This window comes from Vanessa tameamea, chromosome 22 (genome assembly GCF_037043105.1).
Source record: "Vanessa tameamea isolate UH-Manoa-2023 chromosome 22, ilVanTame1 primary haplotype, whole genome shotgun sequence".
Taxonomy (NCBI): Eukaryota; Metazoa; Arthropoda; class Insecta; order Lepidoptera; family Nymphalidae; genus Vanessa; species Vanessa tameamea.
Window position 1 is genome coordinate 4,148,441 of NC_087330.1, and position 219,845 is coordinate 4,368,285.

General features: G+C 33.1%; 1 protein-coding gene across 5 annotated transcripts; it reads right to left on the reverse strand.

Moving 5' to 3' along the window:
* Nucleotides 1-570: 570 nt before the first annotated feature.
* Nucleotides 571-217,783, reverse strand: LOC113391485 (AF4/FMR2 family member lilli). 5 transcript variants are annotated; one of them, XM_026627457.2, is made up of 22 exons: nucleotides 217,364-217,783; nucleotides 166,936-166,979; nucleotides 131,813-131,842; nucleotides 89,616-89,847; nucleotides 78,236-78,368; nucleotides 44,803-44,894; nucleotides 42,684-42,761; nucleotides 39,496-39,540; nucleotides 38,496-38,591; nucleotides 37,174-37,231; nucleotides 9,132-9,174; nucleotides 8,093-8,167; nucleotides 6,535-6,775; nucleotides 5,387-5,512; nucleotides 4,835-5,077; nucleotides 3,793-4,717; nucleotides 3,372-3,517; nucleotides 2,966-3,108; nucleotides 2,454-2,708; nucleotides 2,212-2,308; nucleotides 1,694-2,036; nucleotides 571-1,417 (listed from the first exon to the last, which is right to left on the reverse strand). In XM_026627457.2, the coding sequence occupies exons 1-22, from the start codon at nucleotides 217,430-217,432 to the stop codon at nucleotides 1,299-1,301; spliced, it is 3,633 nt and encodes a 1,210-aa protein (XP_026483242.1). In that variant the 5' UTR covers nucleotides 217,433-217,783; the 3' UTR covers nucleotides 571-1,298. The 5 variants fall into 5 exon arrangements, with proteins under 5 accessions (XP_026483242.1, XP_026483240.1, XP_026483245.1 ...); XM_026627455.2 differs by having other exon boundaries at nucleotides 3,372-3,520; XM_026627459.2 differs by having other exon boundaries at nucleotides 572-1,417; nucleotides 1,694-2,021; nucleotides 3,372-3,520.
* Between the last annotated feature and the right edge of the window lie 2,062 nt (nucleotides 217,784-219,845).

Sequence of the window (219,845 nt, forward strand, 5' to 3'; positions counted from 1 at the left end):
GACAGCGAGACGGGAGGTCCTATATCCGTTGACTTTTATTATCTGTGGCTTGCGTCATGTCTAATCTGGAGATTTCGCTGTCTAGTCTCCACTGTTTGAAAATGGAACGAGACGATTGCATTCATGGATTCTTAACGTGATCGCGGTCGGTTTAGCGCGAAACGATCTTCACGAATTGTGAAGACGTAACACGTAACACACAATATTGTTTGAATTTTCCGGTTTGTTTAGTATTAAATGCGTAATTATTGTTGATTATGCTTTTCTAAAGACAAAATCTTTGTAAAATTTAATGTTAATTATAACATCTTAGAATTTTCGAAAAATAATTGAATACTGTATATGAAGTTATGCTTTTTCTGAACTGTTATTAGATAATTTTAAATTTAAACTGTTATTATTGTTTGTTGGTTATGAACCATGATGATAATTTAGCCGTAAAAAGAAAACCTACAAATTTGAAAAATCAATATTATTGGAATAATTCTATTTCGAAAATTTACTTTTATTTTTTGAATTTTTATTATTATATGGCTTACAAATTATCCAAATTCAATCTACGTTTTGTCACTGTCTGTATGGTTAAAAAAATAAAAAATAAACAGAGTATTTATGTTTGAAAATGACCATTAATTTCGTTCGTAATTTATATATTCCACGGCAGAGAGGGGTGAGAGCTTGAAGGTTTTAATGTAATGGTTAAGTATAGGCCTTTTAATGTTATACCTGTTGCTGTAATCTAACAGTTAAAATACTCATTAAAACCGATTTCGGTAATCAAATACATATAACATATAAACGATTACATTTAAACGTTACCAATTAAAATCAATAAAAGAAAAAAATCTTTAGTTTTCCCAAAAAGCTTCTTATACTAAATTAGTCCGTTACATCGTTTTAGGTATATATCAATCAAATCCTGAATGACGGTTGTAAAATATTTCCTGTGGTATGTTTGAATCTCACTTACTCCGTGGTGGTCTTGTTACCGATTTGAGTCAATTCTGCTACAAATGTCGAATTATCTGAGTATCAGTACAAAACAGAGCGGTCGGTGTAAACGATATTACATTTCAAGTGCCGTACTGCGTTGATAATTGAAAGATTATCGTGAACCCATTTCTCTTCGCTGTCAAATTTGCCTATGAATAATCATACAAGATATTCCGCGCATCACTCCAAAGTCTACAGTACGGACTGCGTCACGGCAGGCGAGGCGCGGGCCCGGCCCGGTCCCGGCGCGGCGCCGGCGCGGACCCGGCCCGGTCCCGGCGCGGCGCCGGCTATGCGGCGGCGCGTCACTCGCGAGGCGCGTTCTTGAGCAGCGAGATGGCGTGTCGCACGTACTGCACGAGGTGCCGGAACGTGGAGAACAGCGTCAGCGGCCCGCACTTGCGGTCCACCGCGATGAATAGGTCTGCAAGCACGAGAATACGTTACGTTAGCGGGAGGGGGGACTGGGGACCCGTGATCCGACTTCAAGCTTATCCGAGACAGGGTATATCAGTCAACCATATATCAGATTTTATTTTGGGTTCTCTATTTGGTCACGCCTTGAGTTTTACCTTCATTTTTACATATATGTGTGTACATATTTATATTTCGTATAGAAAGGCGTGATCTACTGAGTAAAGTCTTTATTAGGAGACAGGGTAGGATTGCGGAATGTCCAGATGATGGGAGTGTTGCATACCTTGGTTAGGTCTGAGCCTGCACAGGCTATCGGCTTGCTCCCACAGGTCGTGCGCGACGTACAGGAAGGTGTAGTATTTGGTGAGCTGCAGCAGCGCATGGTGCGCATGCGCAGGGACGGCGTGCGCCATGGGGCAGTAGCCGGTGCCGGAACCGGAGCCGGAGCCGGCGGGGACGGCGTGCGCCAGGGAACAGTAGCCGGACGAGCCGGAACCGGAGCCGGAACCCACGGAGCCGGCGGGGGACGGCGACGGCGACATCGGGGACGCCGACCTCGCCGACGACGCCGACATGGCCGACGCCGCAGATACCGCTTCTGCGCAAGCCGGCTGGAACGACAAGGACTGTTGACGCTATGATCATAGGTCGTGGTAAAATTTTCCGATTAGTTCCACCACCGATTAGAAGATAATAGGATTTTAAGCAGATGAGATTACACAAAAAAAAAACACGAAATGTCTTATAAAATTACGATTTGTTTAAGGTTTTTTATATTATGAAACTATTTTAGCAACAAACCTTCTGTTGATATTCCTGAACGATTTTGTTGTACTCTCTCACTTCCCGGTTGTACATTTTGAACATTCGTAGGTACAGCAGCGCTTGAACTCGGAGACTGAAATTAAATAGTGTATTAAGTAAGCGCCCTGACTAATTTTGGAGGCGTAGTTAATTCTGGGGGTAGCCGAGGTGATCCAATATAACGCAACGTCGTCTACTTCAGTTTCGACAACTAGTTAAATAAACACAGCGCCTCGTACCTGAGGATGTCCAGCTTGCTGAAGGTGGAGTGCGGCGAGGCGCGGAACCGCTGCGGCATGGAGTGGATGGACTTGATGTACTCGATGGTCTCGCGGTAGATGGTGAAGGCGCGCTTGGTGTCGAGCTCCAGCTCCAGCACGCGGCCCGTGAGCACGAAGCACAGCACGGACTCCAGGTACAGCATCACGCGCGCCAGCGGCTCCTGCTCGCTCTCCGCCGCCGTGCGCAGGCGCTTGGCCTCGCCCAGGTAGTACCTGCACACACCCGCGTTACTGCCGACTGCCGACACCCGCTTACGCAGAACGTGACCATTCGCTCTTCTGTGTACCCAATTCATATCAAACGGGCCACGCAAACACTAAGTATCGAGTATTTCACGACGTGGCTGCTCGCATCGGGGACGAGGAAGCAGGGAGTTTCGTGACTCAATAGAATACCGGGTAAAAGAAAGATCGAATAATGTTACTCATCACCGAGTTCTCCGAAGAGTTGGTGCTCGCGTATGACTCACTTGTGGTCTCGCTCCTCGTCGGAGAGCGCGTCGGCCGGCAGTCGCTCGAAGTACGAGTAGTAGATGGGAGTCCGGCCCGCGCAGCGCTCCGCTCGCTCCAGGCCGCCGAGACTCGCTAGACTCCCGCCGCTCGTTTCCAGCGTCTGCAGTTCAGCAAACGTTTTTTTAGGGTCATTACAATAATATATTTATCACAGAAATCGTCGGAGAGACCATCCAGCTGGAATGTCACCTCGGAGAGTTTGACTAATATTAAAAACACCGTGTCGACCAAAAATATAAGGGACTCGTGCAAGTTAATCACGAGTTCCCAGACCAATACCAGAAAATAAGCAACAGACAAGATAGAAACAATTATTTTCGCATTTATATAGGAGTATAGATAGACGGTTGGAGCGCGACTCACGTGGTCGGCGGGCGGCGTGGGCGGCGTGGGCGCGGGCGGCGCGGCGCGGCGCGGCGGGCGCTGCAGCGCGCGCACGATCTCGGCGCGCAGCCGGCTCAGCGGGATGCTCACCACGCACATGGAGCGCCCGCGGGACACGCGCTCGCCTGCTGCCGACATTCCTTTCATTATTCGTTATTTCTCGGCAGATAACACTCCTAACTAGCCCACTAACTTTTCCGCCCAGGACTAATTCATAAATTTACAGCCCTTACCTAGTCAGTAAATTTTATCAAGTAATTCTCATCTGTACTAGTTCAGGAATATCAAGACGAAAGAGCTGATTTATCACGGAATACTTCTTACTAATTTTATCTAACTTATTTATACAATACTATTTGGGACACACAAGTAATAAAGACAAGATTATATAATCACTTACCGTTCGTTAACGAATTCGGAACAAAGCCAACATCTGCTTCGGCTCGAACGTATCGGTCCGGCGCAATTCTTTCCACCCTCTCCAACGGTAATTTATCCCCAGAAAGGCGGTCTATCGTCAATTTGTCGCTCGATAGTCGCTCATGTGATAATTTATCACTCGACAGACGCTCGTGTGAGAGCTTGTCACTAGATAACCGCTCATGCGAGAGTTTGTCACTTGATAATCGCTCATGAGAAATCTTTTCATTCGATAACCGATCGTGCGACAATTGATTTGTCAACCGATCCATTTTATCGTTTGGTATCCGCTCGATCGATAACTTGTCTCCGGACAACCGATCGATGGACATTTTTTCTATAGGTATTCGATCGATCAGCATTTTATCACCTGATAGTCGATCGTTTGATTTCCTGTCTGAAGATAATCTATCGCTAGTCGAGAGAGAGGAACGATCCGACAACCGATCTGATCGTTCAGATAGTCGGTCGGTAGATAGTCTCTCTTGTAACCGATCCGTGGATAGTCGGTCAGGGGGGAGCCTATCGCTTGAACGTCTCTCCGGTAACCGATCCGTTCGGTCAGGTATCCGGTCATTTGACGTTCGTTCTGTGGTTCGGTCTGATATTCTGTCGTCAGGGCGGCGATGGTCGGGCCTTTCGATCGAGACTCTTTCCTGTATCCTCTCGTGAGCCACTCGTTCTGCTTCTCGTTTCCTAGTTAAGGTTTCTGGTTCTTGCGGAGGTGACACTCGGGCGATCGCCTCCTCATTTCTTCGTTCAGCTGAGCGGTCCCTGTGCCTCCTGTCATCATCGTCGGCACCGGACTCGATAATTGTCACTTGACCTTTACCCTTTCCACCTTTTCCTTTGCCCCCTTTGCCGCCTTTACCCCCGCATTCGTCTCCCTTTTTTGGAGTAAAAACCTGAAGAGAAATATTTTATTACTTAAGACATTTCTATGGATTATACATATGTATCTTCTATTGCTTGCAGAACGTTAATTTAAATTTCTATGCTTAAAGATATTAGTAAACTCTTACCTTGCGGAAGATGTGAGTTTTGGTATCTTGCAGAGGATGTGGATGTGGTTGTGGGGGTTCGGGTTCGGGTTCACTGTCAGGCGCGGGGGACGGTGGTCGCGTTTTGGGGGGCCGGCCTCGCTTCTTTTTAGCGGGCCGCTCCTCCGAGTTGCGGAGTTTAGGAGGCCTACCCCGCTTCACGCCGGAGCTCTGTGACCCGTTAGCGATTGCCGCGGAAATGTTTGGGGAAGTTTGTGTACGAACCTGTAAAAATAATAAAAAAAATATCTTAAATATATAACTTCATCAAAAAGAACCTTAAGTAAATTGTATCTTAGATCAAGCATTACAGCAAGTCTATTAGAAATCATCTATAACTCCAGATATTAGTTTTATGCAGTCTAGTATGTTAGTTACGTTAAAACAGATATAATTTGAAATAAGATTCGATTAATTAAACATGTAATAACAAAAAATACTTGTACGACATAAAAATGTTGGTATAATTTATAGAAAAGAATTTACGAAAACAATTAATGAATAAAACATAGATTATATTAAAAATATTCTTACTGGATTCGGTCTGGGAGCCTCGTCGTCACTCGACGCAGTAGAAATACGGTTAGCCAGGGACCTTCGTCTCCTGGTGCCAGGTGATGGCGAAGACGCCTCTGAGTCTGACAACTCCGAGATTGGACTCTGTAAAAACAATTTAAATATATCAATTGATACGGTTCGTAATCTGTACTCCGACTAGGAATAGCATTGAGATCTCATTAGATGGTCTTATAGCTGGATATACCCCGATCGACATTTCCGATATATTCCCATGCAGGGCTCCAACCGCCTTCCACAGCATATCCTTCAGCTTATAATAATTATCTAATACTTTAACTTTATCATCGGGCGGGATATCATTTAAATTGTTTTCAAAATTAATTAAACCACTTCTCAAATTACACTTCAAAACGGCCAAATCGATCCATTTTTGCTGAATATTTCTTTCATGACGATTTATGATGCTGTGCATTAATTTAATGAGTAATTGAAAGAGATTATCATCCATTTCGTTAACTTCAATCAAACAATTTTTGGATATTTAGGTACGATTTTTTTCTACAAAATGTTTTGAACGGAACAGTAATGTTATTACTTCTGTAGCTAGATCACAATAACGCTCGATTTAAAACGCAGCGTGCAGTGCTGAATCAGTGTCCATATACGGAGAAGTGTTTATCTCTCGTAATACAACACCTGGGAAAGGTTCGCAGTGGACTCTAGTCGAGCTATCAATGTGTAGATAAAAACTAATGTATCTCATTCGTCCTCGTGTAAAAATGTCAACACCAAATAAATTTAATATTGTATTACTTGCTGCGTTACATTCTGTTTATACAAGACTTAGATACCATTTGTGAATTATTCAAAGGAGTTATATTACCAATGTTATGTTCATGCCAAAGTTTTAAGTTTGATTGGTAGTGGCTAGCTTATACGGCTTCAGGTCTTACGGATCTGTTTTCGATACCACCACTCCGGGGGTCCGGGTATATAACGAAAAAAGAGAGCACCAACAAAGAGTTTCTTCACTCATACTTGTGCGCTTAAAATATGTCATGTGTAGTTGGCCTTCCCCTTGAAAGTTGTCGCGAAATATTCGAAAGTCAAAGTAGAATTTGACCCGCATCAAAAGTTGATGTATTTCATTTCAAATAACTCACCGGCTTTCCCTTCGCTTCCGCCAGGACATTGCTAAGGTCCGCGTGGTCAGGCGGATGTGCAGCCGGGGGAGCGAAGTTCGACAGACTCCACGAAGGTCGCTGCGCGGGAGGTGGTGCAGGCGCGGGGGGAGGTGCCGCACCGCTACTGGACTCCGCGGAGGAGGACTCGGATTCCGAGTCGGAAGGGGAAGATTCGCTTCCTGAACTCGGACTACCACCCGAGCCAATCGGCGATAGGATACTGTAAAATAAAAAATACAATTTTATCATACACATCAGCCGTGATAGGTAGGAAGTAGTAGCCTGATCCAACCCAATATTAGAGCGTGGGTGTCGTAACATTCGATTAAGGGTGTAAAATGTCTATCAATTTCATCAGCATACACAGCAGGAGCATTCCCAAATTTACGGCCATAATAACAGTTATTGTAAAAATTATAAACCATTCAACGAAACAACATATTAAAACCTGATGGTAAGTGACCAGTGCCGATACACATTGGCGCCATAAGAAATATTAACCATTTTTTACAACGCCATTGCACCATAAGCCTAGGGAACTAAGATATTATGTCCCTCGTACCTGTAGTTGCACTCTTCTTCGACTCACTCATCCTTCTAACCCGAACACATTAATATTAAGTACTGCTGTTTGGCGATATAAAATGTGATGAGTAGATGGTACTTACCGAAGCCCTACCACCGAGTAAAGAGAGTTTAGTAAAATTATAGAATAGAAGATATAATTTTGTACCTTATTCTGTAACATTGTCGTTTCATCTCACGTACCATTGAACAATATAAACAAGGTATCGGTTACAATATAACATGAAATAGTTCGAGCGTGGCGATTGCAATTGAGTTAGTCAAGACCGTAAACAAAGGAGAGACAAATTGTTTGAGCTCCGTAGTTTTTTTTGGACGTTAGTATACTATAACTTCGGTCGTTTCCCTGGTTAAATATTACACTACGGAATTAAAAAAGTTTTAACATTTATGGACCCTATCTTTATAGAGAACTATGTTATTGTTATGGTATAGTAAATGTTGCGAGAAAAACCGTAGGTATATAGTTTCCTATCACATGATATAACTATTCCATATGATAATATCGGTATATTATATACTTATATCAATATTGTAATATTAAATATACTTTATGATAATCTAGTGCCAGCTTAGAATAAAACTGATTTGATTTTTGTAGTATGAAATAGATATACTTAAATAAAAACTTCAATAATAGAATAAAGTATTGGATTTTAATTTTTTTATCAGTTATGTTGAAATATTCGATACGTTTTTTGTATAATATTATGTAATCGACTACGTCATATCACTATTTGACAACGTTCTTAACTTTATCTGTGTACATCACCGGTATCATATACCGTACACGCCCTTCAACTTACTCTTTATTTAACCAATACATATATATATAAAGTAGTGTAGTCTTTTTTAGATACAAAATTCAAGTCAAAATCTCGACCTTAACATAAACTTATTATAAAGCCGAAGAAGTTGTATTAATATAAATTATAAAATAAATTTTACTCACGGTTCTAGTCTGGTGGTGGTGGCGGCGACCTCGTCGTCGCTCTCCGACAACCCGAGGTCTTTGTTTACCACGTTACTGTAAAACAAAATGACGTATAGTGTTCAAACATTACTCCGGTCCGGCAAAGTATTGTAAAGATCCATCCCATAACCCGTGGGTGTCGCAAGACCCGCCTGTGAATTTATAAAAAGTAGAAATTAACTCTAAATGTCATACTCTGAATCAAAACCTCCTCTCCCTTTGAGAAAAAGATTTTAGAGCTCAGGCCATCACGCTGCTCCAATAAACTTTTATGTTTTAAATATTGTACCGTGTCACTTCATAAATAAATTGAAATATTAGATTTTAAAGTTCATTGTAATAATAGTTGGAATGCGTTGTTTATTCAACGCTTTGATCACTCGCTCCTCTTTTCCCCATTTCTTTGGGGTTGGCGCAGCGTGACATTGCCCGTTTGACCCGTAACATTTTAATAAATCTTTTCCATACAGGAAAAATATTGCCAAAAAGTTACCGGTGATTGCTTGACTCCGTAAGAATGCTTTTGTTTGCGGTTTAATTTTCCTTTACCGTAGAAATAACAGAGCTTTTACGTGATCGATTTATGGATGCGGTTAATACCATCTAATAAAAGCTGATTAATGTTGTTTTATAATATTAGTAGGCGGACGGACAATGCCAATAGCCATATTAACAAATAGTAACCATCCCTTACGCCAATGCGCCACCAACCTTGGGAACTATGTTATGTCCCTTGTGCCCGTTGGTACTCACCCATCAACACAACAATAAAAAACCCACGAAGTAAAAGGCTAGAATACGTAAAGGATTCAAACCCAGGCAATCTACTACATGCGTGTTTAACAGCCCGCGTTGTAATGTAGTAAGCTTCGTAAGATTAGAGGAAGTCTGGCCCAACATTGAGAAATTATATAAACTACTTAATAAATCATTTGTACCGTTCCAGCTGTTTAAGCACACCATGTTAATGTGAGTGAAAATTTACAAATTCGAATTTAAATATAGTATTTCTACTTACGGTGACACAGAACTTCTTGAGTTTGATATCCGGTTGTCTAAGCCTGAAAAGAAGAAAAAACGAACATTACTTCTCTGTAACTATATATATGTAATATACCAATAAATAACATAATATATCATAAGTGTAATATGTAGGTATATTTTATCAAAATATTGAATACAAAAAAAAATTTAATTGCAAAAAAAAAACTGTAAGTATAGTAGTTTACTTTATCGCAAAGTCGAACTTAACGTTTCAAAATAAAACGTTTCTAACGAAATAACATTAAATAACGTTTTACTTCTGGTACAAATGGTACAATTACAGTACACACAATTTATATTTATGTAATTTTAGTTACGGATCTAAAATGAGAAGAACGTCGATTGACGGATATGTTAATGTCATTTTGTTGTATTCGTGTTGGTTTATCGTGTGTTTTTGTGTTACTAAGCTTTATTACTTAGCGCTTAACGCTTTCTCGGGTCGTATACGCATATAGACATCATAAGAATTGCTGAGCTATTGTGTCTCGTGAACTGTCTCTCAGTGTAAAAGTCAACTGTACTGCTTATAAAATTATTTCAGAGTAAATATCGGCGTACAGCTTTTGTTCTAGTAAAATAAAAATAAAAAAATTAAATTAATTATATGCCTAGAAATTGTAGGTAATGTTGAGTGTAAAGTTAATACTAAAACCCTTAGAAACAATTGTATGAGAATATGTGTATTATTCAAACACATTTGGTTCAGTTGACGTCTTATCTCAGTTTAAAATCTCAACCTCTTAAACGTTTCCACGGCTAGAAAGGTTCGTAAAAGCCATTAAACATAAGCCACAGGCAAATATAAATCTAATTGTTAGCGTCATAAACGACAGAGTGAATCGTATAATTCAGCACTCGTGTATGAGAAAGGACCGAGTGTTTGTTTAGGCGTTCTGAGCGCAAACGTAAACACACACCGAGTTCGGTTCCCGGCCGATACCCCGCAACTTTCAATAGGGCTATGAACTTTACAGTGGCACGTCTCGATATTGTAGACAAATTAACTCAATCATACTTTTGTTCTAGTAATATTTATTAATACGAGTTACTAGATTTTTTTATCAACAAACCTTAGCACTTGGAGTTATAATTAATCTATGTATGTACCTATATGTATATAAAATTCAATGCTCTAACTGAAGGTCTATTATCATAGAGCTTAAGCTGTCGAGAGATAGAGTCTTAACATTAGGAAGACATATATTCGGTAACGCAGAGGCGCACTATGGAAGGCTTTACGAAATTTTAGTAGAAGGCACTCCCTTAATCTCAATTTTCCTTAACATCATTGAATAGACGCTTTCAAAATGTTATTTCTCATTAGTACAATAAGAAAAGTAAATATTGTCACATTTTTTTTTGTATTTATATGTCACGTAAAAACACACATGTAAAGAATATATATATTTTAATATCGTATAATATACAGAGTTATTGGTAATTCGACGTATTACCGTTAGGAGGTGATAGGGGTGACTATTTGCAATAATTTTAACCTCCATATACACGATGCAAAGGTGAACCATTTTTAAGTTTAAATATCGATACAGACTAGAGAGGAGGCTAGAGAGGCCGCAACCTTTTGGTGTGACAAGGTGCTATTCCAATTTAACTGTACGTTCAACCCAAGTTATTGAACCTTTGTAACCTCAAAGAAATCCATCAATAAGAAAGTAATCAAAATATCAATATGCCTACAGTTTGAATACCTTTATTTGGACAAATTCTATTATCGAGACTTAGAGAAGCGTAGGTATCAACGACCTAGCCGCCCTACAGTAGGTCTCCGACCCTAGGTCGGTGTCAAGCATTGCGCTTGGAACTTCTATAATTCGTTTTCAAAATTAAACTTATTTAATTATATGTTTCTAATTAATAAGTAATTAATTGCAAAAATATAGTTGCTTTGAACGTTGTTATAAATGTTTGCAAAATAGTATTTTTAAAGTCCAAATAGATGTTTTATAGACAGAAATATTGTATCAAGATTAATCTCAGCAGTGCAGACTTAGGTCCTTTATTTTTAAATTCAATATAAATACGCTTGATCCTTGTATACTTACAGAGGCACAATATTAAAATATTGTTTTCAATGTTCGTAATCGTCAACATAGAATTGTGTTTACAGAGAATATACTTCAGTTAGAACTTACGAGTAGTTTTAATATAAGCCAAGCTGATTTACGCGATTTTACCCGCGTTAAAAGTTCCTGCTAAGTGGATCGTAGCGTGATGTTAAAAGCCTATAATCTTCCTTACGATTTGAACTATCAATTGCGTAAAGATTTTCTACCAGTTTAGTGGTTTAAGATATACCTAAGCGAATTTAATAAAAAAAAAATATCATCAGTTCAACATAACTCTATACATGAAACTTGTTATAAATTCGAATAAAAAATCCAACTCTATAATTTAATTCATAACGTGAATTATAATAGAAACAACGTGACATATTTGCAAAGGAAAATATTACGAAACGAGTTATCAACATAGGAATGTGAGCGTATTTTTTTCTAGGAATAAACAGATTGATGTATTAAGATGTCTCGCTGTACCGTTGCGAGAATGTAAATGTCCATAGTATGTATGAACTTCGTATAAATGGGCGATGCTCGTGAAACACGCGCGGATTTTACGAGTTGTTATTTAAAGCGACAAGGACAGAAACATTGCGATGGAAATTTGTTCAATTATTTATTTAATAACATACAGTCAACAAACTACTGATGCAGTTTGTACAAGTGGTTAATTACACGTTTTTACACAGCCGCAATTCGTAAACACAATAAGTTTTGTTTTCAAATATTTCCGTGTAACTCCTGTTTGCGCGCACATTGTGCGTTCTCCCCTACCCCCGCTAACTTCTTGATTTCAATTACACGACCCGTGTATCGAAACCGTAATCTCATCCATGAGGCATTCGAGTATATCCCATACTGCATTTGACAATATTATCAATAACTTCTAGTCCGACAGTGTTATATTTGTTTGTCCTAACATATATATCAGGAATAATTATCAGCTGAGGACACTTTATATCTTAATATTTTGATTAAATAAAAATTAGTGAGTTGGATAGATAGACATTTATAATGAGATGTCAATCCGAGTTTTTTTTACTAAGTAATATGACGATCAGAAGATACTTTGATAGCAGAGTAAGTTGTCCCTAAAAGCGAATATCGTTGCTAATATTATAAATGGAAAAGTAACTCTGTCTATCTGTTGCTGTTTCAGTGCAAACCACTGAACCGAATTTGATGAAAATTGGTATGGAGGCAACTTGAACTCCGAGGAAGACATATAGCATACATGTAACCCGTAAACGCGATTAAAGCCGCAAACTAAATAATAATTTATTTTCTAAATATACAACCGTGGGATTTGTATTTATTATCCGGTAATTATCACCCTGACTCATAAAACTCAACAACTTTGAACATTGTTGCTTGAGGTCACACGTACATAGTCGTTATAGACAGAACAGAATCTGATAGATATTATAACTGCTCGAAGTTGTCTTGTATCATTTGAACTGAACTCAGGTTGTATTACGGGTGTTACAATGTGAGCGTCCGTATTATACAGCGAGCCAAACCGCTCGTGAGCAACCCATAACGACCCATCAAATGTTACTCCACTAGTCAGTCGAGATCGAAACGCACTCATGTATATGTAAATCCTTATATTATTGCAGTAAATTGAAGCACTGCTAAACGCCGCTCTTGCAACAAGCTACGCACTCAATTTTAGCTAATAAGTGTGATATGATCAATTGTAAACCATATAATATTAAGATAACATTATAACATGCTCGTCGAACCCGGTGTCTTCCCCGCGCGAAATTTATAAAACTCGGCACACCTTCACTCAGCGTCACAAACATATATGTATTGATATGATTCCCCATACAAACTTTCACCCGCTCTTCACATCCGTAGGGGATGGTTTTTGTGATACAAACTAACCTACTATATCCTTCCCCCGGACTTGACTATCTCCATACCAAATTTCATCTAAATCAATTCAAGCGTGTAAGCGTGAAGAGGTAACAGACAGAGTTACCTTCGCATTAATAATATTAGTACGGATATGTAGGTATATAAAAACTTGGTACGAGGAGTTTATATCGTCTATACAAGCGTCCAAAGCAAAAACTGTTTTATTATCAGACTACCTTATCTTCATATAATAAATAACTAAATTACTAACAACATTATGTGCAAAATACAGAAGTATATAAAAAAAAAATAACAAGCAACGTTCAACGCATCGTATATCATGTATAAAATTAACAATACGTGTACAACTTTCGCGACGCACAATACAATTTTATACAATTACCGGCCCTTCAAAGACGTGGCGGTATAAGGAAATGTTAGCGGCATGTAATTACACAAACAATGAAAACATATCATACCATCGCATTAGCGCAAAAACCGCTTCACGCTCGACATGACGGCGCGCAGACTATCAACGCGGTCACTTCGCTTTTATTTACATTACAGTCTATATTCTATATTATATTAAGAGTGAACAAAATATTTTCTTAATATAACTACTGGTTGGTCCTTGTACATCATCACTTTTTAAGGGTTTTTGGAAATACTATATCTGAACGGATTTAATCAGAAAAGAAAAAATATAAGGAAGTTCATCTATATTAAAGTCAGCAATATGAAAAATAGGCATTAAGTTTCTGTTTATAAATAAACACAGCGTAAAAATAATAACCTAAGAGGGTTAATACCCTAATAAACTCGCATCCCTCCAAGTCTGTATGGAAGTACCTATGTACGTCATTTTTTATAGTTAAACACGACGCAGCTCCGAATGTTTAGTTTTTATATATTTACTAATTCATCGCTCGCTTAAATTCATATATAAATAGTGTAACCAAAAACACAAATAATATATTTATCAATTTCGTAAACAGTACAAACCATATGAATACATTATAAGAATATATACCTATGTTCATATACATTTCAATAGAATCAACGTCATTCACTGTATGTCATCCGTCAGTTTGCAAGAAACTCGATAGTTATGAATTTAATTACGTTATAACGCCAATAGCTAGGAAATATATTATACACCTAATCGAGTTAAAAAAAAAAGTTTTGTCGCCAGCAACAAGTTAAAATCGCTTGTGTAGAACTATTTGAAAAAAAAAAAACCTAAAGAGTATTTTCTTAAATTCATTTACAAGTATTAACTGACACAAACTTATTGAAGGTGATGTTAAATAGAAGCTTGTATAATAAAAAAATTAAAAAAAACACCTCATCGTTAAGTGATTAATGATTCCTAATATTTTTTTAAATACGATAAATGATAGACTAATATAACTTTTATGAGCTACCTTTAATATATCAGTTATAAAAATAATTCTAACCAATAATCCCGATATATGGATACAGAAATTCACGCTTGTATAATATAAGAAAACTTTACCCAACGTGCGGTTTAAGTTTTATGTATATTAGCTTAGTAACTTTTTTCAGTAATGGATTCCCAAAAACAAAAAATCGTCTGCTCTTTTATTCGTATAGATTAACAGAGACATAAATTAATTATTACCATTCAAAAATCCTGCATGAAAATAAACGACTACTAATTCATTTTAATTTAATAATAATTTCTAATTAATTTTTTACTCGATAATGTGACTTGTCTATCTATTGTAAAAATAAAACGTTATATGTGCAATATACATTGTACATAAGGAGATTTTTATCCTTTTTATTAACTATTGTACTGCTGTGCTAGGCAAAAATGAACTTTAAAACTATTTAATGTTAATCCAATTACAGCAACACAGTATTAAATCAAAACACTGCTATGACTTGTATATTTTTTATACACTTAGCTCTTTTCAATGAAGCTCATTATACGTATAGACTCGTACGACGTATGTAAAGATAATTAATTGATTTATTTACATGGAAAATAATAAAAGTTTATAAATCAATTAGAAAGAAAACTATATCTACAGGAATAATTCCGATAAGTAATAGTTTAAAGCAAAATATTTAGTTTATTATTTATAATAGCTCTATCAGCTGCGTTTTCGTACAGTTAAGACAAGGGTTTGATCCAATGCTATATTTTACTCGATAAGATGTATTTATTATACGACAATTTTTTTTTTATTTTGCAATTTAAATTGTTATAATTCTGATTATACATAAATCATATAAAACTACTGATATGAGCTGCCCGCTCCAACCTTGTCCATTAGCGTAGAGTTTTATTCTTACACAATCAAAATCTCACAAAAATATTCATCAAAATCGGTCCAACCGTTTAGGAAAAGCTCATTTACATAAAAACGTAGAAGATTTATATATATATAAAGATCAATTACTGTTCTCGTTATGTTTTTGTAAACATTTAATACAATATTAGCAACAATGACTCGTCAATAAAAAAAAAATCAAAACAATATAATCTATGAATAATGGAACATAAAACGAAACGTCTATTCAAAACTGAGTCTTATTACTTATGATCGAAGTGTTGAAACGCCATGAATACATTCGATGCCTTATTTGGGGGTCTTTACCCAAGGTGATGACTCGATAAGGTCAATCACCGTGTTAAATGGAAACTCAATTAAAAGCTGAACTCAAAAGGCTATAGACAAGCTATCTGGGAGAGATTTTTTAAACATTACATTTCAGTTTTATTTTATACCATTATCAGTTAAGCGTAATAAATGTCTTGTGAAAGAAATGAAACGGGATTTTAACGACATTACTTAAAATAAATAGAATACGCCGATTTCTCATGGCGGAATAGACCAGAGCCATTTCAAATCGTACTTGTCAAAAGAGCCGCTGGGAAATTTTGTTAGGCGAGTCTATCAGTCGAGCTTTGTTCGTGTTTCAACCCGTACGTTGTGAACCACCAGCAATTCCCAAGGTTTGACTTTATACAGGCGAAAGTCAATTTCCAAATAGTTTACAGTGCAACCCCATAATATACCTACGACCATTTATTTGGAATTTGTAAATGGAATACAGTATTTATTATTATATTCTATTCAGTCCCTGATTCAATATTTAGGCCGCCTCTGGGCACAGTAAAAAATTTGGTTAAAGAGGGAGTTTCGAAACCGATTTTGAAAAAAAGGATTATTTTTTTAATTTTCGAATTTTGAAAGAGATATGAATAGCATTTTTGATAATTCGAAGTATTTTTCTCATCCTCCCAATTTTGACGACCCTGTAAAACCTATCATTTATTTTTTTATCCTACCATTGTACCGACCATGTTAAAAACAAAAATAGCTGGATTATAAAAAATTTTTAGTGTACAAAAATTTCATCAAGTCATTTCATATCATCAGTCAAGTTGTTCCAAAGTTTCCATTATTTACAACCCGACGAAACGTTTAGAAACATTTAACAGTTTCGTAAGATCCGTCAATATTACGCAAAGGGTTTAAAAAAAGACTTCGCCGGCGGGGGTTTTATTACGTTTTCTTTGTTTAAATAAAACAATTGAGAGGGAGAACAACTTTTGTAAAATTTAAACAATTTCCTTAATTGTAAACAACAATAGATTTCATTATGTTGAGATGAAGAGAAAAAACATAACATTATGTCGTTTCGGGTCAGTGTATATTTCTTGTCACACAATTTCGCAGCTGTCATTGTGATATAATTGGACGGGACAACAAAAAAACAATAACGTATACGTCAACGGAAGAGCTATTCAAAAATCGACTTTGTTTTATTCGAAAGTTTCATTGCTCGTATTACAATTAGGTAAAAAATATAGACGAATGATGTAACGAATAAAGAAATACGCGAGCAAGTAATGAAAACGATTCCACTGGGCGAAATATGTAGATAATAATCTGATCGGTGGTGAGGTTTTGTGTAAGCCTGTCTCGTACCACCATCCGTACCAACCACCATCATACGATATACCTTAGCCAACCAGTACGTTCGTATACGTAGTATTGTTGTGTATCGACTAGAACGGTAATTGAGCCGGTGTAAGACATTTCAGTCACTAAGTTTGCAACGTAAATAAAAATTAAATAACATACGATCACATTTACATTTGTGATATTATCATTATCGGTAGATTTATTGCTAAACGTTAGTACTTGGCATTCCAATCAATTTCGTTTCCAAAGCTACGAGCTATCTACAAGTAATTGCTTAAACCCATGGCATTATGCCTAAGGTGTTAATTAGGCCGTGCACCCGAGTGTCTGACGCTGGTAAATAAATAATTGTATCTATCTATTTATCTGTTCTATTTATAGAATAAATATAATAAAAAAATCACAAAATTTACGAGTAATCGAATAACAGAAAAATAAAAACATTTAGAGCTTAAACAATTATTAATCGCCATAGAATAATGACGATGAAGTCTTTCTAGACGATTTTGTTCACGGGGACCATTCTCAATAGTTCACAAGTGTTGCGCAAACGCAAGTGCGTTCTCTATTCTCTCACACAATCATATTCCGACGGGACGGCTAATCGGCCACGAACGGAGAGTTTAAGCTAACGCTCACTGCGTAGAACTACTGAGAGTTGTAAGCCCGACTCAAGACTTAACCTAGGACCTCATTGCCTTATAAGGGATCTTATAAGCAAGCCACGAGGATTGAGAATATAACATCACAATGTCTGTAACCAGTTAAATAACAACGTGTAATTATCTGATAAAATATTATTAGTAAATTAAGTACATAGTTAATTGTTTTAGTGAAAATCTTTAGATAAATACTCGACACATCATGTCCGTACGTTTGTAGTTTACGCAACACGTGTGGACCGGACCGTGTTGTGTTTTATCGTTTGAATACAATGGACCGATAAAACCATAAATATCAGCAAATGCTGATTGATCTTTAATCGTTTTACAGGAAAAATAATATCGTAACATTTATTTATATAAAAACTATAATAACAAATGCACCGCTGTGATAAATTGAATTCATAAACGCAAAGTACGATGAATTGAATATACATATATATAAACATGCATTCATATACACACAATTTGTAAACGGTTCTTCTAACATATTTAATATGATATACTATGTACAAATATACGCATAGTTAATACAAACATTTATACTGGTAGCGTGTAATAGCAGTTTTAAATATATTCTTACTCATAAACCACAAATCGGTTTATCCTGATGAACCACTTGAAGTAATCGTTTAATGAAAAACCTGAGCCTAAGCACGTACGCAACATATCACGATACAAAACAATCAAACGTAAAATACTGGGTGTCAAATGTGTTAGCGATATGCGCCGGAGTGCGAGATGAGAGTTACGAGGCGCCTGTGTTATTTCCGATGCTAATTAGCAGGATTTATGACGATGTAAGACAATGCGACGATAAATAAACACGATACGATCTTCGTGTGGCGATCTGCGCACACGCAGCTATCGCTGCTGGTGCTTTGTTCGTAGTGGTCTAGTGTGATTGATTAATATATACTATTGTAAGGTATTGACAGGTGTCTGTGATCATTTTTTTTTCCATACGAACCTTAACCGTTTAACGTCCGAGATGGCCTAGTGGCTGGCACAAGTGAATATCAACCGAAGATTGTCGGTTCTAACTCGGACGAATAAAATGACCTTTACATGGTCTTAATATGTAAATATAATTAATACGGATGTCACCGGCCAAGGAAAACATCATCATCATCATCAGGATGATATTCTGCTACACATGTAAGCACCAACCAGCAGTCGAACAGAATGGTGGGATAAGCTACAAAAGCTTTCTCAAAACAAGAGGAAGTTTAGATTGCTGTTGGGGAGAGGTACGGGTTGTTTATTTTTAGTTTAAGTAATATGTAATACATTCATATACAGACGTCGCAACACAACTGGTGTTGTGGTGACGCAATGTCGAAGGCGTGTATTTTTTATTTACTTATAACCGTCCATGGTTCCACCCGCGTGTGAGGGGAGGAACAGCTGTTAGGTACCCTATCTCCCGTCTTAAGCCCAACAAGCGTCCGCAAGGAGACTTTGAGCAATCTCAATCAGATCTTTAAAAGACTTTCCGTGGCGCATCACCAACAGTCCAGGACATGACTACCATCGCCCCTTTTAAACCTTGGATTAAGTCGACCTTAAAAGAGGTTTTAATTTTGATGTGAAATGTTGGACATTGCAAATCGTGTGTTGTATTTTCATTTATAACATACCTCAGGTGTGTTTACATATATGAATTGTAATTTTATTTGTTTATGCAGCAATATTCCTCCTTTACCTACTAGGTGTCTCGTGAAAAAAAGTCTATTTTTTACGAGACACCTTTTAGTGCTTTTTAGAAATAAGACCGCATTTTAATACGTCCATTTATTGTCTAAAGATTGCATACCTTGAAAAACCGATTTTCTTTTATTTGATATACAATATACGTACTCTTCTTATTATTATTCTGTAACGCTACGATCATAAATATATTTCCAATACAAGACATACCGTAAACAAATTCACGTCCGAGCAACACGTCGCCACAGTCAATGAGCTGCTGCAGTAAAGTTAGACGATTCTGGTATCCGAAGTCGGAAGTGAGCATCCCCAACATTGTTACATTGTTTATATTTCACTAAATTTGTTCACTAAAACTTCGTTAATAACAAACAAATTCACTGCTAAAAAATTAAATACTCATAAGGATTTGTTTATCTAATACGGTTTAGTTTTTGGCGCGAAGCAAGAACAGATGCGCTCACGCCAGTCAAATGCCGACTGCGTCTTCCGAAAGCTATTAAAAACGGACAGGTGGAGACAAGACCCCTACTTCCCTTCAATTTTGTTCAAACGTCGCTCAACTAGTTGCCCGATTTAAACCCCGATTGTCTTTTTAGTATGATTTCTTGTTAGATCTAATTCAATATTAAACTTTTTCTACGGCGACCCTTCTAAAGAATGGCGCGGTACTACCGTTATATCTCTATTCTTGAGTTACACGTTTTCGAAACGGACAAAAGATGCAGACTATTAAAAAACTCGAGCGTATGTTAAAAGTGCTGTTTTTATTTTTATTTGGGAACTTATATTAAACGAAACAATTATTTCTAAAACATAAGTTTCCACTTATTCTTTAATGTCAATTACATCATTTAAGTAAACAAAAATCACGATCAAAATCAAATCATCATCATGTATAAATTATAATTGTTTTAGTTAATGTGATTTAACGTAATAATTACATCGAGTAATATATAACGCGGCATTGAAATTGATCAATGAATTTAGTGCCCTCTTTATGCCGTAGTAGACAGTTATTAAAATCGATGAGAGTAAACCATTCACAAGTGCATGTACTACACAAACATTGTATATTCCATTGTAACCTTTAATGCGTACATTTTAAGAACTCTAATCGTAGTATCTAGCTACGGCCCTCTGTATGTAGCACTCCCCCTCCCTTTCCGTCGCTATTATTACTCGCATCGAAACGTGGGGTTGAATCGCGGCTTGATTATTCGCACATCAACATGTTTGCATTTCATCGATTTTTGAGACGCCCGACACGGCACGTACGCAGGATACCCTTAAATAGACAAACGCGACATTTCAACAAAACTCATGCCAAGTTCATAGGATGCTCTGTGAAAACATAACACACTATATTTGTATATTATCTTCGAAACGCAAGAACCGACTTAACGTTCACGACATTAAATCGCGACGGTGCCTCAAATGGAGCCCGACTACAAGATGACGTGAAAGTGACGCAGAAAGCAGTATCTTAATGTGACGTTAAGTGTGAATACATTATTTAGCCCGTGACGTACAGTCGCGTAGAGTCGGACGTCGGAGCGGAACAGCGCGCGCGAGTGTACTGACCGCACGCGCCTTTCGGACGCACGTCCTCGATGCACTATTAGCTATGCATCGTTAGAATAGTGGGGATAAGTTGGGCAATATTTAATTAGAGAGGGTAGTCTAGAATTTATAAGTTAGGGGACTTTAAAAAGTGAAGCGTGGGCAGTCACGACTCGAACAGATCAACAAGTTTAACAACAAGAGTGGCTGTCACTTACCAACATCCTTTGATAATTTTCAAAGTGTTTTTTTTTGTTTACTTCGAGGAAAATATAGCAATGCTTATTGTTGATTTATTAAAAATTGTCACTGAAACTTTATTGTTTCAAAAGACTTACAGAAAATTACGTAGGCCAATTATTACAAACGTTTATAAAATTAGCATTTCACACTAAACATATGCACAATTATGACGTAATTCTAACACGACGCAATCGAAACGTCCAACGTCATTAGATGTCCGTAATCAAATCTTAAGTCAATTTACACACAGATCTGACAATTTATGCATCGTAGAGCGCACGAGCAGCGGTGCACGCGGCGTCGCGTCGCCGCCTCCCGGTTTATTTTCGTATTACAGCGCGTTTAGGCTTATGTGTTATCCGCTCTATCAAATTTAACATAGCTACCGAGTGTTGCAGCCGTCGGAGCTGAGATACTCTATTGCTTAGAATTTGTGAATCTTAAAGATAAGAATTATTGAGTTGTTTTGTGCTCAATTTGTCTGTTTGATTTGATTGTGGTGATAAAAACATTGTTAGGAAATTGCACATAAGTATATTCACAAAGCTGTAAAGGATCAGCGTGGTCGATGAAGCTCCGAGAGCTATCCTCGAGAAGAGATTTAAAGTACTTATTCCAGAAATGAAACATGGACAATCTGTTACTTTTTTTACTACCGAAACATCTCGACTAGTCATTAGACTAGCCCGCCATAGTTCTTCGGTAGATATTATCGCATATATTAAGGATTCCTGTGTAAAAACTTCAATTATAAACATCACACGCGAACAAAGTTATGGGCGAGATACAGACCGTAATATATTCGTAATACAAGGTGAAATGCGGCGGTTAAATCGTACAGACCTCAAAGCACCTGTTGAACACCTGCTTCGGCCATTTGCGGACTCTTCGTGGCCCCATATGTTACCGCCACGTGCTCTTGTAAGACAGCTACTTATAAGAGAATACAATACGCTCGGGTATTTAATATGCAAACGAGAAGGATATGTATTTTGTTAATTATCTTTATCTTTTTAATAATAAATCGTGGTAAGGCTTTGTGTTGTTGAATGTATACTTTCTAGTCGTAAAAAAGATCGATAGGGTTTTCTCGAAAAATATCTCAACCAGAGATAAGTTATATTTAATAAACCTCAAGGCTAAAGATAATATAGCTATTTGATTTGAAATCTCTATACGAAGATCCCTTGACAAAATAATAAAAATATATCATTTTATATGTATTTATAATCAACAATAATCATTCACGTCCGTATTCTATGCGTTCACGCATCGTTCATTCGATTGACTTGGTTCTTATATGAAGGTTCTAGGCATAGTACCATCAACGTATAATTGTTGTCGTAAAAATCCGGAGAGTTTGTAATGCAGCCGGTAATTAACGTCAAAACACAAATTTTGAATTTAAAAAGTTATATACTCTGCGTCTTGGTGAAAGCCCGTACAAGCTAACAGCAATATTTAGTATCGTTAGATTCCTGTTTAAACAGTGTGTGACTCGGTACGGGCACAAATGACATAAAATCTTAGTTCCCAAGGTTAGTGGCGTATTGACGCTGTAAGGGATGTTTAATATTTCTTACAAGTGAATAAATAAATAAGTAGTGACCACTTACTGTCAGATGGCCCATCGGTCAGGCGGACTACGAATTTTAAATAAGACTTCTATACTGCGACATACTTGTTATTACCAAATGTATCTGTCATTAGAATTATTTATACACGGTCAATTACTATACTAATATTTAAATTTTATTTTCGTATTTCTCTATTTTCTATAATAATAAAATCGAATGGCAAACACGGCCGGCCATTACGTAGCCGTTAATGTAATTATGTAATTAATCTACGTGCGTAACAGCCACGTTAAAACCACACTGACCGTAAAACTGAAAATATATGAAAACAAACGAGAACAAAAACCACCGATACGGATCGCTGTTAAATCGTTAGTTTCTAAATTCGGATCACATCAACAAAACATCACTAAGCTATATTTGTGAGAATAGATTCCATCACACGACTGAATGCCGTTTTTTTGTTTCAATTTACGAAAGATGACGAACACTCACGGACAAATGTGCAACCTGATAGCGAGTGATTCTTTGTGTGGCTGCAATGTAAGTCAATCATTTAACAGTATTTATACTAACTAACTTAATCACCCCTCATCGAAGCGAAACACAGTGCACAAGACGCACAAAGGTTTGTATAATATCGATAATAACTTTGTTATGTAATCAATATTCATAAATAACATCATTCGTTAAAAACTTTTTGCGTCCCTTATTAAATAAATTGTATATATGACGTATAACTACTGAAGCAGTTACTAGCATAGTGGTAGGGCTTTATACAAGCCCGTTCGAGTAGGTACCACCCACTCATCAGCTATTCTACCGCGAAACAGCAATACTCAGTATTTTCGTATGTCGGTTTGAAGGATAAGTGCGACAGTGTAACTACAGATACAGGGCACTTAACATCTTAGCTCCCAAGGATGGTGGCATGCGCCAATGCTGGCGATGTAAAGAATGGTTAATGTCTCTTACCTCTTACCAAGGCGTTGTGACCTCTTACCAAGAGGTACCTGTCGGCCTGACTATACAATAACACAACAATTTGACGACCTCCGTGGTCGAGTAGTGTGTACACCGGTTTTTATTGGTACGCCACTCCGAGATCCCGGGTTCGATTCCCGATTGACGATGTAAAAAATTTTATTAGTTTTCTATGTTATCTTGGGTCTGGGTGTATGGGGTATCGTCTTTACTTCTAATTTTCCATAACACAAATGCTTTAGCTACTTACATTGGGATCAGAGTAATGTATGTGATGATGTCCAATATTTATTTATTTATTTTAATAACAGAAAAACCGCAAATTAGCTATACCTAACAATATGTACTACGTACTATTTTACGATGTTTAGACTGTAGTAAGTCATAGCCAATAAATAGTATTCATTGTGACCTTTTCACTTCATCGAGAAATAAATAAAAAAGTAAAAACATTTATAAATAACACTTTACTATCACTTAACAGGCGACATTACCGGCGTTATCGCTAACTCTTCCATGTCAGAGGGTCTCTTACACATGAATACGCCGAAATCGCTACTATGAAATTAATATAACCCTACAAAATTAAATGGCCGCCTTCACCCATAGCTGGCAATTAATTCGCATGTGTATCTCACAGGGAAACGTCCGCCGGACGAATATACCGAGCTTAAATGTGTTCACAGAGGATATTTATAGAAATGGCACGATGTACAAATTCCATAAAACACCACTTATTTTTTAACCTATAAAACTTCTTAATTCTATTTTAAACTAATTCTCAGAAACGTTTTTATGTTTTATTCTTACTGTGTGTGAAAAAAGTGCACAGTAATATGATCCAAGCGGTTTTATATACGTGGTAACTAAAAGTCAACCTATCTTAATAAATTATCTCTTTCTATCGCAAAAATATATTCTACGAAACGGATTGGTAGATTCTGAGAGTAACAACCAATACACCCCCTCAGCTTCATAATAATATAATCATTAGCTTTAACATTGACACTATCGACGATATATATGCAACATAGTATGTTTTTAGCCGCTATATTATATACGATGAGTCTGATACTCAATCTTTTATACATATAAATTGTTTATTTAAAAGTGAAATCTTTGAATTTGTTTATTTACGAAGATTTCACGATTAATGTCCTTTTGTATGATACAGCTAGGCGGCCGGGCTAATGGGTACCGCTACCCACAGATATGCGTTCGGTCAGAAATATTAACCATTCCTTAATTTGCCACTGCGTCACATACTGGGTCATTCACCCTTCAAACCGGAACACAATAATACTAAGTATTGATATTTGGCGATAGAATATAATCAATCGTTCTTAACAGAAATTACATTGATATTTTGATAGATTCTGATACAATATGTACCGCATGTGACATATACGGTCCCAAATGCTTTAAGCTAGTTCGCATTCAACTATCAGTTCATTGAATAAATCATGCTATTTTAACATCAATTCTAATTCAATACAGTCTATTTATGCTTGCACGATTAAAGCCGACGGCTGCAATATCAATTCCCTATATTCAACATCGGTTTCTGAAGTTGATCGGTTAATATTTAACTTTATATTACATGTATAATATAACCAAGTGAAGATGTCAGGTAAATAATAATAAATTCAATGGGTTGCATTGTGAAATGAATTTGATTGTATGAATATACAACACAATACGATTCGAGTTTGTGTAGGTAAGGAGATTAGTGTGATGGAAAAAAAGATTTGGCTCCTTTGAATACAAATTGATTTTGTGTTGTGTATATTTCGAAATGAAACAAAATATATTAATTGAAACGAATTTTACTGTATGTTTTATTACACCTTAAAAATATAATACGTTTTACGTTAATCTTTAATAAAATAAAAGAAAAATCTTTTATCGATAGTTCATTATCGCATTTAAATGATCAATTACGTACCGTCAGGTAAAATTAGATAAGTCACGAATATAAATTTAGTTAAGAATCGATTAAACGTAAACGATGACATACAAGTTTGTGAACAAAGCCCGTGTAACATTGTATGAGGTTCTCGTGTTTCAGAGAAAGATATATACTTATACGTACTTCCAAGTATTAATCAGCTTTTGTTTAAGGTCACGATTAGTGAGAAATACTTTGAACAAAAAAGCAATTAACAATCGTAAACTCTGTATCGATACATCGATGTACATCTACAAACGCAAAACAAATATTTAACGATTGTACATTAAACGAGGTGTAAAAACACGGATGATTTCCTTGTAATTGATTTTAAACATCGTCTTCTCGTTTTTCGTTCGTAAACGTTCACGATACCGATGGCCGCAGATTACTTCACGAAAATTTCACTCTTAATTGATTTAATTACAATACGACATACTCCGAGACACGCGATACGAAAAACATTCCGAAACGGGCGGTCCATCTGATTACAAACGAACCGAATGAAAAATTATCGTCCATCAAACATTTTTCCACTCAATCTTTAATAGGCTCGTTAAAGTTCTCTCGGAGGTTAAATAAAATCAACCGCTAAAAACTAAAACTTAAGCTGAAAAATGTACGTTAAAAACTTCCACTTAGAGCATTCTTAAGGGGAAAAAATGGTTTCAAACGGAACGACTGTAACCGGAAAAGTAGGCCGTCATCTTACGAAAATCTCGGTTCAATATTAACAAGAAAGAAAACTCGAAAGATTCGATAAAGTTCAATTTTCGTCGTGTAAATAATGCGTTTATTATCCTCTCTAGTAGTGTCCACTTACGTTGGGGTAAAATAGACTTTCTTGATGTGGTATAAGATTTAAAATGCTTTAGAATCGGGTAGAAGTTGGAACGTTTCTAATTCGATGTTAGGTAGGGGGGGCTATGGCGTCCTTGTGGGGAGAACCGTCTTTCATATTGGAGCTTAGAGAGGTTAAACAAAGCGAGGCGCTTAGATATGGAATTGCTACGGGAATTTACATTCGACCGCATAGTGTATATCATACAATAATCACATGACGTTTTATTTTGTAACCACTATGCATACACAACTGCATTCAGTCTGGTAGCTATTTTTTTATAGTCTTATTAAAAACGATTTTATTTTATGATTTGAGATCTTACAATTTTACTTTTTATAATACTTTTCGTGACCTAAATATTCTTTCTTATTAACATTTTAATTAAGAAACTTACGACTTATTAATTATATACATTATTAAAACAAAAAAATATTTATAAATATTTAAAATAATAATGTTCATAACTGAAACGAAACGAATATGCCTTGTAATAAAAAGTCAGAATGAGAGTACTGTTATTAAATGTGAAATTAAAAAATAGTACAATCTTTTTTCGATAAAGAATTCTATTGGCACCATATTAACCATTGAACGGGAGTGCGATTACTCGACACGGACGTTATAAGAATATAATGTAAAAATAACTTACATCATAACAGCCTAATTGTATGTTAATTACTTTAAAAAAGTACTTTTCTTTTAATTGACTTATTACTGTCGAAATATATGAACACATGTAGCTTATAATCTTCTAATTATTAACCAAGATTCCTTATCAGGATAGAAGTAATGATTTTTCTCTGTTCTACATATATAATAGATTAAAAAGTTATCAAATATGCGTGGGAAAGATGTAATTGTAACGAAAATAAAAACATCAAAGCCTCGCTAGTCGCCACGTAGAATGCATGACCGAATGTGGGTCGACATTAAGATGCGCACGTCGTACACAGGACCGTTCCCACCGAATCCCACCATTACACGACACTCGTTACATCACCTCATCCCCATTCTCCCTCGACGAACACTCGTACACGTCATTCGGAGTGACGTTATGAAAAAATAGTTAACAATGGTTAATCTCCGTTGTTTCCGGAATCAGTCAGGAAGACATACGATTTAGGCCGCGTTCCAATAGGATTAAGTACGATTTAATTTTACAATATAACATTTAACACCACGTCACATTATATGTAATATAACAAAAAATATATTTCTGATTTATTTCATACATATTACATAAAGATTGACGGTAACGGGCTCGGTGCAGTTCTGCGGAACCATGACAAGATTATAGATCTATTCATAACTTTACAACACTATTCTTTCGATTAGAATCATAGAAGAGAGAAAAAAAAGCAATATATAATGAAAACATTGAACTTATATAAAAGTTTTCAAACCATTTAATTAAAATACTTCTAAAAATCTCAGTAAATAAGTCGTTTATAATCCGAACACTTTGTTTTCGTCAAGATTTGCGAAAGTGCGCAGCGGAGCGGCCGCTTGTACCTTGAACCCTTCATAATTTAATTGATGTTGATTTAACTCGCCGTAAACGTTGACCTGAATTTTGAGGGGAACTGAAAAGCTTGTCACTAACATTTTTAGTAATTAAAAAAACATTATTTTTGGCCCATGGAGCCCGCTTAGAGTCAAGCCTAAACGCGTCTTAAAATTACGAATATTTATTGTTTATATACTATATTAAATAAAATATATATATATATATACACATAGAATTATTAAATTACTCTTCGTCCATATATAATTTATTAAGTAGTAATAATTAGTTAATATTTGAGTAAGTTTCTAATGAAAACAAAAAGATTCAAGCGTTTCAAAGTTACCCTAAAGTACTGGTATTTAGTAATTAAGCAATAAACTACACCGAGCGATTCTCTACCCAAATAAGGTTGTGAGGTATTTTCTTATGGGTATATTTTTATTTAATAGTGTTGGGCTGAATTAAAGAATATATTAATTAATTTTTTTTTGTCACACTAGCGACCCGCCCAACATCGCATTTCATAAATAAAGAAAAGAGATTTGTGAACTTTGAACTTTTATTATTTTTTTTTGTTGATTAAGTATGTCATAGATGAGAAATATGAATAGTATTAAAATTGGCAACCACACCACAGTCTCGCAGTAAACGATTTTTTTCGGTTGCACGTAATTTGGAATCAGTGATATCTCCTAAAGTATTAATTCCAATGATATATGTAGTATAAAAGACAATTTTAATATGTTATATTAAAAGACCAAGCCTAACTTCGGTCTATTGAACCGGTGTTTATAGAATCACAAAAAAAAATCGGGATTTTAGTTAAGGGTTAACCATACACAACTACATACATAACAGATATAATGTAATGTATTAAAACACATACAAAAACATCATGAATATCACGAATATCATAAGCGAGTTATTGTATATCATTTTGAGCTTAGCTTTAGGTTGTTAAAATAATGAGACTCGATTGTTTTTACGCGCGCAGTCTATTCGAATCATTGTAGCGAGTCGAGCAATCACGTCACTATTACGAGTATACGTTCTCGTACGTCGTAGTGGGTGGGGGGACGCCCCCAACCCGAGCTACGCCACGGTGAGAGCGGGTCAATAGATGGCGCCGCACGATTAAATTGGCATATTGAGGAAAGCGTCGTATTTACATCGCCTCTATTGAAATCTGTTCTGGATTACGTTGCCTATAAAATATTCTATTTTTATTTTATTTACACGCATAAAGGGAAGCCTAATGTTTTACTTTTGAGTAACTTAAATCATACCTACTTATGATCGTATTGTACGGATTGTACGTGGTCACAATATCTAGATTACTGTAAAGTAAATAAGAAAATTATTCGAGTTTTTATATAAGAAAAACAAAAGATAACTGAATACCGGCTAGTAAACAATTGAACAGTTACATAGTTATGTCTGTATCCGCAGTATTGAATAGGATGAACATATTGATAGATATATAAAAGATGTTTTGCCTATGTCACCACCGTGGGCTATGTAACGTTGGCGTTTAATGGATTGTGAGATCGTACCTTTCCTTCTTAGAACGACGAATTCGTAACTTACACATACAATAATACTTCAAGGAAAATAGGATCGAAAACATGTGTTATAGTAAATAGAATCGCAAGACGAATAACGTATATAAGAGACACAACAGCTAAACAAAATTGTATCCCGAATCTTTAGGAAAAGTAATAAACCTTAGATTCACATATTGCATGCGACTTCTTAATAGCTCTGCCGTAATATGCATTACAAGCTGCTCTTACTAATATTATAAATGCGAAAATTTGCACGGATGGACGTTTGTTACGCAATCACGCCGGAACGCCCGAATCTGTTTGCACAGAGATATAGTCTAGAATAACACAGTGGTTTTTATACCGGGAAAATGTACCTAGCACCTGCATCCTCCCTTCCCTCCGCACACACACTGGTGAAGGCGCGGGCGGGAACTAGTCGTGAATATATATTTATTTATAATATAGCACTCTGTTACTTTAAACTACTTAAGTCACTATAATTTTACTTTCCATGTTTATTGTTCACAACTACGTCGACATTCAAATAGCAATTTTTCGACCAATCGAAAACGTATATCATAGCCAATGATATCGTGGATAACGTGGTTGGATAAGGCGACGTATGGAATTATAAAATTAAATTACTGCTGTTAGGAGAACAATCGATCTTAATGAAATAGTATCGAGTACGACATCGTCTAGCGAGGCCACAACTCGGCTATAGTTCGCAGTGCGAGGAGTAAATCTCAGTTAGGCAAGCCACTTTCTTAACTTCTCAATTCTAAACCAGTCCCTCCTCTTGAATGTGAAGTATTTGCAATTGCGATATATTATTTATCGGATAAAAGCTTCGTGAACGAAACCCGAACAATGGGCAGACGTGCGAATCGCTCCGATTTAAATATAAAACGTATTTATCATAATGCAAATATTAATATAATTATTTGATACCAAACTGTTATTATTTACGACACGATAATGGAAATTATTTCATCACACGAATATCGGGCGCTTCAATAAACAGTGTGACACGCAAACATAATATGTATATGTAATTACTTATTTTCTTATTGTAAACAGTGAAGCTTGAAGCTTGTTTATATGCCACTGCTGGGCTCAGGTATTAACTCCTGTTGGGAGAATTTTGGATCATATTTCACCACGAATCTAATATGATTTGGTGGATATAACTCCACGTGGTAGATTTTCACATATTGATTTCCTCGCGATGTTTTTCTTTACCACAGAGGACGACATAACATAACATAACGATGAAACTCTTTAAATTCAGTGGTGCTAGCACGAATTTGAACCCGCACTCGACGTTTAAGATTCACTTTTCCTTCTCGCGTTTATTAATAACAGTGATAAACTATTTCCATCATTGCGAATATGTAATATCGTATTGTTTTAACGGCAAGCGTTACGTCATTTTTAATTGACGTACAAACACTATAATTATTCATAAAATCAAGGGCGTTTGTTACCGAAAAAAAAAAAAACAATCAATTGACAAAAACTGAATTAATAGTGAAACATCGACTAACAGCACACTCAATTAAAACAGTTGTAAGTAAATTACGCGACAGAAGAGCCAACGGTGAATAAACTACGCTCATTAATTAAAACTTAACGAAGATGAGCCAGCCCCGTCGGCCACTGAGGCGAGTTCGTTAATAAATATAACTTCCATACCGAAGGCTTTGGAGGAAATTAACAAAACTAAACGGACGGCATCTCGTCAGGGACGGAATTAAAAGATTCAATTGAGAAAATCTTGCGGCTCACAAACGGGATATCTCATAATATCGATGAGTTCCACCGAGCTGATTGAAATCATTGATTTTTATCGAAATAAAATATACCCAGGAAACAAAAAAAAATATTTAACCTAAAGTACTTTATGGAATGAACATCAAATTAATTATTGATATTTATAGCAGAATTATATTTCTTGATAGTAAAAAAAAATCTACCACAGATTCCGAATACTCAGCGGCACTTTATCTTTACTTACTGGCTTTTTGCAAGTCAGTCTGAGTCAGTCTCAGGTACCACCAACTCATCACATATTCTACCGCAAAACAGTAATTATAAGTATTGTTGTTTTTCAGTTCGAAGGGTGTGACGTAACATAGTTCTCAAGAGTTCTTATCGTGCCAATGGAGGGTGATGACCACTTACCATAAGTCGACCTATTTATTCACGTAAAAACAGTAAAATAAATATATCGAAGGAATTAATTAAAAATACACCACGCAATAGCGGTCGAAAAAACTTCAACCTGACCTTTCAGAAACGAGTAAAGTATTACAGTAATAAGAAAATATTTACTTTTAAAGAATTATTGGTATAAAAACCCAATGAAATAAACGACAACGACAATCAGTAAATACCTGACAAGGATATAAAGTTGTCATAGCGATTAATAACCGTGAAACAGACGGCTTTGTAAATCCCACTGACCGCAGGTGGGGCGAAACTTATTCAGCGGTCACATCTTCGCTTCGGTCACGATTTAATAGAGATTAGAAAAATAAAACATATTAAAGAGAGATCGCTCAGTAGCGTACATTTTTTTATTGATAAATAGAAGAACGCTAGATAGAAGACATCGTGACTTATATATAATAAGTAATTCATAAGCTGTAATGAAAAACTACTATTGTGTGATATTTAAAGTTTTCCTCGTGTAGGTTCTAAATTGTTTACGAGAGGGCAGGCGATGCGTCTTCCATAGCCCGCGATAAATCTATCTGAAAAATGGACTGATAAGTCACGCCGAAACTGTTAAAGGGAATTGCGTAAATACCGGTAAAACTATTATCGTTGAATAGAAAAAAGATTCTATAAATAAAATAGTTATACACGAAAATACGTATTTAGTAGAGACAAACCGAAAACTCAAATGATTCGCAATTCAAATTAGCGCAGCGCTAAATACACTAAATTCTTAAGAATAGGAGTATATCTCTTTGAATATAATATTTACGAACATTAAGATTTCGTGAACGTGAAAATTTAGATATTTGATCAATTAATGTTGTTCCACGTGTTCTTTTGTTTATAAGTCAGATGAAAACCGCGTATGCAAATTATTACAACATCAATATTAATAAGCCACATGATATAATATTCAATGTTGCGTTAGGCAGATGGTTCGAAACACGTACAGAGAATATCAATGTAGCATATATGAATACAATGAAGTAGTTACAGACATCATAAAGTTAATAGCAAGATCTGTTTAGTTCATTAAAATAAATACCAATTTAAATAACATCGCCAAGGTAACCAATCAACACATGTGAATCTTCTACTAATTTAAAATTTAAACCAATAAGATGTTCTTACAAAAATATTGCGTATAAAAGAAAATATGCCCCAGTTATGATAAGCGCAGTGATAAAATATTTACGAGGCGCATATTTATAAGAACACGCGAAACGAACGATATCTTTGAAGCTGTAGAGGCATCTGAGACATATTACGGACGCCGTATTTAGAATAGAATGGATTTGTTAAAATGGATATACCGATGTACATTTCAAATATCAATCAGATTCGAATGTTATTTGTGTTAAATTAAAAGCTAAATATTATAACAATCCACCAAATCGCATCGGTGGAATATGCTCCAAATCTTCTCCTCAAAAGGAGAGGAGGCCTTAGCCCAGCATTGGGAAATTTACAGGCTGTTAATGTATGTTGTAATGTTATTCAGACTATACTAGCTATCCGTCCCGTCTCGGCTTAAGTTGTTTAGAAAAAGGATCTACATAAAATGGTTTAATTGAACGAAGTCGTCCTTAATTCTTTGTGTAAAGATAAAAATTGTTTCTTTTTTTTCAGTCTGGTCTTTAGCTGGCAAACGCAGAACATATCACCAAAAGTTCATTACAATCGAAGATGTCATTTTCATGAGTTTAATAACGCATAGAGGCAATACATACAAAATTAATATTTACGTATTAAGAAGATTCATTGAAATTGATACAATCATCATTATTATTACAGAGGTAAAAACCGTTCAAATGAATATTTGACTCCATATAATATTAGTGTTATACGTTCAATCTCTATATATCTTCGAAAACTTTGATTTCTATTTACTTACGTTTCACAGTCTACTAATCTAGCAAATTCATTATCCTCGACTTTCACAACAGGTTTACATTTTCTGCCGTACTCACATTAACGACACACATACATGGAATAATTACCGTAGCAGTGGAAACTAAGACAAAGGAATATTTTATTAGTAATTGTTTTAGTATTGATTTCAATTGCAAACATTATAGAAAAGAAATGTAAACCCAATTTGAATTCTATTCTTTTGATTTTATACAATTCCTCGGGAAGAAATTGGTTCAACGTCAGTCCTATTGTTATCGTCGTTCAAAGTACAAAAAAATACGCAATTTTAAATCCCAAATCGGATAAACGGAAAAAGGGTTCACTCGTTAACATCTCGATTGCAGTTAACGAACAAAGGTATCTATCAATTTAAACTTTAGGTTTTTGCTGACAACACGGTCACGTTACGACGATTAACTCTTAACGCATTCGGAATAGAGGTGAGAGTTGAATATGATTTTAAGTTTTGAGCTTAAAAAAGAATAGCGAGTTTTCGGCTAAAGTGGATCTAATTCGAACAACGGGCCCCCGGCGTCATGTCACACACATACGAAGCCCCATGTTATTCGAACCTATTCCGAGTGCCGCTATCTATCGTAGCTGAAATAAAACCAATAGAATATTAAATCGAATCAGTTTTGCCAACTTGGAAAAACGAAAAATTGCACGTTAGCATTCATTCGTCTAGCTCTTTTGATAGTCGTATGGCTTTTGACAGTTGTATGGCTAAATATGGATGCATTGGATTTGTTTGAACGAGCTGTGTATATCCTACTAAAAAAATTTTAACGACAGCGCAAACGTCCAATATTAAAATGACTCGTATCATAGCGATCAGAATCAATTCGCCGTTTATAAAATATGTTTTTATTTTTATAAGTTTCGATGGAAACGAAACAGCGCGCCGAAGGTATTAATCGTGCCAAACAAAAATTACAAATTCATGAATGATCGCGTGCGTGGGCAGTTGTTAACATTCAATCTCGGCCCACAATTCCACGAGATGAGATACGCAAATAATCCGTGCAATGATGGCACTCCGATCTCATATGCATATTCAAAGATTCCTTAAAAAATCTCAATGAAAGACTAATAACCGTGGATTTGAAAATCGATTCGTCTAAAAATAATATATTGATAGAACAATCACTCAGGCGGCTAGTTAGTACGAGTTTCATCCGACCGTGTAAAAATTCCAATAGAATCTAACCATACGTAACTAGGCTTCGTCGTCTAGATGTAAGCGAAATTCGCTTTTATCACGAGCGGAAACGAATTGCGTTCGCGTGCGAAAGCGAAGTAGATTGTAGATAAAGCCGGTGCACACCGCTGTGGACTCGAGTCCGTTCATATTCATTATTATTCAGTTAGCGAAGCAAATATTTTTGCGGCCACGTTTATTTTATGAGTTTATCGCGCGCCGCGACACGACGTCAGAGTGCGCAGTCCGTTTTGTTTTGTTTTGTTTTATTTTATTTATTCGCGTCGCCGACAGGTGGCGCTGGCGATCTGTGCCCGCGATACGTGTAAACTGCCTTTAATAATTCATTCTAACTTTTATTTCCTCGCCCAGTCGAACGGAACGTTACATAAAATGTGTAAATATTTTCGACAAGCTTTTTTTGCTGACATTGCAATGATTAAACGCAAAGTGGATTCGTTAAATAACTTTTATTCGCTAGCGAGTGCGTACTTTTTTTATAAAAAGCTTAAGTAGCACTTTCGTTCTTTTAGCGGTTCGAAAAGTTGGAACGCTTTGTAGAGCAGCGAACGAGACTGTCCTTTGCAGTTTACTACTATGTCTTATATTCAAGTAATAATATATTTTAACTATTATATCTTCAAATACATTATAATTGTGAAAGTTACATGTAATAATAGAAAACAGATAAATAAAATCCGTCGGGACATAAAAAAGTAAAATTGCTAACAACTCTCTATTTCTTGAGTACACGGCGAATGTTCATTCAAAGTTGACTCTTCGGTTTTTTCGCCGCTCGGCGGTAGTCGAGGTAGCCAATTAGGCCGACGGATAAATAGGCGTTTTAGGTTTTTATTGCGATGCCTTTGGACGCCGACATTTCAAACATTTCGCGACGATTGCCGGACCACATCGAGTTTATAGAATCGTGCACCCTTAAAAACCGATTCAATTCGGTTTTATAAAATCAACTTTTTTAAATCAGCTCGTAAATTTGATTTAGTTTGTTATTATTAGTAGTTATATATTACGTTTTACTACTCATTATGCGCTAATGTTATTTATTATAATAATATGTTTTCACAAGACACAATAAATCAAAGCATATTAATATATAAAACATATATATGTTTTCATCCCATCCCATCAGTTCTTATAATAACATTAAATTATAATTTTTCAACAATGTATATACGTTAAAATTATTCTTTATAAATATGACGAAATTTAACGCATATTAATGGACTATAATGCATTAAAATATAATAAATTACGTTTTAAAAATATATAAATAGTCAGGTACGCAATTATTAACTTGTACGAGTCTAGATATAATTAACTTGTCAAACTTCAAGCACTTGGGTAATAGTTAATATACATAATATGTAAAATAAGTTATTTTTTACATACAAGTCAACTACCGAACACTCCCGTATGTTTGTATGTATTGCACGATCATTCAAAAGGAACTGTTAGATACATAATAATTAGCCTACATAAAATTATACATCGAACCGTAACATGCACACCGTCGTTGTTTTAATCGTTTAATGTTTTTTTTTTTAAACGTTTTAATTTATTCATGTTCATATATTGAATTCCAGTTAAATGTAAAACGTGAGTTCAGGCTACTGGGTACATAAATTCTGTACATATAATAGTTTTATCTGTCTTTATATGACTATGTAGAAATTAAAAAATCTATACTATTACTTTAAATGCGAAAGTAACTCTGTCTGTCTGTTGCTCTTTCACGGCGAAACCACTGAATCGAATTTGATGAAAATGAATATGAAGCAAGCTTGAACTATAAAGAAGGACTAAGGACGTAGGCTTTAGGCTAAGCCTTTACACCTGACGACCAATCCCTAAATCGCAAGCAAGGTCACGGGCGACAACTAGTAAGATATATTTTGTTAAGGATTTTTATATTCTTTTCTGTAACAATAAAAGTCATAATCTATCGAACAACTATACATGGACTGCACATTCGAAGATAATGCTGTAATTTACCTTAAAAAGATCAGACTTTTCACACTTGAATGTATATAATGAATATGAATGTATGTTTTATGCGTGTTGTATGTGTGTTGTAGTTTGTGAAAGTGTCCTAATATAATTTCTCATAAGTGATTGGAAAAAAGGATCAGGATTCATGTTATGAACATTAAAAAAAAAATGACTTACCGGGTTTTGTAGGCGTTGTTTTGTGCTCACTGTTGGTAAGCTGGGTATTTTCTTGCACCTGTGGGAATATTATTTATATAAATTTAAAACGAATACAGTACAATCATTAGTGTACCATTAATGGAGCTTTGAAAATGTGTACAGAATTACGTATCGGTACTTCAAAAATCGTTTTAAATATATCTATCTATTTTGTCTCTTTTAATAATTTATAAGTGAATTAATTCATAATCGTAATTAAATCAAAATAAAATCCCTCTTGTTAGAACTTTTTGTCTTTAAATTCAACACAAAACTTAGAGACTAAAGTTGTGAAAGCCCCTTTCTTGCCCGGAGCTTAAAGTCACTATTCTCTTCCCCTAAATCCGAGCCTACTGATAAGTCATCATTACACATCGCACACTTGCTCTCATCTCATTGGTTCGGGATCGGCGCAGTGTATTCTATAATACCGCGAGAAACGGGATTCCACAGACTTTCAAGGGCTAGCCGTATGACTTGTTCTAATTTCCATTTTAAGGAAAGCATTGCTGGTGTATCGGTTTTTCACCACTTTATGCGTTTTTGAAGTTTTTTTCCCGTCAATTTGCAACCAAACTTAGGAACTGAGATGTTATTACCCTTGTATGTGTGGTTACACTGGCCCACAATAATATTAAGTATTGCTATTTTTCGGTAGAATATGTAATGAGTGTGGGTCAGTGGTACCTACTCAGATGAACTACCACAAATCCCTACCACCAAGTAAATTATTATTTATATATTTTGACAAGTTAAATCGTTTTCGCCATCAAAAATATTTGATGGATAGTAGGATAATGGTGAACTAGTCGGCAAAGCTAAGGAGTTCTACATCACTAATAATAAAACTAAACTCCCAAAACACATAATGTTTCCCCAGCCGGCTCTTACGACTAAGAGCTACGCTCAACAGGTGGCTTGTTGAGCGTGGTTCTATTCGACACCCGTTTTACGTCGTTAATACATATCCAAAGCGTAGAAACCACATAACAAATGTATGTGTTAACTAGCTGAACCTGCGGCTGCACCCACGCGAAATTTATAAAACACAAACGTCCAGCTCCCGTTTCATCCCCTTAGTGGTGGAGTTTCATAAAATTCTTAGCGGATGTCTACACTCCATAAGGAACTTACCTGCCAAATTTCAAGTTTGTAGGTGTTTTAGTTTCTTAGATTTCGTGATTAATCAGTGAGTGGTATTTCGCTTTTATATATTATATAGAGATTCCCTTAATGCTGTGTGGGTACAGACGTATATGACCACGATGTCAAGAGGTACTCGTAAGTAAGGCGGTGGGTACCTTGTTGGTGTAAGGGTTGAAGATGAACTTGTTCTCCAGCTCCTTCCTCGGCGTCGCAGCGATTACTGACAGGGGCGTTGGTAGCGACTTCATTTCCTGTTATATGATACATTAATTTAAAATTTGATTTGTTATACGAATCTAAAAGGCGAGCGATACACTGATAACATCTGACCACGTCTACTGTGACCATGGCTATTGTAATATATCATAATACGGATAAATTTTTTAACAAATTATCTTGTTATAGCTTTAAATATATTAGATTTTTTGTTAATTTTATTGAAATACAAGATTTTACTTGCTCAGTACAAAAACAACATTAAAAAAAGTCAGATCATTGTTTTAGATATCCATTAGAATAAAATATTTAACAATGAATCCTCCGTCTGTTCCTCAGCCTGTTTAAACTTCAACAACAGTACTACGATAATTATATTCTAATCGAAACTCGACTGTATATATGTTGGTACTTAACACGAGTAGGTTCGACGGCGCATTTTAATCGTCATTTAACAATATTCAATTAGAACATATTCTAACGCGATAGATAACCGCATATACAACATAAATTCATTATATTATGGTTACAATATAAATCATCGGTTTTATCAACTCTAATTAGGTCCTCATCAAATAATTATGACCTCATCAATTAATTCTTTTTCGAATGAACTTTAAATTAATACAGTCATTAGATATATCAAATGCGTTTATAAATACACTAGTGATCCGCCTCGTCTACGCACGGGTTAAATTTATTAATAAAGAAAATATTTTAATATAAATATTATTTATACCGTATAGCACAACAGAAATTATGTAGCTACCAGTGAAATTTCAGAAATGGATCGTTAGTTCCAGATAATACTCCCCTACATATAGACAAACAAATTTTACCTTTTTATTATATTATAGTAATGTAAGTAACTTATTTAATTATAGTAATTATTTCTAAAGCCATTTTTGAAATAATAATTATTATATATTATTTCCTTACCTTTAATATACTTTCTATATGAGGTTGGCTGCCGTCGGCATTGTTCTGTTGAATAAATATTACATTAATAAACAATTAGTGTTTCATGTACCTTATATATAATAACAACAATGTTCTTTTCTTATCGCGTTAAAGATAAGATTATCTCTGCTTGAAACTAGCGATATGTGGTCTCTCTATTCGAAATTTCCATTTTATAATCTGCAATACAATAAAAATAAATGGTCCGGGTCCAATCGACGATACACGAAATATTAACCTTGCTATACATATTTTTATATATAGGTATTTATATACCAATTCTCGCTCGCCACTTCACACGTTAAGGACGGAAATTAGGCTTACCTGCATCCTGAGCTTGTATGTAAAATTTCATGATCATCGTTTGAGTAGTTGCGTGACAACACATCCAAAAAAAAAATCATAACGCTTTTATAAATCAACGATGTATAGAAAGTATAATTATTGTTAATGTCATTATAATTAAAAAACACAGCTTTTGAAGTATAATTAATATTATAAGCGTCAAAAGCGCGACAGTATACGGGCCGCCTAGCGATGTAAAAAGTCGCAGGATCGTTCCTTACCCCTTGGGCTATTGTCGTCCCCACTCTTAACACAACCTTATTAAGCTTAAAAGGAGGGATAAATAGGAACATTAGTAATTACTTAATTCATTTTAGGGTATCGCTACTATTTCAACATCTTATTGACGCGATCTTATTAATAGATGTTTTATTTGTCAGTCACGTAAGTACATTACACCAGCAAAATAGATCACATTAATTAGTAACTTTATATAGCTCGCGTTGACACGTGTGTGAAGGTTTTACAGATAGACAAGAGCGATATCAGATAATTATTACCATAACAAATTCAAATTGAATCTAATAAGAGTTGTTTCGACCGTATGAGATTTGTCGTTTTCTGTAAAAATCGTACACGAGTTAATTTTAGTTGATCAACTGCTAAATCGAAATTTTTGAAATTGATTTGAATCGATTCGTACGTTACAAAATTTCAATTAAACTACAGTTATTTATTTAAAAATAAAGATGTGTACAAACAAGTACGCAAAAAAAAGTGGTATAAAAATGATTTTTATGGAAACACGTGATTACATCTTAGCGAACCGAACTATTAAGTTAGTGACCCGTTTACTTGAATATTCCAAAGGATTTTCAACTTTAACGTCATAAAATTAAGAATTGTATTTTGTTGTCGAAAATTGTATTCATCAATCTTTATTTTTACGGCACTAAAGGTCTTGTTGACACAGTTTTGTAAATTATATTTTGTGAACGACATCGACTTCAGTGTTTTTATTTTATAATTCAGAGAACAAAAGGTATTGTATTTTGCAGTTTAGATGAACGTGGAGAAATTATTAACATGCATATATTTAAGAAAAAAAAACATGTGTTTTAAATATAAAGAATTAAACTTAAGAGCTCGTGAATTAAAAGTATAAAGCGATACCATCAGAACTCTGCGTATCACACCTCGCAAGTGTCGAGAACCAAATTAAGGAAAGTCAGTATCAGGCAGTTGGGCCGGCCGAATGTTTGCAATTTCTTTATTCTTGAATTAGTAACAATCTACTGTAGCCCCCAAGTCGAAATGTATCGGAAAAGTGGTAACGAACGATGGTGATAAGTTATTATAAGTTAGTCAATATCGAATAAATTAATAACTGGAATCCGCTAAATTACGTGTGTGCTGAAGTTCATCAAACACAGACTAATCTCAGATAATTATGTATACGACTAATTAATCACCACGCAAATACAACCGTGTTCGGATCTGCTTAATAAAACACCGAGTGACATCACACTAATAATAATTATGAAATTCAATCAAATATGAATCTCGCGGAACTGGTTGTACTAGGTTGTATAGATAACGCATGACATTTATATACATATGTATATTTGTTTAATGATGGATGTGAATTTTAATACGTAAACTGAGAAATGGAACGCGGTGATGAACTGTTCCTTATTGACCGATATTGTTGCTCATGTGAGCGAGACAGAGAACAGGTGACAAAGGAGTGTAGTTTATTAAACTTAGCGTATTTCTTCTTCAGAGGAGGAGAGTGTTACATCATTGTCACAGTTACCTATATTGTTATATTTTATCGTTCATAAATCGCTAATGACGTTTTGAGTTGAAACTAACCCGTTTGACGGAAACTTCCTAACTTAGTCTAGTACCTAGAATTACTTTTCGAGGCATTGTAACCCGCTGTGACCTAGAAAGTAAACTCGCCGCGATTGTACGGTGTTTTATAAACAATATTAGTTTTGAGCTTAATCGGCACGTAGCCGCCATACTTTGTACGTAATAATTATTTTAAAGAAAATAGTTTTACTATAAACATGCATTAGCATAAATATATTAGTTTACTAAATAAATAAAGTCAGTGATTGTTGCATAGATATATTTTCTATGCGCTGCTTATTTTAATATATGAAATAAAATTACAATTGTCTGAAAAAAATCTAATTTTTTAGTAACAGACTTATCAAAATTAGAAGAGAAGAGAAGATGCTATGCTATGCTGGATACAAAAATACATTTGTAACACGAGCTGGTCCTCACGGAGATCACGAGCGAGGATCGATCACGTGATCTGGTCATTACGCTTAGCAATTACAAAAGTATATGTATACCTGCTACTATATACTTGTCGTCTCGCGAACTAAATCTGTACAGCTACATTGCTTGATAACATTTTAATCACATCACTTTCAGAGAAAATCGTCGTATGTACAAGTGACGTCGTATGATTATTTATGTTACTTATTACATAGTGTATTTTTTTTATGTAAATCTTTTTAAAACGAATGTTATATAGCTTTACATTATTCGTCGCCACGAAAACACGAGAGTTTAAAAAATTAATACAACAGATACTACTACGAATGAAAGGATCAATCAGTTTCATGCTCTCTTGTAAAATAGACTCGGTCCTATGAAGCTTTTGCATTCAACAGTAGCGATACAATATGAAAGCGAGTCTGTTCATTCGTCTTTCACGCCTCAACGCTTCAATCGATTGTCTTAGAATAGAGACACATTACGCGTGCAATTTATACACGTAAATGGATATTTTTTATCGCGATACAGAGGACAGGAGAGTAATCGAGAAAATGTGGTCAGGGATAGTTCAACATTATACTCACTTGTGATTGAATGCCGTTGGGTATTCGTAAGGGAGGCGGTCGATGCGCAGCCGCACCCGTGGAATTAAGCCCCTCGCTCTGTTTATAAAAAATAAAAACAGTTAGTCAAATCGGAGATAGTATAATTTAGTCATAATTGGTTTTATCTGATTCGTCTAGTATATAACGATAACAAGTATGTTTTTGAAAAAAACATATGAAATTAATATTTTTAACTTTTGAATTTGGTTTTCTATTACGGTTTATTCCTATTATTACGTGTACATAATATCTGAATAAAAATATTGTTATTATTGAAATATAAAAATAATTTACGTCCACTTGACCAGTTACGATAACTGTAAAGGCCGCGAGGTCGAATCCGAGTGAGCACCAGTGAGTTTTCAAGTAATGTACGGGGGTAAAGGAGAACGTCGTGAGGAAACCTGACTGTGTACCCTGTACCTGATATTCTATCATGAGCGTATCCTCAAATCGACATTGTAGTAGCTTTGTATAAAAATTTCCAAGTATTAAGATTAAAGGACATTTCCCAGAAGCGTAATATTTACAGGCTTTTAATTACTAACCTAAATTGTTTCTTTGAAAAACTTGAAACATTATAACAAAAAAAACCCGTTCATCAATGTTTAATGATTTAATTAAAACGTCAAAGTGGTATCGGGGAGCGTTAAATCTGAAGCACGTGTTTACAGTAGAACAAAGTATCGGAACGACGGCCCGAGGCACGAGCTTTGGAAACTTCCAACTAAAACTTACGAAACTCCCGAGCCAGTGGCTCAGTTAAGCATAACTTAACCGCTGCTACGATTTTATAAAATATGCTTAAAGATTCTGTGGAGATTTTAAAAAATTACTTTCAAAATATATTTAAAATCTACGCAAAGGTAATGAACGTTTTATTATTGATTCCATAAACGCTTATGTCCGTTTACAAACCCAGACGGGGTTCGTGTTGTCTTGGTTTCTGTAAGTGTCGTGTGAATGCTCATAATTTTATTAAAGGACTTACTATTTATCGAAATGGCAATAGATGTAACTAACATTTTATTTTGAAGACTTATTTTGGCGTTAGATAACCCGTTTATTAAGTCTAAGGCTAGCCTATACTTATGTTCCTAGCTTCATGTATAATTTAAATTGAACGCGAGAGAAACCGTGAGGTATAGCTAGTGTTATCATAAAAATGGGATGTGCAGAGTCAGTTTAGAAGAGATTTCTTTTATAATGGAAGCGAATAAATCTTTGTAATAGCTGAGAATAATTTTATCAGAGTAGCAGATCAAATCGAAGCTTTGCATAACAATAGCTACTTTCGGAATCGTTCGGATTTCATTTAATTTATTCAAATGCTTTTTAACAAGACATTTCACAAAAATTACGTTAATATTGAAACGATATGATCCAGTGTGTATAACATAAGTATTCTAAACAATTATTGCGGGTTCAAAGCCAAGCGTTTAATTTCTGTGTATTATTGATTTCTGGCTCGGCGGTGACGAAAAACATCGTGAAGATTGTGTCAAATTAAATTGAACCTTCGAAGTTCGAATATTTCAACCCTCCTCAAAAGGGGAAGAGGCATTAATCCGGTAGCAGGAATTTTACAGAATGTACTTTTAACACAAATATAAACTTTGGTAAGAAATATTTATACAGTTATTATTAAACTGAAAATATAACAATTATATGTTAGTACAGGAGACGCAAATAATTAAATAAATAATAAGCAACATTCCAAAAATACTAAATTTTAATTGTATTTTTTAAATATCAATACCAAGCAATATGTACGTTACGTTAATATGACGATGAAGATAAACAAAATTGTCGAGAAACTTGTGAAATTTTACTTCCAAGTCCATAATCTATTTTTAAATGTTACTCAGAAATAAATATAACTCATTATATTTGCTTTTCGTAATATTATATTGTTAATTAAATTTCATTGTTAAACTGAATATATTTTTAACATTCAAATCTAAAAATAATTAGATGTTATGATCAATACAATTAACGGTAAATTATACAGTATTTCTCGTGTATTTAGTTATTCCATGAAAACGTTTATTATTTTAATACAAATTGAAATAAAACACTTTAATCTGAAACGCCTTACCTTATTATAAACATAGGGACGATGGTGTACTCGACCGTTTTGAAGTGCGTTGGCGGGCTTTTTGAATTCATTCTCGCGTCGAGACGGGTGACCTGCGAAAAAAAAAAACTATAAATATACAATTGTTAAAATAAAGCAAATGCCCGTACAAATATCTCAGAGCTGGGCTAAAACTTCATGTTTTTATGAATGGGTCTTATTCCAGCACGCCACTCCAATGTGTTAATTATTCACATAACTTAAGCAAGTTTGAAAGCGCAGTCTTCGGTTGATATTCACTTGTTCTAACCTCGGCTCAATAGTTAGAAAAATGTTGATTAAAATCATAACAAAGCTTATGAATATTTAAATAGTAATAAATAGTAGTTAGGATTATTATCTATTTATGATGTAGTACACGTCGTGAAGTTTATATTATTTATTTAAGTATATACTATCAATATAATAAGCCTTCACACCTAAAACTATCAAATGTTTTTTTTGCAGAAAAGGTCGAGGCATTTACATTGTTTCATTTAGCGGTTGTGTTCTTTTAGCTCTAATGTTCTTACATATAAATATTAAAATAGTTTTGTCCGTATGAAGTTATAAATAAGTTTATTAATCATTAAATGGGCATATTTCAAATAAACGACATAAAATAAATGCTTAACTGACAAATTGTTCAGAATTAATCAAAATCAAAATTGATATTTTATTCGTGTTTCATGCACATTTGAATCGTCATTTTAAAGGATCACATCACGTTACCACCGGTTCGGAATTACTGCATGATGCGTGCATATACGGGTAGAAAACCACATCCACAAAAATAGGTTAGATATTTTTACATCGATGTTAAAATTCCTCGGCTTATGATAAAAGAAAAAAAATAATAAAAAACCAACATCAATCGTCAGATATATCATTTCATTGGCAGCGGTCGTCCAACTATTTTGACGTGATTCCTAAATTGAAAATACGTATTTCGTCGATTGATATTTTTTTAAATATGTTTTTCATCCAGCTCAATTAGTTTCATTCGTCTGCAGGTTTTCGGAGAGTCAATTTAAATAGGATAACATAACACGACAACGCCCGTAACATTTTAAAACGTGAAAAGCAAATTCATAAAACTCTCAAAAAATTAAAATTTACAAATGTTTATATTTATATGAACACATAAAACACTTTAAATCTTGTGAATACTGCTTAGCTCCCCAAGGGGCGGGCCTCCCGTCTGAGGGGAATCTCGGCTAGGTGTCTAGCTGGTTTATGGAGATTGCTAACAGGACAAAGGAGCTCGAAGTATGGGCACAGACTTTATACATTACTCGCATTAATACTTATCCCACCTTTGATTTGATAGCTGATTGTCGGTTTCAGAGTTTATATTCATTACAAGATGTGGTGCGCGGTTTCATTAGACTTAGGATTTGATTACGCTAGTTTCATACTATCTTTTAATACTCTCCTACAGTTTACCAGATCGGTTGACATTTATGGTTAGTAGTTAGTTGAGTATATCGCTTATGAGGGTCTTAACGCGATGTTACATAATCTTTAACCTTTCTCAATAGCTAGATTACCTAACGAAACTTTTTTTTTTAAATCGATATCGGTAGATCCTATCAACTTGTGAAAACAATTTTCAGCTTTAAAATTATAGTATAGATATACTCGTAGATTATAGTTGTAATACAAATAAAAGACTAATTTACACATATAATGTCCAATAATTAACAAATTTATCAGGGTTAACTAAAATTTAACAAACGCAAATAAATTTATTTTACAAAACAATATAAACGTAAACGTCCGAGTAATCAAGCTTATCTGGAATGAGAAACTCGAATCTCACCTCAGAACACGTGTAAGAAATGTCAGAATTGTGTCAGTGATATTTGACATTAACTATAGTAGTTATAAAATTCGTAGGATACACGTATCAAAATGGCGTATCACTGTAAGTCAATTGTCAACATTTCACGATTGACATACGAAGTGAATTCTTACAGAATCGCCCTGCTGATAGAGATGAGAATTCTTCAATGGCTACTAAAAGCCCTTGTTTTTCGGCCCACAGTGACCAGGGCGCGTCTTAATGTGATTCTAGTTAATATTTCATAATTAACTTATACGAAATGAAGACGATATATTACAGTCGGATTATATTAGTATTCATTATTATCTACGCAACCGAATGCTCGGAGGGAACGTCCGAGTAATTTAGCAGCAATTGCACGCATCTGAGGTTTAACACAGACATGCTATTTATCTAGACATGAACATAAACACCATCGGTATTGAATTACTGCGTAATATTGCTGTTGTATACATATTCAGTTCATTGTATATGTTTACAACAGCAATATTACGTTACATATACGAATATATATCTATAATGTTTATTAGCATCGATTTAAAAACCAGTGTAACTACAGGCACAAGGGACATAACATCTTAGCTGCCAAGCTCCTGTGATGTAAGGAATGGTTATTATTTCTTACGGCGTCAATGTCTATGGGAGGTGGTGACCACTTACCATCAGATGGCCCATTTGCGCCTCCGCCTACCAATTAAAACATTAATATGCTACGACATCTACTTATAAAAAAAATGAGTTTGCTGATGTATATGCTGGTTTTAAGTGTATCGAGCCGCAGTGAAAAGGTGACGTTATCTTAACACCTTCACATCAACGTGAAAGTTTTGCCCAACAGTGGAACATAAAGGGCGATACACAATAGTTTCTTAATGAGGTTATTCCATGTCATATTTTATACGCAATATCGTATAAAGTATCGATATATTTCACATAGTATTGCATGATCTTTATCTGATAATAAAAACGTGACAGAGAATTGCAGTATCCGTTCAATTACTCATGTACCACGCATCTGATTGGTCAATTTGCCGTTTTCTATTACTGGCTACTTACTTGCCACTAATGTATCCCGAGGGAGAAAGTACACTTATTCGCTACGTACATACGAGTACACATTCCACACCTACGCGTAACATTTATAAAACAAAGTACATTCAATTCCGTTTAAATTTAAATATATAATCAATTTTCAAGTTTAATGCATCTTCTTAAAGCAAGTGTTCAGGATTTGTTCGATTCCAATGCCTTCACAAAATATTTAACATGTTGCACATTGGCTTCACTAGATGGCGTTGGGATCGAGTTAAATCGCGATGATGTTTTGTTCACGGAAAAGTAGATGATTAATTTAGTTTTAATAAAATATGTCTTGTTCTGAAGTACGGTGTTTAAATATCCTAAGTTATACTGAGTTCGAGATATTCTCGTACGGAATTAGTACAGCAAGCAAATGTATTTTATTAAATATTATATTGTATGTAAATTGTAAAATATTGAATGAATAAAATACAATTTTATTAATTCGTTGACAAATAAAAATACATATATCGTAAATTTAATTATAACACCAAACATTATTTCTGAGTACCTGCTTATAAATAATGTACATAAAGTATTACTTATCATTCACTATCACTTATGAGAATTCATCGAGCCTTTGGAGCAACAAACCCAAGCTTTCGCATTAATATTATTCTAAAGTTATTATTATTTTAGACTATTTTACCGTACGTACGTTTACGGTAAGGTACGATTTCGATGTATACTTGCCAAAATATCAGTTAAAATCATGCAAGTCCAACAAAAGGAAACGTACAAATATATCAAATAATAACTTGTCTAAATGCGTAAGTACGATTATTTGCGTGTACTAAAGCAAGTACGAATACGTGTCGCTGCTCCCTAACAGGGTGGGATCATAATATAGAAATGAACAGGCCATAACTGAATCTCATTTCGCGATCAAACGACGTCTTAGAGCGTGATCACACGGGAAAATATTATTACTACGTATAAAATATGATCACGACGTGAATGAAATAAGAATGAAACTCGATGGGTCTCATCGAGCGATGTTTACATGTAGGTCGAGGAGTTTCTCGCAATATTAAAATCTTTAATTAATTAAAGTCGAGTCCCGTAAACCGCACTCATCGAAAAGAAGCTCCTTTACTATTAACTAGAAGGAATTGTTACGATACTCAACCGTTTTGTCCGTAGAACACGAGATGAATTATTTTAAACATGAGTTTTAACACATAAAATATACAATCATGGCTTATAAGCCCATGGTTCATTTTTTTTTTATTAATGGCAGGTACGACTGGGCCACCTGATGGAGTGTGGTCACATGCACATTGGAGCAGTAAGTATTAACCATTCCGTACATCGGCAATACGCCGCCAATCTTGAGAACTAATAAGGTATGTCTCTTGTGCCTGTTACACTTGCTTACGTTTGTTACTTAAATAAATAAATTAGTTACTTATCCTATTCGTGCTCTCCAGAATTTATGTCATAAAAAGTATCCTAAAAGCGAGTCTTCATTTATTATCATGGTTTCAAACCATAGTGAAAGGCTAAATTAAATAACACGCTTATATATTTATTACGTAATTTACAAAATAAATTATTTGATTTTTTCAAACAACACAACAACAATCTTTTGTTTAACAGTAAACATTATGGATGATGATAATCTTTCTCAAGTTAAAAGTTTATTCTCCTGCTAATAGATATTCACTGACTGTTACCTCTTTAAATGTGTTCTAGTTGTTAATATAATAATTTATCTTGCAATCGAAGGGAAACGTCATGAGGTAAATGCTACATGCTTCGAATGGAACATGTAAATATAGTAGTTACTTTGAGCTACATGTATACTAAGCCGCAGTGAGGAAGCATGATGGAATCATCCGAAAACCTTCTCATTAGGAAGGACAAAGCCTAGCTTTCCATTAACGGACCTAATACACACGAGCAGTCATTCACTGGTGACTTTTGCAAATTATTTTCAGCAACAAAAGCAAGAAGTGCGCTGCGCAAGCGGTAAGTTGCGTATACGCATATTGCGCAGTACCGATTACGTAAATTGACAATTATTGTTATTTATTACAAACAGCCCAGCTGAAGGCCGGTCGACTTAAATTTCCCACTCCATATAACATCGCTGATGAATAACTGTTAACAGTTCAATGTCATTTTTAAAAAGTTATTCACGTCGCATTAACGCGATCCGATCACCTTTATTGGATTTACTGAACAAAGAGGAGCCTTGCGATAATTGTTTCGTATCCAACTCGGACGGACGGTAATCGATTTAAAAACAAAACTTAACTCCTTTTAATGATTAATTATTATTGAACCTGCTTACTCGACATTGTTGAATTTAGTTCTAAATATAATAAAAAATAACTAATTCCCTCCACTTCAATGTTACAGTAATATAAATAAAGTATTTACAAAATAATAAAACGCATTTACGTTGCCGATGGATTTTTATGACTTGTTTTCACACTAGTAAGTAGCAGCTTGTGAACTTCCCGCTGCTGGGCTAGGTCCTCTCTCCTTTTAAAGAGGTCTAGAGCCTGTAACACTACACTGCTAAATTGCGGTACGATGTCAAGAAAACTATATTAATAATACCGCGAGATAGACAAATTCTACAGTTTAACTTTTTGTTTGACTATTCGCTTATTAAATAGAGAATTTCATAGTATAAGTTTATAAATTACAATTCAAAGGTGGACGAAGGCTATATAGTTTGTATATAATTTAAAAATCTCAAAATAAATTATATAAATATAATACTACGACAAATACCTACAATCAAACTCGACAAGAACAAACGAGTTACCGTGAAAATATTCTCACAGTTTTTAAGACATTTGTACGTAGGTGTGAAATAATTCACATCACATACGTTTTTCATAGTACCCAATCGTCGAAACCTTTTCTAGAACATAATATTCAAATATCAAACTAAAGAAATCTCGTTGGGAGATATAAAACGTATGTAGGCGACATCTCTAGAGATAGCTTCTTTGAACGTAACATAGTGCGTAATAAATTCCATTTCGATACTTTATTATCGAATCGGAGCGCTCGTAAATATAAGTGCAATAGTTCCACGGACTTTCAGTTGAAATATTGCAGGGTCAAAGTGGTATAAAAACTTATTATCAAATATTCGTAGAAAAAAATAATACTAATATTACAAATGCGAAATTAACTGCGTCTGTTTTTGTGTCTTTAACGGCCAAACCACGGAATCGAATTTGATTAAATTTGGAATGAAGCAAACTTTAACTCTAAGGAGTCCTTCCTTAGAGTTCAATTTTGCTTTATATGCTACTTTCTACGTCTAATACCCGATGACAAACTCTTAAAATCACAATGACAAATTAAACACATGAAAATTCAATGGTGCGTGCCTGGGTTTGAACCGGCAATTATCGATAAAAGTTCACGTGTAGTAACAGGGCTATCTCGGCGTAAAACATTTCATATAAGGACAATTGTTGGATTTATTACAGTTAAGGTTTTCCCTGTTATAAAAATACAAATGATCTCGGTAAGTCTTTGTTGGGCATTTCCCGTCATCATTTCTCTGTAATTATCGTCTTCATTCCATATAAAATATTACAAAATATTAAGCTGAATCACTTAATACAAAATATTGCCTGATTAATGACATAATTTGATCATTTAAAAGTTAATAACTCAACGATGTGCACGTCGCGTTGTTAAAGTTGCAGATTTAATACCGACCGTTGCTAGTATTCCTTTTTTTTAAATTTACAATATAAATACTACTTGTATTTTTGTTAAGGTATATTTGAAGTAAAAGAAAGGGCCACCTAACCGTAGGTGGTCCACAACCTCTAGATATTAGCATTGAAAGAGACATTAGATTTACATTGTGAATGCGTCTCTGACCATGGTATCGAAGCATTGTGAATCATTGCAGTTGGGTGGCTGAATAACTCTTAAAAGCTGGTCGTGCCAACAACCAAATGGACCTGGCTCACACTGAACTCATTAAATCGCGTGTATATATATAACAAAAAATACATTTGTTAGCAGATTTTTTGTGCCGAACTGATCGGGGCCAGTGGCTTAAACCCGCAAATCTGAATAACATAAATGGTCGTAAGGATTCCTACACGTGTTGGTTATAAGTCTGACACATAATATGAATCCATCAGCCCGTATTGAAGCGGCGTGATGAAATATGTTCCAAATCTTCTAATCAAAAATAAGAGGAGGCCTTTACCAAGCAGTGTGACATATTCAGGTTGTTGCGATACTTTTAGAGTAAGTGTTTGTATAACCGCCTCTTTCATACAGTACTGGTTGATGTTTATGGTTAAGGCTCGTCCTTAGGGTCGTAGCGCGATATGATATTGCCCATAACATTCCATATAAACGGATGATCTAATTCAAGAATGATTCAAATCGGAAACGTAGTTCTTTATAATAACGCATTTATTGAAATACATTTAATCTTGAATCTGAGACTATAGTACCACAGCCCATATAAATTAGCGCTGTATGAAATATTAACCTTAGGTCGCGAATAAACCTCAAGCCTTAGGAATCAAACTAAGATGTAGTCTTGTAGCCAGTGACACTGGCTCACTCACTATTTAAACCGGAACAAAACAATACTAACCATTGCTGTTTGGTGTTAGACTATGTGTGGGTGGTTACCAAGACGGGCTTGCACAAAGTCCTAAAACCAAGCGATAAGTCATACTGTTATGTTGTACATATATTGGTTTTTTTTTTATTTCAGTTAATATTAAAACCTACGTATTAAATAAACAAAAGAATAATTTTTTGGCTTACAAATGACGTTTACCCGTGTTTAGTTAAACTCTGATTTATGTCTTTCATCATTGATTTGACATTCAAAAAAAAGAAGACAGCATCGGTCAACTAATCATCACTTACACAACATTTAGGTAAAATCGTATATTATATGCGAATTTACACGCAAAACTTATTTGTAGCATAAAAACCCGCCATCTCCCATTTTACCCGAAGGGTAAAATAAAAAAAAATTGTCCTTGTCTTTCACCGGGACTTTCCCGAAATCGGTTCACCGGTTTAAGCGTCAAGAAATAACAGACAAAATTACATTCTCATTTATAATGTTAGTATATAGAAGTACAGATTACAGTACAACTGTCAAATGTCATATAAAACGTCACCTCATTCGAATATACGTTGCACTTGAATCGAATAGCAATGAAATGATTATATACGACTAGATCATATCCCAGATGCACTCGTCGCGATTGCTTCGCTTCCCGAACAATGGCGATTTACTCTTGAAAGTATTGGAACTACATCGATATTAGATAAGTCGGGGAGCCTGTTGCATTCGCAGACTTCAAGATTAGATGCTGCATAAAGGAACTTTTATTTAACTTTGAGAGTATTCCACGATATAATTCTTTAAGTATGATTTAATTTTATTCCTTTATTTATATTCGGCATTTTTATTTCAATTTAAATATTTTTTACAAAATCTGAATATAGATACGGATATAATTCAGAAATATATATTTTTTAATACTTTTATATCTAAGGTAGGTGGTACTCTGGCATAAACTTATAGACTTAGTAGGTATTTATTCTAGAATATGTTTTTGACGTCATTTTTGTAATGAGCGATATTCTTTTTTACATAGTTAAACTTAAATACCAACATCGTATCCTTTTACACAAATTATATGCTCAATAAAACCGATAAGAGCCCGCAAATTTATTTTTAAGACGTTAAACCACAAACAACACTCAAAAAGAGTTAAAAAAAAAGGAATAAATCTTATTTGCGATACATTAAAAAGTGATCAGTTGGCACTATTCAGGGTGGCATCACGTAGGGTTGCCAACGCTTGCTAATAAGCACACGCATTAAAAAAAAAGCCTGCGTGTTATGTCCGCCATGTGAAATTATAAAAATATATGAAATATACTTTCACTCTGTTCTACAGCCGATCAGTATAATTTAATACTTTACATTGCTGTTTTGGTGTGAAGTTTGAGTGAGTTCGAGCATATTAGTTCACATGGCTGGTGGGACGTTCACGGAGTATAACCACTTCTTACAGAGCCAATCCAAAGACGGAGTTCACCTACTTATTATATTTCTTTTACCTCTGCAGACGTTTGGTCCGAGTCTTTAGAATATCATTCTATTATTTCATCAAGGGTAATGTAGTTTTATGTTCCAGGCAGCATCCCAACTAAAATTTCAAGATTATAATTTTTGTTTAACTTTATTTTTCTTATTATGCGTTCCTTGTGTAATTGTCTTGGTTTAAAAAGAAAACTGTTGCAAAAACATAGTCAAATTCTAATTTTTATCATATTAAGACTTTTTTTCGACATAAAACTCTTGTTTTATATACGGGCTATTAGTTCTGATCATGAAACTAACTGAAAGACTACAATCGTAATTACTTTTCTAGATCATTATATTACTAAAAACAGCTGATTGCGACAGTTAAATAATAAACGTAGTTACGTCTCAAAATTTAACAATTTTTCATTTTTTAAGTCTTTTTTTAATCGGCATCCCTTGTCTTTCTTTGTATGTATACGAGTGAGATGAAACAATGCCTGACTCCTGGCCAATGACACGCGCACCTGCGGCCGTTGACACATGCGCAAGCGCACCGCCGCCGCATCGGGCCCGTGCGCTTTTTCATTATCACCCTTAAAGTCATTATTATCGATTTGCTTTTTTTATGACATTAACTTAACATTCGTTCATTCTTAAGGTATTAAATTAAGTTATAATATGATAAGGTTTCGTTTTCGTTGATATTTTTTTTATATAATTAAAAGCGGATTATATCAAAGTACATTTAACGTATTAAAATTTAACAAAACAGGTAAACACTTTAATTAATTATAAACTTTTAAAGTATTCATATATGTATGTACAATCTCACAGTACAGATTTTATCAATTATATCTGGAATTAAAACGTCCTTAAAAGAATATTTTGTACATTTTCAAGAAAAATACATAAAGATAATTTTTTACAACTTAAGTGAAGTTTAATTAATAAACTTCCCACAAACATTCATTTCAAATGTATGATAAAACCACTTTATGATCGAACATCACGCAATAATTGCGATCGCTTTTAAAACTACGTCACTTGTGTAAAGTAGTTAAAAAATATTCTGAAAAATCTTTAATCACCTCACACAGATTTCGATCACGTCACAATCATTATTTAAACAAATGTAATAATATCGGACTGTACTATTTAATAATGAGATTACATTATGTAATACGAGAGTTCAATAAAGGTTAAAATCAAGCGATCAAGATAGAGTTATTTAACTTCGAACCGCAATCCGCAAGGATTCGTCTATTTAAACAAATGTAATAATTTCGGACTGTACTATTTAATAATGAGATTACATCATGTAATACGAGAGTTCAATAAAGGTTGAAATCAAGCGAGCAAGATAGAGTTATTTAACTTCGAACCGCAGTCCGCAAGGATTCGTCTACATGCGATCCCTAATATCAAAACCCAAACGGTACAATCAATATAATTAAAGGTCTGTAGCAGATCCAACTTAGTCATATTTGTGTTAATCTCGCGGTCGACGGTTAACAAAGGAAATCATTATAAGGAAAGCTGTATAGTATATCCAATCATTGGTGTATCGTATAATTACCTAGTAAGGATAAATTCATATATCCAATTCTTAAGCCGAGATGAATGCGTGCATCTTAACCGATGATGCGGGTCCAAATCCAGGCAAATACTGAATTTTAATGTGAAATCACCAAAACTTGTCATTTATCTCGTGTTCTGCTATAAACGAAAACATCGTGTCTCTAATTTAAAAAAAAATCTGCCACATTTGTATCTACCAACACACGGGGGAGCAGCCTGGTAGAATAATCTCGAAAAGTTATTCTTTTAAAGAGAAGAGACGTTATATTTTGACTTATATATATATTTGATATATGAAAGTTCTGAATAAATCAGTTAATAAAACCATCTCATATAATTTTTAAAATGGTAAATAATGAAACAACCATTCTTAAACGCAGACATTTCATTTTTAATTCGAACGTGTACTTAATAATTCAAACCGAGAAGTCTTGTAATTCGAACGCTTATTACTGAGATCGAGAATGAGATAAACTTTCCAGACATTTCTAGAAACATCTGTAGTAACACTTAGCTATTATGAAATTGGTTTATTCCACTTGTACCTGCGACAGTAGAACCGAATTTCAATGTCGCGTGCTAATTACATAAAGGTCCATTCTGACGAGTACAGCCAAAACAAATCATAAAAGGAATGCGAGGCACGTTTTTTTTTTTGTTGTTTAACAAGGTCGTAGGTATCAATCGCGAACATAAGGAGGTCAATGCGAGCTCAGATGTCGAGGTTTTCCCTTCGTTGAGGAAGAATATCGTGTACGATGAATGCACAATGTATGGTTTAATAAAATTGTTTGAACGAAAGAAACACAATATGAATGTATCCTAACTTAAAAATGCAAAAGTGGATTTGTTACGCTTGTTACATGCACGTTGATAAAGGGGTATAGAAAAAGACATAGGATTCCTAACACGTACCCCCTCCGCCCTCAAAATCCGCCGAATCCACTTGTGGAAACTAATAGAAAATACAAAGATATCATTTATATATTAATCGTCCCTATCCGTTATTAAATGATCGACTTATGTTGTTATCTTTCAGGTAAATCTATATATTGACTGAAACTTCCTTTGTATGATATCCATTGTATGTATGTAGGATCAACCAACACAAGCTCACAGAGTATTTTTATCTTTTTATAGATATTTATTTTTATCTATGTATAAAATAGTCATTGTTATTATACTATCACTTGCATGCTAAATGAATCATTAATTTTCACCTTGTAGGTCCATAATTCTATAATTCGAAACACACAAAGGATTCTATTACACCGTATACAGAATGTTGATTCAGGGTCACAAAGGCTATAACGTTTCATATAAAAGCTGTACCGACGCACATAATACCTATAAACTTCCTGAATTCAGCCGCATTCCCAAAGGGGTGGTAAAAATGGAAGGAGGTAACTACGAGTGGGTTCACGAGCACCAAATGGAACAAAACAAATCACATTAAACTTAATTGTGACTGGAACTTCAAATGCAACGCCGAGTTAACTCGTGTAACGTTATTAGTGAAAGTATAAATTAAGAACTCATTAAATTTAATATTAAAGTAATTGCTTGTAAATGTCCCACAGCTGGCCTAAGGCTCTAAACCTAAACGATCACGAGATGGACTGTAAGCACAAATTAAGCACATTAAAATTCAGTTATGCTTGTCGGGATTTGAACCCGTAATCGTCAGTTAAGATGCACTCGTTTTAACTACTGGGTCATCTCGACTTAAGAATTGATTATATGAATTCGTTCCTCAATAATTGCACACAAAAAATACATGAGATGAATATTACAATTTAACGTTCATAAGAGAAACAGTATACGGATTTTAATATGGATAGAACACATTTAAATTTAATATGTATTCAAAATCTGCAACAAGCATAATTTTGATAAGCTTGACTTGCCAGTCATAATGTAAATGTTAACAGATAAGAATATAGCTGTAATGAACATATTTTTTTTTATTATCTCTTATGAAATTCATAAAATTGTTGCATAATCAGATATACTTAGCGCGGAAAGCCGATTTTATAGTGCGTGAGTGAGCATGCAAACACAGGAGCAATCTACTACCTCAGTCTTTTATCAGATCAGACAGGCCAGGCTGTTAGTGCTTGAGAAATGAGAATATACTATAATCAAGTATATCATCAATTTACAGTATTATATTGAATGTCCAAAACGGTAAGAAATTGACAATAAAATTCAACTTTCTATAAACCTACTATATCTCAGGATCTGTAGACTAATACACTAACCACGTGACCAACGGGGCAATTTTATGAACAATACAAAAAAAAAACTGCTTCGATTAATTAAAAAAAATACATGACTTAAAATGTCTGTCCGCTCAGTGGTCAGTTAAAAACTTTTTCATAACCGAATGGATCGCAGGGACGGGAGGGAGGCATTTTGTATGCAGACGATCGTTCACAGTGCAACTGGTATATAAAGTTATACATTATAGTTGTTATAAGATTGATTTTATATACACAGACGTATGTGTATGTATGTACGTATAACATTGATCCAGTTAATCTTTATAATATGTCATTGCGCTAAATCTTATTTTTAATTATTTATTTTACATATTAAACACTATTTAAATATCTAAAACGATTAATTTGCAACTTATATATCTCATACCCGATATAATTCACAACTTCAACTACATTTGTTTATTTTAACAACGATAATACGCAAATACATGTAACTTTGCGATTACGTTAAAAATTCAGAAGAACTCGTATCAAATAGGACGTATTGCAAAATACAACAACTTAGAATACAATACGACATTAAGCGCATAAATAACAATGAGATTTTCGTATCGACGGTTTTGATATTTATGTGTCGTCGGTAAACGCCGGCCACGTCGGACGAGAATTTCTATGCAACACTGATTTATTTTTCAAATTGAAATATTACCGCTCTCAATGTTGAAGAGCCGAGATGAAACAGTGGATAAATTGAGGGGATCTTGAACGGCGATCACGAGTTCAAATCCAACCTAACCTAACTGTTCTGCCTCATTTGTATTCCGCAATGCAGAGCTTAATAGAATAATCTGTATGCCTTCGCTTCTCAAGATGGGAGGAGATTTTTAACCAGAAGTGAATCTATATGATATACATTTAAATACATACAAGCAAAACTTATTGTATATATAATCAAAATATGTTACGTAGGATAGGATTAAACGGTAATTGAAGTAATGAATATGTCTTCTATCTAACCCGTAGATTAATACTGTCCAAAACCCATAGTGAATTGAACGAATGGGAATGAACGATGAATGATTGAGCGATTCGTTTGGCGATCGTTCTTTCATTTGTGTTAATGGAATTGCTTGTCGAGCCGATCTTATCGATTCGTATTGTAATTTAGAATCGTTGTGCGTAATTATTTTAATGATCCAGCATTAGTTTATTATTTCATAATAAATTTCTATTTGATAATTATTTTGTCAAAATCAAATACACAACATTACATACATCCACAGTATGTCCTTCTACTATATAAATGTGAAAGTTTATACGTTGGAATGTCTTACATCACACACAAAAGGCTAGGCAGGTTTGGATGAAATTTGTATTGGAGTTAGATATATGATAATTGATTAATATCACGTCAACATCTCTAACTAGTTCTAATATTTTATAATAAAATACATTTTTAATAAACATTATTACAATTATTCAAATCAGCGAAAGTATGAACCGAGGTGGCTTAGCGGATATAACATGTGTATCGCTACCGAAGATTGTGGATTCAAATCTTAACATGTTTTTTTTTTAATCCTAGATTATCCCACGCCCGCACATTTCCATAGTGGTAATAAGTAAATAAATAAAGTGAGTCCAACCTTGAGACACGGGTTATCACAATATATAAATCGTTTATATAACTATTTAAGTATTAATCATTAGTGAACATACGCAGCGACCGCTCATAAAAGGAATTAAAAAGTTCTTAATATCTCGAAAAATTATATATATTCACAATACTGTCATAAATAAAAAGTCTATCATTCTATTAAATAGGCTTTATAAATGTTTAGAATGTTTAACACGTCGCACGTAAACTTTTTTATTGTAATTATAACAAATTGAGTCGCGTATATAATACTTTAAAACGCCCGTTCATAAAATGATTTTAAGACGTAATTCACACCGAACGATCACGTTTATAGTAGGCGTACAAATTAACAGTATTAATATTACCGGTAAATTTGAATTACTTTTTAAACGTAGAACTAGACGAATATGAGAAAAAACACCAATACAAAATAAAAAAATAAAAAAATACAAAAATACAAAATAAAATAAAAGAATACCAACAATAAAGTACCATTTTACCTAAACTAATAAAATTATTATCGCAAAAGTCACAATATCCGATACATTACCTCGTAGTTTAACTTAACGAATGCAAACGTTGGAATATCACTCTTGTTTTTTGTGTGAAAGTACGAATAGACCGACGCGAAGCGTTGATTGGTCAATTGGCGTGCGTACGCGTGCATTTTGCATGTGTTCGTGCCGTTTTCATTGGTTGTGTATGCGAACGAGTGCGTACGCACCGAGTGTTTATGTGTCTGTGAGAGTTGGTTGTGTGTAATGCAGTGGCTAATTCCGTTAACGACCTCGCCCGTCGTATGTTCATTACAAACCCTCTGCTGATGATAAATGATTCGTGGTAGGGCACGCATCGGTTTTCCAGTACTTGGAATGTCCGATTCTTGGATGTACGAGCGAATTTTTTCAAAGAATATATCCACGTACAAATTTGAAATAACATTGTATTGCCAACCATTTATCTAAGGAATATTTTTATTGGTTTTTATTTTTATATTTTAATTATTAAATTTAATTATTTAAAAATCTTTAAAGGGATAGGAACTATAAAAAGACAACAATAAATGTCTGCAAACGTCACTGCTATGATATCACAACATTGTATTGAAAAAACCTTTGATATTTTACGACACATTAATTGAATCTCAGATGCGGTATAAGTTTTAAATGTGGGTATATTCCGTAAACCGGCTTAGCGAATGGCTCGATCCATTCAGGGATAAAGAGATTATTGGATACCATAACGGCAAGTAAAAACAGATTACGCTTCAAATATACCCACGGTAAATATTTACCGGGGAATTGAATGTCAAAATGTTTATTTAAAAACGTTTTCAATTGATTTACCGATTATTATTGGTTGTTTAAATGTATCAAACAAACTACTCGCCGCGGCTTCGCACGAATTCAATTTATTAATAAAGAGAATGATATAATATAAAATATAATTCATTCCTTCATCGTTAGTTTCAGAGATTACACCCTACATAAAAACAAACAAATTTAACCTCTTCGTAATATTAGTATAGAAAACTAGCTGAAATTTACATTTGGGTTAGTTAAATTCCGCTAAAGATGTTTTTAGTTAATAATTTAAAAAATATTACTTTGTCTTATTTTACCATCAAATCGACTTATCTGGTAAATTTTAGTCTAACGATCTCCCCGCAGTTTGAGAGTAATTGAGTAACAAATATACAAACTAAAGTTTCAAGTGTTTCGCTAACGTAGTTGTGCAGCGTGGAGAGACTACTTCTGCACTTGCCCAGCAGTGGGATATTAACGAGCTTCACATTTTAAATTTATTAGTGAAATAATATATTAAAAGTGTTAACTTACTTCTACTTATCTTACTGAAGATTTTTTCATTTAAATTTAATATGTCGTTAATACTAATTCAACATTAAAATCGCGATTCTATATCCATATACCCCATAGTAGTAATTTTAAATATCAATCAACTAATTTTAAAATCCAATTATAACTATTGAAAACGCAAAGAGATTTTATACTTCATAATTTGACCTCTCAACATATTTTCCGGTATCGCGATACAAATGGATGAAAAATATGGCATAAAATTTAATCCGCAAACGTTATCGACAAAATGAAATGTACACTCAAAACTTTTCATCTTCTGTCTTTTGATATTCAATATCGCTGGTGCAGAATTTTCAGTTACTTGCAGATGCTCCATATTATTACAACACAAGAAGACATCTGTTCGTTTGTTTACGAAAGCAAAAGCGTCAGTTTGCAATGTTTTACTTAGAAATTAAATGTATGTATATTTAACATTGACAGTTTTAATTATACGATGACTATATTACACTTAAGACTTTATTAATCCGTGTGGTTCTGACTGAATAGCATCCGATTCAATCTCAACACCCACGCCTGGATCATATGAATCGACTATAGGATACTGTTGCAGTCAGCGCTTCGCTTCTCGAAAAACTTTATACCGGTAACCAAATCAACAAAAGCATTCCCAAAGCTGGTTGGTATTAGTCTGCCATAACATCTTTCTCCCTCACTCTTTCTGATAAGGATATATAAAATAGTGCGCCGTTTCAACTAAATCGGATAAGAAGACAAGACTGATAATGTAGGCCATATAATTCTAACCCGATTAGAACACAACTGGACCTAAGTTTTTCTTTCTCACATTGGTTACAATAAATGTATATTAAAGCGTATTTAGAACATTATTTCTTCTACCTTTGTATCGTTTTCCTTAACAAGATTGTGAAAAAAACGTTGAGTGTTCTAATGATGGACAAAGATCCACCACGCAGTTCCAATTCGGGTTGGTTACACAAATAAAAAATCGGAAGTACTTGTTCCAATTATTTGTCCCTCTTGGAAAACTACAAAATTGAATGGTACGTAATAGTGGACCCCGTGGTATCTTAAGCCCACTTAACTACATTCACTTTAACATTTATTTTTAAAGATTCAACTTGGCTTTCATAACGACGATATACAAATTTATAGTTTAGATACAAAAATAAACTACAATATTACAGATATAATACTTGACAATTAAATAATAGCTCAGAGCTCGCATACAGTATACGGACGTATAAACTTTCTACAAACGTCATCTCTATAAATTTTATGAAAATCAAATGAAAAGTTTTTCATGACGATCCGCGCTCGCAAACTTGTTCACTTTTCGAATACAGTTCTTTGAAAAGTCCACATGTTGATATAATCTATCTCTTCGACTGGCGCACTGACGGACGGAGAATTTATCGATTTTGTTATTAGATTAATTTTAAATTATTATTAATACACATATAGCAAACAATGGAACAATTATGCATATACATTTAATTTAATAAAATTTATACATGTTACTTTACTAAGGAAACTAAGAGTCACCATCGAGTCTTGCCGTTTCTTTTCGGTAGGATGAATGCATTGCATGCATTGAATTTAATCTTGTAAATGGCGATACAAAATGACTCGAAGAGTTCACTTGAATAGTGATTTGTTTTGATTGGTCTACAAAGTTGGTCCTGTACAAAGGAAATTTAAAAAAGAAGTTGCGCTTTAGTCTTTTATTTATGAACGAACGTTTAAAGATTAGTGACAATAGTTTGAGATTTATAATTAAGAAGAAAACTCTATCAGGTTTTTATCATAATAAAGCGTTTCTAATGAAATAATAACAACTTTTATAAATATGAAAAGGAAGAAGTGAAGGTGGTAGCTGGGTGTCTCATGAATTATTCTACCACCGAACACCAATATTTTGTAACGCGGTGTTTTGGTTCGAAAGAAGAGTGAGCCAGTGGAATTAAGGAACAGAGGACAACATAATACAGTTGTTATAACGACATACATAACATTTCAAGTGTAATAGTAGTTAATGTACAGTGAACCAATGTCTTTAAGTGCTGAACCGTCATTTAATCTTCTTTTATAAGTAACAACAAAAATAAAAGAGGCGCAAGTCTTCTAAATTTACAGCTTGAAACATTCAAGAATAGAATTGTTTAAATAACTTTCAAATCGAATTTCATATTCGATTTCCGCGTTACCGCTATGCAGAGATCTCGTTTTAATATTTATAAACATCGAAGTAGTCTAACAAAGTTCGGGAGCATGGTGTACGTAGCTCCGAGCAAATCGCTGCACTGTAAGCCACGTTGACAACCGCACACAACGCGAAGCGTTCGCAAATTGACTTGTCTCTCGATCGTTGCGCTTTTAATAGCATCCGTGTGGAATCCGTTTTATTTAGACATCATCGTCGAACGACCTGAGTTTTTATTGCGAGTCTGGACAATGCTTGAAAAAACGTTTTTTATTCGAACTACAAAAGAGCCTTGATTGGACATAATATTTTTATTATTACATAATTGGTTCTTTTTATAGTATCTAGTAATATATTATGTGATATCGAAACATTGAATATACATTTCTTATATTACACTATAAATGGATAAAAGTTTGTAAACGAGCTAGTTAAATCTAAGTTTAAAACATTCTATTTTCTATATAAGTTTAAAATAAAAATGAGAATATTGCATTTACAAAATTGGACAAAAATATAGTCGTGTTACTTTTGTATATAATCTTAATGAAAAAAGTCGATTAAAAAACCACACGTAGACGAAAGAAAGGTAAGCAAAATGATATATCCCAAAGCCGAGCGAATCTCATTCAAAAGTGCTACAGAGTGAAATAATAAGCCGCCGAGTAAAAAAGTCGACGGTTATGAAGCGTTTCAGCGGTCGGTGGTCGCTTGTTTTATTTACTCTCATTATATCGTGGCGGATCCGGGGAATTAAGCGAGGTGGGAGCACTGTGAATGAGCGACGGCGAATAATTAACCTAAATAACATTATACATACATTTTATAACGATACGTTTATTATTACATGCTGTAATATATCCAGTATACTGGTCGACACTCTTGGAAGCCTTAGTTCATTCGAGCTAAAAAAATAGTATCATCTCATTATGTTTAACAGACGTAGAAGCATTTTTCTAAAAATGGAACATTTACTGTCTAGGCGACCCTATAGATATTTGACAATCAATAAGTAAGTGTAACGCTTCGATATTAAATAAAGGAATTTGATTGGCTTTGATAGAATATGACTATCTTAAACGACTATAACGGGTTTGGAAATAATCTAGTAGGTACACCTTAGTTTTCAAATGATTAATTTGTATATTTTATACACATCTCGCCATGCGATGAATCCTACGCGTATCTCTTACACACTTGAAAACTCTAATAACTCCAAGCCTCCATAATATGAGATAAGAATGTTCACAAAAGAAACAGAACTTCTTTTCCAAGAAAAATTAAGTACCTAATAAAGTATTCAAATTATACGATTACTTATTTCACTGTTACTATATATATTAAATAAATAAAAATAAGTAAATCAGATTCGCTGTATTAATAAAAACTTGCAACATACATATGATGTGTTATTATATATTTGGGATTTATAAAGTCAGGCCAGTGTGCCACGTGTAAAGAAACACGAACACAAACCTTGTTATTTTTATCATTCAAGTAATTCTACTTCGAGTCGTTTATTATACTACGTATTTGTCTATTAATAAAATAGAAAATAGGTCAATGTTAGAATTATATTTCATTTATAGAATAACGGCTTCACGGCCGACGGTCTATCCGCCCGTGATGCCACTACGCACACACCCTTAGTATCGCCCGAGTTAGTTACCCATCTCTTTGAACAAAACGAACCTTTGCTAGTAATTTTACGGGGAGATTTATATGAGAGAAGTTTCTTTAACGTTACGTCTAGCGAAACATTAAAAACTCGAAATAATATTTCTAGAATAAAGAAAAACCATTCTAAGGTGATACGTAGATGTTAGTAGATCTGTCATTGATCGAGATCAACTGTTTAATGTAGTAAACTTTGACTTGAAGGGACTATATTTATCATCATGAATAATTGTATGTTCTACAAATATTGTCATCAAAGCCTGGGGGTACATCATCGGTACAGCACATGGTATCCATCCAGCTTATAGCAATATCGGCGCTCTACAAATTACAGGAGAGTATCCATCTACTCGTATATATTCCGTTAGTAGAGATAAATATTTAACTATGTCTTGAAATAAGTAAAGGTAAGTGAGATATAAGAACACGGCGCAATATTTCAACCAGTCGCTTGCTCGGGTTTGTTTGAATAATGCGGTTATAGTTATTCGTTTCGTATTTATCGAATCAGAAATTATAAATCTGACCGACTTCTAGTACGACTCATGACTCACCGTAGATATGACTAATATTTCCAGAAACTATCTGCTTTATTATACTACATTTATTGCACTGAATCATTTTCAATAACATATCTAAAACGTAGGAAATGACGTAAACTCGGCAAAGTTGTAAGTTGTGTAAATTAAACTGATTATTGCACTAGAGCTTTAAGATTTTCAATGCCGCTTGTGTCATTTTGTAAGTTTTGATATCATTTTGTAAGTAATACATTTTGGCTTAAACGTCAAATGTTATCTTTGAACGTGGAGGAGGGTTTTGTCCGACAGTGGAATATCACGGCTGTAATTTCACTTTAGAACTACGATGGTTTATGATAACCTCATTTCTGATTGCAGCAGTTTTGCAATGACCTCTTGCGTCAGTCACCAACACTCATAATTTATTTCGTTCACATCTTGACGTGCAGCGCTCACCCTTGACATTCATTCATGTTCCGCTATAATGCTGACCTTCCACCGGATATATAATTACATAGCGTCAAGTAGTACAATCTCGTGCAACGTGTTCTACTTTAGATATTGTTCTCTGTGTCGATATCAAAAGTTTATTCGATACGGATTCATCATACATCGTGCGATTGAATTGGAATTTGCGGGATTGCATAGCGTAACTTTTTGTGGCCAATAATCCTAATTCTAACATAATATTACAAATGAGAAAGTGAGTTTGCTTGTTCATTCCGCTTTCACGTCTTAACTACTCAACCGATTATCATGGAATTTTATAAGCGGGTGTACATAAAAGGACATTAAGATTTTGTGATTGTATGGTTAATAAGCCATAGGTTATATTCCTTTCAAATACGTTACAAAGCCCTGTAACATATTTGCAAGGAAATTCTGCCACATGTGTATTCCACCAACCCGCATTGGAGCAGCGTAGTGGAATATGCTCCAAACCTTCTCCTCAAAGGGTGAGGAGACCTTAGCCCAGCAGTGGGAAATTTACAGGCTGCTTATGTTATGTATGTTATTTAATGATTGTGTGACGTTTTATTACAATCTTAACCGAATATAGAATCGTTCCTTTTAATCGATTATATTACGGCATAAGTTTATGATTCAAAACAGTAAAACTTTTTTCAAGGTTAAATTGCTTTGACAGCGACCATAATTAAAGCAAGGTCGCGGTTACGTTAGTACAATTTACATACATACGAAAACGTACTTTTTAAAATTATACAAATGAATTGGACTCGAATTTAAGAATAAGGTAGTGCATGCGCGGCCTTTAAATATTATTATTTTAATTTACCAAATGATAAGTTATATGTATTAACACTTCTTTATATTATGTTATGTGAGAAATAAACAGAAAACGAATTGTAATTCTATAAGATGATAGTAACGGATAGCACGGGGGAAACACTTTATAGTTACAATCTAAACACATTACATTACATTTACATAAGCACCCTGTAAATTTCCCACTGCTGGGCTAAGGCCTCCTCTCCCTTTGAGGAGAACGTTTGGAGCATATTCCACCACGCTGCTCCAATGCCGGTTGGTGGAATACACATCTGCCAGAATTTCGTTGAAATTAGACACATGCAGGTTTCCCCACGATGTTTTCCTTCACCGCCGAACACGAGATGAATTATAAACACAAATTAAGCACATGAAAATTCAGTGGTGACTGCCTGGATTTGAACCCGAAATCATAGGTTAAGATGCACGCGTTCTAACCACTGGGCCATCTCGGCTCTGAATAAGTTAACATTTTTTTTTATGATATACGTTGGCGGACGAGCAAATGGGCCGTCTGATGTTAAGTAGTCACCACCGCCCGTAGACAATGGTGCTGTAAGAAATATTAACTATTCCTTACATCGCCAATGCGCCACCAACCTCGGGAACTAAATTGTTATGTCCCTTGTCCCTGTAGTTACACTAGCTTACTCACCTTTCAAACCGGAACACAACAATACCGAGTACTGCTGTTTGGCGGTAGCATATCTAACGAGTGGCTGATACCTACCTAAACGGGCCTGCACAAAGCCCCAATAATAATATTTCTCGTTAGAAAAGTATTAAAAATTATAAGCGCTAAATTATTCGCTCAGGTGATGCAGACAGTCAATACAAGATCTGAATGACCATGGAAGTCATAAAAAACTCCGTAACAAAATTTACAACTTTCTTACTTGAAATTATCTAGCGGAAAAAAAAGGCCGAGTAGGCGCCGGGATTATTTTAATAAGTCAGGCTCGAATACGATTTGGATTTAAAAGAAATATTTATGAGAAACGCTTTCCCGCTGCCGTATAAAGCGTCAGTCGACAGATTACTACGATGCGATTATTATTTATCGTGTTATACTTTATCGTATCAATAAATTATCCGTCTAAAACGGAATCAACTCACGAAAGTGCTTAAGATTTACATCACTGATCTCATTACATCGTAGATTTTATTTAAGCGAATCGGTACAGTTACATAAATACCCCAATGTCCGAATACTGGGCAAATTATTCCAGCTAATGAGAAAATTAAAAAACATAATTAAATCATTTAAAAATACATCAAAACGAAACACCACTCAAATTAAATTTTCACAATTAATAAGAATATATTAAAAAAGTAAATTTTATTTATTCTAAGTGCCGTTGTTTACCTTCAATGATATTATAAGTATAATAATAATGTTATGAGCGGTCGATGTTTATGTCTCTACGTATACGGCAGTGTCTCCATGTCTCGGTCAAGGCGACACACTATCCGTCCAAGGCTGATACCGGTAATATATCTCAGCTGTTACGCGCCCGTTACGCTAGACATAAATTAAAATGTCCTTTTGTTTTTATTAATATATAAGATAATCCTATTCCGGATAATATAATTCTTTTTAATTTGAAATCATTTTAATTTTGTTAAAAGCTTATACACCTGCTTGATATTCTCCTCTCAGTACTACAAAGGCGGGCTGATGCTTTATTGAGGTAAGTCCGCCCTATGCAATCATTTTTATTTATTTAAGTTTACTCCTTGATTGATCATGTGTGCAATAAAGTTTAACAATAATCACGACGACAACGTGCTAAATTTTAACAAACCCATCCAATTGTTTTTGCATGATTTAGTAACAAATAATCACAAAACTAACTCTGTTTTTCTGTCTGTTGCACTGGCAAACTACTGAACAGTTTTTGATGAAATTTGGTACATGGAACAAGCTTGAACTCCAAGGAAGGAGATGCACTTTTTAAACCTAACGCACGCCGACTAATCCCTAAAACGCGAGCGAACCGTGGGCGACGACTAGTTATTTATAAGTTACTAGCAAAACCCGACAGGCGTTGCCCTATCTGTTTATAATATATATGTATATACCAATTGTCTCGACGATCGGATCGGTTAAGCAAGTTGGTGTAAGTTGATGTACTCATTTTTAATCAGTATCCCAAAAATAAAGATCACGTCTCTAACTCTTAAACTTCCATACAAACTTTCAATCCCAATTTCTCCCCCTTAGGGCTAGAATTCCCAAAATTCCGTCCTTAGTCGGTGAATACTCAATAAAACGATCCTACTCACCAAATTTCCATACACCTAACTTTAATAGTCAGTCAGGACATGATATTTTATAAGTATATATAAACCGACATATATACATATATATTTCAAGACATTAAATTACCAAATAATGATGTCCTCCTGACCGAGTTTTGACTACGGCTTTGAATACGTGTTTCTGTTTATTTATCTGTGACATTGTATAGAGAAGCTAATTGTCAATTAGGACAAGGTTTCAACTAAAATTACTTCCTTATCCTCAAAATTATGTTGTTTTTCCGTTATAAATAAATACATAAATAAAAAAAGTACATCCAAAGCAATATAAAGGTTATGATATAAAAATTCATCTCACGTATGTTATATTTGTACGTGTGTATGTGTGCGTGATGCGAAATCATTGCCTCGATGAAAGATTTTTTTCTAAAACATGAATTATATTCCAAAGATGCTTGGGTGTAAATATATATATATTTTTTTAAATTAACCCCGGTACTGCGACGTGACGTAATCTCACGTGACATCTTAACATTTATACTATTATACATATAAGATGTTTGTGTAACTGTTTCTAGTTGCTCACGACCTACTAGTTCGGATGGTAAAAACAAAACTTTCTGCTTTATTTGGCTATTGGCTGAGAAAAATTTAAGATTGAAACGCTATTGAAAAATTGTAGGGAATTCAATGAGATACCATAAAAATTTCAAATTATCATTAAATGAAATGTATCTCTAATATATTAATTTTGATTATCATAAACAGCTCATAAGTTTTATTACAACAACATCCTGCTAATATGTCGCCGTAATGAAATAATTAAGAATTAATCCACAACATTTCTAAATTGAGACCTGGCGGATAGTTCCTCAAGACGATTTACTAAAGAGCAAAGGAAAAGACAAATTAACCATACAAATTGTCCTTTGTAAACCCAATGCAATGAAGCATTTAGTTTTTAAATCGAATAGTATCAGTATCAGTGATCAGTTTAACCATATAGAAGCTGATGAAGAGGAGACCGTCGATGTAGCGGCGAGTTATGACAACGAAAAAAACGAGGGCTGTCGTGTGACATAACATAACAATTACAAACAAATAGTTAAAGCAATGTTAAATAAAACTGTATATAGTAGAGTCAGACAAAGAGGAAAGGTCGCCCCAATAAAGCCTTTTCCTTACGCGGCGATTTCTGCCAGTTCACTCTACCGTAAGCCGCGTAAAAGAACCTCGTTCCAAAAACATTTGTATGCTAACTTTCATGGTAAACGGTCGAAGGGAGTTGCAGTCTATTTAATCTCAAACACATATACCAACAGCCGTTTTCATAGATATATATTTTAAATTGACTACGTAACGATACATTTTCCTTTCATCTCTCGAGAGTCTATTAATTATTTAAGAACATCTAGTTACGAAATCTCATAAACATTAGTACTAACCTACTGTAACAATCGACACGATCCGAGTTGGACCGTTTTGCATGTATAATTTGAGACCCATCAAAGGACTCGTCTAAAAGTGTCCGTTCAGAACCGGTTTAATTAAGAGCTGACTCGAGTCGTATAAACGTAAATAAGACTGATCTTTTATTGGAGACATGGCGATATATAGCGTTGCTTGTAATATATATTTCGTGATGAGAATAGAACTTTAAAGGTATTTTAAGATTCCTCTTATTTCACAAATAGCATACTGGATAACCGAATGATTATTAAGTATTTTTATATTTTTTCGAATGTATTATACTACAAGTTACTACAAAGAACACGCTGTCATAAAAGTATCTTTTGATTCGTGTCTATAAATTTTGCGGCGGACTCCATTGAACATAAATTTATATTTATAACGTTAGAGAAACGTTGCTGATGGAAGTGTTGTCTTGCTTCTATCACCTGTTTTGAATAGCATCTTTTTATTGCTTTTAAAACAGCGTAGTATTTTCATTGGGTCTATTAACAAATGTTCGTTATTTAACGAACGAATAAGGCGTGCCGGTTTTGACGGATGCATTACTACCATTTCCAGTCATAGCGCAACATATCCTGTGGACTGTCAGCCTTAGATAGCAGTTTCTTCGTGTCTATTATTTACTCCGGGATACAATCATTATAGGTTTTATAGGGCTCTTTTATAGCTTTATTCTTAAGGTGAAGACCGTTGCTTTTAAGATATTAGCTAGTTCCATGAAATTATTCTTGAATAGTACCTCAAACAATAGTTTAAGTTCTCGCATAATCAGACTTTTAATTCCGACTATTTTGGCTGCAAACGTGTTTCAATTATACTTCGACTCAATCTATTATATTATTCAGTTAAGACGATTTAATAAATACTCAGGAACAAGGTCGAGTTTCATATCGTGATAAAACACATTTGTTGTTATTTAATTTTATCACGATCCGTATTCTCTGGTATTTGAATCGAATCATAATTGTGTAATGTAAATAATAATGCTTATTATATACGTTATTTATAATCATAATTGTAATATCTATATAAATGGCCCAAACGAGTTTCACTAATAAGCTATTGAATAGCCTACAATATACATCCGGCTCCGTCATCAAATCGCTTAGACGATACCAAAGTTTCAAATGGAAAAAAAAAATAAAAACCGACTTCCTAGATTTGTTTCGAAACTAATAAAATGTTACCAAAATTAAATATTTACAATTTAATAACATTAAAAACACATAATTAATCTAAGCGTCTGTGATAATATTACGAGCTATAAAAGACAGAGCTGTAAGAGTACGTTGAATTATTTATTATCTTAATGCAACCAGATGTTATATATCACGCATATAAATAACTGAGCTATTATTAAAACATACAAAGCTATACTATATTAAACCAATAATATATATTTATACTAGTCATATAGCTATGTGAAAGCTTGCCCGTTTACGTTCGCTCACCAATTATTCTACCGCCAAACAGAAATGCCTACTTTGTATCGCTCTGTTCCGGTTTAAGGGGTGAGTGAGCCAGTGTAATTACAGGCACAATGACGCAATTAACAACTTAGTTCTCAGTTATAACATATGGTTGGCGTCGCATCGACGGTGCTACGAATGGTTTATACTTTTTACAGTGGCAACGTCTATGGACAACATGCCGTCAGGTCACTCATTTGTCGGACTGGTGCGTTCATTTATTTTATTCTTAATCATACGGGATGTTCTAAACGAGACAAGTTCCACTAATGGACTTCCACCCAGTTTATTTTCATGTGGTTATATTATTTTTGTTTATAATTGATCTCGTGCGAGCGGTGAAGGAAAAAATCTCGTCAAAACCTGCATGTCAGGGTGAAAATCTGCCACGTGTGCCATCAACCCTTATTAAGAGCAGAGAAGAAGAATAAGCTCTAACCGTCTCCAAAAAAAAGTAAAGAAGGACTTAGCCCAGCTGCGGATCATTTACTGATTATTTTTTAGCATTAGCAGCCTGTAAATTTCCCACTGCTGGGCTAAAAGCCTCCTCTCCCTTTGAGAAGGTTTGGAGCATATTCCACCACGCTGCTCCAATGCGGGTTGGTGGAATACACATGTGGCAGAATTTCGTTGAAATTAGACACATGCAGGTTTCCTCACGATGTTTTCCTTCACCGCCGAGCACGAGATGATTTATAAACACAAATTAAGCACATGAAAATTCAGTGGTGCCTGCCTGGGTTTGAATCCGAAATCAACGGTTAAGATGCACGCGTTCTAACCACTGGGCCATCTCGGCTCAGATTATTTTATACATATGGATACAATTGTGTGTACAGTATTTTCAGAATCTGATAATTTATCAAAGGCGTGCTTATTACCATCTTTCGGATAAGGTTTCCGTAATACTCAAAGGAGAATACATGCACATATAATATATAAAAAACACTAAAAATAATGTAATCAGAATATAAACAGATATTGCATGATTTTCTTAATGTATAGTAATAGAACCAATTAAAACATTCGATTTTAAAGGAACTCTATGTAGCATAATGAAAATGTCTTAACTGACGTCAGAATAGAATTGAAAGGTGATATACATATAATTTCAGCGCCGTGACAAAAAACTTACTCCCACCGAAATAACAATAAGTTAACACGTTAATGTAGGACGAGGTTGAAGGTTGTAAATAGGCGAAGCGTGGACAGCGCAGTATGAGGTGACGTGACATCAGCGTGACAATATTTTACGAAAAATGCGTTGAATCATTTATTAGAACGTCGCGCGGTCGCACCTCACGATCTTTATCATGAAAGTAATTTTTCACATATTGGAAATAATCCGACGATCATTGCTTATGTCTGAAACGATTGGTTAAATCTAGATGAGCTTGATGATTTTAACGTAAAATATTTTTAAATACCATTCAAATAGTTTACTGAATATTAGATAAATGATTATTTCGATCTATCTTATATATTTTAACTGTGTAATCAAAATTCGACTTAAAACTCAAACGAAAAACTAAACAAATATAGCCATTTTAAATCTGGAAGCAGAACGAGATTGTTCATCGACACGATATATGCATTAGACACGTCACAATTGACGTGACGTGTCATCAACGTGACAATCCTCCGAGAACGACACGCTGAATCATTTATTAGCGCGGCACGCCACAACATACATCGCCAGAGGCGCTGCCAATAAATCGTTACATAAAAAATGCGTACAGAATTGCCTCCTTTTAAAATTTAACAGACGCCTTTGTCTTTGTATGGCGTGACACAAAAATTAATATATTTTCGGGTAAGTTAATTAGATTAAGTTTTATTATACGAGAATAGATAATGTTAAATAAAAACGCTAGTCATTGTACGGTTACTTTTTGTACTATATTAATAAACACGCGATATTCTAAAATTCTAAATAAATTAAGGCAAGTATTTTTGATTGACAGCTATTGTCGCGTGTTCCATTAATTATATAATAATTATATAATAATAAACAAAAAAAAACAACTTGATAAAGCTAAGACGTACCAAACAATATTTATTTTGCCATGCAATATTACGATTGATTTTTATATATTGGTTGCTCCGCGAGGGTTCCCCCGCGTTGCCTTTGCGCCCCTTGGGGTCGTGACGTAATGCTATAATATAATCTCTATATATATATATATAACCTTTCTCAATAAATAAACTAAATGACACAATTTATTTTTCTCGGACAGTACCTATACAGCATACAATTATTATAAATAATTATGATATACTATTTATGATAGTTAGATATGAAAACAATGACAAGTGATCATGAATTACAGAACACAAAGCTTTACACAAGTACACGAGGTATGAATATCTCAAATGAGCCATTATGCAAATAGGGTCCTCGAGACGAGCCACGGATAGCATTTCTTTTTTGTTTCACCTGAAAAATTGAAGATTCGCGCAGCAGCCGCGCGACCGCGTATAAAATAACTCAGCCTTTGTTATGATAATGCCGCAAAATTATCTTCCCTGTGTGTAATCTCGAAAGATATAAAAACTTTGCAGCGCAATGTAAAACGTTTTATTCACGAATGTTTATCCGTCCATGTTCACTGGGAACTCTCAAATCCGAACAAACTAAACACGAATCTAGCTGTCACCATGTAAGACTCATAGAACAAATTCTTTAACGCGTTTATTTGAATTAAAACTGCAACTTAAAAAAAAAAAAACAATACTAATATTTAGGCAAAGTAAATAATCGGTGTGTTAGCAAACACGTGTATGTAAACATTTTATAGTTCTTGTAATTAAACTGGATGAGCGACGAACTAAAAACATTTAAAAAAATCTCACAGTTGCGAGTGCGGCGCGGGCGTTAAGCTTTCCTACACAATTTATCGTTACTTATAATGTAATGATATATAAATGCTATATAAGTGCTATATATCACATAGCACTTAGGAATAATGTAACTTCCTACCAAAGAAAAAAAAATCATTCGTATCATTAGTGTCCGAGAGATTACCCCTAAAATACAAGTAAACAAATTTTACCTCATTATTATATATATTTTTAAACTTTTTTACGTTACACTCGTACTTTAAACGGAAGCAGAACGACGATTAGTAAATTAACATAAGGCTTGGCTGTTCAAAAGTACTTGTAAAACTAAGGATTTTAGTAATTAAATTAAATATATTTGGATTTGGTTTATCGAGAAAATATTAATTGATATTTAATAAATCAAATCGTTTCTCAGAAGACGGGCCTTAATATTGCTTTTTTAGTCTGACATAAGGAATTTGATAAATTGAATGAGCAGTAAAAAAAATTAAATTATATTCTCATAGGCTCGGAGTATGTACGGGTACGCCTTAAAGTTGCTAAGGAATTAAATCGAATTTCTGCTTGAACAAGTTCGGGAATCTTTGAACCCTTTGAGAGGAACGTCCGACGCGACTGCGAGCTGTGATCAAACGAATCTTGTTATATACTTACGAGTATTGAGAGATTTCATATAGCCTCTTAGTAAAGAAATTGTTTTCGCTTAATAGATGATATTTAGATTTTGAAACAAAGTCGCTAACGACCTAGTTACATATATTTTTTTAATGTTTTGTTATTTCAAATCACTTACACAAAAATTTAAGAAGTACGTACGTACGTACGTAGTCATAAGAATTACAACAATGTAAAGCGCATAATTTGTTTAAAATTAATATATTTATATGTATACCAGGTAAATATTACTTGTCGCCAATGGTAGGAATTACGATTGAATGACTGGATTGATTGCAATAAAACTTGGTGGTAGGATTTGTGCAAATCCACCTCGGTAGTTACCACCCACTCATCATATATTCTAGCGCCAAACAGCAATACTCCGCTACTGTGTTCCAATTTAAAGAGTGACTGTAGTTACATCTTACTTCCCAAGGTTGGTGGCGCAGTCGCAATATGAGGAATTTTATTAATAAAAAATATATTTCTAAGCTAAACTAAGCTTCATTGCAATTTTTAAAACACTCATTTATAATTTATAAATTACTCCCTATTTATGTAATTACTAAGCATCTCATACTCAATGCAAATTAATCAAATATAAAAAAGTGAAAAAAAAAATTTTTTAATTCGTTAAAGGCTTTAGAAATACGAATTAAAATAAATGATTGACGGCAAAATTATGTTTAAATTTCGAACAACGCTCGAAAAACAACAACGAAAACATTGCTTATATTTGTAAATCAATAGTTTGAAACGTCAGACGCGATAACACTTTTGGCAAGTTATCAAAAAATAAATAACGCGATACAGAACGTAGGTGGGGAAGTAAAGTACTGCAGGTATATTTTTTATATGAAACTTCTTTGGATGAGAGTGAAATTTCATGGAATTAAAGATACGATATATTGTGAAACGCAACGTTTTACTTTCGTTACTTAATCCTTATTGAGATAAAAGCGAGGGGGAACATAGCAAGACTTCTAAATATAAATTTGATCATAGAAAATGTGATTGTGTATAAAATAGGTGAACTTTTATTATTTCTATCAGAAAGCAAAGTTTTTCGAGAGTATGCGAGGATCAGGTGAAATGTCAGTTGAGAAAACACGTATCGATGTTGGTGATTCGTCCGATGAGCAAATCGACCACGTTATGGTAAGCGCACCATAGACCTTGGCGCTGTAAGAAATGATAACTATTCCTTAACTTAGATGTGAAACTAAGATGTTATGTCAGCCTGTAATTACACTGGCCCACTCATCCATCTAACCGGTACACCTATACTAAGTATTGCTGATAATTTTTTGAAGGCAAAACTCATTCGAATATGTTAAGCTTATTGAAATTAAGGTATCAAATAATAAAATATTGAATAGAAAAATCGTTTAAGATTTTTCCTTTCCACTGAATTTTTGGAGCTCTTCATAACTCAAACGCATTCGCGGAAATACGAATATTATTAAGAGATACTCAAACACGTCTCCTTGATACAAAACGTTGAAAGATATTTTAAGACAGAATAACGTTGTAAAGGCGAGGTCGGTTTTAAAATGGATTTATTATACAGTTTCCATTATTTTAGCACTTTATTCGGCCGACGATTGCCCGAGATGATCCGAACGAATTGCTCAAAGCCGCCTACACAATGAATACAATACTCGATTAAAAAAATCTGACTTTTTTGTTGAGAAGAGTAACATTCAAAGTCAAATACGGCTACAGTCTTATGTATGATATGTATAACCGTCGATTGACGTTTCTGATGCAACAGACATATTATACAGATATTATCTATTAATCAAAAAATGACGGTAGAATACATTAATGACTTAAACTTATTGTATAAAATTTAATCTTCTACAAACGATGTCTATAAAATAATACTCATTTTGATTTTGACGGACTATAAAATGTATAAATACGCAATCGTTTGCAATACAACCGTAACGAATTCATTGTATTGTGTAGAGAAACCTTTGTTATAACATCATAAACGGCCACTATTTAGCTAGGTATTATTGTCTGCATTCACTTAGCAATGTTTACTTGATTTTAAAATAACTTCATGTTATTAAATATGTATATATGTATATTAAATCGATTTCATATTAATATCCAATTTCAATGTATAATTACGACAATGATACATCGTTGACGTTAAATCCAATCTGCGATTAAGATTTCAAAGAATACTTTGCAAGATATTTAAATTCAAGCTTGTCACGTCTAAAATTAAAAACGCGTTAAATTGAAGATCACCTACTTATACAATAAAACCTTCTCGTAAACGCGCTGGATCTTCTAGCGTAAGTTTTATGTATATTGGTTTAGTAGATTCAGTTATATATTTAAAGAAATGGGTATTAGTATAGTAAGATTGTTGTTTATTTGGTTAGTTAAGGTATTATTTTAGTTTACTCCTTTTATTACATGCATTCATCTATACAGCTCAATTTGATTACTAATAATAAAAATAATAATATATGTTACAAACATAACCGCGTGATTACAATACTATTAAATAATTATCATAATAACTAATACACGTGTAAATGCAGCCGTGAATTCCGCTAACGACGCTTGCGCTAAGAATGTGATTTAAAAGTCGCCATAGATTTAGGACATGATTTTATTTTATTTTTATAATATTATTATTTATTATGTAATGTGATTCAATTTTGATTTCGATCATCGGTGTTAAAACTTACTTAATTATTTTCAAAACGATGGTACGTTTAGTAACAATACTCACAGGGAGCAGGGCTGGGTGGCTCGGCGCATATTCCGATAGATTTGCTAGGGTCGTCGAGCAGAGTCTGAGCGAGCCTGTAGTCGCCGAGTTTGATCTGAATCTGCTGGCTCACGCGATCCCTATTGCCTGTCACCTGGAAAAAATATAATGAGTTAATATTGAAAGGAAGGAAAGAAGTAAAACTGGGCGAAATACTTAGCAAGACTCAAGAACGTGAAGTTCAACACAATCAGTCTAACGCAATCCAATGTACATAAATAGTACATATACTTAATGTCTAAATAGGTAATTCCCCGTCACGGTTTCACACAGATAAATATCGATTAGACACTTATAATAATCTTTCTTTAATCATCGCATTAATATAGAAAATTCTAATAATCCAATAAATGACGTATCCGTCTGTAACCAAACCAAACCATCACCTTCCCATACGAAAATAGAGATAATAAATTACTACCAATACGAAAAGAAAAAACTTGTATTGCATAAAATCTCCGATACTATTTGTCCAAATTGTAAATATGAATAAATATTCACAGAAAACACCCAGTTATTTAATTTCATGACACCGTGTGATAAATAAACAGAATATCTTTTATTTCTTCTTCTCGTATATATTACACGTAAAAATATTGTGCGCTTTCGAAACGTCCCGTTTATTTTTTTGTGTATTTACTGCAATCCCAGCGAATTTCCTGGACGGCACCCGTACCTACAACCTTCTATAACTACTTTTATATAAAAAGTCAATCAGTATCCACTTAGTATAAATAATAATTCCACCCTGAAACTATAAACTATTATAAAACGAAAGGAATAATATATCGAATTGGCATTCTTGCTTGAAATCGAAAAAAAGATAACAAATTATACCTCTTTACATAAATACAATTCAGTATGTAGAGATATATATTACACACACTAAACATATTTTAAATGTTTAACAAAGTTTTCCTTGTGATCTTATGTGTACGTATGCGGTCTCTCATTATTTTTTATCAAGACCACATACGTATCACAAGGCCGTGCGCACGCGCATCGCTTGCGCGGGACTGCGTCCTAAATAAATGCGCTCAATGTCGCTACTCATTACGATTTGAACAGCGTTTGATAAAAAACCATTCTCTTGTGCCGTTTCACGAATTTCATTGGATTGTTAGTTGTTCTTAGGTAATGTCATAATATTCATAATAATTCTTTACACAACAGTATTTTCTGTATTTTAGTAAACTAAATATATTAAATTCAACCGATAAAAACTTCTTAAAAGCAAAAATACTATAACGTATATATATATTATATACAATACAATAAAAGTATTGTATTGTACTGTCAATAGCATATAGAACGCAGAGTTTCAGATAAATCGGAGGGAATTGGTTGAAAATTGAATTGCAATAAAGTTTGATACGTTCATAAACAAAAATAAAATCTAGTCGAAGACGACAAAAGCCAAAAAAAACAATATATGCTATACTTATACGATAATTATATTCAGGAGAGTCATGAAAAAGGATGGCAACAACAAATCAGAACATCCCTGATTTACTAACTATATAGTAATTATATTTTAAATGATGGTGATACTATCACGTACGTCACTTTCATTTGATGCACAATTAAACATTACCATTTAATGTGAAATTCCATAAATGGACTTATATGCGGAGAGCGCCATCATTTCGATACAATCTCTGAATTTAACACTTCCGTTATGAAATGCGATAAATTTTAAGTGAATTTAAAAATATATATATTCAGTTTAAAACCTTGGCGTAATCACAGGAAGCATTTATTTAATTCCATTTACAGCAATCAACGATATTTTCATAAATCGTATTAAAAATATGCAAATATTTATATTGCCGTATTAAAAAAAAAAAAACAAAAGATTCAATGCCGACTCTTTATGTGTCGTATAATATAGTATTCGTTTATGTTCTTAATTGGTATTCATTTTTACTTACAAAATAAATAAATTATAATAACTTTTAATTTTAATGAACATTAATGCAACTATCGAGCGTGACTTTGCGTTTATTGTAGAAAAACAAGAGAAAAATACTAATATTATTTAATTATTATTATAAAAACGAAATCGGTCGAAGAGACTGTCTGAGTCACATTTGAAATAACAACATTACAACACACGGTCGAGCTAACCGTATCAATGAATAATGTTCTATTTTAGCTGCTCCGATGATGTGACGACAATCGTGTACAATAAATAAATAATAATATAATAAATAAATATTCGACAACATCACATACGTTACTCTGATCCCAATGTAAGTAGCTAAAGCACTTGTGTTATGGAAAATCAGAAGTAACGACGGTACCACAAACACCCAGACCCAAGACAACATAGAAAACTAATGATCTTTTTCTACATCGACTCGGCCGGGAATCGAACCCGGGGCCTAGGAGTGGCGTACCCATGAAAACCGGTGTGCACACTACTCGACCACGGAGGTCGTCTATAAAATAATATTATAAAATTAGTAAATCAAACATTGGCAACTCTGTGACCGGTTACTAATAATGAACTCTTATCACAAGTTTATAAAATTATTGGTATGTTTAGGTGTGATGGTCCCGTGGTTAAAACACGTGAATCTGAAAAGATAATTGCGGGTTCAAACCGAGATAAGTTCCAATTAATTCATATGAGTTTAATTTGCGTTTATTCGTTTTTCATCTCGTGGTTCGCAGTGAAGAAATTTATCGGAAGGTTACCCGCACGAGTCGAATGGGAATCTATCACGGGTGTATCGCAGCGGAGCAGCATAGTGAGGCCATAGCCCAGCATAGTGGGACATTACAGTAGTTTATGAAATAATGTTGGAGACTATATCACGCTATATTCATCCAAAAGGCTTTAAATGTTAAAGTGACCATCAACCGATGCAAAATTGTACTGATTTTTAATCACATAATATATCGTAACATAAAACATACTGAACACTCATCACATGGAAACGATCAATAAAGCACATCAAACGAATCCACCTTCACTAACACTTTTATATACTAAACATGCCTTTATTTACATAATAGTTACATAAGTTTAGGATATATGTGTATAGTTATTGTTATTATATATAATATAATGAATTAGTTATCGAATATTAATCGAAGCGTTCGTTCCAAGTCAAGGCTGACAATGTTTACGTCTCATTTTCGACACTAACGTCTAGTGCCGCGCTATATATAACGCGAAGATTCACTTCGTGAATATTACACACGTTATTGAGTTAAAGATAGCACTCGTTAGTCAGCACTTGATTCGTCAGACAACAATACGCGCCCTAAATAATTAATTGCCGAATACTTTTTAAGAACTCTTTTTGTACGCTTTGTTTTTTAAATTTTACTTATAATTTCTTTGACCGAAAGACGAACTATCTGCGATGATATATAGATATATATATATATATATATATATGTGCTTGGAACAAATATAAAATACTACAAAAATGTGTGCGAACATGAATATGCGATCGGATAGAAAATAGACGCAACGCCTACAGCTTTCCTTACTTTAAGAGGACACGAATAAACATCACAAATATACATGATTATGACATTAATATCATATATTAAAATCAAATGGATCAATGTAAATTTAATTTTTTTTTTATGGCATTGGTTCGCGGACGAGCATATGGGCCACCTGATGGTAAGTGGTCACCACGGCCCATAGACAAAGGCGCTGTAAGAAATATTAACCATTGCTTATATCACCTATGCGCCACCAACCTTGGGAACTAAGATATTATGTCCCTTGTGCCTGTGATTACACTGGCTCACTCAACAGAGAGACTGTTATTTGGCGGTAGAATATCTGATGAGTGGGCGGTACCTACCCAGACGGGCTTGCACAAAGCCCTACCACCAAGTATTAATGTTTTAATCATGAAAGAAAATAAATCTATACTATATATTTGCGTCATACTTGTTACTAATCGGTAAATACTGATTAAAAGTAAAGAATTAAACTTAAATCGTTCTAAAAATACCATAGACGTGCACAGAATACTGAGACAACACGCGATAACAATAAACAATTATACAATCTATAATAAAAAATAATTAAAAAGCTAAGAAATTAGGTGATTTGCCCACAAAACATAATAACGATTGTAACAGATGAAAAATACAAAAGAGTTATACCTAACGCTTGAAACATTAATTACGAATGCAATATCATTAACCCGCCCAAGCAGTTTCGCTGCAACTACAAATAACTCACGACTAAAGAAAACAACTAACAACAATGAATAACTTGAATAACATGTACAAAGTGGTATTATTGTCTGAGCTCACTCTCGAAAGAGTCATTTAAAATTTTTATTATATCTGCCAAAAATATTTTATGATGAGTTGTGGGGCTTTGTCTCTTGCACTGGTTATTCTTCGTGTTTAAAGCTTCATATTCTTTGTTCAGTTTCCTCTTAGCTGATGAATTGACCTTTTTGCGTTTCGTTTTGACTGTGGCATTGCACGGGAAAAATATGCAAAGATAAATTCGCCTCGATGTTATATACGATATTAGTCGTTTTGAGGTACGCAAGACTTTTAAAAATAAACAAAAAACTGTAAAATGAATTCCGTTGACGAGTCGTGACCTATTTCTTCAAAGAAAAAATACAAACCACAAGCAAACGCTAATCACAAACAGAACTTCCAATTAATTCAATAAAACCATTCCAACAGTAACAGTATGTGGATACTGTATGCCGAGTAGAGCTCCTCTCGTCGCCATAAATATGTCAATGGTGCAAGTAAAATCGTCCGCACTGTGCACGTTTTCAGCGGCCGGGCTGTGATAAATTGTGTGCGTGGAGTCAACGGCCGCCGCAGTGGGCCACGACTCCACGAGGCAGGCAAATGTGTTGCACACGTAAATAGAGAACCTAATGCTCATTTACAAGCAAACATCAATGCGTCATTAAAGGCAAATGGTTTGGAGACTAATTAATCATATTTAAATTTAAATTATACCAAAGATTATCCAGTGTCTAGAACACGTAAATCTTAACCAAGTTATGCGATTTTGAGCCCACAAAGTTTTCATTTATTTTTGTTTATAATTCATATTGTAACCTAACCTATCCAAAATAAGCTCCAAGGCTATTATCTATTCTCTTAAAGCGAGGAGGACTTACAGTACAGGACATATTTCACATATATCCTGTACGTACATTGTTACTTATACGTTATATCAGTTTAGAAATACAATTGAACATCCGCAAAAACGGCAATATAGCGTTAAGCTTAGCTCTATGAATAACGAAACAATATAACAGGCTCATGAAAATTTAACACAAACATGAGGTTAGACAATATTCATAAACAACAATATCATCGACATCACATGGCAACCCGAAACTGTGCGGTAATAGCTATAAGGCTGAGACGTAGGGATTATAACGCTTAAGATACGGCTACGATGCTCCAAACTCTGCGCCATATACAAGACGTTAGGGCCTCTTGAGCAGAATTTTATGTCGCCAGACTTATGTTTCTACAGCGTACTTAGCGACTTTAGTCGAACGGATTTAGCCGATTATTCGTAACAATGTCTAAATAGTTAAATGAGGAGTTAACTAGAGATTGACTAATTAATTTATGGAAATATGAGACATTTGTATATTGTCGATTGGTTTTAATGAAATAGAATCAAACCACGCACAATATTAAATCATGAGTGTCTTACGAACCAATTCAGGGATATTTCGTCTAATGCATCTGACAATACCGCTGCGACAAAATAACATATTACCAAAACCAATGTACACACTGGGGCGAATACAAAAATAAAAGTAATAAGTATTGAAAAATGATTTTGGTGACGACAATGATGATGATTATAATGATATTATGATAATGTAACAGAAAGCAAAAGGGCTAACACGTTAATATCGAACCGATATAAATAAAAACAAAACATTAGATACACACTCGGACAAAAGCAAATCCAATAAGGACAGAATAGAAGGATAAATAGACATTCCTATTAAATCGTAAAGTACTCGAGCGGCTCCTAAATAAAAGCTATACGCTAGACAATATGATTATCAAAGAATATTTTTCTGCGCAAGGACGACGGTATATGGAGCGGGTGGGGATGACGGGTAGGGGGTAGTAATGAGGCCGTCTAGACGCCGTACAGCATTACAATGGTATATTGTATTTGTATTATGCCCCTTACTGCTACGTCCTAACCCCCGCTATCTACCTCGTGGCATGCAAATGATTAATGAATCGCGAAATTAATAGTGTCCGAGATTCGTGACAGCCAATTCGTAATTCACGTACAATAGCCACTTAGAATTTTTTACGAGCTGATGTGCCCACGACATCGTTCACATGCAATAGGTAGTGAGAACCGGGAAGAGGTACATGTCAGTCACCTCCTCGTGGTGTACCCTGGGCAACGGGGCCGGCTTGAGCTTGCTCGTCGGCCACAGCTAAGACGGACCATGTGAGTGGCCTCGTTGGCTAGGAGGGAGTGGGAGGGCTCGCTACTCGAGCCTCCCAGGTGTTTTACACCGGCGGTCAGCGGCGGAGCCTACCATCTTATCCGCCGCAGGGCGTCAGCTTCGTTGACTCCCAGCCTCCAGTGGTGGACTCGGGGGAGTTCGCCACATTCCCACGTGGAGGAAGAGGGGGAAAGCGCGCACTAGGCGCGCTTTCCATGAATATTCAGCCGCCTTGCGGCGGCTGTCGCTGGTGGGGTCGCGGTTGCATGCCCTTGGCGATCCCGTGGCCTCACCACTCGGCGGCATGGTGGAAACCCGAGGATGGTTTCAGTGGGTAGGACAGGGCATTAGCATTAGCGTGCCCTGGCACGGGGCATTAGATCCCGGTTGAGTCCCACATACCCGTCCCGGTCCCCCGACCGGGCAGCATGCGTAAATGCATTTCCTCATCGTAAAACAAAAAAAAAAGGGAGAACCGGGAATGTTATAACTCTCAAAACAGTTTGTTTTTGTTTATGTTTGTGCCCGTTAGTCTGAGCAATTCAGATACTCTACCGCCAAACAGTAAAGTGTTGCCTAGTTCCAGATCGAATGGTGAGTCAACCAGTATAATAACAGGAAATACGGATATAACATCTTAGAGCTCGTTTGTACGAAGTGTGTTATCCCTTACAGTGCCATTCTTTCCAACAGGTGGCAAGCCTTTTTCCTTTCTTTCAGACAATTTAAAAAACATGTTCCATAATATTGCGAACGCGTCGAAATCAAGTCGCTGATTTAACAGTTAAATTAGGTATTTCACAGACCATAGTTAATAATGTTGTTATATACGATCAAATACAGACGTACCCAAATTAAGAAACAGTTATATAACAGTTGACACTATTATAACTTCAAAGCACTTTAACGCCAGTTAAGATAATATATTTACTGCATAATAATCTTACATAAGCAGTTGAACCACCAACCAATTAAATAAATGAGCAGGCGTTTCATGTTTCTTTGGTATATTTTTAAAAGACTAAAATAGGTAATTCATTTATGTAAGCGACCAGTAAAATCAAATACGTTGAAGTTGCATGACAGTATGCGGAAACTTCGGGATTTATCGAAATGGCCTTGTCAAGGTGATTTCGAAACAGGTATAAATATTAAACGAGAAAATGAGACGTCAAAAATTATAAAACTCGTTTTAACGATATATAATAAAATTATTTTATAAAAAACCAATTAATAAATAAACAGTCAACATTAACAGACTGAATGTATTCCAACTGGGGGCACATATTCTTCTATTAAAAAGATTTAGTGGGTACACGTGTCACGTGCAGGTTTCGTTTAGCTTCGAACGAAATAAATTGTAAACAAAAATTAAGCACTTGAAAATTCAACGCTGCTTGCACAGATATTAACCCATGATCTAGAATTCGGGCTTTAAAGTTCGTCAATTCTATCCACTGATCCATAACGGATCGCACATAAATATGTTGTAACAATTGATACGATGAGAACATCGTTTTAACCGGTCATACATTCCGTTTTAATCGAACGAAAATAATTAAGGAGCGATATACTCGCATTCAAACCTTATTTAACAGTTAAAATCGATTTTAACTCGATAACGCATTGCTGTCCACTTAAACCCATTCGCGGTCCGTCCTCTGTTAACTTACAAATAAACTATTACTTTATGTCCTATCGAGTTTTTATCGAGAGACATTAATTGCTCTGATAAACTGAATTGAATCGAGATTTAATTAAATAAATAAAATAAAAATAAAAACATGCTTTATAAAATATCTGCTGTAATAATAAACTATAAAGATTCAGCCTCGTATGCACTGCGTTGTGACAGACAATCAGACAGTTATACGAGTCCTATTTTATCCTTTGAGTACGGCACCCTAAAAATCGTAAGACAAAATAAAAACACACATATTGTCTTAAGTACATATATAACCTTTTAGTTGTAATAAAGACAATAAAGGTATTTTCGTAATCTTTTATGTGTGCGATATCAACTATGTTATAATATACATATTAGAAATGAGTAAAGAAATAGCCATGATTTATATTGTTTGCGCTAATGCAAGCTTATTTAATCAACAATCTTTACCAATACAACGTACGTCTCATTTACTATTATCGACTTTCCAAAACTTCTTCCAAAACATTTTTCATTGACCAATTTGACCAATGACCTCGATATCCGTGGTATTAAACCACTACGTGACCAGAACAACGGGGCATTCAGTTTAAAATAGAAATACGTCAAGTATATTCATAGAATACTCTTTATACTTATAATTTTCAACGTACGGTGTGCATGTATTGTTTACATTACGTTTATCGCAGACAAGTTTACTTGAATCCCTCAAAGCAATTAAGATCTTTATTCTAAATATTTATTACCGAGATATTCGTTTGTTTATTAGCTCGTTAAGCAAGAAGACGTTTAAGATTCTGCAAACACATTGTGTGGCAACTGACAACGGAACGGGTTGTACTAAACACACAATTTAAATGCAACTAGAACATCTCGTTGATTAAGTTACACTTACGCTTATGTATTTAAGCTTGATTATTTTTCGAATATGAATTTATGCCTAAAATCCCTGCGGTTAGATTACATGGACTGTATTCAAAGGTTGTGATATCAAATCTGGACAAACTAAATGCGTTTATAAATCATCACACATCGTACATGGAATTGAATATAAACATCCTGAGTGCTGTACATCCGCCTGTAGTACTACTACATCCGCAATTCAGTTTCTAATAAGCTTTGAATAAAATTTTTGACCGTTTTCGATATGAATATAAATTTACTTTATGTTTTAGACTGTCACATGATCTATCTGACAGTAAATGGTTATTATCGTACGTCTAAATTAGCACTATAATAAATAATTAATAATTATCTCTCTCATGTCGTATATGTTCCACGAAACTCGGGAACTAAGGTGTTATGTCCCTTGCGCATGTAGTTACACTGGCTGACTTACCCTTCTAAAAAATACTAGAGTAGGCGGTACCTACGCTGACGGGTTTTGAAAATAGAACAATAATAAATTTTATAATTAAATATGAAGTAACAAGATAATAACTAACATATTTTAATTAAAGGACAATTAACAGCCATACGAGTTGGAAAAGTTAAGCAACAAGCAAGAGCTGGCAGCACTGCAGTTGAAATAGTTTTGAGAAGACGTTGGTGAGGTTTAATTACAGTTGTATGTGTGTTTATGCGAGCTCGGAGTAATGCTATGTATCACAAACTGGGTCGTGCCAGCGCCGCGCCGCGCCGGCCCATAAGCCGACCGCTTTACGTTATGATATCTCCACTTTGTTACTTCACAGTTATTTTAACCACCGTATAGCAATTCAAATTCATTTTAATTTTCATCCCAAAGATAAACGCGAACAAAGGATATCCTGCATAAATATTATCAGTGTTTAAGATATGTCGTATACATTAGAATGAAAATAGTCTCGACAAATAGTAAGAACAACAGAGCCGAGAAACACTCTCGTTATCACCAATGTAAATATTGGACAAGTAAATCATTCGGCAACAATCTCCTCCGCGTTCCGACGGAACATAAGCGTAATTACCGACGTCAAATCGTAAACAACTGCGGCCTCGAACTCACTTAGCGTTTGCTCGGCCGAATCCATTTAGTGTCCGTTAGTTAAAATGGCCGACGGGTTTGCGCGTTTGTTATCAGAAATCTCATTAAACTAAATGAGCACCGGCTATCGAACAGACATATCTGCGACTCGCACTAACATATACATAAAATCACATACTTCATTCTTACTGGGGACGGTCACGCGATCTGTAACGACTGTCGCGAACGTAGGCTTCTAAGAAGTTTGCGAACGAAAGAGTATTTCAAGTTACGTGTTTAAACGGTTGCATGTTTGTTACGAGTTAGATGCTCGCTAATGGCAAGATGTTGTTACAAATATGTGACAATAACTTTGTAGACAGTAACAGTTACAACTTTTCCATTACGACGATCACTTTCAATGTTAGCAGTGTTGTATGTGTGTGTTATAACGACGTATCATTCGAAAACATTGTCCAATCAAAAAATCAATGGTAAACTGTAATAAAATGTTGACGTCATATTTTTATTTAGTATATTAGCATGTGCACAATTTTAAATAATCGTTTCAAATTTACATTCAAATATACATATACATACTTTCCAAATAATGTTCAAATCGAAACTTAGTGTATAAATGACAATATAAAACAATTTTTATACATATAATATGAAGTTATAATATAGTATGCTTACGATATATTTGATCGAAGTCACACTTTTCGATCTTTAAAATATTTATCAAATATCAAAATCCAATTAATTATATCAAAATATTTCCAAACAATGATTAACAAAATTTGTTACATTTTGTCAAAATTCGTAATTACTACTAAATATAATTAGCCTAGTAAGTTAATTACAATTTTGCATCTAATTGTACGATAGAAACAGCATCGCAGCACTTTCCTGCATTGTCAGCTTATTTCCTACAACGAGTTGAATTTACGAATGTTGTTGCCAAATCGGGAATCCGGACTCGTATAATCCGGTACTAGCCAGACAATCTCTTCTATTTAATAACCTTTTATTTTCAGCTCAAATAATGCAGTTCTATTTTCCATATAACTACATATATTCCAAATTAAATTATTTATATTATTATATAAAACCTTTGCGACATTTGAAACGAATACCAGACTAGGTAGCCTATAGTTGATTCCATCCAGCTAAATACTTTGTTGAGAACGCAGTAAAAGTGGGCAAGTATTTCACAGACAGACGTGACAGGTTCCCGCCACACGTTCAGCATATTACTATAGAAGCTCAAGTAGTACTTACTCTAAATGGTGCAGGGAAGAGTGACGAGGCATCGGGCTCGGCGGCGTGCGCGTGCGACATCTGGTGCGCGCGCGCTTGCCGTTCGCGCTCCCTGTCGCGCTCGCGGTCGCGCGTGTCACGGTCGCGTGTGTCGCGGGGCTCGGCGCGCGGCTCGCGACCGTCTCGCGGTTCGCGGCCCGCCCACGCACCGCCCGCGCCGCCGCCGCCCCCGCCCCGTTCCCACTTGTCGTACCTGAAACGATGAAATGATTATTTTATTACAAATACAATATCTGATTATGTCATTGGACAATCATTCATTCATAAACGATCATTTGATAATATATCCTTAAATAAACTTATATATAAATATACAAGGATTAGAATCACTAGACCAATCAGGCAGCAGCTCATGCAATACAAAGAAGTTATTTATTTATATAAACATTATTGTACACCACTAGAAAAAGTAAAGAACGACTTAGAACTAATTAAGGCGTCGTTCTAGGGGCGGGTACACGTTCAAGTGATTAAAAGAAAAAAAAGGAAATACAAACTTAGTTCGGACTATTTCCAAAAAGGCATATTTACTCTCCTTGTTATATAACATAACGGAATTTACAAAGCACGACGATGATACAACCGAAGAGATGTTTGTTCTTCTTATCAACAAGTGAAATGTGTACTTTGTAAGGAGTATGTAGTATATTAGGTCAATGATACAAAAGCTTGTAAGGGCAATGGTTTACTCGTTTCCTTTTAGTGGGTGGTCTTTTGGAAAACATCATAAGTACTATAGTCTATACTAACAGAGTACAGTATTTACTTTCGTAAGTTTAAAAAAAATATTTATGACCAAGTTTAATGCATAAAGCGCAAGTGATAATTTCCTTTTAATTAACTTACTTACTTGAACTTGAGTAAGATAATTAAAAGGAAATTATCGGCTAGTAATTACCTATTACTGAATATTATTCTAACACGCTGCTCAAACGTCCGTTCGTGAATACACATATGGCAGACATTTATTTAACATGTGACAATTCATAATGACGCTTTACTAAAGTACTTACTATAATAACTATTAAAAAAATGTTACCTCGTTAAACAATTTTACATTCAAGCAAAAGTGTACATCCATTTCCGATAAGGTTCACATAAATTTTAGTTAAAAAAAAACAAAACAATATTCTTCATGAAAAAAATAGCAGTTCTCATAACGTAAACGTCTCTATTAAGTTATATTGAGTATCAACTATTTAGTTACAATATAAATCAATTTTGTTTTGGAACACGAAAATCGTACATATTAATAGCACGTTCAATCTTGAATCGGACATATATAAAGGTTAATGGATTAGTCGAATTCCGTGCCGTATCCCAATTGCACTGCTATACTTGTATTGCTGTATTGCAATCGCGGTTATTGTGATTACCGACCGTGTTGCAACGGATTTGGGTCGAATGACTTAGTTATCGGACAATATCTGACTAATTACCACTACCGTTGCTCTATTTGCTATAGTATTCACCGTTCAAGAGCTGGAAAACGATTATTGTAAGGGATTAATGGGTCGGAGCTATTGTGCTTGAAGGCGTGTGATATCAATTATATTGACTTCTGGTAATTCAAATGTCAATTTTATCTCTTACCGTGGGCTGTTCATTATATTAGGATATATTGTTATATATATATATTGTTGAATCGTAACTTCACACTAATTAATTATTTTGTCAAATATGTTAGTTTTTAATTGTTTATGTTGTTTTCACATTCTTATAGTTTTGCAGGAATACTTGAATACATAATAAATGGTTACATTTCATACGAAACATGTCTTTAACCATGATATTATTATACCTACATTTAAAAACGCGTCAACCAACATTATTTGGCTGGGCGGGCATCGAGCTTATAAAATATTATTATTAACTATTTATAAATAAACCCAACACCACAGTTTTTTGTTTCAAACTAAACCATCTAGTTTAATTAACGTAAATCGTAATTTGGATTACAACCACAGTCAGAATAACAATTAGTTTTCATTTCACCTGCATTTGAAACACGCTGTAGTAAATAATTTAACCCAAGCAATAATTCATGGTCCAGGTTTTTCATACGATTCCTTTAGTTCAGTTCAAGTAGTTCATTTCATTTTAAAGTAATATTAGTTTACAATATACATATCTATACCTATTATTATTTATTAAGAATATTAGTATCAATGCTTTTTCATACACTTAGTACGTTTATAAAATCAAGGATACGTACGATGTTAAATCAAATACGTCTTGGTCAGTAATAACTTAGAAATTTCTCTCAAAGAAGGTTTTAATCTTGTTTGAGAAGGATGTTAAAACCTCCTCACCAAAAAAATTACGATAGTGAAACCTCCCACGCGCACAATTTGAGTTTCGTTTATGAATCAACTCTAACTCTAACAATAGTAAAGGCATCACGATTAATCTAACACGTGCCGGAAGAAATTCCTTCACAGGGATTTCTACCAATCAGCACTAGAGGAGAATAATAGAATAGGTTCGTAACGATATATTTCAGCAGTGGGAACAAAGACGCGTTCCATATATTGGCATATACTGCTTATAATAAACTAACTATAAGACCCGGCTTTGCAAGGGAAGAATAGAGGTCTAGAATAAGAAGTTTATATCATAATACACATCCCTATTGGTCGCCATATTATTTTCCGACTTCAAGAATCATTCTTAATCCTATTTATACCTTCCTCGTGAATCGCTGCATCCATTAGTGAAAGCCGTATTAAAATCCGTTGGGTAGTTTTCGAGTTTACCGCGGACAGACGTAGCGGGACGATTTTTTAATATGAAGTGACAGTATTGTGCCGTGCATATATACATACCTACGAGATAAAAGGCACAATACTAACAAGAGTCTATATCATAGAACGCACAAATGTGTGACCGACGCGTTATCTCACTATCTGTGTCTAGTATCGATTATTATAACCTCCCTACCTACATACAGTTAATGTTTATTTTCGACGAGATAAGCGATACGTTTAATGGATTAGTTACAGCGTCTGCTGCAATGATTTTAATTGAAACGCGCAGGATATGCGTTTGAAACGTATTGATTCACGCCATATTTACCGTGCAAAGCCATGGGAATGGTTCGATTCCGCTATGAGATATTAGTTGATTAATATTTTCAACATAAAGAACAAATTATTATGATTAAAACGATCTTAAATATAATGTATTCGCATAGATGAAACATACACAAACGAGTAGGTGTGACCCGCGGTTTTATCCGCTTTAAATTTGTTCCATAACATGAGGTACTCTAAAAAAAGTCCTAAAGTCTAACAATGTTAACGGAAGAAAAATAACGTGATCCCGGGGAATTTCGAGAAATCCTATTTCTTTAATGTATAACAGTTATTATCAACATGTATGTGTGTAAAAAATGATAAACAAATATGTACGTAGCGTACGTACATACATATTTATTAAGTTATTATAACTTTTGCGTGACCGATTTTGATGAGATGAAGTCTAAGCGGTAACTTGGAATATTCTCCTATAATAAACGAATTATTAACCATTTGTTTCATTTCATAGTTTTCTGGGTAACTTGCAAGAAGCTAATTCAATTAAAAAAAAAAAAAAAGTGTTTGAATTACGAAAATTATTTATTTTTCAAGGTTATCAATCAAGTAAAAAAGGTACTAATGCAACCGGTTGATCAAATTAAATTATAATCTCATTTATAAGCCGACGTTTTAACAAACTGACCTAATAATTTAAATGAAAATTCGTCGCCGTAATGTGCTTTTAGCATTCACTAAATATGGAAATGATAGTGTTATATTGACCGTTGAATATAAAATTGTTACAAATAATTGAATAAGTGACATTCGTGTTATAATTCATCTCGCGTTCGGCGGTGAAGATAACATCTAGAGGACATTTTCAGGGGTAAGATGAAATCACAAGTGTATACAGTAACCCACATTGTACCAGCGTGGATGTATAAGCTCCAAATCATTTTCTTAAAAGGAATTTGCCCAGTAGTTGAACATATACAGACTGTTAATTTAATTTTTATTTTAAATAATATTCATATTATATTTCGTACCGTTGTGAAAATGAAAGGCACTACAAACTACCTTGAAGGCACCCTCAAACGAGGCGTGAAGAGTCATCTTGCGGGCCGGTATGATTAGGACGACTAGTGCAGTTCATTCTCGCTGACTGTACTGGCCGTCTTCGCGTTTGGACTCCACTACCACTTACCACCAGGTGGAGTGGCGTCATATGCCATTGTATAAAAAAATGATTATTCTCCTATCTTCTTCAGTTATATGTTTACTCTGGGATATTTTTTCATTTAACAACAAGCTATTAAATCAAGGGCTGTCAGCTTTTATACGGATACGTATATACTAATATGTAATAAGATACATACGATGTTCAATCCGCTGGAACCGCGCCAAAGAAAAGGGTTCGCACGTGAGACATGAAATTATTTCCAGTGCAGATATTGCTTAAAAATTGTAACTTAGCAAACGTATGTTATTTATCTCGAATACGATCAAATTTGAATAACTCTAAAACCAGTTTAATATATTATTACCTAACATTTAGATTGTGATGCTGTCAGGCAATAAAAATGCAGGCACATTAAAATAACGTCAATCCAAATTATAAGATGCACAAAAGGCACGGACAACACGAATGTGGAGATATAAAAAAAAACATATTATTACCAAAACTACAAGAAGAGACAAGAGAGAGAAGTTGATAACTTAACATTCATCATATTTTGACTGAGGATATTCTTCGATATAAATAATATCTGGTAGGGATTGGGGTACCAACCACTCACTAGCAATTTCTCCACCAAACGACCGTACTTTGTAAAGCTGTATTCCGATTTGACTGGAAGTGAGTCAACGGAATTACAGGCACAAGGGACATAACGTCTTAAATGGGTGTTGGCGATATTAAAAGTGCTTTACATTAAAATTCAAATATTATTTACTCAAGTAGTAGTACATAATAATAATAGTAGACTTATAAAAACACTTGAATCGTCATGTTACAGTATTGAATTAAACGTAAAACTACCATTGGTTCGGAAAGTAGATTCTACCGAGAAGAACCGGCAAGAAACTCAGTAGTTACTCTTTTCTACCATTTTAATGACAGGGTATGTCAATAAAATTCAATTAAATGTATATAATTCTGTCTTGATTTCCATCAGCAAACTCTGAGTTCACGCTTTTTTAACATGAAAATAATCTTATTTTGAGTAATATGCCCTTTTCGGCAGTTTTTTTGCCATGACATTTAAATGTATTAAAATTCCAAGTAAAAAACTAAAACTAAACTGTGGAATCTTATTATAGAAATTATTTACAGAACCCGTGTTTGTAGGCGAAGATGAAGTTGACCATTTAACACAGGTGGTGAATTTTATCACCTGACTTCATAAAAGACATTAAAAATAAGTACACAGCTATAAATTGAGAAGATAGCACCCTTCCAACAACCCCATACACTACTCCGCACATCGCGTACAATTACAAGACAATAAATTTAATGTTAATTCTTTAAATAAATATTGTGCAGTACATCAAGATAGACGACGTCACGTAGCCTCAGCCAGGTGTAACTTCTAGGAACGTCCGCTGTACGCGCATATTATATTTACGATCGCAACTCATAAGTCTTGCGTTATCGAGTAATTTGCAGTCTTACTGTGCGGGGCAGCTAGGACGGTGATAGTAATTATAATGTATACTGTTTGTTATAATATTACCGTGTTTCGTTCCATTAATATTGAAACACGTTGCAATGGCAGAGTTTATACAATATTCGAAATGCTCTTTAATGGGTAAAATATGCTAGATATTAAGGAAACCGTTAAATCTCTACATTTACTGGCTAGAATTTATATCAAGCAGAATAGATTAGCAGATATCTTAGGCTAAATAAAATAAAATAAAACTGACGATGTAAAACTACAGATTTTTTCTGTGGGAAACTCAGCCGGCCCAGTGTATTTGAGTTGAAACCGAGGACCGATTTCTAGCTGGTATTATTTTTTCAGAAACTAGACAAAAAGCAAAAAATCCAAATTCATAGTTTTTAACAAATATTTGAGATATAAAAAAATTAAATATCAACCAATCATACGATCGAATGATTAATTTCTGTGAATATTAAGGAAGTAAACTAAATTGTAGGCTAGAGGTTTTTCAAACTCAAGCTAAGTGAGATCAGTCGTGAATCGGAGTTTCACAAACTGTTTACTATGCAATAATAAATCGTTGTGATGTTCGACCTCGCAGGTGAAAGTAGCGCGGATCCAATCAAGTTCTTATCTCACAGTTATAGAGTTACAAGTTTTGCGCATCACGCGGCTTACTTTTGCCTGTTCATATTTTTATCTCCTAATCTGAGATTTATTGCCATTGTTGTCCATTTTTGAGGCCCGCCTAAATATTTTCGATTACGTACAACTGTTTTGAAATTCAGTTATCTGTTCTTAGGAAGAGAACAAATTGAAAGTTCTTTCGTAACAACATACCAGTTATAATGTGATCTACAGTTTTGGGATTCGAATAATTTCAAAGGATCGCACTGGTAACGGAAATACTGTAACGGGTGATACATAATATCAGCTTTTTTTTAATTTAGTGTATTTTTATTATTATTAATTCAGTGGTATTTTTAATTCGATGTTCAAATCTGTCGTTTTAGTACTTGTTACGAATAACAACATTTTTATTCTTTATAGTAGTTGTCCTAGTATATTTGTTACTCAATCGTCAATCAAGTCCACTGAGTCACCAATAATAGGATTATAAGATTAAGTAACTACTAAATAAAACAAAACACATCTGACCTTGTGTGAACATATTTTGGGTATAGATTGGTAGGAAGATGTTAATATTTATGTTATTCATATATGATATGAGCAAATACGGAATGATTTTAAATAAAGGTATTATTGCCATGGTCTTAAAAACGAATACATAACAGACTTTCATTTGAGCTATAGAGTATATGCAAAACAATACCTAACTATAATAAAGCGGACAAACCAATAAATGTAATCTTGAAATTTGACGAGCCAGCACAATAAATATACTTTTCAGCGTACGGGGACGTTAATAATACATGCTCCCAACACCTATCATTACACCTTCCACTTTCTATAGAAAAATATATTGTTGCCATAATTTACTGTTAATTGTTTTCTTAATTTTAGTTCGTAATTTATATGTTAACATGGTGTAGAAACACGGTAACACATTAACAGCTTTGTCTTGAAGAGATGTCATTAAACAGTAATGAGCTCGAAGTATTTCAGTGGTAGAATATCCTTCACCGCCTTTTATTAGAACCACGAATAAAGTACATGAAAATCATTGCCTGCCTGAATTCGAACCTGCTACCTTTCGTTATGATCCACGTCCCATCCAATAGTGTATTATAATCCAGTATTGGATAGTGGTAGTGTGTCTAAAAATGATGATTTAATAGGATATCCATAATTATAATCCGTATGACGGATATAAGCAAAATAACCTAATCACCCAGTTATACGATATCAGTGACCATTTAATTTCAATTTCATAAAATTCAATTAACATTAGAATTTTCAATTACAATTTCAAATGTTGCATTCGTGAGCGATAATTTTATATCAAATATGGTGTACCTATATCGGAATTATAAAACGGTTATTAATAATTAAAAAATAACGTGCATTTCTGCTGATCGCAATATTTAACGTAATTAACATTCACGAATTAACTTCATAAAATTTATAAATATTTAGTAATCTTACTTCACGATTGTTTTTTCTAATTAATACAATTTAGCATAATTTTATAATAAATTATATATAACTCTTGCAACACTTAAGGCTGACGATATGATTCTGATGAAATTAAACGTTAAGATTAAAACGACAAGAAACTAAGTATCTTTAAGAACTATGGGAACTTTATTACAGTTTAAACAAAAGCGTTAATTATTGTCAGTATCCTCATACTTTTCATTATGTTACACTTTAGCTGCTAGGATAGTTTTTAATTAAAATTCCTTACGAGAGTTGTTTAAATGGCTTTTGGTTTTATATTTAAATTTGTGATATGCTAACTGTAACATGTTACTTCATCCGAGTCTGATTTATATGTTCTGAGGAAAAAAAATGACCGAGTTACATTTGAATTTTTAATAATAGCTTGATCTCGATAACAACTTTATGAATTACATATTGGCATTAAGTTGAAATGTATCGTGAATACATTATTATCGATACGTACTCTAAAAATACTATGTAGGTGATGTTATTTTTGTAAATTCATCATGAATGCTAAGACATGTATTCACCGTACCCATATCTAACGCCCACACGAACAAATTTGCGAACACAGCAGCTCGTCTCGTAATAAAATCTATTATACGTAAGCGTAAATGGTATCTTTTCGACGACGTCACCGACAAAGCAAGCAAACCGGAGAAAATACATCAGCCGACTTATACATCAACGGCCGTATTGAACGGACGGTAATGCGGTTCTTAAGCCATATTCAACGTTGTCAGCGCCGCCTTATACAGCCAGCAAACTAGGGATTTACGAGTCAAGAACGAAGAATTATTTACTATTGCTCCGAAGCACTACACGGGTTTCACTTGTATTCACGTTTCGCTCTAAGTATATATTGTTGTACGGACGTATCATCGCTTGTCCGCTCGACGCTTGTATCTGTTGCGGGTCACAAAAGCGTCGATGAAAACGTCACACGGACTATCAATCGCAATATTTTGTCAGCTATTTCCTATCAGAGGCCACCATTGTGGGACTAACTACAGAGTGATTGATAATACGCCTGACACCGGCGACGATTTCGCTGAATTTATCGCATTGGTAAATAATATTATGGCTATACATTTTTCGATATAAGTTTTGTTTTAATTATATAAACGGATAGAGACCGTTGCGGTAAAGGCGTAATTAATATCAGCATAAATGTATGAGCGTGTAATCAACTTGGAATTTAAAATTATGTACGTTTTATTTCATAATTTAAAATGTTTACAATATTGCTGGGTTTTTTTAATGTTCTTATTGTTGAATTCAGAAACAATAACAATTTAAAAAATCGTTACGTTCTATTTTGAGAACAAGCTTAAAATTGGAAATGCCAATTTTCTTTATGACCTAGAAGGCGAAACAATTCCTTAAAAAACTGTAAATAATTATAGTCTACTACGAGACAGTGTTTACATTGAATTAATTGATAAAATTAGTTCTAAGAATACTTTTAGTAAACATGTCCACTAGGGTGTCCCTTATATGATCAAAAAAAAATTTTTTTTGAATTCCGAAATGCATACTCTCTATTTTTTTTTATAAATGCTAAAACATACACAAATATGAAATTTCAGCTTTTTAACATGATCGCAACCCATGCCGACCAAGCTACAAAGTTTATTAAAAGTCATTTATTTACCTGATAGTTTTGTCCGCTATAAAACTAACATAAATATATATCAAACTATATATAAATACAACAAATGAAGTGAATAAGAATTAAAACAAAATAAGATGAACATTATTCTTTAAAAACATGAAATTATAATAATCAGTCAGGGCTAACTGATCTTAAATGTAGTTTTTTACAGTCTGCATACAAACTTTTATGTTCCTGGACACAGTACAACAAGAATTGTTTTTACTATATTTCAACTGTAATAATTCTGTTAAAATCTTACATTAATTTGATCGCCCTTTCAGCAGAGTCATTTACAACGATCAAACGACTTATTCTAATTTTAGTTTCCAAAAAAGTAGCATTACCATTCCAAGAAGAAAACTGTCGTCGATATGTAGTCGAGAAAGAAATTGTTTGCATTTTTCTGATACAAAATCATCAAGTGTTTTAAAGAAAAAACAATTTAAATAACAAAAATAAATACATCAAATAATGTAAAAAAACGCACAAAAAATTTGCTTATCAAACAATTTTTAGGTCAGTTCTTCCTTGGATGAAACTTAGCGTTTGCCAAAATCTGAGTTTTATCTCTGTTTAAGTTGGGAATCACTTTCATCTGTTATTATCTTCATCATTAAAAAGTGATACAGCGACTGTCTCTTCACATAAATACCTTGAGTGATGGCTAAATTGGCTTTATATAAACTTTATAAATTTGTACATTAATTTTCATACTCTTTAAGCGCCTTTAAGAAGCACACATTTTGGATAGGAGCTTTAGTCGCCTTAGTGCATTCGAGCCAAGGTTTAACAAAACAAATCAAAATTATTCTAATATTTTATTCTTTATTCAAGTAGGCTCATAATAGCACTCTTGAATCGTCGCTGCCACTGCCACTGCTGCCACTGGTTCGGAAAGTAGAGTTTACCAAGAAGAACCGATAAGAAACTGAATAGTTAGTCTTTTCCACCATTTAAATTGTAGAACTTTTGTCAATAAAGTACAATTAAATTAATATATATCCTTCCTGTGAATCAACAAATACTAAGTCAACTCTTCTTTATCATTAATATCTTGTAGGAGTAATGTGTTTTTTTAACGTTAAATTTAAATTACTATTAATAAAATTATAAATATAGGAACGACTACATCCATCTCCAAGAAGGATGTTGAATACATTGCGAATTCGGAAACTAGGTGTTAGAAGTTTACCTTTCCTCCTCGTGTCCATACAATGATGGTCTGGTCACTGCTTTTTTCGAAAGGATGTATAATATTGTAAATATATGTAATATTATTGTAAACATATTATGTCGCAGCTTTAGTAGTTTTAACTTTAATATTTTGCCATCCCAAAAGTCTGTGACTTCGTCAGGTACATTTTTCTGAAAGTCAGTTTTAATTGCTTCTGTCCTGGATTTTTTTATCTTCATAATAATTCTCTGAACCGAGGATTTATTAATTTCTGCTCAGAATAAGCGCTTCTAAAACCGAATGAAGAATATAAACGGAGTCTCTTATGGTTAATGGGCAAAGACCTAAAGCTGCGTCAAGTTCAGGTGTTATGACATTATTTCCACCTCTTTTTGGGTCAGCAATGCCTTCGTCAGAATTTTTGCTTTGTCCCGAAATATAAAGCACTCCCTAATCACAAGATTTGCACTTTACTGACAGTCAGCTTAACTTCGCGAATACCGTACAATAAAACTGCGTGAACTTTTCGATTATATGGTAATTTTGCACCTTTTATTTGATGGCTAGACAATCTGATAAGGAAAATATTGTGTTTATCACTTCGTAATCCTATCGGCATGTTTATAATATATATTGCAATAAACAATGATGCACTAATAATCTTAAAAATAACGTAAAAAATTACAAATAAAATACGTAGTTAGAGGTCGCAGCGGAACTAGTATGGAGAAGTTTAAATCGCAAGTCGGTACGGGTTATCGTTAATAAATAGGGCTGATATTTTTTCCAGACAATATTGGGTTGTTACTAAAGTTTTAAGAAGGTATGCGTAAAAATACATCGAAGTTGAAATTTAAGGGACACCCTAATATCCACCGTCGAACATAAAAACAATGACAAAAATGGTTACAGATAATGGATTCTTTGTCGTTGACATTAACTAGTCGATTACTCACGGACGTATAACGAGAGTGCATTTAAACAAGGTGAGGTGAGGGTAAGGCACTCAACTTGGATTCGGAGATATTTTTAACATGATAAATATTGTATTTTATTATTAACAACAGCTGTGTTCGACGAATAGAATTTCCTATACAGAAAAATAAAATGTGCCAAAATTCAATTGAGGCAGAGATCAATACTTATAATAAATGCAAAGTTTCTTTTAAGAATCTACATTCCAAACCGGTGGATCAATACTGTAAAATGACAATTATGACGACCTTATAAATAAAGTTTTGACATTTACGTTATAGATTAAAAGTAAATAAATACTATAGCGTCGAACTTTCAACACCGCCTACGACTTATCAAAGTTTCAGAGAAAAGATTTAAATACGTATACACAGACGGAAATACGTCACATACTCGTGTGTTGACCGCTTTTATTTTGCAGTTTTTCATTAATACTGGTATTAAAACTTCAAAACGAGGACACAACTGTTCCCTACTGTTATTCACTGCTTCACATTTATCAGTATTTTACACAATGCCTCTTAGTATTCTCATCCAATGAAAACGCATAAAGAATGATGCATATTTTGATTATTCATTAACCGCCATGCAAGTCAAAATAGTAACAACACTTACACGATATACATGATTGTACAGTTAAGACTCATTCTTCAGATTCTAGTCCAAGTAGGCAGGCAGGCTGCTCTCTAATTTTACGATAAACAATTTTATCCGTTCCGTCACATATTGTATATCGATGTAAAACATAGCACATAAGTGCAAACGATTGTAGTAACGGAAAAATTTCAACTCAAATGGATAAATTATGCTTAAACGCTAATTATAAATACAGTTTTGTATAAAAGTAAAGCGAATATTTTGAAATTCATAAAAATATATTGTTATAAAATTGTTATAATACGCAGAGTGACGCGACGTTTATTTAAATAGAACAACATAACTGATCCAAAACATAATAACGTTATCAATACAGTCGAACATTGTTAATGTTACATATTAAAAATAGTACGGACATTTTATATTCTTTATCAATCCCCTCGCGTACTTGTAAAGTCACCCTCTTTAGGTCATCGACCGAAATTCAAGAGACTAGAGGACATTTTAATACGCTCCCTTTGAAATAAATAAAAACACCATAGCGACACAGCCACTCACGTCTGTTCCAGCATTCGAAGAAAGAAACGTTCATATCTCCAATATTAGCATTTAATTCCTATTAGCTAAGCTATTAATATTATTTTATGACTTTTAAATCAGGTTCTCTCAGTCAGTCAAACGCTAATAATTATAAGTGGAAGAGAGACAATAACATTACTGCATCACTAAATTATAACTAGCTATATAATATTTATATTTTTTAACGATTCAACAAAATACGTGAGATTAACAAGAGCGATAAAAAAATAATTTCTACAAATACAATCGAACTCCTGGCAGCTGAGCGGTCGTTGACTTTTTATTTTTCCGAGGACATCAATTTTATCGCTCCGATAATGAACACAATGTCATACGATAACACATAGTGGGCACGCGCAGAATTAGCAATCGCACAATTAACCATCACGTGATATATTTACAAATATCAAATCTAAAAGATATTCTTATAAATATCAGCCAAAGATTAAACGATACATTCGATTAGAGATTACTTCATTTAAACTTGAATACAAAGCGTTTTATGATGATGATTATGATGATAAAGACGAATATATACTTAATACTATTAGACCACAAGTTGACAACGTAGGCGTGGGGAGCACTGCGGGTCAACGTCCGCAGCGAGAAGCCTCCAGTAGCTTTAAACAAATAACATCCATTTGTGGACGTGAAGACGAACTTTTCTGCTTTATGGTAATAAATATATCTAAGAAACGTTACAATTAGAGTCAAGTCGTAAATTATTTACTGTATTACAATTACGGAGCAGAAGTGAGCCAGAAATTATGAGCATAAACAGAGCAACCCGTGGGGTAAATAATAATGCATTTTCTATCATAAAAAGAAGGTAAAGCAGCAAAAATGAGCAATACGCAAACAGTCGGAGCTTTTAAACAACAGCGCCTAACTCCAGACTTTAGACTTCAGCCTTCACGGCTTGTTTAATTATCGTGCCCGTCTACTCGTCTATAACATTCATTTATCAACCGGGTAGCGTTTTAGAAACAACTGTAATTATCTTATTCAATTAACTAAGAGACTGACAATTTGTAGTTCAAACAATCGTAGGTTTGTCATTTTTCTGTACACGGTTTGTGATTTTGTTCGTGTGTGATATTTTCTAACATTTAAAGTAAAAAACAATGTTTACGAAAGTGATACATATTTCATTGTGGTTTTTATTTTCGCGCAAATAATTAAAGCAGTAAATATATATTCAGTGCGAATTAGACTATAATTAAATTTTATTATGCAATCTATCCTGTACTTATTACATTAAACGGCCGACATTTTCCAGTTTTTTGTTCTTCTTTCTTTGAATTATGATCACTGTAAACAATTCTAGCGCCTTCACTGGCTGGTTTTTTTGCTTATATCTCGGCACGATGTCCTCTACGTTAAATAAAGTTTGTTCGACCTTATTGCTATTATGATACAGGTTAAAATTGTACATACGAAAGGTGGCCGGTTTGCCCGGATGCATTAATTCGAGTCGTTTTATAATCAGTTTAGCGTCGTAATTGGTTAAATTGCACATTTTGTTTGGTCATTGCCGTGTATGGGCGGACGCAGAATCTTCCAATAGCTTCTAATTTACATTTAATATTAATATTACATAAATTTAACGCAGTTGTGATTTCGTTATTAAATATTATTCGATATTAAATCGTTTATTTAGTTACTGATATTCGAAGTAGAATAGTTTAACAGTTTGTAATATTTTAAGAACAATTTTTACACATTTTTAAAGTATCTGGCATGTTTCCACTACGTTCTGTTTAAATTATATTTCAATAACGTTTAGATTTTATTATATTACAATTACATTTTCACAATTCTTTTATCACTTTGAAAGAATATTATAAATGACAAGATTACTTATTGAAATACAACAAATCCGTTTCATCAATTAAACTGCTTTTATGACAAACTGTCAACATTTAAATATTTGTAAACAACACCATTATTCCTCTGTCCACGGTTCGCGTTAAACAAACAACAAAAAATACTTTTAAAAGAACAAACCTTTCCTTTTGTTTCGTATACATTTGGGATTTCAGCTATTTTTAAAATATTTTAATTATAATTAACACGTTTATTAAAAAACGTTTAGCATTCAGTAATTGGATGTGACAAAAGTACCAGTTCAAGTCGGAACTTTTCTAACTTTGCCTTAGAATATATATTACTTCTGACTAGTGTATGCTTACGTTTAAGTATTCAGTTATAATGTTATATCAATGAATTTCTAAGATTTTTTTTTAATTTACGAAATTAGAATACGCGCCCTTCAAGGTAAAGTAATATTGACATGCATTACTATGAGTGACACTCGGAGAGAACAGAAGACAGAAGAAAATACATATTATATTTAATGTAAAACATATTGATTTACTGTGGAGCGGCGCGCCTTCGTGAATATAGATCTACTGACACTTCGAATATTAAGTATATTATGACGCTGTAGAAAATATTATTGAAAATGTACCTAATCGCTGTACATATGATATTTCAAGACTAATTTGTATGGATACATTATTTCATTTGACGGGTCAGATGATTGCCAACTTACTGAAATAAAAAAGAGTAATGACCGTAATTACAACCGCTTCTCGAACTTTAGAATCTTGGCTCGTGATGCTGTTAGACCAATCTTATGTTTAACTTACAATATATGTTTTTGATAAAATATGCGTTCGATATATGTTTATAAAAAACAATATTTAAATTATCAACTGTAGCAACACTAGGTGGTGGTTGGCGAACTCGCGCGTTTTCATTGGTCGATTATTGAAAATGACATTAGCTTGTGCGTTGTTTTTTGGCAAATTGTAACTGTTTCGCAGGGGTCAGTAAATGGTACAACACAATGTCCTAATCTTTACATTTTATTTATTGAGGATCTCAAACGCTACAAGACAAAAATTTGCAAGTGCACTTCGCTTATAAGGAGAACACAAAATATTTAAAGGCCTTTAAAAAGAGAAAATAAACTCGACAAAATAAAACAAGTTTGTTTCTTCAATCCGCAAAATTGAAAAATAACTAGTATATAATAAACACAATACAAACAAGGAAACATTAGGAGTTCGACACTATTTAACTAGTATCGAGTAACACAACGGCAAGATGGTTGACTCGAGCTACCGATCCAGCTTATTGGATTACGTTTAAGTCGAGAACACGTAGGAAAAGGAGCACATCGGCACGTACACTTCACTAAATATTACGAAAGCCAAACGATAAGAGGACTTGTTAATAATTATCTCATTTTGTAATTATATCTTAATAACATGATTGAATTCTCTTTTATATTACTTTTCTTTAGGGTTTAATAATTTTTTCGATATATTTTTTTTTTAATGAAAGGAGTTGAAGTGATCGAGTGCATAAAAACTGAATCTTAACCACGAGATCAAATCCGGATAAGCACCATTATGTTTTCGTGTACTTGTCTCATGTTCAACAGTAAAAAAAGCATATATTTCAATACTTATTGCGAGGCGAGGTTTTTGTCCTGCGGTAGGACATTACCGGATTTTTTTTTTAAATAACGGACTCCCGGTAAAGGAATACCGAGTTGGAATGTATTTACCTAGGTATATATATTATGATTCTGGTCCGGTAAAGAGAAATATGTTTAATATATTATATTTCTATGATCTGTAAAATGTGTATATCCAAATAAAGATTTTTTGATTTGATTTGATTTGATTAATATCATTCCTCTTTATCTCCGATCCAAATCTTAAATAATTTTAAAGAGTTGTTTACTTAGTTATATATCTTATATGTTTCAATGGAAATTTTTTACGAACTAAAGTAACAAAAATGCTGTCAGTCTTTTTCTGTGACATGCGAAAGAACAGCTAAAACCACTGTTTTAAATCACAAAATCAAAAGCATCAAGCCATTTACGTCCCATTTAGAAATGTATAAGGTCTAATATCGCTTGCTAATAACTTTCACAAGTCCACGATGTTGACGAAGCGAACGGCGTCATGCATTATTCCGGCTAAATCATTAATAGCTGTTAGGTAAATTATTATGTAAACCCACATTGTTCAGCGTTTAACACCAGATTTATATTTTCATTATAACTTTGATAAAAGGATTTTCAATTATATATATACAAAATATAAAACCTCATTTATATGATTAATTGCTCGCTTGCACCGGGTCATGCAGAGATGTTCCAAACCAGATAAACATAAAAGTTTTTGAGATTTTATCTAATGTTATGAAATGTCTTTAAATTATAATAAACAAAAGGGTCGAATAGGTCGCAATATAAATGGTTTTCTCTTAGCGTTTTTGTGGGTTGTAGCATTTCCGCAAAATACGGTCCGATTATGATAGGTGTTCTTTTTTATAAAGTCTACGTAAAGTTTGAACCATTTTAGCATAAAGCCGTAACTAATGAAGATCTATGATTCAAACTCGACACGTCAATCGCAAAAATAATTAAACCCGCCTTTTGCAGTTACCGCAGTCGCATAAAAAAGGATATACAATATCGGATTTTGACGGTAACAAAAAATAACAAAAACTACAATACAAAACACTCTAAAGATAAAAAGATACGCGAGTCATTGAGAAAAAACTGACGAATTTAAAATATAACTTTCTGTGATGGTCTTAAGGGGCCTTATGGGGCCATGGTGTAATTAATTTTCTTATTTTATTACACGATTACGACGCTCTAAGGCGAGTTCTGCGTTTATGTGCCATAAAATATAAACATACCGCGGTTATTGTTTTGCTATCTCTACTTTGTTCCGTTGAGATATAAGTACTTTATTTGAAATCAAATACATTTTCTAAAAAATTAATTTAATTTTAAGACAAACACAATTTCACAGCTATTAATGCAAAATGACTAGTGTAGCTCGCGGTTTCACCTTTCTGGGAGAAGTTAGGTCCTTTTCTATACCCTGGCAAAGCGTATACAAAATTCAATAATTGGTTTCGCAGTTAAGATGTGAAAACGTAACAAAGAAAAAACTTACTTTAGCATTTTAGACATAAAAAAGACATATTGTAGGTATAAAAAATATCCTTACCCGACGCCTCCGTTCAAGGCGGTGACCACTCCGGGTCTCTCATAGCACATATGCATACCAGCAATCCCTTTAACCTTATTACCACTGAACGAAATCTTGAAGAAGTCTTAGAACACTATATAATATAATTTGCACTCAATATTTCACTATTAGTTTTAATCTACACCACGTACGAACATTTTCTTCGGGACCGTTCGTCAAACGAAACAATCCGAATTAGTTGATTACTGTGAAACAAATTTTCCATTATACACGGTGCTCTAAATCGATGTAAACCAATCGGTTAATATTCATGTCATGCTTCGCTTTATCGCTGGAAACGAATTAAAATCATATTGATTTCGTATAAACATTTTCCTTCTCAAAAAAAAAATGTCCTCTTACATCCCCTTAAAGTTGCTAAAACTTCGGAATTAGGCCGAAATTAATTAACAATTTGGATCTAAAGTAATTCAAATTAAATCATAAAAGTTAGAAGGAAATACTTGTTTTAAATTCAACGTTTTCCTTCTTTGGTATTTACTTCGCAAACGGGTATTTGATTTACAAGGAAATTAAAAGTTGGAGCTGGCAAAATGTAAGTGAAATATTCAAATTATTATATATATACAGGGTTATTGGTAATTCGACGTATTCCCGTTAGGAGGTGATAGGGGTGACTATTTGCGATAATTTTAACCCCCATATGCACGATGCAAAAGTGAACCATTTTTGAGTTATCACGTTTTTTATATTTTTTCAAAATAAGTTACAATTGTAACTTCAAAAGTTTATTAAAAAAAAAGTTTCGATTAAAATCTACTTTTTTCTTCTGATTTATAAAAATGATTAAACACTGTATAAGCAACTCTTCTTTCAGCATCCTCTTCGTAAATAACGTGCACAGGATTAAAATGATAAGACAGGATTAAAATGATAATACAAAACATCTTAATTGTAACTTAGCTACTGAACCGTTTATGTAACTAAATTTAATTTTAAATTTGTATTAAGTAAGTAAGTAAGTTAAGTAAATAAGTAAGTTTTTTTACATTGGTTATATTTTTAAATCAATTTTGTGGGAATTCCTTTAGTACGAATTCGGTCATGTTCGAATACGAATTTCCACCAGCGTTCTTTCTGATCATTTTATTTGGGTTACTTTGAAATAAATTCCTAGTTTTTATACATTTTCGGAAAGCTAATTAAACGATTACGTTTTTAAAATAATCTGCAGGACAAGTTACATAATGTTTTTTTTTTGTTTTTCAGGCATATTTGAGGGAAAAAAATAAAAAATATATTGAAATAATATCGTTTTCCGTCTCGCATTTTTAAATTTGGACCGATAATTATTGTTTAAATATTGAAAAATATCCAGTGTTTAATCGTTTTTATAAATCAGAAGAAAAAAGTAGATTTTAATCGAAACTTTTTTTTTTTTTAATAATTTTTTGAAGTTGCAATTTTGACTAAATCTAAAAAACGTGATAACTCAAAAATGGTTCACTTTTGCATATGGGGGTTTAAATTATCGCAAATAGTCACCCCTATCACCTCCTAACGGGAATACGTCGAATTACCAATAACCCTGTATATAAAGTATGCAATAATATATTAATAATATACCACATTGCGCTGTTTAGCCATCGATTTATAGAATTAAAGGGGGCGGGGTAAACTATGACAGGATTTGTTTCATCTACATGATGTAATTCGACTACTATGCAAATATTCAAAATCGAGATTATGGCATTTTTCTTTTATATCATATTTAGGCAGACTGGAAAACGGGCTTGATGATAAGTAGTTTTCACTGCCTAAAGATGTTGGCGCCGTAAAAGATTTTAACAAATCCTTCGGAACTGAGATGTTTTGACGCTTGTGCCTGTACACTTACTCACTAACTCTTTATACCGGAACACACCAATACTAATTATTGCTGTTTGGCGGTAGAAAATATGATGAGTTTCCGTTACCTACCCAGTCGGGATTGCACAAAGCCCAGTCACCTGAACCACTACCATAGATAACAATAGATTTGGTAAGATTTAAAAAAAATATATGTCACTTAGGCATATTTTGGTAAAAGCTTTGATCTCATTAAAAGTGTATAACATTTTATATAGCAAGTCTCAAATGACGTGTTACAAAATAATTAATCTAACTTAGAAGGTTATTTCGGATAATACATATCTATTACACGAATAGCTGAATATAAATGCCTAGCGTCGTATACGTTCGGAAACGCAAGTAATCTTAATTTAGGGAACGATAGTTTGAATTTTCCTATTGGTCAATGATGAATAGCTTCGTTCTCGATAAAAACTTTTTGCTTTATTTAACGAATACGCGGTGAATAGAATGTGGTGTTTTTCATAAGGGTCAGGAGGAGCCATTACGCGGGTACTTTCGCACGTGATTGATAGGTGCCTGTTGAAATACATTGTTATATCTAGAATTATTGATGAAGTTAAATTAAAACAAAATGAACGAATCATAATTGATGTTTACGATGGTGAAAATCGACTGTTAAACGGTATTAAGCGCTGATACGGGTGAAAACATCGTAATTAAATATGTCAGTCAAGGTTTTCTCGATTCTCGGTGTATACGAGGAAACTTCTATTAGAGCCAAATCTTGCCCGCTCTACATTTCAAATACATTAACCCACTTTAGACCGAGGTCGAAGTGATTGCCTTGTCACTAGATTTGACGATACCATCTTATTCTAGTTACGATTGTTATAGCATTGTCAGCATTAACATCACCGATAAGTATTTAGCTTATACTGTACCGGACAAGGAACCCTAATAATTTACTTTAACGAGATACGTAGACAACACTTCTTAGAAATATAAACGAGATAGAAAGATTACCTGACAAAGGACATCGGACGGATAGATCTACTGTTTAGTTGATTTTAATGGGACATTTAAATTAGACAGTTTTTTTTTTTATCAAAATTAATTTGCATTACAATTAGCTCTAAGTCTTGTTAGCTAATAACATTCATGATTCGGATCATTTTTATTTTCAATTAATTTCCGAGGCTAATCTGTACAAAGTTTATCCTGACTGACTTTAAATGCACAGGTAAAAAGCTGAAATTTGTAACTTAAGTTTATTTTACAGAGTGTGCATCTGTTAAAAGATGATTTTCAACCTTAAAGGGGAAAATAGAAACAGTTTCTATGAAATTCACCCGTACGTCGTCGTCGACACGGGCAGCTAGTATTAACTAAAGTGACAAAGTTATATTGAGTCATTATTTCGTTTAGACCATTATCGTGACCTTTAAATAAATTATATAATCTTGATACAGAGGTCTTTGTGTCACAAAAACAATTCCTTGAATTTTTCTTTACTTGTTTTTCGTAAGAGACTTTGTTTAATATTGATAACTTTTAATCAATCAAATAACAACACGAAACGTTCATTTCTGCATTTCCTAATAAATAATGGATTATAGTATACACTAAACATTCGTATTATGACATAACAAAGAAATCCCAAATAACAAACAATGCAATGCGCATTGTCATTACAAATCGTAACATTTATTTAGAAAGGTATGATGAATTAAAAGACGTGAGATACATTTGACACAAAATGAATGACTAAAAAATCTAAAAATGTATCAGCAGAACGTCTTTCCATATGAAATTTCTTTGTTTCACCCGACATTCTTATTTGTTTCTCAATATGATTTAATTAGATGTTTTCAAAAACGTTTAACCTAATCCTCTAAACGTATTATCAAAAATGATTGATTCGATTATGTACACTAAAATAATTAACGAAACAAGCGAACAGTTCATCGTAAAAAATCCTAGTTCCAGCGATCAAGCGCGTCATGCATGAGTCAACATCATGGACACCGCATCCATCCGCATGTTCTTACAAAAAACTCCACAGAGCACTATTCCATACAACAATCCAACACTGCAATCCAAGTGTTCCGAGTCACAGATTTCACTGTGACGGCGAGTCGCGCGCGTTGACAACACGCGCGCATTCCGAGTCACGTCACGTTCGTTCGCGTCCGTGCGAATACCCGCCAAAAGTGGTGATCTTTCAGTTGAATGGACGAAAGCACCGCAGACGTCCAAACGGCATGCGACGTAGTGCGCGACTGCCGCTTGAGGCGGGGCGGGTGCGACGTACACCGCTCGCAGGTTATCGTGAGTCGACTACACAGATAATGATGTCAAAAGTGGATCGGACTAATGCTCTCTATTATGTTGTAAACGTTCCAAATAATCCGATGTTGCAGCGTGAACCTTTCTTACGTATTCGAGTTGATCGTTCTTTGTTAATGACAAGGCGATAATTTTATAATAATAATCAAAATTACCATAATTGCTTTGAAGTCGTTCATTAAAATGTATCGAATACTATTTAATAAAGTGTTATCTCTAAATTTCTAAAATAGCATGTCTTTAAGTACTTTTTTTTATTTCAAATGCATAATATATACCAACGTAAGTCGAAACGTTTGAGAATTGTATCAACAAAGACGGAGGTATCGCTCCTTGAAATGAGCCGGGCGCCGCTTTTAGTAACCGACCGTAAATTTCATGTCCTATACCCATTTATGACAAACAAAAATTAACCTTAATACAAAATCACACGATTTCGAATTCGATCAAACCTTTGTGTACTCATTCTTAGTTAAATTGAAAATTGTTGATATTGCGGACGACGCGAATTTCGAATGTGTACCTTATCGTAAACGTTATGAAGTCGCTAAAAGATCGCTCGCTTTATGGCGAATGACTCCTTTTGAAGTCTTGAATATTGTAAGAAACATGTACCTTTTGGAAATGGACTTTATCATCCCGAAGTAAGCTACCTTTTCCTTTATTTAAAGACGGACAAGCAAGACGGTGTGTGGCTCTAAATTTTGGTCGGATTAAGAAGCGTTCTTCGTTTGATGAATGTATTGGTTCGTCGAGGTTTTTGCGGTGAGTTCCGCGAAACAGCTGTGACGTAGTGAACGGAAAAGTATGTTTTTTCCGCTTATTGAATTACACCATAAACATCATTAGACTTTCAAGTGTCCGACAATGTCAATGTTTCGTACAACGACCATTATCATAATTACAGTCCTATCACCCAGACATCATAGCATTTAATTCATCAACACTCTGAGCGTAACGGTTTATGTTTATTACTCTAAATTGTGTACGAAACACGGTACTAAAATAAACTCTGACATCAATTAGCATATGCGCACTGTTCGGTAAACTGTCGCAGTAAATTGCTCGTAAAGATTTCTTAAAAGCATTACAAACTTATAAATCTAGGAATAAGTTTTCGTTAAGATCGCTATGAAATAATTAATAGGTAATGCGTTTTAAATGCAAATTAGCTAAATTGTCATTGTTACATACTCTTGGTCTTGACCTTATTAGGAGAATCAATCAAAAATTTCGACGCAGTATAAGTCCTTGCAGAAGAATCTCTTTATTGGCTATTAAGTGAATTCCATATAGATAACTAATACGCGGTGACCCAAATTTCATGACAAGTGGAGCGGTTGCGTCGGCCCAAGCGGAAATAGGCGGATGATCCCGGGGGAGAGGCAGGGGGAAATTTAGGACCAACGGGGGAACGAAGCTGAGCATACTTTGTAGCTTTATTTTCTTAGCAATTATTTATCAATAATATATATTATGTAATTACACAAAAAACATTTACATTTACGAAGATAAATAGCGAATACTAATTTCGAAATCATTTAAAACTATAGAAGACATAATATATGAAAAAATAACTTATATATCAACTAATAGTAAAATAAAAAAAAAAAATACCAAAATACAGGACTACAAAATCATTCGGAGAGTTGACACTAGATGGTTAAAATTAAATTTAAAACTGAAAACGCATTCAGTACATTAAAACAGATCCCTTGTAATTTCGACGACCTCTGTTCAACTAGATCTTTGTTAAGGGTAGCCTTTTATTCGCTCTTGCCCTTCTACTAAGCAGGTGCAGGTAATATTTCGGCATCATAAGGAAATTTCTCACGGGATTCAAAGTAATAGAATTTTGTTCCACAACTTTAATTAATATACCATCATTGTTACAAATGATATATTTCTGTTCGATTTGCCTGCGTGTTTAAACAGTTCACCAATTGCACTTAAACATTTATGTATAAATTATAAATTGATTATGGCCAATTGTTCAATAAACATAATTGAAGATGTATAAGAAACTATTAAAATGATTAGAAGTAAAACGGTCGAAGTAGAAACACGATGAGACTAAGTAACACAAGAGCGCTATAATTAATTATTTTCGGTTCAGCGAAGTAATCCCGCTTCCCGGCAACAATCTGGCCAGGCTCACGGAATCCACGGCCTTAAATATGCACGTAAACAGCTCAATGTGGGAATCGGCACTTCAAGAACAGGATTGAAGATAATGCTTGAACAGCAGCAACAGCTTATATACAACGTGAACATACTTTAACAAAGATGGCAGTATTGATATATATTTCAATATCATAATATTGAAAGAAATCACATCTATGAAATGATCTCAAGATTATATGAAAGCAGAAAAATGACAAATGAGATCTTCGAATGTGAATCTTAATCATTTTAGTGAGACATCTTATCTTTATATTTCTGTTCCTCAGCACCCTTTTCTTTTGTACGTTCCACTTTTTATTTCACTTTCTGATGTTCACTGGCAGCAAATGCAGCAGCTTTAATTCCGCTTTTAATACGAAACTTTTCATTTTCAAGAATTCAGCTTAGAAACACTTGACCGTAAAAAATACTACGTCTATTGAAAAAGTAACATTTTAATACCAATAATAAAGAGGAATTAAAGATTAATAAATTAAAGAGGACTTAACAAAACGATCGATAAGTATTAATTAAATAGCATCGTCGTTATCATCGAGCTGAAAACAATGGATATATTTCAAAACGAGAGACTCCGGACTATTGAAGGATTCAATTAAATAAACAAACTAGTTTATAAGTTGGAGGACAAAGAACACATAGAATACCTTTTATTTCGAGTGTAAAAATATCGTTAGGAAGTGGTAAAAAAAACATATAATCCTTATGTGACATGATGTGAAGAAACAACCTGTAAATATCTAGAGGGTTGCGACCTCCTCTACCTTTGAAGAGTACGTTAAGAGCTTATTCTAACTAACAAAAAATACATTAGTTCTTTTTTATTATGCAATCATTTTAGATAATCTCTATTAATATCATAATAAATATTTATCTCTCCAAGAGATTGGCTACATAACTATTTTCCGTTAGCAACATTTAAAAAACGTGATTAATGGTCAAACATTTCGTTGAGAAGTGTACTGTTATGATTTGATAAGACAAGAAAATTACTTGACACCAATTATGATGGTTGTTTTTCAAGACGTCATCCAGCTATCGAGTATCATGTCAATAAATATCCAAAACACAAATACATTTAACTTTTATCTATATTTGTGAACGAATACATTTTTACAAACTAGTGTGCTCGCGTCTGCCAATAAGAGATTTTATTGAAATAAATGATTTGTAAGCAACTTTTCCAATATTCAACTTCACTGGTAGGGTTTTTTTTTATACGTAAAACTTATACAGTCCATATTCGGTCAAGCACCGTCGAGTTTTCGTGTACACCACAAATTATTTTTTTATTATTTATTCCGTGAAGTGCATATGACTGAAGAAATTCTGTCACACCAAAACCATATTGGAGCTGCGTTGAAATAAGATCCGGAGAATAGGAGAGTTTTCACTTCAGTGTGACGTTTACGGGTAGCTATTTTAGTGTTGTTTGCAAGCACTTCAAAGAAGTCATCGAGGATTAGTTACTCCAGCGCCAAAGTTCAATTATTTCGTTGCTGTTTCGTTTCGAAAGGTGAATGGATCAGTGTAATTACTGGCATATAACGTTATAATAACTTATCTATATTTTCTTATTAAGAGAATTCGGTTTAATTGCTTATTGCACATTTCAAACGCATCTCGGTGTGGTAGTACTCTATTATTTTTGCTAGAAAATCAAAATCGCGCGGCACTCGGATATTTTTTTTTTTTACTTCTGACAGAAAAAAATACGTACGATAAATGAAATTACATATAATCAGTAAATATTCTGTAGATATTAGCAACTAAAAATGACAGAATAACAATAGATTTTAACTGCAGTCTAAAAAAATACACAAAAACGAAGCGCATTTTCATTGCGCGGCGTGTGCATTTGCGTGTGACGTATCACGAATAGGCACAAAAAAGCTGATTGAAACGATCATGGTCCTTATACATTTAGACATAACGGCGATAGTACCACAAAACAAAAGTCCTATGTGGACTACCGTACGACAAACAAAGACATCTGAAACAGGGCTGTGTTTATTGAGAACGGGAAAAATAGAGCTGAGTACGATTGAGTATAGAAAATGACAGTTCCGTATATATTTTGTTATATACCTAGACTAAAATTAATACATTATGTAGGCATTCAGTAGTTCGCTGGTCTGCGTTAGTTAAGGATTTGTAAATTATTTAATTATCTACACAACTATTATGATTCATATGATTTTATAGTATAACGTATCAGAGTCAAAGTTCGGAGTCGAAATTACATTGTACTGTCTGAAATTACATTGTAATTGTGAAGTTACAATAGCAATAACAATTTTACTTTTCACGAGTGATAACTTCGAATCGAATTCATCACCAAATTTTCAAATGCGTAATTTGTCTGTATAAAATTCGTAATACAAATTCAAAAAATGTAATATCCGTGTTTTGTTCTGAACTATTTGTCTATGAATTTCTTTTACACTACATAACGAGAAATTCGTTGTTGTTGTTTTATCCAACATCGGTACATTTAGTTGTTATTTATTATTATTATACAGCAACGTCCTCTACGTTAAAAACATTTGCGTACTACAAAGCGTTTATAGCATGGAGGAAGGGAATCCTAAATCTCCACCCCGCGCAGTCAGACGGAAAAATACGTCGTCGTTCGGATACGATTGTTTCTCTATTCGGAACGCGAAATGCAAAGTATGAAATAATTATGGCGGAGAGACCGCGACACGTACCTCCCAATCTCTCCCTATCGTCCCCCTAGACGGTGCAGCGACGAAATATGGCCTCAAATGTGGCAAAAAGGGACTTGTTGCTTTATCACTGTCATATTTTCGCGCAGTGAAAGGTTTATTTAATAAATGATGTTAACATTTTTGCGCACTTACTTTTTTTTTACGTTATGGTAATGTCGTTTTGAAAAAAGAACTGGGCTCGAATACTGAATTTTTGAGGAGTCTGTTTTTAAGAAAAAATAAACATATGAATTTCTGTATTATATTTTTACGTGAAAATATGCTTTTAGAAACGACAAGCGAAACGACGTTTTGTCATATATGTATAAATGTAAAGTTCCAATTCAAATATGGTTCCAGCAAGTATTGTATAGCGCCACATTGATATTGCAATAGAGGCAGCATATCATATGGTTCACGTTATAACCAGACACATTTAATTGGTCATAAAACACAGATGCCCTGAAAAATGGCGGAAAAATTGTGTCGTCGAGGGCTTGATTTATTATCATTATTTACTCAATAACTTTTAACTCTTGAGTTTTTCAGTAATAATTCATGACTATCATTTCATGGGATGTTATATTCACACAATTTCAAATTATAAAGCTGTGTAGTCTTAGCAGTGGGACTTTGTGCAAGCCCGTCTGGTTAGGTACCACCCACTCATCAGATATTCTACCGCCAACAAACAATACGTTAGTATAGATGTGTTCTGGTTTGAAGGTTATGTGAGTCAGTGCAGTTATAAGCACGATGGGCATAAAATCTTAGTTTCCAAGCTTGGTGGCGCATTGGGTTTCTTATGTCTATGCAGTGAGAATCGCTTACCATCAGGTGGGCCATTTGCCCGTCATACTTATTATCAATATAAAGTTAAATCAAAGTCATAAAATTAAAAATAAAACTGTATAATTAAATGTTATTACTCAAAAAGTGATAGAAAGTAGCTAACTTAATCAACCAAATCAACACGTCGATAAATATCCTGACAAAAGCCCTTAACCCTCAAATGTCCAACTGCTGAGCTAATATCACCACACCTCAAAAGGAAACGTTGCTGCAGTCCTGTTTGGTGGAGGCACATGCCAGATATACATATGTCAGTTTCCTTCTCCTCCAATTCAGCAAGAAATGAGTTAAGAACTCTACATATATATTTTAATGAATAGAATATTTTCTTTATATACAAAATCTCTTTCAGTATGAACTTCATATTTGACAGTGAATCATACATTTCACAAATGTGAAAAACATCTTTGTTAAAAATAGACATAAATACAATTTTGAAACCATCTTTGCAAATGGAAGTGAGACACTCTTATAAACTCACGTCATAAAAGACGTTTTAGCTAATGTTGCCATACTTATAATTAAAACGTTATCAATCAAAGAAATATTTATGTATTTCACAAAAAAAAACTCGATAAATAAATAACAATTTTTAAATCTTAATTGGAATGAAAACAATTTTTTTACCGTAAAACATATATTACGAAGGAACTTTTCGAAGCGTAGTACGTAAAATCCTCAGTTAATTTTTATCCTTAACAAATCCTTATAAAACACGAGAAGCGGTAAAATATTACACGTTCGCTAGTATTTGAACATTTTCAACGGGCAATATTTTATCTCGCAGTCAGAAAAGCAGCTTGTCTCAAGACGGTTCCGTTTCCATACATAATAAACTACATGCATTTTCAGTATATGGGTCAACTACAGGTTGGTTGAAGGTAGATCGCGAATATATTAGAGTTCGCCGTGCCGTGTTTACAATTTACGAGAATAATAGGCGGCTGTTGAACGTTCCAGCGACAACTTGAGAAAGATTTTTTGATTAGCTCCTCATTAGTACGAAAGTCAATACATACAAGGAAGTGACTGACTATCATGATGCTGAAGTACAGAGTTACTTGAAATTTGAAGGTTATATAAATTATTAGGGGGGGGGGGGGGGCGTTGCACCCTTTCAATCTTCAACTTTATCCAAACCACCCGAGTTTAAAGTGGCGCTTTTCAGAAAACCGAGCTAAATAAACATGGTATCTTTTTGGGATTAGGCGATCAAGTCACTTTATTAGCGTATTTTAGTTTATAGATACAAAATAAAATTAAAAAATCACGTGAGTTCAAACTAACATTGAGATTGATCGTGTGATGTTGATGCAATAGGTTTTTTTATACGAACAAAGAGCTCGTCCGGCTACCAAAGATAGCCAAGCCACCTGGTGACGCCGTCAGAAATTAACCCTTCCCTACATCGCCAATGCACCACCACATGAAATCTAAGACATTATATCCCTTGTACCTGTAGTTACACTGTCTCACTCACCTTTCAATCCTTAACACAAAACTAGTATTGCTATTTGGCGGTACAATATGTGATGAGTTCGTGGTAACTAACCACCTAGCCCCACCACCAAGTGTAAGTGTAATTTTGAAGAAAACTAGACACATTTAGTTTAATGTATTTCCAATTGTTCATTTATTTTATTTTTCTATAAAAGCGTAACACCGATAATTGCTTAAGTTTCAGTTCCACTCAAAATACAACGTATGGTCACGTCATTCGTGCCGAACGAAATCACTTGCTCAGGTCAGAAGGAAATGAAGACAACTGCGAAACGTCAACGATAGAAATTACTGACGAACGTGAAGCTGCCAATAGCAATTGAAAAATGTAGGCGGACATTGAAAATTGAAATGGAATCCAATTATGCATATGTTGAGCCATTCATACAACGAAACTCTTTGAATTCGAAGTAAAAAATTTAAAACTCGCTTACGGTACTACGCTATATTGAGCCTTCTATACTTAAATCAGACATCAGAGTTGGCTTTATACATTTCACAATCGAGATCATCGATATTCGAATCGCTTCTTACATAATATATTGGTTTATTTGAAATTGTCTTTCTTTATCGGTAAATATTTAAATATACTTTGTTCTATTTAAATAGACGTTTTATTTATTTAATGAAAAGTAAAGTATATTTGGAAATCATGCAACAAAGACAATAAATGATTTTACTGTGCACTGCACATTTTAGAACTGTAGTCAAATAAGAATTAATAAAAGTTAAGTGGCACATACTAATTATAATCAATAAGATCTTTTTATTAAAAAATCATACTGTATAAAGTTTTGGCTAATTTGTATTTTTATCATATTAAATGTTGATAGCGTTTATATTCTACTGCAGTGAAAATTGACTACGTAGGTAATATCAATTTATCTAGAACACAAACAGCCACGGCCAGACAACCTCTCGAGACCTTCACCTACAAATTTTAAAAACTTTTTTGGCATATATTAACGAAGTACGATCAATCATTTCGGACCTTGTAAGCGTTTACTTCTGGCCAATCTGTAATAACTTGTCGATATTCATGCATTAAAAGCTGAATCTGGTCAGATATTAACATAGTAGACGTAGGTACGTACGTACATACGTCATTTAGAATTAATAAAACTTAATACCGTACTTTAATTATTTTTCATATTCGTCCTTATCAGGTAAAAATAAACACACAAAGAGATAAAATCCGATTCGTAGTTAATTAGCGACGGACGGACGATCAAAGGCTCGGCGAGTATGTTTCGAGTTTAACAAGCTATCAATGCCAAGGTCCACACAACTCGTTGACGTAACGCGATTATATAATGTTTTTGTTGACAGTCATCGTCAGACATCCGACGGCGTGAATACAGCTGCTAATGCAAATCTGCTTTCACATGTTTACGTAAACATTTTTATTACTGAATAAATAATAACATGCTGTATAAACGCATTCACTAGCCGCGACTTAATTCGAAGCGAATAAAGTTTGAAATGCGATAACAAAGACTTTACATTAACGTGCTTAAAGAGCATTAGAACTAGCATTTCAGCAAAGATTAGGACCGAGCTAAAATATCGAAATCAAAGTCCCGACGATAAATTACGAACAGAAAGAACAATGATAAATATGCTGGAGCCTGTTATAAAAGAATAAATACAATAGCGTCATGATTGGCCACAAGTTTCATAATAAATTATTATCACGAGTGGATGCTTCATTGTTTGCCCGTACCGATGATAATATTATTAATAATTTCACGAGCGGAATAAATATAAAATAGGTCGGTTAATTCGAAGCGTGATGCATACTTGATGCATGCGAGCTAATATTTACGCAACACAACAAAGAGACACGCATGGTATCATGAAATGCCACATTTATGAAAAGAATTCATAATTTTGTGAAACTATAAAAGACTTTCATTATTTTAAATATAAAAGTAAAATTATTCAAATAAACGGAAGAATAAACAGAGCGGTTTGAGACGAAATAATCATACGGGGAATTATTTTTTTATTACGATTACTATTTTAAGCAAAACATCGTATTAAAATTAATGAAATATTAGAATGACGGAGATTTAGTGCCATAGGCTTCGATTATTACCAGTTAAAAAAAAAGAACCACGAACAATAAATCTTCTACCTAAAAATAATATATGAATTATTTACTAATGAAGCAATAGATTACTCGTAGTCACTACTCGTGGCTACCAGCTTTCTATACAAAGTCGATTACCTTGACAGCGTGACACGTGCAAACTATTGATAATAACTACGAACTCACACCACAGGTTTTGTTTAGATATTACGGTAGCTACGGTAGATAATAAGTAGACTGTCTGGAGTTTTTAACCGACTACTAAATAGGATGTTTATATGTATGTATGTTATAATTCTGTCATACATAGGATTTGCAAAATTCTTTTTTTTTGTTCAAAAGAGATAAATTTCGAAAAGGTACCATTATTTTCGTAAAAAACTGATGATGAGTTTCGGAGACAGAAAACGGAACTCTTCAATAATTCAGCCAATCAACCGCGACTGCTACTATATTATTGCTACACGTTGTTGAGGTCGTTTTTTTTTTGTTAAAAATATTTTTATTTATTGCATTTATTTCGTATATCAGAAATGTACCTTATACTTCTTATATAAAAAAAATCGGAAATTGCAGTAGCAAAGGAATGATTGAAACACGCAATATCATATATGTTTTCCTCAAAATTTCAATAATTATGGGCGAATTGCAACCAATGAGCGAACAATAGTGTTTACAATTGCAAATATACATGACTATGTAATTTGCTCATTTATAACGTTGTATCATATATAACTTGTACATTATATATTTAGACTGATTGGTTACATTAAGTTTTTATCAATAATAAAGTTTTACCATAGTTCGTCGATAGGATTTATTCCTTCTTCCAAAGCAATTAATCTGACAATCATTGTAAACAAATTTTTAAACTCAACTCTTACCCCATGTTTGCCATTGATCTTTGATATATTTATTTAAATGGAATAATAATAACGAATAATATTACTAATATTTTAAATGGAAAAGTAAATATTTGTTACCTCTGCACGCTTAAACCGCTGCACTGATTTAGATTAAATTCGATATAGAGATAGTTTGAATCCCGTGGAAGAACATAGGCTACTTTTCTAATTCACCCCTATTGGGTCATTGATGGTTTATTCTTCTCGCGGGTAAAGCCGCAGGTTCGGCTAGTAATATTATAAATGCGGAAATGATTTTATTTGATACTCTTGCCCTCCCCCTCCCCCCCCCACACACACCACAAAGCCACAGGTTGAAACTAGTTTTACTATAATGAAAAGGAAAGTAATTTGTTTGGCTTTTTGACATCTACATATATCGTTTTCAAATATAATATTATCATTTAAAAAATCCGCTACTGGAGTCTGAATAGGAGCATTAAATTCGCACAAGTACATTAGCGTACATATTTGAGTAAGGTTGGTTTATCAACTACCTTGGGATTCTAATCCGATTTCGACTACCCTCTAGATACGGTTAAATGTGCCCAGCGAAATGTTTAACTAAAATTGCTTGTTCCATACTATTCGTAGTAATATTAATTAAATGAGGATTCAAATTAGAATAATAATTATCATTTTGTGAAGTGAACCTGGAATTTCAAGTAATCTTGATGTCGCAATGATAAAACAAAAACAGGTTAATTCATTGTAGAATTTTATTGAACGCACTTAGTTTTAGCACTCGCTGGCTTTTGTGCAAGTCCACCTGGGTTGGTACCACCCACTCATCACTTATTGTACCACTAAGCAGCAATACCTACTCAGTGTTGTCGTGTTCCGGTTAGAAGGGTCAGAGAGCTAATGTAATTACAGGCACAAGGGACGCAACATGTCAGTTCCCAAGGTTGGTGGCGCAATGGCGATGTAAGGAATGTTTAAAATTTCTTACGGCGGCAGTGGCAATGGCTGGTATTGAAGGCCATTTGAAAAAAAATTTAGTAACAGTTTGTAAATGTTCCACTTGCTAAGCAAAGACCTTTTTTCCTCTCGGGGAAAATATTTTGGAACTTATTCCACCAATACGTGTTACGTTACGTTAGTGAAATTCGACGTATACAGGTTTCCACACGATGTGTTTCTTCACCGTACACATAAGAACTTACAAACACAATTTAACTTTTTTGGCGGGTAGGCGTTGAAAATAATAACATCACCTCTGTTTTGAAATTATAGTTTTTATTTAATTAAATAGGATATAATACGTAAAAAGTAAAAAATATGTACTGATAATTCACAATACCATCCAGCAAATATTATCCTGTGCTAATTTGCGTTGCAAAAGCCATTGAAGAGTGTCCAATCTTTTGATCACATGTGAATTAACCTCAATGGAGTCGATTAAAGATATATTGGCCTCAATGGCTGAACAATTCAATACGACGATGAAGGACTTCCAGCAAGATCTCCAAAAAACTAATTCTCCAGTCACTCCCTCTTCTCTCGCTACGGAATTTGCCGCTTTTAAAACCTTCGTCGTCATGGCTTTGAATTCTCTCCAACGTCAGGTGGAATTATTTACATGTGAGTTTGACCGACTTGAAATGCGTTCCCGTAGGAAGATGTTGCTGTTCCACGGTGTACCTGAAGAGAGGTCGGAAGACACCTCGGCGCGGGTGACCAGTCTTGTCGCTGAACATCTTGATATCGACCAGATTACTACGACCTGCATCAAAAGATCCTATCGACTGGGTCGTAAAACGGAGGAAAAACCTCGTCCTATTGTGGTTAAGTTTTCGGATGTTTCTGTGCGAAGTAAGGTCTGGTTCGCAAAAACAAAGTTCAAGGGTACCGGTGTTACGCTGTCCGAGTTCTTGACCAAAGCCCGACATGACTTATTTTTAGCGACGAGACGGCATTTTGGAGTGAACAAGTGCTGGACGCGTGATGGAGCTATACACGTTATTGCTCCGGACGGATCGCGACATAAAATCGAAAGAATGATGGATTTCGAGAAGATTGTCGCTTTATCAAACTCAAAATCTGCCGTGCAACGTGTCGCAGCCACTGGTAAGACGTCAAATAATAAGACCCCACTTTTACGAGCTAAGAGAATGGTAAAAAAGTAGTTGTTTATTTTTACTCAAGCTTGAATTTTATAGATGTTCTTATATGATTTTGCAACCGATGTGTTTATTACCTATATGATTTGTAAACTGTATATAGTCTTTTTATTTGCTTTATATTTTGTACAATTCATATATTATTAATGTAGTTATTTTACTTTTTTATGCACCTAGTTCACTATTGTTGTAATGTGGTTGTGGTTATACTATATATTATTGATGTTTTAATTCCAGCGAATGACACAGTAGATAGGCTCCCACAGAGTATTCATACATGTAGATTATAGTAAACATTCTAAAACAAATTGTCTTTGGACAGACTTTGGATAATATTTCATTGTATTCATTTTTTTTTTTTTTTTTTAAGTTTGTAAAGGAATTACTTCTTTTTTTTTCTTTTTTTTTAAACTTATTTTATTTTTTTTTTTTTTAATGTTGTTTTTAAAATGTTAATTTATCTATGTCTGGTTGTATATTTGATTCTTACTGAAAAAGTTTAAGTATTTTATTTTGCAAATGGTTTCTTGGTTTTTATTAGTACACTAAATATTTTATTTTTAATTATTGCTCCTTTTTTTTTTTTTTTTTTGTTTTTGTTTACTGCTTTTTTTTTTTTTTTTTTTGTTTGTTGTTGCTTGTATCATTGTGGCTTTGGTCAGCTTCTCGTAGCTGGTGGGAATGTGAATTGAGCTCAAGTTGTTTTGTTTTTATTATTATAATTATTATTTTATTAATTTACATTTTTAAATTATATAGTATTTAACATTTCTTATTATCAAACATTTACATTTACCTACATTATAAATCTATTTTTATTTATTTATTTTATATATTCTTATTTGATTTATATTATGAGTCAGAACGATGATGATTCGTCGGATACATTTTGTACTTGTAGTGAAACAGATAGTAATGACAGTTTTCTTAGTCTACCCTCACTTTGTGATGAATTAAATGCACATTTTAGCGACGCTTCAAAGCTTTTTAACTTGGTTCACATTAATGCTCAGAGTGTTCCCGCTCATTTTTCGGATATGTTGACTTCGTTTCAAAATAATAATTTGCATGCTATTTTGGTTTCAGAATCCTGGCTGAAACCATGTCACCCTTCGACATCATTCAGCTTACCGGGTTTTCGCTTGATTCGGAATGACCGTTTAGGTCGTTCTGGAGGAGGTGTTGCCATTTACTTGCGATCACACATTTCTTTTACTGTTATTGATTTATCGCAACACCAAAATAGCCCCGGAGCTGAACATCTTTTTATTGAGGTCCTATTTTCCAACACTAAGCTTCTTCTCGGCGTTTACTATAATCCTAGCCTTACCATCGATTATTTTATGTCTTTTGAACAACTTTTAGAAAAATTTGCTCCTCTGTATACACATAAAATAATAATGGGCGATTTTAATACTTGTCTTCTTAAAAATGACTTTCGAACTTCACGCTTTACTTCTATTGTACAAGCAGCTGACTTGCACATATTGCCACTGTCTGCGACCCACACATTTCCTAACTGCTTACCTTCTCTTCTCGATTTAATCCTTGTCTCTTCTGATACTCATGTCGAAAAATTCGGTCAATGTGCTGCTACTGCCTTTTCCTATCATGACCTTCTTTTCTTGTCTTACAAACTAAGACCTCCTAAAGCTAAACGTAGAATTGTTATGAGGCGTAATTTTTGTAGGGTTAACTTTGAAAGGCTTGTTGAGGATGTGTCGAATATTGACTGGTCCGGAGTGCTTAATGCTTCATCAATTGATGAGAAGTTAAATACTTTCAATATCCTCTTAACTCAACTTTATGACAAGCATGCTCCTATTCGACCAGTGCTACTGAAACATCTACCGGCACCATGGTTGACTGACGAAGTGAAATCTTTGCAAAAGAAAAGGAATATAGCCAAAGCTAATTTTAGACTTGATCCCAATGACGTAAATCGTGAGAAGTACCGGAGAGCTCGGAATCGCTGTAACAGGCTGTGTAGGGATGAACATCGACGCCATATCTATAAGTCAGTTATTGAGGAAAATGACTCAGCCCGAGTTTGGAATTTCCTCAGATCACTAGGAGTTGGGAAACAACAACAAGATCTACATTCTGAAAACATAAATCTAAATTTACTAAATCAGCATTTCTCATCCTCTGTCACTATTGATAATACAACAAAATTAAATACAACTTCTCAAATTTCTTCTTCCACAACTCCTGATCTTCCCTCTTTTCGATTCAGTCAATTCACGTGTAGTGACGTTAAGAAGAATATTCTAGCCGTATCATCTAACAGTGTTGGTTCTGATTGCATTAGTCGCCAAATGGTAATTCCTATTATAGATAATTTAGTTCCTATAATAACAAATATTTTAAATTTTTCCATTGAGAGTGGCACATTTCCTTCTTGTTGGAAAGATGCTTTAATCATTCCCTTGCCAAAAAAACCCACCTCGACTTCCTTTTCCGATCTACGTCCTATATCTATTCTTCCTTTCCTCTCTAAAGTCCTTGAACGTCTAACTTATAATCAACTTAACCTTTTCCTCTGTAGATACAATCTTTTCAATCCCTTTCAATCCGGATTCCGCTCCGGCCATAGTACGACTACGGCATTAGTAAAAATCACTGATGATATTCGCATGGCTAAAGACAAGCGTCAGCTCACTGTTTTGACATTACTCGACTTCAGTAATGCTTTCAATAGTGTAGATTTTGACATCTTGCTTGCAGTATTGCGTTCTCTTAACATTTCTCCTATAACGATTGACTGGTTTCACTCTTACTTGCACGGTCGCCGGCATCGAGTGCGACTTAACGACACTTTTTCTGACTGGACTACTGTCAAAGCCGGCGTACCGCAAGGTGGCGTGATGTCTCCACTCCTATTTTCACTTTTTATTAATACTATTACTAAATATATTTTTTCTTCCTACCACCTGTATGCTGACGATCTCCAGATTTACATGCACACAAGCTTAGAAGATCTGCCTAGTACGATAGGTACCATAAATAAAGACCTCGAACGTATCAACAGATGGAGCAGAGAGTTTGGTTTGCAGGTTAATCCTTCCAAATCGCAAGCTATAATTATCGGAAGTCAACAGCTTATTTCGCGGATTAATTGCTCGAATGTGCCTCAAATCATTTTTGCCGGTGTCATTATCCCTTACAGTGAAACAGTCAAGAACTTGGGTATAACATTTGATAAATTTTTGTCGTGGGATCCACAGATATGTGAAGTTAGCAGGAAAATATTTTCATCAATCGGTTCACTAAGAAGGTTGCGTAATTTTCTTCCTTTTTCAACTAAAGCTGCTCTTGCCCAGTCTCTTCTTCATCCTATCCTTGATTACGCCGATTCTTGCTATCTAGACTTAAGGGAGGATCAGCTGAATAAACTTGAGCGTCTCCAAAACCTCTGTATACGGTTCATATTTGGACTTCGCAAGTATGACCACGTCTCTGAGTTTCGTGAAGGGCTCAAGTGGCTTCCCATACGTCTTCGCAGGAGTACGCACATACTATCTCTTCTATATTCTATATTATTTAGTCCTATTCTCCCTTCGTATTTAAAGGAAAACTTTGAATTTCTCTGTGACTCCCATAATAAATCGCTTCGTTCCAGTGAACGTCTCACATTGAAAATTCGCAATCACTCCACTACTTATTACAGCAAGTCTTTTTGTATTGAAGCAGCGCGCTTGTGGAATAACCTTCCGTTACACATCAGACATGCGAAATCACTTGAATCTTTTAAAAATAAAGTTAAGGAATACTATTTAAGACTTTAAGTTTGCTGTCAATTACATTATCACTAGCTATTCATATTTGTATTCGATTGTACTCGTACATAAGTTTATGACATGCTGTCTATATATATATGTATGTATGTATGTGTATTTTTTTTTTTATATATGTACGTGTATATCTATATATGTATGTATGTATGTTTATTGTTATGTATGTACGTGTATATCTGTATATGTATGTATGTATGTTTTATATGTTTTGATATATATGTATTTGTGTAGTATATTTATCTTGTTTAGTGTAATAATTTGTGTATAAATATAATTTCATATAGTATTTAACTTCTGTGCTGTACACGCGCTTTCCGCTTTTTCACATTAACTCCTCCATGCTGGTTGTCTGGAAGAAATCGCTCTTAAGCGATAAGACCGCCTGTTGTACATTTCTTTATTTTTTTTTAATAATGTGTTATTGAATGTAAGTTTTTCTTTTCTCTCGTGTATGTACAATAAAGAGTTATTATTATTATTATTATTATTATTTAATCACAATGTGAATCCGCATTCTCGTTTGAAATTCACGTGTTCTAGCTACTGAGCCACGTCAAATCAAAATTCGGACTTGGGTTAGATGCTAGAAAATGAGGAAAAGTGATATCAATTCAACTATATCCACGGAACCAATGCACAATAACACGGCTAACTTAAAGTGATATTGCTAAACGAAATTGAACCGATTGTTGCTCAAACCATTACCATTGATCACGGAGAAACGTAATGTGAATGATCCCATTGAAAGTGGTGCAATGCGTTTGTGTGAAACTTATATAATTACCTCAAATACGAAATCAGATTATTATACCACCAGCTGAGCCAGTGATTGTAAACTACGAAAAATTCCTTCTCACGGGTGAAACGGTATTGACGCACGCGCAAGTTACTAAGGTCAGCGCGACATTATCTGTCTCTCTTCAACAAATTGTAAGATTCACGCGAGGGAACGAGAAAATGGTATATGCAAATGAGCGTCGATAAAAAACGGGCATCCGACTTACTGTGTCGAGTCGTCTTGATTGATTAGATGCCCCTTTTTTTTGTGCCGGAGGCCTTTTAGAATCTGGACTCTCTGCGCCATTCTATTGTCTGGCCGCTTTACCATCACTGCGGATGACTACAATGGGTCGTCGTTTACTGAAAACTGGAAAGTAATAAATAACTCGTAATCGTAAACAGAGGACGCGTCATAAATACCCGGACTTTAGGAGCGAACGGTACGACTTATAGATAATGTTGATTCTCTATTTACGTCTGCCAACAATGTTATGCTAATATATTCCGAAATATTTATTTGTGAGTAAATATTGCTTTGCAATTATGTATTATGATAAAATCTACGTAAATATGCTTCATGATTTTATAATTATACTGCAATGTTCGTTACACGACTATGACTTTCAATATTTATTTAAAGCACTGTTGCAATACTGCTATCACTCATTAGGTATTTAATTTCGATATATAAAATTAATTAAGGTGATTGTTGATTAAACCGAAACTAAAAAATAGTACCAAATGGATAAGTCAACATGTTCGATGTTTACATTCGTAGTTCCCCATGAACCTTTAGCAGCGTCTTTGCAACCATTACCTATCTCTTTCTAAAGTTTGTTTCGTGTAATGAGTCATGCACTTATCCCTTTCGCACAATGATTTATAGCTTAAGTGCTTTTCCAACGCTTCTTGCAAATATGCTAACCGTGGTCAATAAAGATGCAATAAAATAATTTTCTTTCTTTATAATTTATCCGATTGAAATCATATTACAATAACATAGAATGATATCAAACAATTGGTAAAGTGCTTAAAAATATATACCTAAAAGGACTAGTAGTCGCCCGCGACTTTGCTCGCGTTTTAGGGGTTAGTTATCAGATGTTAGGTAAAAAAGTACTCATGTCATCCCTTGGAGTTCAAGTCTACTTCATACCAATTTTTATCAATTTCGCTTCAATGATTTCGCCGTTAAAGCGTAACAGGTAGACCGGCAGTTACGATAATGGTTCCGTTAAAAAGAAAAAGCAAATAATAAAAAAATCAAAGAAACAATATTGTCGAGATGTTTACTTTCCTTGACACCGTATAGACACGTGAATGGTACAAATAAAAAAGTAGCATCGCAGCGCAATGGTAACTAAAATAGAAATTAGAAAATGATGTACTTTCACGTAATTGATGGTAGTGCGAGTGGATAAGCGAAACTAATTATGCAGAGTGCATCACACTCGGCTAGATATTATGTGAACGGTGCACGCTCTTCTTACACACACACACACACAAACAGACACACACACATACACACATACACACATCCACATACATGCGCTACTGACTGAAGTCGTTAACTTGCTATTTACAAGTCGGGATTAAAGTAATTTGATTACGTAAACATATTTGAAATAAGAATATGATTCCGTTGATGTGGGCGAGATTTTCTATGTGTGTGTAATGTTTGAGTGACGCTTTTCTGACGCAAAAAAGTTTCACTTGTTTCAAGAGGTGTGCATGTGCTGTAATTTTTAATTACAACATGACATTAAATACCTATATTATACTAACACGATTATAAATATAACACGTTTTTTTACTTAATTAATCAAATTATGTATGTCATTATTCATAATTCTATATAACACTATATTGTTACTTGAGATGCCCGGCGTTATGGCTCTACTTGTGAGTTATATGTATATAGCTAAGTGGAAACTTAACTGGCAAATTATTTGATTTATGTTCTATTTTTGTACAGTTTATTTATTAATTAATAATAAAAAAAAACACACTGACCGTTTTAACGTTTTGCTTAAATTTTAAACTTCACAAATATTATTGTACATAATTATTTTGTAACGTACAAAAAGGGATACTGGACTGATACTTCTTAATAAAGATTATTTTATAACCTAGGCGTACAGCACTTTACGAATCTGATTGGAATTGAATTGTACAAACGCTTTTTCGTAATCATTATATTCAAACTCCCTATCATAAATAAATTCTATTATTGTTGTAAATAATTGGGTTTTTGAGATAATAAATGAATATAATTAACACATTTTCATAGTTGCAAAATAAATAATAAAATATGCAACTCAATTCACTGCTTTAATTATTAATAATGCGTAGTATTATTATGTAACGTGAAAAATATGTATTTCTCATCTTGCTCATCTTGCTCTCACGTCTCGACGTCTCAACCAATTATCGTGAAATAAGACGTTGAATGAAGTACGATAGTTAAAATGAAAAGAGACAGTTAAGAGGAAATAAAACGCGGATCTCAATCGAAAAGCGAGGGTCTAATTCCAGGATACGTAATGGTGCGTACCATTGCATTTAGACTTGCTGTATTATATTTATAATTTCATCTCGTGCTCGGCGATCGTCAGATAAACTTCATGTCGGCGCGCTAATGGTTGGACAACTCTAACCTCCTTAAAGCTCATTCTATCGACAACGTGTGTCTCAAACTTCTCCCGGCGGTGGGAAATTTACGCTGTTGCTTATTTGATAAGTAAAACTACTCAAACGAACGCTATTTAAAATATTACAGTCAATAAATTAATATTAATAATACATTTAAAAACATATTATCCAGAATATTTTAAGGGGAGGAAAGAAATTATCGTAAGATAGTGTTCTATAGATATGAACAAAAAATATAGTCACAAAAATTTTACCAATTGAACCACTAACGACTCCAGTATATTAGATAACTGTATTATAATTACATATAATTACCCAAGTTATTTGCTAGATTTTAAACCCAAACTCTTAATATTTATTGTACCAACAAACAAGAACAAGACAAACAAGAATTTGGGTGCTTTTAATCACGAGTGAACCAGTGTAATTAAAAGGATATAATTTAAGATTTCATGGTAACATTAAATAAAATATTTTATATATGTACTTCGCCAGTCATCGTACGAAAAAACTACCAAACACATATATGTATATGATAATGATTTATCTCACCGGCTCGACTCCAGCATCATCTTGTGTGGCCTGGAAAGAGAAAAAAAATCTATTAAATAAAATACTTAATAAATAACCAACGCTCAAACCGAACAAAACATTTTGTTAAAAAAAAAAAACATTAAACAACATAAAATATATTAACAATGATAAAAAAAACGTTGATAACAGTAACAAAAATAAACGTCATTGAAAAGGAAAACTTATAACAATGCAAGGCCACAACAGAAGCGTAATAAAATCAGAAATGTAAATCCGATATTAAATAGAAAACTGAATGGAATCGGATCCGATAGACACGAAAGCAATCACGATAATCTTCGGAAGGTTGTAGACGATACCCACCATTGGGTATTAATCGAACTCCCGGCGGATCTCTGCCGTGTTATTTCGCAGCCCCTGAGGTTATTCGATGATCGTCGATACCAAGAAACAATTAATAATATTACAAACTATTTTCAAATTGATACCACGGAGACTAACGGAATCATCTAAACTGATTCGTTTAAATATATAATACGATGAATTATTTTTTTAACATGTCAAACGTACCGCTATTTTATTCTTTATCTCATAATAAGATAAATGGATAGATTGTATCGCGAAGTCTTATCCGTGTAAAACCGCAAACGGACGAGACGTCTATTAATAAATCATAGGTTCCACATTAAAAACTTATTCCTATACATGCCCCAGCGACATTTACTGCCATTTCAACATAATCTCGCCTTCAAGAGTTTAAATATTATAGTTAGATACACATATCACAATATCAGAGTCACTTTAGTATGTGAACTAGTATTTTTGTAACTTCTAAAAGATCTAAATACCAAACGTTAAGCGGCAATTTGTATCAAGGGTTTATTAACGTGACTTTGTAATTTATTTCAGTATTATTATACTTGCTGTGGTTAGCAAACAAAAATGGTCGTGTGATTTCCGGCGGTATAAATAGAACCACTCCATTAAAATCGGTATCGTTGAACATCGATTAGAGGTTTTCTTAGTAGGTATCACCGGCAAAAGCTATCTCAAGGAGTGTTGGCATCAGGTAGACGGTATAACCTTCTGCCAAATCATTTTGAAGTGTTACCACACACTGCGCAAATGGGGCCTCACGCAAATGGGAAAATAGCAAGCTATTCGTGATTAAATAGAAAATGTAATTTTGTTTTCATTTCCTAAACAAAACCGCAAACTTTTCTGTAGACTTATACCTAATAGATCTCTGAATCTCCGTTTTATTTTTATAAACACTCACTATAGAAGCGCTCCTACGACGATATTTCCTTAGACTACGTGACATACAAATATTCTATACATAGCATATGTCTAAGTCAAAGTTATTTGCAATCAAGTAAAATATAATTTACAAAAATATGAATAAAAACACTATCCTTATCTTATATATATATATATATATATATATATATATATATATATATATATATATATATATATATATATATATATATTATCTTTATAACAATATGTCTTAAATCCCAGTGTATGATTTATAAGAATAATTGTAATTAAAAACCGTACATTAAAAATTCAAGGTTACAACAATACAAATAAAATGTATATTCCTAATGATGTTCGCGCTTAAATTAATAAATATAAATACATAATAACACATTTTCTCATTATATTATATAAGCATTTTGACTGTATAATTTTACTTCCTTAAAAAAAACTTCATATAACACTGACAATATATTTTATATCGACAAAAATACGATAACCGACAAGTGTTACATACATACGCCACAAATAATATCAATTTTATTCGTCGATGTCGTTATCTCCTTGCAATTATTGGTCTTAATAATTTCACTGTTATCGGCTCTTCAAGGTTCCAGAGGTCATTTCTATACACTCATATTACGTTACTTTCGATGGCCGTGCCTCGGCTTATCGCCCTATCAACCGCACTATCAGCGACTTGAGGAGTTTCAACAGCTACCTCTGATATAATGTTTATTATAATTTCAATTTGTAATATCTGTCACGTCAATATATTTAGTCTAGAAAGTGCTTAGTATATTTATTAACGTTGCGTAGATATTACATCAATAATAATGTATTTATAATTTTTCCTGCGTTATTGTACACTACACAAAAACAACAACAAAAGAGCAAAGCAAACACAGTTACAGGCACAAAAATAAATAATTATATGTATAAAAGTTATTTTATCGCTAAAGGAGCGATGTCTTCCATACATACTTTAAGTAAAAGACACGGGATAAAACAGCGTAAAGGAGAAATCGAACAATTTAAAAAAATTGCCAATCGTAATACACGGAAAGGAAGATTGATGGACGATTAAAATCTCATCATAGAAGTCAGCTGAAAATGAAAAGTAACTAAACAGCAAGAGATCCATTCAAAGAGAGTTCTAGATACATTATACATGTACCTGTTGGATTGACGGTATATTTCATGATGATTTTGAAATACACAATATAGTAACGATGATGTTTTACAAAATACTGGCAGCAAGTCTTTTAAAATATGTATATTGTATATAATATGTCATTTATTTTCAAATATCTAATATATTAAGAACTGTTCTTATGCTTCCTACCGACGTTCGACACGAACTTTCAGAACGACCTTATACATGTAAACATAAATATGAAACATAAGTAATGTAGTACAAGAGGCTAATTTATAGTCGTTTTAAAACAATTAGTGTTCTAGCAACACTCATTGTTTTCTTCAATCAATGTTTAAATTTAAATATTGAATGTATTCTAATTTTAAAAAAGAGGCAAAGTAACGTATGCCTATTTGCCGTATTAAAATTAAATAATTGATGTATAAATGAAGAATATATTATTCACGAACTATATCTATACTTATATTGTACGACCTCCGTGGTAGAGTAGTGTGTACACCGGTTTTCATGGGTACACAAGTCCGAGATCCCGGGTTCGATTCCCGGCCGAGTCGATGTAGTTCATTAAGTTCATTAGTTTTCTATGTTGTCTTGGGTCGGGTGTTTGTGGTACCGTCCTTATTTCTGATTTTCTATAACACAAGTGCTTTAGCTACTTAGATCTAAATCAGAGTAAGGTATGTGATGTTGGCCAGCATTTATTTATTTATAAATGAATAAAATAAATACAAAGAATAAAATATTATAAATGCGAAAGTAACTCTGACTGCATTTCTGTTACACTCACGGCTAAACCACTGCATCTAATTAAATAAAATTTGGTATGAAGAAAGCTCGAATCTCAAGGATGGACATAGGCTGTACTTTTTATACCTAAAACCCACGACCGCCCCCCTAAAACGCGGGCGAAGCCGCAACCGAAAACTTGTTATTTTATAAATCCTGGCACAGTATCTAGATACAATGTAGAGCTTGCCCGCAAAAAAATTTGGCCGATGAACTGCGAAACGAAATTGAAACCAGACAGAATATTTTAGTAATATCTCCGACTTAGCATAGTTTTCTAAATCTGCAACGCGATTTAAAAATTCCGTCTGCAAAAACGGAGCACTTGGACATACCGAATGAAATATCGTTTTGCTCTGATTTTTTTAAAAGAGTAAGGGTTTGATGCGACGCATACTCTTAAATATATGGATGAGAGGAAGTCGATCCGTGGAACCGGTATAACATAAGTAAACGAAGCTTTTTGTTATAGTACTTAATCGCTGCTACTAAAGACTCGCACGCACTGCGGAAAAAAAATGCGCGGTTAAATTTTCATATTACTGAAACAATGAAGATAAACGTACTTGTGATTAAAATGTTGCATAGGATAAGAATCTGCGGTTTGATAGAAATTAAACTCACGGCGATACAGACTGAATTGAACGACGAGCTCACTCGTGCGTTTCTATTCATAGGATGTCGTGTTTTTTGTCTGCCGCTCCGACAGTGCTAGTGGTAGACAAAGATTTAGAATACAGAATCTTTGCAGATTTTGGTATTGTGTGAAGAAAATCACTTTCAAAGTTTTTAGCGATCCAGTATTTATACACATCGATTCTCGTTTAACGATGTAATATCAGGTAAAGTAAGATTTTGTTATATGTCTCAGTCGAAATATGTCATTTAACCCGTATGGAATAAAAAAAATATGGCATAAAAATCGTATAGAATTTTATTCGCAGGCTCGCGTAAGTTGAATATGAACCGCGACGGTGTGATTTCGTTGTGCGGTCTTACCCTTAGAATGTTTATGATCTGATTAGGTTGATGCATTAAAAAAAATTAGCAAAGACATTTATTGCTGAACCATTAACTTTGTTACACGTATAAAAAAATTATTTAAAAAATAAAAATATATATCTCAGACTCGGAAGTCACGATTATGACGCACCGGCAGCAACCGGTAGCACCGAAAAACCTGTGTGGTCACCTTCACCATTTCACATTGGGCAATCCATGTCTAAAAATGTAGACAGTTCAAATATCAGCGCTATACCAGTCAACGATTTCATTCTTAAAAAATTAAAAGTCATCATACTCCATAAACGTTTGACCGCGAACAGTTATTTCGCTCTGTGGTCGACGTTCTGGACAATTTATCCAACTGACATTTCTATTTGTTACACGCAGATACTATTTCAAAAGTAAATAATACAAAACGGCGTATTTTGACTCGTAAATAATGTCTAATTGACTAAACGCCATTTGGAGCATTTATTTACTGTCAATAAAATAAGCATAAATTACAAAAATAAGTATTTTATTTAAATATTACAAGTGCACTTCTAAGTTACGACCCTTATTACAAGTATTTGATTTAATACTGACTATGACTAATACCGATTCAGGTACCTAAATCTGGTTACAATCAGAAATAAAAAAACAAAAAAAATACTGTACTAAATATAATATATTACATTATAAAAAATTAAGATATCTATATACTTTTTAATAATTTATATGACACAAGGTTCATTAGTTGCACTAATTATTACAAGTTGCAATAGCGTTACTTAACATTACATATACAGTCGATATTGTTTAATATTTATGTTTACATTTATTTTTAATAGCATATGTAGGCGCTGACAGTAAATGGTCACCGTTGTCCTTAGATATTGGCGCTGTAAGACAATTTAACGGCTCCTTACTTCGCCAATGCGACACCAATTTCGGGAACTGAGATGTGATGTCCCTGGATCCTGTATCTGCACTGTCTTCCTGCTGCTTAGCGGTAAAATATATGACGAGTGGGATGTTATTTTTATTGGAATATTGAGTAAAGTAAAAACAAATAAAAAAGCAAGAAAACAACCGTATACGATATATCTAGAAAGAAAAGATAAATATGTATGTTTAGTTAAACTGTTGATCGTGTTTAACGAGCAAATTTACCAATACTATACATTAAATTTACATCTTATGTAGACAGAATCAGGTAAAGGAAACCAACCAAGGCTCGATCCTTTGAAACACAAAAACCTTCATTGAAATGGTCGTAGAAAACTATAATTTGTCAAAAGAAAATGATTTGTTGCCTATCGAATCGAAAAAGGATCGTTTCGATTTTATGAAAGAGATAGAAACATAAAAAATATTTGATACGAATTTTAATAGGTTTGTTACCTGAAAATCATATATTTTTATAAAGAACAATTATTATCCTTTTGTTAAATATAATTATACGTTATAATCTAGCGTAAGGACATGATCATATTGAGTTAGTTATTTAATATACATACATACATTTTTAAAATTGTTATTGTATTGTTTGTGTATAGTGTTATTGTTCAGGAACAGATATACTTCGTATTGGTGTGGTGATGAGTGGAGATGTTGGTTTGACGAGTGACTGAACCAGTGTAACTAAACATATAAACGTGTTTCAGGTCATAACATTTAAGTTCTATTCCATTTTTTAATCGATAGTGTAATGAATGATCAATATTTCTCGTGGTGAAAAAATGTGTAGGCGGTGGTGATGTCTTCTAAGGCGCATTTGCTCGTCTGTCGCGTCTTCTCTACTTTAAAAATAAGTATTGGAAACATGCGACTGACTAACAGCTAGCGGTACCGTCACAAGAAGAAGTAACGAGAAGGTTACTGTTTACAAAAATAGGTACAACGGGGCCAACAGCTTGAATATTAAGAGATGCTATCGTGTCTACATTATTGAATTCATCAGAATAGTTAAGAAAATTAAAAATTTTTTTTATTGATTTGTATATTTCGAACATTATAGATAAGCCCATCAACTGTTTACCTCACAAAAAAAAACGTTTAACAAAACGAAGAGAGAAATGTGCTGAACCATTTAGTCTTTGCCTATTTATATATATATGTACATATATAAATTATAGTGTATAATTAATGTATGATGCATTCATTAACAAAACATAAATTTTTAATGAATAATTGTTGTTAAATTATTTAAAGTAGTCACGAAATTAACTTCAAATACTTCAAAACTTTTTGATAAAAACGACGATGGCAAGGTACTTTACGTAATTCATGTTTTTGTAGCCTTAGATCGTTTATCTATATACAATATTTCATCAAAGTAAGTTTGATCCTCATTTATCTTTAGTCAAAGCAGAAGAATTTTTAATGGCAAACCAAGTCGGCGCTAAAAATAACGGAAGATTTAGAATAGCAAAAGAAATACGAATAATACAGAATGCTGCAGTTCGTTTGGAATTTAAAACGCGGTCACTAGAAATGTTTGCACTGAAGAATGAATTCCTCCTTACTTCCTTTATACAGTATCTTAAGAGACAATTTTTATGATAATTAAAGTAAAGAATAATATAAATGTACGTTGTCTCAGGAAAGTGGTGACGAATGAACATAGATAACTAAAACGACTCACCCTCGTGTGAACGACGCACTCCGTGCAGTCATTTTACGATATTATATATTACGAAAAAAAAAAGACATTTTCACCGAGAACCCAAGCACTTAAAGGCAAGACGTACATCTTTCTGAATTCATAAAGACTTTAAAAAATAATAAAAAACTGAGACGCAGACGGAATGAGAGTGAACGATTTAAGAGAGAAAGTATTAACATGACGATCTCACGTTACGAATACATTCGAGCATTTTCTTTTTAAATGCAAACGATCTTTAACAATCACGTTTCCATTCAGAATCAAAATAAACCATAAGAATAACATGAAATTGTTGTTCAAGTTTCTCAAACAGATATTTTTAAATAGGAAAAGTAGTTACGTCAAGCGAAAACGTCCATTAAAATAATATAAATGTTAGTGAGTGCACTTTAGTTTTAAGACGAAGTTAATGAAGGCATTGCAGGGTTCCGTAGATGGCAATAGAGATACATCAGCTCATTAGCAAGGCAAGCGTAGTCGCTGCTAAAGAGGCCAAGTGGTGCTAGAAGAAGAGATGATTTTTGAAACAGCGACACGAGTAACCTCAGTTGAAGAACCTAATTTAATTAATATTTAGCATTTTATATAAATTGTTTTATTTATATGCTGTTTGTTTTAATGTTATGAAGTAACCTCCCATCACTGGGCTCGTGTAATCTAGGGCACTTTCTGTAGTACCTACTCTTGTGAAGATTATTTCATCTCCTAAATAAATGACCTATATGTAGAGGAATTTAATCTTCAAGGAATCTTAAAGAAAATACAAGTGGAAGCTGAACAGAGTAAACAAGATGTTAATATCAAAACAGAACCGGTCAAATTATTTGCCCTTAAAAAAGCGCTATTCACTTCTTGAAGATCATTTAAATGATATATCTCAGCGATAAAATGTGTGAATTCACGCCGTCTTTAGCATTTCAATAAATTATTTCACTAATGAATAAGGATACTTGAAATAAGTACCATTTCACAACATTTATATAAATTACTCGATCCAAAGAACCATACAATGTGATCCAGGTGCTGTGATTTTAATCTTAAATTCTATAACAGATGTAAATAGACCCTCGGAAACTTCACGTTAAGTATACCAGTTCATTATAGGATTAGGGTGCATATGGGAATGATAAACTTTGCTAGGTTCTACGCGACTTATGATTTGAAAGATGCTTAGATGAGATCATATTTATGATCATTTGTTGTTGGTCGTCAAACATATAACCATCCTCCTGACGACAAACGCCCATTGGGATATTGTTCCCGTTGAGTTAGTTCCGCACAACCATTCACCGTACTGGTGACTGGGACTCAATGATAAGATGCGTTAACGGTTAGAGAATTTATTTTCTCAGAAGACAAACATTACCTGAGTCGGCTTTTACGGCTTACAATTGGGTGGCCCTTTTATGCTCTACTATGACCTCATGGCCTTAATAATCGTGGTATATTCATATCATAAAAATCATAAACATTATCGATCGTCCTATATAGAAGTACAGTTGCAAAAATATTGAAAATATAAAAATATTCATTCGATTGATTAGAAAAGATAGCCGTTATTTTGCGGGTCATGTTTATTGTCTTGTTTTTTGGACTGTGACGAGGCCTTTGACTCCATTGTCCATGTATTCAAAATGCACATTATTTAAAATGCAATCAGACCTTGCCCCGATGCCTAATCCGTTTGGAATATTCTTCATTCGTAAGCTGTGGCTCGGCCATTATATCCATCAATTGAATGTGGGATGAAGATATCAAGCTAGTTTATCAACACAAGTGGCCTCCCATTAGTAAATGTATTTTGATAAGGACCTGCACATGAAGAATACTTGCTTAACTTAAGTTGAATGATATAAAATGTATTGTAAGCCGTTAAGTCCTTCCTTCCTTTTCTTCTTTTTTTATAAATGCATAATACATAATTAACACAATAGTATTTTATTACCGGAATACGAAGAGACTATCAGAACAGATGGAATTTCATGAAAGTCCATCTGTTCCGGCATAATTTCTATACTATCTCCTTATTCCTTATCTCCTAATTCGAGAAATGAGGTATTGTTACAAGCGTCTTGATCGTCCGCTGGTTAGGCTATTTGACGTCACTCTTAATACAATATGGCGCTCTCTAGAGGACATAAGGTCCTTTTCCTTATGCAATGAAAGGGCTCAATCATCACAACACATTTCAAATGTATCTGTAATTAGCACTTGACGCTTTACTTGAATTTACTCGATAATTAAGTAAAAATTTTGGATTAACGTCATACTTTAGAGAGCGCAATTTATGAGTAGTATTTTTTTTATCTTTTAATTCATGATTTGATAATGTATACTATAATGTATGTATATACATATTGTTGTTGGTTTTCTTTTTTTTTATTTGTATTTATACAAGTATGGTCATGTTTTTTTATTATTATTGGTAGCATAATAAAATCCTTGCATGTTTTATTGTAGGAGAAGTTGAATTTTTTACGTGATCCTTCAGAAATACTTCGACGTTGAGTTCCCTCGGACGTCTTATTAAAACTTTTCTATGCGTTTTGTCTTTCTTAAAAACAGCTTCAGACTTATAAAGAAGTGTTGCAAATACAGTTTAATTAAAAATGTTGGTCAGACAAACGTGATCAACATCTCTATGGATTGCTTTAAACGAATTATTAACAATATGTACATATATAGTAAAATGGTTACAGACTATTGTTTGTGCTTTCATTTTTGTACAGGTAGGTACTTATTTTAACAGGTAGGACGAGGGAGTGGGTCACTTGATGGTATGTGGTCATTTTTTACATTACATTAACAGCCTGTAAATTTCCCACTGCTGGGCTAAGCCTTGCTCTCCCTTTGAGGAGAAGGTTTGGAGCATATTCCACCACGCTGCTCCAATGCGGGTTGGTGGAATACACATGTGGCACAATTTCGTTGAAATTAGACACATGCAAGTTTCCTCACGATGTTTTCCTTCACCACCGAGCACGAGATGAATTATAAACACAAATTAAGCACATGAAAATTCAGTGGTGCCTGCCTGGGTTTGAACCCGAAATCATCGGTTAAGATGCACGCGTTCTAACCACTGGACCATCTCGGCTAGGTATGTGGTCACCACCTCCCATAGACATTGGCGTCGTACGAAATTTTAATCATCTCTCACATCTCCAATGCGCCACCTACTTTGAGAACTAAGTTATTATGTCTTTAAGTATTGCTACTTGACGGTAGAATTTATGATAAGTGGGTGGTACCTACCCAGACAGACTTGCACAAACCTCAACCACCAAGTGAAATGAGTTTCATATGTACATATAGCTAACATTAAAAACAATTAACTTTTTACACGAGCTATCCACTTGTCACTCGTAAAGGCCATTATGTACCATAAATAAACAATGTTTAATACTAAGTAGCAATCAAATTTTTCAAAACGAAATACACGTAATACAAAAAAAGTGTTACAAATAACGCTATGCTAATTAATTATATCAACATATAAAGCCATTCAATATTTGTTATACAACTTGATTGACTTTAAAATCTTAAAATAAGTTAATTATAAATGTCGAAATGCATTTAAATGCAGTGCAATAGTGAATATTATTCATAATATTAGTATTATATAAAGTTGACAAGTTTGTTTGTTTGAACGCGCTTATCTGAAGATCTATCTATCCGGTTTCCATTTCCGATAAGATATTTCATAAGCCCATTGGTTAAGGAAAAAATATATATAGATTAATATAACATTAGGCTACCTATGGAACTCGGATGCCTCTGTCCGGTTCGTCGACCAATACGAATCCGACTCGGGCTCCGACTCGTCGAAACCCGCTGCCGACCGCCTCGGCAAAAAAAACCATGGGCTCAGCCGCGCTAGGGCTGAGCTGAAAGAGAAGGAGGAGGAGGTGAGGGAGCTTGCTTTCGAGATGTCGCTCTGCAGCTGGGCGTTTAAAAAGGTTCCGGCTGCGGCGTCGGTTCCGGTGGTCGAAGAGCCGACCCCGGCTCCAATAGACCCAGCACTCTTCAATGCTGAGGAGCTCCACGCGGAGGCGGGCCGGTTTGCAGCCCAGATTAGGGAGGTCGCCTTGAAGTTCTCAAACTTAAAAGGGGGCTTCATCAAGAGACTGAAGGAGTCAGCGGCCTCTCTAGAGGGCGGGGTCGACACTCGGGCGTCTCGGACGGAGGCCGACGAGGCGAGAAAGAGCCTCAGCCAGGCCTAGGAAGGCGGCTCCACTAGCAGTTCAGATCGCGCCCACCGCTTGCCCACCGAGCGCACCGGCACCGGCGACGTCCCAGATACCACCGAACCAGGAGCCGTCCTGGTCCACGGTGGTGAGAAAGGGAAAGAAGGGGAGCATGACCGCCCCTTCCGCCAACTAGTAAGCGATTGATTTAATGAGTTAAACGACTTTTTAAATTTTTTAAATTAACAAATTCTTATACTTTTAAATAATGTAATAAGGTTATAATACCTCGATCTGAATTGAATAAAACAGAAGAATTTAGGGTTGATGCAACATTTTGCAACGAAGCAAAACCGTTACCTAAGCAATGTGAGTTTGGCCAGATGATAACCGCATTGAACCGATACTAACTAGTAACTACGGACTTGTGGTGTTTTCCACTTTATACTATGGCAACAACAATGCCCTTAATCCTATTGAAACTTTGCAAATTATATGAGTATATAACTCATCACTAAAACAGTTACAAAAAAATATGCACCAAATATGTTGGTAACATTTGCTTCTTAAAACTTTTCTTTATTGAAACAAGAATTAGTTAATTCACTAGGTCGACTGTGTTTTATATACACAGTCGACCTAATGGTCCACCTAAAGTTAAGTGGTCACAAACGCATATAACAATTATGTTTAAAGTAGTAAAGCAAGAAGTTTAAGCGACTCCTTACTTTGCACAACACCGGATCCAAAACGTAATATCCTTATGGTTACAATTGGCTAACTCACAATTTGGAGAACTGCTGATTGGGTAGTGGTAGTAGTGGTTAAACCAGGCTATGACGATTACTACACAAATTCATACAAGCACCTAAAGACACTCGTATGTTAAATAAATACAAAAATCGTTAATCGACTATAATATTTACGAAACGACGCACACTCACACCTCTTGTTTCTTAAACCATATGTACGCAGTCTTACTTAAAACGCGCTTATTATGAATACTTTATAATTAAGACATTAATTTTATTAATTGACATAAGATTTCATCGGCTTAGGGCGTCGTCAGTATGAATAGAAAAACCGGTATTGGGACAAAATCTCTCATTGGGGTGAGCAGGTGTTTGATTGTAAGAGTTATGACGATACCGGTTTATCAGCTGTCTTGAGCACGCACGATTAATATGGGAAAATAGAAATCTATACTTAGATCAAACTTTTAATAGCGTTAGGTCTAAAAACTCCAAACTAAAAAAAAATTCAGATTACTTAAACGGTCGTTTTTAGCAATTTATAGGACAAATATAAAACAAAAAAACTTCAACAGATTATCCCATATGGCACCTATAGGTAAAATTAAACAACTTAATTCGAAGACGAGATGATGAATAAAATCACATTAGCCGTAAACTGCGGCATTAAGCAACCGTTTTATAGACGCAGTATAAAAAACAAATTACTTAAGTCGGCATGTTAAAAAAGTGTTATTTTATAGAATTTTGCTTTACTTATACACTCTGTAATGTATACAAAATAGCAACAGAGGTACGAATAACCGAACAGGCGTAGGCGCGTTCGCTTGTTGTATAGTGCATACCGGTGTTACAGGACGGGTTATCAGCTGTCCCGCGACCTTGCCGGCTTCCCAATGGGCGTTCACTACTTAATATTTATCACGCAAAAAATAATAAGTCATAAATATAATTTTCTATATTTTTTAATCATGAAGTGAAATGCCTTATATTATATAATTTATCTGGAGTTAATATTTTTTAAATTATATTTAAATTAAAAATATCGTGTAATTTTTTTTTTATATTCTTCTTCGAATTTCGAACGTCCACCGTTAATTAGACTAAAAATTGTATATAGACAATATAGTAAAAATAAGACCGATGCACGATAACACTGACGTTTTTTAAGTCTAAGATTCAACTTGAATGATAAACAGTTTCTCTAAAATTTATCATATTTTATAGAATAGCACATATATTACCATTTATCCCGAAAAATGTACCACATACCCTCCCCTCGATGTGAGCGAAGCCGCGAGCGGTACTTAGTATTTTCGGATTAAATATTTAAAAAGAGTATAGAGTATCTAACATCTAATACCCCCCTACACGTGGGCAAAGCCTAGCCTCCTACCGGAGCCTAGTAGGGAGAACATTAGCAAGTCATTATTCTATTTGACTGTTATTGTAACATCACATGTACCTACACAATTACAATTACATGTAGTCCAACATTTTGAATGCTCGTCCAACTGTGTAATCTAAGTTATGTGTTTTCTGCTATTGAGTTTACTTCTAGTAAATTAAGTTAAATACCACTCACTTGTCTGTATTAGGTTCAAATAGTATTATATCTATATCTCGTGATTTTCAAAGCTAATGCTTTAATAATAAAATTAAAGAAGTAATGGTAATAACAACATCGATTTCGTACATGTTCTTCTTACAATGTCTGATCGCGCTTACAAACAGATCGTCGCTATCCGTATGTATTCACTGCTTGTTTTGTGGCTCTAATAACTAGTAATGCTGTAAAATTTGAGATCTTGGTTCAAGTATTTCTGTTAAGAAATTCTTAGCAGTAGCTTGAAGTAAATAGTTGGTCCTGAGCCTGTTCCTCTTCGGTCGTCTTGAATAGCTTCCATCGAATTACGAGAACCAGGAGACAGAGTATGTTTGCTGACACACTTGTGCACGTGGCACCATTGAGTTGACAACATTCGCTCATAAAGACATCATAATATTTATAATATTGACTAAAATTTTCATTATTTTAATGACTAAATTAAAATATAATGACTATGACACTGGAGGACTTTATTTGATTATTTTATATGCTATAAGATTGCACAAAATAAGGAGTATTTGTTGTGTGTCCATGGTCAATAAAAAAGCTCATATAAAATTCGTAAAAGATAAACGTACAAGGTGTACCCAACTGAACGATAGGTCATAATCAACGGGCGTGTCCACAGAAGCTCGAGACTGAAGCTACAAGATCGATCACAAACTGTCGAAGACCTTGTACGTTGTGTACTAACCATCCACTTGTATCATTCTACTTTATTGTCTCTTCATGACATGCTGAACAATAATGATCATTCGAATACATCAAGATAAGCTTCGTTCGTTTAAATGTAAATAAATAAATATTTTACTACTTACATTTTTCAATTAGCTTTTACATTACCACGTGGACTAGTAGTATCGGAGTTATTAAAATATAAAAAACAAACAGAATAATAATATAAAAAAAACCTTTTTAAATATTCAGTTCAATTATTTGGGTGGAAGCAGTTTATAATTCAATTCCAAGATTTGACCCACAATAGTAACAGAGAAGGTCAATAAACGCATGTTAGAAAACAACCGCTGTAATGATCCGCCTAGTTACAAACTGTATTACATTTGTGTTAATTAAATGTAAATAAAAGATTAGGGGTTTAGTTCCGGGCACGCATCACTGAATTTTCATGTGCTTAATGTGTTTTTATAAATTAATTCGTCCTCTGCGGGCAACGAAAACATACTGAAGATATCTGTTTCGATTTAAAATCTGCCAATGCGTATCTACTATCGTAACCTTCTACCCAAAAGAAGTAAAGACGTTAGTCACTAGTGGGACATTTACAGGCTCTTACTATAGATTTAAAAAATCTCAGGACAAAAATCTTAATTCTTCCCGTGAGAAGTCAAGGCGCGTAGTTACTAGTTACTATCTTATAAAGTGCTCCGATACTCAAACTGCGAAGGATACATTAATTTAGATTAAAATGTAATCTTTATGTTAATCGTACATGCAGTTACTTTTTAGTTGTATAATTAATACAAAACTATTATCATCACAGCCCTCTTATTTTAAGTGGAAGACAAAATCAATAACAATATTTAATAGAAGCAAATTTGAGTTCATTGGTGGCCTATTTGAACAGACTTCCCATTTCAAATTCCAAAATTAAAAAATCTTAATTACTATTCAATGTCGAGGTTAATCGAACTTTGACCTTGAACCGGTAACGCGCAATATCAAGCACATACACACGAAATAACGAAGGTAAGTAAACGATTAATATTCACTTAATTCTGAATTCAATAGCGTTACAACCGAGTCATGAATAAATATATATTATTCGGTTTCATCAAGTGTTACCAGACGTAACGTGATAATATTAAAAGATTTGCTTTCAGCGTGTTGACGGGTAATCGAGGCTAATGGTGTTATGTTTGCGGGGTGGGTTACTTTAATTTATTTTCAAAACAAAAGCCAGAGAAAACATTTTAATTATTGCTAACTAAAATTTCGAATACAATTTTATTTCTTAATCGACTTCAATGTTCTAAATTCGTATTCGTTTGAGGTGGTCCCATTTCAACCTCATGGGTATTGGACATTATTAACGCATTCAGACAGATTGACGAAAAACAATTATATTTATTTATTATATGTTAAAAACTTACCTACTTTTGTAACATAAAATTATCTAATATACCAAGAGAGAATTGCATGGAAAACTGCATAAATTATTTGACACACATAATTTATGTATATCCCACAAACCAAAGTAGCGTGGAGTACTCTGTTGGAATCGACTTTTAATTCTTTTATAACGGATTAATGGATCACACACGGAAGATTCTAAAATCCGATTTTTTTAGTATCTAGGATACAAAGCTTTTATATATAAACCAATTTGTATCATAGAAAACTAAATATTTTCAAATTATAGTGTCGTATTATTTTAATATTGACATAAAGTTGTCTAGGGAATATCAAGTCAATTAGTGGTTTTGAATCTAAACATGACCTAGATAAAAACACACTAAAATCATAGTATTTATGTGGTTAGACCGTGTTTTGGTTGAATTACTTGTTAAATTATTGTTCAAACGGCTCGTAGCCGACATAGTTTTTGATGATTTGAATATTTTAGAAGTAAAAATAATGAAGTCGTGAGTTAAAATTTCGTTAAGTAAATTACAGCTGCGATACATTCGAGCGCCGATATAGCTCAGTTAATAGAGCAATGGATCTCAAACAAAGATCGTAGGTTCTAGCACTATCGAGTTTTAATAGACTTTTCAATGTCTATAATTTGTGTTTTTAATTTATCTAAATTGAACGCGCTTGCTTAGAAGCCTATTCTTGTATGAGTTTATAACACGTGTCAATTTGACCTTTTCTCTTAAGACATTCTCGACGCAAACGTCTCATACAAGGCGAGACGTGAATAATAAGAAATACTTTCTCGGTATACATAAAATATGTTAATTTTGAACGAAAAGAAAACATCACAATGTAATAATCCATTGACGGTAACGTTTCTATTAAATTTAATTTAAAATTGGAAGACAGACATACATGTTATTTAATCATGTGGTTACCATATCTGAAAAAACAAACACATACATATAAAAAGCTATATATATATATATATATATTCGTTTAAGTTGAATAAAATAATAAATGTATAGTAATGAAGGTAAGAACAATCATATTTCCACTGGAACCACTCGAGTGCAAGTAAATTCATTCATTACTCTCGGTGGCTCAACTTCGGGCACACGAGTTGAATACAACAGATCTCAGTGGAAATTCCAATCAAAATGTAAATTTAAACCACCACTAGTTTACATTTATTTACTGTTTTATCACGCGAAAATGGAAACTGGCTTGAAGCAGTGTGTATCGTGTCCACGCTCTGCCTACATTACCTGATCATAGCTGATATTTCAAGGACTCTCGAAATTACGCGTATCATGTTACAAACTTTTCCAATTTGTTTTATAAAAACTAATTTAAAATTTTCCAATGAGGCAACGATTTTTATTTTTTTTTAAATGCACACTGACATATACTTGTCCAATAAAATACTGCTTGTTTGGTTCAGTGGCTAGAATATACGAATTCAAATCCCGAGGGTTTGAATACCGGTTGAGCTAATACAATTTAATTTATTGGTTTTTCTGATCAGGAAGTTAGCAATGTTAAGTAGACGTGGCACGTTAATATAAAGCCGTTGTACTGATCCCTCTGGTTGTGCGGGCCCATCGGACTAAAGGCGTAAGAGACAAGAAAATTCTCCTGTGTTTGCGTTGATATTTGTATTATGTATTTTTTTATGATTAAGGTTGTCAGGCAGGCAAATGGGCCATCTGATGGTTAGTGGTCATCACCTCCCTAGAAATTGGCATTGTAAGATATATTAACCATTCCTTACATAAAACCAATGCGCCACCATCCTTGAAAGCTAAGATTTTGTCCCTGGACCTGAAGTTCAATTGGCTCAATCAATATTCAAACGGGAACACAACTATACTAAGTATTTCTGTTTTGCGGTATATCTGCACAAAACCCTGCTACCAAGGTAATATTTTGTATATAAAAATGAATCCATATTTCCCTCGGTCACGACATCACACGTGAACGGCTGCACCTTCGCATTTCTATTATATTTTTTGTAGTGTTCGTTACTGCCAGGAGAAAGTTCTTAAAAAAAAACAAATTAAGAAAGTTGCGCAGAACATAAGAAAACTTAACGACCATATTTACTTTTCGAATGTAACCCTATGACGTTTGACATAAGTTTCAGTTGCTTGACAGTTAGCGCAACTGACAGAATGTGCGTTGCAGATATCATTTAAATCAAAAGAATTAGATAAAATAATTAATATACCATTTCGTAAGGCACATTTCATAGTCGTTCTAGCATTTGCAATGTCGATAGGATAAGCGCAAGGGCAGGCGTTAAGTGTTTGGGAAATCTTGAAAATCCAAGTTTTTCACTCGGGCTATTGTTTGTCGCCTATTCCCGAATACCAACAAAACTATTTATTTACGCCCTAAAAAATAAAACTAAGAATTATGTATTCCATAAATCATTAGAATAATTAACAATTTTATAAATTATACCAATTCGAATTCAATATTCATAGTCAAGACAGGACAATGTCTGTCGAGTCAGCTAATAATGTAAAACAATTCAAGAACTATTACTACACAATAGCAAATACAATAACAATTATATATCAATAATAATTCAACCCTACATGTTCATATTTGGAATATTATTATTTAAAAAAGTATACAGAGAGGTATACAACCTCTTTGCATGCCCAAGTAATTTTTTTTTAATTATTTATTTATGATAGTTACATGTTTTATTACAATGGAACTACGCAGATAGGCAATTATAAACATATTTTTAAATAATTTAATGTTTAGTTGTATAATTAAAGTATAGAAGATGGGGTTTTCACCAGATATCGTGGGATACCGATGGATAAATCCAGACAAATACCACTGATTTTCATGTACTATATTTATATAACATAGTAACAGGTAATATGTATTAGTGTATATATATATACATTGGGTTTGAGTAGTAGAATGAGTTCCAAGCCTTCTCCTTAAGAGGACAAGCTTTTTCCAAAAATAGGAAAATCAAGTGGGGCTGATTTTTATAATGAACGATAATACCTGAGAAAACGTAATTTATTCGACGTTGACTATTTCTGCAAACCTTGATTTATTTCTTAAGTATTGGAGATAAAAATAAGTTTTAATATAAGTTTTATTTATCGTAGTTACTTGTATGCGAGTTTTGGAGCGGAACATTAAAGTACTTCGGCCGTTGAGGTTTGAGCTTGCATTGTATAGTTACAAAGGAGATCTAGGCAAAGGAATTCTTTAACAATAAACTGAGTATTATAAATAAAAACATTCTGATTTCCAAATTTAAAACATATCGTTATTATTATCGTTGTATTTCATTTTATATAATCCTAGAATAGAGTAGAAAAACTTTGTTTCACACAAGTTCTATATGGTGATGTCGTCATGACTGATTTCGGTCACGAAACCAATCTCGAGGGAGACCAGCCAACTACGCAGGGTATGTTAAAGTGCACAAGTGCGTGCGCAAATAATAAAATATACCATTCTTTAATGGTATTTGAACTCAGTACCTCGCGATTATATATAGCCAGCAGAAGAGAAAAATACACAACACTAATATAATTCAGTTTAAAATAAGGATATAGTACAATAAATATCCGAAGGTTGCTTCCAACTACATAGAATAGACAATCTTTAATGAGAGGATTTATACAGACACGATGCCCACCTCGAACTGACCGCTAATAGTAAATTATAAGAATCTTGAAATAAAACGCGCAAATCAATGACAGGAAGTACAGGAGCGTATCCATGTCAACTTCCTCAGTCCGGGCAGCTATTGAGGCCATTGGGCCAACCAAGGATTTGAATCCAAAACATCGCGATCTGAACCCAAAGAGGGAACTCGAAGTACATATTTCGTATTTGATTTTTGAATAAGATATATTTTATGGAGGCGTCATATCGTAACCATCAGCTACTGCAGACGACACACAGACGTAGAGACAAACTTCTTATATATAACTTCCCTATAAAGCTGGCGACGCATGTGCGGTGAAATCCAACAAAGTAGCACGAAGAGCGTCTGTATCAGAACATTCTCGAATGTTTGCTGAGATTAGCGCAAACTTCTCAACACTAACGTCGTTTGACTATATATAAAGTGCTAAGATTCGTAACAAGTTAAAATACATTTACACAAATATGTAGCGCAGGCATAACGTATTCAATGCAACAAGAGAGTTCGGAATATAAAGTTTGAGGAAAATAAACAGTATTTGCATTCAATAATGTTTTTCTTGCCAATAAATTAACTCAATATAGTCACGCTTAGAATAAATTAAAGCAATATTTGTGAATAAATGTCCTTTTAGAAGGTCATATTCAATTAATAAAATGTTTAATTATACTGTAAAATAATGTTGAGAATATAATATTACCGAATAATTTAAATTTAAACACATATCTTTTGATTTTATTTCGTATTTAGTATTAGTAGTATTTTTAATCGTTAATGCATACTGAATTGTTCACAATCGATAGTCGGGTACACTGTTATCAAGTGCAATTGCAATATATTAATAACAAATAATTGTACTGAATGAGGTTAAGGTACATTGAAACACGCGTGCGCAATTATTGCAACTTTAAATAAGGTAGGCCACACATCGGGCACGTAGAACTATGCAGCGCGAACGACATCGATATCCTGAATACCTTAGTCGTGAGAGGTCTTCATTATCCATTACAAAGTAAAAAACATCCTGTGAATCTCCCACTACTGGACTAAGGCCTCTCCTTTTTTATTAAATTGCTTGGGGCTTAGTACACCACATTGCTCCGATACGGGTTGCTAGATTCCATTAAAATGTCTTGATACGACACGTCCATTGTCTGACGCAGAAGAAGCAACAGAAATAAAACCGGAAATAATAATTTTCTGCTTAGATGACAAATTCTTTGTTCTTACTTAAGAAATTTATAATACGAATGAGTAGGACAGCGGAAGCATACAGAGGCCTTCAATCGGGTTAAGGTCAAACTTTAGACACTACGGTACACTACAACAATAATGATATGCGCCGTCTGTTTGCGCTTGGACGGCGATTCGGTGAACTTAAGGGCCGTCTTGTACGGACATCAATCAGCGGTACAATAACGCGCTTTATTAAACATATAATAAATTATCAACGCTTTCGAAAATATCGAACGTTCAAGACTAGGGCGCTGAACTGGCATCTCGCCAACATCACCTACAGCGGTCATTAATGGAACCGACTATTTTATTTCAAGATACGAAATTGTTATACACAAATATTTAAGAATATTTGAAGCAAATTGATCGTAGACGTATTTACGTTCAATGTTTTGTTCAAAGAAACTGTAAGCGAGCTTTTTACTTGTTTATTTGTTTTTACATTTCAAATATAATAATTCTATGATGAGAAATAAATGATACTTATCATTAATCTCACAGTTCGTCAATATTTTCGCATGTTACATGGAATTTTAGGCGATTCTTCCCACGTGAGAGGGTTATGTTGATCACTTATTTCCGTCATTGCAGGAGATATTACAGTACATGAGTCTGTGCAAAAACAGTTACATTGTGTATTCCCTTACACACTGATCTGACGCAACAGGAAATAGTTCAAAACACAACTGATTTTAACCGAGTTATGATTAAACTTTACAAAAATCTACCTATATATTTTTTTATTACTAATAACAAAAACAAATTACATATTAGACTTACTGAGCATGAAAAAAGTAACTACTCGAAATGTTTGTTATTATAATATAAACGTTAACGAAATTAAAATATATTATTCTATATGTTTTTAAATAAATATATTTGTCTAGATCATTCCTTATCTGAAACAATACCAAACTTATTTCCGTACTACCACTTGAGTAAATAATGCATAATACCCATTTTTGTATGAATTTTATGAATACTTTTGTATAATTATATTCGAATTTAATTATATTAGTATAAAACGATAAAATAATTTAACGCCAAGAATTTGTACCACAACTTAATAATTTATAAAAATATAAAATCTTAGAAATTATTTACTATTTATCGGCACAACGATGTGTCGGAATGTGGACCCCGCAAGTAAACGGAAATCACAATACAAAATTAATTTAAATCAAATTCACTTTACTGAAAAACTAGACTGTAAAATATCAGTAACAATATGATATCAAATACACTAATAACTAAATTAACTAAAATATGTCGTTCACAACGAATTAATTGTTTTTCCTTGTCCTGTGAATTTTGAAATTAAACCAGCCATTTTGACGTTTAATCTAAAGTCTGTTATCTCTCCAACTCTCCAAATACGCGTTTTAACCACTTGACTCTGACAATAAAAGATAAATTAAAATAAAACACTAAAAATATGACTTCTAAGTGTGTTACAAATAGGCGGAATGGCAAATGGGCCAACTGGTGGTATAACTGCCCAAAGACTACCATTAGTATTGTAAGTCATATGAACATATCACCAATGCGCCACCAATCAAGGAAACTAAGATCTTATGTCACTTACTTGTCAACTTTAATTACACTGGCTCACGAACCCTTTAAATCCACAATGATACTGAGTATTGCTGTTTAGGTATAGAATATATGAGCGGCTGTTAGTTGTCCTAACCCTACTACCAAGTAATTACCACCACATTAAATCATTAATAATGTTAAGTAAGTAGCGTTAAGGTGAAGATTAGAAATTCCTATCAATTAACATTGAAAATTGAAGCCGTCCTTTAATGTTTTCGACATTACATTTTGTTATGAACATACCTCAATCCTCATTTTCATGACATCGACTGTCGACATATTTTTAGCAGAACATTGTAAGAAAAATTCCTTTGTATAGTTTAAATGAAATTAATTATTTATTGAGAAGTTGCACTTAACCTCAATCTTTGTGATCTGCTATATAAAAAAACACGCCATTTTATTTTTATCTAATGTAATATTTTTAAAAACCCGCCAAAACTACTTATCCTTATTCCATAGATAATAACATCTTAGGTTAGGTCATAAATCGATTTACAAAAATAATCGATTCGAAATATAAAGTTATTAATAATAAATATTCTAAATTATAATTTTAAAAATAATATTACGAATAAAATAAAATTATTACCATTTGCTTACACCATGACGATAGGTAACAACTTTGGTCAACAAGGTAAAGTTTATTTTTTGTAATCTATATATATAAAAGCGAAATACAACTCAGTGATTAATCACGAAATCTCAGAAACTATAACGCCCACAAACTCGAAATTTGCAGGTAGGTTGCTTATAAGGTGTAGACGGTAGCTAAGAACGGATGTTACAGAGTCGGAAGTTTGTGTTTTATAAATTTCGCGCGGATAAAGCCGCAGGTTCGGCTAGTTTAAAATAATTCAAGTGATGGTTGTATTTCGTAATGACATTACCTGGACAAAGCTCGACGAGAAGTGAAACGTGCAACATCAACCCGTAATTATCATAAATTTTAGCGCGAGCAACCGCTAGCCATGGCATTTTGATAATTACCACGATTCGAATTGTAATATTTTCGTACTAAAATAAAGAATTGACTAATAGTAGCTTGACGTTTACGGTTATTATCATTAAAATAATTATTTATACATTTTTTTCTTTGCATAACATAATAATTTATAAGTTATGTATAAGTATCACCTTTTTACATATGTAATATAACCTATTTTTGTTATCGAGAGTTTTCTAATATATTCATTTTTAGCCATTTAAGTATTTTTTTTATTTACATTGATGTTTTCAAGGAATTGTTGATATACGTTAGCTTAAAACCCCGTTTATAGTCTTTGGTCAGGCTGTTTAATTTGTACCACGAATGTTATATCGTAATGCGGCCTAAATTTAAAGCATAATTATGAAATATTTTTGAAAATAACAATTGGTTTATAAAGGTTATAACCAATGTTTTTGTGCACGCATGGCAGGAAAAGAACTTGCAATCATTTTAATAAAACTTAAAATAGATTTCTTCCATACCCTGATGTCTTTTAATTATAAATATATAGAACACAAAAAACGAAATAGATTCTTAGTGAAAAAGAACGATACTGTTTTGTAGTATACTTGTTGCTTTTTGTGTTAGCTGGTTTGACTAAATCTGTCATCATTTATTCTACCACCAAACCAGGGCCGGATCTACCATATGGCTTTTTGGGCTTCAGCCCAGGGCCCCGTGGATTCAAGGGGGCCCCAGCTAAGTCAAGTCAAAGTCAAAAATAGACTAGACTAGATTTATTAAATTAAACAGATCGTATGGTTTACAGCCCTGCGAGTCCTGCAATTAATCAAATCCATTCATTAATTTAATTCAAGTCTACGTTCAGATATGTCTTAGATGGGCCCCTAAGTAGTGTTAGCCCAGGGCCCTCTAAAATTACGGTGCGGCCCTGCACCAAACAGCAACTTTGTATAGCTGTTTCGGTTTGAAAGGTAAATGTGCCTCACACAAGGGACATAAGAATTTACGTCCCGTGGTTGACAACACATTGTTAGAGTAATGAATAACTAACATATATCGCAAAATTCCAATGTCTATGGATCGTGAATACCACTTGTAATAAGTGTTGGTTAGGCTCATCTGCCTGAAATAAATAATAAAAAAGCGTAAACGCGACCTCGTTACTTTATTTTATACTATGTTAAAATAGTGAACGTTTAGTAAAACTAACGCTGGCTGTCGACAATTTACCGCTGGAAGGCTGTCGGCGACGATATTTCGAGATAAGGCACTACGCTGAACGCTCCTGTTCCGTTCCCACGCCACGGTAAAGGCGCGGTCATAGTGGTCGCGGTACACTTTCTATTTGAACTGGATTATAGCACGATTGATGAAGATTATCTAAGTAAAAAAAAGATACGCCCTTATTAACACGCCGAAATAAATTCGCTTGCGTTATTATTATATAAATTGTTAATTTAAAAATTAACACTTTAATTTACTCGTATAAGCAAAATGGTAGTTTAAATAACAAGATCCTAAAGTATATATTTAAGAATGAAAGTAAATAGAGCGAATTTATGTAATTTAATATTGTTAAAATTTGAGGAATAATTAATTTGAATTTACGCTAACAGTATATACAAGCGCCAGAAACTCACGTACAGACAATTGTCGAGCCATTTTGTGTTATAAACTCTTCCATTAAAATTACAGATCTTGAATTTTAATTGTTTGTATAACCGAACACCGCAAACGTTCCATTTATGTTATTATGTCAAAACTAGACGCAGCGGGAATTCAAATTAAAGTTCTCCTACAACATATATTAATACGAGCATAGAAAAATTGAATTAGAAAAAAAAAAACATTTTCTATATTATGTAATCACTTTAATTAGGCTTATACAATTATAAAATATATATTAAATGTACAAATTTAATTAAAATTGTTAAATATATAACTAAGAATCAATAACACTAAGACGATCTCGGTTTTCAAGTATTAGGGAGATATAGGTCGGAAAGAGTAACGGGACCTACCTCAAGTACGGGGGGCGGCGCATAGCGGTCCTCGACCCGGGACAACGCATGAACCGCCTTGACCTGCGAACTCCTGCCAACCTCCTAATACCCGCTACTATCCTGGTACTTCAACTCGATGATTCCCCAAAAAAGTACGTTGAACCTTTCGAGATTGAAACCTATCTAACTCAAATTATGTATTTTTTACAAGTAAAACAAAATAGATATTTATTTCATACTGAGTTTTTCTTTATAAATACGATAAATATTTTTTTCTTTGCGTTCATTGTATTGTTTATAAACAATAATATTAAATATTTAAATACTTAGACGAGTTGCCATCGCTACAGTATTAAAAATTATTTTTATCAGTTTACGTCATTATAATCCACTCAACCTGGCAGACGTCACTAACCGACATCTAAGTGAATGACCCAACAACCTTGGGTATTCGCTCCGAGAACCGAAATTTGCTACACGATTTTAAATTATCTACATACAAAATTGCTTTAATTGGCATAAGGGTTGTTATAAATAACAGGCCACATCATATAACAATCAAAGTGTCTAAATAACACGTGTTTATCATTCATTTACATATCATGTTGCGTTAATTGGTTTGACTAATATTGACCGAAAAATACTATGGGATATTGAATCGGAAATATAAACGTTGTAATAGTAGGCGTGTTTTTTGAGCGCTAGTCTGTCTGGGTCTGTACTGCCCATTAGTTCCTTATTCTACCGCCTAACAGTAACATCTTGTATTACCCTGTTCCTGGTTTGAGGATGAGCCAGCGGGAGTGCAATGACAGCGTGACGAATGGTTCACAGTGTCAGTCTTTTGGCGGTTATGACCTTTGGCCGTCTGCTACCCTGAATTAAATTGTTTATATATGTATGTAAAATTAATATTTTATTTTAAAAAGTAAATCAACGTTATTTTTTTTATATCCGTTTTGTTGTTGTACCTGGGCTTAAATACATTTTGTTACACGCAGCACGTTGTTAGCTGTGCATATATTTAAGTTTTAAGTTCGCAACGTTATCATTCAACTGGGAGAATCATTAGCTTGTTCTTAATTCTTATCACATGATACATTTGCACAGAAGTCGATTGAATGCGTGAGGTTCCAAATCGCGTGTGTTGATTTGTTTGTTTTATGAGCTGATGTGCACGTGCATTTCCTATTTGATTTTGTCATGTAAAGATTAATCCGATACGACGCAATTATAATAATAGCTATGTTTATATTGAAATTGAGGTATTTTTATTAGAAGTGCATACGACATAATTATCTCAGACCGCATAGGTAGCGGTGCAACGTTAACAGTAGTTTATACTTCTTACAGCACCAATGTATTCAAAAGTACTTAATGTCAGATTACCCCATTTGCTAGTATAATGTCCACAGACATATAAAATATAATATCTGTCCAAGCAATTTAAAAAAAAATGTTATTCGATATAATGCGACGTAAAATACATTTTTAGACTTCCATAAATACTGTTATTACCAATAATACCATTACCTACAAAATAAATAATTAAACATTATTTTATATTTATTTACGTTGCATATTACTTCACAATTACATAAACCTAAAATTACTTCATAAACTTCAATAGTACTTATGTGACATGTGATTTACTTCATCGTCGCGCATATAACCTTAATACAAAATCATGTAGGAAATACATGTATGGATTTGTGTGTGTGTGTGTGTGTATGTACCGTACGATTATTAGCTCGTATTCAAAAACGCGTCATCGCTCACGTACGACCGACAAGTTGTCCGTACGACGCGATAACGGTACTGTCTCGCAAGCCGGATGCTCATCATCCGGTTACCTCACGAGCTCGGGGTGTGGACGAACGACATCTCTCGAGGTTGACGCGACGCGTGCGAATGGTACAGTATTGAAAACAATTTCCTAATAGACTTCCGTTTCGTTCAGTCGATTCTTCGGTATTTTTACTTTCTATTAACTGCTTCTTCGCGTATACTTAAGCAAACATAAACGGTTTTTTGAATTCGTTAAAGTTAAATTAGAATTTATTAAAATATTTTAGATTTTATGGAATCGGTTGGCGCGCGCATATGCGCCATCTGATGGTAAGTGATCACCACCGCCCATAGAAAATGGCGCTGTAATTTGTGATGTATTCCTTACATCGCCAATGCGCCACCAACCCTGGGAACTAAGATGTTATGTCCGTTGTGCCTGTAGTTACACTGGCACACTCACCCTTCAAACCGGAAGAAAACAATACTGTGGTGGAAGAATATCAGATGAGTGGGTGGTACCTACGCAGACGGGCTTGCACAAAGTCCTACCACCAAGTACTCAATGAATCGAACTTTATGTAAACTCCTTATAATTAATTATATTATATTTAAAGTATCAGTTGAGGAAATTGTATTGTTGATGCTGTTTTAAATTACAAATTATGTTTTTTTTTATATTACAATATACATATAACTCGAAAGCTCATTAATAAGCAGGTTACCAAACAAAGTCACAGGTTCGCAACTCCTAATATAAATTTAGCTTCATAAAAAGATTACCAATAAAAAAAAACCCTCAAAAAATATAAACCTACTTAAAAAAGATAACTTAGGAGATCGTAGGCAATATTCTCGTGTTTTTTTTTTATTCCTCTCACTATATCTGCTCTAGACAGGATAAATGATGCCAAGAAACTTGCAAGAATTGTCATAATAAAAATTTATGGTTAGTTGCATTGGCGTAATACGAATACAGTGGTAGAAAATAAATGGTCTCGGAACTTTATTATGCGTTTTGGACAAATGTTTGTGTCACACGGTCTTTAAACAGAGCAACTTCAATTTTTGTTTCGCACACAATCACATGTTATATCTCTAATCAATGTTTTAAATGTGAGTGGGTTTGTTTGTTACGCTTTCACGTCTTAACTTCTCTACATATCATCATGAAATTTTGCATAGCTACACGGTGTCTGGGGCACAGAAAAGACCGTAGGGTACGTACCACCTATCCCTCCCCTACGGGCAAAGGCACGCGAGAAGCTAGTTTATTATAAGTCGATACTGAAACGAGACTTATCGAATCTTGAGAGTTTTATATGATATTTTCGTTGTAAAGAGCATGCGTTTCTGACGTCATATATAATAATCAAATTACCTCGTTGATGTATTTAGACCAAATAAATGATTTAACCAGTCTGAGAATTGGGATTTTAGCGTTACTTTTGAACGAGACGCCGAAGAGGAGTATTAATTTGTCAAATAAAGTTATAATCTTTAGTTTTAATTTTGATGGACTATGTCCTTAATTTGGTTGATAATAAATATTATTATTGCTAATATTGTTATGATTCCTTTCTTAGGTTCAGTTACAATATTTATCAAAGATGTAACTATAGAAAATTCTAGAAATAATGTTGTATAAAATTGACTTTAATTTCTTCGACGTAATGAATAATGCTTTTTATAAGACCTTGTTATTGCAAACTATCGGGACGATTTATATTAGTATTCAATTCTTTCCCACGCTCGGTATTTGCTACTTCCCATCACGAGACCTTCAATACACCATTAGTATGTCATGATAAGAAAGGGAGTTTGCTTCTTTCGTTTTGCATATTAACTAGATATATAACTAAGGTATTCTCTTTTTTTTTTTTCTCATTTTAAGAGCTGAGTCACTTGGGTGACTATGTTGCTCTGGTAGGTTACACAAATATTCTTGTATTTACATTATTTACGTTATCTATTTTCGCTTATTTAAATTATGTTTACCTATATTATACATAATTTTGGCTAGTTCTGAAGTAGGATTAGCAAGATAAATATTACATATGCCCATAGATCTGTCTATCAATTGTGATAGAAGAGGCTCGCTACGAACGCACTCCATTAAAATGTGGTATACATCCTCTACGGACCCGCAATCGGGACAATTAGGAGAAGAAACTTTCTTCATTAAATATCCAAACTTATTTAATGGAATGTGTCCGGAACGCAATCTCAACGCCATTACAATATCTTCACGATTCAAAACACATTTTTCTACCCAAGAATAATTGGAAGGTTGTGGTTGAATCGTTTTGTACCATATGCCTTTTTCTTTAGACCTCTTATCAAAATATTCTTTCCAAGTTCTTTGAAATCTATCTTTTATAATATAAAAACAATCTGAATAGAAAGGTAACACCACATTAATTATTTCTCCATCAGTGCAGGCCTGTTTGGCAAGGTATTCTCTTCTACAATAAAATTCCACACATATTTTTAAATTTGCCGATTAATTAAAATGTTTCTTAAAAAGATAATGATAACACAAGATTACAGAGATAATAAAAACGCGTGGAGCTAACACCTACTTTCAAGAAGAATATATTAGATAAATTTAAATGTATTTGACATTACTTTGTATTTTATAAGTTGGAAAAGAGTAACTACTGAATTTCTTGCAGGTAAATTTAATAAAATTCTGTACTCATTTTCGATTAACGAATGCTTGATTTTTGATTTTGATTCTGATTATAAATCAACCGTATGCGTTGCTAGCGTAGTCATATAAAAGCAGAGGTAGGTCTTAGGGCAGACCCGCAGCCACGCACACACTAATAATCCTACCGCGAAACGTTACTACTTTGTAATGATGTTCTGGTTTCAATAGCTATTGAGCCAGCGTAAACCCAGGAGACTAAGTAAGTAAGTTTTGTTTTTTACACTTTAAAATACTTTTTAAAATAACCTAATTTCATATACTTTGATTATCTATTAATCACTTGTTCTTATTAGATTCATTCCATGTTTTAATGTAAAAACGGAAACTTCGTTGGCTCATATAAGACTTATTTTGGCATCAAATGTTTATGTGTATTTGTTTGTTTTATGTGTATTATACTATGTCTTCCCGAAAATAAAAATTAGAAAAGTATAATATTATTAGTTCTAGTTATAGACGAAATAACGTTGTAATAATGGTTTATGCTATTTAAGTGTCACTATCGCAACGAACACTACTCCTAGTACAAGCCTACTCCTAGTACAAGCTTTGCGGTTCATTTATGGGAAAATTATGAATTCCTTGAATTTGCTATTATTCTTTATTCTTATTACAGTCCCGGTGTCTATAGCTGAAGACCACAGAGCATCAGCTGGCTCATTTTTTTTGACGTCAAAGAGTATACATTAGTTCAGTTAGAACTGGAGTTTGTCGATAACAATTTACTTTAATTTTGTTTACTTTTTTTTTTCCTTATCGGCTCCATCCGTAGTACCGCTCTCTAACCGGCCAGCAACTTTTTTCCGCTCTCTACAATTAATTCTAATAAATTTAGTAAATTACAATTGAGAATCCTCTTTATTAAATGAAATGAGACCATAATCGACCATATTTTTTTATGTGCAGCTATCTACCCACAATCACTGGGACAAAAATCCGCTTACGCTATTAATATATAAGATTCCTTCACGCGCATAATTGTGTACACAATACGAAAATCGATTCGAATGACTGTATTAAATAAAAATAGTCTGGCTCACAATTGCTTAAATAATTGCGAAAACGCCACGGAATAACGATAATATAATTATCATTTTCGTGCGTATATTGGACCTCGACATTTTTTAGACGATTTTGTTAAATGTCATTTTGTTAAATGTCAAAAACGATCATTTAAGTAGATATACAAATTATAATACATGTTTTCAACGCATACGAATTTGCGAATTTTACTTTTAATTTTTAAGACGAAACGAGGTTATTATACATATATATATATATACATTATTACAGCAATAGGGCTTGTATAGATTAGTTCTTCTAGAAACTATTATATGTAATTATCATTATGTGTATTTGGTGCTACAAAATATACTTATTGTATAAATAATATTATACAATTCTATCGTTTGATATAGAAAGTTACAAAAGGATATGTTTTGTATGTTTGGAATGGAATGGATATTGAATGAATATATAAAATTGTTTAATTTTAATTTTTAGCACTTGGAATGTTAAGAAATAATTAGACATTTATTAAAGTTTCAACATTGGACCTTTCACATTGCACGTCTCGATTAAAACTAGTGGGGTCCGCTCATACGTCTACCGTCGTTATTGTTATCGAGACGGGGTCAAATTTCAACATCTGCCGATACATCCGACAACCGTTCAATTTACGTAAATATAATTTAACAATCATAGCCCTTATGTTTAACATAATAAAGGCTATTCATTGTGAAGTTCGCACGACCGTACGGAGCTACGTGACTCAGCCGTAGTCGAGCTATATCGACTGTTTCATTACGAGTTAAAGCAATTTATGCAATGAACCGAGTTTTCTATATTTGGTGATAAAGGTTTTTATAAACGACTTAGTCACGTGTAGACAATGTTTATATAGGCAATATATATTCAAAATATTGAACACAATAACTGGACGTATTAAATAATTTTAATTTCATATAATAAGTAAAATAACTAAGTTTAGGTAATACCATAGCTCATCTTAGACACGGCAGCCATTCTGAACGCTGACTAGCCAATTGCCTAGAGATATTAAGGGCAATAAAAAATAAGTAAATTACATTTTCTATTTACTAACTATCATAGTTCGATGAGACGGCATCTGCTTTATGTTAGTTCCAAGGCACAGGAATGTAACGACACAGATAGTATGCCACCTAGCTCCGAGCTTCGAAAGAAATTATATTATCCCGATCCGGTATTCGAAACAGGAACCTCGTAATCTGTATCCGATAAATTACTAGAGCATAACTTTTATGTACATACAAACCATTCAAGCCATATATAATTTAAAAATAAAACTAAAATTAATGTATAAAAATTTTGTGTAATATTTAAATCAAAACGAATATGAATTATTATCTTATTGAAGTTACAATAATAAGTAGTCATATTGTAATATATACAGATAATTAAAATAATAAAATAATATCAAACGGCCGAGATACTTTCTGAACTCTTCCATCAAAACCTGTTAAATATAGCTCGTAATGTAAATAGTAATTAAAGCCAATATAAATTATCGCTTCATCCTCACATTCCGGACGGATAGCGAGCCCTATTAGCGTGGTAAAACAAACAATAAAGGGAAAGTGGGGGGACGAGACCACCCGCTAGGTAATGACTGGATTACCGACGCTACAGCTGCACGATGTGTACGATAGAGTTACCAGGTCGACTTGCAACCATTCCTGGACATTTCTCACGCAGATATTCGATAATCCTGATTGGCTAATATCACTTATTAAAATATTACAAGTAATATTAAGTACGTATTTTACCATTGGTAAATTTCATTAGTTACCTTGCAACACTTACTCAGTGCGATATACTTTTTGTATATGATTTATAATACACTAATATATAGCTAAGTACCTAATAGTTGACGTGTGCAAGAGTTCGTTTATTTTTTTCCTGGAACCTTCGTATATTTGGTAACCCCGTGTGTAAACGAGGCTGTCATATCAGATTAAACGAGTTCCACCGCAATGATCTGCCTTTTGCATATTTAATAATTTTCAATCTTACCGAATGTCATAACAAAAGTATCGTAAATTTCGTTTTTAAAACATTCTTATATTGGATACTAAATACTTACCACATTAAGAATGTTTAAAATGGCGACACAAATGACCATCAGAGTACATTATTGTATAATATGAATCTGTTAACCGATATAGCATATCAAATTTTTGACAAACATTTTTTCTTGAATTAATATTTATTGTACGTCGAATGCCTATTTCACCTACAATCACAGCTCCAAGTTAATCTTTTTTGTCAATTAAATATAATATATATAAAAGAAAAATTTGATTTGTCGTATTAGAAATAAAAAAAAAAATAAACAGGAAAAAGAGTAAAAAAAAAATTTATAGTTACACAATTTATAGCTCCATCAATAAAAACACTAATAGTGGCAGTCGATTTAAAAATAGATACATCAGAAATTATTCTTAGGACAATTGTCACCGGCACACAACGACACGCGTTACCTAAAATAGGATAAGTGTCACACGGGGCGGGTGTTTGCTTACGTCCTATTTCAGCGCACGTCACCAGCCGAGGTACCGCGCCACCACCGTTCCGTTACCCTCTGTGTGCACTGATTAGATTTATCTATCAACGTAAATCCTGCAACGAACGTACCAAGTGACTTGGAACACGTGTTCCGGGTTAATTGGAATTGTCGTCTGTCATTGATATGAGGTATTACCATTTACATTTCTACTGTTGTCATGTGCTATTTCTTGCTTCAAAGCTATGACGTTATTAATAAAGACTTTAAATTAATACAATTGAACAAAAAAATATAACGTCTTGTCTTTAATTATAATTTAAAAAAGGTAGAATTGTAAATTCCCAGATAATGCTTAGAAATTTCTTTCATTGGCACTAACTGATAAGAAATATTAACCGTCAATAAAGACAATTAAAATGTTATACTTTTTGTGCATGTAACTACACTGAGTCACTTATCTTTCAAACTTAAACTCAGTAATGTACTGTACCTATACCCCAATAGTATCCCATTTCTTGTTGGTAATCTTGAATGTCTTAATTTTTATCATATTAATTTTTTCCACTACGTATTAATAAATCGGATTTCCAATTGCTATAAGTTTTAAAATAATCTATAAAACGTAAATTTTAACCCACCATATGCAACATGACTAAAGTTTCGAAAATAATTTAATATTCAAACACGATACGATATTGAAAAAAATGTAAAGCATTTTAAAGTAAAGTTAGCCCTGGCTACCAAACGCACACTTTTACAGGAACATTTCTTAAATTAATCTACTTCTAATAAAGCTTAGTGGTCAGAACTTCCATCGCAGATACGACTTGGCTCACGACAAATAGATACTATAATATAAACCAAATATACAATCGTATTAGGTGACATTAGACAAGTTAAATTCGACAAACTACGCCGACATACATCTCAGATTATTTTCCAAACAATAAATTCAGTCGCGCATGAAACTACATAATACATCAGAGCCTATGGAACAGTTAGCGGAGTTTGCAATCTGCAGTTACCCGCGTCGCTTCTCCCGGCGACTAATTTCCGACTGAACGCAGTTCCTTAATTGTTACATTTCTCATTTAATATTCTATGTTACGTTTCAGATGTACGGCCCACTTATCGTTCTAGTTTCGAAAGTTAAGTTTTGTTATACGACTTCATAAATAAATAAAACTTTTAATTCTAATCTAGTCTCTTTTTTGCATGCTACACCCGTATTAATTTGAGAACAGGTTAAGGGAATTATAAAAACAAAAGAATATACAAACAAGTTCATTAAAAATAATATTAATCAACGTCAATATCAGTATCGATATATACGCAAATATATTTTACAAATGTATTTAACAAAATATATTTATTATAGTTGCTTTTGTGGATGCGTCACATCGTCTACAAAAAAAAATGTATTTTTATTGGATAACAAAAACGTCAAAGTTCCCATCATCTCACTTCAAATTTTTTATCTATAAATATAACAATAATATTAAATGCCTTACGCTGTCATGGGATAATTATAAGTTGAATTCAGCAAAATATAACAGATTATTATATCGCAAATTAGTTTAGTAGATTAGGAAAGATAACAGCGAATAGAATAAAATGACGGACCTGCCCGCTATACAGTGTTAAAGAATTGGGAGACACAGATGAAGTTTTGTTAAAAAAATATATATTATTCGAGTTGAATTCGGTAACAATATGTCTATGAAAATCGTTTCACAAAACACCCATTTCGAAAACGTTTGCGCAAGCAGATACAGCAATCACCAATTTCTGTGTGAAGTCCACGGTATTGGTCAGTTTTGATAAACAGAGCACAAAGATAATTGCGCTTACAAACATCACCAACTCACTATTCATAACTTCAATCAACGCTCTGGATAATTTATATCTGTGCCAAAATTTTCGATTAACTGTCCAACTGGAACTGTGCGAGACTTATGAATTCCTGGTATTTTATTTACAAACTTTGTTACAAAAATATAATTGTCCCAACAACATTTGTCTTGTATGTTTATGAAATCCTGGTAGTTTTTAATAAAAATACATTTTAAAGAATGTATTTACTAACTATAATTAATTATGAACTTACATGTGTGCCGTTAATCGCAAAAGCATAAACGATTTGAAACGTACCTGAAACAAAAATGATAAACTAAATATATTTACTTTACGTCAGTTTACATGACATAGATACATCAAATATATTTAATGAGAACGTGTCATCGAGATGAAGCAAGCAAAAACCTTTTCCATCGTTGATTTGTTATGAGAGAAACAGTATTTATTACTATAAGCCGTCACTGTACGAAAGATCATAGATCACTCAATGTTTTTATTATAAACGTGTAATAATTTAGCATCAGAGCTGTCGTTTTATCGCGACTTTGTCTTCGTACCACGCGGTGATACGTTCCTTTCCATCGGCCTTGCCACTTTGACCTTTTGTTTCATTCGCAATACTATAGCTACTGCAATGAGCTTACTGTTACTCATCATTAGTACCAACAGAATAGTTTAATTAAACTTTTGAAACTACTAACTTAAAAATATTTGCACATTTTTATACTTATTATAATAAATCCTATTTCAAAACCTGTTTATGAAAGGTGTTTTCTTTTAACTGACTATTGATAGACAATGTTAATACTGATAATTTATAGTGAAACTTAACCCAACAGACCCGTTAAATGTGTTATTTTTTTAAACACACACAAAACAAATAAAACTGGTTAATAATATACATTTGTGGTATCAATGGTATCGCGCTGAAAACGCACGAACAGTTTACAAGTTTTTTTTTATTTTCACCGGCGAATCCTCGGTAGGTATTATTTAGTAATTTTAAAGCACTAATTGTATAAAATTAACATTAATATTATATACTGCTGTTAATTTTATACAATTAGTAATATTTTACAATTTTAACTATACGTATGTGACAAGTTTATTGATGTAAGATTTTGTAGAGAACTTTCTGCTACTGTATAAATGAAAAGTTTTTTTTTAAGCAATTTAATATTTAGGAATAAAATTTCGACGTTTCATGACTGTAGGAACCGTAGACTTCACGAAACATGACATCCCTTCATGAACATAAGTGAAACCGAAATAGTGAGCGATAATAGAGTTCGATTTTCAAAATTCAAATCATGTTTGTGTAATAGCCATAGAGAGTTCTGTTATGTAGTTATACAAAGTTGAATTGTATGCGATTGAAGGCGGTATAGTTTGAGGCCTTAGCCTCTAGGCATGTAATTATGTATCACGCATTGATTATCTTTTCTAACGCCAAGTATTATTTTCTATTACGATTTCGGTTCATTGTGTTAAGTGAGCTACTTTAGGTACTAATACACAATAAGAACGACGATACTATTGCTGCTTATCGATGTAAGAAATATCAATGCATCTTACATTACCAATGTCTATCCATGAACAGTCATGTCACATCATGACGACATTTCAATCAGGGGTATGATTGGCTCGTCTGACCCCTTATTCACCTAAAATTAAGATAAAAAAGGATAGCAGATATCTTTCGTGTATTTATTTTTTTCTATTAATCCAGCCAAAAAAAAGAACAGTTAAATAAAATAAACTTGGAAAAATTATAAAGGTTCAATCTCCATTTCACTTGAATACCGAATAGATTTAATTTCGAACATTTTAAATAAATCGTATTAATCACAATATTATCCAAGTAAAATAACTCGTAACAAAAACGTATAATATTAAATGGTACATTACCGCAAATCCGAAATCAATTCACAACATCGAAGCCACAATAATTATAATGAAATATTTTAGCTATAAAATTCTACATGAAAACGAAATTATATTAAAACCGTTGGTAAAACCTGCATATAATCTTACCGCACAGTAGCGCGTGTTCACGTGAGATGTGGGCGTGCAGGGGTACGCAACCTTTGCCTTTATACGTTAATGTATAAATTGAGCCACCACTTAATTGGCATTACGCTCACTCGTGTCGACTTGACTAACGCTATATTAGGGTCGAGTATATATCGATATTCGAGTATCAGTTTGTAAATTAACTTTACACATATATAGGTGAAATATTTAATTATATTATACGCCTTGAAATTATATAAAAGTAATATCACGTGCTCTCCATTCATAAAATCGTATTTGCTTATGTATTTTTTTATTATTCTATAGTTTATAATAAAACATTGGAGTGTACGTAGTTGCATTAAATGTAACATACATTTTATTCAAATCAAACTTTTGAATCGACAATGACTACTATTGATAACAATTTACAAGATAAAATTTGGCGTTTATTGAACAGTAAATAAGAGTAATATTTCAATGTCATAAAAATAGATATGATCTCTATTATGTTTATTATAAAATCTATATAACGTGTTATAGTACAATTTTTTAAAGTGTAGATAGGCGAACAGGCAAATGAAATACCTGAAGGTATGTGGTCACCACCGCGCGCGTAAGTTTGCACGGTAACAAATATTAACCATTCTTTACATCGCTTTTGCACCACCAATCTTGGGAGTTAATGTTTTAAATCTTATTTCCCTTGCGCTAACTCTAGCTCACTAGTACACTAGCTCGCTTATGGTTCAACCTTCAAATCCTTCAACGATTGACGATCCAATATTTGATGAGTGGATGGTATCTCCCTCGACGGGCTTGAACAAAGCCCTACAACTAAATTTTTATAGACATACTAGTAACATCCACTAGTTGCAAAAAATAACATAATCTTTATACTACAAACGTCACGACAAAAGACCTTTTACGAATACAGAACATCTCGTATCGGCCTACGTTGAGTTTTTAAGAGTTATGATACCGAGTCTTCACCTTTAAAGGGCAGCAATTTAACGTCCCACATAAGCGTGGGCGGTACTTCGCTCGATTAGCTTTTATCTATGCTAAAACGAATTTATTAATACTGTTTATGTTAACAATGTTATACGATTACATTAGCTTCGAACTAACATAATAAATTCGCAAATTACTTGACAGAATAATATTTTACGACTACGAAGGATTTACTACGCTTTAAAAATATGATAAGAGATTGCTTATATCACCAAAAAGCTACAAGAATTAAAAAAAAAATCTAATTTCCTATTGTTTCTTATAAGACCGCGGACTTAAGGACATAACATATTATTTATAATATTATATGAATAGATTCTATGAGCATATTACATACATAAAATTATATTGATTCAGTTTTAATAGTCTACAAAAACAAGAAAATTTGTATATTATATATATATAATTAAAAAAAAATAGTTCTTGTATTTAGGATTTTATGCTTGTATCGTGGGGTTGCTATATCACTGAACTCAATATTATAAAAAAAATATTATTTGTTCTTGATAATGTCGCTTCTCACGGCCAAATTGCAGCCCCGGCGACCAATCTCAAGGGCTAGCCAATGGACACGATCCGAGATAGGTCAAGAACGGGCTTGCGTGTTTTGCAACACACGGAAGTATAACCTTGCCGACTCCTTAATGCCTGACTACTACTGAAAATGTTTTGACTAAATTATTTTTGATTAGAATTATGACTTTAAGTTAAAGACATCTTATCTTTAATAATAATGTCCTTATTAAAGTTACAGAGGAGGTAATTTAAAGCAACAATGAAAAAATTATTTACTTTTTTAAGAATAACAGAACAATAATTTCTTTTCTGTTCTGTTCTAATAAGACAAAGAGAAAACACGTCGGACATTAATTGCAATATCCGAACGAATGTTTCGGGGAAATCCGTATTTATTCGATGCCATAAGGCGGGATGTACACTGTTGTTTATTTACAATATTTATAAAATAAAAAAAACTTATCAATTAATATTATTTTATTTCTATAGTCAAAAACAGTATAATATATATAAATACTCTAACTATGAATAATTGTTTCTGTATATAATATTATCACGTAATTATTAGAAATAGTTACGGATAATTTTAAAATATAAGACAAAGACGTTTTAATTAACAATTAATTGTTGCCGTATAAAAAACTAAAATGAAGATTCAAAAGTCTAAAATATATTAAGTTACGTTAACATTATTATATACATACATTAAGGCCTCAATAAATTGTTATCTGTATCCATAGACTGATAAAGGCCACGCATCATGGGGAACTTATTTACATTGATTTTATTATAACTTCCAGAACGACTGTTATATAGCTATGTATACGTTTAATGAGAATATATGACTTTGTATTTTTCAAATTGTTTTGTTTTTTTTTAATATTAACATAGAAGTCAATTATAAAATCTATAACAACACCGTTACAGTTTTGTACGAAACTTACGATAAATTTTTTTTCATTCGCTAAAAAAAACTAGCAATTTTATGATATTAAAGCTCAGTGAAACGCAAGCTTAAATAGAAATGCGTTTATAAAAATCCTAATGCATTCGAAATGTTCAAGAACCTCGAATCCGAGTGCTGAATAAGAATGAGGTTAAATTGGATCAGGGTGAGTATTGTATGGATAGCACACATACACGTTGGGTCAACACATGTGCCCATGTTTTCGACTTATGGGAAAAACAGCGCAATATAGGCGCTAACCTTTATTTATCTTTCTCTATACATAAGTAATATATATGTGGAATAGACAAGTAGTCTTGAGTTTAAGGGACGAAGACAATATTATTTTATATAAACTATTTATTTTATCATAATCTGTAAACATAAAACGATTAATTTCATACTAAACTCTACACCTAAACTTTAATGTAATTTTTCAAAATACGATAAGTAGTTGAAGAGTTACACGGGATTAGATTAATACTGACATACATACATGGATTGTATATATATAATACAAACCATGACATACGTATATACATACGACCGTATATATATACGACCATACGTATTGTTAAAGACACACATTTTTTTATGAAATCCGTTATTTTATCGATTCAAGAAGGCTGTTATAAGTATTTTCGAATCAGATTTCAATAAAACCGATAAATCAATAAGATTCTCGTGCCCAGCAATGGGACCTGTAGGGTCTATTACATACTATGATTTACTAGAGAATCCTACTATCTTAATATAAATATGAAAGCTAGTATGTCTGTTTGTAACTTAATCACCTAAAATCGACTGGACGGCTCTCGGTTAAATTACGAATAATGAGAGAGCTTGTAACCCCCTCCCCCTGACCATTTGCATGGGGATGCCAGTAGTCAAATAAGTGATCTCGTATATAAAACAAAATACGTATATGTAACAGATACCATCACTTTCATATACACACCTTCTGTTTAGAAACGTACACATGTTTAAATATTGAAAGACTGATAAAAAAATCGATTGTAGACCGCAGTCGATAAAAGATAAAAAAGATAATGTAATAGTAACTATTTCTGATTGAATAAACTAGTTCATCTATTCTATTCTCCATGTAACTTCATGTTCACCCGCTTAGTTTCTTTCGCCGGTTCATCTCAGGTCAGGGTGTTTCTTATTCCGAACCGGTGGTAGTGTTTAATTTGACTATCAATAAGTAAGTGTAATGCTTCTATATTGAATAAAGGAATTTTAGTTTGAGTTTGTTTACTTGATCTTTCATATTTTCCTTATCAAATGATAATATGACAATTAAGTTTAACCATAACTTGATAAGAATACTTATTCGCCTTGGCAAACTCAGGGCAAATATCATAGGGCAAGGACGGAAACCCAGATGTACTGGATAGTACACGTAACTCATTCTAGGAGATTTAATAACGGTAAATTCTCCTGTATCCGAATTGAGACTTAGAACTTATCCATGGAAAAATTCAACAACTTTATTGGGTTTAGCCGTGAAGCTGGAACCTCTTTGTCTACAACTGCATAATATAGGCACTTGATCAGTGCGGCAATTAAATTTTATAATACGATTACGAGTGATGTATCTTTACGCATAATTGTAGCACTAACAAAAAACAAAACTAACACAGAATAACTAAGCTTACATAGAACCGCTCTTGCAAATTCGCGAGAGCAATTTCCTCTAATAAAATTGCAGACGACAATTGGCCGGTGGCGTTGCTTGCTGATACGACACGTGTCCGTCAATGTGCATTGATGCGTTTTAGTTAGTGTTAATGTACGATTTCTTACGAACTAGTGTGTTCATGACTTTAATTCTTAAAAGTTTATTTTTAATATGTTTAAATTTCTAATGAGTATATGATGATATCCTACTTAGTGAGATTTTTTCACGGTGGACATATTTATACATGACATGCATAGTGCGTCCGGTGCGTCCGGAAAAAGTTGCACTCTCACTTTACGCACACTTGGTGGTAGATTTTACTGTGAAGAGGTAGCAAAAACCAACTGAGTACTCCTTCCCGGCAAACAAACTACATAGTTATGTTAATTACATTGAAATGAAATGATATACATATATAACTACTAGGTAAAATGTATTAATTGGCAAAGTACGGAGATTTGAGGGATTTTATTGAAGAAACAAACGCCTTGCCCAATGAAGGATAAATTGACATTACGAAGACGGAAACTTTGTGATACAAGTTAGTCTTTCCTTATCGTGTTTATACAATATGCTTGTTTCTATCTAAATATGATTACTCTAGATATTTATATAATAGGTGAAGCGAGAACATTGTACGCCTTTGTACGAAAATTACGCAAGCAGAGTATGAAATTTAACAAGGTTAAAATTTATATAGAGAAGGATAAATAATAATATAAAGAAATAGAAAATGTATGTAATATGCTTAAGAAATACAAGAAATAATAAAAAATATATTACACACATTACTGTTGACACACGCACACATGTATACAATTTTAATATGTAACATTCATAGTTTACTTTCATACTGCATAATGATACGTGTCATGTCAAAGTTACAAATCAACGGTTTTTTTTTTGACACTCGGTTTTTTACTGTAATTATGACAAGGTATCGTCAAGCTGTGCGTCTTATATACTATCTTTCAAATCATAGTATCTCATGTGTTCATTAGCAATGAATTACGACCGAATTTCGATCGGCGATCACAAGTACTAATTGAACTGTATTCATCTCCGTTAGTTGTCTAACTTTCCTAACCGCGTCTGTTGTGGAGACGGGTCTACTAAAGTTTGGTATTACCTCCAAAAACTGTATCGCTTATGGGTTATACAAATAAAATAACATTTATTAGCCGTAGCCGAGATTGGAAGCAATGATTTAACGTTCTGCAGCCTTATAAATAAAGCACTAAGTTTATGAGGGAGTCACGAGGAGTATTGGTATGTCTCTTTACCAGCACGCTAAGTTTGATTAAAAACCTACAGAGTACTCCACGCCACCATCTCAATTTGTCATATAGATAAATATTAAGTGCATCGTAGAATGCACTGTCTATTGAGTTACTTTCAACTTGAACGCATCGGATGACTAACTTCTCTCATAAGATTAAGAATATAAAAGTAATGTATTTAAATAGTTTAGAGAATTCCCAGTTTTTTTTTATCACACTGTAGAAAATCACATTTTGCAGTCATTATTTTATTTATTGTTGTCACCACTTACTGTAAGAAATATTAACCATTTCTCATATTACCAATGCACCACTAACCTTGACGGATTGGGGGAGAACTACCTACCTAGACGGGTTTGAACAAAGCCTTACCACCAAGTGAATCTCTTTGAAAAAAACAAATCAATAGTTTAGTGAATAATATTCAATACATTAATTTTATACTATTTCTTTCACCATATATCTCAATCCGTCTACTAAATACCGACTCCCCATACCATACTACCCGGCGGTCGTGCTTCGTAGGAGTCCGTTAAGGTGCCGCGCACTAATTCTACCGCCAAACATCAATGTCTCCAATTATAGACTAAGTGACCCAATATAACTATAGACACAAGGTACTTTGTGTATTACAGTCATATTGTTGACAGGCCACAGTATGAGGGAGTGGTTTTTATCTGTTCCAATAAAAGTCTGTGGGCAATGGTGACTTAGCATACAGCGGCGAATTTGTTTCGTAAATAACTAAATCCAATTTTTTTCCATTTAAATTAGTGTAATACCGGTTTAGATTACAAATTGTTTCGGCTGAGTAACCGAGTTGATACAACAGATAATCTCCGAACGATGTAGAATCCTGCCCGAGGCTATGAGGGGTCAACACAAGGGATCAATGTTTACATTTATTGATGGATAATAATCCTTGCGGGCACTTATAGTACTTTGCTTTTAAGGATAGTTTCGAAGAATTAACGCTTCTATTGATTAATTAATCAATATTGTATTCAATTGTTGCGGTTGGGACATTATTACGAATATGAATAAATGTGCTGATTTGAATATAAAAATTGTTTTATAATATGTATATTTAAATTAAAACATGTTCAAGATAATGTTCAGTTATTTATATATATTCATGCATAGTAAATCTTCATACGCATTTTAATAAAATATATTCGAGGAAAAAGCATTTAAATTTGATTTCATTAAAAACTTAAACATTTCATTAACAGTTTCATTGACCGTAAAATATCATTTGTTTTTAAAAGATTTTAATAAACATTCTTGTATGAAATTGTTAAAGAGCTTTGCGGTATAATAAAGCCTAATTAAAAGAAATTCCAAACATTATGAAACTAGAATACTGTGTACTAAAATGTCCGTCTGCGAATTCAGTGAAGGCAAAAAAATAATCACTACCGATTCCGAAGTATGGCAGAAATTTGCTCCGACACGCACGCCCAAGTGAGCGGCGCCTTTATTTGACAGCAAATTAATAATCGCCGATGAATCCGGAAAGTCTTAACGCATACCCGCAACAATCCAACTTCGACTTTATAATGAAAGCTATAAAGTCTTAAGCATATATTTACGATAAAACAAATATCCTTACGCAATTTTAATCCTTACGGTTGGCGACATTAAAGCGTAAATCGAACACAGGAAAGAAGTTAATAGGATGTAATTTATCCGGGTTAAAAAGCAACGTTGCCGCTTTGGGTTTCGTCAGAAAGAGACGGCCGATTTTCGTAGTATCCGCGAGAAAAGGAAGAGCATGTTTTTACGACTTCGTATCGTAGTCATTAGTCGGCGGGAAGGCTACTCGCGGGCGCGTCACGGTGCCACCGACGCCGTATTGTGGGAACGAGGTGCGATCGCAAACGTCGTAAGCGGCATTTCTCATTAATTTTCAGGAAGACGTGAAATTCTCTCTCATTGCTCGCCCTCGGTAAATAGCTTTCGTCTTGTTTCACGCTTTCCGATCGGAGGCCAACGTTTTGACAACGTTATTGCGTTAGGAATTACACGCCTATTTCCGCATCGGCACGACTCGACGAGGCGCTATCGTATCAAATTGGTTTATTATTCTTATCATATAACACGTTCCAATAAAAAGATGTTGACCTATGATCGTACGTCCTCATTTGCTCCGTAATGTGTGCAATTGAATACATTACCGGACTTGTGACATTAATACGAAATATGGAGTAGATGTAGCGTCTAGAACGATATTAATTGATGTAATTAATGACACAAATCACTCACATTAAGACTTATGCTTACAAATAAAGGATTATAATTATATATACGAGTAGATATATCATCAGTAATGGCCTTGGTCTGCTTCCTTAGCACGTAGATGACTCTCCGTCCTTATTTACCTATGTAGTATCTATCATAGTTAACTTTATTAAAACATATATTACATAAGCGTAAACAATAACAAGAAGGCATATTCATTACGGTCTGCTCTGTTGCCCTATATGGGTGTTGTACATTGACATTATTAATGTAAGTTTAGAAAAACAATTCATATCATGCAATTCCATTTGGAAAGCATTAAATATGACAGAAAAAATTGAATTAGCTTACATGGCGAATAGCGTTTGCTAATTATGAAAGCATCTAATGAAAATAATTTTATAGGTCAGTCTGTGAAGGCAGCTGTTCCTTGGTATCATGTGAGTTGATAAAATTATTTCCGTTGACGTACTGGAATGAGGAACACTTTAAATTAATTTCGTGCTATTTAGAATGACTACGACGTGTGTCCCGCAGGTTTAATCATGAAGACTTAGAATTATTTTGATAGAAATTTCGGACAATATAGACCAATCATTCATTTTCCTCGATACATTAATAAATGCTTTATGGTTGAGCCTTGTCCAATAGTCACATATTCTACTGACAAACAGTAATACTTGATATTGTTGTGTTTTAGTTTGAAGGGTACCCACCCTTCAAACTAAAACACAACAAGAGACTGTGTCATTACAGATACAAAGGACATAACATCTTAGTTCTTAAGGTTGATAGCGTAGGTCTAGGAATGATTTTACAACGTTAATATATGTATGTGGTTGGTTACTATAAATAGAAGATGGCGCATTTGCTAGTGCACCTTTTAATTATAAATAAATTAAAATAAACCTCCCGCGTTTGTATTCGCCAACCCTCACTGGATGAGTCTGTGAAACACGTACGGGCTGTTACTTTTCGTTCTGTTACAAACGCAATGATGAGCGTTTGAGCAGTTTCCGTCTTTGGTAGCAAATCATATTGGAGTATATTGGCTTTGTCATATTGTGTAATATTTATCGTGTAATGTTGCTTACTTATCTCACGCAAATGTGTTGGATGTTGTTAATTGTAAGGTCTAAGGGCTTACATTTTGCTGTAAATGTTTTAACATTTCAAATCTAATTAAATATACAAGACTAGCGATCTATCCCGGTTCACACGGATGCAATATATATCCCTGAAATTGAATAAAGTACTCAGGATGACTGTAACTTAACTCCAAGTAATTTGAATTAATTGAATTAAATGAGTAAATTTCTTTTAAAGCTTAGCAGGAGATAAATTACAAATACTAAATATCCACGACCTTGGGGCTTGGTTTATGACCCACGTGCTCTATTCCTATGAATAGGGCGATCTAGGTTCTTATTAGGTATTGTATTGACAACTGGATGTTTTCTACATACGATAATTATTGAAGGGCCAACAAGCAATTACACCTGATCAGCGAACAAATTTGCATACTTAACTAAGATAGTGCTACGTAAATTGACACAGTTCATTTGACATCGTCCATACTTGGGCCAGTTTTTTATAAGATTGCAAATAAATAAAATATATTCTGTTATTAGTAAAACCGATTAATAGCTAGTCTTATAGTAACTTTAATTATTATATAAATTACTCTTCTTAAGGATTTAATATCTGCCAAATATTATATTTAGTATATAGTTTAATAGGGTAAGTGATCGATGATAACTTTTAAAATACAACCAAATTTATCAATTATTTTTTTAAGTGTCAATTAAAGTTTTAAGCTAGATCTTAAGAAAAATAAAAATTGAAATATCATTATGAAAATAAAATAGACTAAGAATCACGAATATTTTTTTTATAACTAGTACTGGTTACATTTTAATGAGAAGTACAATCACATACACATCTAAGAAGAGACACAAATATTAACATAATATAATGATATTAAATTAAATCAATACACGGTTTAGCACGTATATAAATAATTAAATAGCATAGTGTTAAGTTTTTAATTAGTAATCTACAGCGACGGATACATGAATAATGTTCTAAGGGCGCATTATTTATTCGGATGACCTAGTCAGTACGCTCTGAATGGCGCGCCGCAACAATGTAAAATGTGTTGACTTTCTTATACAAATTTAATTTAGGACTACGATTAATTATTTTAGTTATAATACTAGTATAAAAAGGTAAATTATTTTGTTCAAATGAGCGTAGCCAGCTCGCCAAAATAGCCTACAAATGACATACTTATAATTATTGGTACAATGTTATTCTAGTTCATTGGAAGTATTACTTTTAAAATACGTTACATTTTCCTATTTTGTACCACTAAATACAATTAACTTAAATAAATGACACAAACAAGCTTATGTTATACTAATTTATAAAACTCGTTAAAACAAGGCAAATTGGCGTAAACTCGGGGTCTCTCATTGTCTTAATTACATACATATGTATTTATCTCGACCCTATCAAATTATTGTATTGTCAACTAAATTATGCATATAAATTATTAATACATTGTTAATCGATATAATAATAACAACGAATTATTATGAATAGAATAGATTTAAAATTGGCTTTGTAGATCTGTTTATATATTAATTTGTTACTATTAGCTACATACACGTGAGACGTGTACAAACACAATGTCTAAAACTATTAAAATGAATAATTAAAATTTTACAGCGCAATTTATGACAAGTCTTATATGGGTTTTCTAATTATTCATTATCTTTGAGAAGTATACATGTCAGGATCCTTCAAATATAACCAATTATTTTATCAAATATTTAGGTCTAAGTAAGTCTCATTACTACTCAGTTAGTTGCCGATTCTTCTCGGTATATTAAATTGAAAGACGATTTAAAACTGCTTACATAAGCTTTCTGAAATAAAAAAAATATTTTTTTTCGATAATAATATTAATTATAAAACTTTAAAATATATTTTTGTAAAAGAAAAATTAACCTTCTAGGAATCGTCTCTGTTTTATTAATGTCACAAAGTGGCATTTTTTAATACGTCTGATGTGAGTGTTTCTGGGGAACAACAATTATAAACTGCGTTTACGAGAATAAACAATACGAACGCCAGAAAAAGAGCCACGTAGCTTTGGTTAAATTCAGGTGAAAAGAAAAAGAAAAACTTCAAACTGTATGTTGGTACTTGAATTTTCTATGAAAGCTGAGTTCGTATGAAGTGTTGCGCTCGTGAGGTTCCGAGAAAGTTTTGATTAGTTGCCACTCATTTGTGACTCAGAGTTGAGACTTAGATGTAGACGATAAACCCAAGTTCAGACATTCTAAGTTAACGACTTTCCAGTTAATGAGGTCACATTGTATAAATTTTACCATTTCAAAGAACTTATCTAAAGCGAATAACTATTTACTTGATCAAAATAAATGGTTACGTACTATGATAATATAAACTTATTCGCTGTAGAACATTTCGCTTTATGTGGATAGCGAGTTTCTTTTAACTATTTACGTCAGATAACTCAATCTTTTTAACAGTTAGTAGATCCTTTTCGTCATCCTTTTATTCATAAAATCACTATGCATATTGTATAAAAGTAGTAGTAGTATAACTCAGTGGTAGGGCTTTGTGTAATCCCATCGGGATATAGAAACCCAGCCTACTCATCATTTATTCTACATCCTAAAAGAAATACTTTGTGTAGTCGTGTTCACGTTTTAAAAGTCAAGTGAGCCAGTATAATTACAGGCCCAAAGGCATCTTAGTGTACAAAGTTGGTACCGCATTTGTGATGTATAGAATGTTTAATATTTCTTACATTGCCAACGTATATTGGAGTTGGTGACCAACATTTAATCCATTTGTCCATTTGGTATCTATTTATCATATAATATATTTAAACAAATATAATAAATTGTTCGATTAAAATATGATATTGAATGGTACCAAGACCAGTTTATCTCAATACTTAGTAAGTGCAAATTTCATTCACATAACCGATTAGATATTCTTAACATCTCTTAACGAGCCTAATCGTTTTGTCCATATAAACACTTTTTTTACGATAAAACCTAGGGTAAACTTAAACTAGTATTAAAGAAATTAGTCTATCTATATGTCAAGTGAAATGAACAAGTCGACGTTTCGAATGAAATAAATTTATCAACCGTGTCTACTTTTGAACATGTTATAAATAATATTAGCATTGAATCTCTTTGTGATCTAATCCGACCCTTCAGTTAGCAAAATCGGTAACGAGGGTCCCTATTAAAGCTGTCCAACTGGTCGGTACTTGTTAGATAGCTATTTGGTTACATGAAAAAATAAATCCAATATATGTAAACTAAAGCTATCCTTCTATATCATGTGCATGAAAATTTGGATATTAAATAATTGTAACACGCGTACTTTTAATCTGTAAAGCTACTTCAGATATTTGAGCCATATATTAAATCTTACATAATTGACTATGTACGATACTTGTAATTAGATATTATAGATGTTGAAAAATCTAGTCTAGTACCTACTATCCTGATTTTTTTTATATGTAATGGGTAGGCGGACGGCCAAATGTACCACCTGATAGTAAGTGGCCACCACAACCCATAGACATTGGCTGTAAAAAAATAATAACCATTACTTACATCACACCAATGCGCCACCAACCTTGGATGCTAAGATGTTCCTTGTGCCTTTATTTACGTGACTCACTCATCCTTCTAACCGGAAGACACCAATACTAAGAATTGCTGTTTGGTGGTAGAATATCTGATAAGTGTGCTTCCACGAACGATGATATGTAACTAATTCTGTTATAACATCTTTATTTCATAAAAAATACGCCGCACTCTTTTATAACATATTTCATAGTTTAACATAATAAAACGTTTATTAAAAAAAAACAATAAACGTTAGACAATCGACGGTCAATAGTTACGATGGCCGCCGAGTTGCCCCGAATGACATAATCCAAGGTTCTCGAGTAAAAAACGAAGTACCTTAATTATATATCTGACTACGCTTCGTTGCATTACATTCAAAACGTCACAAAACACAACAAAATCAAGTATACTTGAAACGGTTTCAAAAAATAATTTGAATAAAAACGACGAAACGTCAGATAGAGATGCGTGAAATGATTACGCAGCGTCGCGCTCCCATACGCCGGACGATCAGCTGTACTAAGCCGCAAATACGGATACGGGAGATAAGTCGATAAGCGATACTATAACGGATGTCACGGTCGAATAGGCCGCGCCGAACCGCGCACTGAACAAGGTTGAATTTAATACGATATTGTATTTTTAATAAACAATTTACCTACGAGGCTGCTCTATAAGCATCGTAATTATAACGTTGACCTTTAAACGGTTTCTGTATCACTGATGTTTAAAAGGAATATGGAAGGATAATAATTAATTGAACGAAACAGTGGATGAGCGTGGTGAGGTTTAGTTGTAAATTAACGTGAATACGATTTTTCGATAACGTATAGACTATAATGGGGAGTGTTCGGAAGTCATTTGGAATAAGACCACGTTCATTATCTAAACCTCTACCCTAGACGCCTGGTCTTCTTCCATGTAACGTTATTCCAGGTCTTTTCTACGACCATTGGATCTATTAAAGGCACAAATAAACAAGTCATACACATATCAAAGAGCAGCATATAACATCAGATTGCAAATTAAACATTCAAAAAAAAAACTTAATAAAAAGCGTTATAATGTTTTACGAACATTTACCAACAGATTTTTAGTATGATACCCAATTTTATCATATTTAAAAACGTACAAAAATATTAGTTGAATAGATTATCTAATCCTTTAATTCTTTCACTGTTACAATCTTTCTTTATAATTGAAGGCATAAAAAAATATCTGCATTCAGGACAACATCTCTTATTACTGCTCTTAAAAGCTAAGACACTTAGGCGAGCTCATTTCTAGACACAGACAGACCGCCATTACAGGACAATGCCCGGGAGCTATAAACTAGTCACTCATGCAGGTATGTCTACAATCTACATGAACCTATAATGATGCAGTTTGTAATCCAAGCTTTATGAACAAAAGATTTAGTGCTGTTTTACAGATGGCAGAGTTGAGCGGAGCGCTTAAACTATAAGAATATATCATCACAATACAACAATCACAATATATGAGTATATTAATTATTTAGTTTTATAATGCACCGTCTAAAGTATTTAAGCGTTCGTAACACTTCTAGTCAACAATTATAAATATAAATTAGCTATTTAAATAATAATACTAATAAAACTTTTTTTTACAAATGAGACAATATTACTTTTCCGTATAAGTAATAAAATACTAAAGACGCATTTATAAAGACGGTTACACATACGGAGGTCACGTTCGCATTTTACATGCACATTGTGCCGAGTGCACACTTCCGGCATCGAGACGGCCCACGCGACTAGCCGACGACGAGACGTCTCTAGACAATGTGGCATTAAATTAGATAAATACGCCAATATATCGTCTTTCGGAGCATCGGAATAAATAGCCATATTTTATTAGCGGCTATTCACAAAATCAATATCGTGTAAAAGCTGAACTACTTACACAATATTTTGTCGAGCTCCGTCTCGTATCAAATTCATTTAAAAAAATTATATACACACACGCGAACACGCACTCGCACACATCGAACAAGTTTGCATTTTATATATACATTGTGCCTGGTGCATACTTCCGGTGTAAAGGCGAGGTGACACAATATGGTCCTAAATAAGATAATCACACAAAGTTATAACCTTTAGTTTAACACTGCATCAGAGCAGAATAACGATAATCAGAAGGAAATCGAATAAAATAGAACTTAAATCTTAATCAAATATATTTGTAGCATTTAATCTAATTAAGATGAAGCATAACGCTGTGAGTAAGGATAACGTATACGTTGATGCGACGTCTATAATTTAAGCTTTGTAGTTCAATAGTCCATGTTTAGTAGCGATATCTTATGAGCGAGTACCATTGACTGACCGTATATAGTCAAATAATCTCTCATTAAACTGTCACTACCATCTGTATCGTCGAGGTTCTGAACTGATTTTTCTATTACATATACCTAATAGAACCTGACACAAAAAGAGGAGGATCTTTGTATATATCTGTGCCATGACAACCCTCAATTTTTAAAAGCGATCTAATCTAGGTATCAACATAGTCTGTCTATTCCAACCACAAAAAAACAAAAAACCGATATCGAATAAACGCAATATCATTGGTCGAGAGCTTGATTAATCTATGATATTCATTATGGATTTGGGATCTTCCTCAAAAAAGTTGCCTTTTGAACGTCAACGTAACTGTTATCGCAGCTTTATAAGCAAAATTAAAGTGGATATAAGTTGTTAAGTGTTGTATTATAAATAATTATTTTCAAGAATATAGCTGAGCTATTAGCGAATCGCTTAAAATATTTACATCTAATATTTGACTATTTTATTCCTTATTCGATTAGAATAGGCTTCTAAAAATAAATAATAAAAGTTAAATAAAATCGATAAAAAGTAAAGTTATTAATTTGTACAAGTAACACAATGAGTCGTGTCCTCCGATAGGAGATATCCAATAAGCGACAGTCAATAGACATTGTTATAAGATGTGTCGTTTCGCTCTGAATACTATCACGTACCGATCGTCGATTGATCGCTCGCGTCGTGAGAAAAGCCATAAAACATCGCGAGAACGAAAGTGGCTTAAGAAGTTGGTTAGCATCGCCAGTAACTTGTATACCGGACTTTTGTTAACTTTAAATATGAATGAACTAATATTTTATAGTAATTTGAGTTTGTAATTCTGTTAGCGTTCGTCTAAATGTTAAGGTTTTGTTTTTTTTTAAATCTATTGTGTTCTTTTTACCTTAAAGTCAAGCTACAAATTCGTAACCTTTTTATTTTCTATCCTTTCATGTACATTTTATGTATATTACCTACTAATTTATGTCAAGTTTTAACCGGCTGCCAATATCGTAGCGAGATAAACCCTAGTTTGAAGTTCACATGCTTTAAAAAACAACATTGTTTCATCAAAATCACTCGAGTAGTTTTTGCGTGATGCTCGAACAAACGAACAAAAAACACATATATAACATTGTATATAGAAAATATGTATATATATTTAAAATATAAATGTATTGTGTACCTCAACAGGGATGTTGATATTTGTAATACTATGAACAGTAAAATACGCTAAGCGAGCTATCTGCATAAACATTGGAGAACTTTAAATTTGACTTACTTACTTAAAACCAAACAATTTTAAAAACGTGATTTATAAATTACTCATATTTAAAAACAAAAATATAATATTTTCTTAAAAAAAGTACATGCAATGAAGTAATATGTGCAAATTATCCAGCTTATATATACACAATTATTTACTTTACACATATTTATTACAAAGTATCAGTGACATACATCAGACATAATCAACGAAAAACCGTCATAATTTTGCTATGAACGTAATTTTTACTTAGCACGTTATAATATACTGGGGAATAAATACCAACGGCGGCGAAGATGCTAATTCGGAAGTTCGGTGCAAGTTCATCAACACGGGGCAAGGCAAGGTCAAGCATATTTAATACCATATGTTACGTGACGTGACCGACGTTTTAAGGATCGATTATTTTTTTTAAGACTTCAAAAGACGCATTGCATTGCTTGAGACATTCGAATATATTTATACATCTGTATGTGTTGAGAGCCGAGATGGCCCAGTGGTTAGAACGCGTGCATCTTAACCGATGATTTCGGGTTCAAACCCAGGCAGGCACCACTGAATTTTCATGTGCTTAATTTGTGTTTATAATTCATCTCGTGCTCGGCGGTGAAGGAAAACATCGTGAGGAAACCTGCATGTGTCTAATTTCAACGAAATTCTGCCACATGTGTATTCCACCAACCCGCATTGGAGCAGCGTGGTGGAATATGCTCCATACCTTCTCCTCAACGGGAGAGGACGCCTTAGCCTAGCAGTGGGAAATTTACAGGCTCATTATGTATGTTATGTTATGTGTTGCTATACTAAATAAAAACAAAAAGAATAACAGTTAAGTTACATACAACTACAACAATATTTTAATTTATTCTTTAAATACTATTGCTATTATATTGCAACAACACGTTTACTCGGTTTTTAATAGCCTTAGCATTGATCCTTTTATTTCTCAGACAACAATTGTGAATTTACTTATTTATCTAAATACTACTTAGTATTATGAACTAAATATAAAGCTGTAGGGTTTTATTGAACGCGCTAGTCTCAGGATCTAGCAGTCTGCCGATGTATTGAAAAATTTTACAGACTATAAAACAACTTCAATGAGATAACAACATATCTATTACGTATAACAAAAAATATACTCCCGAATCTCCCTATTTTGTTTGACCTCTATCGTACACCTATAGCTAATTTTAATGGTAAAATGAAAGAAATGATATTACACAATCTGATAAACTAATATAAAGTGATGATAATTTCATCAGTAAAGTAAATTTAAATGTCTACTATATATTGGAGATATCTACAAATTCTCAATAAAATCTTCCATTGCATCTCGTCTTAAATCGCAGATCACGCATTCTCGTCACACTTCCGAGCAGCAAGACATGACATTGCAGTAACATTGACCGACAAGATTTGTGAATCAGAATTATTTTCGTCCTATTGCGATTCCGAAATGCTTCCGCGAAATTTACTGGCCGTTAACTTTTTCTTGAATTTTGATGCGATATTTAAATAATAATAATATATTTATAATATTTATTCCACAAAAAACATATTTATAAACAATAATATGGCTGATCTAGGACAATAAGTATCAGTATATAAATAACATAGTCATCAAACTAAACGCAGATCAAGTACTGGCTATCCTCTCCCTCTGGCTCCCCGAAATTTTTAATAATTACAACATTATTTAAAGCGTGACAGTCGTTTGACTTTTATTTCCTTACAATAGCGTATTAATACTAAGCTTTCCTTTCTATTATTGTGTCAAATATTCGACTTATCGTGAGACTAATAATAAGGATACATAAATGAACTTTACACTAATACGAAGTTTTAATGAACTACCACGTTGGTACCTACCACTACACTTCGATACTACCACTACATTACGAACCGAGAATCTACATAACTACATTTATATAACTATGTAAGTATGATTTAATAAGAAACAGTTAAGGATGATTTTATAAAAAAAATAATTCCAAACGGCATTTAGAAACGTTCGAGACGAAATATTTTATTAAACACAAAACAGTAATAGATTACTACATCGCCTAATGGATCAGCCAACAAAAGCGAATGCAGAATTAATGACGATACGATCGAGATAATAAAGCAATTAAGAACATTAATTGAAAGGCTATTGGCTCTTAATAGTTTACTCAATGTTTACATCCGAAGAACACTTGCACATAAATAACAGACGAGACCTCGAGAAATAATTGTACGTCCTTTGTACACACGTTATATATAAATATATATCCGCTTTATCGACTAGTAGCTCGCTGGCTGGTTGCTTAACATGCTTGGAATTGCGAGTATATTAAATGAAGAATTCCAAATCTTTATTCACTATAAATCGTGGTAATTGACTGTCAAAAATATGTACACCGGCGAAAAACACTTAGGGAACCTAATTTATATTGTCCTTATAGGTAAGCTGATAACAAAAAAAAACTAAAACATTATATTTATATGCATCTACTTACTTGAAAAAATACGTGGGTTAAATTTTTTTTTTTTTTAAATAAACATATGAATAATTTAGGTTAGATATATTTATTACTGTTATACTTATTATTAAATATTTTAAAATAAATATATAATATAATAAAAAATCTTAATTATTGTTTGATATTAGTGTTTTGAAAATAAAGCGAATCTGATATAATTTAAATATTTATACGTTACGATAAGCACAATAAATTTGATTGAAGACTTAAAAAAATATCGATATCGAAATAATAATACTAATATTATTACCTAGTTCCACCACGTTGTTTCCCCCACGTCAAACGTAAAACCGTTAATAAACCAAAAATATTATTTTATCATAAAATAATTGTATAACGCACAGCACTACTAATCCACGTATTTATGAAATAATTACCCGCATATGTCTGTCGGTCTGTAGAACACGACGTATGATAAAACTTACCATTCAATACTAATATGATGTCATATTAGTATTGAATGGTAAGTTAATCAATCATATGAAATACATTGATTTTTAACTTACAGCATAATCCGGAAATGTTAAAAAAAACTACATAAGTATATATCGATATTATATTTGAACGAAACAAAAATATAACGATTACCTTATAAAAAAAAAGTTGTACTTAAACAATCTAACAATAAAATTGATCGTTTACATAAATTGTACTACGCGACAAAAATGTTATCGCACGTAGAATATTAAATACATAGATATACCTATATAAGTGTTGCCATAGCACATAACACGTTACCATTTAGAAGTAACGATGGATAAAGTAACCGTAATGGTTACCCAAACTAATTACAGGAAAATTACACGATTAAATAAATTAATATTTCACATTTAAACTAAAATATACGGCTATCCTTATCTCTTAACTTCAAAAATAAAACATATCATAATTTAATATGTATTTTTATCTAATTAATGGAATCCTATATGATGTATGTTTCTCTTGTTGTGGTTAATATAAAACAAGAATATTTTTAATAGATAACGTTAACAGAAATTATATTTAGAGAATAAACGATCAAATGAATCATAATTTACAACAAAGCAAAGGATTTTTATCATTCACATTAACTTACCAAACGAATTTTATTTGAGAATAGTATTACGCATAGGGATAAAAACTACCGTAAGCAGTAAGTAATTAAAGTGATTAGTATCAGTTTAATTAATATCCAACCAGACATTCTATAAACACATGCGGATCAACGTTTTAAACGAATAAAATTGCTACACGAATTAAAGTTTAAAAATAACTCGATCAGCGCCACTACAATTTCATATATAATTCGTAAAATATACAAAACTGAAAACATTTGACGGCGAAACGACGATAATAATCGTATATTTATAACAAACTTTATCCAAAATCGCGTGACGCGGACCGGGACAAGGTCAAGCGAATATGTAATTAGTAATCTTTATGATAACGACGTCTTATCGACCTTGTACAAATTTTTAGAACTCCGAAATATAAAAGCGTTTTTTCCGAACCATATTTTTTTTATATTTCTTAGATCCAACATGAACAAAATAAAATATTGATTTGATTATGTACATGGACTGAATCATCTTTATAATACATATATGTAATTCGTACCTATGTAGTATGTATGTATACGCGTGCATGTCACTGATCTAACCAACGATTGGACCGATTTTGATGTTTATATTGCGATAATTTGTACTGCGATACTGCGACTTTGCTTTTGTAACAATTCTAATTTAATTCGAACTATGTTGGCTCGACAGCTAATATCTTATATAATGTTAGAAAACCGTTTTGATATATAGATATACAAGCTAGCTTTAATCGATCGAAATATATAAAAGTTTTAACGTCACCCCCATTTTGAACCCTCGATGACTAAATTGATAAAAGTAGCCTATGTCCTTTCCGGGACTCGAACTACCTGTACGCCATATTTCATCTAAATCGGTTCAGCAGTTCAAACGTGAATAGGTAACCGACAGAGTTACTTGCACATTTATAATATAAGTAACGATGGAGTTCTTAAATAAACCGATATAGTCAGTTCCGATATAGACAAATAAAACGTACTGTTTCCCGTTCGCCTCACAATCCTTTACATTTCAAACATCTACGGAAGTACTAGAAAAACAAAAAAACAAAGAAACGTTTTGTTTCGTATTCTATATGATTTTATTTAATAAAGTAAAGTAACAGCCTGCCACAGGTTTCCCACAACTGGATTACGAACTCCTCTAGCTACGAGAAGTGTTGGGAGCTCATTCCGCCACGCTGCTCACATGAAAATTCAGTGGTGGCCTGGGTTGAACCCGCAACCATCGGTTAGTATGCACGCGTATACCAACATATCATTTTGAATTCACTCTTTATAATTAAGTCAACACTTAAATAAATGCGAAATTGATTTTGTTTGTTCGACACAAGACATCAGTTTATACGTTTATTTATTTGTCTAATACATAAATAGATGTCGTCTTATCGATTTATTACATAAAGTCTACGCCGTAATTGTTAGCTTGTTAACATGTTACGATATGAAATTTATTCAAACCATTTGTATATATAACGATGTTATATACCGACAATATTATTGTTGCTTCTATAAATATACTATACATAGAATATTTATACTTAAGTTATCAATAAACGATAAATGTAATACATATTCTTGTGTGTTTCATCGACATTATTTCTTAGAACAGTTAATAAACCGTATAATTTCATTATTATACCAACGCAGGGTCACGTTCATGGTTTCCACCAATCAGAAGAGAGACTAGGTGATCTGTAATTAATTAATTTCTTACTTGACCAGTAAACATTGTGCAAAATAAATAAGACTAATTTATATACTGGCTCGTTATTCGGGACTCGAGCTTGTACAAGACTTAGGTTGCATGTCAAAAGGTCGTGGGTTTGAACATAAACATCTCAACAGAAAGCCCTAATAACAATAAGTTTTTAATGCTTTCTGTTGAGATGTTTATGAAGTGACGACTTTCGTAAACCCGTTAATACCACCATAAAATACAATTACATAAAATACAAGACCAGAAATTTGTAAATACATATAAAAACAGTACTTTTAATTATTGTTAGTATTGTTACATATTTTTTTATTCTTCACGCGTCTGATAACAAAGCGATCTCCCTAAATAAGGGCAGCGAAACCAGTTATATATTACTTAAGTTATTTAACAAGGTAATAGAGTGTCTCGATAACTAATATTAATGGCTTTACTTGCTCTTTGAAATACTGGAACGGCCATAGCGTACTCCTTAAATTTTATCTATAATAATTTAAGACAATTGAAAAATATAATAATAATGTCAAGAATCAAATCCTACACAAAGAAGACTACTGCTGTATTTTTTATAATTCGTAACTTTTTTACCAGGAATTCGATCATCACAAAACAGGCTAGCAGTTGTGTCCTAGTTTATATAAATAAATCTAACTTGCGAGGGTTTTACTTGTAAATTGTATTTTTAAACTAGCTGAACCTGCGGCTTTACCCGCGCGAAATTTATAAAACCCAAACTTCCAAACCCCGTTTAACCCCATTCGGGGTGGAGTTTCGTAAAATCTTAGCGGATGTCTATACTCAATAAGCAAGCTACCTACCAAATTTCAGTTTGTAGGTGTTATAGCTTCTGAGATTTCGTGATTAATCAGTTTCACTTTTATTTATATATATATATATATATATATATCGATTAGTAAATATAAATCTAACAGCCGGAATACAAATCAATAGTATTGAATGCGTATGAATGTGAAACCAATTCTATCCTGTATCCAATTTTGCATTCGCTTGAACGTTTCTGACGTAAAGAGTTAAATTCTGTCACGCGCTCTGTGTACGCGCACGTTTTGTACGTGTTGCTGTTATTGCACGTTTTTTATTATTTTAGGAAGTCGTCGTCATTAACCAAACCAACTAATCGTTAACATTAACCCTTACTCTCAAATTAAGCAATCAAATGTTCATATCAATATACTTTAAAATGTGTATTATTGGGAAACATATTTTGTTGTGTGTCAATTTCGTTTATGCTTAAATTAAACATTTAAAAGCACAGCAGGGGCCAATACCAAGTTCAGCAATTATACCTTCAAAATATATAAGTATTTCATTGACATCACACGAAAGATTCAGTCGTAAATGTTACGGTATTAAAAGTAAAAGGAGACAGAATTTCTTCTCATACACGGAGCGGTACAAGCGGAGGTCAAAACTGTTACGCCAGTTTCCCACACTACGGGTTTATAATTTGTAACGATGTGTTAATCTATATTTATAGCCTACTTTTATATGTTGGATATTTCAATGATTAAGGCGTTGTATAGTATTATCTTAATTTTTTAAAAGAAGAGAATAGAACATATTCTTGTGATGATAATTATCGTGTCCTTTAAAAAATAAAACATAAATAGATAGATAAAATCATTACTATTAATAATTTTTCGTACCTACCAATCAATCAAATTATTGTAAAATATTATAAATATATTAGTACATTAAATAACTTTATTTTAAAAATTGTTATCTTCTCTCTGGAGTCTTGGTGTCTGTTTAAGTCATATCAAATATCATAAATAATAATATATTTTGTAATTACAAACTGTTGTGGCTGCAGATCTCAAGTTCCTAGATTCAAACTGATCTGCGGGGCGCCAATAACTCATTCAATTTTTTCGTTAAAAATTTTAGTTTCCAGTTGTAAATTTTTATACTCCTGTGACTCGAATGCACATTAAACCCTCGCCTGATTTTCTTTGTTTTTGGAATTGCCGTCCCATCGAATTATACTGAAGAACGCTCATGTGTTTTATAATGCACACATTTATAACTATGTATATATACAGGATATCGAAATAACAATTTATAAAACAATAACGCATCGAAATATTATAGTGTAATCAATAAGAGATAAGTTTTATTTGTTTTTGTTGTCCTCATTAATGATACATATATTAATAACAACTTATCTGATTATAATTTTATAAGCAGTATAAATTATACATTGAATATTGTACATGTATATTTTAACATTTAGCTTAATGTCAACGTGACCGGAGAGAAAATTATCGGACCGGAAGATTTTCAAGTTTACACCGCAAAAAGTATAACATATATATATATGTTATACTTACGCAATTTTCATTTAGTATTTTCTAATATTATGAATATTTTAATTTTATTAAATGTATTCTTCCATTATCATCAAATATCGTTTACACATTACAATTTGGACCAGTAATTTTGTAAATTATGAAATAAACACGCTTGGCTTGTATTAAGATTTAAGATATATAGCCACTGTTTTAATACAATTACTCATTGTATTAAATTATGATTAATGAAATTCAGTAGGTTCCAAGTTGCCTGGATTTGAAACTGCTATCTTCCGTTTCGAGTCGCGTATTCTATACCCTGTGCTATTACAGCGAGTATAATTTCACTAATAACCATTAAGAAAAGCAATTGAAACATTAAAGTCAAACTTTAAATTCGCAATAAACCACATGTCCTAATGTTTCACTGTCTTATTTTGACCTAAATAACGGTTAAACCCAAACGAAACACGTGTAGTGAGGGGACCACCTCCCCGGGAACTAGGGTTGCCACCCCGTCTTTATACACGTTTTATAGTGGATTCTCTTTGTTTCGAAATGTATTAGTAGGTTGAATTATAACTTGGTATCCTGTATCAGGTGGTGGTTTGATGGTCTCTCGATGCTTCTCCGTAACATGAGAAACTTTTGTCCAGTTACTATCGGACAACCTAAAGCCCTACTGTACATTAATGTTATATAATGTTTGTGTACCTTCGAACTCGACATGAACTTTAATTGCAAACAAAGATAATTACATATAAATTTTTATTTAAACTCACAATACATATTTATAACATTGAAATCAACATATTCCGTCTAATTGTCCCATAATATATGCTTATATTTAAAACTGTATTTAATATTTATAAATATTTATATTACGAAAAATATGTAGCCAAATGTATTTTAACTAGGAATTTGAAAACCCTACCGTGAACCCAGTCTAAACTACAGCGCCATTGCTTAGCAAACAAGATATATATCACCGTAACTCGTCATAATCATTGCAATAGCTTGGTAATAGCATTTCGTGTTGATCATACCGTTAGCAATAGATGACGAGTGACACGCAACGTTGTTATACACACGAATTAAAACGATATTCACTTTTATTAGAATACTTGCGTACATTTTTATATTTAAAATAGACGGTTTATAATCACGGACGCAAGTTAGACCGCGACCTTTCACTTTCTCCACAGAAATGTGCAAACGCGTGTTTTGCGAGTTACGTTGAAGTACGAGATATTTTTTGTTTACGCACTAATATTGTAATGTTTCATTCGATGTTAAGAAAAATAAGTGATCTCATTTCAAAGTTATGCTAAACTGACCTATATATTCTTAAATGTATCATAAAACACTGTATATCATTTCAATCAGCGCCATCTGTTGTCCTATAGGTAAACTAACTAGTAACACGGTTTTACATTATGTAAATACTACTCTTGTCGTGAACCAATTGCGATAAACAAATAACGCCAACTGCATTACATATTTCACTCGAACTGGAAACTTTACATAAAGCGCAGAAGATCTATTCCAGGAACTATCTTGTTTTTATCTTTTTGACATCAAAGTGCTCTGAATATTTTCAATATTTTTATTATGTTAGATTTTTCGTATATCAGAAAAACTAACTAGCTGACAACTAACTCCTGTAAATGCCTTACTGCTGGGCTAGGGTCTGGTCTCCTCTCCTCTTGAAGCTTATAATGATTGGCGGTTACTACGGTATTTGTGACCGAATTTCAACCGACCCCAGCAGATTTCCTCATGATGTTACCGAGTACGACATGAATTATAAATATGAAGTAAACACAAGAAAAATCAGCCGTTCTTGCCCGATTTTGAGTCGCAATGTTCGGTTTAATAATATATATAAGAGGCAAACTGATAAGGTTGCAGATTCAGAGACCATTGGTACAAATTGTTCGGGCAACAAAGTTAACATAGGTTCGATTCGGTTTCAGTATTGCTCCTGCCACTGTCCTCCAGTCACCGCCTTCTAGACTTTCATAAGTTTATGAAAGAGATGGAATCTATAGTGCACCTATGTTTACGCACATACTTGTGCATATTATGCTATCTTCTTTTTTTTCTCGCTGGAAAACGCATTTATGCGTTTCCCCCAGATGACGTGGGTAATTGGAACTCGCCGGTGCCCTGGACGCCCAGTGCGCCCTAGAACACCGAAATACCCACTAAAAAACCAGCGGTATCCTCTCCGTCCTTTCGGCGAGCGCCACAGGATCGCTTTCGCTTGCTACTGTGACGATATTATGCTATCTCCTAAGTTTACACGGCTAATTTAAAACGCCATCAATATTCGAATAGCTTTACCATAATTATGCACACATTTTACAAAGAAGAAATAATATAAGCATTGCCCATAAAGTCAGCAGTAATGAATTACTTAGCACTTCATTATATCTTTACGCAGCTGCAACAGGCCACCTTTTTTATACATCTGGTCTAAGGAACGAGAATAAGAGAGAGAAAAAAATATATTTAAAATGAACTGTCACTTTCCGACAAAACATTTCAAATTCACTTTCACGACATCCTGAAACGATTTATTTTGACACCGTGCAATAAATCAATGACAACGACCGATGAAAATAATTTATTTTCAAACACATAGACGATTTACGAGGACGTAAAAATTAACTTCTCCGGTTATATTATTGACGTTCGTTTGACGTTAGATATCGCAAAAGGTAAATAGTAGGTATATGAATAATTTAAAATCAGAGTGATATCATACTAAAGCGATGCAAACTTACTAACGCTTTAGCTTTTTGTATAGCATTCATATCAAATTAATAAAAATAGCCTTTAAAAATTTTTTAGAAGAATAATTTAATGTTAATTAAACTTGAATACAAAAAAATTTATTAGGGACATGTCATACTTTGATGAAAAAACAAAATGCTTTTATTTTCTCTAAATCTATAACCCAAAAAATCTAATATTTTACTAAAGTGATACGAACAGCAGTTTTGCGGCAAAAATTATAAATTAAAAATAAAATATGCTTATTATAAGAAATACAAATATTTTCTTATATTTATAAGAATAATAAATTATCAATCCTTTACCCTATTTTTTTAACTACTGCTCCTACCATTTACAAAAATACGGATGATTAAAGAGCAATTGTTTTTCCATAATTTCCAGGAAAATCTAAGCGAAAATCCAAAGTCCGTAAATTTCCACAGGATATGGAATAGTGCGGACTTTTCGACTGTTTTCTTCTCGCATTTAAAGTGTATTTTTATACTTACTTACTCAAATAATATATTCATATCGATTTTTACAATTGAAGATCAGTATATAATTGCAGTATTTACGTGGTAGGGCTTCGTAGCCCATCCCGGTAGATGCGGCTCCCTCATTAGATATTCTATCCAGACCAATAATACCATAGTTGTGTTCTAGTTTGAAGACTCTGTGAGCCGGTGTAATTACAGGCAAAAGACATAAAATCTTAGTTCCGAGGGTTAGCAGCGATAAATTATTATCGATATAAGTTTTAGATCATCTGATAACGTCTTAAAAGGTATATTTACTCTCTCCTCAGTTCGAAGTAAATAGTGTGAGGCATTAAGAAAACAGTACTTATAACGTCTCAGAGTGACCTAGTTCGAGAGCCGGTGACACGGCACCGTTTCTTTTACGCTAACCTAATGGTAATAGGATGGAGCTCCATTTTTTGTTGGTGCTGACACTTAATAAATTATGACCTATTTATATTTTATTGTAGATATGGAAGTTAGTGTCCGATACAATTGACTTTCTGAGCATGTAATAAAAATGCCTCGATCTACTAGTTGCTTTATAAGACTGCACGTTTCAAGGTCCTTGATCAATTCATCGGAGCAAATTGACACAAAAAATATTAAATAAGATTATATTTGCCATAGCTCAAAATCAGCTAGGAAGGCGGTAAATTTGATAAATGAATGAAATGAAATTTTACGAAAAAGGAAATATAAAAACGAGATTTTTATTCCGGCATCAAAAAGGGCGCTTCAAAATAACTGTCTAAAATTATATTTGTAGATTGTTATTATTAGTTGATAAGATATTTTTTGACTAATATAAAATTATTACTGAACGTGACGGTTTAAAACTTTTTTTTTGGAATTGAATTGAAATAAAATATATGATAATATAGGTGTATACAGATTCAAAATACGAAATTTAAAAATATATTATTGGGTTTTTCAAGAGACAAACTGGCTGAATACAAATAAAAAAAACTGTGTCAAATAAATGGTTCATTGGAATGTCTGTCTCTTAACATTAATTAACTACTTAGTCTTATTTATATAGTTTTAAAGCTGGTTAGAATAAAAGTGGATTGGGATTATCATCCTTATTATTATTATATTTCTCAGATATTATATAGATTATCATACTTCTCAGAATCACATTCGATTCGCAAAACCAAAATTATAGTATCACAAAAATCAAGGACTATTTTTATATTCGAAAAATGAACTATTTCGATTTAATTTAATAACATATCTGAAACATGCAATAATGATTGTATTTGTTTATTAATAATTAACCCAATGAAAATTTCATTTCGATATCATATCTGAAATATTAGTTTGAACTGTTTTTTACATATTTAAACTAATATCAGAGATCATTTAACAAAAAACCAGACAATTGTGTATGGTATGGTATATTTGTTTTACGCGTTTTTCATTGTCGGCTCAGTAGTAATATGTAGCGTAGGAACAATGCGTCCCTCGCTGCCTCTCAGCAACATTTTCGTCTGCTATCCACAAAACAATGACGAGAGCAACTTGCAAGCCAACGTTTACAAACACGAGTGCATCTCCAACCCTATTTTACTTAGCGGACTTTGAATCTACATACTTGTAAATAGCTTTCATATGTTATATTTTCGAGTAATATAGAAATTCATAAAAATTATGCCAAAATAACTGAGTTTAATTACAATAATGACTCAGTATAGGATATTTAGAAGAACAGTGGCAATAATTGTCTCGACGTCAGTGCGACTTGAGTTACTTAAGACAATCACTTTGAATAACGATAATCATATTTTTTGTGTAGGCGATCATCACAATACAAAGTAAAGCATAAAACTAATAATATGTATTGGAGCTGAAATTCAGCAACAGCAACATAACTTACAGACTAGCACTATCCGTACAGAAGATAAATAATAATAATAAATTAACTTTATTCAGGATTCGAACTCATGACCTTGCGATCGGCAGCCTTATAAAGGAGCGAGTAACTTAATCAACATAAAAGTGACAAATTCATACGTCGCCTAAAATATAATTTATGACCGCTTGACTTTAATAAATAAAAAAAAACCTTTTTACAGTTACAAATATCCAAAACAATGTTTTAATGATATTCAAAGCAGTAACAACTTGTATCACAAATATGTATATTATTGCAATTCAAACTTGCGTTTTACATTTTAGCTTTCGCTGAGGAATCCCTTAAGCAATTGACTTCAGTCCTCAATGTGGCGTTATTGAAAGTGTGCCTTTGATCTGTAATGCCTTTTTATAAGATCTGCTTTTATAACATATTTTACTTAAAGTGTATCGTTCGTTCACATTACTTCGCGATTAAATGTGCTCAAGCTACCATTAAATAGAAGTAAGCACAGCATTTGTTGTTACAAACTGTTATTTAAATACGCCAATTTATGTGAGCGAATAAAATCTTGCAGGTGATTTCTTTATTAGTTCCACTCAACGATTAGAACCAATCGCAAAAGGAGTAGAGATAAAGAACCCTTAGATTTGTATGCATATGACTCATCACGAGATCTCCGGAACTATAGGCCGGTTTGACTTGAAATTCAGCATCGTAACATATTTCGCGACGTAGACGCGTTGCAATCCATAGTCTCCACACTAGACCAACAGACATTTGTTTCTTAATTAAATCTCTCATTATTATATCATAATCGAAATAGGTATTATTATTATAAAATAGTATTATATACCTACATATTAAAATACCTCGATGGCAGATTTTGAAGCGTTTGTATGTCACATGTGGAATCCGCGCTGGCGAAGCCGTGATTTCAGCTAGTATCACATATATTCAATTTTATTACAACACTTATATTCTGATATCCACTTAATAAAAATAAAAAATATAAGAACACTCAAAACGCAATTTAACGAATAAATAATACCTAATTACTATATAGAGGATTCAAGATCTCGACTAATGAGATAATCTCAATTCAATGTCAAAGTTGTTTATTTGTTTCCTGTGATCGTAATATACCTATGGACATGAATTAAAGAGACTCTATTTTATTTTGTCATACATTTATATAAATACTTTTGTATCTTTGATTTGATACATTTGTCATTATTACAAGCGAAAGAAGACCGTCAAAATGATATCAAATTTATTTTAATTCATATAAAAATATTCTTAAAAAAATTAGATCAATATTATAATCTCACATAATACACCAATTGACGGGCAATCCAAAACATCCAAACGTCACTAAATTATTTATTAAATATGATGTAATCGTTAATTCAGAATTTACCGTCTATGGAAATAATCGTAAAGAAACCCAATAATATATAACTAAATTTACTAATCATTAAAAACAATTAAGTCCTAATTGCACATTGAGTATTGACTCAACATGAATACTGAGTATTACGTTAAATGTTAGTATGGGTCGATGGCATCGCCTTAGTCATAATAAAATCCATCATTGTGAAGGAACAGAGACAAAAGAATTTCACACACATAATATCGGTTCACATTACTAAACACGAGGACGACAAGCAATTACTTAAAATTATATAATTGTGTACGTATGTGTGTGTGCAACACATACATATGTATATTCTTCTATTAGGTTCCTGACCAAAATGTCGAAATCCTACTAATATAATAATAATGTTGTGAATGTTTGGATATCTATTACTCAACCACGCAAAAATCACTGGAAGGATTTGAATAAAATTTGGAACAGACATAGCTTATATCCAAAAAGACTACATAACATCATCCCTTCCGATGACACACGGACGAAGCGTCGGGCGCGCTAGCTGATGTTGGTATAAAGCAGGATTCGCGGATATATATCATGATATATATCAGCGGATATATATCAATTGATTTGTTTCCTACCTTCTGAACAACACTCATAGATCTATGCTTAAGGCCTGACTCTGAATGATTACTTTTTGTGATTATTCGATTACAAATTAATATTAAAATAAAATTAGTTGATTTATCTCACAAACAAATGAAGATATAATAATAAAAGGTACTTGTTTTTTAAGTGTTCATTAAAAAAATATTTCTCAAATAGATAGACACCAATTCCTTTGTTACTTTTTTTTAATAAAAAAATGTGGTATTTCGACACTTGTATTATTTTACAAATTCCTTTTACATTTTTAAGAGATTACAGAATAAAATTCGTTTCGTTTTCTTAGCCTGGATATATATCAGATATATTATTGGATATATATCAAAGAATCGGATTTTTGATATTTATTATAAAAATCGGATTTTTTCGAACCCTGGTATAAAGTAACAATCTCGAATAAATGATTACTCACATCCAATCAATTTTTAACAATTGGACATCCTTTTTTTAATAACAATCATCAACTTCTGCCGTGACTACAAAACTGACGTTTGACTTTTGAGTGTTTGCAATAGCTCAGGTACATTAACACAACACAATTAACATTTAACATTAATTTTATTACACTGGCTCACTCGTCTTTCACAATTCACACCTAAACAATACAACATTTTGTTCTTACGCAAGTCGAAGAGTACGACATTGTATGTAAAGCACATGTCTTAGTGCAGACTGGACAGAAACAAATACACTTAATACATTGCTTTCCTTGTTAGTGAACCAGTTTAATTACTGGCACTGTCTACAGCGCCACTGTTAGTGCATTAGGAAATTTATTATGTTATTTAAACAACTGAAGAACATAAGTACCGACTACATATTTCCTTACATTTCATTTATATAATCATAATTTATTTTCTTCTGCCGTTACTATAGTAAATTATTTTTTATGGCATTAAAAACATAGCGCTTACAATTGTCAGTAACTACGATTGTTTTTGTTGTTTTAAATTGGCAGTTAAGTTTTAGATACGACCTTTTGTAATAACATTAACGATATCCATTGTCGGCAATGTACAGAATGAGAGAGGCTTTCTCTTAATATTCCCATGGCTGAGGGGATTACAATTAGGTGACCCTTTTGTATGCTGTAATATGACTACATATTAAAAAGTTTAATTAGTTGAATGCATTAGTTGCTAGTTCGGTAAGCATGGTGTATCATAACTATATAAAACTGAGTAATTAGTCTCGATGACCTACTAATAACAAGATATCGTTACACGACCTCTTAATTCGAACTTCAAACTAGCTTAGGCTTAGCTTTAGCCTTTAACGTAAAAACGCCAAAGTTTTCAAAGACAGCTGTAGCCGAAGAACTACTTAAAATTCATTTTCAAAGCGAAAGTATATATATATTTATATAGGTATTATCTTAAATATTGTAATTCAACTATGTAAGCCAAGTTTATTTATTGATGTTTGTGTACATAACAAATAATTGTTTTGTACGAATGTTTATTCGTGTTAGTGTAATACCGGATCAGGTAGTAAAAAAATAAATAAATAAACGTATAAACAATTAAAATCTAGATTTTACCAAGAAAAACAAAAAGCTCAATAGTTATTCTTTTTCACATATCAACTACATATAATTAAATATATATGCATAAGAAAACTATAAATAAAACAACGAAACAGTAAACTTATGTAAATGAAAACGTCAGTAATCTTGATGCTGGGCAAGTTGTGAAACGAATTCATAATAGTGTGTAGTGATAACAGTATCATATTACATCAAAGAGATGATAATCACGACCAGAATGTAGTTGTTTAAACTAGCATTGTAACTTAAGCCGTTGGTTTGTTTTATTTGGAAGGGACTTTTAAATTTGGTTTTAGTTTCAAAATCAAATATATAATTTTTTCAAGAATAAATACACGAGGACACTTGAATCATGATTTTATTAAATAAAATAAATTTTAACGGTACTACAGTTTACATTAAAATATATTCTAACGAAGAGAACCGGTAACAAAATCAATGGTTTTTATATTTTATCAATCACACATTGCATTTAAATTTATACATATTGTATATAAATAACTTAAATATCGAAAAACAAACATTTTAACTTACATAACACAAACAAGATAATATTTTAAAACTATTGCAATTTGTTCTGAGTCAAACGTGTTGAGAGGAATATAAATGTTTAGGACACCGACGTGAAATAAGCTCATCCAAGCTTAACACTAAACGTTAATTGAATAATAATCTATGTGTTTATAACAGTGCGATTCGCTTCTTTTTTATGAAGACCCGATTTTGTACTGCTTTTTTATTTTTATTTAAAGGGACTAGTAAATAGACTACTTGGTGGTAAATAGTCACTATCGTCCAGACATGGGTATCGCAAGTAATATTATTTATTAATTACATTATCAATGAAAATACAAGTCCTTAGTAACATATATTGTCCTTGTATCTGTTATTACAATAGCCCACTAACACGATAGTACTAAGTGTTGCTGGTAGTTGGTAGAATATGGAATAATGGTAACCTATCCAGACTAGCAAAAACCCAAATACAATTTCCGGCCAACCTATATCGCGCGTGTAACATTCCAATAAAACATTTTTAGCCGAAACAGGTTGTGTTTGACACAAGAACTGAGTTTAATGTTTAAATATAATATTAAAGATATAAACGAAACGTTAAAACGAGTCTAATAAGAACACAAATACCTCACCTATGTATTTAATATGTTTTGACAAGTGCGGAGAGACTATCGCCGAACATCTGTAGCCAACCAACTGTTGATATGAGCTTAAAATATAACCAACTCATATTACGATAGGGGTTTGTTTTAAATTTAAAATCTAATAATAGTCAGTGTTGAATGAAACAACTTATCAATATATTTTATAGTTATCTGAGTAAGATATTTATTTATAGCCCGACTTCGCTACCTTAGTATAGAAAAATAAAAAAATACAAAGAAATTTCTAACAATATTTCTATTATTGGCTCAATTGTTTAGAAACGCATATAGGACAAATACATAGATTTTTTTTAATTTATATTATATCTTCAAAACATTTTGACATAATTGAAAACTTCCGGTATTTAATATATTGTTGTGTTTTAATAATGGAACACAATCTCGACATATCTAATAATAATATAAAACGTTTTCATAATTGATAACGAATCAAATGTTTGGCAAATAACGTAGATAAAGTTCGTGGTCAACTAAATCAAAATATGATATGGTATCATTCTGTAGTTACATTAGCATAGCATTCGCTATCTTTTTAAAATTCATGTTCACAAACACACAAGGATACACAATTCACACGTACAGAGACACAGAGAGACCTAAATCGCTAAAATTAGATTAAAACCTAAATTCGTATATTCATTTTAAAATGAATACGTGATTGGATTTGATTAGAGATATATAAATGTAAATAAAAATACATATTAAAACATTAATTATCGCATTTACAATAACTTTTGATTGCAGATAATTTTACCTTCGACTAAATTATATTAGATATAAGTTACGTATGTCCGTATTAAATCAGAATGCATTTATAAAAAAAAAATATTCGACAAGACTAACGCCACCTATTCTACGTTGAAGGTACCACGACAGAAACCGTCTAAGTAACAAAACTATACAAAGTTTTAACTCAATCTGATAATACTAACAACAATTTTTAATTTACCCTATTATTAACTCTTAATGTTTGTGTTGTTGTTAACCTATTAAGGATTAACAAGGAAATTACTACTACTATACTTGGCTTTAAAATTTAATTGCGTTTGTTATCTCAACCGTACCGATCAATCTCATTCGTGTCTTCTCCATCGTAAGTGACATTGGCGAAATAATCTGTGCCCTGTCAACTAAAAGCCATTCAACTAAGAATTGAATTGAACTCAATCTGATGATCAATGCATGAACATATTGTACACGTTTAAAAAACCAAAAATATAATTTACTGTAATTTGTTTTTGCAAGCAGTTTCGAATCTTTATACAAGATTAATTTTAACGTAAAGCTACTACTGGTTCGGAATGCACATTCTTCAGAGAACCGGTGAGGAATTCAACGGTTACTCTTTTTCATCAAACATATATACACATAATCGTCATATACAACTAATAATAATCCCAAGCTATAAACTATATAATAAATAAAATTAAATGCTATAAGGGATAAAATGTCTTGTTTATTAATCCATTTTCTATGAACTTTAAATGTATTTATTGCTAAAAGTAAATATATTAATAAAGGTAGCGTTCATTTATATATTCAAACTAAGTTCATAATCTTCTAAGATAAAGATACCGTCGATTATTTTCAGTCTAGATTAATTAAAGTTCAAAATATTTCTCTGGTTTAAATATTTGTAATTAAACTGTAAGTCGTGCGATAAACAGCATTATTGTTATAAATATTAATAACTTGATCCGTCCTACATAATACAAGCAATAGAGAATTGTTCTTGTACTAAATTACAGGATTTTTTATTTATCTCTCAATAGGTTCAGTATCACGCACTGAATGTAAATGCACAAAATGATTTAAAAGATAGGTCATTAGCATTTTATTATTTCAATTAAAGACATTATTAGGAGAGATATAAATAAATACATTTTTGTTTGTTATTTTGATCTTTATAAATATACACCTATTTGTGTCTATAGTTAAGATCTTATTACAAACTAGTTTACGTCACAGCTTCACTCGCGAAGGGAAGGCGTGGCAAATTAAGGTAAATAGATAATAACGCCCTGTGTCCTTTTCTGTACCTCTGATTTTTACATACACATAGAATGTAAAATTTCATGAAGTTCGGTTAAGTAGAAAAGACGTGAAAGCGTAATAAACAAACAAACTTACGTATTTATTCGTATTTTACATGGGTATCATATATTAATATTATAAATGCGAAAGTCACTCTGTCTGTCTGTTGCTCTTTTATGTCCGAAACAATGAATAAAGTCTTTCATTTGGTATAAAGCTTGAACTCCAAGGAAGGGCATAGGTTCCTTACCTAACACCTGACAACCAACCCCTAAAACACGAGCGACAATATATAATTAATACATTAATCTTTTAAAACACAAGAATGAATATATAAATAAATGTAGTATATTTCGTTTGAAAAATATGAGGTGCTGTTCTCTTTCATATAATGTAATTTTCGTCGTCTATATTTATAACAAAAGGAATACTTAGTGCGTATAACGTTCGTTGACTTTATATTTGAAATTAGTTTTGTATTTCGCCTTATCATATAACAAAATAAGGTGCTACCAAATATAGCCTATTCCAATCACAAGATGACAAAAGACAAATAAACAACATTCGACATTTTTTGAGTTAGAATAATCTTTGATATTCGTTTCGGATTTGCGAAAAAAAATGACATTTTGAACTTTGACGAAGCTGTTTTCGGAACTTTAGGGTGAAATAAAATAGATAAATGCAGTTAAATAGTATATATAAATACCAATAAATAACAATATAGCTGATCTATTAGCAAATTGCCTGAATTACCTAATTCCGAGATCTTGTTAGTTTACCTTTATTCTTTCTTCGATTGGAATAGGCTATACGGAACGTTAACTTCCACAATAAGGAAACACCGGTGAACTACGAAATATAAATATACTTTGTTTTTAGACACGTATAAGACAGCCAAAAACAATTCATGTTACTGTACGTTCCATGTTAAAAAATGGCGTCTCCATAAACAAACCTAAGGAATCATAGAAAAAAATAAAACGCATTAGCACTCACGGGTTTGAACTCACAAACATTTAAAATTTACGAAAAACATCATCGGGATATTTCAATTCAGTTGAAGTTAAAATAATTGTTTGATAAATACTGAATGTTAATATTTAATCGTACTATTGAAAAAATCTACTAAAATAATAAATGCAAAAGTAACAGTTTGTTTCTGTCACCACTAGTGACTAGACGGAATTTGATGTAATTTGTTTTGAAGCAAGGTTGAACCAAGCAAGGACATACGCTATTCCTTTATACCTAAAATATAAGATCGCGAACGAAGACTAGTACCTCATATATCACAATTAACAAATGCTATAGAAATCGTACGAAACAGATATAAAGTAATTGCATTAATTATTCAACCGGTTACATATGACTCTATGATTTTTTTATTGTATAAAATACAAGATATATTTCGATATAGTCTATTAAAAATTCCATCGGCGGTCATATAGTTATACCTAAGTAAATATGTACAGTCTGAATGCCTGTTTAAGTATTTATAACAGTTACATCTGAACTCGGACAAGAGTGGTCATTGTTCCGACATTAACGTGGGCGATACGACGGACGGACACATAAAAGGAATTAATATCAAATAATAACAACTTAAGTCTCTTAACTGCTCTTTATTGAAAGATATAGTATCGTGAATATTCCATATATTTGACTGTTTAAGACGCTCCATATAATTGTCGTCATTACAATCAAGTTCATTTAAAATTATTTAATAGCTCATTATTTTACTACCAAATGAACAATGTTAGCGTTTATAATGTACGTTATTTATGGAGGAAAGCTCGATATTTTTCAGGAAGACTAAAGTCGACGCGTCCGCACATTGCCAAACGCATCCTTAGTCTTCCCAAAAAATGAGCCTAATTCGATGAAAAAGTATATTAAATAAGAATCATAAAATTAAAATCAAATCAAATCAAATCAAAAATCTTTATTCAATATAGAAGTGTTTACACTTGCTTATTGATTGTCAAAAATCTACCACCGGTTCGGAATTTAGCACCTCGGACCTGAGAAGAACCGGCGAAAGAAACTCAGCGGGATATTTTTTTTTTTCCATTTTGCATGTACAATAATAATTATATTTTAGTTATTTGAAACAGCCTGGAGGCGATCATTTCATTCCCAAGGTGTGCAGTCAACTAAAAAGTCATTAGTGTTGTAATATCCTTTAGCACACAAACGCTCTTTAACGATTCTTTTGAATTTTATAATTGAATAATTTTGAACGTTTTCTGGGATCCTGTTGTAAAAACGTATACATTGCCCCAAAAAAGAGTTACTAACCCTGTGTAATCGGGTACTTGGAGTAACAAGTTTATTCTTGTTCCTAGTGTTAATAGAATGTACGTCACAATTTCTGGGAAAATCGTTTATGTTTTTGCGTACATACATAACATTATCAAAAACAAATTGAGAAGCGACAGTCATTATTTTAATTTCTTTAAATTTATCTCTTAACGAATCTTTTGGGCCCAGGTTATAAATTGCACGATTCATAATATCATCATCATCATGATTCATAATAATAACACTTAGATGATGTTTAAGCTGAAAGTCGTAAAGCTGGGTTTTGTTTAAATAACGTTCTTTGCCTGAACACTTTATTGTACATCGGATTATGCACACTTCTGCATTACATTATGTCTACAATTTAAGTCGCTGTAACAAAAATCGGCCAGAAGAACGTCATCAATATTCAACTGCAAAGGAAAAAACCTCTCTGTAATAAAATATTACCATACAGGACAATACCATTAATTTGTTTATAAAAAATAATCATTTAAAGTAATAAGAATTAGAAAATACGCTATGAAACTTATTTTAGTCAAGGATAAAAAATATGGATTCTTAATGTAAAAGCTGCGTAAAAAATTGAAATCACTTGGAAGTCGTTTTAAAACGGCGCGTGCCTCCAGTCAGAGTTAATTGCGCCTTCTCTTCCTATTATTAGTTTCCATCAATCGTCTGTCCGTAGCGGAAGTAACGACGTTTTTTTACGTTTACTTTTTTTTATGAAATTAATCACTTTTAATTTAACTAACTGTTAATAATAATAGCACAAGTAACCAACCGTTAATGTCCCACTAGAAGGTATGTTGATAATAAATGCCCTTGTATTTAATAGGAAAAAATTTAATAGGAAAAATGACGATTGAAGATTTTTCCTGTTAATATGACGATACGAGAACAAATCTTGGCCCCTCCACAATTCTGTGCAAGCTCGTCTAGGAAGACAACATTTACTAATCCGTTATACAAACTTAAAATTATTTGTGGCAAACAACAAAAACGCACGAATAAAATTAATAATTTCTGTATTTATTTACAAAACCTATGATATTGACCATGACCGAATCGAAAATTTAAATCTCAACACTGAAATACACATTTATATTAAAAGGTTAAATAAAAGTATATTTTACAATGACATTTATGGTATAGTTGTTAAACTAAATTAAATGTCACATAAATTTGACAAATGCCGATTTTTTTGCAGCAATATAGTATATAGCAAATCGAGAACAAAACGGACTCAAAGGATATTATCATAATCCAAATTGGTAGGAACAGACAATTCGCAAATAATTGCAACAAATAGCGTAGAGTGAGATTCCATTTCGACCCATTGGCATGCCGCCATGGTATCCTCGCAACGATGTCTAAATCGCCTAGCTACTAACTATGTCTCCGGATAACCAGACAATCTGTGTCATTTTCATAGCTCGCGTTACTTTATATTGTTGATAGATTTCATGCCAAATATTTGATCACAATAATATTTAGCAAATCTATTGATAAAGCAGATTTATAATATTTTTTTTAATATCTTTTGTCTTATAAAGAAATATAATGAAAAATATAGAAAATACTATCAACTCATTCTAAACGCTCCCATATGACTGACCTTATTCCATTAAACGACCTATACAAAGTATGTGGATGGATTCCATTCGGATGAATCAATAGTCTCGCTGTCCGTGGATTAACTTATCAACAAATACATGATAAGAAAACACAGCTTCAGTTGCTTTTAATTAAAATAGCACACTGTGAGAATCATTTGAAAATTAATTGATTCTAAAACGTACTTAACATAAAGCAAATTAACAGCCATTAAATATCCCACAGCTGGGTGAGGGTCCTTTTTAAGAGGGTTTGAAGCTTATTCAGGATGTATACAAAATTGTAAGTAAATATATAAAAAAATGTTTAAAACAGTTATAAAAAAATCTCTTAATTTAAGTGAACATCCAAAAGCTAAATTAATTATGTAATAGCAAATCGTTTTAATTTACAAGTAATTAAAACGGGATATTTACCATATTTTTATTTTTATTTGGTGGAGCTCGCTATTTCGACATTATCTAAGAATGTCTTGTTCACGAGACTCTCGTATGTCGGTAAATATCCCGTTTTAAATACTTTTAGTAACCATGTTAATTTAAAATCTTAAATCGTTTATACGTTTAAATAGCGTATTAACGATAATAACAAAAGCAATTACTTGTCCAAATAACATGAAAGCATTTAGTAAAGACAAAAGGACTAATGGAATATTGTATACAAGTGACAGCTCTTTGATTTTATTTTTGTTGACAATGTCAGGATCAAACACAAGCAAGGTCGAATTGGAGAGTCGTAAGACGCTTATAAAATATCAAAAGAAAAAAAAAATGTGCTCAGCGATAAATTGATCTTAAAGGCACACCTCTCGGTTGAAAAACGATTGTTAGGTATATTCAAATTATAATTCACCTGAGATGTAATTGATAGCCTTATTCTGACGTTTATAATCAAGCGGAGGATTATCGAAATATCTGTGAATTTGTTCACCGCACCGGTTTTGGGAAACGATTTTAAAATCTTATTAAATTGATCCTTGACTTATTGATCGAGAACACGGCATTTACTACGATATGAATATAATTGAAAATTTTAAAAGCGTGATAACATTTGGTATCACAGTACAACACTATCACTGCATCACAATCTTATTGTATATTCAGTCCAAGACTAAAAAATGTAATCATTGTATACGTTTTTAGTATAAGTCTCACATCTCGTTGCATTATATCTTTGTAATATATTAGAGCTCCCAAATTTGATACTGGAGGCAGGTCCTAATTACACTGACTCACTTAATCTTTAAACTAGTTGCAGCAGAGCAAATTTTTGTTGATGTTTTATGAACTTATGTAACCCAGAAAGACTAGCATAAAGCCCTGTCACCATTATTGGTATATGACACTGTATGACACTGTATGCATGGATAAGTTTATTTTACAATGAATGTGAACAGTTTGGTACAGCAGTCACTGTTCAGACTAAAGCATAAAAACATGCCTTATAAAAACATATTAATAAAGTATATATGCAATTAACACAAATTTATGGTACTTACAAGACGAATGCTATTTTGTAAGTAGTCGAACTAGCCGGTCTGTACTACAACAGGATGTTAGCGGAATTGATTATCACAATTATTTTATTCAATGAGTCATGTCAACAAAGGTCGTTTTACTTCGAAATAGTTCTATAAATTTTGACAAACTCGACAAAGTTAATTATCATTATTACATTACATAGTATAAAACAAAGTCGGTTACCGCTGTCTGTCCCTATGTATGGTTAGATCTTTAAAATAGACAAGAGATTTTAATGCGGTTTTTTTTAATAGATATATTGATTAATGAGGAAGGTTTATATGTATAATACATGTAAAATATAGAAGAGAAACACTGATAATTTTAGATGTTTCTAAAGTGACGTCGTAAATAAGTACATTTTTTTGCGATTTTAAGCAAAACAGCATTAATCCTTATCCAATGAAGTACCTTAAATACATTGCGCATTTAATATATAATAGACTAAAAGTCGGATAGCTTTTAGTCTAAATCTCAATTCAACAACAGTAAATTTTTACAACAATGTCAACTTAAAACGTTATAAAATTTGCTTAAAAGTATTAACAATATACATGTCCTCGTTCTTCGATTTCTCATAATATTTTGATCGATTGTTATGTAAATATATAAGATATAAGCTAAATTAATTTAATAGTGGAAGTACTTAAGTGGATTGTATTGACTGAATTATAATAATTATGTAGACGAAAATGAATATGTACACCAATAGCGTTCAAGTCTGATATTGACCTATGCCCAATTACGAAAAGAATAATCATTGTTAAACTATTGTTTCCGTTTATTTAATGGATGCGCAGCGACCCACTATAAAGAAATAAGATTAGGTATTTAATAAATAAATAAAATAAATAAGTATATGTAAAGATTGAGATAAGAAGAGATAAGAGAACAAGTCGATCTTAATCGAAGATCCCGACTTCAAATCTCGACAAGCTAAATCCACCAACTCCCACAGGAACGGCATAGTGTAATAAGCTACAGACCTTCTTCTACAGGGGGTAGGGGCCTTTACCTTGTAGTATTACAATTTTTGTGTATTATTGTTATGTTTGCCTTTGGTTTATTATCTTTATTATTTTTATTTAAATGCACCTGTACGTTTTTGTTGAAAAGCAGCACAACAATTTCATATAAACCATAATTATAAGTTTTTTAATTGGAGCTTCAGGCATAGTATACAATATGTTTTTTTTAAATCTGGCATTAAATCCATATAATACTCATATGATTAACATATTTTTTGACATTATTTTAAAAGCGTATCTGAACATTTGATCTATAATGTTTATCCTCTAAAAACTTATCAAAGTGTCAAGTGACGATGACAACATGTACTTTGAAAAGGTTTTAACATAATCTCATCTTTTAGCAACAAACAAAGACAGACATCCGACGTCTGTCGTAATAAAGGGCTTACGTAATGCGTTCATTCCTTCTCTGTCCATAAACTGAAACAGTTTAGTACGCACTCAGATAATTGGAATGTGATTTAGTTAATGCTGTTACTTTTAATAAACTAAAAGTAATACTCTTGAATTCAATTTCCTCTCTTTGGACGAAAATATATATTTTCTTAATACGTTTTTTATGACATGCGATAAAAGATCGTTCATTCGTAAGTATGACGAAGATGAAATACGACATGAGACACATGAGGACGAGGAAGTCGAACAAAAAGCTCCATATTTTAAAATTTACCAGGCGATGACAGTTGTACACATCAACTGAAAACCATTACTTATATATCTAACTATGAAAACTAGAATGTCATATCCTTTGAGCCTGTAATTGTCTCACTCGACCAAGTTAAGGTCTTGATTGAAATAAATGCAGAATTAACTGAAATACTATTTATTTAAATTATGATGACGGGCATTAGAGGCAAGCTAACGGAACACAAAGATATATCAGTAGGGATATGCATAAGTAATTACGTGTGTACTGTTGTATTTGCAGAAGGCAATTTATGTTCATATACATACATACATATATGTCTCATCTTGTTAAATATATGATGAGACAGCCTCGTTGAGCTCGAGGTAGGTTCAATTAAAGCTTTATTGGGTTTATTTAATAGATCTAGTGGGAAATTCTCAAATGTCAGAATTTGTGTGTTTACAACGTTGTGCCTCAGAAAACACGTAAAGCTTTCGGTCCAGCTCCTGAACTCTTCCGTTCGAGTAGCAATTCCTGTTCTGATAATGAGACTGAGTGAATATAGAATATACTAGTCTATACCATAAATTTGTGCACTATAATATGTCCTATGGAAATCTGCCGTGACCAAAATCGTTTAAGAGGAAATGTATTCATGCATGTATCGTTAGGTGACGCAATATTAATGTACGCTCATTTAATTGATACTAAAAATAGCCCTAGACTTTACATCAGTTGTATATTTTAATTTACTTGTATGGTCTATATATTCATGCGACACGATTCATAAATCGGGAGCATTGGGACAAGGCCGCTAGTCGCTCTAGCGTTGTGCATAACATATAATATACGCTTGGGTTACAAATTAGTCTCGTCAAAGTGTGATGTGTTTTTTTAATAAAGCTGCTTTCGTTTATATACATATTTAGTACGATTTCATATCATACTAATAGCGAGGTGAATATGTGCAGAAACAAGACAATTATGAATATTTTAAAATTGATTTATAAAATTATCGTACAGGGAAAAATACGATTTCAATAAGTTTTTAACACCGTAGTTTTGTTCACACGTAGTTATTGCACACCTCGATCGGTAAATTGTAGTATGCCTTATAGGCGCTTACTTGCTGTATTTGGAAATTTCATAAGTCCTACTGACTTATGTATGGCACTTATTTAAAACTTTATTGTGTTCCTTAATATACAATCAGTTATAGATTCATTTAAATATACATATATACAAAATATCACAAAATAGAGCACGGTTTTGGACCTAGTCTTCTGTTTTTTTTCCAAGTTCCATACTTCTAGACAAATAATATATTGATATGCATGTAATTTTTATGCATGCCATCGAATCGAATCGAAAAAATCACATAACTGTGGAATTTCGCTCTTTTTTTATCAAAATTTTAAGCACGAGTTTTTATAATATTTTTTTTACCCATGTAGATTTAAGTCTATGTGTTATTGTTTTAGCATCAAAGCGTTACATAGTTTAATTAAAAAAAATAATTACGTTTTAAATTTAATAGGTATTTAAAATGTAGCATTTATAATTAAAACATTAACCTCACCTTTGCAACTGGTTGAGCAAGTTTAAGGAATTATAATAATTTATTCTACACAAAACTATATATATATATACATATTATGTATTATAATATGCCTTGAGCAATTAAAACTATCGATTAAATTTAGTAAAATAAAATTTACTAAGTGATCAGTATCCTTAAGTTCTTGTATTATAATATATTTTTATATAATGATATTTGATATCAATGTCACAATTTGCTTATTACTATAGTGCACGTCGAGGGGATCAATCCGAACCGGTCAGCCAATCGTAAAGCTCCGATAACGAGCCAGTTAGAAGGCGCGTGCGCAACAACGATTAATTGCCGCCATTATCGTGAACCGACAACGCAAAGTTATAAAGTTACTACACGTTATTTACATACAACACGTAATTGATGATAAAGTCTTATAAACCGGAAATCTTTGCCGCGATTGATTATTACAGTTTCAAAAACTTTTGAAACCGCCGATAACGATAGATCAACTCAAATCTTATCATTACATAACGAATACTAAGCCAGTGTTATAAAGTAGATTTCGATCATGAAATCAAAACTATAAGAACATTTTTACGTCTGACCAGCGAAATCTATGAATATCCAATATTAATATAATTTTTGAAACAATAAGAACACACTGGTTTCAGCAATCCAACATAAAAATATTATACATATATATATATATATACTTATTTCACGTATTCTATGCGTTTACGTATCGTTCATTTGATTAGGTAAAAATGAATTGCCAGGTCCAAAAACGATGTCTCATTAAGAATCGTCAGAACTGTTTGAAGCGCGTTTAATGAAGCACCTTTACATAAGTTACATATTTTATAGTCTAACAGTAATATTAGGCTTGGTGAGTGCTATATTACAAGCCCGTCTGAGTAGTCACCCACTCATCAAATATACTACCGCCAAACTGAAATAATTAGTATTTTTGTATTTCGGTTTAAATAGTGAGTGAGCCAGTGTAATACAGATTTGAGATATAATATCTTAGGTCCTACGGTTGGAAATGAGGAATAGTTAATATTTCTTACAGCATAAATGGCTATGGGTGGTGGTGACCATCATATAAGTAAAAAAAAATAGAAGCAGCATTGCATACAGGCTGGGCATTACCTAGTATTATGTGTATAGTGTAAGAACACTACTGTTACTTAACTATGTTCACCATCAAATATATGAATTAGCATATGATGGCACCTTCATTGCAAATTACAAGAAGTCTTTCCGACTTTCAACATACTATTATTATATAATATGACTATGATAGAAAACCAAAACTATACAACTTTGTTAATCTCATAACGGTCCAAATTATTTGGCCAAGTATGTAACAAATTAAATAAAATTTATATTTAAAAAAAACATTCAAACTTTTTAATATGAAAAACAAGTTACTTAAACAAATGATAGATTCATATTTTAATTAAATATTTTTAATTTGATTTGATTGGGTTGTAAAATATAATACAGCAATGTTAAATAGAGACCCAACTATAGGATTTAAAACAATTTAAAAAAAAGCATATTACCAAAAAATAGTAACACATTAATAGAAATTGAGACATTAACTCTTTTATCCAGTACCACAAGTTATTGAAACTTTCAAACATAAATCTGTTCTTAAGTTTGTGTTTATAACACAAATACTTATTCTGTTTTTTAACTGAAATGCAATCTAAATTACTGTAACTTTTTATAGTTACTTTTCAATGCAGTTAATGGTTCATAAATATGTGTGTTTGACCTCAAACTGGTATCAGCAAATAAATGGGTTAGCTTCAATGCTTTATGTTATCAACACTAGGCTAATGAGTAACAGTAGAAAATATTCATGCACATTTATTTTCAACAAATACAAATAATAATTATAACATTAGTAATAATAAATAAATTATTCACCACAACTTTTGACTTATTATTAGCACAATCGCAATATTTATCATTGTAAATAATGATGTTAGAGAGCTTTGTAATTCTGGAATATTCCGAAGTAGTCAGTAATAATTAATAGTTTTCAATGAAAAATCTACTAAATCAATATACATGATAATTATACCAGAAGGCACACCACATTTTAGAGAAGGTTTTATATACTAAAACAACAACCAGGATAATCTGTGCATGTATTTTGTAAATAATTTAAGCATATAAATGGATATTGATAATTGAAATAAAAATCATTTAACAAATTTGTTACCTTTTGCATGAAAAAAAATTCCAAGCAAGTAAAAAAAATATCAAAAATATCAATACAAATCAATTTTGATTAATCGCTAGTTATTATTTAGATATTTTTATCATTATCATTGATAACTTTAATCTATAATTTCTGAAATAAATTTGTGATGTACTATTTATTTAATATGCATATTTGGAAAGATTCAAATTAGTAAACTAAACTAAACCAGTGGTAACATTATATTTAAAATAATATTGTGAACTGATGATACAAAAGTTCTTCTTACAGTTTACAACCTTGAAACCTTGTTTTAAAATAGTATCACACAACAATATCATGGCAAATCTTAATTATTTGATTGATGATATTAAAAAGTGTATCATCATGATCAATATCTTTAAAATTTGGTTTATTTTGTTCAAGATTTAGATCACACACATCAACAGATAAATAAAATAATGGGTATATTATCTATTGGAAAAGTTCAAAGTGTATCAGTAATCTTTATGTAACTGAAACTATAAATGTGAAAGTTATCATACTCCCATAATTTTATTTAAGTATGATACAAAAATTGTAACTTTTTTATTTTACATTTTACAGTAATCTCCAAAGAGGTGTCAGTGCGTTAGGTGTCTTATGCATAATTTGGATTTAAATTATTATGATGGGCCTGCTTGTTTTTTATTACGAAGTAGTATCATAATCTAAATTTTAACATTAATTTGTTTTAAGCATGTATCTGTGATAGCAAGACAACTTACTCAACTTTTACACCAATCAAAATATGCTTTATTCAAGTAGGCTATTTTATATTAAGTTTTTATTCTGGAAAATTTACATAAACTGAAACATGAGTGTGCACCAGCCACAGGTTAGTTGAAGATTGTTTTGAAAGTTTATGTATTTTTTAAATTCTTCAAATGCAGTATTCAATGCAATATTATATTATACTTTATCTTTAATATTACATTTATATATTCTTGGAATACAGTGTAACTTAGCAATTGAGAATAGTAGAGATGTTTATCAAGCCAATTTATATAGTAATTTTTTGCCTACTTGGTTAGTCTGGGAAATACTAAGTTTAGTATGTAAAAAACATGAATAGATTAATAAAATTTTATAAGCTTGACAATAGTTTAAAGTTATTTTAAATGAATTTATATATTTTCATAGAAACAATATAAATGTAGATTCATTTCATATTGCGTTAAGATAAAATGATAATGTAATTTGAAACAGAAAAAGTTTACTATGTTAAAGTTAAAGAAAAAGGTCCTACTGTGGAAATTTTATAATGTTAATTTCTTTATAGAATACAGATAAAACGTAAAGTTGTAAATATAAATCAAAACCTGCAAATATTTTCATTTTATTTAGTTATAATGCTATCATGAAGTAAGTCTTTTGGGTTTAAATAATATTTTGTAATAAATATCCTGGAAAAATATAATTTTACAAGTATAAAATATGTCTATTAGTACTTGCTTATCTTTAGTCATAAAATTTACCAGTTGATATAATTTATTGTGTTGTCTGTGGAATAAATAGTTTAAATGGCTTGAGTTGCTAATAATTTAAGGATTAGTTATAAAATTAGGGCTATGAATGAATATTCCCAAATAAATACTTAATAATAAATATAAATAATTGCTATATACATTTGTAAACACAGGAATAATTAATGATATCCTCATTTATGTATTTAAACATCAAACAAAAAATATTGTTTATGATTTAATTTCCTATCGTAAGATTTTTTTATCCCCTAATTAATTGGATAAAAACAATAATATAATTGCAGTTGTTAATTACAACATGAAGTAGAAAACTAATGTAATCACAATAGTGATGTATTAAAAACAGAGGTGTATCTATTGTAGAGCGCTATCTCGCTCGTGAATATGGCGGATGACATCATGCTGTCACTGTCTCTCCCTTCACTCCATGGTTAAGAGAAAGTAACAAAAGAGAATGAATACATCCCAACCTCAATCTATAACTACTATCGCATCCGTGTTCATAATAAATATAAGGCAACACATCACTTATATTATTATGTGTTGTTCCACTAAAATTATGCCAAAATAAATAACTACTAAGGCAATCATAACCTATAATTCATCACTCCCAGGCGTTATTCGAGTTCAATTCGTCTCGTTATTCGTTTAAAACGAATAATCGTATATCTGACAAATTAGGTATGAGCGATACTAAAAGTAAACAAAAAACAGGTAAACTAACCCTTTCTTCATGAGCCACCTCTGATGGCCTCAGTTGATTTAGGATTGTTCCAATGAAGAAAACACTCATCCATTTTATTAACACGCATCGGTTATCACAATTTAATTTACTTATGTTTGCACTACTTGTCACAATCAAACTATAATTCCACTTTTCGTTGCGCTAAACGCAGACGTCATTGACAAACAACCAAAGTGACGATCTATTGCACGGGATCACATAGACGAAAACACTGTATATTTTCATGGCCATTGCTCGGGTATATCACAATTCTTATCACTTTACGTTATTACATTACTAATCACTTTGTCTAAATCTGCTATTTATAAAAATAAAAACGTATAAAGCGAAAATTATTTAGTAGACAGCACTCGCGACGTTGCACACTCGCATATAACGTGCGATTTCATTTTATACACACACACACTCAAAATCTCAAAAGGTTACAGATAACAATGGCCTACTTCTACATTATAGTATACTGTCATGGCAACACTCGTTTATATATGTTTAAGTAAATTAGAAATGTCTGTTTTTATAAATTATTACTGTAATTTGAAATAAATTTAAAGAACTTAATAAACTCAAACCGTATATGATAACCATAATAGTAGAAATTGTAATTAATAATTGGGACTCTATATGTAAGCAAATAATGCAAATTCTTTAAGATACCTATCTCTATTTTAAAAATATACAAAACTTTTTAATCTTACAATATAATAATAATCATGAAAAAAATACGAATAAGAATTTATTTAAATGATAACCTGTCTAAATTAATTATTTTTAATGTTTTTCGGATTTCCTTAGCTTTTTTATATATATTCCTGAGTAGATGGTATGTATTCAATTTTATTGAGCCTTATGCACATGCACGACAGCTACAATAATTTTTTCTTTATTTTCGTTTTATTGTTTATTAATATTTGATTCATTTTTATTGAATTCACAAAATCAAAATATCAAACAAGTCTAGGTAGTCAGTTCAAGTAAAAAAATAATAGAATTACGACGATTGCGAAAAATAATGCTTAAATTTATAATTTACTTTGAAAAGTAATGTATCACGATTACATTTTTAACCTTTGTAAATATATGTAACTCGTATGTCTATTTATATCTTCAAAACTACTAGTTTTACACTCAGTTTGGTTTATTTTGATATTAAGCCGTGTATACTATACTCACATTATTTATTCACGTCGTATTTTTATTTTAGTTTTGTTTAATAATAAACCATTATAGTGTTTAAATAATTTTAATATTTTACTTGTGTTGTATTACAAAAAAATCGTTTATTATTTTAAAATTATAATTCTTTAGTTGGAAACTAATGGCTTTGAAATTTAATAATTAACCTTTAAAATATAGGTTAATTATTGATTTTTTATATAACAAAATTTTCACTTTTTAAAAATACTTCAGTTTTCTTTTGTAGTCTTTGTCCAATATAATATGTACTAGGCCGCGTTTCCACTATGTTAGCGAAACTATAGCCCACCATCACCACTATAGGGCTCTTGCTCTTGTTCTAGTAATCATGTCCGTCCGACACAATGCGTTCCTAACTGAAACATGATCGAATCGATATAATTTTGAAGAGTGGAAATCTTTTCTTGGTTATAGGGATTTGTGCAAAGCCCGCCTGGGTAGGTGCCATCCAGTCGTCAGATATTCTGCCGCCAAACAGCAATACTTACTTTTGTTGTTTTCCGGTATGAAGGGTGAGTAATCCAAGCGTAACAGGCACGAGGGACAAAAAACCTTAGCTCCCAAAGTTGGTGGCACATTTATCCTTTACAAGTTACAAAAAAGAAAATCTTTTCAAATTAATAAAACGTTTTTGTCTATTTATGGCCATGTCGAATCTTCTCTTCTGGGGAATGATAATGAGACTTCATCGAAGAAAATAAATAATATTTTAAATTAGCCTTACATATACTCAACAACGTCTTGTCAAAATGCTAGGAAATAGTATAAATATTGATAGATAAGTTACGATAAGAAAATGCGTATTGTGTCTAGAGTTTAAAAAAATATTTCCAAGAGCATCTTGCATCTTATATGTCAAATACTATACTTAAGTGTTTCGTATTCTAGACACTTTTACTGAAGTACATATATCACATATCTATAATTATGAATTAATGTAATAATTATGCAGTAAATTTAATTTTAAACAAATAAGAAATTATTAGTTTCAAATCCATACTAGCTGTCACAAGGTTATGTCAACTAGTTTTCTTGGTGGTAGGGCTTTGTGCAAGCCCGTCCGGGTAGGTACCAGCTACTCATCAGATATTCTACCGCCAAATAGCAGTACTCAGTTTTGTTGTTTCAGTTTCAAGGGTGAGTGAGCCAGTGTAACTACAGGCACAAGGGACGTAACATTTTAGTTCCCAAGGTTGGTGGCGCATTGGTGATGTAAGGAATAGATAATATTTCTTACAACGCCATTGTCTATGGGCGGTGGTGACCA

Excerpts from the sequence above, each read along its gene's own strand:
- LOC113391485 (XM_026627455.2), bottom strand. The coding sequence starts at position 217,432 with ATGAGTGTTTTCTTCATTGGAACAATCCTAAATCAACTGAGGCCATCA. Across the intron at positions 166,980-217,363 it reads AGGTGGCTCATGAAGAAAGG|GTACGTTTCAAATCGTTTAT; the intron begins GTTAGTTTACCT and ends TTTTTGTTTCAG. Across the intron at positions 131,843-166,935 it reads TTGCGATTAACGGCACACAT|GCCACACAAGATGATGCTGG; the intron begins GTAAGTTCATAA and ends TTCTCTTTCCAG.